This window comes from Marmota monax, unplaced genomic scaffold (assembly GCF_021218885.2).
Source record: "Marmota monax isolate L192 unplaced genomic scaffold, Marmota_monax_Labrador192_F-V1.1 WCK01_AAM20220418_F8-fsc00017, whole genome shotgun sequence".
Lineage (NCBI taxonomy): Eukaryota > Metazoa > Chordata > Mammalia > Rodentia > Sciuridae > Marmota > Marmota monax.
In genome coordinates, this window is record NW_026695241.1 from 18,063,949 (window position 1) to 18,347,199 (window position 283,251).

General features: G+C 49.1%; 6 protein-coding genes and 1 long non-coding RNA gene across 19 annotated transcripts; 4 read left to right on the forward strand and 3 right to left on the reverse strand.

Annotated features, from left to right (window-relative positions):
• Positions 1-3,097: 3,097 nt before the first annotated feature.
• Positions 3,098-15,490, reverse strand: Gstz1 (glutathione S-transferase zeta 1). Of its 5 annotated transcripts, none has more exons than XM_046440763.2 (9): positions 15,352-15,486; positions 11,651-11,702; positions 9,638-9,705; positions 9,011-9,091; positions 8,569-8,694; positions 6,479-6,557; positions 5,966-6,018; positions 5,298-5,347; positions 3,098-4,626 (listed from the first exon to the last, which is right to left on the reverse strand). In XM_046440763.2, exons 1-9 carry the CDS (start codon positions 15,364-15,366, stop codon positions 4,500-4,502), a joined length of 651 nt encoding a protein of 216 aa, XP_046296719.1. In that variant the 5' UTR covers positions 15,367-15,486; the 3' UTR covers positions 3,098-4,499. The 5 variants fall into 5 exon arrangements, with proteins under 5 accessions (XP_046296719.1, XP_046296718.1, XP_046296721.1 ...); XM_046440762.2 differs by lacking the exon at positions 15,352-15,486 and adding an exon at positions 11,974-12,339; XM_046440764.2 differs by lacking the exons at positions 3,098-4,626; positions 15,352-15,486 and adding exons at positions 5,704-5,864; positions 11,974-12,386 and having other exon boundaries at positions 5,317-5,347.
• Pomt2 (protein O-mannosyltransferase 2) lies at positions 15,476-55,323 on the forward strand. 2 transcript variants are annotated; one of them, XM_046440760.2, is made up of 21 exons: positions 15,476-16,081; positions 23,511-23,595; positions 25,496-25,600; positions 27,054-27,162; positions 28,827-28,935; positions 30,368-30,527; positions 31,807-31,913; positions 32,542-32,624; positions 35,457-35,566; positions 39,449-39,515; positions 41,890-41,962; positions 43,768-43,846; positions 45,336-45,487; positions 45,934-46,025; positions 46,916-46,992; positions 50,035-50,106; positions 50,414-50,473; positions 50,569-50,674; positions 51,649-51,789; positions 51,970-52,084; positions 52,820-55,323. In XM_046440760.2, exons 1-21 carry the CDS (start codon positions 15,597-15,599, stop codon positions 52,923-52,925), a joined length of 2,493 nt encoding a protein of 830 aa, XP_046296716.1. In that variant the 5' UTR covers positions 15,476-15,596; the 3' UTR covers positions 52,926-55,323. The 2 variants fall into 2 exon arrangements, with proteins under 2 accessions (XP_046296716.1, XP_046296717.1); XM_046440761.2 differs by having other exon boundaries at positions 41,893-41,962.
• A 116-nt stretch (positions 55,324-55,439) lies between these two features.
• Positions 55,440-63,437, forward strand: Ngb (neuroglobin). The gene is made up of 4 exons (XM_046441096.2): positions 55,440-59,092; positions 60,614-60,725; positions 61,258-61,377; positions 62,390-63,437. The coding sequence occupies exons 1-4, from the start codon at positions 59,004-59,006 to the stop codon at positions 62,522-62,524; spliced, it is 456 nt and encodes a 151-aa protein (XP_046297052.1). The 5' UTR covers positions 55,440-59,003; the 3' UTR covers positions 62,525-63,437.
• Positions 63,438-67,803: 4,366 nt separating this feature from the next.
• On the reverse strand, positions 67,804-134,171 carry Tmem63c (transmembrane protein 63C). 4 transcript variants are annotated; one of them, XM_058577770.1, is made up of 25 exons: positions 133,878-134,171; positions 121,109-121,254; positions 106,473-106,534; positions 103,558-103,769; positions 102,999-103,078; positions 102,510-102,591; positions 98,494-98,531; positions 91,760-91,902; positions 90,281-90,329; positions 88,865-88,973; positions 86,727-86,800; positions 85,664-85,744; positions 85,437-85,563; positions 84,783-84,916; positions 83,253-83,375; positions 82,648-82,801; positions 81,338-81,444; positions 80,127-80,213; positions 79,864-79,929; positions 78,185-78,347; positions 77,850-77,955; positions 77,262-77,429; positions 75,286-75,395; positions 73,810-73,878; positions 67,804-70,633 (listed from the first exon to the last, which is right to left on the reverse strand). In XM_058577770.1, the coding sequence occupies exons 4-25, from the start codon at positions 103,705-103,707 to the stop codon at positions 70,433-70,435; spliced, it is 2,421 nt and encodes an 806-aa protein (XP_058433753.1). In that variant the 5' UTR covers positions 103,708-103,769; positions 106,473-106,534; positions 121,109-121,254; positions 133,878-134,171; the 3' UTR covers positions 67,804-70,432. The 4 variants fall into 4 exon arrangements, with proteins under 4 accessions (XP_058433753.1, XP_058433752.1, XP_046296723.1 ...); XM_058577769.1 differs by having other exon boundaries at positions 75,286-75,398; XM_046440767.2 differs by having other exon boundaries at positions 75,286-75,398; positions 133,792-134,171.
• On the forward strand, positions 101,332-108,436 carry LOC124090261 (uncharacterized). 2 transcript variants are annotated; one of them, XR_009226373.1, is made up of 3 exons: positions 101,332-102,204; positions 102,942-103,172; positions 104,165-105,204. It is a non-coding gene; the product is annotated as an uncharacterized LOC124090261 (long non-coding RNA). The 2 variants fall into 2 exon arrangements; XR_006851041.2 differs by lacking the exon at positions 104,165-105,204 and adding an exon at positions 108,324-108,436 and having other exon boundaries at positions 101,333-102,204.
• A 51,856-nt stretch (positions 134,172-186,027) lies between the features above and the next one.
• Zdhhc22 (zinc finger DHHC-type palmitoyltransferase 22) lies at positions 186,028-196,308 on the forward strand. Of its 2 annotated transcripts, XR_009226387.1 has the most exons (4): positions 186,028-186,483; positions 188,326-188,865; positions 193,760-194,107; positions 194,547-196,308. XR_009226387.1 is itself a non-coding variant. In XM_058577801.1 (3 exons), the coding sequence occupies exons 2-3, from the start codon at positions 188,340-188,342 to the stop codon at positions 194,023-194,025; spliced, it is 792 nt and encodes a 263-aa protein (XP_058433784.1). In that variant the 5' UTR covers positions 186,028-186,483; positions 188,326-188,339; the 3' UTR covers positions 194,026-196,308. The 2 variants fall into 2 exon arrangements, 1 of the variants encoding a protein (XP_058433784.1); XM_058577801.1 differs by having other exon boundaries at positions 193,760-196,308.
• Positions 196,309-210,066: 13,758 nt separating this feature from the next.
• Positions 210,067-226,156, reverse strand: Cipc (CLOCK interacting pacemaker). Of its 3 annotated transcripts, none has more exons than XM_046440772.2 (4): positions 226,017-226,156; positions 220,366-220,552; positions 217,012-217,181; positions 210,067-213,641 (listed from the first exon to the last, which is right to left on the reverse strand). In XM_046440772.2, the coding sequence occupies exons 2-4, from the start codon at positions 220,499-220,501 to the stop codon at positions 212,748-212,750; spliced, it is 1,200 nt and encodes a 399-aa protein (XP_046296728.1). In that variant the 5' UTR covers positions 220,502-220,552; positions 226,017-226,156; the 3' UTR covers positions 210,067-212,747. The 3 variants fall into 3 exon arrangements, with proteins under 3 accessions (XP_046296728.1, XP_046296729.1, XP_046296731.1); XM_046440773.2 differs by lacking the exon at positions 226,017-226,156 and adding an exon at positions 225,614-225,769; XM_046440775.1 differs by lacking the exon at positions 226,017-226,156 and adding an exon at positions 224,070-224,304.
• Positions 226,157-283,251: the final 57,095 nt, after the last annotated feature.

The following is a 283,251-nucleotide window of genomic DNA, read 5'->3' on the forward strand; positions in this document are numbered from 1 at the left end:
CAAGATAGCTTCACTCTGACTCGACACTGCAGGCCCAGAGACCAGACAGATGGCTCCTCTCTCCTGATCTGTGGCCATCCAGTGACACCAGGACTTCTATTCATCCATAACCTCCCCCCAACACCTTTTCCATCCCTTAGTTGATCCTGAGTGGTGGCCTTCCTGGTCCTGTTTTCTCTGCAATTCTAACTTCCTCACAGCCCCAGTCTCCAAATCCAGGGAAGATATCAGAAAAGTCGCTGCTGAGGCTCTCTCCTTGGCTCTGGGTGAAGAGGGAGACAAGACTGGTTCCTAGCCCTGGCCTTGAGACCAGTTTGGGTTGCTATGGCCAGTGAGCAGAACTTCCCTGTCTTAGGTTCTAGCTTCAAAACACAAAAATCTTTGCAAGAAAGATCATGAAGTAAGGAGATGGACTGCTGTCCCCCTAAAACCAGTGCAGCTGAGAACCTGAAAGGTTTAGTCATTTTCTCTGGATAGTGCATATAATTGATCCCTGCAAGAACCCAGCATTTCGAGTCACCTCAAAGGAACCTGGAGTGTGAGTTTCTTTGGCTTAGATACATTTCTGGTTTTGTGGGGAAGGACAGATTTGTCTGGGTTAGGAGGGTGTAAGATAAGACAGGAGGAAGTGATGGTTAATTTTATGTCAACTTGACAAGGCTGCAGAATACCCAGATTAAACATCATCTTGGGTGTGCCTGTGAGAATGTCTCTGATGAAATTAGTGTTTGAATGGTGGATTCAGTAAGGTAGATTGTCTTCCCCAATGTGGGTGGGCATCATCCAATCCACTGGGGCCTGGAAAAAAAAGGTAGAGAAAGGAGGAATTCACCCCCTCTTTTTCCTGCCTCACTCTTCAGCTTGAATGGCTCATCTCATTTTCTCTGACCCTTCACCAGTGACTCCCGATTCTCGGGCTTTTGGACTCAATTATAATTGTCACCCATTTTCCTGGGTCTCTAGCATGCAGATGGCAGACAATGGGACTTCTTGGCTTCTATAACTGCATAAGTAAATTCCATGTAACATACACACCTCCACCCTCCCCCATGTAGCCTTCTGGTTCTGTTTCTCTGGAGAACTCTTGATTAATACAGGGTATCTCACTGAAATGTCAGAGACTCCAAGGATCTCAGCACCACATAAAAATAAAGGCATTGTGTTGTGTCCATCTACACCTAAAAAATAAGTATCTAAAAAATAATACAGAGTGTCTCACTGAAATGTCATAGACTCCAAGGACCTCAGTACCACATAAAAATAAAGGTATTGTGTTGTGTCCATCTACACCTAAAAAATAAATATTAAAAAAAAATACAGAGTGTCTCACTGAAATGTCATAGACTCCAAGGATCTCTGATGATTCCATGCTGAGTCCAGAGTAAAAGCCATAAAATTTGTTCTTTACCAGTCCCCAACCTGGGACTGATTTTTCACATTACATTTAATATATATCAGAAAATTTCTGTTGAAATAAGACCTGGACTATGAGAAGAATATGTAAAATGAGTTTTGTGCTTTAGATGAGGGATGGTTTCTAAATACTGTTTGATAACGGAGACTGTATCCTTTTTACCCAATTTAGATTTCATTAAAATCCATAAAGGTCCTGCCACCAGTTTGGGGATGGCTGAAGGAGCCCCAGGATGAACAGGTTAATGTTTTCATGCTATCTAGGAGGAGACCTGAGTCAGCTTCCGGAAGTCATCTTGGAACAGACACACAAGAAGATAGACAATAAAACGCACAGTAGAGCAATAAAGTTAGAGCCAGTCACACTTTAAGGAGTCAGTGGAGGGACAAAAAGTCAGCAATGGCAGGGTCCATGTCTGTCATAGGTCCACATCACACCTGCACACATTCTGGCTCCTAGCTTTGAGAGTCACCTTGGAGGGTTCCTCCCTGTTGGTGAAGTCCACTGCTAGATGGAGCAGGAAACCAGACTGTTTCCTTCTGGGACAATTGCAGGTTGCCCCCTCCAACCTAGTTTCTCCAGAATCATACAGGGAACGGGGAGTGGTCTCAGGCTGTGTTTCTGTCCTACCTGTGGATTCTAACTAGTTATCTTGCTTCCCAGAAGTCTCTTGAACTTTCCTGCCTAGAGATGAGGCTGGGAAGAGGAGGACAGTGGGAGCACCTGCTAGCCTGAGCCAGGCTGGAAATCTTTTGGGATGAGTTGGGCTCACAAAGGCACCTGTTAGTGAGGGGCTGGGCCACCTGCCTTACTCCTAGGAAAGTGGTGGCAGCAGCCCAACTGGCCAGGCTGAACTGAGGCTGGCTTGCTGCTCCTCTCTGCAGTGCTCCCACTCTCTCTGGGTCCAGGGAGCCATGCTGCCATGGGAGTGGTAGGAATATGCCTGAAGTAGGGGGTCTCCCCCTTTCCTGTGAGCTCAATTTCCCTTCAAAATCCACATGAATTTTAATCACCATCAATTTCAGACATCCTAATATCAGGAGGTGACAATCCCTGGTTTCTGGGATGAAATTAGTCCTTTACCAAATAACCAGGCAGGTCCTATCATTCAGGCAAGGCTGGAGTAGTCTAGAAGGGTCCAGATGGCAGCAGGCAGGACCTGAGGCACCACTGTTTCGCCTGCCTTCTTTTACTTCTCTCTGGCTTTGCAGGGACAAACCTGCCTTGGGAGATAGAGTGGCCCACTTTGGTTATTCTGGAGCTTGGAACCAAGGTTTTTTGAGAGAGGAAAGGCCACAAAAGAACTCAGGATGAGAAAGGAGAACTAGGTGTCCTAGGATTGGGCTGCAGAAAGGGGACACATGGTTGAGAAAGGTAGCTTCCATTTGAAACAGACACATAGACCTTGGTTCCCTGTTCAAACTCAGCCATGCAGGAGAAATGGAATCTCAGGTGTGGGTCATTAAAGGTCATCTTGTTTTGCCTCCAGTAGCTAATCTTCCTAAAACGTCTCTGCCAAGAATTGGTCCTATTTCTTTGTGAGCACTGCCAAGGATGGGGACATGCTCTCTCTAGCACAGCCTATCATGAATTGTCACCTTTTCGCGTTCCTCGCGACAAAAAACACTCAGGGTCACTCCAGGGAAACTGGGCTGCATGAAATAACCACACAAGAGACAGAGATACCTTTTTATTTGGGGTCCTGTGTCGGCTCCTCAGTCTGCAGAAAGAGAGAGAGCGCCAGCACGTGCTGAACCCTTTTATTGAGGAGAAACCATTCAAATGAGGCAAGGGTTAGGTTTCGGGGGTTGAGTCTAGCTTTGTGATGTCTGTTGTCAGCAGGTTGAGTGACATCTAGGAAGGCCACACTCAAAGGCAGAACAAGGGGACACACAAAGGATGTTTCCATGGAACATTCTATCCCAAACAGGGCAAAGGAGTAATATCACAAAGGAACAGGTGAGCATAGCTCAATCCATGGGGCTACACGCCTGTCTGAAGACACATTTTGCTACTTCGAGGATCGGGGCAATATCCAGGTCACTATGAAAGTGACCAGCAGAGCCTCTCCGATCACAGGAAGGAGTATGCGAATTCACTCTGACTGGCTACCCATATCACATAGCTGGTTTCCTAAGCTCAAGTTGACCATAGTGACAGTTCACACTGCCCATGCAGCTTATCTCCTGTTTGTAAGACCACTCCTGGCTGGATTTACCCAAATTCCTAACCCTGGAACTGGGTCCAGAGAATTCTGCCCCTGAAGGTGAGGGCCTGGGTTGAGAGCACCAGCTAGCTTCTGGGTACGGAAGCAGGACATTCAGTGATGGTACCGCTCCTACTCCTGTTGGTAGCTAGGTGCCTTCCTTCCTGCTCAGTTCTCTCCCTGGATCCTGATTCTCTCAGGCAATGGTTTGGGCTTATTTCTCTTCCTTGCCTTTGGGTTTCAGGGTCAGGCCTGCCACAGGGTAGGCAAGTGGCTGACTAACTTCCTCTCTTGAGCCCATGGGTGTTCCAGCTGGGGGAATGTTCAAATTCTGGAACCCAGCTCAGTCTTCTTTTTTCTAAAAAAATATTTATTTTTTAGTTGTAGGTGGACACGATATCTTTATTTCATTTTTTATGTGGTGCTGAGGATCGAACCCAGTGCCTCATGTGTGCTAGCAAGCACTCTGCCATTCACCCCCCCGCCCCGCTCAGTCTTAATAAACTAGAGGCCTGGGCTGCAGTTAATGACCAAATTCCAGTTGGGGCACTCTCTAAGTCAGTTCAGTAAGGCTGTCTGAGGGCACTTTCGTAACTTGTGGCATTTTAATCCATATTCTCATTTTGGCTTTGTGACTGCCCTGTAACATAAATAACAGATAACATTTTTGCCCACCCACCTCCTGACACTTGACAGATGAGAAGACTGAAGTACAACAAGGTTTGGGGGGGGAGGCAGCACCAGGTCTAGCGTTGAAGTTTAAGGGCTAAAGTCTCTTGTCTGCCCAATTAAGACTTATTTCTAGGCCTGTTAAGCCCACCCAGTATCCACTCCTGTGTGCCCTCCTTGTCCGTGTGCCAATGTGGCAAGGTCTGGGAGCTAGGCCCTCAGCTCAGCAGGTGTATCTGGCTGCCGGCAGGGGTGAGACACCCGGAAGGCCTCCAAGGCCAGCAGTGTCTTGTTGATGCGGCTGATGGTAGGATAAGGGGTGAGATCCACCTTGAACCTGTGGCAGAGAAACACCTTGTAAGTCAGGGTTTCTAGGGACATGGGGAGACTGCCCTATGGGTAAGTGGGGGAAGCAGAGAGGTAGGGCTGGATGGAGTCCATGGGGCTGGCCAGGGAAGGACAAAGAGGCAGCCCATCATGGGTAGCTCTCTGGGTATGGGTAGGTCTGGTGTAGTATCAGTTGGCATCTCTGTTACCTAGTATTCCTGTCTAAGAAATCATTGAGAACCTATTATGTATAAAGTCCAGTGCTAGACATTTATATATCACAAGCAGGGAATGAGTCACATATTTCATGTCCTTAGTGCCTAGCATGATGCCTTCCAGAGAGGTACCTACTCATGCTCTATGGAAGCACCTCTGAAGGAAAGCAGAGGTTGACCTTTTTTTTCTGGGCACAGACACCATGTCTAGAGACAACAGGATGTCCGTAAGGTGAGCCACCTCCTCCTAAAAGGACGAGCTGTCAATACAGTGTAGTGGGCATGGTAAGGACATTTCATTGATTTCTTCCACCCTGTCTCTCCAAGGCTGAGGGGACTGGTGCGGTGTGGCAGTGGGTGCCTGGTCAGTTGGAGAGGGGTTTGCATTAGATGCTACTTCAGTAGCTGAAGTAGAAGGCCCGACTGGGCAGAACCAGGAGAAGGAAGGGTAGGGGAGCTCTCTTACCTTTCAGCATTTGCCACCTGAGGCGCTAAGCACAGATCAGCCATAGACACCTGAAAGAAGGTCGGGCGGGTTCACATCAGGATGAAAACCTCAGACTTGCTGGGTGTGTTCTATTACTGCACTAGAGGGGTCAGTCCTTGACGTTCCTGTCTGCTTCAGTTTTCCCAGCCATCCCTACCACCCCACTCACCCTATCTTCCCTGGATCTGCCTGGCTCTGTCCCCCAGAATGGCAGCACTTATTCTAGGCCATACTGCAGTTACTCTGTGGGTAGCCAAAGAAAGCTTGAGGGTTTGATGGCTGTTACTGTGCTTGTTAAACCACCTCCACCAGGCTCTTAGTGAGGGGACGCTTAGGAACCAGAACTAGCACAGGTCCAGGGCCTGAGCCTGTGGGAGTCGGGTACCTGAATCCTAGAATCTCAGAATTAGGAGAGAAGGAATCCATCAACTAGCCTAGTCCCTCATCTGTTGCCTGGCCCTTCTCTCCTCTCTGAGGTGTGGTCTTCTCGCTTGGACCCCTCAGTCCTCTTGGCGGGTAGGTCGACTGCTCCCCGCAGGAAGTTCCCTGCCCAGAGCAGGAGGAGATGGATGAGTCCACAAGGGAGAGTGAAAACCTGGGGTCAGCATGAGGGAGAGGCTGCTGAGGGCAGGTCTGAGGACACTCACCTGGTCTCCCACACAGTACTTCCCCGCTGTGCTCTGCAGGATCCGCTCCAGAGCTGTGGGGAGGCCACAAGAGCAGTCTTACTCTGGGCACAGAGATGGGACATCAGCCTTTTGGGCCTTATCTCCAAAGTTATAAAAATGGGTGGCTGTCTGAGTGACAGGTTGTGGCATGGGTGCTGGAGGGAATGAGGCAGTCAGGACTGGAGAGTTTCTAGGGACAGGCTGGTATCTCCCTGGGCCCCTCAAGTCCAGCTGCCATCTCACTGACCAGATGGGCAAGACCTGCAGCTGGCCAAGGCAGCTGCTCCCACATTAACTGGCTGGCGCTCTGTGGTCTTGGTTTCTTGAATGGGGAAGGAAAAGCAGTAAAGCAGAAGTTGGGCCTGCCACCTCCCACACCACTGTCGAGACAGAAGCAGTCTGGCAGCCTGGTTCAGGGGCCCGGGGCCCTGTGCTCCAGGGTTACTTCTCTAAGTGGTCACTTTGGGGCAGCTCACAGGAGTGAGAACTCACCATCAAAGCCAGAAATGATGGCCTTCTGGGCCCAGGGCAGCTGGTTCTCCTGTCCCACTTCCTTCAGGACAGACAGGTTCTGTGTAGCCCAAGAAAAATCTGTGACTGCTTTGGGAGCTGGCTTGGGTCTTCCCCTCAGCCACACCCTGCTCAGAGAAGCTCAGTTCCTATTTGCCCCTGGAGGCAGCCATCCCAGCATACCTTCTCAGGCTGCTCATAGTCTGGAAGCCATGTGATTCTGGCAGAGATGAGCAAGAGTAGGGACAAAGGACACTGCCTTGGTAGTGGCAGGTGTGGCCATAACCTGAGGCCTCTGTGTCTTACACCCAGTGCTCCTCTCTTACATGGGCCATGTAAGGAGGGAGAGGGGCTGGGCGGGGGAGGGGCACAGAACTGGCTTCCAGAGATTTTTAACTCTGTACCCCTGGAGCCACTTTACTTCTGGACTTCAGTATCCTCATCTGTAGAACAGAATTCTGTCTGCTGTGATCCCTTTCATTAAAACAGCAAGATGACATGGGAATGGGGCACAGGCGCACAGAGGTCCTGGCCTTGGTCCCTGTTCTGCTATTATTCGCTGTGCCACTTGGCTGTCACTCCAACTTTCTGGGGCTATTTCCTCACAAAGTCAGGAGTTAGCACAGATGAACAGTTTTATTTACTTATTTATTTTGTGGTAATAGGGATGGAACCCAGGGCCTTGCACATTTTAGTCAGTGCTCTACTACAGAGCTATAGCCCCAGTCCCCCCCCCCTTTTTAATATACATTTTTTAGTTGTAGATGGACATAGTACCTTTTTTTTTTTTTTTTTTTTTTTTATTTTTTTATTGGTTGTTCAAAACATTATAAAGCTCTTCACATATCATATTTCATACATTAGATTCAAGTTGGACATAGTACCTTTTTAAAATTTTTTTTTTAGTTGTAGGTGGACACAATGCCTTTATTTTTATGTGGTGCTGAGGATTGAACCCAGTGCCTTACCATGCTAGGTGAGTGCTCTACCACTAAGCTACAACCCCAGCCTGGACATAATACCTTTATTTTGTTTATTTATTTTTATGTGGTGCTGAGGATCAAACCCAGTACCTCATACATGCAAGGCAAGCGCTCTACTGCTGAGTTCCAGTCTCAGCCCTTTAAAAAAAAAAAAAGTATCTTGCCAAGTTTCATAAGCTGGCCATGAACTTGGGATCTCCATTCTCAGCCTTGTCTTAGCAGCTGGGATTATAGGCATGCACCACCACACTCAGAAGAAAATCAGTTTTAATACTTACTTTTCTGTTTTACCAGTGAAAACTTTAAAAAACAAAAACAAAAACAAAAACCTTATGAGAATCCCAGTACAGCATCTTTGGAAATGCTGTGGGCTTGGCTCCAACTTTCTGGGGCTATTTCCTCACAAATTCAAGTGTTAGCACAGATGAACAGTTTTATTTAGTTATTTATTTAGTGGTAATAGGGATGGAACTGCAATAAAGTAAATGTGGCAATAAAGCAAGTCACATTGATTTTTTGGTTTCCCAGTGCTTATAAAAGTTTTGTTTACATGATACTGTAGTCTATTAAGTATGCAGCAGCAGTATGTCTAAAGAATGTACACATCTTAAATTGAAAAATACTTTATTGCTACAAATGCTAACAATTGAATGAGCTGTTAGAAAAATGGCATAGACAGACTTGATCAAAGAATGTTGCCTCAAACCTTCAACTTGTAGAAAAAAAAAACAAATCTGCAGAACTCAAGGAAACCAAGAGCAGTAAAATGAGGTGTGTCTGTATATGACAGCACAGCTGAGAGGGAGGCTGCTCAGGTTAAAGCCAGAGGCCTGGACCTGAGCCCACCACCCAGCCCCTTCCCCACCTTGAGCCCCTCTAGATGAATCCTTGGAAACCGAGGGCTTCTTGGAACACAGTTCAGTGGAGGATTTCTGGGATTCCTGCCCGTTTCAGCCTTGTGATCTAGGTCAAAGTCCCTGAGAGTCCTTCTCTGTTTTCCTGCTACCCACTTCCAAGCTAGACACCCCATGGTGGGCTCACCAGTCAGTGTGTGAGAGGACCAGTGTGAGAGGTGTGCAAGGGCCTCACCTGCAGGGGCTGGATGCCCGCAGTGATGAGGTCAGAAATCATGCGCACACTGGCCCTCTTCTTTGGGTCCTGAGGCAGGAGTGGTGGAGTGGGCCGAGTTTCCTCCAGGTACTCAATGATGGCCAGCTGTCCAGAGAGGACAAGAGTCAGGGAGAGAACCTGGGACGTCTGGACCAGAGGGTAGAGGGCCCACAAACTCCTTCTCCTTCTCCGATGCCACCACCACTTCCTTTACCTCCTCAGCTAGAGCCCTGGAAAGCTTTTTGGTTTCTCACATGCTCAGCTCTCTCCTCACCTCCCCAACCTCTCTCCCTTTGACAAATGTTTGTCAGGCTCCTATATGTTCTAGGCTCCTTGGACACACAGAAGTGAGAAAGAGACATCATGTCCTCTCATTCAGGATACTGCTCTTGTGATGCGCCTCCCCAAGCCCTGTACTCACTGACTGGCCAATGGTGATTCCATCAATCTTCAGGGCTGGCACCTGCTTCATGGGATTCAGTGCCTGGAATTCCTCAGAAAACTGTGGAAACAAGGACCCAGTTGGATAGATGGCCTGACTTGAGTTGGCTAGAGCAGGACAAAGCAAGTGGGTAAACCCCAGGCCTGCCATCTGTCCATACCTCCACTTCTCTGGGGAGACCCTAGCTCCCAAGCCCAGGCTAAACCCTGAGGGATCTGTGCATTATCAGAAACCCCAATAGCTCCTGAGCTTTAGGCTTTTCCCCAATGGTCTGACTATGTGACTTTCCCTGCATCTCACACTGTGACTACCAAGGCAGCTCCTACCCTACCCATCCATCCAGGGGACCCAGTATGGGGCAAGGACCCACTTGCCCCCCACAGTCAGGCATTGGAGAATGCAGTTGTAGTATTGAGCCTGCAGCTTGGACCTGTCTTATGGGTCTCTTTTGCTGCACAGCTTGCCATCTTGCCCCATAAGGGACAGCCAACAGCACCTTCCAGCCATAGGGAGCATGTGACATAGTTGTACTTATTGGGGCAGACCCCCTATCTAGTCTCTTCACAGTTTAATTCCCACATTGTGGTCTAGGGGCAGCCTCCTTACCTGTTGCCCCCCATCCTTTGTGAGATGGATGGGCATTATCTCATGGTCAATGCCTTTCAAAGCCAAAGCTAGGAGAGACCACAGATAGAAGAGTCAGGGGATAGTTTCTTGCTACATTATCAAAGAAAGAGCCCTCCAAGGGTAACATGAGGCTGCCAACAGGGAGGTTTCTCCACACTGCTGGATGGCAGAGACACAGCCTGGCACTATCACCTTCTGTCCAGCTTTCCCTGTTACCACCACTACTGTCCCTGGTGTGTGAGGCTCCACCTTTCTCACCCCTGAACTCTTAGAGCCTCACCCTCTGGACCTTGCAACAAGGCCTTCATGACCCATGGATGGTGCTATGAAGGTGTGTGCCATGGCACCCTGTGGTTTCTGGGGACAGCAGGGATGTGACTTGTTTCTCTCTCCCCTTCTGAGGCTTTAAACAGTGGCAGTGGGGCAGCTTTGTTGGAGACATGCAATCTTCCCTCAAGAGGGCATCTAGGGGCAAAGGGAAGTTGCTCAGAGGACCACACAGAGCACACACAGGCCACTGACGCTTGTTTTCTATTTAGAGAAGAATCTCTTTCCGATCCATTTTCTCTATTCTCATTTACTATAGATTCCAGGATGGCACCAGGCTCTCTGGTGGTCTTGGAACATTTGCAGTGACTCCAGGGGCCAGGTTTCCTTCCATCTGGCAAGGTGGTGGCAAAAACACCAGGGCCAGCCCTAGTGGAGGAGAGTGCAGGCGTGTGTGCGCATGTGTGCTTGGCTATTAAAATATGGTCATGGCTGGTCTCTGGCAAGTGCCAAGGAGCAAGGAGAGGAAGATGTGACATGTGAGGACAGCTTGTGATAGGCCAGGTTCCTTTTTGGTGCTGGTCAGCTCCACTCTGGAGAGTGAAAGTGGCTGAGGTCAAGTGGAGAAGCCAAGCATAAAGGCCCTAAAGAGACAACACTCCTCCTGCTCTGCTTCTGGCTTAGCTAGGCCACAGGCTCGAGGGCCCAGAGAAGGGGACATCTTCATGCAGGAAAAGTTTCTCCTGGCCCCTGGTCCTCCTGCTTACTGACTCCACAGACACCAATCAAGCTGGAATGGGGGCAGAGGCTAGTGTCACACAGTGCTTTGTAGTCAGGGCCAGGCTCTGGGGCCAGGCTGCTTGGGTTCAAAGTTTATCACCTTCATTAGGTAGCCGTATGGCCCTGGGCAAGTAATTTAATGGGCCACTAACAGATGGCTGCTGTTTCCCCATCTGACAAGCAGCATACTGTAGTGGTTAAAAGCAGGGCTTTTGGCTGGGGTGTAGCTCACGGGCTTAGCATGCCCCATGCCCTGGGTGCATCCCCAGCATGAACACCACCAGATGGACTGTGGAGCCAGACTGTGTAGTTCAAATGCCAGCTTGGTTTCTTAGTTGCTGCATGATACAAGTTATTTACCTTCCTGGGCCTCAGTTTCTTTATCTGTACAACAGGGACAATAAATTTCTCCCTCCTACGGGCTTTCAGAATGAAAGGAAATTGTGCACACAAAAGCACTTAGTGCAGAGGCCTTCATCAATAGAGCTGCTATAAGAATGACTTTGGTCAGGGGCTGTGTTAAGCTGGAGGAGGGAGGGGCCAGTGCAGGACTAAGCCAGAGGGCCCTAGTTCTGCTCCCTCCAAGCCACTGATAGCTACATTTAATTTGCCATGTCAAATAAGAACCAGGGAGGCCAGCTGTTCCTCTGCTGGTTACCAGGGACCTCTGGATTTTATCAACCTGGTTGCTAAGGGGCTTTAGAGGACAGTGTGGGGCAAGCAGCCGTGCCAAGAAGAAAAACAACCTCCTTCCTCCCACCCACAGTGTGTTCTTGTTGGACTTCCTGGGTGGAGGTGTCATTCAGGGAAGGGCATCCAGGAGCCTAGGGACGCTGGTTGCTGGGGGTGAAGTCCTGTCTGACAGAGTACCTCTTCTGTCCCAGGTCAGCTTCGTACCTGAGGCTTCTCGCCCACCCGACCCCCAACAAAGCACTCAGCTCTTACCAATTCGAACTCTCCATGAGCAGGAGCTTCGGAAATAGGAATAGAGGATGGGCTGAGGAGAAAGGACAAGGGTGTGTATTAACCCAGGTTCAAGGGGTTTCCAGCCCCAGGAGAGGGTCTCTTGAGCCACCACTGCTTCTTCCGGTACCACCAGGCCTCCTTCCTGAGGCCTGTGTTTGGGCAACCTAGGGCCGATTTAGAGCTCTCTGGGTCAGAGGCCCTGGGAGTTGTATAAGGTCCCTTGGCTCCCAATTGTGTTGGCATGAATCCCTGAGGTCTGAGTGGCCACCACGGGGACAGCAGCCTTCAGGGGCCTGCCTTACCTTGCCAGACTCTGTCATGGTGCTGTGGTGATCCTTGGCTTTCTAAGGAATGTCCCCTCTCTCAGAGCTGCAGGGCATGGGGAGGAACCCTGAAGGGGCTGGTCCCATGAGCCAATGGGGAAGCTGGGTTAAACAGGCTTCAGGGAACTTTGACTCTGGTCACAAAGGTCATCTCTTTCCAACTTGTGGGAAGTTTATTATGTTCCTGTGGAGCTAGGTTTGGTATTCTGTGCAGAAAATATGGCCTGGCTTTGAAGCAGCAGTTGTGTGGCACAGAGGGCAGGGAGCTGGCATATCTGGGGTCCAGACCCATTGCAGGACCCAGCCCTGTACGACCTTTGGACAAATCCCTTCCTTTTCTAGTCTTCAGTTCCTTTGCCTGTAAAACAAAGAGTCACCCTAAAAGATGGCAGAGATCCCTGCCGGCAGTGGCAAAAAGACCAGGAATTCTAATTTTTTGATGCTTTGGTTTCTATATCCTTTAATCCCCACCCTCCAATCTTTGACTCCCAAATGGCCTTATAAAAATAGCTGGCAGATGTGCCCATTCACCCTAAAGGTGAGGTGGCAACTAGCAGCTCAGAGGTCCCATCTGGCCCTCAGATTTTCTGTTGATCTACAGATAGTTTCTGACTTAACAGTGGTTCAACTTAATGATTTCTCAAATTTACAGTGGTGTAAAAGAGATATGTATTCGGTTTGGACACCATACTTCAAAATTTGGGTTTTGATCTTTTCCAGTCTAGAGATATGCAGTACAATAATTCCTCAAAATGTCAGGTGGCAGCAGTAAGCCACAGCTCTGAGATCACAGACTGATCATGAGGGGGAACAACTGACAATTTACAGAGTATTGTGCTGCCAGCATTTTTTACATATTGTATTTTGACATCCTATCATGTCTACAAAATGCCCATGTGTGGGGCTGGGGGTCAATGGTAGGTGCTTACCTAGCAGGTGCAAGGCCCTGGGTTCAATCCCCAGCCCCCTGGGGTGGGGGTGGATATCCATCTGTGTGTGTAAATGAAACTTTTAGCACTTTATAAATAAAATAAGTCTTTGTGTTAGATGATTTTGCATAACTGTGGGCTTGTATTCTGCCATGGCTCATGCCTGGCCTATTTTTCTCATTTTTGCTAACTTCAGGCTCCTAAAGAAAACTAAAGTGTGTAGCCTTTCTTCTGAGGTTTAAGAAACTCAAATTTAATTTCCCTGGTGCTTCTTGCATAACCAGCATTTTAAAGTGGGATCCAAGAAAGAGTAACCAGTGATTAATACTCATGAATCTTCCCATAGACATATTCATATGGCTGAGAGAAAATGGTAAAATTTTTCAGATCACCCGTCTACTACCTCTCAGATTACAGACATTTTACCAAAGTTCCCTCTCCCTTCTGCCACCCCAGTACCCCAAACTTCTATCTGAACCTGCTTTCCTCATCCCTACACTACCAATGCACTCTTCTAGGTGGGCAAGGTCACAAGTGGGTACCCAAGCTCTCCCAAAGTGGTTCCCAAGCCCAGGAGTACCAGCCTGTCTTCTAAGTACCTTTTGTGGGTATGGCAAAGATGGTCCTGGCATAGAGAGCAGGTGATAGGCAAAAAGTGTCTTTTGCAAAGAAGCCGGGAAGCCACAATTAGATTTTATTTGGAGATGCATTCTTTTCCTTACCTAGCTAGGCTGGAGGGGCCTCCAGGAACAACAAACAGGGACTGCTGTGAGGTATTAACTACTAGAGAATCAGACTTGAGGTTAGAATCACTGAAGAAATGCCTCACCTAATGACTGAATGTTACACCTTTGACATGTATTAAGGATGACCAAAGTCACAGTAAATTCCACTGCCCTCCACTATGAGCCATAAGTAGGAAACTTCTGCACTTTCTCTTACTAGTGATAACTATATACAGTAGTACCCCCTTATTGTTTGAGGGATATGTTCCAAGACCTCTACTGTAGCTGGAAGCCACATGTGGTACTAAATCCTATATATACTATGTTTTTTTTTTCTTATACATAAATACATACCTAAGGGTCAGTTATAAATTAGGCACAGTAAGAGATTAACACTGATTATAATGAAATAGAATACTTATAATAGCATTCTGTGATAAAATTCCAACATTGCTACTCTTCAGTTTGGGGGCCATTATTAAGTAAAATAAGCATTATTTAAACAAAGGTACGGCTGAACCTCTGAAGCCTACCTGGTAACCAAGACAGCTAGAAAGTGACCAACAGGCAGGTAGCCTACAAAGCCTGGATATGCAGAACAAAGCAAGGACTCACTACACTACAGGCAGGATGGTGAGATCTCCACACAACATTCAGCAAGGACTGCTATTTAAACTTATGAATTGTTTATTTATGGAATTTTCCACTTTAATATTTTTGGACCACAACTGACCAGATAACAAACCATGGGAAGAGAAAACTGATAAAGGGGTACTACTGTAAATTATTCCTTGTTCATTTTTGCACTTGTACAACTAAATGTTAAGCTCAAGTAGAGTGTCCATTTCACCAGCACTCCAGGAAGAATTCAGGAATTCAAAGATGCCTTCCAATCACTCTGGCAAATTTTTATTTATGTTGCGGTACTACAGATCCTACGCAAGGCCTCATACACGCTAGGTGAGTGCTGTTACACCCTCAGCTGTTTTAAAGCCATCTCTTACACATGGTTTTTAAAGACTCCTAAATTTCCATTTGGGAGCGGGAGGGCTATACATTATCAACGTGACGTAACGTCCCAGCTGATGGGCCACCTTCCCTAAGGAGCTGTAACAGCAGTTCTCAAACTTCAGAGCCCTCAAGACTCACGTGAGTCGCTTATAAAACATATTCTCAGCCCGTTTTATCAGAAGGTGATATGGGGGGTCTATGAAGGCTCGGGGGAAATGCAGGTTAAACCTGGGAAGCTCCCCAAACTATGAAGGCTTCAGGTGCCACCGCTCCCCTCTCCCTTGGTGCTCTTAAAATGCAAACTTTCCTTGAAGGCCATCAGTCAATTGTTAGGATGACCAGCCGAGAGAGGAACACGCAGAAAGCGTGGAACGGGGAAACGAGGGTCGACCTTTGGAAGCCCTAGAAGGGGTCCGCGTAGTTAGGGACAAGGAGGACGAGAACAGAAAGCGGTGTGAGTGGACTCCGCCGCGCAGGCTCCTCCAGGAGCGCCTCCACCAGCCCTAACTTGTCTGGCCCAATGGCCTAGCGGGCAGCGCGCAGGCGCAGAGAGTGTCGGCGCGACGAAAGGCTCGCCGGGAGTCGTTGTGGGAGCCGTGGGCGGGGCAAAGAGGCGCACCCTTGGCCTCGCCCCCAGCTTTAATCCACGTTTACTAATTAGACGACCCGCTCCCCCAGAGCTTGGCACAGACCTTCCCAGCTTGCATCTCGTACTTCGGGAGACCCCCGTCTTCCAGCTGAGAAAGTTCGCTCCCGGGACCGGCCGACGATTGAGGCGCTGTGAAACCCTTACGAGTTAAACCTTGGCCCTCGTCTGGGTAAAGCGAGGTCGGGCTGGAATGGACTTCCCTGCGGTCTTTGGCTGGCTCCGCCCCGCCGCCCCTCCTCCGCCCCTGCTCTTGCTCCCTGTGCTGCTGGGAGTTGCAGTTTCGTGAACATGTCCCCGTCTTCGCGTCCTCCCATTATGCTCTGCGCCTCTTGCCGCCTCCTAGTGGCCCGGGCGGCCACCACGCTTCCCGCCCCACCCAGAGGCCTGGGCCCTGCATTTCGCTACCAGCGGCGGGAACTACATTTCCCAGGGCACCCCGAGCCGCCCTCTAATGACTCCTCAGCGGGCCGGCCGACAAGACAAAGCGTGCCTCTGGGCCGAAGGGTGATCCTGAGGAGGGGGAGGATGCCGCCGGCCATAGGCGGAGGCCTGGCAGATTCCGAGCTGCGATTCCGGAGGGGCCGCTGCGAGTCCCAGACTGCTAGGGTCGTGGGTCGGGACGTGGCTGCTGAGGCTGCAGCACGGAACCCCAAACGGCCTGCTAGGGCCTCGCGGCGCTTTAAGGCGGCCGGCCGGTGGGCCCTGCTGGCCCTGGTGACGCTGCTGTCCTTTGCCACTCGCTTCCACCGCTTGGACCAGCCAGCGCACATCTGGTGAGTGATGGGAGGGACTCGGCGGGCACCACGGCAACCGGGAGGAGAGACGCCGCCCTCTGATTGGCCCGGGGGTACGGAGGAGGCGGGATTCACAGGAGGATCAGTGGGTCCACTGTGGAGGGAGAACTAGTGGGTTGATTTGCAGCGAGGTACAGTCTGGGTGGAATGGGTTTGCTCCATGGGGGACAGTGGGATCCGAGGAAGCAGTCTTCATTGGTGATGCTGGAATGTTTCACTTCATTCTCAAACTGTAAAGGCGCTCTGACCTTTACAAAGAATTGGAAATTCTTGGTATAGAATTCCCAAGGCCTGAGTTCCTCATTTGCAGGATGTGCAGGCATCAGCAGAAAGGAACATTCGTAACTGGGTACTTAAATCCTGCACAGCAGGGACAATTTGAGTGTCGAGGGGGTGGTGACAAGTATTCTAGGAGGTAGGTCTGGGTTGTCCTTTGAGAAGAGATTTGTTTTCTTGAAAGTTTTATTTTGTATGATACAGATGCTGGGTTGTGATATGATCAGATTTCATTAACTAAACTTACAAAGTAATTAGAAGGAGAAGTTTTATATGCTCTGAAAAGGGTTGATTTGTCTGGCCAAGTGATAGCATGTTTTCTCAGTATTACTAAAGAGAAAATTAGCAGAGAATGTCAGAAATGTAAGCTACTGACCAAAAAGCCATATAGAAAACTGTCAGGGTTGCCCTACTTTGACATTAATAAATTAGCCATGACACGTTTTTGTTTGGTGACTGCTGGCAGAAGGTGTGATGCTCTTGCTTTAGAGATAAAAGACTATTACAGAAAGTAGGAAGAGTATCAGCATAATGGAGTCAGTTTCCTTTGCTCTCCAGGTCCCACAGGGTGACGCTATGGGCTGCGTAACACCGTGGGTTGCATCAAGGCTAGCAAGCTTGGGGAATCTTCTGTATTATCACAAGCAGTAAGCAAGCCTACTCTTTGTCCAGGAGAGAGATGTTATCTTTTCTTTCCAGATTGTTTGCTGCAAATAAAACCCTGAGAAATGACCCTGTCAAGCACAAGTACAGTCTTGCATTCTTGGTATACCTAGCAAGACTTGTGGGTGCATGAAACATGGATGTGGACTCTTTCCCAATGGTCTTCTCACCCCTCAATTCTACAGTTTCTTGGCTTTTATTAGATTTTCACATAAATATGCAACAGATGACAGAGGCAGGGACCAAATCAAATTTCTTTAATCTGTTTCATACAGCATTCATGGGACTCCAAGAAGCAGGATGAGGCCAGCCTTCAGTATTTACCTCAACTATGGCCTCCAGGGTCCTGGTCTTTCAGCCACCAGTGAATTGATCAGGGGACCATTGAGTCTTATTTTAGACAACTGAGATGTAGTCTAAGGCCTGTCCATTATGATCTGTGTTTAGGAGTTTAAATTGACCTCTAATATTTGTTGTTTCTGTCAATAATGACAGTACCCACTCCTACTAAAAAAAGTCTGACTTCCATGCCCAATGGAAGGACATTTGTGGCTCATTCCTCCTTATCTCCTTAACATACTACCTGGAGGGGCACAGGTCACTCAGTTCAGAACTTTGTTAAATTTTATTTGTATCACCATCAGATTTGATTTAGATCACTATTATGTTGATCTAGTTAAGCCATATGGGAAGTGTCACTAAATAGTTACAGTCTCAGTCATTGTACAAGGCATAACCCAAGGCCCCTAGTATATCAGGGGAAGCATATGATTGGTATCAGATTGACAGAAGGTTGTTCTTTTCTGTGTATTTGCACACATACGAGGAAAGTGTGGATGTCATCAGGCACATCAATAGTCACATCCACATGAGTTTTCCTATTTTCATAGCATGAAACTCAGCCACAGGTCAGATTGTCAGCTTCAGCTGTCACCTGACTCAGGTGGACCATCTGAGTCTTTTTTCCAGGTTTTGTTGCTGGAGTTGGGCACAAAGAGCATCGTTTCACCTCACTTTATATCTCCAGAGATCTAAGGTGTTCCTTCCCTAGCTTCTTGGGTTGTTTATTTCCTACCACTGCCACATAATTTATGTGTCCCATCACCTTTTTCCCATTTATCCTTTACCAATATCTAGACATTTCTGACATGAGTATTGTTAGAAAATTTAGAAAGACTCATTATATTTTCAACATGGCACATGTGAGCCACTTGAAGAGCAGAGAACTGAACCAAGTGGTCATTATGTTCATGCTCTTCGATGGTGTCACTCCAGCAAGACCATCCAGGTGACTAAACTAGAATTAAGTTTGAATCCTGTAGACCCTTCTCCACCCTCCCCAGCTGATCTGGGGCTTCTCTAAGGAGAAAGACAAACAAATCATGGTCAGGGAAATTTCAGTTTTTCCAAATAGGTTTATATAACTCCACCCCTTTTCCTGATCATTACCCAGTTGGTGACCAAGAGGAGATGAACCTTTCTAAGAAGGACTGCATTAGATGACCAGACTGTACAGGCCAAAAGGAGGTGATGGAGTCATAAATCTCTGAGGAGACTATAAAATGCTTGACAATATCAGATGCCTGTGGATAATAGGGAAAGTGGATTATCTATGAAATATGCCTTGTCTATTGATCCATTGTTGGGTGACCATTGTGTCAAAAAAGCGATCCACTGTCAGACGGTAGATGGTTTGGAAAGCTGAAAACATGACATAGTTTCAAGGTCCACAGAGTCAGATGGCTGGACTAAAACAGCCACATCACTGGACCTGAAGAAGTACCAGCAGCAGTGAGGTACCAGTGATAGTTCCAAGAAGGGAACAAAGTCCAAAGTTCCTGGGGGCAGGCAAGGTCAATGCCCCATGCATTCTGGCTTCCTTCACTGCAAGACAGGCAGGCCAACTTTTGGCAGGAGTGTGGCATGCAAGGGTGGCTTCCAACACCTGTGGTCCTTTATTTTGTGCTCAGTTCATGATGGCAAATACATTTTCACACCCAGTGCATTGATAAATCCAGGTGGCCATGGCTGTAGTTCAGCTGGTGCAGGCTTGATCAACAGCTTGATTGCATAGTCCTGTCAGCATACTGGCCCTGACTGTGGGCACCTGCATGAGTAAATGATCCAGACTGTCCATCAGTAGACAGCTGCAGTTTGCTCCCCGAGTTTTCGGTTTCATGGAGAAATGTCTTTAACCTCTCAGCATTGAGTCTTCCAACTGGTGTATTAAGTTGGCCGTCCAGAGTTGTAACTGGGGCTGAATGATTGCTGCTCCTCAGGGGACATCATCAGCTTTTCACAGCCTAACCATCAGTGAACCAGGCACAAGCATTTTTAAAAAATATTTTTAAAATATATTTTTTTATAACTTTATTTTATTTATTTACTTTTTATGTGGTGCTGAGGATTGAACCCAGTGCCTCATCTGTGCTAGGCAAGCGCTCTGCCACTGAGTACAGCCCCAGCCCTGGCACAAGCATTTTGGGGAACCTCTGTGAATCAAGGGTTACCCTGAGCTAGTAGCCATGCTTTAGGGAGAGGAGTGGGAAATGGTTTCTTTGCCCCTTTAATGTAAAACTGAGGTGCCTCCAGGCTGGCTATCCTCCTGTATGTACCATTTTCATAGGACACAGAGCCCTTCCCTTGTTAGCTTTAAATTCCAAGTGAACCTTCTCCAAAGTAGGAATGTCAAACCAGAGAGGCCTGGATACTCACTTCAAGGAGTTCAGTATGTTAATAGTTGCCCCTTTAAAAACAGATGTACTTGGTGCATTTGTCCAGCAGGTGGTGCTGTTGTCCTGGCGAATCAGTATTCCACCAGCCAGCCAGTCTTTAAAGCTGATTTCCCTTTTCCAGAGTTTTCTTTCTTTCTCCTGGACAACTAGGAGGATACAGACAGGATCACCTCTCTACACACAGCAGTCCTTGAATAGGATAATCCTCTTTGACACTTGTGGGATCAATATAGTCTATACACTCAACAGTGAATGCTACATTGAAGTGGCACAAAGAGCTTAACCACAAGGTCACTCTAACTTCCTTTCTCTATGGGGAACTCAAGCCCTGTCAGTTGAATTCAGGCACTTCCTCCTACCTCCACCCGGCACCTTGAGGTAATGAGTCTAATAGGCCTGCATCAGGCACCACCCCGAGATTATGCCACTTCCCAGAGTGTAGGGTGCTGGAAATGAGGGGCAGAGAGAGGCTCTTTCTTCCTGGGCCCTTCTTTTCCTCCGTAACCCCTCACATTTTCCTCAGCGTTTTTCCTAGTGTCTGGTGAGCCTTTCCTTGGGTTTAGGGACCCCTTTCTTTTAGTTGCTGCACAACTAACTAGTGGCTGTCCCTGCCGTCCTTAGTGCCTTTGTAAACCCTGCGCCTTGCACCCCCACCTCTTCCTCCAGCCATGGGACTGGCTGGCGGGAGATGTGACTCCTATACAATAGAGCCCTGAGGGCTGGGATGTGGCTCAAGCAGCCTCAGCACCACATACAAACAAAGATGTTGTGTCCCCGGAGAACTAAAAAATTAAAATTAAAATTCTTTCTCTCTCTCTCTCTCTCTCTCTCTCTCTTTAAAAAAAAAAACAAAAAAACAAAAAACAATAGAGCCCTGAATTTGGAGGGCTTCCTGGAGGTCCTCAGCATTCCAGGATGGGTGTGTGTGGCTTTCTGTTTCCCTCTGGGGTCATGGAAACCTTGGCCCTGCCTTTAATTATCTTACTCTTTAAAGCAGCTGAGGTTGTGGTAGAGGGGGAGGAACCAGACCACATAAAGGGAGAGGGTGACACTGAGCCAGTAAGCAAGGCACATTTACTTTTGGCTTGAGTACACAGCTTGCCCAAGGATCTTCAATATTGTCATTTTAATGGAAGTTCTGTGTTGAATAGCACGACCTTCTGCTGCATCATTTATTGATGCTTTGGAGACTTCTTGACTCAGCAGTCACTTCATATTGCCCTTTGACAGGGCTGCTAGGCTTGTCACTCTACTGTCATGATCACATCTCTTCTTCCTTTTGCCCAGAGGAGACTGAGTAGTAACCCAGAGAGCATTCAGGCACCATCTCAGCCCTGCCTCTCCCCAGTCAGCTTCTTTAGTAAGGGGACAGTGAGGATTCTTACTACTCCCACTGCCCACCACTTGGGCAAGAACATTCGCTACAGGTTCTAGAAGATTTCTCATATTCCTAACTCAGGCCATGATTTTTCAGAAAGGTGTGTGTCTCATTATCCTATGTTTGACCTCCCAAACTGTCAGGGGCTAGGATATTTTTTTAGCTGACTTAAAAACTCACAAGTTAATCTGTCACTGTTATCTGGATGTTGGCAGAGGTCAAAGTCCTGGATCAGAGGCAAAGAACTTTATTTCTCATGGCACAGCAAGCAGAACGAGTGAGCATCAGCATGTTGGCCTCGACCCCACCCCCCAGAGTCCCATGTGGTGCCATGCGTGTGGATGAGTGCTTGCTGTGTGGTGGCTGCACCCACCTGGCGAACATTACTGAGCTGGGGAATCCCCTGTTTTACAGCAGGCAGTAAGCAGGCTGCTCTCTGTCCCAGAGGAGAGCTTAGTGCTTCCCCAGGGTTGCTTGCTGTCAATATAAACCAGGAGAAATGACCTGGGTACTGATGGGTCAGGGCCTTGCCTTCTCAGTATATCCTGCGAGGCCTGTAGGAGCACGACAGTTATGGAGAACTGTCTCTCCCAGCACAAGCAGTGAAAGAAAGCCAAGAGGCAATGTGGATGTTACTGCTGATTTTGTTGGCAAGCTTCTAAAGTAAAAGTCTCATGCCCCTTTGTCAGTCTGTTCCCAAAGCAGCTTCAAACCACAGGCAGGGCGTGGTGGCACACACCTGTAATCCCAAGAACTCTAGAGGCTGAGGCAGGAGGATTGCAAGTGCAAAGCCAGCCTCAGCAATTTAGTGAAGCCCAGAGCACCTTAGTGAGACCCCGTCTCAAAAATAAAAAATAAAGTAACATAAATAGTCTGGGGATGTGGCTCAGTGGTTAAGCGCTCCTACGTTCAATCCCTGGTACCAAAAAAAGAAAGAAAGAAACAGTACCTGGGATGTGTGATAGCTTCCAGTCCACAGGTTTCTTTCACATGCATTATCTGAGTTGAGTCCTCATAGCTCCCTGGGAGTGTGGGGCATGGCGGTACTGAGGGAGGAAAGAGGGCTGGAGCGATCTTGTCACACCATTAGTCAGTGTTGGAGCTGTGGCTGCATCTCTCTCTTCTCTCTGCGAATCTGTTTTGTTACACTGCTCAGAGTGTTTTCTCCCTCCTCCCACTGTCTCTGGCAGGATCCCCCCCCCACCCCCATTTTGGGAGTTGAGTCCAGGGTGCTTTACCACTGAGCTACATCCTCAGCCCTTTACTTTTTTATTTTGAGACAGGGCCTCACTAGGTTGCTTAAAGCCTCCCTGACTTGCTGAGACTTGAACTCATGGTTCTTCTGCCTTGGCCTCTGGAGTGACTATGTCACTGTCCTCACCTGATGTCAGCGTACTTAGCAGAAGCATGTGTACGCCCTTTCCATTTACTGGGTGGGCCTACTGAGTTAAAAAAAAAAAATATATATATATTTTATATATATATATATATATATATATATATATATATATATATATATATATAAATAAATTTTTGGAAAAGTAGTTTGCCCCTGATGTGTTAGGTTGGTAGTGATTGCTCATGGAAGCTGGCCTGGGTGGGACAGTCACTAGAGAACAACCCCTCCTTTGAGCTTCAGGAAGAGAATAATGAACAGAAACAGCCAGGCTCTGCTGGGTGATGTGGCTATGATGTGGCTTAAAGTCCTCATGTAGGATATAAAAAAGCTTATGTGGTGTATAGAAGAACAAAACTTCACATTTGTAAAAGCAAATGTATTAGATTCACTTATAAAATAACTTATGCAGTGAGGACAAGTTTTAGATATGTTCGTAGTAAAAATGCTCAGTTTTTCCATACTAGTACTTCATCATAACAAGGTCAGTCAGAGCCCAGCAGGTTGCTCATTTCAAGGTCGCCGAGCGAAGTCAGAGTCCTGTGGCCATCATGGCATGACAGCTCTCTGTGACCAGTTGCCCAATGGCATAGTACATGTAATGTACATTTCAGTAGCAGAGAGTCATAAGGTCACAGACTCAGAAGAAAACTCATACATACAAACCTTCCCATACAGGACTACTCTACCCTTTTAAAATAAATAGATAAAAACTCAAAATACTGAATAGTATATATTTAACTTAAATTTATAGTCACTGGTTGATAAATATTTGCTAACCTTTCTCCTATCTCTCAAAATGAAGGTTAATAACCACCTTAATGCCCTGCTTTCTCAAATCACTTGTATCACAAATATTTTTTAAATCCACATTTTCTTGTTAATGCTTGAAACTCATTGTCTTTAGTCTTAACTGTGATTTTAACTATGTGTTATTAAGGCATTCTGCTTTTCCTTTAGTTGGGATGAGACTCACTTTGGAAAAATGGGAAGTTACTATATCAACCGCACCTTCTTCTTTGACGTGCACCCGCCTCTGGGAAAGGTGAGCAGCATGGCGAATAGCAGCTTTCCTCAGGGTGGTTCCTAGGTCTTGGAGCCAGGTGTTGATTTTGAACTTAATTCTTGGACTTTAGACTTTTCTGACAGAATTCCCTGACATTCCAGGTCAGCAACTTTCATATGAAATCATGGATGGTTTTAGGGATCCTCTGGGCTGAGAAAGAGAGAGAGAGTCTCTCCACTAGTAGAGAGATAAACACATGAGTTATGTCTCTACGATGGAATATTATTGAGTCATAAGGAGGAATAAAGTTCTGATACATGCTACAACATGGAACCTTGAAAATGTCATGCTAAGGGCTGGGGTTGTGGCTCAGTGGTAGCGTGCATGCTTGCCTAGCATGTGTGAGGCACTGAGTTCGTTTGATTCTCAGCACCACATACAAATAAATAAAAAAAATAAAAAGGTCCATTGAACAAAAACTATTAAAAAAAAAAAGAAAAAAAAGAAAATGTCATGCTGAATATATGAAGCCAGACACAAAAGGCTGTATATTATATTATGAAATGTCTAAAATAGACAAATTCATATAGACTGAAAGTTAGTGATTGCCAGGTCTGAGGGGAGGGAGGATTAGGGAGCAATTGCAGATAAGTATGGGGTTTCTTCTTGGGTGGTGAAGTGTTCTGTAATTAGTTACTGGTATGATTATACAACCTTGTAAATATATGTAAAGCCACTGATTGGTTATGCTAAAGTGGTGAATTTTATATTAAGTAAACTTTATTTCAATTTTTAAAACAATTTAGAATAGAAGGAGTATATTGCACAAAGCAGAAATAGCTTAGAAGAGCTGACTGCCCACATGGAAGAAAACTTCTTTTCTTCTCCCACTCCTGCATACACTTTCTTTGACCTGTTCCTCTTATGTGTTTTTAAATTAGAAATTCTACAATTAGATTCCTTTACTCTTTTAAAAACAAGCATCTCTGAGAAGGCCCGTGGGTCAGCTCTGGCGTGCATTCAGGCGCCTCTCCCTGCTGGAGAACCAGATCCTAGACACCAAGGGCGGGAATTGGCCCATGCTGAAGGGTGAAGTGATCCTGGAGAAAGCAGTGCTTGGGATGAAGGCAGGGGCAGGGGCGAGAGTAGTGATCTGTGACAGGTGGGCATGGGGCACTTGAGAGCATAGGCTAGAGACCAGGTGAAGGTCCCTGCAGGAAGCAGGGGTGGAGAAAGAGGGAGGATAAGTGGCTTATTTTGAAATTGGGAAAGGACAGAAAATGTCATGCCTCTTCCCATCTGCTTTACAACACAAGAACAATAAAGAGAAGAGCGGTGATGTCCTGTCTCATGTAAACCCCGGACAACCTGATAAAAGAGGTGCTATTGTAGCTCCATTTGCAGATGGTAAACTGGCATTTTTTTCTTTTCTCCCCTGGGGAAATGCCTATCTTCATTCCTCTCTCTTATTTTCTTCCCTTCTCCTTATTCCTAGTGTGTAGCTACTTGCTCACTTTTCTCCCTCCTCATCATGACTTGGAACTTGAGTTTCCTTTCAATAAACCAATCTCCCCGGAATCGGCGTCCACCCATGACCTCCCTGCACAGATGCCATTTCCTAACAAATGACAAAGGCTGAATGTGAGAGCCCCGCACTGACCCTGCCCTTCACACTGTGGGAACTTTTTCCTTCCTCAGTATTTAGTTTACACTATTTTCCAAGAACTTGCCATAACACAAGAGAGGATTTGTTTCAAGCAGTGAGCTCAACAGACAGAGAATTCTTTATTCTGCAGCAGCTGCAGGAGAAAATGTGATCTTGGCCACTCCTCTGTGGATAGTTGTCAAGGGAAGGCAAAGGCTACGGGTGCAGCCGGAGGGAAATTCAGGGGACAGGAATCATGTCCCAAGGTCTCTCATCTTTTTGTTCTTTTCTCAGATGCTGATAGGTCTTGCTGGCTACCTGAGTGGATATGATGGTACCTTTTTGTTCCAGAAGCCTGGGGACAAATATGAGCATCACAGCTACATGGGAATGAGAGGAGTGAGTCCTCCTGACTTTATATGGACTGACTGAATCCTGGGCCCACGCTCGGTCAGAAAAGCTATAGTTGGAAGCCCCAGAGTGGTGGCAGGTGTAGATAAAGGGGCACTCATAGAGGCAGCAGGGAGAGGAGAGGCGACTCAGAACTGAGGTGGGAAGAAGGGAGGGAGGCCATGGACAACACAGTTTCCATAGGAGCAAGCACTCGCTGTCACCTGTGGCACTGCCTGTGTGCAGCATCAGAGCTCAGGTTGGAGAGCAGCCAGGACCCAGTCAGGAGTCTTCTGCATCCCTACCCTGGCCTCTGCGCTGGCAGGTGGCATGTCCTTCCCCTCTGCAGCCACAGCTGCTCTGGTCCTGCCTACCTGTGCAAGCCTTTTGTGAAGATTCTGGCATCCCCACACCCTATCACTAGGTTTTTGCTTCTTTGTACATGACAATTTCAGGCATATTCATGAAAATAAGAATTCCTACTTCACAGATTTACTCTGAAGATTAAATAAGTGTTTCTTATTTTCCTTATCTGCAGGTTCATGTTCTTAAATGATTGTGTCCTGTAGTGACTCTTGAACATGTTGTAGCAGAGATAATTGGAGATAGGCCTGACTCACGGTGGGCTTGCTATGTAAATTGAGAAGGCCAAATTCAACAGCCTCATTCATTCTCTTTCACACTCAGGCATATTATTTTCTGTTTACAAAGGTGAAGACCCAAATGAGTTGACCATTTCTCTGGGTTTATCAATTTGCTGTTGGTAGGCAGGTAGGGGTTTGAAAGAGGTCTGGAGATTTAAATAAACAACTGTAACAACAACAAAACAAAAAACAATCTTCTAGATATGAAAGTGCTGAGCAATCTTTTTTCCAAAATCAAAGTACATCTTGTAGGTTAAAGAGTGGTATCTGTTGTAATTGAAGAAAAGAATCAGGAGAGATATTACAGAAGTAATATTAGAATTCTCTAAAATATTAAGATACCTTGAGAGAGGTCTTTCTCAACTTGTACCCCAGTTTTGAGATAGAATCTAATATTTGCCAAATACTTTCTGTGCAATAATAAACCTTTAGTTCATTTAATCTTCAAAGTAAACCTGTGCAGTAGGACTTCTTATTTCCCCATCAGGTGATGGGGAGGTGGAGGTAAGCCATGACTCTCAAGGTCCTAGCTAGCAGTGGTAAGGCAGTCCTGTCACTGTCGTGACTGAACTTGGCTGCTGCCATGCCAGTGTGCAGTGTCACTCTGTGGAAACACATATGTTGCTGGATTTGACTCTTCACTGTTACATCTCCCCTTTCTTATTTATAGGCTTTTTAGTTGATTTTTAGGTCGCCAAAGTCATCCTTTCATCAGTGTCCTCTGTCTTCAAACATTTGTTTGTTCCACAGCAGGTACAACAAGTAAGCCCCTAATGGTTATCATACCTTGTCTGACAACCACTGTGTTCCCTCCGCAGTTCTGTGCGTTCCTTGGTTCCTGGCTGGTCCCCTTTGCTTATCTCACCGTGTTGGATCTGTCCAAGTCGTTCCCAGCAGCACTGCTCACTGCCGCCCTCCTCACCTTTGGTAAGTTGTTTCGTCCCATGTGTTCTGGGAAGGGGACTGCCACACTGTGAGGCTCAGTACATACCAGAATCCCATCTGTGGGCCCAGTTCTTAAGTAATTTTAGAATTGGGTAAAATATATTGCCAATTTCATTTTATTCACTAGTAATACATATGTAAGTACTTCTGTGTAGCAAGCCTTTATATTAATGGAGGGAAGTGTTGGCATTGGTAGACTCTCTCCAAATCTGCATTTGAATTTGGATAATAAGACAAATTTGTCTTTGAACATGTGTGTATGTTTAAAGGAAGCTTATATTTCAATTTTGCTTCTCTTAGATTAATACGCAGATTAGTTTGCATTCCCTAAACTAATCACAACTAAATGCAAAGGCAGAAGTAGTTGTGTGGCAGGAGACAGCAGTAGAAACTTAAATATTTTGTGTGGTTCCTCACGTGGATAAGTTGAGAGTTGTAGAAGTCAATCTTGTTGCTAGCTTTGTTCTTCTGAAAGTGAATTCAAGACTTGGTTAATATTTAAGGAAGTCCAGACCAATTTAGGTGGATATTTTAGGAGTTGGTTTTGACAGGTGTATACCTTTGTTTTTCATGGATGTATTTCAAGATTATAGCATCTTTCTATAGAGGACTGGTGGCTTTTTCCTTGTATCTTTAATATCTTCTTCAGTTATTTGTCATTAAGTCATTTCTTCATTTGTCATCAACACCTATTTCTCAAGCACCTCCCCTATGCCAGGCCACTTAGCTTGGCCTCCATGAATATACTGAGGAAACATTGCTGTCGTGGCGTTTGCTCTTCAGAGGGACAGATAAATAAGCAAGTGGATTAGTGGAACATCTTAAGTAGTCAGTGCAATGTAGACTAAGGCTAGAGTAATGGAGGTCAGTGTACTGTTTTAGGTAGGGTGGGTGGTGGAGAACTCCCTGGGAAGGTAGCACTGGCAGACCTGAGTGAACCGAAGGATAGGGTCATGCAGAATTTTGAGGAAAGAGTGTTCACATAGGGGCCAGGCTTAGTGGAATCAAGGAACAACAGAAAAGGTTGTTGTGGCGAGGGTGGAGTGAATGAGGCAGAGTGTGGAGACGAACAGGTTAGACAGGGAGGCAGATATGCAGTCTTTGGTAGCCATCATGAGAATTTGTTAGTCTATGTGAAATGTGAAGACATTGGAAGGTTTAAGCAGAGGCATGATGTAATGAGAGGTAAGTTAAAAAAACAAATAACAAGAACAAAAAAAAACCCACTCTGACACCTATATGGGGAATCAATCCCTAACAGTAATTTCGTATAAAATGCTAAGATTCTTTTATAGATATATTTATCTTACATCTGTGTGAGCAAGGTGGCAGACCTTTTTTTGGTGGTGGAAATGGGGAAGACTTGACTCAGGGCTGTAGTGAGTATATGACATAATCCTTTTTGGGCTGAGGGCCTAGAGGCAGTATCAGATACTGCTTCTCATCATGGGGTTTTGTATGCCCCAGAGCTATGGCCTCCTACCTCTCTGTTGATCCCATGGTGACTCAGTGGCCCAACCAGTCTTGCCTACCCAAATGCTCATGGCAATTAGACAAGGGAGACTGATTTCTACTGTTGGGTCTTTTGGTTTTCAGGGGGATCCCTGTCTTGACTGCATTTTGACCTGTGAGCTCATGTTTTTCAGACACAGGATGCCTCACTCTGTCCCAGTACATCCTCCTTGACCCCATCCTGATGTTCTTCATCATGGCTGCCATGCTGAGCATGGTCAAGTACAACTCCTGCGCCGACAGGTCAGAAACACTATCTTTGGGAGGGGAGGGTCAGAAACTGGCAGCCCCAGAAGTTTGATAAGAACCAGACAAGAGTGGGTGCCCAAAGGACTTGTCTTGAAGCTGAGTTTAAGAAAGCATACTTTTCATTTGTTTGTTTTTAAATTTAGATCGTCCATTAGAGATAATATAAATACATTTAAAAATTGTTTATAAATGCTTTTATATTTGCTTGATGTAAAATTGAGAAAATATAATTATCTTTTTAAAGAACATTATTATTAGGTTTTCAGTGTGGGTACAGTGGGTAGGGGTTTATGGATGTTATAGAAGAGTCCTAATAGCTTCCCTCACTCTGCTGAGCATGCCTTTAGCACCAAGGCTGGTTAAGAGATGTAGGACAATGTATCCTTCAATTCTCCATCCTGGGAGTGGGGCACCAGGGTAGATGCTGCCTAGAATTGTTTCCCTACCCTCAGGGCATGTATCCAGTCCTGACCTAATGATGAATGTTCTATACCAGACAAGAGGATCCTTTCAGGCCCTGGTCAGTTCTAAAGCTGATCTGATCTACTTGCAAAATAATCTTTTCTAGATCATCCTTCTGTCTCAAGAGAGTAGAATAGAACTCCCAGGGAGTTCTATTCAAACAAAAGAACTGGCCCCTCCTAGGCTTTTCCAGAAGTCAGCATGTTTCACCCATGGCCAGACTCATTAAGCCACATTATGCTAATCACACCTGAGCCAGTGCCTATCAGCTCACTCTGGCTTTGAGTTATCTTCTGTTTCTACCACCCCCGTTTCTATGTGCCGTTTCTTGAATGGATACTATGCACTGGGTATTATGCTAAAGACTGGAGGTATGAAGATGCAGAGGTACTGAGGCATTGGCTTCAGCCAACAAAATGGTTAAGAGCATCAACATTGGCACTAAATGCCAGATTCTACTGCTTGTTGGCTGTATTTCTTAACCTCTCTGTACCTTGGTGTTCTTGTGTATTAAAAAAGGATAATAACTGGCTCTTCCTCATGGGGTTGTGGGGAGAAGAGTTCATATGTGTATAGGACTTGAATGGTGCCTGACGCATAGTAAGCACTCATTAAATGCTGACTTTCACAGATCCCCAGATGACAGAATCCTGTGGACTTCTTTGGATTTTCCTTTAATTCTGCTTGGTTGGTTACTAGTGAAAAAAGCCTACTGTGTATCTTATGCCCTACACTTGGCCAGGAACACCCTGGACCATCTTGCTAGAAAAATACTCTGCTCACTCTCACACTGGTTTTTCTGCAGTTTAGGGATTTCACAGACCACATCCATGGAGCTGGGCCTCCTCACCCAAGGCACAGGGCGCAGCACAGCCTCTCTGAGCTCTAGCTTTGTCCCACTGCTGCTCTTGTTTTTGAGCTTGGTTCTAGCTGCCAAACTAAACTCTTGTGTCTTGGTTTCCAGGCCTTTCTCTGCCTCCTGGTGGTCCTGGCTCAGCCTGACTGGCATCAGTCTTGCTGGTGCTTTAGGGGTCAAGTTTGTTGGCCTCTTTATCATCGTGCAGGTGGGGTTGAACACCATTTCAGACCTTTGGCACCTGTTTGGAGACCTCAGTCTTTCATTGGTGAGAACCCAAGTGCTTGTAGAATGTCTTTGCTCCCCAGCATCATTCCCAGTGGTCTGTCCCTGCCACAGGTTAGGGAGCCACTGTGTCCTGGGCCCCAGCTGGACTAGACCCAACTGCCCTCTGTAGACAGCAGGGCATCAGGGAGTGGGCCTGGTGTGAGAGCTGGAGCAGCATAAAGAAGAGGATGGACTAACACCCTTCACATTCTCTTTTGGCATTTGTTCCTGTAATGTCTTCTAAATGTTCTACAACTACCCAACCAGGGGATCTGTCCAGCTGGGCTCGTGTCAAGTGTGTGGCAGATACTGACTACTTGAGACCTTAGTTAAAATGGATAGAATGACTTTTTGAATTCCCAGTTTCTCCTTTCGGATCCAGGTCTTCACATAGGGAGGCTGGGAAGGCATTTAGGGCTTAGTATAATATCATCATTTATAAAGGGCTGATTTGGTGCTTGTACCATGAGAAATGCCTTACTTTCATTATATCATTTACCCCTCATAACAATTCTATGAATTGAGTAGTTATCACCCTGGTTTTACAAATGAATAAATGGAGAACTAAAGAGGTCATGGCTTTCCCATAGTCATACAGGTAGTCATAGGGAGACCTGGGCTCATACTTGGGCTGAATCCAGGCCTCAACTGCTTTGCTGCAGGTGCTTCTCCATCACCTCTGAACCCAACTCTCAGCAAACTAGTTATTCATTCAGAAAATACATAGACACTATCCACTGAATGTGAGATGCTAGGAAGGTACAGATAGCTGAAACACAGTTTCTGCCCTCTGGAATCCAAAGAGAGGAGAGGGAGAGAAGTAATCGGGCACTATAGGCCAGCTGGTAAGTGCTGTGAGCGCATAGAGGAGGGCACCACCCCAGTTGCAGGTGCTCCAGGAGGCCTCTGGAAGGAAGCCAAGGCTGAAGTTCCGGCAGAGGACAGCTGGCTAAGTGGTGGGGCTGGCACAGTCCAGGCAATATTGGGAAAGTGCAGGGGGTCCAGTGTGACAGACGGCGGAGGGCCTTGGTGTGCAGTGGCTGCACCTTGTCTGTAATAGTCCAGGGTCCTGGTGCAGGGCCTGGAGGTGCAGTGAGAACAGGGTTTGGAGGTGGGTGGGTTATAGAAAGAAAGGATTAGGGTTTCCACTTACTCTTCTTTCCTTTTGGCCTTTTTTATGGTTATGGCTTATACATTAAAAACACTTATGTGATGCCACGGAAGGTATAAAGAATAATGGGGTCCCATATGCCCTCACCCTGCACTGGCCTCTGTTGCAGGTGACTGTGGGAAAACACCTGACTGCTCGCATCCTGTGCCTTATAGTGCTGCCCCTGGCGCTCTACGTGGCCATTTTTGCTGTTCACATCACAGTGCTGAATAAAAGGTACAGCCAGAACCCTTCTGGCATCTTGCTTTTGGTCTTCCCCTGGCTCCTAAGACCATGAATGAGCTGCATGATTTCCTAGGGCTGTGGTTAGGATGGTGGGTGGGGGGCAGGGTTTTTTTTTTTATTTCTTTGCCCCCATATTCTCTCCTTTGGGTGTCCCAAGGGCTTGGAAAGGCCAGGAAGAAAAATTTCCTAATAGCCAAGTTTCTTTTTATCTCTAATAGAGGCCCTTGACCTTATCAAAGATGGGTGTTATAAGGGGGTATAGTGGGGGTGAGGATAATAATAATTAAATGCCAGCAGCAACAGTTCCCAGGAACTGTGTTTAGCATTTTGTATCCATGATCTCATTTAATCATAATCATTTGTGAGTTCTTTTGTTTTTTAAAATTTCCAATTTATAAATGAGCTCAGGCTAAGCAAGGTTAGTTATATTGCCTAAGTCATCCAGCTAGTAAGTGGCTGAGTTGGGATTGGACCCAGTTTCTCTGACTTCGTCACCCACAACTGTCCCATGATACCACAGTGCCAGTCTAATTCTATTTCTTTTAAATTAACTAAGGCCTCCTGGGAAATCACCATTTATACTCCATCAACCTGACTCTTTCTTCTTCCTCTCTCACAGTGGTCCTGGTGATGGCTTCTTCAGTTCCGCCTTCCAGGCCCGGCTTTCAGGGAACAACCTTTATAATGCTTCCATCCCTGAACGTGAGTGTTCTGGGTCTCTGCACAGAGGAAGGGCAGAGCCATTTCCTGGGAATTGAATTGGAAAAGACAAGTCTGATCAAGCTTGAGTTATTTTAGCTCAAAGATGGCAGAGCGAGCCAAGACCAGTAGGCTGGTACACATTCTCAAGAGAGCACGTCAGGATGTGCTCCCTTGCAGCAAGCTATTTGACCCTAACAAGTAACTTCTTTGTGGCTGTCAGAACCAGCTCTGTGGGAAGGCTAGTGAGAGAGAATTTGGTGACAGAACAAGGCCCCTAGGGACAGCTGTTGTTTCCACTGCAGTGTTCTGAGACTCCATCCACTTGATTGTTCACAGATGGGTCATTCGCAGGCACTCACCCTCCAGAGACAGTGCCTGGGGTAGAGGGCTCCACACAGTAAGGCCGAGTAATCAGTATGTTCTGAGCACTAAAAGGGAACCCAGAGTGCTGGAATTGAAGGGTATGAGAGGTCACTGCTGCTGGGCAGCTGGAGTGGATCTGTGCTGCATAGAGTGGATTGACTTGGAGTTGGGCCCTGGAGGGGTGGGGAGCTTTCAGTCAGTGAACAGGAGAGGAAGGGGCCAAGTCAGACTGAAGCGATGGCATGATCAAAGCTGAGGATGGGGTGAAGCTCTAGGCCCAGGTTGTGTGCTGAAAGGTACTGGAATGTAAGTTTGTGAAAGTAGGTTGGACCCACATTGTGAGGGTTTGAGATGTTCCAATGGGGTATCAGAGAGCTGCTGGAGGTCTTTAAATAGGGGAAGACCAGCAAGGCTGTGCAGCTGGGAGATGACACCACTGGAAGAATAGGATGGCTGGGGAGGGTACGGGATCAGAGACAGGGGATGTCCTCTAGGAACAGGGACATGAGCTAGGTGTGATGGTGACAGCCACAGGGGAGGCAAATGGGAACATTCAAGGAAGACTGGACATGGAAGGAGAGAAAGAAATATGTCACTGAGGACTTGAGTGCAGGTGACTGCTTCTTGGAGGTAGGGACTATGTCTTACTCATTTTGGTCTCTTTAGTCCCTTACACAGCGCCCAGGGCACAGTGGGCCCTCTAAGACTGTGGAAGGAATGAGAAGTAGGCAGGAGAAAAAGTTGGTTTGGAAGTGTGTGGTCAGGTTTTTGCCACTTGACAAGAACAACTTAGAGGAGGAAAAGCTTAATTTGGGTTTCAGAAGTTTCAGTGCATGGTTGGCTGACTCCACTGCTCTGGCCTGAGGTGAGGAAGAACATCATGGAAGAAGGTGGAGGAAGGCTGCTCAGCTCATGGCAGCCAAGAAGCAGAGAGAGTGTGAAGTACCAGGGTCAAAATATAATCTTCAAGGGCATGCCCCCAGTGACCTACCTCCTTCAGCCACACCCCACCTGCCTATGGTTACCACCCAGTAGGCCATTCAAATTTTTTAAAAATACACCAAATGGATTAATCCACTGATTAGGTCACAGCTGCCTTAATCTAATCATTTCCACCTCTGGACATTCCTGCTTTCTCTTACATGTTAGCTTTTTTGGGGGACGCCTCATATCAGCCAATAACAGAAGGGTAGATATCAGAGGGGTTGACTTTTGAGAAGAAATCCGCAGTGAGGCCAGTGGGCTTGGGCTGATGCGTTCAAAGAGGAACCAGCCAAGCAGAGGGGAATTGATGCTGCAGCAGTGATTGTGATCTATATGGAAGCTCAAAAGAGAAAGAGAACAATCACCAGGAAGTACAAGAGGAAGAGGAATGGGAGAAGGACTGCAGAGGACCAGTCTGTGAAGGGATGTGGAATTAAGAAAGGGGAACAGAGTCTTTCAAGAAGCAAAGGTCGTCAGCCGTGTGCAGGGACAGAGGTGTTGACTTACATGAGAAATTAGGAAAACGGAGCTATGGAGTTTAGCAAATTCCCACTTGTTATTTAAAAGCCCTGGCTTAGCTGTCATCACTTCTATCAGGTGGTCCTCTTTTTACTGCCTGGGAAAGAATTCATCCTAGCCTGCTCTGGGCTCCTACCAGGTCACATGTTGTCACACTTTTGCTGGAGAGCTTGCCTGTTTGCCCTGTACTTGTCAATGTGAGAAGCTGTCTGCTCTTTAGACAGGGCTCTTTCGGGGCTACGGTCAGCCTCCTCTACCTTAGGATCTTCTGTGTAACCAGCACATGCTAATGAGGGACTGAATGAGTAGGTGGAGTGAGGGAACTGTTTCAGTGCAGTGGTGAATGGCGGGGCAGCCAGATGACAGGGGATTGAGAAGAGGGACCAAAATAAGGAAAAGAGACTTCTCAGTAGGAGGAGGGGATGCTCTTAGGGAAGCAGTTTATTTTACAGTGTTTTTATTCACAGTTCAAAAATCCAAACCATCACTGAACAGTTATTTTACATGCTACTAGATTCAAAAGGCACAGTCTGTCATAATGTTATGTATTGGAGAACGTTCGAGACAAAGACATGAAATGCTTCTTTTTTATTCCATTGAATACATGTACAAGCCTTGACCATGTACTTGCTATTGTAAGTAGTGCTTTGAAAATGACAGTGTCAACACCCAGCTGCTTATGAAGTGCTCAGGATGGGGAGGGCAGGGCACATGTGAGACCCAGTGGGAAGTCCCTCTGGAGTTGGTCCTATGGGGGTGAGAAGGCAGCTATACCCGTGTCAGGCAGCCCCAGGCCCTGCAGAGTCTCGTAGAGGGCTCAGGAGTCCTGTGCACCCTCTGCAGTGATGTCCCTTTTCTTTGGAAGTTGGGAGGACGTACTTCTTCCCATCTCTTGGTCCTTGATATTTTGCTCCTAGAAGGCTCTCACAGTGCTGCTCTTCCATCTTCTGTCTCCCTTCCTCCCAGACCTGGCCTACGGCTCTGTGATCTCTGTGAAGAACTTCCGGATGGCCATTGGTTATCTGCACTCGCACGGGCACCTGTACCCCGAGGGCGTGGGCGCCCGCCAGCAGCAGGTGAGTGGGCTTCTGTGGACTTGTTCTGCAGCAAAGCTGAATGGTTTGCCATGATGGGACTGCCATTCACTTTCTTCTCATCCTTTGTTCATGTCATTTCCCCTGATTGAAACGGTTCCAAGAGGGAGAGCAGGGATATTGGAAAGTTTGGTGGGGCCAGACGAGAGGAGGCCTCTGTTGTCTCTTCCATAGACACTGGGAAGGCATGGAAGTTGTTAAATGATGTTAAGAAATTGTTAGATAGCTAGGTTAGAAAGATAGGAAGAAAACTGTAGCGGGAATGGGATAGATGATGAGGAACTAGCTTGGAAGCGATGATTATGAAAGAGGGTGGTGACTAGAGGCAAAGAGAGCAGGGGGCAGAGGCGGGAATTGATTCAGGAAACACTTCATAGGTGCGATGGCCAAGAGCTGCGCTCAGGTGTGTAGTTTGCACGCCCTGGTGCATGTGTGTTGATGCTGTGTCACAGAGTCAGGAAGGGAGGGGGAGGAGGGCTGGCTGTGGGGATAGGAGCACCGGTTTGTGTGTTTTAGGTTTGAGGCTTATCCCAGGAGCATGTAGCATGTGGGCGTTAACACAGGGAACATCGCCCAAAAGAGTTCATGAGGGGGCCCATGAAGGGACCCTGGTGAGGGTCCATCATTTAAGGCAATGTTCAAAGCTGCTTGGAACGGAGCCAGTAGTAGAGGCCATGAAGAAAGGAGAGAATGGGGAGGTAAGAGGAAGAGTAGAGGAGAGTGTCAGGAGGAGAGGGAGGTCTCCAGAAAGAGGAGAGAACCAGTGGTGCAGCTGCTGCCGGACATCAGAAAGGGTGAGGCCTGAGAAGGGGGCCTTTGGTGGCAGAAGAGGCCTGTGACAGAGGAGGGGTGAGAGCAGAAGTTTCAGAGGCAGTGACTTAAGGAGCAAATGGGAGATGGGAAGTGGAGGCTGTTACTCTAAGAAATTCTCTTCGTACAAAATGACTAATTTCTTCACTTTGCAAAACAATTTACTACTCAAAGTGCTTTATTATCTTTTCTTTTTTAGTTACTAGAAAGTTGACCCAAGGTATTGGGATCATTTTTCTCATTCCTGATTCTCTACTTTTCTCTGAACAAGTGGTCCCCAACCTTGGCTGCACTTTAGAATCAGCTGGAGAGTTCTTAAAATATTCTGACCCTTGGGCTCTACCACAGAGATTCCAGTTTAATTGTTTGAGGTGGGGGTGGGACATTCATTGTGCATTTTTGTTTTGGTGTTAAGCTCCCCACATATTTCTAATCCCCAGCCAGGGCAGAAAACCATAGCTATGTCATTCCATGTTGATACCCTACTGCAGATGTCATGTAGAAGGTAATGAAGTTACAGATGTTGTGGCCAGGAACATCTATACTGTGCCAAGGGAGAGAAGGGCCACATTCTGAAAGACCCTATTAAGCTGGTGTTGCACACTTGGAGGTGTGAAACCATGGTGGCAGTTGTGTTAGTCAGCTTTTTGTTGCTGTCACCAAAATACCTGATGCAGACAACTCGGAGGAGGAAAGGTTTCTTTTGGTTCATGGTTTCAGAGGTTCCAGTCCATAGTCAATGGCTGGCTCCATTGCTCTGGGCCTGAGGTGAGGCAGAACATCATGGGTAGGAGGGCATGGTGGAGGAAAGCTTCTCAGCTCCTGGCGGCCAAGAAGTAGGGTTGGGTAGGGAAAGGGACCAGGGATAAGATACAGTCCCCAAGGACACACTCCCAGTGATCTACTTTCTCCAGCCATGCCCCACTTGCCTGCAGTTTCTGCCTCCTCCCAGGGTCCATTCACCTATCTACAGATTAATCCACTGATGAGCTCGGAGTCCTCATGATCCATCACTTCCCTGAAACCCCACCTCTGGATATGGCTGCACTAGGGGCCAAGGCTTCAACACATGAGCTTTAGGGGGACATTCCAGATTCAAGCCATAGCAGTGGTGTAAAGAGAACGCGTTGGGGCACGGAGCAAGAGATCTGGCTTAGTCTTTACAGGATCAATCACTTAGCCATTCTCCACCTATTGCTTCATCTGAAGCTGAGGGGATTGGACTAAGTAACTTGCTCTTCAGTTTAACATCTTGTTAATGTCTCTAGGTCACAAATTTTAAAATGTTTTTAAAGCATAACATTTCGAAAATAAAATTGAGAAATATGGAAAAGCATAAAAAAGGAAACAAAAGCTGTACATATCCCAGATCTGTATTTATTCAAATATTTTGATATACAGTATTCTTCTATAATTGGATACCTAGGTTCCTAGGAAATCTCATGTCATAAAAAAAATAAAATCCACTATAAAACAAATGTTTCAATGGGAAAAGGGCCAGGAACTATACTCACAATAAAGAGATCTTTTTTCTTGCAGGAATTTTAATGCTAATGGTTTTTGTAAAAGGAAACAAATAAAAAGCATTCCCTACCACACACAGCCATGGATTATGTGTGTGAGCCCTAGAGAACCTTGATACCCATGAGCAAATCCAAGCTGGATGGTCTCTGTATGGCTTAATTTGTTAACATCAAAACTTTTAGCCTCTTGTAAGTTCTTACTATCATTATCATTAATTTTTTTCTGAGGAACAAAGCAAAAGCAGCCTTAATACATACAAATATTTTTTTCCATAAATTCTAGCTCCATATTTCTTTGCAAGTAAAGTGATCATGTTGTATCCAACTGGGGTTATAAAAGCTCTCATTATAAAAGAAATGCCTATATATCAATCATTTCCGGGTGTGTCTGTACTTGTTTACGTAATTGGCATAATTGTATGGGTTTAGTCCCTGTCTTGGGAACTTTGTAGTTAGTACCTGATTTCAATCCTATCTCCCTAATGCATAAACTCTGTGACTATGCTGAACCAATGATTCAGTCTGTTTCCTCATAAGTAACATGGAGAATGCCATAGCACCTACGGCATAGAGTTATAATAATGATTAAACAAGGTAAGATTTGTCCATACAGTCTGGTGATAAATGATAGTTATCTTCAGCATCATCGTTTCTTGAGCCTTTTCCCATCCTGCTGAAAGAACACTTTGAAAGATTGTTTGTGGGTGTATAGTGTTTTATCCCATAGACATAGTGTCATGTTAACTGTTCCTCTATTATTAGATATTTATACTATTTCCATATTATTGTTAGATTAGCTGCAGCATTATAAATGTGCATGTGAGCGCTCACACATTTATTTTTTAAAATCATTGTGTACAAAATGGCCATGACTCTAGGATGAGATATTTATGGAGCTTTTTGGTTTCATTTGTCTACATTATAGAAAATACAATGGCATGGAATTTTTACTTAGAAAGTTTGAGGCATGGTATGAATTACTTTTTGTGCATTTTTTTTTCTTGGTACCAGAGATTGAACCCAGGAGTACTTCAACCACTCAGCCACATCCCTAGCCCTTTTTATTTTTTATCGTGAGACAGAGTCTCACTATATTGCTGAGGCTGGCCTCAAACTTGTGATCCTGCTGCCTCAGCCTCCCGAATTGCTACGATTACAGATGTGTACCACCGCACTCAGCTATGAATTCCTTTTTAAAATGTACTCATCTGTGCTGGAGACTGTTATACAAGGTATCATGGTTCCTCCCTCTAGAAGGATAGGACTTTAATGATAACACACAGAATGATATACAAAAATGAATTCAAATGTTCTGGAGGGACAGGGCCTCTAAATCCAGAAGGAAGAAGAAGAATCTCACTCAGCAATGCTGCCCCTGAGTCTGTTGGGAAACATGGCACTTGGGCTGCTGGCTGGGAGATTCTGAAAGAGACTCAGGTAATGTGCTGGTTTGCTGGGGATTGTCCCGGCCAGCTCTGTTATAGTGATGGTATTCTCTTCCCATCTCCTCCTCTGTCCCACTCCCATCCAGGTCACCACCTATTTGCACAAGGACTATAACAACTTGTGGATCATCAAGAAACACAATACAAACTCAGGTAAGGTGCTTGGGAATGGATGCTTCTTGTATTATTATTACTTCCTCTGAGTCTTCAACATTTTTCTTGCTTCCAGAAAAATGGTACTGAGATGGGCTTCCCCAAGCATCTCTGACAGCATCTTTACTGATCTCAGTTATTCTTTCAGCAGTTATCAATTGAGCTTCTACTGTGTTTTTAAACACAGTTGTAGGCGCAGGGGATAAGCAGTGAGTAAAACAGATAAACACTTGTAGCACTGTTATTTTGAAGTCATTGAGCAGGGACAGGGCTCAGACTTCATCTAGGAAGAGGTTACCTGAGCATGCCACACCAGAAGCTGGGGAGTAGCCAGCCCCAAGCCAGGGTACCTGGAAGCTGCTCTCATTTCTGATATAGAGCACACCAAGCTGTGCAGACCCTACCTGCCATCTCTCCTGCTGGGCTAGTCTAGGCAGGTGCTTGGGATAGCACTGGAAGCCTGCTGATCTGCCTCAAGGTCTAGGCAGAGTAGCTCTGAATGGAGCCCTCCAGGCTTTAGGGGCAGAGTAAGAGCTATAGTTGGCTCTTCCTCTTTGGTCCAGTAACTAGCTACCTGCAGGCTGTCTTCTGCCACAGCTCAGAACAGAGGGCATAATCGTGGTGCCTTCTGAGCCCATACTCATGTCAATCTCCTGTGTCACAGGCATTCCCTGTAACTCAGCAGACAACACCTGTGTAGCCTGTTCTTGGCCAGCTGCTCATGAGCCTTTGTGGAAAAATGGGCAGCTGCTCATCTAAATCCATTTTCTTTTTCTCTCTCCTTTTATTGCCTCAGTTTTTTAGACTAGAAACATGTCGTACACAACCACTATCTTTGCATCTGTATATTTGTATCCTCAATAATAGAAAAATGACACCATAATTTATATTCTTATAATACTAATAGAGAGAGAGAGTATGTGTGTGTGTGTGTGTGTGTTTTGGTTTTTTTTTTTTTTTTTGGTACCAGGGATTGAACTCAGCAGGACTGAGCCACATCCTCTATTTTGTATTTTTTAAATGTTTTTTTAGTTGTAGATGGACACACAGTATCTTTATGTTTTATGTGGTGCTGAGGATCGAACCCAGTTCCTCACGTAAGTGAGGCAAGCGCTTTACCACTGAGCTACAGGCCCAGCACCCCCTATTTTGTGTTTTATTTAGAGACAGGGTCTCACTGAGTTGCTTATTAGTGCCATGCTTTTTGTTGAGGCTAGCTTTGAACTTGCGATCCTCCTGCCCCAGCCTCCCTAGCCACTGAGATTACAGTGATGCACCGCTGCGCCTGGCCATTGATTGTGTTTTGATGCATCAGGCCAACATAACTGGTCCACAGTAAAGAGTTAGGAGGAAAGGCCATACATGTGGATCTGAACCAAATCTTTTGGACATCCCTCGTCTCTTATTCCATTTTGTCTAAACAACTAAGGATTTTCTGGGAACTTAATAGCCTAAGGTCTTTGTGTTGATGAATGTAAATGCCCCTCCCCACTGCCTATATGAAATAAAACTTCCCTCTCTATTGACTTCCTTGATTTGTCATCTTGCTAATTAATCTTAGGAGTCCCTAAACAGCAGCTGAGCAATGGGCATCTGTGCAGTCAAGTTCTCTAATTCTCTTGAGAGCCAGTAATTTGCATTGGCAAATTTATCTTTCCTGACCTTGAGCTATTCATAGAATATTGGTTTCACTCTGTGGAACGGAAATTTGCAAGAGTACAGTCTGCATTGCTCTGATGACTGCCAGGGCCTTTTCCTTATGGCCTTTCCAGATCCTGAACAGTCTTGATTTCCACATGACACAGAAGTAGTCCTTTTCTTTCATCATTTCATCGTTTTCTTCACACTTACCAAGTCTATTATCAGAGATAAGATTTGATTTTGAAGAGAGATGGTGATTTTCATGGAATTTTTGGAAGACTATTTTATTACTTATAAAAGAAAATCTTGTTATTTAGCTTCCCAGCCTCAGTTCCCATGGGGGCTTCAGATAAAGGCCTGCCAGATGAAGGCCATGTTACCTGGCTTGTCTGTACACAGCATGGCACCACTCGTTCCACCCTGTCTCCTGAGCCCACTCCCTGCCTGCCTACACTTCTAACTACATGAAGCCACGTGCTGTTGGTCACATGAGTTTGTTCTTTCATAGCTCTGTGCCGTTCCCTGACTTGTTCACCTGGTGAAATTCTCCCCTTTAAGAGTATTTTCAAGCATGATCTCTCGGACGTCCTTCTCTGATCCTCTGAGGCGATTGGGCTCCCTATTCTTTGGTCCCACGGCACTCTTAGTACCTCTGGCACTGCTTTCCTGCAGGCCCTCCATCAATACTGGCCTGGTGAGTGAATGACCCGTATTAATGCTTGTTTCTTCTCAGCAGATCCCCTAGACCCTTCATTCCCAGTGGAATTCGTGAGACATGGAGACATCGTTCGACTGGAACACAAAGAGTTAAGTGAACTTGCTGTTTAGGTAATGAGTGGGATAGGAGTTTTTTATGAAATAAAATATAGGAAAGTCAGGTTTGGCTGAGGCTGTAGTCAGGGAATGAAGCTGCGGTGCTAAAATGAGAAGAACCAGCTATGAAGGTAAGGCATAAGGCGGGTTAGCCGCTGCCTGCGTTGACTCTGGGGAGCTTTGACCTCTGAGGGCACCTTTCGGTTTCCCTTTTCCTGGGAGAAAAAGTTTGAGTTGTCCAAAACTTCCTCTTAATTGGCCACTTTTAGAAAATGTAAGCATCAAATTCTGAGAGTATGACAAGCTCGTTTATTTCACTAGTGTTCTCACTGAAGTGACTAAAAATGCTGGGAAAATATAAAAACTACTTCTTAAAAGCATAAAATAGTGACAAGATATGAAAGACTTCCTAGGCCAAAATCTAAGTGAAAGATGGAATCCAGAAAAATAAGTAGGGCCCTGAAGGCACTTCACCTGGATCCTCTAGTTCTGAGTTTTGGTCTTTCATTTTGATCTTTTGTTTTGACTACCCCTTGAGAAAGGTTTGAAAGTCAAAGTTCTAGTCTCTTCCAGAGTGGTAAATTTATTAGGTTAAGGATGTAGCTCAGTGATAGAGCACCTGCCTAGTATGAGGCCCTGGGTTCAATCCCCAGCATACCAAAAAACAAAATTAAGTGATGTTCCCCCAAATATGGAACCCTAAGAGTCATAGGCTAAGGGTAAATCTACTATTCACTTGTCCCCAGGTAGAGTGACTTTGGTACCCAGCAGAGTATTGAGGGTTGGGCAGTTCCTGAGAAGTAACTACCAGTTGATCTTCATGTGGGTGATCTTCATGTCACCTGGGTGGTCTCAAAATCATTCAAGCAATGAATTTAATGAACGTGACCTTAGACTGGCTAAATGCAAATTCTCCTTTGGAAAAGACACTGCAATCTGTTTCCATAAATGGTTTTCTAGCAACAGTGTATTCAAAATACATGAATATACACAAAAATAAATCACTCAAGGAAATAGAGCACTATGTGTAAGAACAAAGAAAAATAATAGCAGAAGCAGCCTTGTGAAAATTTCATACATAGAAATGATTAGATATAGATTTTTAAGAAATCAGGGATGATACACACATGCATGCGTGTGTGCGCACACACACACTCACACAACTCACACACACACACACGCACGAAAGTAATTGCCAGTAGTTTCTCTCTTGTCAGTTGGATTTTACATCCTTTAAATTTTTATGATTATAAATTTTATTTTTGCAAATTTTCAAAAATTTTATAATGAACATTCGTTACTTATGAATAACAGTAAGAGTTTGTTATAGAAAGCTAAATAAATTAGTTAATTAAAGCCCTCTGATTGTCCACAAATCCCCACTTTACAAAAATTGTAATGGGAGTAGATTAAGTGGGGATGGGGCAGGTAGCCCACCTCAGGCATGTATAGATCAAGTTGATTTTTCTCTTCCCCAGACCCACCTCCTAAGCAGGCAGGCTAAGTGCTTCAAACAACCAAGTATTTGAAAGTCACCACCTACCCTGCTGACACCCAGAGTTTATCTCCTTTCTTGGCACATAGTCCAGTGCTCCTACCATTTCTCCTTCTCAGTTTGAGCTCCTCTTCTCCAGTTTTCTGGATGTTTCTTGTGAGTGAATGGGCAACAAATTCCTGATATGTTGGAATTAATAGTTCAGGTGCTAATTTTTCTGTCCTCACAGATATATCCTCAGTAAAGGAGGAAACATTGCCCATCTCTTCAGGTAACAGCTCTTCTCTCTCTTCTCACTCCTAGGACCTCTCGGAACTTGCACAGTCACTATCATGAGGCCCCCCTGACCCGGAAGCACTATCAGGTCACCGGCTATGGCATAGTAAGTGAGCAGCTGGGGTGTGAGCAGGATGTCAAAAGTTGTGTGGCTTGGCTCAGGGAGGCCTGTCAGGACACATCCACCCAAGACTTCTGGAATTCCTAAGGATTGCCAGCTGTGCATGGACTGTCTTAACATTTAAGAACTTTTTGTCTAGGTTTGCTGTGAGCAGAGCAGCCTCTGAAGTCTGCTTGTTTCCATTCTGTTCTCATATGATAACTATCATTTACATGTCCTGATTCACAGTAAATGTTAAATATGAATGCTATTTGGGTCTCTTAAAATTACATTAAACATGAAGCCAAGAACTACCTGTGGCCTCATGAACTGAGTTTTTCATAAATGATTTTCTAGCAACAATGTATAGAATAGCAGAAGGATTCTTGCAAAGTTTTCATACGTAGAAATGATTAGATATAGATTCATTGTTATTTATGAATAACAGTAAGAGTTTGTTATAGAAAGCTAAATAAATTAGTTTATTAAAGCCCTCTGATTGTCCACACATCCCCACTTTACAAAAATTGTAATGGGAGTAGATTAAGTGGGGATGATTCAGGTATCCTACCTCAGGTCCCAAATTCTCACTGGGTTTATTTTTAAGGATCTCTTCCCTGGTCTACAGAGGGATATTATCCACACAGCTTTTATATTAACTGCCTCAGGGAGATGGACTTAATAAAGTTCTCTGAGTGCCAGGTGTAATGTCACATGCCTTTAATCTGAGCCACAGATTACAGCAGGCTGAGGCAGGAGGGTTTCAAGTTCAAGGCCAGCCCGTGCAATTTAGCAAGGCCCTGTCTCAAAATAAAAAGGGCTGAGGGTGTAGCTCAATGCCAGAGAAGTTCAGTCCCTAGTACTGCCCCCACCCACAAAAGGTAGCTCCGTGAGTTACATTTTTTTTCCATCATCATTGGTGCTTTGGTAAAGATTCCATGGGTTCATTAAGATGGATTTCCCAACCCTCCTACTTGCTCATCCCACATTGTACTAGTCACAACTCTGACTGTCCTTATCATTTTTCTTGTGGGAATCTCTTGAGGACAATTAAATGCCACTGTCTTAATTTCCAAGGTACAGCATCCAGGCCAGGCCTTTCTGGCTTACATGAGTGACTGTCCACGTGCCAAGATAATGAATGCAATTGGTTTATGATTTACTTCTGTTGGCTCAGGGCAAATTTAGTCTTGAATTTGGTTTAAGGGCAAAAATATCTATTGAGTGCTTAAACTCTAGCCCTGTGAAGTGAAGGATTGGACTTCTGGTTCCAGGAGTGGAACATGCTGCTCTAGTTTTACACATGAGTGTGAGGCAATGTCAGTCACTTGGGATATTTCTATGGCCTTTTCCCTTTCCTGCTTCAGTCACTGAGGCTGATTTGGTGTTTGACCTTTGTAATATGGTGGCAGTTTAAAGGGGGGGCATTTCCCTTTCTGACACTTCTTCTCTAAAGTCATCTTATTTTGTATTCTTTTCTTGGTTTATGTGGCAGAATGGGACGGGGGACTCAAATGATTTCTGGCGGATTGAGGTTATTAACAGAAAATTTGGGAACCGGATAAAAGTGCTGAGAAGTCGAATTCGCCTCATTCATCTGGTCACAGGTTGTGTCCTGGGCTCCTCAGGAAAGGTTCTGCCCAAGTGGTAAGTCTCCAGAGTGCTGAAGTCCTGATCGAGCTCGGGCTTTTTCTTTTATGCTGCAGGGAGAATGCCAGAGCTTCCATTTCCCATGGTCAGTGTTTGCCTCAGGTTGCTTCTCCTTGCTGTAGATGGAAGGAGAAGAGGCATCAAGTATACTACGGAGCACAGAGCTCCAGGGTAGCCTTGGTATTTTATGTGCTCTGACAGCTGAACATCTGTACATCTGGCTTGTGATAATAACTCTCTGGGTCTATCTTTTCATAAAATATGTCCTAGCCCAGTCCTAGGAGGGTTGTGGAATATGAAAGTGTAAGATTGAGAAAATAATGGCCCCTGTCTTGAAAAGAGAGGGGTTCCACGGGTTTAAGAGCAGTGGATGTGCTCTGGGGTAGGGTGAGGGGTGAGGGTATTTTGTAGTCAAAGTAGACATCTTTGACTACTCTTCACAGGGGCTGGGAGCAGCTGGAAGTTACCTGCACACCATATCTAAAAGACACCCTCAACTCCATCTGGAATGTGGAGGACCATATCAATCCCAAATGTGAGTGAGGTAACTTCCCAGCTGGCTCTGAATGAACAGTTACCTTACAGAGAAATGAACCTTCATAGATTCTGCAACCGTTTCATCTTATTGTTGCCACTTCTTCCTTTTTCACTGGAGTGTCTTCCTGAGAGTTGTGAATACCAATCCTTCTAACTCCTTTTTCTTCTCATCCATTTCCTCCTTAAACTCCTCTCCCTAAGGTGACCAGTGACTTCCTGCAGAACCCTCTGTCTCCCTCTGGGCTTTTCTGTCTCTGCCCCTGGAGAGTACCTCTGCACCCTCTAGGCTGGGAGCAGCTGGTCCTCGCCCATTTTGCCTGGGCAGAGCTCCTCCTCTCCTACATCCAGCCTGCCACTGAGAGAAGCCCCTGGCTACAGCCTTGATCTGGTCTCTCACCTTTGCTCCTAGCTCCATTTGTCATCTCCACTTCAGCTTCAGCCTTAGCTCACTGAGTGTTTGGGTCCATCTGTTTCCTGAACTCCCCTTCAGGCTTGTGCTGAAGTTCTCCTTCCTATGCTTCCCATCCCATCCTTACCACCTTAGCTAATCAGACTCACGAAGCAACTCTTTACTGAGTATGCCAGGAACTGTGTGGGGCCTGTGGCTCTGTTGGCAGTGAGGCAGACCTGGGCCCTGTCCTCACCCAGATCTGACAGGAGGTCCTGAGAAGTGGCGCTCCGAGAGCTGTTGGAACACCACAGAAGCGGGCCTCGTAGTTCTTTTCCTTTGTATTTCTCAGAATGCCTCATGCATGCTCAAAGTAAGCTGAATAAATGATCCTTAACACTGTCACCTACTTGTCAGCTTGTCAAGAAGGCTGCAGTTTCCTGATAGGAATGTGGACACCGTGGATGGACAGTGAAGAGAAAATGTGTTTTTCTTCCTAGTGCCAAATATCAGCCTGGATGTGCTGCAGCCCAGTTTTCCTGAGATCTTGCTGGAGTCCCACATGGTCATGATCCGGGTATTGTGGTCCCTTTTTATTCTCTAAGTACTTTGGAGCAGCCACAGATTTGGAGCACAGATCAGTAACCATGATGTAGATCCACTGCCCCCTTGTGGAGGACTTTGAAAGTGTCTTCATCTACTGGTTTGCTTCATCTTCAGGGGCATTTCCCTTATCACATATCACATTTCCCTTATGAGGAAGGTGGTGTGGTGGTGATGATGGTGATGACAACAACCTTAATATCAGGGAGCACTTGTGTAGCGCTTATGTTCCAGGCACTATTTTAAGCACTGTACATACATTAACTCACTTAAAACTGATTAGAATCCTGTGGAGATTATTGTCATTCTCAGTTTATACAAGAGGGAACAGAAACCTAGAAAGGTTAAGGAACTTGTCCATGTTACAGAGCTCTGTGTCAAAAGTGGATCCAGGCTTCAAAGCTAGGCTAGTGGGCTTTCAGAGTCAGTGCCAGTTACTGTGATACTTCTCTCCCTCTACTGATTTGCAAATCAGTACCAGTGGCAGGACTCCTGAAAGCCACAGTCTCTTGGTTGAAGATCATGAGACACTGATAGTTCACTCCATAAGAGATTAGGATCTGTTATAATGAATAGCTAATTTGAATTTGTTGTGGATGTTAAGCATATAATTCCAACCATGAGTCCACCCATATTCCTGGACAGAAACTATTTAGGGGGCATGGCTGACTCTTGTTAAGGTTTCTTAAGATTCATTATTTGCACTTTGTCATTGCTAGCTGACAGCAGGTTTAAGGAAAATTGAGAGAGGAAATCTTTAAATTGGGAAAATTCTGTCCACTAGCTTAAATTTCCCCTGTGAATTGGGGAGACCTCCCTGCAGTTCTGGTACTCCTTGGGAGACCCCCCCTTGCTCTGGTTTCTGAGAAACCTGAGTCCTGCAGGAGTGATACTGAGGAACCACCGTATCTCAAGTGAGATGGCAGGTCCTCAGCCACCCACTGAGCTGGGAGGTATAGGGCTGTTATCTTTCCTCTGTGACCCACTGTCAAGTGGACTTTGCCAGAAGTGATTATGTCAGCACTGCTCAGTAAACATAGTTGACTTATTTCACCAGATTAAACTTTTAAAATTCAGATTTTGTCATCTTGCACATGGAGAGGTGATGAGTTGACATTAAGCCATCTCTGGGTCACTTCCTCTCTGACTCTTTGCTTGTAACTGTCACTGTGGCCTGATGACATAGCTCTTTTAAATATGTGCCTGTCAGTAAGAATATCAGTCTAAGTCTGGAAAGAATTTTAAGAGTAAATGAGGAAGTCTAAAAAGTTTCATTCATTTTTTCATTATCGAAGAAGAAAAAGGATGCAAGAGAGTTCTCTTATTTAACCAATGTAGAGTCAGGGAGAGATCAAAACAGTGAGTTCAGGCTACAGAAATTGTAGGGGGGGTGTGTGTTTATGTGTGTCTGTGTGTCTGGTTTTCTGCCAGCTGAGATCTGAGTGGAGAAGACTGGCTTATCTGATGAGGTTAGCTGGAGTAAGCCTTCTGGATTTGCAACATGAAAGACAACTTATAAACATATATACCTCTGTTAGTTATAGATTTCCCCTCCTTCCATCTCTTGATTTAGTAAAGGAGCCGGATTTCTCTGAGTTTGATGTAGTAAATAGGATCCCTTGACTAGTTACAGTTCTGACTGGAGTTCCTGAGTTTGAGTTTGGGACTCAGCTGACTGTCTGAAGGAGCTGAGTTTCCTCAGTCACTGCTCCAGGGGTTCAAGGCTTTTCAGATGGCCATAGTGATTGAGGGGTGGGATAGCTGCCTCTTTGGGTCTGAAACCCGCCATGGTACTTTGACCCTATAGGAGCCACCTAATCACCATATGAAGACTCATAAACTATTTCCAAGCCCTCAAAGAGTTGAATGAGTAAGGCTTTGAGTGACAGTTCATTGAACCAGAACTTCTAGACCTTTCTTGGGCTAGATTGGTGGTTCTCAGTTCAGAACCTGCTTGTGAATATTTGGCAACATTAGGAGAAATTTTGGGCAGACATAACTGAGGGTTGGGATATGGGAGTGCTGCTGGCACCCTGTGAGTAGTGGCCAGGGGTGCTGAACATCCTGGAATGCACAGGACAGCTCCCAAGACAGAGGCTCGTCTGGCCCCAAGGGTCAAGGGTGGCAAGACTTGGAATGCCAACCTAAGTCAGAGTGCCTGACTCCCCTTCTGTGGTGTCTTCTCAGTTTGTGCTGATAAAGAGGCTGCCCAGCCCTGGTGCCTAATGTCCAGGGTCCTGACCCTGTTCCCTTCCATTTTAGTGAAGGCCTGATTCTGCCATGGTGGCACAAGTTGTTGGATATTCTTGGCTGCTGAATTAGAGAGGCCAAGTTTAGGTCCTTCAGGCTGAAGTGTGCACTTGAGAGTGATTTCTCTCCCAGTAGATAAAATATCAGCTTGGAGAGGAAAGGAGAGTCTTGCCATTTTTCTGTACAGAGCCCAGGTATTGATATAGTAGCACATAAACAGACGTACAGTATGGCTAAACTATTAAAATATCGTGGGGTGCATTGGGGGGAAAATGTCTAAAAAGGCTCCTGGTGGTGAGGGGTGAAAAGACGGTGGGAAACACTAGGCTAAAAGAACCTTTTCCAGGTCCAGACACGCCTCAGAGTCTCTGCTTTTCTGTTTGAAATTGAATAAATAAGCTCTGATTTATATTCCCCAACCTGCCCTCCTGACACTGTCCTTGACTTGGCAACGGGTGTGTTTTTTGCGCCTAATGGAAACAAGTCCCTCATTCCTCTTCCCCTTCTTTCTCTCTAGCGTAGAGGGTCTGATGGCCTCTGATGGCAAGTGGAGCTTGTTTATTCGGGGAAGAATATTATGGCAGTTATTGTAGGCAGTGGACAGTGGCTGCAGGTGGGCACCTGACTCTTCCCTGCATGGGAGGGAGAGGAGAGAGGGAGGATTGCTCTTGACACTTGGCTTATATCTAAGATAGCTGAGCCTCACATTTCTCTCAGCCTTCCAGATCTCCTTATTGACCAGCTTTTCTTTGCTACCTTCCTGCAGGGGAACAATGGCCTTAAACCCAAGGACAATGAGTTCACATCCAAACCCTGGCATTGGCCCATCAACTACCAGGTATGGCCCATGGCTGGAGCTCCTCCAGGAAATGGAGCCCAGAAAGAGACTCGTGAAGATTGCACAGGGCTAGGGTGTGCTGGGGTGGCATAGGGAGGCCTCTCCTGGGATGCGCGGGCCAGAGCTGGGCTCCGATTTCTGCCCTGATGCTGACTCCAGCTCCCCAGGGAACTCGGGTGGAATTTGCATGTTCTGAACTCCTGTCTGGGCTACCTGTCTGTGAAGGGTGAAGAGTCTTCTCCGCCCTCGAATGGGTGGCTGGGGATTAGCTGGGCTCTGGATCAGCAAGCTGTGCTCTGTTCCACAGGGCCTACGCTTCTCAGGGGCAAATGACACAGACTTCCGGGTCTATCTGCTTGGCAATCCGGTGAGTGCCCAGATGTTCTTGGCTCAGGGCCTCCTACACTTGCCTGTGGAGAGCTGCTCCTTTCCTCTCATCCTCTGGTTTTCATCTCCATGCAGGTGATCTGGTGGCTGAATCTGGTGAGCATTGCCCTCTACCTCCTCTCAGGGAGCATTGCTGCCATCGCCATACAGAGAGGGGCACAGCTGCCTGCTGAGGTGGAAGGTCAGGTTGCTGGGTTCTCCCTGCCCCACCTAGCAGCTAGTAGCAGCCTGCATGCTAGAGGGCCTGCCTGCTGGGGGCAGGGGGTGTCCCTTACCCTCACCACTCATGCTTTCCCTTCTTGTTTTTTGAAAGCCTAGTCACCAGACACCCACTGCCGTTTCAACACTGTATCCTCCCAACACTCTGGGGTGTAGTGTATTATTACCCCATTCTATGGATTAGGAAACTGAGGCATAGTGAGATTAGGGAACTTGCCCCAGGAATAAGAGTGCTGAGGTTCAAACCCTAGCAGTCCAACTTCAGAGCCTTCATTTTTACCCCTATGCTGTAGCGAAAGCTGCCCATCTTCTCTGCTCTGCCCCTCCTTGCTCCGTGGCCCTGTCCTCTAGTGGGATCTCTGCTCCCTGGCGTGGGGTGGCTCCTTTCTGCCGTACCTCAGATAGGCCGGCAGTGGGTTCCTGTCCTGGTGCTGCTCCTGGTTGCTTTAGCTGTCAGGCATGGACCTCAGCATCCGAGACACCACACAGGCCCTTTCACCCTGCACCTCCCTCTCCCAACAGATGGTGTCAGGTACCATCCTGCTCTCTACCCTCACTTCCATCCCTGTTTGCTGCTGCAAGGGTCTGTGGCTGTGGAGGCAGGGAGGGGAGGATTGGGTCTGTAGGTGGGCAAGATTGGGTATTTTTAGAGCCAGGTTCCCTCCTGCCCAGACACCAGATCAGGCCCCCTGTTGGCATGCCGTGCCCCTGCCGTGGTGCCAAGGCCTTTCCAGGCTGGGCTCTGGCCAGGGCTCTCGACCCAGTTGCTCCTGTCTCTGGCCGCCATCAGGTTGTTTGGGTTGCTGCACCTGAGGGAAGGCCTGGTGAGGCACTGTACTTATTCAGAGTCACAGGGCGAGGAGGGCAGAGCTGGACTGTGCCCAGGCTGTCTGCCCTCCCTGTTTCCTGACTGGGGCTGTGCTGCTTGGGGCCCAGGGCTGACCAAGATCCTGCTGCGAGGAGGAGGCCAGGTGCTGCTCGGGTGGGTGCTCCATTACTTCCCATTCTTCCTGATGGGCCGGATCCTCTACTTCCACCACTACTTCCCAGCCATGCTCTTCTCCAGCATGTTGACAGGTCAGCACTGCCCGTCTGCTCTGTGGGGTGAAAAGGAAGGGGTTTGGGAAGGGGGAGTGGCTGCTGTGGAGCAGCAGAGCTGAGCAGATCTCTGCTCCCTGGTGTGGGGTGGTTCCTTCCTGCCGCACCTCAGAAGTTGTTCTCTGCTGGGCCGGGCTGAGTTTGTCTTCTCTCCACTAGGCATTCTGTGGGACACCCTCCTGCGGCTCTGTGCCTGGGCTTTGGCTTCCTCTTGCCTGGCCAGGGGCGTACACGCCTTGGGAATCCTGAGCCTGCTCCTGGGAGCTGCCTACAGGTGTGCACACTTGTATGCGTTACTGGTGCTTCAGCCCTGGACGCACTGAGAACGTCCTAGGATGCTAAAAAAAGGTGTTCTCATGGCTGGGTCCTGTCCCCAGAGTTCGTGAGACAATTGGTCACTATTTCTAAAGCCCCCCTGGGTGAGTCTGATGTGCAGTGAGGTAGGAGAGGCTGGGACTCAGTCCTTTGCCAGTGGTTCCCAGCTTTGGCACAATCCTAGCATTCCTGGAAGGGGCAGCCTGTCTCTCTGCTGAACAGCTCTTGGTGGGGTGAGAGAAAGGGAGCAAATGGGAAGGGGGATGTGGGAGATGTAGCTCAGAATCATTAGAAGGAGGTAGTAGGTTGGAAAGTCCTCTTTCCCCACTTCCTGGTGAGACTCACAGATTCCCTGTGGAGTCACTGCCTGGTTGTAGTAGGACCTGTGATCTATAAGCACATGCCTGCCACAGAGGGTTAACACATGTTAACATCTGCTCTGAGCCACACATCCCGCAGCCAGACCCTAAGCTTGGTCCCTGTCCCAGGCCTGTGGGGAAGAGCCCTTTCCTTCCTTGTTGTTAAGCTCTCAGGTCATGCCAGAGTTTGCCCGTATGGTGAGCTCGCACTGACGGGGTACTGAGAGAGAAGGACTGCTGTTGGCAGAGACCCGGGATCTCCAGCAGGAACAGCTGGCGTCAGGCTCCTCAGCTTGGCCTGGGATGTCCACTGCCTCTCTCTGCTTCTCTCACAGCTTCTACCTCTTCCACCCTCTGGCTTACGGGATGGTTGGTCCCTTAGCCCAGGACCCCAAGAGTCCAATGGCAGGACTAAGGTGGCTGGAATCATGGGACTTTTGAGGCTGCTGCAAGGACCCCAGCCTGGATCCAGGAACTTCCTGGGGACACCAGCTGTGAGCCAGTCCCTGGACCCTTCGGCTGCGGGAGCACTGCCTCAGGAGCCTGGAGAGTTCTGCTGCCTGCCAGGACCGAGCTCCGGGAGTGAATCCGGATTAAACTCAACACTAAAATGAGCCACAGCCTGTCTGCAGCACTACAGAGGACAGTGTCTCCTAGGCCCAGTTCCCCAAGTGTGCAACACAAGGGAGGATGAGCATGCATGAGGGTGGGTGTGAGGGTGGGAGTGTGTGTGTGAGATGCACACTTGTCCAAATCCCTGTGGAATATGGACCGTGTAACTGTGGACAGCTGAGAGTCATAAACTCTTAAGAAATAGTCCAGGGCTACAGTAATATTTTCTGGTATTTGTTCACATTGGATTTGGTTTGGTTTGGGTTTCTAAGATCCCTTAGAAAGCCTCTGACCTGCAAGAGGGCCTCAGGGACTGACCCCTGGGGATGTCACCAGGGGCATAGCAGATGGGACCGTTGAAGCCGCACTACCCTCCTTCCCATAAGCAAACAAGTCCAGCTGAAGAGAGCAAGTGTCCTGCACTGGAGGGCCTGCTCCCTGCTGCCTCCTTGAGTGTCCTCTGTGACCACAGGTGGCTGAACTTCTGCCTGCAGTGTGCATGGCACTGGGCTTCAGCCCTGTTCCCCTTTCTCTGGGAATGTCACACTGAGGTTGATGGGAAGAACCCCACCCTGTCCTTGGCAGCTCCATGTCCCTTGGCCTGTACTCCAGAGGGTCCTTCTCACTGTCTGTCCCTTTCCTTCTATATCTGACTTGGCCACAAGGACCAGGACAGCCGCTCTCTCCTGATCACCAGGAAAGCCCTTGGGAACCCTTCATAACTGCTAAGACAGATAAAGGGAGAGCAGGGTCTGTGGCTCTGTGCCAGGGCAGGGGGTGCTCTGGCCCATCCGGACCATGACATTCCCATTCCTGCTGGACCTCTTGGCCTCTCCAGTCCTCCCCTGTTGATACCCTCTTTGGCTATTGGTGCTTCCCTTTTCCTGTTCACTGCTTCACTGATCTCCTATCCCCAAACCCAGAACTCCTGCAGATGCACAACGGCTCCAGCGTCTACCACTTTGAAGCACAGCTGAGGAGCTCAGAGCCTCTCCTTCCACTTGTCTCCCCAGAGGGATTAGGAAAACTTTTGGGTCAGAACCAAACCAACCCAAGGCCAGCCCTTCAGCCTGCCTCCCTCCTCTCAGTACAAGACAAAAATGTTTATTTTGTCTCAGAGGAGTTTGATGTTTCAGGGTTTAATGATGAATCTCTGCCACGTTTCATCTTCCCTTGCAGTAGTTCCCAACAACTCTGACAGGGTCAGAGCTCTTTAAAGCATCTTCAGGAGATGGTTGCCACGGAGACTGGAAATTGGTCTCAGGGACAGACTGTGCTACCTCTTGAGTGGTAGGGAGGGAAGTTTCTGGGCCATGCGTGGACGTTCAGACCAAGCATCATTAATGTTAATAGAGGAAATGCAGCCACGTGGAAAGCAAGGCAGAGTGGCTAATTAGATCTGAGGCCCCATGACCTCCCTCTCCCACGGCTGCAGCCCTTTTGACTCCCCAGCAGGAAGTGTGGCCTGCGTGCAGAGTCTGGGTCGCCTGCTAAATTGCATTTCTGCCAGGGGAGGAGAGCAGAATGGATGAGCTCTGGCCCTTGCGCCCTCCTCCTCACAGGTGGAGTTGGCTTCTCCTGAGCTGGGTGTGGGCACCATCTGGATGGGGTCTCAGAGGTTTGGATGCAGGAATCTGTTGGCTCTTAGCCAAGATGGTGACCCATGATGACATCCAGGAGGTGGCTTCTTTTCCCTTTTGCCTTCTCATTTCCCAAGAAGAACTTGTTGGAAGGGAGGCATTTGAAGAAGCCAATAGGGTGACCTCTGGGTGAGGGGAAGCGAGGAGAGAGCTCAGCTAGCACCCACCCACCCTCCCTCCTAATTTGGTCACACTGGGGACAAAAGTTCCCTCAGTCTCTTGCGCTGCTTTCCAAGGATGGAAGAAAGAGGGCTCACTCCCACTCCTTTTTCTCCACACTCATGCTGGCAAACACTTCTCTGGGGACAAGGCCACATGGAGTGGTACAGCTGCAAGGGGCTCAGGTGCTGTTTGGAAGGTGCTGGGGGAAGAGACCGTCAGGTGCTGCTCTGAATGTGGGCTGCAGCCTTGGGAACTGGCAGAAAGGTGACATATCTCACAGGCTGCAGGTGGAGGAGGAGACATTTGTCAGTAAGCCCAACCTGGAGCCAGCATCTTGAGCCACGTTTTATTTAAATAAAAAAGAAAAGAAAAGAAAAGTGGAACCGTAAGAGGTTCCTTTTGTAATAAATAGCTCTTGTTCTGAATGCCATGTTGCTTGTCGTTCTTGTATTTAACTGAACCTGACTTTCCCTCTGGCTGCCAGAAAGGCCTCCTTAAGAAGAGAAGAAGGTGTGGAGGGCAAGAACCATCTCAACGTTGTCATGTCTGAGGCCCTTCTCGTCCCAGCAGAGGCTCTGGCCAGCCAGGGCACTTGGGCCTTCCCCGGTACATAATTACTTGAATAATGTTGGATATTTAAGTTTACGTATTCTAAGATAAGTAGGAAGCTGACCTTGTATTTTTTTCTTGTTTGACTGCCCAGACAGTATAGCCCTTTGTCCCCTTCTGAGTGGCCCAGTATTGTAGCAATTTGCCATTTTCTTAACAGAGGCTCTGTCCTGATGGGGTCTTGTCTTCTGGAATGACATGAGGGAGTTGACTTATGTGTTGGAGGAGATAGGAGGGAGTGTTACCACATGGGGGAAGTTGGGGGTCTTCTGGTTTCTTCTGACTGCTCCCCTCAGGACCAAGAGTGGTTGGAGGCAGGCTGGGGAGGAGGGCAGGTCGTGCAGATCCTCAGGAGATGGAAAATGCCCGGGACAGACAGGTCAGAAACAGATTCAATACTTAGAATGGCACAGCTTAGTTTATGGATTTTTTATTTTATTTTTTGGTACCAAGGATTGAACCCAGGGGTGCTTAACCATGAGCTACAACCTCAGCCCTTACTTGCATTTTATTTAGAGACAGGGTCTCACTGAGTTGTTTACACCTTGCTTTTGCCGAGGCTGGCTCTGCTCCTCCTGCCTCAGCTTCCTGAGCTGCTGGGATTACAGGCGTGCCCCACCACGCCCAGCCAGTTCAAGGAATTTTGACACACCTGTGACATTGATTCCTCTTAAAGGCCTGGTGAAGTCAGTGGTGTTCTTGTCTCCATTCTACCTGGGAGAGATTAAATTCCCTGCTTGAGGTCCTACAGCTAGGAAATAGTAGAGGCAGGATTAGCACCAAATTGGGCATTCTTGGCTTCTCCAGCCTGGACTGGCAGCACCTCCTGAGAGCCCTCTGGCAGCGCTGGATGCCCTGAGGTGAGGTGTCCCCACTCGGTGCATTCCTGTGTACATTCTGTGTAGCGCATCTGCAGCTCTGCTTGGAACAGGTTTCTCCTGGTTCCCCAGGTGTGCCCAGACCAGTGGTGGTAGATGTTTAACAGCAAGTTTTCTCTGAGCTACGAGAAGCCCTGATTGTAACATTTACCAATTTCCAATTCTCCCACATCGGCCTATTTCAAGCTACCAACTGAATGAGAAGTTGGAAAGAGATGTAGGCATCTGGCTTTCTAAGCCCTGTCAGAGCTGATTCTAGCACACCTCTGACCCAGACCCAGTGGCTTTGACTTGGTCTGAACCATGGACACTGCTCTTGGTCTTGGTGAGGGAACAGTGGAGAGGATGGGCTGGGGGTCCCCCTGTGGTCAAGTGCTGGCCCCATCACTTGTCTACTATGTGACCTCAGGCTGGTTACTTAACCTCTTTGCCTCCTTTCCTCAACTGGCTTCATCGACTGTTGAATGCAGAGTTAACGAGCACAGTGTCACTGGTGCTCAAAACTAGCACTTTGCTGTTACTAATGATACATTGCTCTGAGCGACAGTGCTGGCTGAAGAAAAGCACTTGAAGGCTCATCCAGGCTACAGCCTACGTGCATCTCCGCAGGTGCCCCACAGGGAGGAGAGTTCCAGCCCCTCAGAAGAGAGGTTAGTCACTACATGTCCTGGATGGGACACGTCACTTGGGCTCCTTCAGCCACACCTGATTCTCAGGCCCTTCTCCAAGGGAAGCAGAGATTGGAGTACACTTGGCCCTCTTCCCTGCCTTATGGCTCTAGGAAAGCAGAGGAGAGCCGTGGGTTTGAGCCCACTCTACCATTTCCCCGCTAAGGCCAGTAGCTCCTGTGAGCTCCTCAGACTGCTGACCCTATCCAAGGGAGAAGGGTGGACTGTTGATAGGGAGTGCAAACTGGGTAGAGCAGGTGCCTTCACAGAGCACCAGGCATCTGAGCACTAAAGGGCAAAGGTCACCAAAGTCTCATGTGGCCTTTCCACATGGTTTTCTGTTCCTACAGAGCTATGGGATCCCAGGTTGGAAATTTGGTTCCTTCTTCCTTCAGCCTTAGTCCCTTTGTACTCTTGCGTGGGGACCTCTCAAACTCTTTAGGACTCCAGGCTGCCCCAAAGCCTTACTCTCCTGCTCCTGCGCAGGGAGATACTGGGAAGATGGGGAAGAGTGTGTACCCAAACTCTGCCCTGGAGGAGGGGGAGCAGCCAGATGGCCTCATGGGGCTTGGCCTGGATCAGGACTAGTCCTAGTCCCTTAGTCCTGATTCAGGATTAGAAGTTTTAGAAGTTTTTAGCACTCATGTCTAGCATGGGGCTGGCCATGAAGCCATAACCTGTTCATAACTAATCTTCGAAACTGTCTGGGATCCATGGGATCAAAGGAGGTGGCCTCTGGAGACCTTGCCGCCCAACCCCCCTATGGTACAGCCGCTGGAACTAAGGCCCAGAGATGGGGGCAGAGTGAGAGGAGAGCAGCTCAGATACTCAAAATTTATGAAAAGTAAGATGAGGATGAAAATAGGCCTGTTCTCCCTAACCTAGGCTGCTGGGTCTGGGCAGCTGAAGGAATTTTCATGGTTGAAAAGTTTGGTTTGGACAGGTGGCCAGGGCACACCTTGAGGGGTTGGCATGAGTGTTTGACCTGGACTAGTACTATTCGTAAAAAAAAAAAAAAAAAAAAAAAAAGTCATGATTTTTAATAATCCATGGAGCCATGGAATGAATGGTAGAGCTGAACCCCTTCCACATCTGTAACGCGTCTAATGCCCTGGCTGCGATTGCAAACACAACTCACAGATTTCCAGAAATGGGGGTCTCAGGAAAATCTGGGTCTGGATGGAAATGGCTGTGGTCTACTCCTAAGCTGAAAGCTCTAGTAGTCCCCAAGGTGCCCCTGTCAGACTCTGAACTTGGACAACCAGACAGCCTAGTCATAAGGTAGATGACCTGGTGCGCACTGGCTCCACATCCTGACAGAAAGAAACAGTAAATGGGCACGATTTGAGCAAAGACCATGTGCTCAGAAAGCAACAAATCCAGTCTCCAGGCCGTGTTGGAATGGGGCTTGTTGGAGAGGTGGCCACAAGCTGCGTCTTACTAAGAGGAAGAATCAAATTCAACGCAGTCTTTTTGGGGCTCCTCGCCCTATGTAGTAACTAGTCTCACTAGTTTCCGAGTGACAAGCTGAGGCCAAGAGAGCCTGAATGATTTGCTCGGCTCTAAACCTGGACATTCCCAAGGCCTCCAGGTCGTCCCTGGCCAAGGCGGTGGCAGAGGGACTGTGCGCCCTGCTGGACAGGAGGGGGACCGGGCAGCGGTTGCTTTAAAGGGCGGCTCTAGAGCTGCAGGGTGCAGGGTGCAGCAGCCCAGCGGGGTCCCCGGAAGCGCCAGCAGGACTGACACCGGGGGCGCTTCCACCTTTGGCGGGCTGCGGGCATCTTCTCTTGGCTCCGGGCCAGGCGAGGAGCGGCTGTTGGGCCCCGCCCGGCAGAGGCAAGGGGCCGTAGGCGCAGGGGCCCGCGTGGCCGCGGAGATGGCGTGGCACGTGCGGTGACGGCGCCCGAGCCCCGAGGGTCCCAGCGCTGCGCCTCGCGTCCCGGAGAAAGCATGGAGCGCCCAGAGCCCGAGCTGATCCGGCAAAGCTGGAGGGCGGTGAGCCGCAGCCCGCTGGAGCATGGCACAGTCCTGTTCGCCAGGTGAGGGCTGCCGGAGCGCCCGGGGGGTGCGGGTGGGCGAAGGGGTGCAGCGCCAGGAGCGATTTCAAGGCAGCTGCAATGGGATCGGAGGAGGAAAAACCGGCCCACTGCGGTGGCTCTGGGGGGCCTGCCAGATGTGCGCCAGAGGAGCGCAGCGCTCGGCGACGGGTGGCGCACCCTTTTCTGCTCTTCTCTGGGGCATGGGCGCATCTTAGGAGCCAGTGCAGCACACCCTGCTCTCAGCTGGCCTCGCTGGCGACAGGTGGGATCCTTCACTCGAATCTCTCTGGTTACACCTGGGTGGGCGGAAGCTGGTCCCGCGCTGTGCCCCCCTCCTCGACCCTGCACTTCCTGAGTGTTTCTTGGGTGGGGACAGCAGGGGTGCTTACCGCCGTCGGTAGGAGGAGACTGGAGCATCCCGAAGGCCGGTGTGGTAGGGTGTGCCAGGCGCCTGGCAGGCAGGGCAAGCTCCTTCCTGCAACGGGGCCCCAGGAGTGCGCACTCCCAGCAACCGGCAGGATAAACCCTTCTGGGAAAGGACCAGGTTAGGACCCGAAAACCTCCAGAGTAGGGGTGACAAACACCCAAGTCTTACCACCAGGAAGAAGAGTAGGGGGTGTGCAGGTCCTACAGGGCAGGGAAAGCTAATTTTCAGCCTCACCTTGGGTCTCTCTCTGGAACCCCTCTGCCATCACCAGTGGGGCCACACTCTCTACATCCGGGTTTTTCAGGAAACTTGGCTTCCTAGGCCAGCCCAAAACTTCTGACCAAGTTTTGCAACCCACTTCCAACCCCCTCAGACGCAGTCAATACATAACAGAGCTGCAAGAATTACACAAAAGCATGAACCCTCCAGAATAAGGCTGATAGCTTCTGGTTGTGCCTCCTGGATTTCCCCAAGATCATTTTTCCCCCCGCTGGCATCTGCTGTGGCTCCACTACTTTTCAAGCTGTGTGACTTTTAGCAGGTTGCTTAGCCTCTCTGGGATTCTGTTTCCTCCTTTGTAGAATTGGTCTAAGGCACTCACTGCTTAAAATTATGAGGGATACAAAATTACAAGTCAACCACCTGTGAAGTACTCAGTGTTCCATAAGCGTAAGGATTTTGTTTTTGCTAGAATCATTGGTACTCAGAGCTTCCTCAGACATGATGAGACTGAGAAGTCCTAACCCAAGAGCAGGGGTGGGGGGAGGTCCCCTCCTCAAGGTAGCTCCAGGTTTCTTACTTGAGGATGCCTTCCTGTTCCAAACCTCCTCCTTAATATTTATGGAGGGGCCACTGTATGCCAGGTAGTGTAAGAGGTCTGGGGACTACTGTCCTCTCAGGGATGCCCTTCAGGGTCTGGGAAGAGGTGAGGAGGGCATTGGCAAGGCTGGCAGTGCCAGGAGGGAGGGTATGCTGTGGTTGGTGGCCACCACTGAAGCTCAGCTTCACTGCCGGCCAGCCAGGTCACTGGTGCTTGCTGGACACACCCGACGCCTGACCCCTGTTCCCCTGACCCCCCTCCCCTCCCCCCGCAGGCTGTTTGCCCTGGAGCCCGAGCTCCTGCCCCTCTTCCAGTACAACGGCCGCCAGTTCTCTAGCCCGGAGGACTGCCTGTCCTCCCCGGAGTTCCTGGACCACATCAGGAAGGTGAGGGGTGGGGCAGGGGGGGCCTCAGTGGCCACCAGGATCCAGCAGAGGAGGAGGGGCTTGGGACAGGGAGGAAGACTTCCGCCTGGGCTTGATCTGACTGCTGTGATGGCTCCCCTCCTCCCTGACCCTGTGCTTAGCCAGCTGGTCCCAGCCTGTCATTGCCCTTGACCTCGTCCACCCCGCCCAATCATGGGGACTGGCGCACTCCTGCCCATGGAAACCGGGTTGGGGTTTCCTAAAGGCTCCTCACAGGGGCCTCAGTTTCTCCTCGGCCTGGGCAGACAGCACCGTCCAGCAGGCACGTTAGGGACTTGAGATCCTTGGAGGAGGAGGAGGACTTCCTTCAGGGGTGTACCCACCCGCTGAGTGCCTGCTGACGTGGACATAGGCTGCCAGGTCCCCCTGGTCCTGGAAAACCGAGGCCCTGCAGCCCTCACTGCCCTCTGGTTGGGACCCCGGGTTCTGGGTTGTGGTCATGTGCAGTAGGGTTGCTCGGGCCTCTCTGTCACTGCTGTCTCTGCCTTGGCAGGTGATGTTCGTGATTGACACTGCAGTGACCAATGTGGAGGACCTGTCGTCCCTGGAGGACTACCTTGCTGGCCTGGGCAGGAAGCACCGGGCAGTGGGCGTGAAGCTCAGCTCCTTCTCGGTGGGTAAAGGGGCTCTTCCTCTTTCCAGTCCTCCCCTAGCACCTGTTCTCTCCACCCATGCCCTTCCGTTCAGATGACCAGTTCTGGTGGCCCACATCAGTTATTATCTGCTGTGTGACTCGGACGCTGGCTTGACCTCTCTGAGCCTCCAAGTTCTCTTCTCTGATACAGTTTTCTTTTCTTTTTAGAACTATAAAGTTTAGAAGCTTTTGGGCATGTTTGGTTGGTTCAGCATTCCACTGCTGGGTATCAAACCACCCCAAAAAGTATTGGCTTAAAGCAACGATTTCTAATTTCTTAGGGTAGAGCTCAAGTAGGCAGTTCTGATCCACATGGTGTGGTTGGAATCACCCACATCTGGCATCCAGCTGGGCCTTCAGAAGAGGCTGGTAGGTCCAAGCTGGCCTGTGAGTAATAAATCGTATTTGATTAATAATAACAAATGAGAGCATCATATGGCCAAAGGCTTAGTGTTTGCAAATACTGTGCTTTTTATAGATTATCCCACTGAATCTCCCAACAAGCCCAGGACTTGGACTTTACTTTGCCTGTTTAATTGATATAGACTGAGGCTGAGAGAGGTTATGCAACTCGCTCAGGGTCAGCCAGCTCTTCAGTGGTGGTCAGAATCTGGACGCAGGTCTATCTGGCTCCGCAGCCTAGACCCTTAACTCTATGACTGCTGCCTTGCGGGGGAGGAAAACTGAGGCTCAGGGGCAATGATTTGGTCGGTTCGGAGCCAGGAAATGCCTTGATCCTCTTGTGAGTGGTTGCAAAGCTGGGACTGGAGTGGAAGGTTCTATTTGCTGTAATGTGTCATATTTGGGGAGAAGGTGGACACAATGTGGTTCCCAAGGACTGGGATAGGACCCTCCTTAAGAAGCATCAGCCCCGTGCAGGAGAGAAGGAGGCCAGGAACCCTTCCCAGTCCTTGGCCTGGTTTTCTCATCTGTGCAATGGATCAGTGCCTTCCTGCCTTTTGGAATGACTAGGCGCCCCTTGCCTCTGCAGACGGTGGGTGAGTCCCTGCTCTACATGCTGGAGAAGTGCCTGGGCCCGGCCTTCACACCGGCCATGCGGGCCGCCTGGAGCCAGCTCTACGGGCTTGTGGTGGCGGCCATGAGCCGGGGCTGGGACGGCGAGTAAAAGGAGCCCCCTGCCCAGAGGCAGCCCCAGCTCTCTGCCTGTTGGTCTGTGTCCACTGTAGCCCTGGCTCCTCCAGGCCTCCCTGCATCTCGGTCCTTGTCCCCTTGGCCATACTGGAGGGGTGATGGGGCAGGAGCGGGTCCCCCCTTCCCAAATGCACAGCAGGAAGGGGCTTCTGGGTTCCCCTCCTCCCCGCAGCCTCCTCCCCGCCTGCCTTTTGACCTCCCTGGCACCCCCCTCTTGCCCCATGAGAAGGAGAGAGTTTGGGGCACAGAGGTGGCGTGGGGCTGGGAAGGAGCTCCGAGAGCCGGGGGCTCCTCTCTGTGTCGCCCTTCCTAGGACAAGTGGCTGGGCTCCAGCACCGCCCCCTGCTGCCCAGGCCTGTGCTGCTCTCCTGCCTGCCTCGGGTGTTTGTTTCAGACTTAGGGACAGATGTGTCCCAGCAGTGGAGCAAGTAGTGGGTGCCTTGGGAAGGGGGGTGCCTGCTCCACCCTGGGGCTCCTCTGGCTCTCAACTGCTCAGATACCCCCAGAGAGAGTAGTTTTCCTTTGGCAGAACATCGGGCCCCCCCTGGGCACTCCTGGCGGGAACTCCCTGATGCTGCAGGGAACAGCATCAGGGAACAGGACTGGGAGGGGCTGGGAAGGTCAAGGAGGAGGGGCCACCGAGTCACAGTGGCTTTTCCTCAACACCCAGCTTCAGCAGGGCCGCCATATCTCCCCACCTCCTTTCTGCTCACCTGCTCGGGCTGGGGCCCCACAGCTGCCATATTTAATGCCCGTGGAGTGCCAGGACTTGGGCAGGTGGGTGGAAGAGGAAGCAGCGGGAAGGGCCAGCTGCCGGCCACCTCTACGACCCTTTTGCTCTCTGCTGTGGTCCTGTAAACTTCGAGGAATAAACATGTCCTGTTTGCCTGTCTAACCTTCAGGGACTGGTCTCTTCTTGGGCCCTGCCTGCTCTAAATGCAGCTGCAGGGCATGGGACCTAGCATGTCCTGGGGGGGGGGGGGGGGGGGGCGTGGTTAGCGGAGCCAAGGCCAGAGATTGTGGAAAATAAGGCAGAGGCTGGGGAGGCTGGAAGGCCATGGTGGAGATGGAGCTGCTGGTTTGGGCTTCAGACTGACTGTCAGGCCACCAAACCCAGTCTCTCCTGTGCTTACAGCTGGGCGACACTGCCCAGCCTCCCTTGCAACCAGGCAGGAAGGGGACAGCTCTGTCAATGAACAATGTGTGGGGCTGCACCCCTTCTTGGTGTGTCCCCCCCAGCCCCCTTGTGCTCCTCCTGCTCTGTCAACCCTTGCCAGTTCGAAGCAGACCTCACAGTGACTTTGAGGACCATGTGCTGAAGGGGACAGAGCCACCTGGTGAAAGGAGTCTGGTCCCTGAATCACTGCTTGGAGAGGGTTCCCTCTCATCAGGATCGCCCATTTGGAATTTTACCAGAAACAGATAGGAACGTGTCTTCTGTTGCGCTGTTAAGTGCTCAAGATCCCCCTTCCTCTTGTCTTCCTCATGAAGACTTTTTTTTTTGGGGGGGGGTTACTGGGGATTGAACTCGGGGCCACTTGACCACTAAACCACATCCCCAGCCCTATTTTGTATTTTACTTAGAGACAGGGTCTCACTGAGTTGCTTAGTGCCTCACTTTTGCTGAGGCTGGCTTTGAACTTGTGATCCTCCTGCCTTAGCCTCCCAAGCTGCTGGGATTACAGGTGTGCGCCACTGAACCCACCCAAGACTTTTAAAACCCAACTTCGTGTTCTTTCATGGCTTCACGTAACTGGCTTGTCTACACCGGTCTGTGTCCCGAGTTACAGTCGGGTGTGGCTAGACTGGGGACCCCTCCTTGCTTCCTGAGTCCCTCCAGGAGCTCCAGGTCCTGGCCGCTGCTCCTTCCTGTAGTTTCTCTTTTTCACGTCCTGGGTTGGCTCAGCCCTCTGACCTCCTCACCTGTGTTTGCTCGCTTAGGGTCTCAGCCAGTGCCCTGCGCTACCACCAGACAGGACGTGATGACCCCAAGCTTTATGTTTCCAGCTTGACCCTGTTATCCAGCCACCTCCTCGACCTCCTCTTGAACACCTCAAATGCAACACGACCAAATGGGACTCTTGGCATCCCTCCCACCTCACCCCAACCTGCTCCTTCTACCTGCTTCTCTACCTCATAAACCACTGCTTACCAAGAAACTGGGGTTCATCTTTATTTCTTTCCCTTAGATTCCACACCTAATCCAGCTAGGAATCCTTGGCCCCTAGGAAAAATTCAATTACGTCTCTCCTTATTCTCTGCCCCATCCTGGTCCGTCCCTTACCCCCAGCTCCAGTGATTGCACAGTAGCTGTCCAAGGACAGCTCCCCACCCCCACTCATGCTGGGCCTCCTCAAGCTCTCACAGGCCTCCTCCCTTTGGGGACAGAGGATGACAATCTCCAGGAGTCATTGCTTCCAAGAGGAAAACTCATGGAGATGACTGGGGATGAGTTACACATTATAAATGTGCAGGGAACTATATATTTAAAATGGTTAAGACGGTAAATATTTTGTGTATTTTGCAACACTGGAAAAAAATTAAAAACATAAGAGGATCTTGCCACTCCCCTGCTCAGAATCTTCCAGTAGCTTCCTACATCATTGGTAAAACCCGGAGCCGGACCAAGGCTACAAAGCCTGCTGCTCTCAGGCCTCACCCTGACCCTCTCCTTCCCATCTTCATGCTGCTTCGGCCACTCTGGCCTCCTCACTGCCCTTTGGGACCTGTGTGTGGTCCCTCTATTCTCATGGAGTTCATCTTGGATCCTCCTCATCTCCAGTCACTTCCTGCCCTCATCCTGCTTTGTCCTTTCTTCAAAGCACTCATTCCTCCCTGATGGCCCCTTATATAATCTGTTTATTGCAGTTGAACCTTCTATTGCATAGAAATGGGCATGAAAGCCACTTTGGCATTTGTGTTTGAAGGAAGAGGAGATTCTCCACACTGCTACTGCAGGTGACAAGGTAGTCAGTCAGAGGGCCCCCTGAGGCTTGGTGTGTCCCAAACAGTAATCACACTTTTGAAAAGAAAGATTATTATGACAGAAGTTGTGCCCCAGCTGGTGAGATGCTGAGCCTCCTTACCTCTCCCTGCACAATACAGCCAGCTGAGGGACATCTGTAAAAACGGAGGTGACAGGGCACCACCCCAGAAATTTTGGTTTGTTCGGGGATGGGGTCTGGGCATTGGGTTTAAGAATTTCCAGAGACTCCCACTTGTGGCTGGGCTGAAGGACCCAGCCACGGAGGCTTGACTGATGCTGGCCTGCTCGTTGTCAAGGCCAGGGACCATCACATTTTCAGAAAACAGGCTCTGTTGAGTGAACCCAGGAGCTTGTCTTTCTGTGAACCAGCCCTCCAGCCCCCATGCTCGCCAGGCCTTCCAGAGAGCACCACGGGCCAGCACCACCACCCAGGACAGGCCCGAGTACCACAGCTCCAGTGCCATGGCTTTGGGAGGGTGGCCGGGAGCTGCCCTGGGGGTCCTCTTGGCAGCCCTTGCTTGGGCTCCAGGTGGCAGCTCTGGGAGCCCTGGGCACTCCTACTACCTCCCCGACCTGGCAGTGCCCTGTGTGGTGCTCAGACTGGTACTCTAGTGTCCCATGGACACAGCCCTGTTGGCCTCCCTGGCACCATGCCTCTCCCACAGACCCATGCCCAGTCACCCTGCTGCTTTGTAGGCCTCCCAGCCTCCCTGGATGGCTGAGCAGAGGGGCCAGCCTTCCCTGGGTACCCCCTATTTGGGGCTCCACATCTTGTCTGTATGTCTGTCTCTGCCTGAGTCCCCTGACAGGGCAGCTAAACCAAGGGATAGCCCAGGGCCTGCCATCTGGGGACCCTGGAGGCTGCTGGCCCCTTGGAGGAGACCCTCAGAGGCAGCTGACAGGATTGCATAGACCCCAGGAGAAGGGCCCTTTCCTGCAGCGGCCATTAGCCCTCTAAAATCAGGCAGGAGTCTATGCCACTCTGTCCCCTGCATTCAGCAGCCCTGGTGGGTTTCATCTGGTTTGACTTGAAAAATGGTTGTTTTTTCAGGGGAGAGGAAATAGGAGGATGATCTCTGGCCCCACACCCACTGATGGACAATGAGGGCCTAAGGAGAGGCACAGTGAGGGCAGTGGGGTACAGTCTTCAGGCAGCCACCCCTGGACTCATCCTCTGTCCCCACAGCAGCAGTGGAAAGGAAGCCTCCTTGACCCCGGCGGGGGGACTCTGATCTCTTCAGAAATAGGGCAGAGCATGGACTCCTACCCCTTCTTTTTCTCTTTCAAGTACTGGAGATTGAAGCCAGGGGCACACTACCACTGAGTTTTTTGTAAAGCCGGGCACCGTGGTTCATGCCAGTAATCCCAGCAGCTCGGGTGGCTGTGGCAGAGGGATCATAAGTTCAAAGCCAGCCTCAGCAACTTAGCAGGGCCCTGAGCAACTGAGTGAGACCTTGTCTTTAAAAAGAAAAAAAAAAATCATATAGTATTGCACAGGGTCTAAGTGGCCCAGTCTGTCCTTGAAACTGCAACCCTCCTGCCTCTGCCTCTGGAGCAGCTGGGATTGCTGGGGTGCACCACTGTGCCTGGTCTCCTACCCTGACTTTCTCTGTGAGGTAACCGGCCTAGGTCATCAGCTAGATGAAGGAAAGGCCAGATCCAGAGTCTCCTACCCAGAGACATTTTCCTTGGGTAGGGACCCGTTTTCTCCTCCTTGTCACAGGTGTGACAGCCTTTGCATTTCTTGTCCTGCCCAGGCCTGACCCAGCTTGCCCCCCACACCTCCCTGATGCCAACCTCTTTTTGACCCCCTTTGTCCCTTGCTAGGCGTAGACCTGAGCCCTGTCACTCTTCATGGGGCCTCCACCTGAAATCTAGTCCCTCCTCTGGCAGAGGCCAATTGTCCCCTCACAGGGCCCAGCATTCATCTGGGGCTTCTGTTGCTCCAGTGAGGCTGCCCTTAGGGTTTCCTGGATGACTCAAGTTCTCTCACCTCTGCACGGCAGGGGGAGGCTGAGCCATTCCCCATCCCTCCAGCAGAAGGCAGCCCTTGCCTGGCCTTCCTCTGGGGTCAGCGCCAGGGAAGGCCTCAGGGGTGAGAGGATTGCTGAGGGGCAGGCCTGGCCCCAGGGGCAAAAGCCATGCAGGGAGGTGTGGTGCCTGGGCCCGGAGGCCCTGGGGGTTATCCCGTAGGAGCTCCGGTTCCTTGCAGGTAGAGGAGGGCCCTGCTGGCTTGGCCCAGATGCAGAGGCGCAGGCCGGCAGAGGTTGGGAGGACTTATTTATTCAAGGCACAGTCATAGCATTGATAACAAGAAGGTTCAGCATTCTGGCACATTCCTTTAGTGGTGGTGGCCAAGGTTAGTCCACAACCCCTCCCGGGCCCCTAGAGGACGCAATGCTGCTGATAGGCACTTTGCTTCCAGAGGCAACTGAGGGCCAGGCAGGCAGGGCCGGGGCTGCTCAAGGCCTGGGGAGGCCCCTCTGGGAGGCTCTAGGCCACACCAAGTCCCCAAGAGGCAGCTCCCTCCAGAAAGGATTTTATGGATGGATTTGGGGTGGGGAAGGGTGGGATGGTGGAAGACAGGCCAAGACGGGTGTGGGCTGGGAGGGGAGGTGGGAGAGGGGAGGTTCTCAGGGAGGGCCTGGATGTGGTATGCATGTGAGGAGCTGAAGGACCCCTCGGTCCCCAGTCAGTGACCATGGGAGGTTGAGGTCAAGTATGCTCAGCAGGGCCTTCTCCATGGCCCTGGGTCTCCAGGAAAAGTAGAGAAGCAAGTAGATCTGGCACTTCCTCAACAGTCACACCAGTACTTGACTCAGATTTAGGTGGAAGTCCCCAGCCGTCTGCCACGTTGTTTGCAGAGCCCTTCCCATACGATGCTTCCATGGACTTCAGGGGAGTGGGGGAAGAGGGAAGGCCCGGTGGCAGGACCAGCAGCAACAGTCCAGCAGGGCTGCAGGGCCAGGGGCAGGTCTAGTAGTGCCCAGGGAAGGACAGGCCCCAGGCCAGCCTCCGTCAGCACCCCACACACCATACATATCAAATAGCCACTAGCCAGGGCAGGTAGGGCCTGGTGCCGGTCATTTCCCACTGTGGGCAGAGCTCCCTTCTGGGCTGGACCACTCAGCTACAGGAGGGTGCTTTCCCCTCCTTGGTGGGTGACATTCCAGGGGAGAGGTTCCTGTGGGATCTGGGTGCTTGGGGCCTGGATGGGTATACTTTTTCCTTTATTCCAAGCTGGAGAAGGGATGGAAGATAGCTTCCTCCCCAGATGACCCAAGCTCTCTGGAAGGATCTTCCGTGCCAAAGTCAGGGCTAAGCCCTGGGAAAATAGTGCTCTAGGTTCCTCGAGTGGCTGTTTCTCACCTGGGGTGAGGCTTGAAGCTGGGCAAAGTCAGACTAGGGATGGGCCTATGTGATCTGCATTCAGGGAGCCATGTGCCTGGGACGGTGGACACACTGAGGTGAGGGGGACCTGGGCCCACTTGCAGCAGGCTGGAAGAAGGGAGGGAGCCAGACCTATGGAGGAGGGGGCTCAAGAGGCTCAGGAACTCGCAGACCCCATGCAATTTGGCTTGTGTGGTTTACTAGGCCCCAGAAGGGCCTGGACATGCAGCCAGGGTCATTACTCAGGACCCTGGCTGAGTAATGCTGATGGCATGGTAATCCTGATGGCAGCCTGTCAAGAGGCAGAGGCCTTTACTCCTCCCCCCTCCCCCAGGATGGTGGCAGAGGTGCTGAGGGTCACCAGCATTGTTCAGGATTCAGTTCCTCCAAGCCTCAGTGGGAGGCAGCTCTGGGAGGTCATCCTTGCCCCACCAGAAAAGGCTTCTCCATGGAGAGATGCACCCCTCATCCCTCCTCACCCTTGTCTGCAGTGTCTTAGCCAGGGCCACACTGGAGGTCACTTAGGATCCTACTTGGAGGGCAGGGGATGGCCAGTGCCTTCATTTTGAAGCCTGGATTTCTTACCCTTAGTTGTCACCCATCTTGGCCAAGCTGGGGACCCAGGACTCAAGATGGATGAGAGGCAGGGGAAGCACTTGGTGGCCATCTCTTTGGCTTTGAGGATCTTCTTACTCAGCCCCAAGGTTTGGGGAGGTGTGACCATTTCCCACTGCCCCGGAGTTTGGGGGTAAGAGCTCCCCTCCTTGAACTCTGACTCCGCTCCTCCCCACCTTATCTGAACCCACAAGAACTTGCCATGGCTCCCTTCACCAGGATGCACACAGGTCTGGTTTAATGAGCCCGGGGAACCTTGTCCCAGCTACCCTAGCAGTAGTAGGAAAAGGGCCTCCACCCTTCCGCTCCTGGGGACATCTCACAAGGGCAGAGGAACAGAAAGGGGCTCAGTCACCTCTGCTCAGGTCTGCAGTCTCGGCTGTCCCCTGCTTGGGGCTGTAAGTGCAGAGACTTTACAGATCCCCTCATCCTCCTGTGCTGAGATGCTCCAGAGTCGGGGTGACACCCAGTGCACATACCTTTGCCTCTTTTGGGAGTGGGGCAGCAGAAGCTCCCTGAAGGACAGCTGGAGCAGGGGCAATGGAGACCCCAGGGAGCCTGGGCGGGCTTCTTCCTGCCTCCTCCCTTATACACACCTTCTCCATCTCGACCCCGGAAGGTACCCACCACTCAGTCTGTGTCCTGGGTTTCAGCCATCTCTCCCAAGACTTGGCATTGGCCTTCTCCATCCCATCCTGGGATCCCTTGGCACTGCCCAGAGCCTCCCGTTCTAATCGGTCAGCAGGTCAGGTCTCCATGTGGCTGTGGCCGGGCAGCAGATGTCTCCACCTGGAGCTTCCCAAAGTCTGTGGGAGGGAGTGGGGAGGTGCGGGCCACTCTCCTGCCTCCTCCCCATGCCAGGTGTCCCCCGGCCCCTGACTGGAGTCTTGATCAGTGGTACTGGCTCTGGCCCTCCAGTTCCAGCCCTTCCTGAAACTGGGCAGAGTCCAGCTCCCTTGCAAAGCCCCTCAAACCGCTCTCCTCTTCTCCCTCTTCCTGCTGGCTGTTCATGGTGCCGTAGGTGTGCTGGGCTGGGGAGGAGGCTGGGGTCAGGTTCAGTTCCGGCTCTTGCAGTACGGCGGCCACGTAGAGCTGCTCGGGATAGAGAGGGGAGATGGGGGCAAGGTCACAAGGAAGCAAGGCCTGGGGCACACCCTCTTCCCTCAGCTCCACCTGTCACCTCTGCTCCTCCAAGCCACCAATCCTTCCTTCCTCCCCGGCAGCCTGCAGCTTGCGGCCAGCCCACCCCTCCCACCTAGCTGCTCTTGCTATCATGAACACCCTTGATCTCCCAGGCTAGTTCAGGGGCATGTGACCTAACTCTCAGCCCACTGTTCCTTCGAAACAAGCTCCATTCATTCTCGGTTCTCAATCAGGCTGAACCAGGGGAGATGACAGGGCTCTCCTGAGCTAGGACCTGGAGAATCTGGATCTAGTGCACTTTATAAAGCAGCATCACAGGCCACCGGAACTCCTTTGGGGTGGGTCAGGGGTTGGCCTGGGAGTCGGAATTTGAAACCGAGGGCCATCTGAGACCTGGGGTGTGGGACATGTCAAACCCAGGAACTGCCCCAGGAATGCCCAAGAGTGCAGCAGATTAGAAAATTAGTTAAGTACCAGGGAATAGAGTGATTTGTCGCCCTTACTTTGAAAATAGGTAATTATGGGATAGAGTTAATCCTTTCCATAGGTGTTTATTTCAATGAAACCAAATAACCCCTGTGCGGCTTGTGCTAAACTAAACTCCATAGATGATGACAAAAGTCAGGGGGTCCTTCCAGCATAGTTGATGGGCATAAAGGAGATGTTCCTGGGGTGAGGCACAGCACACCCCAAATGCATTCTAGCCCCCATGTTGAACTTGAGCCTATGAAGCCCTCAATGGAACTTCTAGTTTTCAAGGAAGGTGGAAGATAGTGGAATCTTCCACAAGGGAACATGAAGATACAGCCAGAAAATCCCAAAGGTGGGACCACTGCAGGACTACTGACTTGGTGTCTCCAACAAATCCCCCCTAAAATAAAAGGGACAAAACAACCAGGTGTACCGGTGTCAGATTAATCTAGCACAGGTACTGGATTGAGTCTTGGTTTGGACAAGTTGTAAAAGATATTTCTGGAAGTATTAGGGAAATTTGAATATGGATTGGATATTTGAAGAGATAAAAATGTATATATGTGGCAAGATAGTGTTTGTTAACTAAAATGCAGTTATAAAACCATACGTAGAGTATTATGTAATTTTCGCAAAAACGATGTAACCAGTTACATATATATGATCATAATTATCTAGAAGAGATACAAACATATATATGTATATAAATATTAGGAAGAATATACACCAGGGTATCAGTGATCAACTCTGGGGTGGTAAGAATATGAACTTTTTATTTCCTTATTCTTGCTTATCTGTTTTATCCCATAATTATCTACAATTTTGTCATAATGAAAGATTAAAAAATTCTAAGCCAGGAGCAGTGGCGAGTGCCTGTAGTCCCAGCTATTCAGGAGGCTGAGGCAGGAGGTAACTTGAGCCTGAAGTTGAAGACCAGCCTGGGCAACAGAGCGCGAGCCTGTCTCAAAAAATAAATAAGTAAGTAAATAACAAATTCTGGCAATTTTTTTTTTTTTGTAATACTGGGCATTGAACCTTGAGCCTGGTACCACTCTACCCTCTACTACTGAGCTATATCTCCAGCCTGATAGTGATTTAAAAAACAACAACACAGGATTTATAGTTTTACTGAACTTTGTTCTGCCACTTCCTTGATTAATGTCCTGTGGTCTCTATTAAATGACCTGTTGGGGCTTGGGGTGTAGCTCAGTGGTACAACCCTTGCCTAGTATGTGGGAGGCCCTAGCACCCCCCAATTTTTTTTGACCTTTTAAAGCTTCCTTTGGGAAGAAGACCTCTTATTGTCTGGGTTTATCAAAAGATCAAGGGCTGGGGATGTGACTCAAGTGATAGCGTGCTGGCCTGGAATGCGCTGGGTTCTATCCTCAGCACCACATACAAATAAAGATGTTGTGTCCACAGAAAACTAAAAAATAAATATTAAAAAATTCTCTCTCTCAAAAAAAAAAAAAAAAAGACAGATAGAAAATGGTAGAACCCCAGGTTCCTTAGATTTTGATAACTGCCTACAGAATGAGCGTGCTTCTGTGGGAAGGGCCCAGGGGAGAAGGACTTTCCTGCTCTGGAGTCTTGCTCTCCTTCTGGCCTCCTCTTGGAGGAGTTTGTCCCTGTCTGTAGGCTTTTTTTCCAAGAGAGGCAAACCTGGAGTCCTGGCGGCTCTGTGTGCAGGTTGGTGGGTGTCACCGCTGTCTTGGTTTCTGTCTATGCACTTTTACCCAGCTCTGCTGACCACTAGAGAAAGCCTCGTCTCCTACAGGCCCTGCCCACAGGGCTCACTCTTCAGTCCACTATGCAGAAAGCTGCCTTCCATCTCCCTGCACGCTCCAGAGTCTCTCTCTGGCTTTGGTACAGGCTGCTCCTCTTCCTCCAAGGCTTTTCACGCTCCCTGTTTCCCCCAGCAACCCTCCTTCCATTCCTGGAGTGACATGAAATGTGCCAGCTTTCCCAAGTGCCCAGGCACTTCTTCATGCTCCTCCGAGGTGCCCAGCACCTAGGAATGGACAACCTGGTACCCAGGCTCAGCGCACACCTCAGTGGATCTGCACGCGCACATGTGGCTGGGATGTGGGTGAGTGCTCTTGCTTGCGCAGGCCCAGCCTCGTGGGCGTGGGAGCTCACACCCAGCCCCCTGGCGCCTGCCTCTGAGTCTAGCCTCAGCTCTTCCAGGGCTCACTCATCTGGTGCTGTTCCTGCCTTACCATTTGGTGCATCCTCCAATAGCTCCCTGCAGCTCTGTCTGCGCCGCTCTGCCTGGCACCTGTGCCCTGGAGGCAGCCTTGGGTCCTGAGGCCGAGCCCCAGCATGCCCCTGGGTCTACACGAATGAGGTCTCTGAGATCGGGGTCCCCCTGACTGAGTACATCCTCTCTGGCTGCCTCCTCTCTGGGTGCCTTCTAGGGAATGTCGAGTAATTGCTGGATCTTCTCATATCCCGGCTCTTCAGCCAGGGCCACGGCAGCATTTGGACCTGGGCCGAGTCCTGCTGCGTCAGAGGAGGGAACCCAGAGGCCCCAGCTCCTCCTCCCCAATACCCAGGATGGGCACTAAGCTGGTGCCCCCCAACATCACTGGAGTAGGCCACCCCTGCAGGTACCGCCCTCCTTGCCTGGCCCCAGGGTGAAAGGGGTGACTCACAAGGGACGTGGGCGTGGAGGACGTGCTGCTTGGCTCCATGTCAAACACTGTCTCGATCTCCTCCTCGGACTGCCACAGGGAGAGAGACAGAGGGTCAGTGGGGGCTGCTCTTTGCTGCCTTATCCCCACATCCGAGAAGCCTGGGCCTGGGCCTCTTGCCACACTCTTCTTTCCAGAACTTTAGTCCAGAGAGAAGGATGGAAGCCCAAGGGGACAGGGAGAGGATTAGGATGCCAGGAGTCCCTTCTGGAATGTTTTCTTCCCAAGGATCATAAAAGGGGAAGTAAGCAGAATTGAAATTGAGGTTCAAAGACGGGACCCCAGTTAGGGGTTAGGATGCCCCTCTATTGGGTTTGGAAGGAGTCCTAAGCTCATCCAGTCCAGGTTCTCCGCCACCTGCCCTCTGTAGAGTGACATGGGCAACCAGATCCTGTGACACTGTTGTAATAGAAAGATGGGAGGGGGCATTGTCCTTCACTCTGGCCCTTCCCTAGCATGACACTCTGGCCAGCAATGGGGCAGGGGGACCAGGCAAGAGGATAGGAGGTGCCTGTGTCCAGAGCCTCGGACACAGACACCAGAAGCCAAGGGAAATGCCTCACAGAACTCCCTCTGTCAACTCAGCAGGGCGTCAGCCATTAGAACCCGACTTTCTTTCTGTTACATTCATTTGAAAAGGAAACAGTTTGCTGTTATAAACAAACTCTGCTCCAGTAGCCATAAGCAGAAAGTTAACTGGAAAAATAAACATGTAACAAAACATACGTAACACGTAACAAAACATACGTAACATTGACTAAGTATCCACATCAGCCCGTTAAATGGGTCATTCTTGACCGTCGGCCACCTCTCTTACCATGGTCCCTGGGAAGTATCTGTGAATTATCATTATTCCAATTCCCTGGGCAGACAGTCACTTTGGGAAATGCTGATATAGACAGAGTGGCTGGCAGGGCTCTGAGAGGACATGGGCTGGCTCCCTTTTCCTATGTGGCCTAGATTGGGCTGCCCTACCACAGAGCCAGAGGAATCATGGCCGCCATCTCCGAACAGAGAGCCTCCAGCTCCTAGCCTGGGATTCTTAAAGGTGGGATGACTCTCCGTCCTGCCCCAGGTCATCGTCCCATCCACCGCCCCCACCCTCACCTGCCTTTGTTCTGCCCTCTCTCTCAACTCTTGGGATGGTGCTGATGGCCCAGAGGTTACAGTGGACTCACGTGGTAGGAGGGGCAGGCCAGCGGCTGTCTGCGGTTGGAGGAGGTGCCCACAGGTGGCAAAAGAGAGGGCAGTGTCTTCTGGAGGGGGCCCAGCCTGAGCGAGTAGCTCAAGGCCAGCGTGTGCACACACACCCCAGTCCCAGAGAGAGGCTCGACCCTCCTGCCATGTGGTGCCCTTGTGACTGGGCCAGGAAGGTGTCTCAGAGCCCTGTCCGCGGGGACTGGGAGAACCCAGGAGGAAGGGCAGGCAGGAACTCACCTCATAGTCATGGACTGTCCGGAGCTTCCCCAGAAAAATGCCAAAAAAGGCAATTAGCATGGAAACGATAAGGGTGGTCAGGGAAAAGAAGGTGATGTTGTGGAGGGAACCTGCTGGAAAGAAGATAAGGGGGTGAGCGTAGCGCAGTGGAGTGCTGGGTGGACGCCTAGGCCGAGATGGTTGGCACATAGCTGGGAACCATCCCAGTACCTCCTGAGGGGCTCTGAGCTAGGGGCAGAGACCCTGCCCAATTCTCTGAGAATCAATGAGTTTTGATGACACCATCCCTCTGTTCTCTTTGGCCAGTTCAGAATTTGGTATCTTGTGGATTCCATGAAAAAAAATGTTTTGATTCTATAATCCCAGCGGCTTGGGAGGCTGAGGCAGGAAGATTGCAAGTTCAAAGCCAGCCTCTGCAGCTTAGTGAGGCACTAAGCAACATAGCGAGACCCTATCTGTAAATGAAATACAAAAAGGGGCTGGAGATGTGGCTTAGAGGTAAAATACCCCTGGGTTCAGTCCCCAAAACCAAAAAAAAAAGGTTTTGATTGACTAAGTATCCATATCAGCTCATTAAGCATGTCCTTCCTGAGTCCTTCTTGACCAGTCAGCTACCTCTCCACTTGACCAGTCACACTCCCTTCTCCATGGTCCCTGGGAAGTACCTGGGAGTTATAATTTCTGCCACTACCCGTGACTCCACGTCTCCATGCGAGCCCAGATTGAGCATGCTTATTACCTGTGTAATGGCATTGAACAGCGATCCAGAAATCAAAAGTCATTTGTATTCCACATGGGAGTATCTAGTTCCTTTTGAATGGGTTCCTTTTCTTTTCTAACTAGGTAAATATGGAAAGTGGCCCTTCACAGTCAAAGGTGACTGTTCATGTTGCTGACCCTAGTGGTTGTGCAAGAATACAAAATGACAAAACCCCTCCCCATCCCCCAATGGAGAGCTGACAACCAGCAGCCCCGAGGCAGCCGTCGAAAGGCAGGTGTACACGCCGTCTCTTAATAACACAGGAAAAGGCTCAGAATGAAATGTTCAGGGGAAAACTCAGGATTCAGGACGGAAGGCTGTAACAGGGCGGTCACGATTTTGTAAATGGACAATCGACCAATACACTCCCTCCCTCTCATTTCGTTCTGATCCCCAAGAGCGAGCCCAGGAGGAGGCCTGGTTGCAGGAGACTCGGGGCTTGGGATGAGAAGATGGGGGATTTAGGTTTGGGCCCATATATATATATATATATATATATATATATATATATATATATATATATTTTATAATAAGCTTGTATCTTTTTGCCCTTAGAAATAGTTCTAGATAGTCAGAAAAAGGAAGCAGGACAAGAAACGGGCAGGGGTCAGAGGTGGGGGGTGATGACAAAAGGCTAAGCCACACTAATGACAGAGTAGGTGGCTCTCAGATGCCACTGTGACAGAGAGCAAAGGGAACACTGCCTCTCCCTCTTCACCCCATGGAAAGGTTAAGGTCAAGTGACCTGAAGGCGGGCAGTGGCCTGGTGAGTCAAAGGGGAGAAAGCCGAGGGAGGCCCAGTCTGTGGTTTGTGGGGACTTCCATGAAGGTGTCTCCGGGCTGCCCTGTGTAACAGTAGAGTCGGGGACAAGCTGGCCGCCATCGCAGATCTGACTACTCGTCCAGGGTTCTGGCAAACCCATAACCCTGCCACCTTATAGGATCCCAGAAGAAATGTCACGAGAATTGAGCCCCCAACAGCTACTATCCCATTTTCCTGTCAGCTTGGATTTAGAACGAAGGATGTTTCTTGCCTAAACCCAAATCCATACCGATCCTCAAGGCTCTGCCAAGACCCTGCAGCCCAGAGGGGGCACTGGACCTGGCCATGCCTTGCTCTCCCTGAGCTTTCGTCCTCTAACAGAATTGATGACGAGGGACCCACAGAGGAGTGGGGCAGGCCGAGGTGGGATCGCCGTGCAGGCTCGGCACCCACCTACTCGCAGGATGGAGAAGAAGAGCATCCAGAATAGACCCAAGAGCGGAGCAAAGATGGCCTGGTAGACGGCGGCCATGTGGATCTGCTCGTTGAGTTTGGTGGGTGCGAAGGAGTAGTACATGTTGTAACGGTCCGTCAGGTGTTTCATGCACAGGTAGAGAAGCCCTGGGGGGGGGGGTGAAAGATGGAGACCAGTCAGTGGCTATTTCACAGTCAAGACCTGTGCTCCCTTGAGGTCTCCACAGGTCTGAGAGGCCCAATTCCGAGCTGTCAGAGCAGCAAGAGCAAAGGCAGGCCGTGGGAGACCGACCTCCAGAGCTAGCAGCTGCCCCTGAGCCCCAGAACCCATCCCGCCAGTTTCACCCAGCCAACCACTCAAGCACTCATTCAACAAATGCTCTGCCAGCAAAGCAGACAGCTGACCTCAGCCCTGTCCTGGCCCCGGCCCCGGCCCCGGCCCCGGTGCTTCCCCACCACGGGCTGTCCCAGGTCCCCTCATGCTCCAGGAGGTGGCCTGATGTGGGGCTCCATTCCTCCTCCAGTCTGAGAGTGAGCAGCCCCGGGTGTGCTGCAGAGACAACTCACCAAAAGGGACGATGATCGGGCAAGTGATGCTATACGCCATCACCACGCTGAAGACGTTCAGCATCCACGCGTACTCCCGCCCAAACTGGAAGTCCATGGCTTGGTTCTAGGGCAGAAGGCAGGGATCACCTTGAGTTCTCCTGGCCCCCTTGGCTTGACTGCATCTCTGGCTCCTCCTGGGAGCTGGCAGGCAGCTCAGGCCGAGGCAGCACTCCCTGCCAGCCCTGGGGGCCAAGAAGCAGCCACCTGTCCTTGGGTGCTCTCAGCAGGGGCCCCATCCTGGTCCCCTCCCAAGAGAAACGAAGGGCTGTGCTCAGGGAAGGGCTGGGCCTCACCTTCCTGATGTGGGCTCTCTCGGGCTCCGATCTGGAAAAGAAGAGGCGAGTGCTGTACATGAAGAGGGACCCCAGGCGCAGCAGCTCCATGCCTGTGCCGAGCAAGGCCGCCGTGATCACGTAGTTGACGAAGAAGGCACCATTGTCTGGCAGGAACACACACCTGGGCAGTGGGGAGAGCGGAAGACAGTGAGGAGCCAGGGGACGGCAGGAGTTGAGAGGGAGGAGGAGAGAGAAACAATGGAGAGTGGGTGGCAGGGGTGACAAGTTTCCTGTCAGGTGTGGCCACACGACATGTGGACCAACTCCGAATTGTGTATACAACGGAGGTCCCACAGGTCATGTCCCCTGGTGGGGCTGTGGCCTTCAGAGTTGCATTTGAGTGTGCAAGGACATGAATGCCCTAGCTTGCTCCAAAGCTGGAATGTGAGCTGGGCTCACAGATTCTGAATTCTGGGGGACTATGGGTGGGGGAAAATGACATCTTTATTTTCATTAATCTGTAACTGAAATACAGTATATTTCCTTCAAGTAAGGTTGTGGGCCACATATCGCAGGACTGTCAGCCACCGTGTGACTTTGTCTCCAACTGAAATTGCATCGCAGTCACGGCTGACATCATACAATACCATTTGTGCTCATCACCATTTCAAAATGATGATTTAGACACATTGTTAAATGACACATGGTTAAAAGTCTCCTGGCTGCAGAGATGTCCTTGAGGGAACTGTCCAACTTTACCTGGGAGCCACCCAGCTTCTCTGAATGGGTGACTTCAATGTGCAAAACACATGCATTGCAAAGAAAACCATCATACTGAAATATAGTCATCAGGATATTTTAAAATGTGGAGATCCAAGCATCTCTGTGACTTCCCAGGGTCCCTGTCGGCACATTTATGTCAACTTCCTTGAAAAGAGAGAATTGTGAGTCCCCAGACTCATTTCACAACTCCTTCAGAATCCCTCCCTCCCTCCTTCCCTTCCTTCCTTCCTTTCTCTTTTCATTTCTCTTGTATCAGGGCTTGAACCCAGGGGTACTTAACTACTGAGCCACATCCCCAGCCCTTTTAATTTTTTTATTTTGCCCCAGGGTCTCTCTAAGTTGCTTAGGGCCTCACTAAGTTGCTGAGGCTGGCTTTGAACTTACGATCTTTTTGCCTCAACCTCCTGAGTTCCTGGGATTACAGGTGTGTGCCACTGTGCTTGGCCTGATATTCGTATTTCAGTATAATTGGTTTTCTTTGCAATCTCTGTACTTGGCACACTTGGAGATATCATTCAGAGTAAACTGGACAGGTCTGAATAGGCTCTGTGGATTGTACCAATGTCACTCTCCTGTTTTTATATTGCACTATCATCATGCAAAATGCTACCATTAGAGAAAAGTGGGTGAAGGGCACATGGGACCCCACCCTGTACATTTTGGGAGGGGGCAACACCCTATAAATCTATAGTGATTTCAAAAACATCATTCCAAGAAGGGATCCCCGGATGTCACCAGATTGCCAAAGAGGTCACAGCCCAGGAAAGTTCCAAGGCTGCCTAGTGAGAGTTCACGTGCTGTTCACATCCCTGAACAGCCCTGTGAGCGATGCAGGTGCTGGATTCAGAGACGGATACACAACCCCACCCCAGTGTGGACACAAGAAGCCCCGGGAAGTGTGTGGGAGTACTCACTGGAACCTGATGGTGGCGTGCTCTAAATAGTAGATGTCGAAGAGCCAACGGAAGAAGACATCCAAACTAGAAGCATGAAGAAGGCCAGCCCTTTAGTTAGCAAGTCTGTGAGCTAAAGTCCAGGGTTCAACTCCTCTATCTGGCTTCCCTCTGCCAATCCCCAAAGACTCTTAGCTTGATTCTAGCTGGCCAGTCACCTGGCCCTCTTCCTTCTTGACCCTGGGCTACTTCTGGGAGAGGAGGGGTCATTGGGAGTGAGGTACCTGGTCAGTCCCATAGAGGGTAGGATGACCACCATGAACACCAGAAAGACATAGCACTTGTGCACTATGATCAGATTCTGACTTGATCTAGAAGAGAACCAAGAGAGATGTCCATCAGTGTGTGAGACATAATAAGAACCAAAGATCTAATTACAGAGGAGGGCCCCAGTGATGTCTGCCCCAGGCACAGGAAGAAGAAGGGGAGGAAAGCCATATGTGCCATACATTTGACATCTCTGTATCAAAGAGACATTTCTGATGATCCTCAGAGTCCCTGAGGATTTCATTAATCAATATAAACCTTGTTCTTGGCAGAGGAAAGGCCTATAAAAATTTCTGTTAGGGCAAACCTCTGGCTTATGTCTGGTAAATGTCAGGAACTTTTGGTTCAGGGAGTAATTTTTTTTTTTTTTTTGGTACCAGGGATCGTTGAACCCTACCAAGGGTGCTTAGCCACTGAGCTACATCCCAAGCCTTTTTAAACATTTTATTTAGAGACAGGGTCTCACTGAGCTGCTTAGGGCCTCACTAAATTGCTAAGGCTGGCTTGGAACTTAGGATCCTCCTGCCTCAGCCCCCAAGCTGCTGGGATTACAGGCGTGCACCACCATATTTGGTGGGAATAACTTTTGAGACCTATATAGCTTTCAAGCCAAAGCAGTGCCACTTACTTGGGATATGGCAAATACTTGTACCCAACTAGATACTACCATGGAAGCAGAAGAACAAATGGAAAATCTCCAATGTTCGAAGCATTGGGCCAAAGGTATCCACAGTCTGATTGCATCCCTGGGCCCCTCGGCTACATCCGCAACTGCTTCCCTGGTGTTTGGCAAGCAAGGCTTTTCATCCTGTGCTTTCTGTCTAAACTTCCTGACACTGTTTAGCTCGTGTCTACAGCTTCATCCCCTCAGTACATGGCTGGGGGCTGAGGGAGCAGCCCAAGGAGGAACTTTGTTTGGGCCTCATATCCCTTAGATGGTGACTCTCTCTCAGCATCCTCAAGGTCAGAGCCCCAGACACAACCCAGCACACCTTTTCATAAAGAAAACACCTGTTGGTCTTTGGGATGGTTTCCAGTATCCAAACCATCCCATATCGATTATCATTCTTTGAGTCCATGGAGGAATGAGTACCAGGCCAGTGGGGAATCAGGAAGGGGAAGAGGCTGGAGTCAAGAGCTGGGCTAGGAGAGGAGGCTCTGCGCTCACCTGGTCCAGTGGGCCTCAAGGAAGGCAGAGAAGTAGACCATCAGGGGCATCATCACTGTGAAAGCCCAGAGCAGCACGGAGGGGAAGAACTGGGTCACAATTGGGCTCTGTAGGGGCAGACGGGAGGAGGGCAGCAGAGACATCAGTGCACCAAGCCCCTTCCCTAACAGCCCCCAGCCTCCCCCTAACCCCTGCTCTCCACCTCCTGCTCAATCCAAGAGCAGGCTGCTGTCTTGGAGGCTGTGCAGCGGCCCAGTTTTGTCAAGTGCCTTCCTGGCCAGGAGTTCTCTTGGCTGGGGGAGGCAGAGGCTGACATCCCAAGGTCAAGTGGAGTTCCCAGTGGGCATGGCCTTCTGTGCTGAGATCACTGGAGGGGCAGCCTGAGCTTCCCCTAGCGATTCACCAAGCTCTCACTCACGTCTCACAGCTCAGAGAGACAACGCTGCCTTCCTGTGATGTGCTTGAGTAGCCCGAGAATGCAGGGAGTGTGGGATGGGGCGTCCCCAAGGAGAGCAGAGGGAACCCAGCGTGTGTGAGGACCTGCTGTGGAGTTGACAAAGTAAGCAAAAGAAGTGGTGTGGCTTGACTGTGTGTGTGTTTGTATATGTGTGTGTATGTTTGTTTGCGTGTGTGTGTGTGTGGTGTATGTGTGTGTGTTTTGCTGGGAACATGGACATGGAAGGACCAGACTTCCAGTTCATTAAAACAGCATGGCGGCCATAGGACTTGGCATCAGGCCAGTGCTAAGAACTTAGGATCTGCCCTCCCAGTTGGAGGCATCCTCTAACTTCAAAGAGGCCTCCTACTGGACTCCCAGCCTGGAGGGAAGGTATCTGGAAGTGAGGGAGTTGGAGACAGGTCTGAAGGTCTCCCTTGTCTCCAAGGGCTGTGTGGGGACTTTCTTACTCTTTCTCACCTTCAAACCTATCAGGAACTTTCAGGCTAGAAAACCTAGAGAGAAGACAGCTCTTCACACCTGTCATGCCTTCTGAACACTCCATGGCCTACAGTGACCTCCTGTAATGGGGCCCTCCAAGCCCACACTGGTGGGACCATCTGTCCCCCTATACTCACCCCAGGGAACTGCCTGTGGCTCCTCCACTCTCCATTTCCTCTCCAGCCTCTAACTCTAAGATGAGCAATGACCCACATTCATCTCCTTTAGAACACCGGAAACTCTACCCCCTCCACCATGCTGGCCGTATGTGGGCTCTGTGGCCCTGTCCCAGTGGGCCCACCATCCTATCCTCGCCTGAGTTCTTCCTGGATCTCCCTGGGGCCCCCAGGCCTGGCCTGAGCAGAGGAGGCACCTGCAGCTTCTCGATGGGGCGGGTGACGTTGTACATGTCGATGGTGTTGATGATGATGGCAGGCGTGGTGAGGAAGAAGAAGAGGAAGAAGAGGAAGGTGTTGATTGCGATGAAGCGGGCCCACCAATTGAAGCGGCGGATGGACAGGTGTTTCCTAGGGAGGGATGGAGCAGGGAAGTCGCTTAGGACCCTGGTCCGAGCCCTTGGAGAGAGCTCCCGAGCTCTTTCCAGCATGCCAGCTCTGGACCTGGGCTGCCCTGGTCTAATTCAACCTCCTGGGCACACACCTGTGTGCCACGGGCCCCTCAGCCTTCCCCTGAGTCACACCACTTATAAAGGCTTAGGACATATTTCATGTGTGCAAAAAATATACTTGAGTTCTTTCTGCAGGAAAAAACAATTTCCCCAAGGTGCTGGGTGGGCAGAGGCTCGTGGTGCTCAGGAAGTACCCGGCCCAGCTTGGCAGGGACTGTATTTGGACAGTGCTGGGCTGTTCCTCGGGGAGAGTCTGCTGGGCCATAAGGTGGGGAGAGAAGGCTCTCTCCGGTTGTCGTCTGCAGTCTCAGGGGAGCTCAGAGGAGAGGGGAGGGTCAGCGGAGGCTTACCAAATAATGTCTTTGGGGTGTGGGGCATGAATGACCCTCCAGCGGTAGGATTTGACGGTGGTGGTCACTGAGGACTGCTGGGGGTACACACCACAATAGATGTACTTGTAATCTTCCAGGACGCTGCAGAGATGGGAGAAGAGGAGGAGACCGAGGTCTGGGGATGGGAGGTTGAGTTGTGTGCCTCTGAGTTCAATCCCACAGGTGGGCACTCCACTTCCTGGGGGATCTCAAAGCCTTGGATATGTCTCCTAGGATAGTTTCTAAGGCCCAGTATCCGAGGGTAGGGGCATCTGAGGGGGCCTAGACTGTTCAGGAGAGGGAGGGAGGGACACAGTCCTCAGCTCCTGCCTTCCCCTCAGCAACACAGAGGACTGGTCTTGCTTTGAGGTTGATAGGAGGCTATTAGTTTGAGCCTTATATTAATGACAATAACTCCTGATTATTGAATTCTTCCTGTGTGCCTGGCACGGTGCTCTTTGGTGATCTTTGGTGATTAATGGAATCTCAATCGCACAGCTTCCTAAAGTGAGGTGCCTCAAGATATATCCCAAAAGGGGGCAGGTACTGGCACTAAGCCTCATCTTTGACCTTCTAACTCAAATTCTATTGTCACGAAGCCTTGGATCCTCTCTATCAAGTGGCAATGTCTCAGGAAATGAACAGGATTATCTTATAATGTAAGGCACTTCATTATAAGAGATATATTGATTTATATAACACACACCTTGAATAGACTTTATGTATGTATGTATGTATGAATGAATGTATATGATCCTTGTCAACCATCTGGGAGGTGGACAGGGCAGATAGCAATAACAAAATCAGACAAGAAGTTTCAGAGTGTAAGCAATTTGTAAAATTGTGTGCCATTATTTGTAACTAAAATCTAAGATGGTCCATTATTCTTTTGTAGGGCCGGGGTGGGTGAGGATGAAGTGTCTTACATTATTATCAGGCTCCCACCAGAAGAGCAGGGCCCCCAAAATCCTTCAGAGACTGATTCTGGACTTCCCTTCTAGTTAGCCTAATCCTGAGGATCCTTCTGGAACATTCCAGAATGAACTTAGTTCACTTCTTAATGAGGTGGGACTGCCAGAGGCTAGGACAGAAGAGCGGGGTGGCTATGGGGGTGGCGATAGGGCTATGAATACCAGGATGCCTATGGCAGAGAGGAGAAAGGGCAAGGCAGACTTATCTCTCCCAACACGTAGTGGTGAGGGAGAGGGTGATGTGTTTACAATGAGGGTAAAATGGCTGTCATTCTCGGCAAGACCCAGAAGAGGCAAAGGCTATGGTGACCACCTCTGTACTGAAATGAGGACACGTGGAGTAAGGAGCCCAGTGCCTAGGCACCCCTAAAGAGCCCTGGGAGCTGGGGAACATGGGAAGAGCCAAGCTCTGGAAATCAAGATCGTGGCCCCTGTTCGGAGCAGGGCAGTCAGGTCAAAATGTGGGAGCTGGGGGGCTCTCTCGGGAGACGCTCACCTCAGGGCTGGGCTGGGGCTGAGGCTACCATATGGCACTTACTTCTTTGCCATCCTGGAGTCCTGGAAGGTGACGAAGATCAAGTCAAGACGCTTCAGCCGGACGCGGTTGAGCTCGGCGTTGAACTCGTCCGTCAGCTGCTCCTCCAGCTCACTGTAATACTGCTCTGCATCTACCTGGGGCGAGAGGCAGCCCTCAGAGCCGGGGGCCAGAATCCCAGGAAGGCACCCAGGGGCGGGGTTCCAAGTCACCTCTAGAACACCAGGGGCTGGCTCTGCCTTGCATTCCCCGCCTTAGGCCCGGGGACAGTGGGGTGCAGCGGGGGCAGAGGGGTGCTTCAGACTTGGCTGGAGCACAGAGACAGTACAACGTGCAGCTTTGTCAGGGGAGGGGGAGTCTTTCTGGTCTGGTTGGGGGTCCAGTTCTGCCCTGAAGCAGGAGTCCAAGTCTCAAAACCCGTGATCAGGGGACAAAGCAGGGACAGGTGTCTCCCCTATCTCTTTGGAAGCCTTCGGTGTTCTTGCTGGACCCTGTGTCCAGTAGCAGAAGGGAGACAAGAGCAAGCTCCTCCAGTGAGCACCAGAACACTGGGGCAGACCCCAACAGGGCCTGGGGGCCCAAGGGTATGAGCAAGGGACAGCCTGGAGCCCCAGGGCCCTGGCCCCTCCCTGCCATCCGACCCCCCCTGCTGGTTACCTCCTTGAAGCAGGTGCAGCACCTGCAGAAGCACAGGCGGGAGCAGGGATGGATCCTGATCATGATCTTGCCACCAGTCTTCTTGGCCTTGGCCGTGTAGTAGAGCCGGCCCCGCATGGCATGGCGCCTGTCAGAGGTGGGCAATGGGGCAAGAGCTTCCGGTCAGTGGAGGCCGGTCCTCCTCCGCACCCCAGCCCAGATTCTGACAGGAGCTGCTGCAGCCTCACCTCTGATCATCCAAGTCGATCAGCGTCCTGACGTCATAGCAGAAGTGGACCCTGGTCACCACGCAGCCTGGATAGGCCTCACTGCAGACACACACACAGATGCTGAGCCAGCTGGGGGGCTAGGAGGTGGTGCCCTCACCCTGCCCAGCATGCCCGCCCACAGGCTGCACGGCCCAGCTGCCTGGCATGCCCACCTTTTCTGGTGGGAGAATCCATTCTCGCTTCTAAGGCCAAACTACTTTTGGGGTTTGAATTCTGGTAATCGGAGGATTACCACATCCTTCCTACATGGCCCAGAATGTGGCTCAGGGCAGAGCCTCAACCACTGAGGACCAGGAAAGAGCTGCTCATGAAAGATAGTGGACTCAGAGGACTCAGAGGACAGGGTATCTGGGGACAGGAACTTGAAGTCACCAAAGAGGTCTCAAGATACTGAGTCCTGGGCACCTATGGTGCAGGGTCTCCTTGGACTCAGTAGCTGGAGCCATAAGAAAAAGGAAAATTAACATCTCTAACTAGGTGCGCGGGTGCATGCCTGTAATTCCAGAGGCTTGGAACTGAGGCAGGAGGATGGCAAGTTCAAAGCCAGCCTCAGCAAAAAGTGAGGCACTGGGGCTGGGGTTGTGGCTCAGCGGTGGAGTGCTAGCCTCACACGTGCGAGGCACTGGGTTTGATCCTCAGCAGCACATAAAAATAAATAAATAAGATTACGAAGAAGACATTTAAAAATAAAAAGTGAGCCTCTAAGCAACTCAGTGAGATCCTGTCTCTAAATAAAATACAAAATAGGGCTGGGGATGTGGATGGGTAGTTGTGTGCCTCTGAGTTCAATCCCTGGTAGACCCCCCAAAAACAAAACAAAACAAAATAAAAAAACCTCCTACTTCCTACCCAGCCATGCAGGAAGTCCCTGGCTTCTGAAACCCGGATCCAGCCCTGGGACTCCTCTCTATTCTGGAAAGTCGATTCTGAGCCGAGGCCAGGGAAGGCCACCAGCTAACTAACTCAGACCCACAGGAGGACCCAGGTAGGGATACGGGTGGAGGCAATGCACCCCACTTACTGGAAATGCTTGCTAACCATCTCTGGGTCTTGGATGTCCGTGGGCACATAGGTGATCATCAGTGTCCTTGTGACCTAGGTGGGAGGGCAAATGGACAGAGAAGTCTCAGCTTGCACAGGAACTCCAGAAGTCTGGTTTCTGGGTGGCCCAGAGTCCCGGGGAGCAGGCCTTCTGCTCACACCAGGCGGCCTGATGCCAAGGACCTCCTCGCTAAGTAAGCAAGTGCCAGTTTGTTTGCCTTGGTGTGCCAGCTGAGCCCACAGCCCCGAGGTCAGCAAACTGTGCCTCTCTCATTCTCTGGGCCACAGCTGTTGGGCCCCTGCCACAGATGGCTGATTGGAGGGAGGGAAAGGGAGAAACCTGCAGACAGGGCCCGGGGGAGGGTCAGAGCATAGGCAGCTCCACAGTGAATCCAGATCTCCCTGCAAACCCCCTCCCCAATTCCAGCAGAAAGTCTCACATCACCATGGAACCCCCTAAAATTAGAAGGGACAGGGGAGCTGGGACAAGGGCAGGTGCTATAGCTTGGATATGGAATGTCCTGCATGTGCTAAAGGCTTGGTGCTATTGGGAGCCAGTGGAAACCTTTAAGAAATGGGGAAAAGCGGGAAGTCTTAGTCATAGGAGGTGACACTGGGACTCCGGGCTCTTCTTCTTTTTGCTTCCCAGCTACCACACGGTGAACAGCCTTTTCTGCTACATGTTCCCACCACGATATGCTGCCTGGACCCAAGCCCCAAGCCAGGGGACCTACTGACCATGGACTGGAACTTCTAAAACTGTGAGCTACATAAACCTTTCTTCTTTTTAAGTTGATTATCTCAGGTGAACAGTAACAAAAAACGAACACAGCAAGACTCCGGAAGGAGACTGGGGAGGCCCCCTGCCTGGAGTTCTTATTTCATTCTGTGGGTGGGAAGTATCTTCCTTGACCATCACCTTCAAGATGGCAGTCTGGTAGACTGAGAGATGGGGGTCTTGGCAGAAGCATCTGGTGATAGTAAGAAAAGCTGAAGTAGCTGAGTCCTTGACCTTGGTCAAGGTTGGCCAAGCCTCCCTGCCTGGCAGGCGGAAACACTTGGGGTAAGTTTTCAGGGCGCGTGCGTTTGCACTCTGGACTGAGTTCAAATGAATCGGTCCTGTAGCGGGGACAGCGTTGGTGGAGTGGATCACACTCCCCTGAACCCTTGAAAACCTGAAGGTGGAATCAAGATATTCATCCTCTGGTTTCCCTTCCCACAGAGCATGGGCGACCTGAAGGCCCCTCCCTGGAGGCAGGTGTAGGTCCAGGCAGGTGGCAGAGCTGCTGCCCACCCATGGCCACTGTGTGTCCTCCTGAGCACTCTCTCCTAGCCCTGGGAGCATGCACAGGTCAAGAAGTGAAGAGTTCAAGTCCCCAAATGCAGCCCTCGAACAGTGGACAGGGAGTCGTGAGGTGGCAGCAGGGGGGACACTCCAAAGTGCTCACTTCCAGGCTGGGAAAATTCTAGGCCATGTGCCCTATAGCAGCTCGTGGAGTTCTCCAGAGGGTTTCGCTGCAGCTGCCCACTGCTGAACTGCTCCCCACCCTCCCTTCTGTTGGCCACCTTCTCTCTGGTCCTTGCTCCCCTACTGGCCTTTCCGGAGATCACCCCCCAGATATATGAATGTCACTCAAGTCATGGTCTCAGGGTCCGCTTGGGAGGTAGGGGGTGCCAAACCGAGACAGTGTGGATGCACAGGGGTCTGTGACCTCAGAGAGGGGAAGGAAAGTCCTGGGCACAGCTGGAGTGGGCAGCAGGGGACCCTGACCACTTAGGATGGAGGCTCCTGTGCATCCCAGTGTTTGTTACTCTTTGGTTTGTGGATGCGGGGTCCAGGGGCCTTGGAGAAAGGCTAGAGTGGCCGAGGGGCCAGGGTGGGAGGAGCTGGGCGGAAGCTGCTTAGCGGCCAGTGTGAGCAGTTTCAGTGGCTCAGCAAACAGGTGGGCGGGGCCGGGCAGGAGGGGCGAGCGGGGCGGGGAGCAGGCCCCCGGCCACCGGGCTGTGAGGAGCGGTGTGCGCCTGCTCAGGAGGTCAGTCCCCTGGGGTGCGCCGAGCTGGGCCTTCTCTGAGGCCGGCCTGGAAGGGCCAGTGGGGAGGGGCTCTTCACCTGCTCACCTGTTGGTTCTTCCTGGGCACAAAGCCCAAGCAGTGGTGAGCCATGAAGAGGAAGTTGGTGAGAAAGTAGACGAAGGCGAAGAGGCTGTGCAGCCACAGGAGCCTGCTCCTGCGCAGGGAGAAGGCCGTGAGAGCTGGCCACGGCCCCAGCCCTGTGTCCCCAGGCCACCATGGTCTCCCCAGACATTCCCAATGTCCCCAAACCACCATGGGCCCTCAGACCACCATGGGCTCCCCAGAGCCCCAGTGTCCCCAGACCACCACGGTCTCCCCAGAGCCCCAGTGTCCCCAGACCACCACGGTCTCCCCAGAGCCCCAGTGTCCCCAGACTACCACGGTCTCCCTGGACACTCCCAGTGTCCCCTCACCCCTCCACACAGTATCCCCAGACCCCCCAAAGTATCTCCAGATACCCCTACAGTGTCCCCAGACCTCACCACCACACTGTCCCCAGACTCCCCAATAAAGTCCCCAGATAACCCCCACCACAGTATCTCCAGACACACTCCCCCAGACCACCACCATAGAGTCCCCAGACCCCCCCCCCCCAGTGTCCCCAAACCCACCACCACAGTGTCCCAGATCCCCACCGGGCCTGCTCCCCGCCCCGCTCGCCCCTCCTGCCCGGCCCCGCCCACCTGTTTGCTGAGCCACTGAAACTGCTCACACTGGCCGCTAAGCAGCTTCCGCCTGGCTCCTCCCACCCTGGCCCCCCCCCCCCGGCCACTCTAGCCCTTCTGACAAGTGTTCTCAGACCCCCTCCAGCCACCACTATGTCCTCAGATCCTCCAGACCAACTTCTTGGAGTCCCCACTCTCAGACACCCTAAAGGGGGTGGCAGTGGTGGCCAGGGGCCTGGCTCTGGAGGAAGGGCTAACACTGTCAAGTGCTTACTTGGAGCCAGGTCCAGAACGGGCCTGAGTTTTGCAGGTGCATATTCTCATGAGACTCCAGAGCCCTAGGTCCAGGGTCAGCGGGTGGCAGAGGTAGGTGCCAACCACCACGTGATCTCTTAGTCCCTCCCTGGACTGGAGGGGGAGACTGACAGGTTCATGGTTCACTCGATCCGACGAGGGCGGAATTGAACCCCGAATGATCAGGGAGGCCACATCTTAGACCAAGAGGGTCTCTGCCTCTTGGGAGCTGGACATACTAAAGCGAACAGGACTGTGTTCTCCAGCCCTCACGAGTGGCCAGTTTGGTAGTTCCACTTATGACAAAGAGAGATGTTGGGGCACAGAGCCCTGCCCACCAAGAGAGTGTGACTTCTGGTGTCCCACTTGGGACCTGGATTCCAAGGACACCAGGCCTCTCTTGCTAGCACCGTGGTGCCCCTCTTGTGGACGGACACACTGGCCCTCCCCTCCCCTCAGAGCCCAGCCAGGAGCATGGGAGGCCAGAAGATCAGGTACCTACTCTGTGGAGACATTGACAATGGTGGTCCGTGCGAAGTGGCTATTCCAGTCTGAAAGAGAAGAAAGGTGCTGACCCCCGGCCCAGCTCCTCAGCGGCTGGAGGCAGAGTGCAGAATTCAAGGTTCCCCGATGAACGCCCAGGGCCTAGAGATGCCTGCCGACATCCCCCTCTTCCTACCGGTTCCCCAGGGTTTGTTCCCAGATTCCAACACAAATATCCTCCCCCAGGCAGTGCTGATAGAAGCTCTTATGCATAAATCAAGACCAGATATTTTGGGGGCATCCCAAGGGCACAACTGGCACATAATAGACACCAAGTAAATGCTTGTCAAAGGAACCAACTGTCCAGCCACGAGCAAGTGATGAGATCAGCAACCCGGGCAACAATCACAAGAACTGCCCCCCAAACAATGGGATGCTGCCTCGTTTGAACAAAGTAAATCCTTCTGGCTAAACATATCAGGTTGTCATTTCAGACACCTTCAAGTTTTGCAAAATGTATCTAAAAATCCTGCATTATACTCTCATTGCCCACATAGCAGCTCTTAGAATCTGGAGAACCTGTAAAGACAGGAGTTGTGCTTTTCATGCTCATGGTGGGATCTGGTGTCGTGGACACTCATATGTGCCACAGCACACCAAGGTCCACATCTGGCTGAGAAACAGGTAGAAAACTGAGGCATCCAAGGACAGGTGGTTGACACCTGGGTATTTTAGGTGCTCTTACACACTAGCTGGTTGTTCATCCTCCCTAGAGCTCTGTCTGTCCTGTAGTTCTAAGGGAACTGCTGCTGCTCTCCCCTGAGCCCCTGCTGTGTATCAGGCACCGTGCTAGGCACTTGACATTATCTCCCAATGCCCAAGACAGCAAGGAAACTGAGGCCTGGGAAGACTGATTTGCCAAATAGAAGGTTAAGTAAATTGTTAGCTTGAGCAAAGGTATTTTCTGGGGAGCAAATCCGGGGGAGCCCAGATTTTGAAGGGCTTTGAAGCCAAGCCCTCCCTCCGGATGCTATTTAGCCCAACAGGCTGATGCCATCACAATGAGTGTGAGCAGAGAACCTCTGAGACAGATGCTGGGGTGACCGTGCTGTGTCCATGGGGCAGGATTGCGGGGTGGGGGGAGGTCCCAGGGTTGGGTCGAGTACAGGGACTTCTGAGGTGGTCACATGTCCTGAAAGGGCCTCCATGAACACCTGCGTAGGGGTGTGTGGGATCACGGGTAAACACTTGGTTCCGGACTCAGCTGACCCTCCACACGTGCTCCATGCCGGGTCCTGGCTCAAACAAAGAAGGACCCATCTCCTGTCTCCACAGGAGAGCACAGAAGCACAGCTTGTCAGGGTCACCCAGCAACCACCTTCCAGAGGACCGTTAAAATCCAGGTGTCTACCCGCCAAGGCTCAGTCTCAGTCCCGCCTGCCAGGCTGCCCCTTGGGTCTAGTGGCCCAGGGCCCCGGGCCTGCTGAACCCCGCCTACCCAGGACAGTGCCAGTGTAGTTGATGGGCAGAATGACACCCAAGGAGGGGAGGCAGAGGATGAGCACGAAGATGATGAGGTGGTACTGGAACATCATGTAGATGCGCGCGTCGTCCCCACACTTGTTAATCAGATCCTGGTTCCTGGAAGAGACACAGATGGAGGCGTTCCTTAGGAGCCACAGCTCAGGCGAGCGCCGCAGGAAGATGACCGTCCCACTCCCCCTAGGTTTTTGCTTTCCTTGCCTTCTCCCCACCCCTCCTTTCCCGCAGGGTCCCACCCAGGGCCTTGTGCACGCGAGGCAAGCCTCTGCCCCTCACCTACACTTCCAACAGCCCCCTTTTTCTTTTCCTGGGGGAACACTGACCTTCTCCTCAAGGCATCTGGTGTCCCTAAGTGCATGTCACTGGGTTTTACAGAGAGAGGGGCCCTGTGGCAGATGTGCACTGAAGACCCTGAAGTGCTCCTCAGTCCAAGCCCGTCATCCCCTCGTCACTTATTAAATACCGTGAGTGCTCGCTCTGGTGCCGCCCCGACAAAGCACCAGAGAGACACTGATGTAGGGGGATACACCCTGGTTTAAAAATCTGTTTATTTATGGATTTATCAGATGTTGCTTGACTTTTATTTTATTCATTTATTTATATGTGGTGCTTAGAATCGAACCCAGTTGCTCACACACGGGAGGCAAGTGCTCTACCACTGAGTCACAGCCCCAGCCCTAAAAAGCTGTGTGTTTTAATTCTTTAAATTAAAATGGAATACCACAACGCGATGACACGCCGCACTCCCAGGCTGGCCAGAGGGAGGAAGCTGGACAAGGCCAAGCGCGGAAGAGGGTGGGGTGTTGGGAGCTGGCTACACGCACGGCGTATGCACTGGCCCAACCACTCGGGAGAGGGGTCGGCCTTATCTATGGAAATTCTATACACGCACAACCTGGGATCCTACGGTTCCACTCCTAGGTTTATACCCAACAGAAACACATGACATGTGCTCCAAAGACATGTGTAAGAATATCACAGATGTGTGACATTTGTGACATCCCCAACTAGAAACATCTTAAATGTCTATCAGAGGTGGATGGACACAAGAATTGTTACACACACACAATGAAATACTATATACTGTTAAAAATGAATCACTCGTAGCTGAACCTCACAGACACAACGCTGAGTGAAAGACACCACCTACAAACAACAGCTACTGTATGATTTAATATATTAAGTTCAAAAAAGGGTAATACTAAACTATACAGTTGGAAGTCAGAATACCAGCGACCCTCAGAGAGGAGGGAGGAGATAGGGGATTGGAAAGGAGCAGGAGGGGGACTTCTGGGTGTTCTGATTCTGGATCAGGGTGGTCCTGGTGGCATAGGCACTGCACTGTATAATGAGCTGTATATTTAATTTTTGTGCATTTGTGTGTGTGTGCTTGTGTGTGTGTGTTATGCTTCGGTTAAAAAACATAAAAGCAACACATGCTCATCGTAACTTTGGGAAATAGTAAAAAAAATAATTTGCCAACAGTCTCATCAAACCTAAAACAGTGACTATTCAGGATTTTGGTTAATTTCCTTCGGTTTCCTGTTGTGCTAGTTTTCCCTGGTGACTGTGATGGTTTGAACAGGGTCTGGCCCCTTGCAAACTCGTCCCCGTGGTGAGATGGTAAGAGGATGAAGCTTAACCCTGCTACGGTGTTCAAAGGTGGAAGTGATAAAGATTAAATAAGGCCATCAGGGTGGAGAACCATGGTTGGATCCTGGTGGCTTTGTAAGTAAAGAGACCACAACGCGTGCGCGCACCCACACACACGCAGACACACACGAGCACACCTGCTCCCTGCCATGTGACTCCCTGTGTAGCCTTGGGATTCTTTCCAGCAGGAAGGCCATCACCAGATGCAGTCCCTTGTCCTCTGACCTTGGACCAGAACTAGGAGGCAGAGTGAATCTCTTTCCTTCCTGACTTGCTCAGTCTGCGGTACTGTGTCCTTAGCAACCCAAACAGACTGCTTATGGTCAGAGCATCTGATGAACTGCTCTTCAGCTTCACATTCTATTGTAAGCCTTTCCCGTCTGTTTACATAATGGCAACAGTGGCCTCCATTTACAGAGCTCTCGTTTGTGCCCAGCGCCCTCTGGGCCCCCCCACTCCATGGGTGCATGCACCCTGGACTCCCACCCTGGCCTCTCTGTCAGACATGTGGTTTGTACGAAGCATCTAGCATCCAGTCCAGAGTTCAGATTTATTTTTAAACATTATGATGAAAAGAACATTTTCAATCATTCCATTTATGGAATTATTTAGAGCTCCTGATTTAAAAAAAAAATTATTTATTCTTAGCAGCTAAAACACTTCCTTCTGGGCTGGGGATGTGGCTCAAGCGGTAGCGCGCTTGCCTGGCATGCGTGCAGCCGGGTTCGATCCTCAGCACCACATACAAACAAAGATGTTGTGTCTGCCAAAAACTAAAAAATAAATAAATATTAAAAAAATAAAAATAAAAATAAAAATAAAACACTTCCTTCTGCTAAACTGGAGGATTAAGCCCCAGGAATGGGTGGCTGAGGACCATGGGAAGGCTGGGCGCGGGGGGCGGGGGGGTGGCACAGCAGGTGTCTTGCTGCAGGCCGGGGATTTGGTCTTTCCACAGAAAATTGTGAGGAGTGGGAGGTCTGAGAGAGTCTCCAGGTGGAGAGCAGAGGGCCAGGAGTTCCTGCCCTCGCCACTGGGCCCATTCTTTAAAGTGCCACCCACTGTGACACTTGCCCTTGCTACCATGCACCATGAGTTCTCCTTCTCTGCTCCCGTCTCTTCCTCTCTCTCCTTTCTGGAGACTTGCTGTCTCCATGGCCCTTCTCTTTCCCTTTGCCATCCCACTTTCTCTACACCTACACACGCACATCTTCCCTTTACCTACAACCAGGCTCAAGGGCACACTGCTTCCTCTAAAAATAAGCCAAACGGCTCCTCAAGCATCCACGCCCTGCCCGGCCTCCCCTCTAGTTCCCTCAACACCTCCGTTCCCTCCTCACTCACCTCTTGAACAAGGTGAGCTTTGTTCTCTGTCTCTTCCCCTCGGAGAGGTCCCAAAGTGCCCTCCCAGTGGAGACTCAGTCACCCAGGCCAATGTCCTTGCTGCAGGTCTCATTCCTCCCAGGCTCTGTACACTGGAGGTTGCTGGCCACACCTGCCCTGGAGCCTCGTCCTGGCTGGACTCCAGTGATCCCAGGCTGTAGGACGCCCCTTCCTCCTCCTGTCTCATCAGGCTCTCTCTTGGCCTTTGCTGATCTCACCTTCCTGGGTAACCCATTGGCTCCTGGCTATGACATCTGTCTTCCAAGTCCAAACCCTGAGCCTTGGCCCCGTTCTTTTTCAAAAGCCTGCTGGTGCATTCACGGGCTTGCTCTGGACACTGTTTCCTCTCTTGCCTACAATGTTACTGACCTCCCCGGAAGTCAGACCTCAATTTCTCTCCCCGACCCTTCCTCACCAATCGACTGCAGCCCTACCACCTCCCTCCTACCTGTCCTCTCTGTCATTGTTTCACTGGTCACCAGTGAAGGATGTGATGGGGCCACCATCACATCCTTCCTGGACCACTGGAATAGCCTCCTTAGCTGCTCGCCTTGACTTTGGGCATTTTAAACCCTAAATATACTCCCCTACAGATCTCATCTTGGATTTCCAGCTCAAAAACAGTAACTGGGTCTCTACTGCAACTAGATCAAGGCCCAAGCTTCTTGGTATGGCAGTCACAATCCCAGCTGATCCTTCTGGTACGACCTTCTCCTCGCCCTCTTCCTGTATCCCACCAAAAGATTTACCATTTCCAGACACTCCCTATGTATCTCTGCCCCAATCCTTTGCTCACAGAGTCCTTTATTTATTTTTTGGTACCAGGGATTGAACCCAAGTGTGCTCAACCACTGAATCACATTCCCAGCCCTTTTTATTTATTTATTTTTTATTTTGAGACATGATTTCACTAGGTTGCTTATAGTCTTGCTAAATTACTGAGGCTGGCCTTGAACCTGCAGTCCTCCTGCCTCAGCCTTCTGAGCCACTGGGATTATAGGCGTGTGACACTGCACCTTTATTTCTGATGTGCCCTCTACTCACTTCTTCCCATCCTTCAAGACCCAGCACAAAACTTCACTTTTTGAGCCCCACAGTTAGATTTCAACCTCTTTTCCCCAAATACCCCTTTTGCATGGCAAATTATAGCCTCTCCATTATGAATGAGGAAAGAGTCTCATTCACCTTGTTTCTCCAGGTAGACTGCACGGGCTCTGTGCCCCGGAACTCTGGCTGACCTGCCTCTGCTCAGTGAATACTTTCACTGTCATCTATGACACTGTTTGCTATGGGATGCAGGTGCAATGCTCCCCCTTCCTACCACGATAGGAGAGAGGTGTCCCCTGTGGAGGGGTCTCTCTGATAGGAGCTCGTGGTAGGGCGGGAATGGGGGAAGCACACACTCAGCTGTACGCACTGGCCTCCCCACTAACCCGCAGGTCCGGGTACACACACACATGCAGATGGGCAACAGCTGGGTGACTCAGTCTTTCATTCCACACTCACGCACACCACAGAGTCGCAGAGACACCCACCACGTGGTGTCTGTTAGGTTTTGCCTGTATCCTGCTTCCCCACAACACGGACACTGTCTCACCCTGTGACATGTCAGTGGGCAGTGGGGAAAATCCAGGAAGTCAGCCTCAGGCCACCTCCAGGGGTTCCTTTTCTCCCACACCAGAGGATGTGGTCAGCATGGGTGGACCTTCCCTCTGATCCATGCAAGGGACTGGGCATTTTGCCATCAAGCCTGACCTCTCAGTCACAAATTTACTAAGCTCAGGAACCTAGAACCAGCCTACATGGCCTCGAGCGAGGGAAATGAGCTCCAAATGTCCATACACACTGCCATGGTTTGGATATGATTTGTCCCCCAAGGGGTCCTGGGTGACATGCTTGTTCTCCGCTGTGGCAATATTAATGGGTGGTGGGACCTTTAAGACACAGGACCTAATGGGAGGTCCCCTTGGGTCATTTTGGGGGCCCTGCTTTCAGAAGGTAGTTCTGTGGGGCCCTGAGGTTAGTTCTTGCAAGAGTGAGTTGTTGTAAGAGCCTGAGCTTAGGGCAGGGCGTGTGGCTCAGTGGTAGGGCACGTGGTTAGCATACAGGAGGCCCCGAGTTGGATGCTCAGCACCACTAAACAAATAAATAAAAAATTTAAAAATGAAAGAGAGAAAGAAAGAGGGTCTGAACCTGACTCCTGAATTGCTCTCTGGCTTCCTGTCTTGCAGTGGAATCTTGTTTTGGCAGGTGACATTCACCATAAGCCAAGTTGGTGCTGGCACCGTGCCCTGGAACTCCAGACCATTAAGCACAATAGACCTCTTTTCTCTACCGAATTATCTAGCCTCAAGTATTTCATCAGAGTAACTAGAAATGGACTGATACACATTGTAAGTTATCTTAAAAATTAAAAAAAAAACAGTAAATTCACGTAAAAGGTAATATGAAACTGTTGACAGGGGTTACTTCTGGGGAAGACTGCAGGTAGACTTTCATGTTCCTCTTAATGATAACTTACTTATGTTGGCTTGTGCATGGTTAACAAATTAACCAAGCAAAACCAGAGAGTGGGCGGCGGGAGGGAGAGAGAGAGAGAGAGAGAGGGGAGCCAGTGTTAAAGTCTCCCCCTACTCACCCACAGGTAGCTACAAGTAGAGAGGCTGGTGTTTGACCCGCTCACAAAGGAGCTGCCTTGCTTCCCTGGGACTATGACCGATGAGGAAGGAACGCTGCAGGCCAAGGCCATGGGGGAGTCCCCAGCAGTGGGGCTGGGGGTCCTAGGTCCAGTTGGGGTTCCCTGTGCACCCCAAGGGCCTTTTAGGTCTGAAGAAACAGAAGTGCCCTGGTGGCTCCTGGGGCTGGGGTCTTGTGACAGCAAACCCTGAGAGGCTAACCATGCTGGGAGGAAGGAAGAGTCATGCCAGCCTCTGCAGAGAAGCCCCAGTGCCTGTGGCCGCCAGGAACAGCAAAGCTGTGTCCTAAAGCAGGTGTCACCAGGCAAGGAAGTACCCTGGAATAGGGGTTTGAAGGACAGGCTGGGCAGGACGGACGAGAGGAGATATTCGTAGAGTCAGGATTCTGCAGGGCTCTGAGCACAATCAGGCGGGGCTGTGTGCACACCGGCCTGCCTGGGGTGGGGGGTTGTATGCCTGTGCATGCTTATACAGGCACCAAGGGAATAGAGTTCTGGTCAGCAACTGCTCGGCTGAAGTGCCCGGCTGGTGTGGGGAATCAAGAAAGCAGATGTCTCGAGGGCACAGAGGGAGGAAGTCTGTCCACCCTTCTCTCAGTGTGTTTGCTTCCTCTTGATAAAATTGATGCATGGCGTGCACAGGAAACAGGCAAATAGCATGTGGAAAGGGTCTCCTGGCATGGGGTTCATAGAATCATTTTACATGCATGGGAATCATGGCTCAGCTCTTATACAAGGTCCTTCCTGAGGACTCAGCTGACATAGACAGTGGGCTATGTCCATTCCCATTCATCAGTTGTAACCAGGTAAAGTGACCTCCGCCTGATCTGGGGAGGCAGGAGCTGGGGTGGGTTGGGGGACAGAGCTCAGGCCTGGCATCCCGCCAGGGGGGCTAATCCACATCTCCACCCTCCCACCCCCAAGGCAGGGCTGTCCCAGGCTCCGAGCTAGGCACTTACTTCATGGTCAAGCTGTTGAAGAGCCAGGAGCAGAAGCCCTGGGGAAAGGAGAGAAGAGAACAGTGAGAGGAGCCAGGCCCCTGCCCGTCTGCCCAGGGCCCAGGCAGCCATGGGTGATCCTGGGCAGGCGCAGCTGTGTCCAGTAAGGGCCCCCTCCCTCCAGGGAATTAGGGGTGACTGCTGAGGGAAATGTCTACCCAGAAGCGAGTGGACACCCCTGTCATCCTGATACAGGAACGGGACTTGAAAGGAGGGCCCAGGATTGAGGGGAGAAGGGCCTCTTAGGAGTTCATCTGCAGCTTTCCGTCTGTCCTTCCTTGCTTCCTTCTGGAAGACGGCCCTCCAGGGGCCATGTTTCCCTCTGGGATCCCAGGGGCTCATCAAAGCTTCAGACAAGGCGACAACCCTTCATGGGCCCATTTAGGTGGCCAGGCAGGCCCACTGGAGGTGAAGCCAGATTTTAGGCGGGCAGTCAGTATAGACAGGTAGATCGAGTCAGGCTGGATCAAGGAGGACAATTGGAGTGGGTCTGGGAAGTTGCAGACTGCCCTCTGAGGGACTGAAATGCCTTCAGAGCCCTTCCTCCACCCTTACCAAGATACCTTGCCCCTGCTCCAACCTGTTGCTAAGGTAACCTGCCCCAGGAATTGTCCCTCCCTCCCTGGAGTTATAAAAGTAGTTAATTAATGGGTCCTGGGCTGCTCCATCGGGCCCTTCCCCCATTCACCTGCTTCTCACCTTTTGGCCACCCCACCTGAGCTCTCTTGGGCCTACTCACATATGCAGGAAGGAGAGAGATAAGGGGGAGAGAGCAGGAGAACAAAGGAAGCCTGAGACATACAAAAAAGGGCAAAAACCCCTCACTTCTTGGGATACCAGGATACCAACCATGGCCCCTTTCTCCCTCCAGAGAGAAGTCTATGTTACTCCCTTTTTAAGTAAACCCTGCTTCCTATGCCTGCCTCGGCCTGCTTCTCTAATGTTAAACTTCAACTTGTGAGGGAGCAGGACTGGTCACTGGTAACCAGTGATATCAGATGGACAGTCTTCTGGAAGGGGATTTTCCCAAAAGGAAGCAACAAGGGCAGGCAAAAGAAATAGAAACAGAAGAAAATCCTCTGCTCCCTCACATAAGGCCACCTTCCGGGTCCTCTCCCCGTGTCAGGTTGCCTGGCCAATCATGGGGGTGTCCACTGCAGGGACACCATTTTCCCAGCCATTATTCTGAGGAGCCAAAATAAGGACAGATACCCTGATATGAGTCAGGACAATGAAAGGGGCACAGCAGTAATAGTAAATGTCCCCAGAGAGGGGGTGACTGGTAGATAAAATGTGGGCTGGGAGGTTCAGGCACCCCTCCCCCCACATGGAGAGTCCTTGTCCACTGCCCACCCTGGAAGCAAGATGTGGCCCTCATTGCACCAACAGTTGAGAACACACCTTCCCGGGAAGGAAAGGGTGTTTCTGCCTCTTCCACAACAGGTGCACAGGTGTATCCAAGGCACCTCCAAGGACATGAACTGTCATACACAGAGAACAGACAGATTGTCCGTGAAAAGACAGAGGATGTGTGAGAAGAGTGTCCGATGTGCCCTTGAAATTGTGTAGGGGGTGGATACATCTGTCTCTCCAGTATGTTTATGTGCGCGTGCACATCTGCACACACGCGTGCACACACATGCTCCCCCTTATCCCTCTGAAGGCATAAACCACCCAGAGGCTCCCCCCTCTCTCCTGGTTTAATTGAATTGCTCTCCTCTGCACTGCTGCCATCATGGCTTACCATCTCAGATATTTAAAAAATAATAATAATCCTTTGGTCATTGTAAGAACAACAAAGTAAAAAAAAAAATGATGCGTCTAAAGGTATTAACACCTTGTAAGGCAGGTGTTAATGTCCTCGCTCCACCTTGAGGCCTCCAAGAAATGAAGTAACTTATCTGAGGCTTCATAGTTTGAATGGGGCAGATCCAGGCAAGTAGAGGGCCTGATCTTTTGCAGGGGTGATCGGGGCAGGAATATGGTTCTGCCATCTGGCTTAGCACAAGCAACAGTCCTGTATCTGAGGTGAATCGTGCAGCTGCCTGGATTGGATTTGGGGCCTGGTGGGAAGCAAGGCCAAGCTCCTGCCTGATCTCACTGGGGCAGGCAGACATTCAAGACTTCTTGCTGGTGCAGAAGCCGGTCATGCTAGACAGAGTTACGGAAGTTAAAGAAAACCTGCATTTTCTATGTGCATACATCAAAAGGTCTGGGTCCCTGGGGGTTTGTGCCTGGGCTGAAATCTAAACAAAGGATGGGGTGACAAAGAACAGCCACCTGGGAAAGGGCGAGGGGAGAGCATGGGAGGGAGGACGCTCTCTTGAGGTTTAAAAGGTGACCGATTAGCTGGGGGTGGGGGTGTTGAGAAGAGAGACAGGCTGGACAGTGGGGAAAGAGACCAAACCACCAGGCCAGGCCAAGGCACCTGCAACTTACTGCCAGAGCATCAGGACAATGCTGAGGAGTCACACAGGGCATTCCATGTCCCCCTTCATGGGGATGTCTAGGATGCAGGTGGGAAATGGATGAGTAGGGGGAAGTAGGACCTAAGGGTGGTTAGAGCTGCTCTAGCCACCCAAAGAGAGACTGGTTGAAGTCTGGGTGGGGCCAGCTGGAGGGATGGAGAAAAACACTGGAAGGTAAAAGCAACCGAACAGGGTGGGCAAATGGATCACAGCAGGGGCCCCGGGGAGGGGGGGGGAGTGAGAGAGGCAGATGACGGGGAGGATCTCGGACAGAGACTAGGAACTGGTGGGCGGAGTCTTACTGTGGAATGTTTTGGGCAAACTGAATTCGAAATGCCTGGACAGTATCCAGGCGGGGCCATTTTCAAGTCCATCGGGAGACAGAATTAGATGGAGATAGAACTTAGAGGTCTCAGTGTGGCGACAGCCAAGGAAGCTGTCATTGCTCAGGAGAGGGTGAGAAGGAGGAGGTTTGGGATCAGCTGGGGGGACTCCAGGTGTGGAGGAGGAGCCTGCAAAGGAGACAGAGGGAGAAGAAACCCCCAAAGCATGACATCACAGAAGCAATCAGAAGGAGGAAGGAGGAAGGAGCCTGTCAGGCCGGGCACTCTGACGTGGGGTAAGATAAGGAAAGGCTATTGGACTCGGTGCAGAGGACCACTGTAGCCTTGGGGCTCAGGAGGAAAGAGAGGGTAAATGCCCCATGGGCGGGGTTGTGGGTGGTGGCGAGGAGGCCAGCTGAGGTGGGCTGGGGGACACAGGCAGCTGGAGCTGTGAAGGGCACCAGAAGTCCTCTGGGCTCCCTCCCACTGACCAGGTCTCCCCTCAAATGTTGCCTTCTGCCCAAGACCAAGATGGCTGCCAGCTGCAACACAGCTCCCTCCTATGGCTGCCAGATGGTTCCAGGCATTTCCGCCGCACACCCATTCCCTCCCCACATGCATCTGGCTGGGTGTCTCTGCAGCCTGGAAGGACGTGCCAGAGGTGGGATATGGTCTGTGGTGTTCCCTGCTGGCTCCCCATTCCTAGATCAGGGGCTGGCGCACTGCAGGTGCTCTCTAGCACCTGGCTGGAAGAACGGACACGTTCAGGTGGTGGACTGGTTCCACAGGAAGGAAAGGAAGGAGAACATGGGATCCCTGGGGAAAGGGGGGACTGCAGGAGCCGCCTCCTGACTGCTAGAATCTTCTACGTGACATGGAAGGTGAGTCCTTGGGGGTGGGGAGAAGGGCAGGGAGAAGAGAGGTTTGAGAAAAGAAGAAAAATTCATTTTAAAAATCTAAGGTATTATAATAGGCTGAGACTTCTTGGCACCCTGGGGAAAGGCGTGGTCCGTATCTCCACTTTCTGGAGGGTCTGGGAAGGCTGAGGAATTGGCCAAGGTTACACTGCGGAGTAGTGGAGTCCGGCTGGCTGCAATCCTCTGCCCAGTCCTGCTCCCTCCTGCCCTTACTGTGACCACCTGCCCAGGGTTAGGATCTTTGCCGCCAGCTGTCTCTCAGCACTCACCTTGTCCCTGCGCTCCATCTCCAAGGAAATCTCTGAGGGAGATGACTTCTCACTCTGCTCCCCATAGATCAGCGAGGTCAGGCTGCCAGTCAGAAAGGGTGACAGGAATATGGAATTGAGAAACAAGCCTCAGACATCTATTCTGCTTCTTCTCCTCTCCCTGGGCTGTGGGCTGCTGGCCAGGAGAAGGCACGCTTCAAACATGATCTCTGGGTACAGACCGCATCACCCCTGTGGCCAGGGGCACCATGCATCTTGGGAATTAGCCGCATGACAGTCTGAGACCAGAGAAAAACGTGGCCCTGTGCCCAGAGATGGCGGCCCACCAAGTCCCCTTCCTGCAAGGAGGGGCAGAACAGGGGCAGGGGAGGGGTGACAGGACCACCTGGTGCAGCGCCAGCCCAGGGGACAGCTGCATCTTGGTTTCCACAGCACATTCCCTCCCAAGGGCGCAAGGAGCTCACCCACTGTGACCCCAGCCCTCCTCACCTGTCATTGTGGATCAGCAGAGCCAGGCGCCCATAGTCCCACGCAGCCTTCCGGAGGAAGGAATAAACCACGAGGACGAGCTACAGGACCGGAAAAGCAATAAGGGGACCCTTCCCCTGGGCAGTCCCCTGCATTCCTATCCCTGAAGTCCCCAGGATGCTCCCCCACCAGATGGTGAGTTCTGTCAGGGATGGAGCCCTGTGAACCCCACATTCCTAGTACCCTGCAGCTTCCTGAAATGGAGTGGGTGCTAAAAGTTGGTAGTGTGTGGAGAACAGTGGTAAAGTCCTCAGCAAGGGAAGGAAGCAAGGCCCAAGGGGTGGCCACCAGATGGACTTTGGACAACGAAGCATTGACGATAACTCCAGGAATTCTGCCTGCTCTGTTGCATTCTCCCCTGAGGTTCTCCCGTCTGAGCCACCCCAGGTAGGATGACATCCAGGTAGCCCGCATCCCTGGCTAGCATCCATTGGACAACGGGGGCCCCTGCTGTATCCTCAGTTCAACAGCCCAGGCCAGCGGCCACCTCATGGTGCACCCCCCTAGCACCCAGACTCACCATCCACAAGATGATGTTGAGGAACAGCACAGTGGGGATCCCCCCAAACGGCTGCCCCTGGAGGACGGTGCTCCGAGACTGGAAGCACTCGCTGTATGTCATGTTGCGTATCCTCTCATGGCTGCTCAGGGGCTCCATTGGGGTGGACATCCTGGTCGGCTCCCTGGGCAGCACAGGGGTCTTCCCTTCACACACAAAGACTGTGGCTCACTCTGCAAGACACAGGGCATGTTGGGGGAACTGGGGTCATGGTCCCTGAGTACACTGGACACGCTAGGCCTGGGGCACATCAGAGCCAGGGACCAGTTCCAAGCCTGGAAATGCTGGGCAGGCAGGAAGTCCAGCCCATAAGATGGCACAGGCCTTGTCCTGTTAGCTAGCTGCTGCCTCCCACCCAGATGACAGAATAGCTCAAGGGCCCTGGGGGAGTTATTGTGTATCCGCTTGATCCCTTAAGAAAAAGAGTTGTGAAATGCAAATCCCAAGAGGTCTCCTTATCACTCCCCGGTGAAGCTCTGCTTATATAGAAAGTGATGTATGTCACAAAGGCAAGCTCAGACCCCAGAGTGGAAAAGTTCAAGTTGGAAAACAAACCATGTGTTCACAGGATGCCCAAGCAGATGGGGCTTGCTGTCGATCACCTCTATCCTTTGCAATTCTCTGATCCAGTATCTGGGCCTGAAGGATGCAGTGTGCCCAACACAGAAGAGTGACTTGGGAAAGGTCCCTATATCTTACAAACATGCCTGGGAACCGGGGCGATCAGCACCTACCCGGGTCCACAGCCCATCCAGAGAGGCTGGGCATCTTGGTAAGACTCAAATGCAGAGGGGTGGTCACAGGCATCCGTACTTTCCAGCCATGGATAAGAGTGTGGAAAAGAGTGGGCGAAACCGGAGGCACCCGATCATTGCCTGAACCAATCTGCAGGACTGCTCTGCACTGTCAGGAGCTTTTATTTTGGCTCCAGGCCCCCCCTTCCCCTGGAGCCTCATTATTCCCATTCAAGAGGAGAAGCCTCCTCATTCCTTCCTTCAAATACTTGATGAGCAACTGCTTTGTGCCAGACCTGAGGCTGGTGATACACAGTGAACCCAAGAGATAAAAAGCCCTTCCTTGTAGGAGTCTAGTGGGGAGGAATGGGCAGGGAGGGGTCAGTGAAGGCCTGGCTAGAGGGTGGTGGCACTTGACCGAGGTCTGGAGGACAGAAAGGGTGTGGGGAAGCCCATATCAGGCAGAGACGAAGGCCCTGGGTGAGAGCTGGCCCAGGGAGTTGAGGGAAGACAGACAGACCTGTGGATGGACAGGGGAGACGGATGGAGGTGGCGTTGAGCCGAGGAATGGCATGAAAGTAACCTAGGTTTTAAAGGGATCACTTTGGCTGAGAACAGAGAGGGCAGGGAGGTCCCAACAGAGACACAGAGAGGGCAGTCAGGGTCCAGGCAGAAAACAGCAGCCTGGGCTGGGCTGGGGCAGCGGAGGTGGTGGGAAGGGTCAGATACACGGAACCTGGAGCCTGAAGATGTGCTGGAACACTGGATGGAGAATTTGAGGGAATGAGAGGAATCAAAGATATCTAAGGTTTCTAGCCGAAGCCTGGAAAAATGGAGTTGCAGTCATTGATAGAAAAGACGAGAATAGCAGGGCAGGGAGAGCCGAGGGCGGGTGGGTGGTCAGGGTCTCATGCTGGGGAGACGTGGAACGGGCAGATGGATGCCGAGTGTGCAGCTCAGTAGAGAAAGGAGACACAATTGCGCAACAGAGGCTACCAGCATCCAGATGTCTCTCAGGAGCAAGGGCCTGGATCACAGAAGGAGAGACGCAGAGGGAAGAGAGGGGCTCAAGGCGGGGGCCAGTGACCAGGGCAGCAGTCGATGACCATAGTGAAGTGGGTCAGTGGTATACCTAGGCTGACCCCCACAGTTCCAAGACAGGAGCATTAGGGGAATAGAGGAAGAAGAGTTGCAGAGAAGTAATAACGAAGTCTCTCCACCCTTTGGCAGCGGTGTTGGGGGGAGACACAGCTGCTCCGTGAGAGGCTGGTTCAGGGGAGTTGAGGTTTCAAAGAAAGTGAAGAGGCAGAGGAGCTGGGGCGTCTGTGCTTTAGGGCCCAACCACACTGATCTCAGCTCTCACACTTGCTCACTGGGGACCTTGATCAAGGTACTCAAGTTCCCCATGCCTCACTTAATTCATCCGTCAAATGGGGATGGTGAGAGCTGCTGATGCCCACTTCACAGGGCTGTCCAGAGGAGCCAGGGGGTTGAGATGTATCAGAACGATGCCCGGGACACAGGAGCAGTCCACAGAGACTTGCCAAATGAGAAGCGGATGTGGATTTCCGGGGGCACAGTGCAATGATCTGGGGAGTTGGGGAGGACAGGGAGGTGGGGATGGAGAGGGAAGGAAGGTGGCCTGGGAACCTGGGTGTCCTTGGGCTCACTCACAAAAATAGAGATGGAGGGTACAATGAGATTAGTCCTGGTAAAGGGAGGACAACAAGAAAACTTCTTGCATTCCTACTTTTTGGATTGGCATCTAACAAGAACAGGGAGTCTCCTGCTGCCCATCTTTCTAAGTTACCCCACTTTTTGCTCCTCTCTTCTAAGGGAGCAGCGGAGGCTGCACCGGGTCTTATTGTCTCTACCCCAGGTCGCTGATGAACTCACTAACATGGTTAGCCAAATGGAAACTTATAAAATTTTGCATTGAACATGTGCACTCTAAGTGGTAAGCCTTCTTCCCAAGCATCAGAATATAGCATCAGGGCGCTTCCTGGGAACAGGCGCCTTGAAGCAGTCGTCTGAGCCTGGCTACATCAGCTCCAGCAGTAAACTACAGTCCCGCCAGTGGACACCAGGGGGAGCCCGCGCCAAGGCAGCTGGTGGTGCAACTTGTGGAGAGACTTTCCCTACCTGTCGGTTTTCCCTGGAAAGGTCCAAGTCAGGACTGGAAGTGCCACTCAGCTGTGGGGTTGCTGTAAAAGAACAAATGTGGTGAAGAGACCACCAGACTTAAGGACCCAGGAAGCCCTTATTGGGCAGCTTCATTCCAGAGAACCTCTTTCTGCTGTTGGTGCTCAGAAGCCCACTCTTTAGCAGATGCAAGTTTTGCAAACTGTTCCTTCCAGTCGGCTACTTGTCTTTTCATTTCCTGATGAGGTCTTTTGAAGAGCAAAAGTTTTGAATTTTGGCGAAGTGATCTCCAAGCTGAGATGTGAAGGTGCAGGTGTGAGCACTGTGCAGTGTGGGGGGGTGGACAGATAGACCCACGTTTGTAAAGACAGACGGGAGATGGAGCATAGCATTTGTGTAGGATGTGTAGGATGGGTCACTGGTTTGCCTGTCCATCTGTCTGTCTGTCCATCTGTCAGTCCATCATCGATCTGTTCAACAAGAACTTATTGAGTATCTACTCTTGCCAGGATCTGTGTAGACCTATGAAGTCCTCCTCAGGGAGTTCAGAGCCCTTAGGAGAGGGAGAGGGGAGAGGATGGATGTTGGCCCAGACTACCATTCTGCCTGGGAGGGCTGTCAGCTACAAGGTGTCAGCCTCTAAGCTGGGATGGAGGGAGTCAGTCCAGCAAGTTGGTGGGGTGCAGGGTTTCAGTCCAGCCTGGCCACCAGGCTACAGGGCAGGTGAGGGAGGGAGAGGAAAAGAGGATTTCACCCTCTCCCACCTCACTACCCCTTTTAGCTCTCTCAGGCAGCAGGCAGAGATGGTAATGAGGGAAGCTGTTACCATGGAAACCCCGAGCAGCACCCAGCCTTCCTCTGTACCCTGCGCCATCCCCAGACCTGCCTTCTTCCTGAAGGAAGAGCTAAGAGCACAGGAAAAAGAAAACCAGAAACCCGAGGGTGCTTCAGGTACACAAGACGGGGCACCAACATGGCCTGAAGTGGCGGGGTCAGAGAATGTCTCTCTTTGGGTATCATCTTCACAACAGGGGACAAAGGCTTTTGGGAGAAGCAATGGGGAGACTTGGGCTGTCTGAAGCCAGACTGTGTGGACTTCAATCCTACACCCACCCTTGCTAGCTGTATGACCATGGAGAGTTATTTCATCTCCCTGAACTTCAGATCCCAGATCTGGAAAGTGAGAGTGATAATAATACTGTCTCCCAGGGTTAACACGGAGAGGAAATAAGATAATTCATATAAAGTCCTCTGAACAATGCTTGAGAAATACACAAGTGCACAAGATTAGCCAGGGCCTTCGTCACCGTCATCAGCGTATTTGTGAGATGTTGGTGACTGGATGATCCCTAGGCTCCTTCCTCCCACCCACTCTCTTCTGGGGCAGGTAGGAGGACAGCTGTGGAGATGGGATAGACAGTCTGCTGTCTCTCAAACTGTAGCCACCAGGCAGCCATTGTCTCTGTTCTTTCTGGGCCCAAAAAGCAAATGTCAGTCTTGCTTTGGGGCCTAGGAGGGGCAGGGGATGAGGCTGAAGCTGGTTGGTGAGTCAGGATCCTTAGGTCTCCTCCAGAGCTGCAAATCTCATCAGATGACAGAGCATGTGGCCTTCCTCTTTCCCATTTCTGCACCACTTGGACTCTCGTGCCCAAAGCTGGACGCTCTGTAGCTCTGGGCTTGGGCTAAGCTTTCCTTGCAATTGGGGGAAGGCTTTAAGAAGAACTTGCATTGTTTTTCTGACTCCCCAGCCCGTTGGCCCTGGATACCAGGCTTCCAGGCCTTGCCTGGTTTCTCCAACTGATGTTCTAACTAGCTAGAGGCCAACACTTTGCCCTCTCCTTCTCCTTCCAGATCATCTGGACATCTGAAAGCCAAGGACTCAAGTCTCCAGGATGGCTCCAGAGTTTGGAGGGCCCTGCGGAGGGACTGGTTTTATCAATAGTGAAGACTTTACTGAGCATTCACTGTGGACTACACGTTTTCCATTTAAAAATGACTTCACTTAATCATCATAAATATCCTAGGGCACTAGAATTATCCCAAGATGAAGGAGAAAATTAAGGCCCACAAGGTTACACAACTAGGCCAAAGTCATAGTGCTAGTAAGTGGTGGAGTTGACCCTCAAACCCAGGCAGCTTTGCTGTCCCCCTGGAGCCTGGAGCCTCTGCTGCAAGGCAGTGCTGGGTGAGGGCAGAGGAAGGGGAAGAGCTGGCTTGAGGCCTGGTTCAGGGGCACAGCCTTCCCAACCTTTCACGCAGTGGGAGCATGGTGGGCCCAGCCAGGGATCCAGACTGGACCTAGGGCCATTAGGCTTCTTCTCCCAGCACTGCCCAGGGCCTGGTGAGCTCCACCCCCCGACCATCTGGCCCTCTCAGTATCCTCCACGAAGTGTCATCTGTTTGTTAACAATGAGAAGGAGTATCTCCCGTGGTTCTGGACTTCCACAAGCAGGAGTTCCTGGCCAGGGCACCCCCTGCCTCCTCCTCTTCTCTGGATCTGCTCCCCCTTCCCCTCAACTCCAGGACGTCAGCTTACACTCCCTGTGGCTGCTGGGAGCTGTACTGGCCTGAGAGGTTCTGGTTCATGGCCTCCCACACCTGCCTTATTGATGGTCATGAATCCTCTAAGTATCAGTGAGCCCTTTCCTTGCTCCAAACCGACCCCAAGCTCCACAGCCAAGCTCTGCCCAACTTCACATATGAAGAAAATGAATTCTCAGCAGCTCAGAGACCTGCCTAAGGCTGGGGAAGGGTGTATTGGGGGTGAGAACTTGACTTTTCTGGACCCCTGTGCTCAGGGCTGTTATGACCCCTCAGTCTGGCAGGGGCACTGAATCAGCTGATACTCACCCCTCTCAGACATTAAGAGTGAGACCCCTCAGTCAGTTCTTGGGTGCAGCCAAGACTGAGGACCACCAGCCTAAGATTTCAATGGTTATGTGCATCTATATAGGAGTTTATAAAGACCCCCCCCCCAAATTCACTGACTCTCTGTATAAGGTGAGAAGGTGGGGTCAGGGATGTAGCTCAGTGGTGGAGGACCTGCCTGGTGTGCACAAGGCCCTGGGTTTGATGCCCAGCACTGAAAGCGGGGACACAGGGAAGGATGGGGAGATGTGGGCATAAACAATGGCATCCTGGTGCCCTTGAGCCCTGCTGCAGTGGGGCAGGCCAGGAGACTGGTTCTTTTGCTCCCCTCGCTTTCCATCCCCCGCACTGGCTCTGGGTCCGAGGGAGCTGACTGTGGTGTCCAGCTCTTCACTGGGATCTCCCAGCTCTGGCATTTCTGCCATTATTGCAGAGGCCACCAACCTCGCCACTTCTTGGCACCAGCCCCTTGTCTCCACCTCCTTCTTTACATACTTGGTTTTTGCTGCCAATTCCTGGTATGACTCACTCTCATTTTCCCCATGCAGCCAGTTCCCTAATAACCTGTGGGGTCTTTGACAGCAAGGACCGTGTTTTTTCTTAAGCTTCCCATGGTTTTCCCACGGAGACCAGCATGGGAGCACAGAGGCCTCAAGGAGAGACAGAAACATGGCTCTTTATCCAGACCCGTATTCAAGTATGGAAAGGAATAAATGTGGGTGATCTGCACACATTTGTGGAGTGTGTGGAGAGTACCTGAGTCCTGAGTTTTTGCCTACCCCTAGCACATACCTGGTTTCCAAATCTCTGTCCCCAGATCACAGCTTGGAGAGGAGGGAGGCAGCACAATTTTGGGTCAGGAGATTGGATACAAATCTGGTTCTATTATTTACTAGTTGCCACTTAACCTCCTGGTTCTCAGTCTTCTCTTCTACAACATGGATATCATGATGTCTGTTCTGCCTATCCCAGGTGATTTTGAGGCTTAAAGGAGAGAGTGCGTGGAGACTGGCTGGGTAAACTGTGAGCACCACAAATGTTAGCTATTGCATTGCGACCCATTTCCTAGGGTTGAGGCCAGCCTTCCATCACAAGCCCCCAGATGTCTTCCCAAGCCTAAGCCTGGGTGAGAGGCCTGGGCTTCCCCCTTGCCGCAGGGCTCTCTGTGTGAGCTGGTTAATAACAAGGCAGCCAGCCTGGGTCCAGCGGGAGACTCAGCACCGTGGACAGCGCCACACAGACCAAGGCATTCCTGAAGTGGCTTCTCCGCCAGAGCTTGTGGGCAGGGCCAGGCAGTGCTCACTGGTGTCTGTAGCTCCATTATAAGCATAAGAATGGCAGCTGACATTTACTGAGTGAGTCCTATGTGCTAAGCACTAAGTCAAGCTTCTTAATATGTTGGGTGAACACACCTCCCGGGTTGTGTGTTGGTTAGGACTGACGGCCCTTAGCATCTGTGGCCATCTCTTTCTAGTGTGACTTCCTACTGCAAAGCTGGAAATCAGAGAGCTACTTTTCTAACATTCCCTGGGGTTCTGCATACAGGTCGGGTTCCATCAGTGAGACATGAGGTAGACTGACGTGGGGGGGTAGGGGGAGGAGGAAGAGGCCAGCTTCTTGGGGCTCAGGCTGTGTTCTGCTAACAAGGAGGAAGTTCTCTGTGGCACTCAGTGCCCAGGCTCTGCTCCCCGGGAGTGGGGACATGAGAAGCAATTGTGACTGAAGTCACAGAAGTTTTCTGTCCCTGGGTTGCGGGTGTGAGCTCTGTGGTTCCAGGAATGGCCTCCTGATGGGGTGAGGAGTGGCTTGTCACTGTTCTGAAGACCCAGATTCTGACCTCCAGGTGATTTTGAAAGCATGTAATTTTCATGTATTACATTTTGGTTTTGCTTAAAATTCTTAGAATGGTTTTGTTTCCTATGCAAAGACCAGGTAGATTCTACTATTCTTGCATCTAATGGAGGAGGAATCTTAGACCAGAGAAGTTAAGAAACTTGTGAGGTCAAGGACCTGGTGGGCAGGGGAGGAGGGGCTGAGTCCAGGGGCACTGACTCCACGGCCACCTCTGGATCACTGTGACATGTAATGTCCTCGAGGCACAGAACACCAATGCCCACAGACAGCTATGAATCTCCCAGGCTCCAGTCTACATAGTAAAGAAAAGAACATTCTGGCTGAGAAAATGGAACCACGGTCCAGGCTGGAGTGGGTGCAGATCCTGAGAGGCTCTCAGAAGAAAGGGGAAGGAGAGGAGGTGGACATTCGTGATGGGCCAGGTGTGGCCCAGTACCTTCTTATGGTCATCCTACTGAACATCATTTATCCTCACAAGTAACGTACGTGGCAGTAGCCTAAGAATCGGGAATCCCAATCCCCATTTTACAGGTAGAGAAAGTGAGGCTCAAAGAAGTGAAGTAACCGACCTGAAGTCACCCAGCTGGAATGGAATGGAGGCAGGGCTGGAATCTATGTGTCTGGCTCAACTACGTCACATGGCCCTGAAGGCACAACGGGGACAGCACCTCTGCCTACTCCAGAGGTGCATTCTGGGTACAGGAAGGTGGGCTCCTGATCTATACCATAAGGGCCTCTCAGCCCCACATGGCCAAGGGCTGGACTGTGGTGGCCACTAGGGCCGAGGCTGGAAGCTGAGGGAGCCGGCTTCTTCCCCACCCCACCCGTCTCACCTCTGGGACAATGTCAGGGTTCCTGTCCTCCTCTTGTCCTCTAGACCCTGCCTGCTGTGCCCTCTGCCCATGGCTCTGAGGCCATGCACAACCATGACAGTGCCCAAACCCTGGGGACAGGAAGTGGAGAGACCTCAAGGACACCAGGGAGCTGGGCAGTGACCCAGGGACACACTGGGAGAAGGAGTGACACCCTCCTTGTATTATATGGGCAAGACAGTAAGCAAAACAGCAAGATGTGGTGCTGTTAAACTACATGATCTTGCTTGCTTTTTAAAAAAATGTAAAAGGAATAAAGAAAAAAATTTAAAATCTAAAATTATACCATGTTCTTTCAACAGTTTTTAAATTTTTTTCTGAATTTGAAAAACTAATATGAAAGTGTATTATTGTATTTAATTGGAAAGAGAGCCTGTTTTTGAAGGAAGGCTTGATATTTCTAGGCACACGTATAATCAGCTTTCCTCCTCCCTTCTCCATCCAGTCCCCACCTCCCTCAAGTGTCCTTACTCGGACCAGCTCCCACGCAGATCTGCCTCTAGGTGGGGTGCAGGGCCCTTCCTGTGGCAGTCGCCTCTGTGCAGCCTGCCTACTCTGAGAGACCAAGGCCTGATTCGGAAGCCACCTCCTCCCCACCTCAGGGACCCACGGGGCCAGGTGCAGGGAGACGGAGCTTAACCTTGCACCATCAGGGCCAAGGTGGCCACCAGGCCCCTGGAGGTCTGCCCAAATGCCAGAGGCTGGTCTTAACCATTCCCCAGGCAGCTGAGGCACAGCGCTGACCACAGCAACAGGACCCAGCTCAGTGATCAGAGGGGGCTTGGTGGCCTCCCCAACACAGCTCTCACCAGGCTGATAGAGGCCAGTCTCCTGCCTCCTGCTCAGCACCAAGAGGTCTGTGGGTGATGGTGGCCATTGAGCCCCTGTTTTGACTTGGGGAGGTCCATGCGTGGACTCCCATGGGGAAGGAAACGAGAAGCAGGAACCTCCTGGGTTGGGATGGAGGTTCTGCCCTGGGCTTGACCTCTGGGCCATCTCTGAGGCGCCCGACTGAGGGCCTGGTATGTGATTTCTTCCAGGTGACAAAGCGCGTTTGCAGCCATCATCTCAGCCAACCCTACACCCTGCCAGGGCATGGGTGTCAATGGTCCCCATTTTACAAACAGGTCACTGAGGCCCAGCTTAGGGAAGCAGCCTGCCCAGGGTCACCCAGCTAGCAGTGGTGAGGCAGGGGTGGGGTCTGAAGCTGAGGCCTGTGTCCTCACTTGGCTCCCAGTTCCCGTTGGTATCTGAGCTCTCAACTCATTCCAGGGACAGAGGCTGGGCCAAGGGGAGGTCCTCCTGTCTCCAGGACCCCTTATCCTGCCTTCCCCCCCCCACAGCAGGCTGATGGTCCCTTGTCCTCAAAGATCTTGGCTTCCTGTGGCCCCTCTCTTCCTCCCTTTATGGGGGACCTTCTCAGATCACCCCTGGTCTCAGCAATCTCTCCAACCCCTCGACTTCCGCGGCCCCCACTCATTCTTTCCTGAGTTCTCTACCAGGTCATGAGTGCAGAAGGGAACAAGATGTGTCCCTTTCTTTCAAGCCCATTCTAGAAGGGAAGTGAGGAAGGCCTGGCTGAAAGGACACTACAGCACACAGGTGTGAGAAGAGGTCACAGAGGAGGCACATTAAACCCAATCTAGGACAGGTGAGCAGTGGGGTTGGTGGCGCTCATTGGCCCCACCATGTCACATCCAGGGAGCCTGGAGGGGGTCTTCCTTGTGCTCTGCCCCAAGCGCTTCCTTCCACAGCCAGGTGGAGGGGGCGGGGGGAGGGGGGGCTAACAATTCTGTGGACTTCCCGTCTCACTACCCCCTTTGTCATCCTGCGGGGCTTGGCCTGAAGCCAAGGGCGTGGTGAGATCTTGGACGGAGGCATCCATTTCTGTCTTGATTTCAAGAAAGAAAAATGTGGCACATGTCATCCCTGAGTGTTGTGGAGCACGTACAGTCACCACCACTGGGAGAAGCGGCAGCCTCCAGCATGACCCCAAGTTATTGCTGTAATTCTCGTCTCCGTGGCAACCTGAGCCTTCAGCCGGCTGGACTGGGCACTGCTCAGCTCCCCAGCAGCAGGTCCCTGGGCTAAGATGCCGGTGGTGAGGTTCTCTCCCCAGCCTCAGCCCTGCCAGGCTCCTCTACAGGGGTCTAGAGGGGAAGGCTGGGGAGGGAGGACGGGAGGGAAAGGGAGGGGATCACAGGATGCAGCAGCGGCCAAGGGCCCCGCCCCAGAGCCAGCCCCAGCTACGGGGGATGAGGGCTGCCGCTGCAGGGGACCCCCGGCGGGGCAAACAGGGCACTGTTGGTCATCCCACCTCATCTCCCTCTGCTGCCAGGGTGCACTTGGGCCCACCAAGGCTCTGCGGCCAACGCCTGAACCCTGGCCACACTCAGGCTCACTGAGGTCTAGAGGGAGCGGGCCTAAGGGAAGTCCTGTGTGTGCCAGCACCGAGCTGGAAACTGGGGCCACAAACGGAGCAACCGATGGCCCTGCACAGGAAGACGGGGAGACCCCAGAAACCAGGGAGTAACGGATGCACCATCAGGGCTCCTGGGGGAGCCCCACCCTGCGTGCCCTGGTCTGGATCTTCTCTGAAGGGTACGCAGGAGACTGCTGCCTTCAGGGCCTACGTTATGGGAGGGGAAGGGGCGGCGCAGACACAGGAGACTCGCCTTCACCGACTCTCTGCATCACTTTATGAATTCTGTACACACGAGAGCTGACATTCCACCAGCAAACCAGACCTCACCAGACAGCAGCCCTAGTGCACCTGCTGGATAGGTGGCTGCTTGGTGCTGGGGGCCTGGGCAGAGGCAGTTCTGACACTGGGGGACTCTCCTCTCCAAATCTGAGCTCTCATCTGCAAGGGGTGTGTGTGTGTGTGTGTGTGTGTGTGTGTGAGAGACAGAGTCTGCCTTCTATCTCCATATGTGCTTGGGGCTTGTGGTTCCCTCCAAAAAGCATGTTCATGTGCGACCACAGAATGTGCTCTTGTTGGGAAAAAGGGTCTTTATAGAAGAAATCAGTTAAAATGAGCTCATAGGTTTGGGTGGCCCCAAATCCGAGGACTGGGGTCCTTATGAGGAGACTATGTGACAACATAGAAGAGTTAGAATGATGCAGCTACAAGCCCAGCCACACTCAGGGTGGCTAGCAGCCACCAGAAGGCAGGAAAGAGGCACAGCAGACCCTCCTGAGCCCACAGAGGGGCCTGTCAACACCTTGACTTCCAGCTTCTAGCTCCAGAACCATGAGAGAACACGTCTACTGTTTCAAGCCACCCAGATGGGACACCAATGTGGTAGTCTGTGTGTTTGTGTCAATGTGGGTTTTGTCTGTGTGTGTGTGTTTATGTGTGTGTGTGTGTGTGTGTGTTTCAGAGGGGATTTGGCTGTGCTATAATCTACGCTATGCGCCTGGGTTTGGGGTGTGTGTGTTGGGGTGCATGTGTATTTATGAATTCACATAAGCACATGTAGACTGTATCTGTCTATGTATTTGTACATGTCTGTTTGTGTGTTTCTGAGAGTGTGTGTGTGTTCACGTGTGTGTGCAACCAGTGAGCTCTAGGGTGCCCTCAGCCCTGCCCTTCCAGAAGTGGACCCTGGGCCTTGAGGGGGCAGTGGCAGTGGGGGAGGAGCAGGCTGCAGGCCAGATTGGAGCAGCAGCAACCCTGGCCCTGGGCCAGCTGGAAGAGGGGCATCTAGGTGTCTGCAGGACAGTCCCCCTGCAGCTGCCCTGTCGGCAAAATGTCCTCACAGCTCAGCCATGTCATGGGGCCCTGCTGAGGGCCTCACTGAAAACCTTCAGCAGGGCAGAGACCCCTGTCCCCGAGGGCGTCACCACGGCTCCTCCTTGGGGTTGGCTGAGGGGAGTTACTTGGAAACACTCGGCCCTGCCCCTCACACTCTGGAGGGTCAGCTTCCCTGCAGGGCCGTTCCCCCCTGGACAGCGGGGTCCACCTGAGGTTCTGCTGCTGTCGTTCTGGGGTGGAGCCTGCGTCTGAGTGCTGACAAGTCCTGGATGGTGCCCATCCCGCAGGACGGGGGACCGTGTTTGGAGGATCACCCCACGACGAGGTGGAGGTTCCACTGCAGCCCCCTTGGCCAACGCCAGGCCTTGGAGTGGGCAGCCTGGCTTTCTAGGCTGGAAAAGTCATGCCTGGCAGGCTCAGCCTAGGCATGCAGACCCCCGAGGGTCTGGGGGCTCAGCCTAGCACCTGCCTCAGCCCTGGGGAGTCTGGGGAGCCTGCCTGGAGGAGCCTCCTCTCTAGAGCAGTGGCTGAGTGCCCACGAGGGCTCCAGCTGCCAGATGCTCGGCTCTCGCTCCCTGAGCTCGGGCACTTGAACCTCACCTTGACCCCGAGATGGGAGCAGCTGCTGTGAGAGAGATCTGAGCCAGTACAGCTGTGCTGACCAGCCTGGGGACATGGGGCCTCCAACCATGTGGGGGGTGGGCAGGGGCAGGACACTCCGGGAGAGCTGAGAAGGGGGGACAGGGCAGGACAAGTCCTGGGCCAGATTACATTCAGGTCCCCGTGCCCCCAGGAGCCCAGTCCCTGGGTGGAAACACGCCACCCTGCAGACATGGAGCAAGGCCAGGTGTCCCTGGGTGCTGGCCCCATCTGCCTAAGTAGAGCTAGAGTCCCGCTGACTGCCCCAGGGGACCTCTGAGTGCAGCTGCTCCAGCCATGGGTGGAGGGCAGAGGGCAGAGGCCATGGGGCTGGCTCGCATGGCCTCACAGAGAGCCTGGGACATGTGCTGCGGTGGTGGGACCTCAGCTTACAGATTTGCTGGTGATGGTTATCCCTGGAGGAGGCTGAGCCGAGCACCGCTGGGACAGCACAACCTCAGGACCTATGGTGGCCCCACACTCCACCCAGGGGCCAGCCTCCTGTTGACCTTGCTCCTTTCTCCTTGCATGGACATCAGGAAAGACACCCTGATCCACAAGATGGAGCCAGGGAAAATGAGCTCTCTCTCACTGTAGCAAGAGGTATTCTAGTTAGACTCGATAAAGCACTGGCCTGGGATGCTTAAGGAAGTAGTTGCTATTTCTGAGGGAGAAGAAAGACCTGTCCTGTCTGTGATTGTTTCTCTGCCTGGAAAAAAAAAATATGGTGGGGATATCTCTGTTCCTTCCAAGTTCATTTCCCTCCCCTTCCTGATCAACTCTCCTTTCCTGCCGCCCTCCCCCTCTGACCATGTTTTCTGAGTGTGTTGAAGGCTCCTCCCACCTGTCTCAGTGTCCCAGGGCCTTTGAGCATGGGCACACGTCACCCAAAGTTCATGAGCACTACACCTGCTGGAGGTGAAGGAGCCCAGGCCCTGCCCAGGCCGCCCCTGGCGGGTGGGGAGACTGGATGGCCAAGCTCAGGCTGCACCTGAGGCGGGAAGACCCCTGCATTGGGAAAGGCAGGAGCAGAGGTACAGAGGCTCAGAGGCCACAGCCCCAGGGTCAGGGAGAAAGGTGAGGGCGGAGGGATTTCGACATTTCCAGAAACCAGCGGGAGAGGACAATCCCAGCAGAGAGAAAAACGAGTGGAGGAGGGAAGCAGAGAGTGACATATTGCAGAAGTGACAGGCCGACTGGCTTGGCTGCAGAGCTGCAGTGAGAAGGGTCTGATGAGCTAACAACTGGGACCAGACCATGAGACCCTGCACCAGGCCCACGGATTTGCAGTTAATCATGTAGGCAGTGGGGAGCCATGGAAGGTTTTAGAGACAGGGCATGTCTGGGCTGGGACTCGAAGGGCTTCTGGATCTTGCTCCTGTCCTGGGATCCCATGAAAGTCACTTGGCCTTGATTCTGAGGCCTGTCAGGGATTCCCAAGGGAGCCATGATGTCTCAGATGTCTCACTGTCCGGGCAGCCTGTCTTGGTGACACTACCTTTGCTAGCTCCGCAGCTCCCGCGACAACCCTGCGTCTCTGCATCTCTGTCCTTCTGACACAGGTCATCCACGCAGAGTTTATGCCGTTGGTCCTGCGCCCCTGGAACGCAGGCCCTGGGAGGGCAGGGTGCACAGGGTGCCCTTGCGGCTGAGCGCCTGGGGGCCTAGTACGGTGCGCGGAGTCCCAACAACCCGTCCATTTGTTGAAGAAGTGGGGAGGCAAATGGCAGCCTGCAGGAAGCGGCTGGTCCCCGGCACTCCGCTCCGGGATTTGGCAGCCCCGGAGCCTCCCAGGGAAACATCCCGAGCAACCGAGAACCCGACAGCGCAGTGCTGCTTCCTGCTGCGCCTCGCGCCCTTGCCAGGAGTCTGGGGAGATTGGCTGCTGCCCTTCCCCTCCCCTGCCAAAACCCACCCCAACTTCCTTTCATCTTGGAAATGTGGAGGCTGAGAGGAAGACTGCACCTAAGGAGAGTGAGAGGTGTGTGGGGCGCAGCAGGCAGGAAGAACAACTCGGAGAGCCTGATAAAAATAAAAGCAAATCACCGAGGACCCACCCCAGGCAGGCGCTGTGCAGCCACTTTGCACATTTTATTCCATTTTGGCCTTGCACTGACCCTACCCTGCAGTGTGGGAACTATCCTTATATTTTTCGTAGGGGAGGTACCGGGATTGAACTCAGGGGCACTTGACCTCTGAGCCACATCCCCCTCCTTATTTTGTATTTTATTTAGAGACAGGGTCGCACTGAGTTGCTTAGTGCCTCACTGTTGCTGAGGCTGGCTTTGAACTTGTGATCCTCCCATCTCAGCCTCCTGAGCCTCTGGGATTACAGGCGCACACCACCGTGCCCAGCTATCCTCCCCATTTTACAGATGGAAAAATAGAGACTCAAAGAACGTCGCTGACATGGCCGAGGTTTCCCTGCTGGAGCAGAAGCCTGGTTTTGGATGTGGTCTGTCCCACTCTCGCCCAGCCTCTATCTTTCATGGTATTCCCAGCAAGCCACAGACCAGCCAGCATGCATGGGTGGAGCCTGAGTTCTCTGTCCAAGGTGCTAGATCGTGTGTGGCCTCCATCAGCCTCAGGCTTCTCAGGGGAGCTGGGGAAGCCAAGTTCTGGCCATCTCCCAGTGTGGGACAAAGATGATGAGTTCATGTCTGCCTGACGGCCTGAACTCATCAGAGAGGGCTGCAGTCCCTGCCCATCTGGGCAGTGGCCAGGTGTCCTCTCTTCACTTCAATATGGACAGAGCTGGAGTCTAGCTTACTGCATTTGCAGTCCCAGGAGATGCACAGGAAATCAGAGCTACCCCCCACATGCAGCAGATCCAGAACCCTATACCTAGGTCTGCTCATGGCCGGGCTGTGGTTAGGGGGGCGGAGGAGCCTAAGCAAACCCACGGTTGTGGGGCTGCAGGTGGCTGCACTCCCACTCCTTAGAATGGGAGGTGGAAAAGCTCCTTCTCAGTAAGCTTTACTGATTCCTTATATGAGCACCTTCAAGATCCTTAAGGAGCAGGCAGATTAGGGCACAGTCATTACAGAGGCCACAGGGAGCCACGGGGGTTGCAGAGGAGGGGAGTGGGATGACTCTGCTGTGGTTTAGGGAAGTTCATCAGGCAGAGGGACGTGGTTGGGAGGGAACGGGCTTTTGTAATGATTGGCACTAAGCTGTTACGTGCTGACTAGGTGCTAGATACTGTGCCAGGCACCTTACAGATGTCAACCTATTTTATTCTCACAGGGACTCTGGGTTACTATTGTTATCCCTGTATTACAGATAAAGAGATGGAATAAAGAGGAAGAGATGCCACCAAGCTGGTAAAGTTGGTGGAGGTAGAACTGGGGTGTGAACCCCTCTGGTTCCAGAATTCTGAGCTCTTAACCACTATTCAAAGCGGTTTCTCAGAGCCGTCTACACTGGAGGAATCAAGGTCTGGCACAGGCTGAGGTGATGAGCCTGGGAGGGAAGTGAAGTGCAGCTTATGGCCAAGCCTCCTTCCCTGGAGGCTCTCCTGAGAAAGGACCAGGAAATTATAAGGGAGATGGTAACATGAAGCACTTCTCTCTGCAAAGAGAACTATGTCTAAGATGGCTTTTATTGATAATAGCAATGGCAACGACTGCTATGTTCTTGGCCAACAGCCCACACAGGAAAACTTCTTCTCTCACATAAGAAAGATTTTAGACACTCTCAAATGGAGAAATCTTATCACAGTTACAGCTTCCCCGTATAAGCCTCCTGGACTATCTAATTCTTTCTCAAAGATGTACTCATTAACATATATACTTACCTAAACTAGGAAGAAAGACTCACTTAGATGCTAACATGGCTTTAACACTTTTAGCTTTGGATGCTGCGGCACCTCTGTCTAGGGGTGTAAGTTGCTAGAAGTGATCGGGTAAATGGAGGAGAAGGGAAAGGAGACTGAAGCAGAGGCTGGTGAGGCCCCAGCGGGGAGGAGAAGGGTTGTCTGAAAGCAGAGGCTTTCGGTGTCATTGTGAAAAGATTACACCTGATTCCTCTGAGATGTTCAACCACAACATTTGGAACTACACTATGGATGTAAGTATCGCCTGAGAAGTAGAAGGGATTAGGATTGGATTATATCACTAAGATCCTTTCCAACTCCAACAGTTTATAAAGATACCATCTGTCTTAATCCTTTCTCTGGGAAATAAATATCAGGAGGCAGGAAACTCCTGGGAGAGCAGTGTCCAGCTGTGTCCTGGGCCTGCCCCACATCAGTGTAGACGGACAAGAACCACACAGGGGACCCAGCTAGGAGCTCAGCCTGGGGGTTTTGCTGAGGGCCAGACAGCATCTGAATCACCCCTTCCAGGCCTCTGGAGTCTAGCTTACTGCATTTGCAGTCCCAGGAGATGCACAGGAAACCAGAGCTACCCCCCACATCCAGCAGATCCAGAACCAACCCTATACCTAGGTCTGCTCATGGCCGGGCTGTGGTCAGTGTCCTTGGGGGACAGGGAGAAGCCTTTCCTGCCCCCTCCTGTCAGGCTGTGGGTTTAGGAGGACTTGGGGAGGCCTTTACCCTGGTGTTAACTAGAGAGCCATGGGCCACCCAGGTCGGCCACTCTTCCAGAGCTAGTGCTCTGGCTTGGTGGGATGGGAGGAGAGCCTACCTGGAGCAGCAGGTGAGGTGGGGGCTCAGGCCAATGGACTGTTACCAGGGCTGCTTCTTCTTGACTGGCCCCTAAGAAAAGGTGCTTCCAAGTGACCCAGCAGCATCCCGCTGATTCCGGACCACAAAAGTGGCTCTTCCAAGGCTCTGTGGTGCAGGGACAATGGGACACTCTCAGGTCAGGCGGGCATGGATCCCAGTCCGCCCTGGCCTCTGTGTAGCTCCTCCCCAAGCCCAAGCAGGCCAGGCCCCTCCCCACTCCAGCAAGCTTGTCAGCATCCTCCTCCCAGGCAGCTCCGATGGCCTCAGGGGCACCTCTGAGGTACCCATGACCATCAGGCTGCCCCACCACCAATCCAGGCCAGTGAGTGTCCACCCCTGGAATGAGTGAGCTAGAGAATGGCTGCCACTCATCCCAGCTGAACCTAAGCCCGGGATGGGGGGGAGGTTAGACCATAGATGGAGCAATCTAAGGGGAGTCCAAGACAGTCCAAGCATCAACTGTCACTTGACTCTCATGAGGGGGACCACCCCACTTTCCCTTGCAGTGGGGGGAGCTTCAGCCTAGACGCACAGAAAAACCAGCAGAGCTGAGCTGAGGCAGGTAATAGGGGGACACAGTCGTCACCTTCTTCAGACTTAGGAGGTAGGGCCCCACCCTGGCCCCCGAGACTGAACGTCCTGGAAGGTGCCTGGGAATCTGCATTTTAACAAGTTCCCCACACAGAAGCACAGAAAGTCATACTCAATGCACATGTCAGAAAAGGCAGACAAGTCCAAGGACGGAGGTTTTTTGGTTTTGTTTTGTTTTTTGGTAGCAGATGAAACCCAGGACCTGGTGCATGCCCGGCCAGCACTGCTCCACCACTGACCCCATCCCCAGCCCTAGGATGGAGGTCTCATAATGCAGGGGAGTGGGTCATTGGCCCCTTTCCTGAGAGCAGTGTCATGGGAGCCCAGTGTCTGCAGACAGACTGGCAGGGCCCCATGGTGGCCTGCTGAAGCCTCTCTGGGTCTCCTTTTCCTCCTGGACAAAATGAAGATTAGAGATGATCTCTTGGACCCTGATCTAAAATTGCCAATGTGAGAAGAGATGAATCCACCAAGCAACCAATTCAAAGAGGAAGTTCAGGCCCAGGTAGAGGTCAGAGGTCACTTGCCCAGCCTGCATGAGGCCCTGGGTTCCATCCCCAGCACTATGCAAAACTTGGTTTTATGATGGGTTTATTCTTAAATATCCTTTTTTAATTCTGAAAAATGACTACAGAAAAAGCCTTTCCAAATAATAAACCATGAAAATGAAATGCAGCACATTTGTCCCCACCACTCCAGAGCTCTGATCAGTCCCCAACCAAACATTGTCAAGCCTCCTGTTTCAGGTTTCTTCATGATTTCCCCAAATATGGACTCACACAGATCTATGCCTACATCTTTATTTTAATCCACCCAGGAACACATTTCTGGTATTCTATCTTTGTTTTGTTTGTTGATATACATCACATATCTATGTGCCTAACTAGACAGAGCACTTTGTTTTTTTAATTGCTCATAGTGTTCCATTGAACCAAGGTCCTATCCTTTTTATTTTTATTTTTATTTTTGGTACTGGGGATTGAACTCAGGTGCACTCAACCACTGAACCACATCCCCAGCCCTGTTTTGTATTTTATTTAGAGACAGAGTCTCACTGAGTTGCTTAGCACCTCGCTGTTGCAGAGTCTGGTTTTGAACTCACAATTCTCCTGCCTCAGCCTCCCCAGCCACTGGGATTACAGGCGTGTGCAACCATGACCAGCAATGCCCTACACTTTTTGTAAATCTATCCTTGTTGATGGATATTTAGATTGTTTTCCAATTTGGTGCACAAAAACATCTGCAGAATTAGCTAAAGGACGAATCCATAGATCAATGGTTATGTGGATCTAAAATTCTGATTGATAGTGCCAAATTGCTCTCCAAAAAAAGGTGAATCCGTTTCATTGCACCAACAATGTAGGTAGGTGCCTGTTTCTTTCCACCCTCGACTGTGTCCCACATTATCCAATTTTAATCTTTTCCAATATCAAAGTTGAAACAGACACTCTGTCTCAGTTTGTTATTCTTTAATTGTTAGAAAGGGCAGACATATTTTCATGTTTTTGGATTGACTAGCTTTAGCTTTCATTTTTCTGTGAACTATTTACATCCTTTCTAATTTATCTTCCTGATCTTTAGAAATTTTCCTGAATTAATGCAATTAATTTTGGCCACATATATTGCAAATGGTCATTTGTCTCTTCTTGACCTAATTTATGGCATATTTTGCTTGCAGATATTTCAGATTTTTCCATAGTCAAAAGCACCAGACAGAGGTTTTGAAGTCTGGACTTCCTTTGCTGCTCAAGGATCATAAAAATATTTGCCCATATTTCCCACTGGTATCATTAGGGTTTTTTCTTCTCTCTTATTTTTCAATCTTGGCTGTATCTAGAATTCATACTGGTGCAAAGAAGGTTGCAGGGCCCCACTTTATTGCTTCCCCCAAGGGGCTAGCTGGACAGTTGACCAGTTGTCTTCATTTTTTTGAGTAACCCACTTCCTGTCTTCCCTCCCTCAAGTCAAAATTCCAATTTAACTACATAGCAGGATGGAAGCTAAGAGTATGAACTCAGAGTCAGGTGCCTAATTCAGACTCCAACCTTTCTAGATCTAGGATAAGTTACCTAACTTTCCTGTTCCTCAGTGTCCTTATCTCAAAATGGAAATAATAAACCTACCATTTGCAGAGGGTTATGATGTGGATTAAATGAGTTATAACAGGTAATAAAGGATACTGGAAGATGTAACCATAGGCTGCCCAGAAGAGGCTAACTTTAGATGGAAATACACACCTGGGGTGAAAGGGGACAATATGCCATATGTAGATGGTCGCCATGCTGTGGCTCAGACGGGTGCCCCAGAGATCAAGCGTTGGAAACTTAACCCCCAATGCAGCAGCACTGTGAGGTGGCACCTTTAAGAACGGGTTAGATCAGGGCAAGTGCTCCGTGGTTGAGCACTCGCCAAGCACAAGAGAGGCCCGGAGCTCAATCCCCAGCCCCCCACAAAGAACTGATTAGACTGATGGGTTGATTAGAATGATCAATGTCAGTCTCATGGGTGTGGGCTTGTTATAAAAGGGAGTTCAGCTCCCCTTCCTCTCTGCGAGCACTTCCTCTCCCTTCTAGATTCCTTCTATCTGACTATGACACAGCAAGGAGGCCAGGAACAGACGGAGCAGCCACTTGATCTTAGACTTTTCAGCCTCCAGAGCAGCGAGCCAAATACATTTCTGTTCATTATAAATGATCTAATCTCGGGTATTGTGTTATAGGGGCACAGAGTGGACTAAGACAGTAATGAGTATGGCCAGGGTGACCATACTTAGAGTCAAAAACTGCTATAAGGGACAAATGATAACAGGTACGTTCACCATAGACATAAGATCACCATAAACATAGATGTACCTATCAGCACCCAAATAATAGAGCAAATAGGAACCGAATTGAAGGAAGAGACAAACAATGACACAACGGCAGTAGATTTCAACACCTCACTTCCAGCAAGGATTAGAACAACCAGACAGATCTACAAGGACACTATAGATAGATCGGACCTAATACCCATTCACAGACCCCTCCAAACCCAGAGCAGAACCTTCTTCCCAGGAGAAATCATGTTAGGCTTCAGGTAAAGACGTAGAAGGGGGCCCACTGCCATGGGCAATGACTACTGTGGTCACCACATTTAAATGCCCTCTGCTCCATGGATCTGTGAGCCGGTTCCGTCATTCAACAACCACCTACTAGCATATGTGAGGCCATACCTCAGGTGCAGGGAACCAGGTGTGAACAGCAGAAATGTGAGAGCTGCTGCTACGGCTACTAAGTTGTAGATATTTTTGGCCACTTTTACTGATATTGTAAATTTTTTTTCCCATTCTCTTCCTTCCTTCCTTCCTTCCTTCCTTCCTTCTTTCTTCTCCTTCTCTCCCTCCTCCTCCTCCTTCTTTTTGGTACTGGGGATCAAACTCAGAATCGCTTAACCACTTAGCCACATCCCCACCCTTTTTTGTTTTTTATTTTTGAGACAGGGTCTCACTACGTTGTTTAGTTCTAAGTTGCTGAGGCTGGCCTCAAATTTGTGGTCCTCCTATCTCAGTGTTCTGGATCACTGGGATTACAGGTGGGTACCACTGAGCCCAGCTTCCATTCTATTTCAAAAGAGGCTGATGTTTCTGTATAGAAATGCTATGCATTTTCATCTCTAGTATTTACTACCAGTCATTTTAATGTTTTCCTTAGTAATTTCTACTAAAATTTTCAGTTGACAATCTTTTTTTTTCAAGTGGTCAAATCCTTATTAAATTCTCATTAAATTAAATCCTTATCCTTATTAAATTTTGATAAATTTGCCTTTTCTTTTTTGGTCGTAACGATTGACCCCAGGACTTGCATATGCTAAACCAAGGCTCACCACTAAGATACCCCTGCCCCGCCTCTCTTTTATAACTTATATTTTCAAAATGTGTGTTGGCTTGGACTTCTAGAGTAGATTAGAGAATTAAGGTAAAGGTGATCCTTATTTCCTTATATGTATTTATAATCTACAAACACACACCATTGTGTTAAACCATGTCTACATTTTATTAAATATAAAAGTTAAAATCAACTCACACCTGTAATCCCAGTGCCTTTCAAGCCTTGAAAGGCTGAGGCAGGAGGATTGTGAGTTCAAATCCAGCCACAGCAACTTGGCAAGGCCCTAAGCAACTTGGTGAGACCCTATCTCTAAATAAAATATATAAAAGGGCTGGGGATGTGGCTCAGTGGTTAAGCACCCCTGGGTTCAATCCTTGGTACCCCCCAAAAAAAGTTACAATCAAGGATATACATTGAAAAAAAAAAGGATACACATTGAATTTTATCAAATACCTTTTAGGCATTGTTTTAGCATTTATGGAGCTATTTACATGATTTTCATCTTTTCACTATTAGTTTGCTTAATTATATTAACAGTTTTTCTAATATTGAATATATTTGTGGAACATATTTCCACTTGCTTTTCTGCATTCATTTTTTAAATATAATGCTGCATGATTCTATTTATTATTATTTAATCTATGAATTTAGCACCAATATTCATACATGTAAGGTTTTCCTTGGCAATTTTCTCTTTTTTCTCCTATTTTTGCCAAGCTTTAGTATCAATGTGGGGCTGGCTGCACAAAATAATTGGAAATTTTTCCTCCTCTGTGATCTGTTGTGGTCAGTGCAGTTGAAATAAAACTGCAATTAACTGTTACTTGAAGGTCTGATAGAAACTAGGAGATAGAAATAGCAGAAACTAAAAGACTTGAAAGAAATTAGAATCTGTCTAAACTTGGGTTTTTTGGAGAAGAATTTTATGAAAACTCAGTTTCTTCCACAATTATTGGTCTGTTTTGAGTTTTTCAGTTCTTCTGGGGTCAAACTGATTTTTTTGTTGTTGTTGTTGTTGTTTTTTGTGGGGAGGGGTACCAGGAATTGAACTCAGGGGCCCTTGACCACTGAGCCACATCCTCAGCCCTAGTTTGTATTTTATTTAGAGGCAGGTCTCACTGAGTTACTTAGTGCCTTGCCTTGCTGAGGCTGGCTTTGAACTTGTGATCCTTCTGCCTCAGCCTCCCAGGCTGCTGGGATTACAGGCGTGTGCCACTGAGGCCTAAACTGATGATTTACATGATTCCAGAAAACCACCATTCCAGCTAGCTTTCACCTGAATTTGCCTATGGTTGAACACAGTATCCTCCAAGGATCCTGTTTTCTCTGTATCAGTGGCTGTTTAATATCCAATTTTATCTATTTGCCTCAATTCTTCCCCAATCCTCATTGGTTTATCTAGACTTAAAAAAAAGTCATCACATTATACAAGATATTTTCTCCAGGGCCTCATTTACTACGTTCACAGCTCAGAAATAGAGGTGTTGAAATCAGAGATGGGGATGAGAAGGTGGTGGCAGGGAGGGGCGGCTTGATAAGCAGTCATTCAACAAACATTTCAAGAGTGTGAAGGGCCCACCCGAGTCCCCTGGCCTGCAACACCCAGCCCTCTACTCCCTCCCCGCCCCAGCTAAACCCACCCACTCATCCTTCAACCCCCAACTGTCACCTCCTCCTGAACAAGGCCTTCCCTGATTCCCTGGGGAAAAGCCACTGCTTTTTCCATGGACATCTGAGTTACTTCAAAAAAATTTTTAAACACAAAAAAGGTAAAAGAATAAAAACAACCAGATTCACACATGTTCACATCCTATCATTTTTGTTTAAGATCTCTTTTGTTAAATGAAGCGTTCCTAACAAATCAGAAATCTCTCCCTTTTCCTCTTTCCATATCAGCATCTTCTCTCTCCAAAGACCACCACAAGGGCTGGGGGTGTGGCTCAGTGGTGCAGCGCTGGCTTAGCAGGTGTGAGGCCCTGGGTTCCCTCCCCAGTACCACAAAGCTCTACACAGCAAAAATACCATCACAAGCACCCACTTGGTAGGTACTACAAATGTTTGTCTCCATAAATCGCACAATATCATTTTGTAATTTTTGTTAAAATCTAATGCTATTATTCTGCAATTTCCTTTTTTGGGGAAATATTGTTTTTGAGATTTACTGATGTTAATACAGAGAAATAAGTGTGTGTGTGCATGCATGCAGACATATGCATGCACACGTGCACGTGTGCACGGTTGTATCAGCTTCATCAAGGCATAATTTACATGCAATAAAATCCCCCATATACCTATTTTAACTGGGGCATAATATCCAGTTTTGTTGTCCATTTCATTATGGCAGATGTCACAGCCACTGTGGTTGAGACCTCTTTTTTGCACTTCAAGTATTGCTGCCCCAGATATCCTTGGAACTGTCTCCTTATACACATGCATGAGTTTCTCTAGGTAAAAATTATACACCCAGACATGAAGCTGTGGGTCCTAAAGTACGCACATTTCGGCTTTCCTAGCTCCAGAATGTCCCCTGGCACTTGGCACTGCCATTATTATAGAATATTACTGTTGTTCTCAAGCTGCTGTCGTTATCCATTTCCTCGCCAACCTGCCCCCACTTCCCCATGAATTACCAAGGGCAAGCGTGTGACTGACACTCGGCGAACTCTTGGGGGATGAGAGGATGTCTAGCAGAAGGGACAGACTAGACGTGAGAAGTGCACTAAAGACCTCTGAGACCTCTCCTGGCTGAGATCGTGGGAGGGCTTCTTGGAGGAGGTATTTGAGTTGGCTTTGAGGGACACAGGCAAGAAAAGGGACAGAAAAGACAAGGATGGGGATGGGGCAAGGTCTAGAACAGGAGAAGGAGTTGCAGGGGGCAATCCAGGGCATGGGATGGAAAACAATCTCTTTTTGATAAAATCCAGTTTGCCAGAATCATGCTTTTTAGCTGAGCTGGGAGTGGGCAGAGACAGAAAAAAAAAGTGTTATTTTGTAAAAATTTAAAGGTGATCAGACATGTCCCCCTCCTCACCCACAAAGCACCTCTGAGCAACAGCAGAGGGTACAACAGGGGGCCTCACTGGAAAGGTACTTTGGGCTTGATCCCGATGACCTTTGGGGAGCCAGTGAGGAGGGACCAGGACAGAGCTGGGCTCAAAGATGGCTCAGTAGGCGGGGTCACAGGGCTCCCCAGCTCCTGGCTAAGGCCAGGGTCAGAAAGCCTGCTCTCCCAAATCTCCTTCCCTCCTCTGTCATTGGTTTCTTGCCTAGTCCCGCTGGTGAGGGCTGGGACTGGGGAACCTCCTGCTCCTCCACTTGCCGCACTGTGACCAGGGCCTGGGACCTGTGCCTCACTTCCAGTCCCCTGCACCCTGGCAGCTCCACAGGCCTCAAGAAGCCACCCTGGAGTAGGGGGCACGGAGCCTGGGTCTCCATCCTCTGCTCCAGTGGGGGTGGGGCAGAATCTTATCTTTCCGTTTCCCTGCTCTCGTGACACAGCTGTCCTTCAGCAGACCCAGCTCTGGGCACCCTGCCCAGAGTGGAGGGGAAGGGGAGAAACGCGACCTTCACTTCCGAGTCCTTCTGTCTTAAGCAACTTCAGCAAAACCACCACCAACAGCAACTGAGGTGAGCGCAGGATGTGTCTGTGGTGCTGGAGAGGACAGCTCCCTGATGGCCCCACTGGGCCCATAGGGCTGGGAGCCGACTTCAGGTCTGCGCAGACGCGCCCACGGGTATGCAAGTGTGTGTGTGTGTGTGTGAGAGAGTGTGTGTGTGTGAGTGTGTGTGTGTGTGTGTGTGTGGTGTACTCACACAACCTCTCAGAGCCTCAATTTCCTCCTCTGCCAAGTGGGCTACTTTGACCTGCTCCACCTCTGTCCTACTGTCCTACAGCCTTAAAAGTATTCAAGAGTATGACAAGGCACATGAGGAGGCTGAGCGGTACCAAGGTCCCAGCCCAGGCTCTCTGTTCAGGCTGCCCTGGTGCCTGAGAAGGCCTCCCCAGGCCTGGCCTACTTTACAGACCTGAGCACACATGGTCCTGGACCCAGAGGGGCTCCCTGGCCAGCAGAGGTGCCTTTGTTGTCCTGAAGGACCTCTTCACTCTGGGTCTGTGTCCAGCTCCCTTTTGCCAGGTCCTCAGGGACCTGAAGCTTTTTTTGAAAGGAAAAGTCAGTTCTAACAGTGCCTATAGGAAATTTAACCGTCAGCCATTGTTGGACACCTTGTGGGGGCCCCAAAGCATGGCCAGCCATCCTAGAGGTCCCTGGACAGCTGGCCACTAGAGATAAAGAGGCAAGTCAATGGAAAGGGGACTCAGTCACCAAGGGCTACCCTGGGTATTTTCCTTCTCCCTCCCATCCGTCCTCCCAGCAGCCCCATGCAGTGAGCATACTTCACCACGCTGCAAATGGAAGACTCGTGGAAGGAAAACGAACAGGTAACAAAGCAGGGGAACCCAGCTCTGAAGTGCTCCCAGGCAATGTGTCCCTGTGTGATGGGTCCCCCAAGCCCATCAAGCATGGCTGATCTCCCCCACAGGTCCTTAGGTGAGTCTCCAGTTGTCCTCTATTTCTAGTTCACTGCCACCCAGATACCCCGAGGTGATCAGGTCTCGTGATCAAAAATCCAATAAGAAATCATCTCCCCGATTAATTGGCCACAGGACCATGTTACTTCCCTGAATCTTTTTCAGGGCCCCAGGGTCTGAGGCCAGTGTTCTTCCACCTGGGCACTATTCTGAAAAGACAGCCACAGTGAGCAGGCTCCCGTCTCCAGGGCCACCTCCATGGGCCAGGCCACTCAGTGATAGGAAGGGACAGGTAGGCTTCCCACTAGAAGCTGGCCTGGCCTCTCTGCCTCTGATCCTCTGAGGACACCAGAGGCTCTGACTTGGCAGGAATTAAGGCCCCACAGATTCAGGCTGTGCTGAAGCTCTTCCCAGCCCTTTCAGTCTCCTGAGGATGCTCACGTAAGACAGCAGAGTAGAAGGGTGCATAAAGCAGAGCTGGGCACCCAGGACACTTGGGTCCTAGTCCTGATTTTTCTAAGTGGGTCCATTCTTCCACTTCCCTTTGGGGAGCATCACTAATGACTAGGAGGATGAAGGAGATGATAATCAGGTGTCCCCTCCCCTCTTGTCTCTCCGTCTGTCTTGGAACCATCTGGAACATGGCAGCTTAGGTGCATATCCTGCCCTAGATACACAGGATACAGAGTTCTGGCCTCAGGGTGTTCTGCTAAGAGTCACCCTTGGTTGGCCCTGAGCAATTCAGGAAGATCTAGAACAAGGACACGTCAGATCTCATGAGCTGCCCACATTCTCATCTCAGTGGCCCCATGTCCTCAGCTCAGCTCCCCCTATGGCTCAGCCTTGCAGGAGTAATAGCAGCCTACTCACAGGCAAGGCTGTGAAGCCCACGGACACCACGTGTGCTGATGTGTAAGCTGCACAAACCACTGCCCTCCTGGGAGAGGGGAGGAGAGAGTGCAGGGCCCCTCCTCCAGCAAGATGGGCGCTCAAAGCTGCTGACCTCACTCCACTCTGAGCACTTCCCCTAAGCACTTTCAACAGCCTTCCCTTCCCGGCGCGAGCCTGCCCGTAGCCTGAGTGCCACCCTGGACACAGTGCAAAGAGCACCAGCACATTAAGTCCATTTTCTCTGTGCTTCTCCCACCAGCTGCCGCCCAGGAAGAGCCAGAGCAGAATTCATGGGACTAGAGCTGGCAGGAGCACCCAGGCTTGTGGGAAAGCATGTCATGGTGGGAATCCTGTTACACATGTTAACTAAGGACGGCGGAAGGGGAGCCCTCCAGAGCCGAAACAGGGCTTGAAGTGGGTTGGGAGGGCCAGCCTGCCTTCCAAGCAACGGAGAGGCTCTAGACTGGCCACGGAGGGAGAAAGCATCCTCCAAAGAGGGAGCACCTACGTTTCCTCCACTCAGGCAGGAAGCAGATGGCTTCCGTGTAGGCCAAAGTCTCCGGGAAAAACACTTGATAAATTTCCAAAGCCCTCCCACCCATCTGGAGGTGTCTTCATACCCAGCTGTCAGGTAGGGAAACTGAGGGCAGAGTGCCAGCCAACAGGGAATCTGGGTCCAGAACAGGCCCTCTGCTCTGATCCCCAAGTCTGATTCTCCCCCAGGATCTGAGGGTAGAAGGAAGGCTTCTGGCCCAGCCTCTGCTAGACAGGAGGGGCACCCATCACCAGCCTTCCTCCTGGGAAAGGGACCCCAGATGGGGAGCCAGACACATGGTCTCCCTCTAACATGGCGGGCCCTCTATTTTCTAGTGCTACACTGTCACTCTACAAGCAGTTGGTTCTGTGAGCTTTCTGGGGACCACAGATCACCCCAGAGATTCTTAGCAACCCTTACCCAAGGCATGCTGTGGAGTCACCGGGGACCAGCTTCAGGGGCTCTGTGGTCAGGGGATGTCTTTGAGAAGCAGCAACTTGTGAGCCAGGCATTACTTTCATAACAGGCTGGTCAGGACTCCTACCCCGACCCGCTGTCAGAAAGATAACCAAGGTCCCCATGCTCATGGGCCCCTTACAGCTGTGGGTCCCCACTCCCAAGCTGGGTTCACGACTGTGGGCGCCAGGGCAGGAAGGAAATCTGTCTGTGGCTTGAACAGGCCCATGGAAACCACAGGAGCACACTGGGAGGACAGCCCAGTGACTGACGGCCCTCTTCAAGCTACTTCCTCCCCAGTTAACTAGAAAGCACATCTTAAAGGAGGAGAAAATGCTGGGGTTGTCACCTATGGCTCCTGCACCTGTCAAGAGACACAGTTGGACCTGTCAGAGCTGGACTGTGGGGAGACAAGTAGGAGCCAGGAGGAGCTGTCTCCAGTCTGCCCTGTGCTCGGCTGGGGAGTCAGGAGCCTTGTGTGCAGGTGAGAGGCCAGAGCAACCTGCTGCACTCTCTGCGCCTTGGTTTCCTCAACCATGATAGCTGGCTCCCGGTCTAACCCACTGTCACTCTCTCCCTGCCTCAGTTTCCCTCTGGAGAATGGTGTCTGCCCCAGAGAGAAAGAGGACAGATGAATTGAGGGAAAGTTCACATGGAAGAGCAACAGATCCAATGGGGCCCATGATACCTGGGGACGACAGTCAGCAGAACAGAGAAGGCAACTCACCAGAAGAAAGTCCATCTGAACTTTCCGGGGCCTCTCCATCAAGGCTGACACACAGGATCAACGCTGGGGACCTAGGCTGCCCACCTCTGGCTTTCCTGTCCCAGATGTCAACCCTCATTCTTTCTCTGAACCACAGGGATAGATAGCACCACCCTATTGTCCCCTCTGCCCAGATGAGCATTCCTCCTGAACTTTCTCCTGTCCCCAGACATTCATGATGTTCACACCCATGACACACCCGAGCCTCATGCTGGAGGTGTACAGGGTTGGGGACTCTACGCCAGATTGGGGGTGCAGTCAAGGGTCTATAGAGAGACAACAGTCCCTGCCCTTCCAGAAGGCATTGGGGGAAAGCAGCCCTGTGGGACCTGCTAAGTGACCTTGGTCAAACTCTAATGCCTCCGGGCCTCAGTTTCCCCAGGACCTTCATTCAAACCCAGTTTCTCTCTCAAGGCCAAGGTGAGAATGAAAGAACCTTTCTTTGGAAGTACATGGGGGAAAGGTGGCATCCTTTGGCCCTGAGGGCCCGGAAACCCAGGACCACCTAACACAGAACAGGACCCCCCCCCACACACACACACACTGGGGCAGCAGCTCATCAGTGACGTCGTCAACATCCATGCGGGTGGAGTAGCCCGCCTCCTCCCATCCCAGCCCCGTGAGTGGGCGGCAGAGCCCCGGGAATCCCTGGGTGGGGTGGGGTGATCCTGAGCCGTAATTCCCACCTGGCTGTCAATCAGGAGCCGGGGGACCCCCAGGCAAGCCTCCCACCCACCTCCATCCCCCCACCCGGTAAAGACGAGTCTACCAAGCAATGGCCCTCCTTGGTGGGCGGCTCAGTTCACCCTTCCCTGGGCACAAGCTGGGGGACAGCCGGCGTGGTGAGGCGCTGTGGCGCAGTCTCCCCCGCCCCCACCCTCCCGGTGCGAGGTCCGGGAAGCACCCATCTAGCCACCCTTCCCCGCCCCCTCCCGCGTCCGGGACCCGGATTCTCGCCCCTGCTCCACGTCCCCGCTGTCCTGGCTCGCACCACCCGCGTGCTCACCATATCTGAGTGCTCCGCGCCGCGGCCGCAGCCCTAGGCAAGGTGCTCGGGCTGCGGGGTGCAGTGACAGGCAACACGCTCCCTACCTGGGAGGAGATGGCCAGCCGGTCCTCCTCCTCGCGGCCTGGTGAAGCCAGCCCCACCTGGCAAGGGACTGTCAGCAAATTCCCCTCCGCATCACCGCGGGAGCGGCATCCCGGCTCCTCCCAGCAGGAGCCAACCTTGGCCCCGCCCCACGGCTGCTCTGACCTGTCGCTGGGGTGTCATATGCAGAGACTCAGGCTCAGCCACGGAAATCCTATTGCTACCAGAAACCATCTGCAAATTACCATCTCCAACGCACCAGACTGCTGGTCCCTTGCTGCAGTTTGCTCCAGCAATGACAGATGCTCTGAGCCTCAGCAGCTGCGAGTCCACCTACCTTATCCCCCAAACTCTCCTCCTCCCGAGGCCTCCTATTCCCTTCAGCCAGAAGGTAAAAAAGACAACCCCACAAAGGTAACGCTGTGCCCCGCCCAAGGACCACCTCCTGGCAGGCTGTGGCTCTATCCAGTTCCGGCTCCTCAGCAAAAGAAAGACCTACAAATTAGCCAGGGCCCCACCCAGGAAGCCCAAGGGAGTGAGTTGGGTCATTTCCAGTTTGACGGGAGCTATATTCCTCAAGTGGGTCTCTAGTTTCATCAAAGACCTGGCTAGTCTGCTAAAGACGTCTGGTTTTGACCCTGGAGACAGAAGACCCTGGTTTGCACCCCAAAGATCAGCATGCTAAATAAGAGGCTGCAAACATCCTCTGTCTCCCAAGCAGGGGCCTAGGCACATTTATTTAGTAGACATCTGGAACTGCCCTTACAATGCTAATGGAACAGGAGCACTACTGAATAATCTCCCTAAGTGACTTCCTTCCAACAGCTCTATAGTGATAAGGTAGAGTCAGAGTTGTCAGCAGTGTGATTAAAAAACCTAGGGGGGGGGGCAGCAAAAGGGTGTGAAACACTAGAGTAGGGGGGCAAAAGGTAGATATGCTTTCATGGGGCAGTTCTCCCATAACCAGCAGCACGATCCCCTCCCCCATGCATTTCCACCTTGCTAGGACCCTCTGATTATGTCTCCCCCATGCCATGCTCCTGTCCAGCCACACCATGCGAACCCAAGGTTAGCCACTAGGTGAAATCTGTCAAGGCCTATCCATTTATGCCCTCATTCACCCACCCACTCACTTATTTCTTCATTCACAGCACAGGAAGACTTTGGATCATCTATTCTTTTTTTTTAATATTTATTTTTTTGTTGTAGTTGTGGTGCTGAGGATTGAACCCAGGGCCTCGCACATGCTAGGTGAGTGCTCTACCGCTGATCCACAACCCCAGCCCCTGGATCATCTATTCTGCAGTGGCAACTGAGCACTGGGGGCTGAGTTCTAGCCACGGCTCATCTGTTACCAGACTGCAATCTGGGATAGCTCACTTAATGGCTTTTTACTTTTCCCTCTCCTCTGTAACAGAGGGGACTGGACTGGTTGGGGTCTAAGGCCCCTCTGCTCTAACCTTTTTATTATGCTTCTTTAGAAGGGCTGGTGGGTACAAAAACAAACCAGATAAATGCAAGAGTATATTAAGAACTCTAGCTGCCTGGATTCCAGTCCCAGCTGGGCCACCTATGCCGCAGTCTGGCTGGGCACAAATCACGAGCCACTGAAGCAGGAACAAACTTTATTTTTAAACTGCAGGAAAACACTTCACACAGCTCCCGGGGAATCCTCCCGAACGCGCCAGGAGGCTTGTCCAGGAACCCCCAGCCGGAAATATCTCTCCCGGAAATCCCTCCTCCTGCACTTCCCCAACCAATGGGAACTCTCGGGGAATCCCCGGAAATCCCCATGAGAACTCCAAAATAGTGCGAGAACTCAAAAGTTGCGGCAGAGGCAGATAGTAATGCCTCGCCTGTCAATCAATACTGTTGGCAAAATGCCAGGGGCCATACAGACTCGGCCGTGGCTCTCAGCATCTCCCCCTTTTTGTTTAATTAAACAACAAGCAATGTGGCTTAGGGACCGTGCCTGTTAGGCAGTCCAATTCAACATATGGTCCTTACCCGTCATCGGATGAACTGACCTCTAGGCGTCAGCCTCCTGTCTTAGGTTGGTACCACTGCAATTGGATCATACCCATCACTGACTACCGGTCCAGCATACAGCCATACTTGTGGATAGGCCTTTGCACCAGTGGGGGGTGAGGTTCTTTGCCTCACCTCTGTTGGCCCCCAAATTTTAGACCATCACTAGTAGAAGGGAGGAGGATGCAAAATGCCATGACACTAAGCCAATTGAGGGCTCCTTTGAAAAATTGTACCACCGGTGACACCATCAGCAAAAATACTCCAGCACTACCACAATTCGCTGTACCAACAGATAGTTCAAAATGCATACAAATGATACATAGTCCAGGCAAGGTCTGCAAGCAATTCAAAGCAGAGGAATCTGTCAATATGTCCATTTCCTCCCAAAGTAAATCAACTCCTTAATTGAGCATTACTTGTTGAGTTATTATTCATTGATGCATCAGTTTTTACAGTTTGTTGTGATAACTATCGAAGAAGCTGTAGTTTGGTTTTATCTTTGTCTTCACCGGCACTGGGATGAAGATAGGAATTCTGGCAATGATGCTAAGAAAAAAATTATGTAACATTCCAACAGGCACTAAGAAAACAATTTTTTGAACAATTTACATTATCCTGAACAGAATTATTAAATATAATGAGAAGGAAAGGTGAAAGTAAACAAACAGATCTGTTAACCTCCTTATTTGTTCACATATTAAAACAATTTTCAACAGCTGTTTACCCAATCTAAATTAAACCATTAAAATCACATGAATAAAAAAAATTCGGATCCATTTATTCATGAGCGCTCCTCATATATGATATATGGACATACACACATACAGACATACAACACAAAACAGAAGTGTGCACACATAACATACAACACATAAGACAATAGTAAAGGCCTTGTAGCTTTACCTAGGTGAAATCTCCATTGCAATGCTTAAAAACTCCACAGTCAAAAAACAAAACTGATCAGAAAAACATTAACCTAGGTCTGTATGAGCTCAAAAATAAAATAGAACTTTATGATGTGGGAAAAGGCAAATAATAAAATAAATATTGAAAAAAACATCCTGGTTAATCACCGTCGCAGATGTAAGAATAGCCAAACTGGAGTTCTGGATATCAGCTGTTATGGATTTGAGTCAAATCATCTTCCTTTTGGCCTGTAGAAATTGTTTTAGTTAATCTCTCTGGAATCCAAATCGGCTGCTGTTCTCCCTGTGGAAAAACACAAACAGAACCCCGACTCCAGACAATCACTGGGTCAGGACCTTTCCATTGTCCTGTTAGAATATCCTTCCAAAGTACCTTAGGCTTATGTACATTTTTTGGACACATATGCCTTTCCGCAGCACTAAGCCCTGAGGAATCCAAATTTAAAAAGTTTAGAGTAAAAAGGGTTATTTTAAGTTTATCTTTGGGTGACATATACCCCTTTCCAATTCCCTCTTTTTGCTTTAGTAAGTACATTTTAATAGTTTGATGAGCTCTTTCAACTATGCCTTGTCCCTGTGGATTGTATGGAATTCCTGTTATATGAGTAATGCCAAATGATGAGCAAAATTGTTTAAAAGAGGTAGAAATATAACCAGGACCATTATCTGTTTTTAACTGTTTTGGAACGCCCACAGTGGCAAAATTTTGTAAGCAATGAGCTATAACATCTTTAGTTTTTTCTCCGGAATGAAGGGAGCCCATCAAAAATCCGGAAGAAGTATCAACTGTAACATGCAAATATTTTAATTTTCCAAATTGTGGCAAGTGTGTGACGTCCATCTGCCAAATATGGTTAGGTATCAGTCCTCTAGGATTGACTCCAAGATTAACTTGTGGTAAAAAGGTCACACAATTTTGACATTGTTTTATTATTTGTCTAGCTTGTTCCTTAGTTATTTTAAAACGCTTTTGTAAAGTATTAGCATTGACATGGAACCTTTTATGAAAATGTGTAGCTTCTTCTAGTGTAGAGAAAATATGTATGTCATGTGTAGTTTTATCTGCTAAATCGTTGCCCAAACTAAGGGCTCCAGGCAATCCTGTATGTGCTCTGATATGTCCTATAAAGAATGGATCTTTTCTGTCCCAGATTACACTTTGTATAGCAGAAAACAAAGAGAAAACAGTAGAGGAAGGGGAAATCCTGCCAGCATCTTCAAGGGATACTATAGCATTAACTACATACTGACTATCAGAGAATAAATTAAATACAGAATCTTTAAACATCACAAAAGCTTGTAAAACTGCATTAAGCTCTACCTTTTGAGCTGATTGTTTGGGTGCTAAAAATGTAAAAGTTTGATCAGGGGTAACTACTGCTGCTGTACCATTATTTGACCCATCAGTGAATACATTTGGAGCATTCATGATAGGGGTTTTTCTTGTCATTTTTGGAAAAACTACAGGATGCGAAGACCAAAAAGACAACAAAGGATTAGATGGTAAGTGATTATCAAATGAAACATTAGATTTACACATGATTATTGCCCAAGTATTTAACTCATTAGCTAACTCATCAATTTGATCCATAGTATATGGAGTAATAATTTTATTGGGAGAAATTCCAAACACTCCCTTTGCTGCTTTTATTCCTTTGAGTATTAATTGTCCTACAGCCTCAGGATACCTAGTAAGAATAGTGTTAGGAGAATAAGATAAATGTATCCACAATAATGGACCTTCTTGCCAAAATACTCCTGTAGGAATATTTTTTGTTGGTATTACAATAAATAATAAAGGCAAAGTTATATCAATTCTATCCAAATGCATATTTTCCATATATGTTTCAATAATTTTTAATGCCTTTCTTGCTTCAGGCGTTAACATGCGGGGTGAATTTGGATCTGATGGACCTTTTAGGATATCAAATAAAGGTCCCAACTCTCCTGTTGGTATGCCTAGATAAGGCCTTATCCAATTTATGTCTCCTAATAACTTTTGAAAGTCGTTAAGTGATTTGAGTTGATCTACTCGTATTTGAATTTTTGGTGGACGGACCATGGTTGAGGATAATAGAACTCCTAAATAATTAATTGGAAAATTTAATTGTACTTTATCTATTGCTATCTCTAGATTATAATTTTTTAATAAATTTGTAAGTGTGGCATAACATTCTAGCAATGTGTTTTTATCTTTGTGTGCTAACAATACATCATCCATATAGTGAAATATTTGTAGTTTAGGATTTTGATTTCTAAGTGGCTGGATTGCTTTGTTAACATAAATTTGACACATAGTTGGGCTGTTAGCCATCCCTTGAGGGAGTACTTTCCATTCATATCTCTGATCAGGACCTTCATGATTCAGTGCAGGGATAGTAAATGCAAAATGTGGACTATCCTCAGGATGAATTGGAATTGAAAAAAAACAATCTTTAATATCTATAGCTAAAACGTACCAGGTTTTTGGCAAAGCAGACAATTGAGGAATCCCTGATTGAGCAGGTCCCATAATAACCATCTCATTATTAATGGCTCTTAAATCTTGCAATAATCTCCATTTACCAGATTTCTTTTTAATGACAAAAATGGGAGTATTGTAAGGAGATACGGAAGGTTGTATATGTCCCTCCGCTAATTGTTGTTTGACCAGGTCATGGGCTGCTTGTATCTTTTCTTTAGTCAGGGGCCACTGAGGAACCCATACTGGTCTATCTGATTTCCAAGTAATTTTTATTGCCTCAGTGACCCCTTCTGAAAACCCAGTCCATGTCTATTTATTCCCTGATCTATCTGAATTGGTGCTGCTATGCCTTGTTCTCCTAATCTTTTTTCTTTCCTGAAACCTTGTCTAGCCCTAATAGTGGGCGCATTTGGATTGATGTTATTTGTTAATGTCAAACCTAATTGATCTAGGACATCTCATCCCCATAAATTTATAGGAAGATGATCCAATACATATGGCTGTATAGTTCCTTCACATCCTTCAGGATCCTTCCAATCTAATACCATTGCACTTCTATGGGGATTAGTCGCCACTCCTAGGCCTCGAAGCGTTTGAGTGGCTTGTTGTAACGGCCAATGTTTTGGCCATTCTTGACGAGATATGATGCTAAGGTCTGCACCTGTATCCAGTAGTCCATTAAATTCATGTCCTTGAATATTTAGTTTTAGCATGGGACGAGAATCTAAATTTAAAGACAGCATAGCCCAATCTACACCTGTGGAGCCTAATCCCCTGGAACCTCTTTCTATAGTACTACTGGAAAATTTATCATGTAGGCTGGGTATTATTAATAACTGTGCTATTCTATCTCCTGGTGAAATTACTGATATACCCTTTGGAGAGCTAGCTATAATTTTTATTTCACCTTCATAATCGGGATCAATTACCCCGGGACTTATCATAAGTCCTTTTAGCGTAGAAGAACTGCGTCCTAACAATAAGCCTACTGTTCCTTGGGGAAGAGGTCCTTTTACTCCTGTGGGAATGATTTGAACTCCCATCTCTGGAGTTAGTACTGCTCTGGCGGAGGCGCAGATGTCCAACCCTGCGCTTCCTCTGGTTCGTCTGATGAGAGATCTGATGGATAATGTGTCCTGGGCACTACCCTGATGGTGTTGCTGGGTTCCTCCATGGTGTTTCTGGGTTCCTCCAGTGCCCCGTACATTTGTGGTCGTGGGCCCCGGAGCATTGGGCCCCCCTGTCCGTTTTTTGGCAATGGAGCTCGATGCCGTTCTCCACGATATCGTGGGTAAACACTTGGTCCTTGTCTGTTTTTTGATAACGGAATACCCTCTATGGTGGTTTGAGAACGGCATTCATTAGCCCAATGTTTCCCTCTACGGCATCGTGGGCAAATACCCGGTATTCTATTCGTTTGATATCTAGCTTTGTTAAACCCTCCTCCTATGGGGCAACTCCTTTTAAAATGTCCTGTTTGATCACAATTATAGCATGTTTTTGGCCTGGCATCTAAAGCCTGTTGTACTGCTGCTAAGACTTGCCCTTGTTCATTAATGTCTCTACATAATTTAATATATGTGTTTAAATCTTCATGTCTCCATGGTCTAATGACCTCTCTGCAACAACGATTTGCTTGGTCATAAGCCAGTTGTTTTATAAATGGCATTGCCTGTTCTGTATCCCCAAAAATTCTGGAAGCTGCTTGAATAAGCCTATCTACAAATTCAGCGTAAGGTTCATTAGTTCCTTGTATTACCTTAGATAATTGACCTTGTAAACCTCCATGCCCCTGTAAAGTTTTCCATGCCCTAACTGCATCTACAGCAATTTGTGCGTATACGCCAGGATCATATTCAATTTGTTGCCGTTGACCCTCATAAGGCCCTTTTCCTAACAACATATCTAGATTTCTTTGAGGGTAACCGGCTGCTGCATTTCGTCTAGCTGTCTCCCTGCAAAATTCCTCATTGGCAACCTTCCATAACAAATATTGTCCTCCATTTAGCACAGATTTACACATACTAGCCCAATCTGCTGGCGTCATGTCCAAGTTGGTAATGGATTCGACCATGCTTACAGTGAACGGTGCTTGAGGACCATAGGTTGTTACAGCCTCCTTTAACTGCTTCACTGTTTTGAAATCTAAAGCACGGTGAATTCGCTGCCCTCCTGCCTGCTCAAGTACAGGGCATGCTAATCTTTGAGGTCCTGTCTCAGGATCCCATCTATCAACTACGGGGTTTGAGGGCCACTCAGCTATCTCCATAGGGGGAGCTGTTGGTTGAATTACGCCCTCTGGTGATAGAACGGTGTTAGTAGCAGCCTCCTGTTGTAGCTTTTTCCCTAATAGCTGTTTCTCCTCTAAGCTTTCTTCCTTTAAATTTTCTTCCTCTGTCTGACTAGCTTGAGAGACCTTCTCTTTTGCTTGATCTAAAATGTCTTTCTCCATGGTCTGAACCTCTAACAATTTACTTAACACTCTTTCAGTTTGTTTTTTACTAATTTCTAATCTGTTATAAAGATAACGCAACCCAGTAAGATAACACAAAACAAAGCCGAAACAGGATGAAACAAAAACGGAACAAAAAATCGTTGTATCAATTTTCCTATTTTCTTGACATGTGCATTTGTGGTCTATTTCTATCTCTTCCTCAGGGGCGAACAACTTCAAACCTTGAGCCAACCATTTTTCCCAATCTGCCTGAGAAAATTCTAGGGATAGGCAGCTTGAAACAAACACAAAACAAATCAAAACAAGAACACATTGTTTTTTAAAATGGTCGCCCATTCTCTCGCCTTCCCTTAGGGGCAAGCAATTTCACTTACCCCGAAGCTTCAGACGTTCCCCGAACGGGCCGCCAAATGCCGCAGTCTGGCTGGGCACAAATCACGAGCCACTGAAGCAGGAACAAACTTTATTTTTAAACTGCAGGAAAACACTTCACACAGCTCCCGGGGAATCCTCCCGAACGCGCCAGGAGGCTTGTCCAGGAACCCCCAGCCGGAAATATCTCTCCCGGAAATCCCTCCTCCTGCACTTCCCCAACCAATGGGAACTCTCGGGGAATCCCCGGAAATCCCCATGAGAACTCCAAAATAGTGCGAGAACTCAAAAGTTGCGGCAGAGGCGGATAGTAATGCCTCGCCTGTCAATCAATACTGTTGGCAAAATGCCAGGGGCCATACAGACTCGGCCGTGGCTCTCAGCACACCTATATATGGAACTTAACCTCTCTAAGCTTCCTCATTTGCATATGTAAAATGGGAGAAATAATAATAGTAACCTTAAAGGATGCTCTAAGATATCGTATACAAAGTAAGTGCTTTGGAAATGCTGGTTGTTGCTGTCTTTGTTACAGTGGGACAATAGAATCTCTTCTCTACTCCCTCATGACAGTACCTGCTGTTGAGCCTATACCTACCCGACTCCAGCCCCCGAGGAGAGACCTGGTAGTCACCCAGGGCATGCCATAGAGGGGGATCAAAGAAGGAGGAAGATGAACTCTTGCAAATGCCAGAAGGGCTGGAAGTGGTGAAAAGGTGATTCCCATTGTCCAGCCAACTAAACATCGACCGCCCAAGTGAGGGTCGGGCTTGTAGAAGGTTCTCTGTAAAGATGGGTAGGAATGAATAACAGAGGGTTTTGGCCTTTACTCTCAACCTCTGTAGCACTGAAAACTTTCAATGCTGTCCCTTCATGTAGATTGGGATGGGAGAGCCTTTAGCCTGGATTGTCATCATGACTATGTTGTTAACCTCCAAAACTTGTCTGGGATCGAAATCCAGAACAATATAAAAGAAACAGAAGGACTCTGAGATGCCCACACAGCTGGAACTGTCTGACAAAGTCAGGGGCTTTGTCTGCATGAGAGCACCTGCTGTTGTCTCTTGGAGCCCACCACCACACACAATTCCAACAGATCCAGTGTGGCAGAGACTGCTGAGCCCCTGAGGATCCTCTCTTTCCTGCTTCCTTTTAGCAGTAGAGCTCCAAAGCTTACAACCTGCCATCATGGCTACTCTGCTGGAGACCATGTGTCCCATCCCCTCTTGCAGCCAGTTATAGCCATGGACTAAGTCCTGGCCAGTGGGTATGAAGGGGAAGTGATCCTTGACAGGGAGCCACCTGCCCCCCATGTCCCCTTTCTCCTTTGTGGATATGGGGGTGGAAGGGAAGGCAGCGTTGATGACACTGACCAGGACAACTCCAGAGGGTTGGCCAAGCAACAGGACAGGAAGGAGGAGACCTCAGGATGACCTGGATTAGAAGCCTAGAGTGTCAGCCACCTTGGGAGAAGAGAGGTGTAAAGCCACCATTGTTGACCTCTGTGACAGCAGCTGGACCAATCGCCTAATGGTGAGCCCCAAGCCCACAGCAGATGAGCAGGAGCATATTGGAAGGAGAAAGAACGTATGAAAAAGTGAGAAAGATGGAATCAGCAACAGTCAAGTGTAAGGGATTGCAGGGTCATTCCAAGAGGCTGAGAGGGTATGGTTGTAAAATAGGGTCATATTGGAAATACACTCGGAACAACCACCCTGCATCACTAAGGTTAAATCACCAACTAAATATTTTATTTTGAAAGAGAAGCAATTATATATCTAGAAAATAATTTCAATAAAAATTCATTAAAATACAGTTTGTATGTTATGGAGACACAACCTTCAACATCTAGCAAATTCAGTCATCTGAAACGATACCTTTCTTCAAGAACCAGAAAGCAGCCAGGTGTGGAGGCACATGCCTGTAATCCCAGCGACTCAGGAGGTGGAGGCAAGAGGATCATGAGTTCAAAGACAGCCTCAGAAAAAACAATGCTCTAAGCAACTCAGTGAGACCCTGTCTCTAAGTAAAATACAAAATAGGGTTGGGGATGTGGCTCAGTGGTTGAGTACCCCTGAGTTCAATCCCTGGTACCAAAAAAAAAAAATAGAATCAGAAAGCAGATTTTGATTTATTAAAGTTTACTTTCTCCCTCACAAGATTATAAATTCTTTTAAAGTCCGATTGTGTTTCCTTTTTTTTTAATGTCTAGTGTCTAGCACAGTGACTATGGGGGTGAAGTCAATGTTCCCTTAGATTACGGAGTTGAGAAGGGGTCTATCTGTAGGCTGATTTGGAAGACAGATGGGTGAAACTGCCTGAGGTCCTAGGCCAGCCCAGTAAGAGCAGCCAGAGCACAGTCTCGGATCCCAGAATGTTCTGATCCCTTGGAGACCTTGGGAACTCACCTTGATCTGGAAATCATATCAGAAATGCTCACCTTGGTTCACAAAGACCTGCATGCACCAGGTGGTCATTGCAGAATTCCTTGTAATTGCCCAACCCAAACACAACTGTGCACCACCTACGTGTCTTTAGGCAGCCTTCCTGCACTGCCCAGATGAGATGCTCAGGGGGACTCAGAGTGAGAGGAAAGAGGTGGGGAGGTGGGGGGAGCCACCTAGGTGTGCTCCAGGCCTGTTTCTCCTCAGTTCCATGGCGATGATTTTAGGCTCAGGAGCAGGGGATCCACGCAAGAGTGTCCCAATCCCTCTCAAGGCCTGGTGTGGACAAGCCTGCCAGGCAGAGGAAAGCAGGGGCTGTGGGACTAGTGTGATAAGAGCCCAACTGTAGATCTGCTCTAGGATCCAGAGTATGAACCGAGGACACCAACAGGGAGAGTATTTTCAAGCAGAACCCAGGAATCATTCATATTTTAAGTGTCAGTCCAGATACTGTATGATATACTTTGTTGCCAAGAGCCAAATAACGACTGTCTAAGAAAGTGGGCTCATTTGGGGAGTCAGGGTTTTATCATACACTCCAACCTGCCTTTCCAGGCAGAAGGGAATTGAGTTCCTGTGCAAAAGGCAGCAGGTAATGTATCGGGATGGAAAACCATTTGTTTTCAGTGTCCTCAGTCTAAGCAGACACGGATTTCTCGAGCTCTGGGTTAGATCTAGGCACACGGCTCTGCTCTCACCTCAGCCGTCCCCACATTGGTGGGCAAATGGAGGACAGTTTAATCAGCTGGCATCGCACAGCAGAGAAACCCGGCCTCCCTCTCCTGGGCCAGACCTGGCCTCCCTGCCCTCCCTGATCCCTGGCTCAGGCTGGGCTCCACTCACCAAGGCCCCATCGGGTCTGAGCTCTTAGCCAGCAGCAGCCTCTTTGTCCAGTACTTCTCTCCGGGAAGAAGGGAAATTCAAGACTGGGGGAGGTCACTGTCATCCACCACCTAGAGACACTACCAATTATCAGTATTGGAAAGTTCTGGTGGGTGAGGTCGAGACAGGTGCTGATGACATCACAAAGGAAGCACACTCTTGTCCTAGAACTCTGGGGATACTTGGGAGGAAGGGCTTCTCTACCCAGAGTTGAGCCAATGGAGCATTTTCAGACAGGCCTGGGGTCTGAAGCCTCAATTCTATCTTGACCCTTGCTTATCAGCAGTGTCGGGTTCTTAAAGAATATTTGAGTCCTTGTATTAAATTTGATTGCAGCTAAGAGATCCCCTCCACCCACAAGCTGACATTCATGAAGCAGAAATATGGTCTTCCCTTGAGCCAAAAATGAGGATCCCATCAGGTGCAGGGGCACACGACTATAATCCCAGTGGCTGGGGAGGCTGAGGCAGGAGGATGGCGAATTCAAAGCCAGTCTCAACAACAATGAGGCCCTAAGCAACTCAGTGAGACCCTGTCTCTAAATAAAACACAAAATAGGGCTGGGGACGTGGTTCAGTGATCAAGTGACCCTGAGTTCAATCCCCCGTACTCTCCCCGAAAAAATGAGGATCCCCTCTCCTTGAACTCAGGCCCAGCCAGGCTCTTGAAATCAGCTCTGTTGCACCCATTCCACTGGGAGAGGATCCTTATTTTCAGTAATGAACCTTTTCTTTGTTTTGTAACCTTTATTAACTTTGTGAAAAATGATACACATACAGAAAAGTATATACAAAACCCAAATGAATGCTCTAGTGAATAATCATAAAGCAAACATTGTATAACCAGAGCTCAAGTCAAGAAAAAGAAGGGATCCCATTTCCCTAAGTAGTTTCCCAATCATACCCCTTTCTCCTCCAGCCCTCTTCCCACGAGACACAGCCCCATCGTGACTTTGGTGGGACCCCTGCCTGGCTTTGCTTTCTACTCTGACAGCTCATTTTCCACCCTAATCAGAATGGCTTGGTCTGATATGTTTTTTAAGAGTATGTTAAAGGAGTCGTGTATGCCCATACTTTCAGGTTGGGTTTCTTTTTTTTTTAATTTTATTTAGTTATTTTTAGTCATACATGACAGTAGAATGCATTTTGACATATAATACATACATGGAATGTACATACATCAATCATATTGTCTGTTCTATTCTGCTGCCCTTCCTATCCTCCCTACTCCTCCCCTCCTCTCCCATCCTTTCTCTCTATCCAATCTAATGTGACACACTTTTTTTTTCCTTTTTCTCATTACAACATCATATATGTATTCTGTATAGCAATGAGGTTCTCCTTCCATCTTCTGGGCAACTCCCCTTCTCCCTCTTTTTCCCTCCCACCTCTCTTCCCTATTTAGTGGTAGTCTTCTTCTCATGCTCTTCCTCCCTATCCCATTTTGAGTCACCCCCCTTATATCAGAGAAGACATTCGGCATTTGTTTTTTAGGGATTGGCTAACTTCACTTAGCATAATCTGCTCTAATGCCATCCATTTGCCTGCAAATGCCATGATTTCATTATTTTTTAGTGCTGAGTAATATTCCATTGTGTATAAATGCCACATTTTTTAAATCCATTCATCTATTGAAGGGCATCTAGGTTGGTTCCACATTCTAGCTATTGTGAATTGTACTGCTATAGACATTGATGTGGCTGTGTCCCTGTAGTATGCTCTTCTTAGGTCTTTTGGGTATAGTCCGAGAAGGGGAATAGCTGGGTCAAATGGTGGTTCCATTCCCAGCTTTCCAAGGAATCTCCATACTGCTTTCCAAATTGGCTGCACCAATTTGCAGTCCCACCAGCAATGTATGAGTGTACCTTTTTCTCCCGCATCCTTGCCAGCACTTATTGTTGTTTGACTTCATAATGGCTGCCATTCTTATTGGAGTGAGATGGTATCTTAGAATAGTTTTAATTTGCATTTCTCTGATTGCTAGAGATGGTGAGCATTTTTTCATGTATTTGTTGATTGACTGTATATCCTCTTCTGGGAAGTTTCTGTTCAAGTCCTTGGCCCATTTGTTGATTGGGTTATTTGCTTTTTTATTGTTTAACCTTTTGAGTTCTTTGTATACTCTAGAGATTAGAGCTCTGATGTTTGAGGGGTAAACGTTGGGTTTCTTACCACACTTAGGAGACTGACCCACGTTGTGGTATGTAGTTGATCTGATTGGCTGCCATTGCTCTGGGGGAAGTCTGTTGTTTGACTATGCCGTAAATTAATTGGTCTTGCTGGGTAGACACTTGGTTATATCCAGTTAGTGCTATGGTCTGGATGCTTTGAAAATTCATGTTGAAGCATGTCCAAAGAAACTGTGGAAGGAGAGGAGGCCTCTCCAAGGGGATTAGGTCTTTAGGGCTCCTCCCTCATTTTATCACCAGGTGCCGATCCAGTCTTGAAGAGACCGAGGCGAAGAAGAGAGTAGCCCTGCCAGACAAAAGAGCTGCTAGTACCCTGACCTTGGGCTTCTCAGCCTCCAGACTGTGAGAAAGAAATTTCAATTTATTGAAAGAGTCCAGAGTATTGTGTTATAGAAACACAATCCAAGATCATTTTTCCAAACAATGCCACTCTTCCTGGCTCATATGTTTTTGAGTTTCTGTAAACCAGGAGAGAAATTTGGGGATTGCTGGGGTGTGCATCTTCAGCTTTTCCAGTTCATGCTGAGATGTTGTCTAGAGTGGGATTGTACCCATTCAGGTGTCCTCCAGCAGTGGATGGGAGTTCTGTATGGTCTGCTTCCTTTTCAATGTTCGGCATTGATGGACTTGTTACCTTCCTGGTCCCTTTGAGTGGTGTCTTTGATGGGTTTTATATGCATTTTAATAATGACCAATGAGGTGAGGCACATGGTCATATTGTAGTCATTTGGTCAATCGGTCATCTGTAGACGTTTATAGATTAATAACTTGTGTTTTACAGCAGTTTTAGGTTAATAGGAAAATTGAGCAGGAAGTATGGAGATTTCCCACGCACCCCATGCACTCACAGATGCACGACCACTGCCCCTATCAGGACTCCAGAGCAGAGTAGTACATTGGTTACAATCAATGAACCTACACCAACCATCATGATTACCCAGTGTGCATATTAGGGTTCACTGTCGGTGTAGGGCTTGATTTAGACAGATGCATGATGACATGTATCCACCATTGTAGTATCAACCAAAATGGTTTCATTGCCCTAAAAATCCTCTGTGCTCTGTCTAGTCATCCTTCTTTCTCCACTAACATCTGGCAACCACTGACCTTTTTACTGTCTCCATACTTTTGCCTTTTTCAGAATGTCATGTAGTTGAAATCACACAACATATGGCCTTTTTAGATTGACTTCCTTCACTTATTAATATGCATTTAAATTCCTCCATCTCTTTTCATGGTATCACAGCTTATTTCTTTTTAGCACTAAATAATATTCCATGGTTTAGATGTACCACAAGTTCTTTTCAAGTTTAGTCAATTATGAATAAATGTGATCTGTGTCTGTCTGTCTGTCTACCTACCTACCTACCTACCTATCTATCTATCCCTCCATCCCTGTACAGGTTTTTGTGTGGTCATATTTTTTATTTGTAAAGGGTAAAAATGCTGAATTATATAGTAAGAATAATTTTTTGTAAGAAAGTGCTCAGTGGTCTTACACAGTGGTTATACTGTTTGTACTCTCACCAGCAATGAATGAGAGTTCCTGTGGCTCCACATCCTCACCAGCATTTGTTGGTGTCAGTGTTTTAGATTTCGGTAATCCTAATAGGTGTGTGTGGCCATCTCATTGCTGTTTTAATTTGTAGCTACCTCATGTGGAAGATCTTTTCATTTGTTTATTTGCCACCTGTATATCTTATTTGATGAGGTGTCTGTTAAGATATTTTGCCCATTTTTAATTAGATTGTTCATTTCTTATTGCTGAGTTTTAAGAGTTCTTTGCATATTTGGGGTAACAGTCCTCTATTAGATGTGTCTTTTGCAAATATTTTCTCTTTCTGTGACATGTCTTATCCTTTTGACATTGTCTTTTATGGAGCAGACATTTTAAATTTTAATGAATTCTAGCTTATCAATTATTTCTGCCATGGATCATGCCTTTAATGTTGTATCTAAAAAGTCATCACCATACTCAAGGTCATCTAGGTTTTTCTCCTATCCTCTAGGAGTAATATGCATCACTTAGTATTATGCATTTAAGTTCCCTCCATCTCTTTTCATGGTATGATAACTTATTTCTTTTTAGCACTAAATAATATTCCATGATGGGGGCTGAGGTTGTGGCTCAGTGGTAGAGTGCTTACCTCACATGTGCTAGGCCCTGGGTTCAATCCTCAGCACCACATACAAATAAATAAAATAAGTGTATTGTGTCCAACTACAACTAAAAAAATAAATATTAAAAAAAAATAATATCCCATGGTTTAGATGTACCACAAGTCCTTTCCAAGTTTTGTCAATTATGAATAAATGTGATCTGTGTCTGTCTATCTATCTACCTACCTACCTACCTACCTATCCTATAGTTTTACATTTTACATTCAGGTCTGTGGAGACCTTTTGAGTTCATTTCTGAATGAACTCAAAAGTCTGAGTTTAGACTCACTTTTCCCCTTGCAGATAGCCACTTGTTGGATATCCTTTTCTCCTTTGTTGTCTTTGGTTTGGATCTTAAAAGTCCCAGAACATCTTAAAAACTCACGTGTGGAAAGCTTTGTCTGGTGCTGGTAAAGCTGTTGGGAGGTGGTGTTGAGAGCCACAGCCGAAGGGGCCCCAGCAAACTTCCAGCTGCCGGCTGATGATTGGCTCACAGCGGCCCCAGCAACATCTAGCTGATTGGCTCCTCTGCGGTGATGCTCATTGGGCTGTTTCCCTGCCCTTTCAGACCACGGAGCTGCTCATTGGGGGACTTTTTTGGCTCCGCCCACGTGACCCAGCCAATCGGCCTCAAGAGCAGGAGGATTGTGGGAGGTGGGGAGAAGCTTGTGTGGGAGAGTCAGGCTTGTGGAAAGCCGGTGGTGGCAGTTGAGGCTCTGAGGGTTTTTCCTGAGAGGCTGTTTTGTTTGGCGTGTGTGGTTCTAAAAATAAAGTTAGTTTCTTTTGACAAGTGGCTCCTGATTGTGCCCAGCCAGACTGCGGCAAGGTGGTGGACATGGGTGGGTAGGGTTCAGTTGGAGGAAGCTGGTCACTGGGGACATGCTCTTGAAGGCTATATTGGGACCCTGGTCCCTTCCTTGCTCTCTGGTTCCTGGACACCATGAGGTGAGGAGCTTTGCTCCACCAAGTGCTTCCCAACATAATGTTCTGTGTTGCCACCGTCCAAAACCAACAGAGCTAATGGATCACGAAACCTCTGAAACTGTGACACAAAATTAACCTTCTCTCCTTCCAAATTGTTTGTTTTAGGTATTTTGTCACAGCAATACAAAGCTAAGACAGAAAATCAGTACCAAGAAATGGGCTGTCACCATAACTATACCTGACAATGTGATCCAGAGCCTTTGAAACCAGTTTGCAGGAGGAATTTGGAAAAGCTTAGAGGAGCAGGGTAGAGAAGTCCTAGAATGCTATAAGCAGAGATTAACCGGTCATTCTATTGGGTGATCAGAAGGCCAGAAGGGTGATAGAATTGAAGATAGTAAAGGCTACGCTCTTGGATGGAAATGGGGCTCTATTGGAAATTGGACAGACCATTCATATTCCATCTGGCAAAGTACTTGTGTACATTTTGCCCATGTCTTGGAGTTTGCATAAGGTTGACTTTAAAGGTGACAGATTAATTAATCTGATGGAGGAAATTTCCAGGCAGTGGTATGGATATTGCTTTTATCCATTTACAGTAAAAATTGGGAGTAAAAACAGTGTTGAAAAAACTTATAGTTTGGCTAGAAAATGTGTAAGTTTGAAATTGCAACCAAGGAGGATGTGGTTGCTAATAAGATGAATGCCTTTATAAAGAAGTCAGGTAGCCAGGTGTGGTAGCCTCCTGTAATCCCAGTAACTTAGGAGGCTGAAGCAGGAGGATTGCAAGTTTGAGGCCAGCTAGCTTTAGCAACTTAGTGAGACCCTCAATTACCTAGTGATGCCCTGTCTCAAAATTCAAAATAATAAAAAGAGCTGGGGTAAAGTGCCCCTAGGTTCAATTCCCAGTGTGGAAGAAGAAAGAGAAGGAGGAGGAGGATGGGGAGGGGAGGAGGAAGGAAGAGGGAGAGGGAGGAGAAAGGAGCTGTCAAGTACTTTGCATGGTACAATAGGAAAGATACCTTGAGAGCAGCTCAGGCATCAGTAGGATCCCCACCCCTCTCAATGGTATAAACGTGTAAACTCCTTTCAAATACTTTGCTTTGAGAGAGGAGCCCTGGGATACCCTGCTCAAAGTGGCCACTTAGGGAATTGTTTCCCTGGGATTCATTTTCCCAGGTTGGGCCCTCTAGGTCCTCAGAAATGACTGCATCTGTGGTCCAGGAGGGTCTGGCTCCTGCTCACCCAGGTGAGAGACCTTGGCATGGTCCACATGATACAAGTTTTTGCAGGCATCCAGGACACAAGAGGTGTGGGGTCACGGAGGTTCCACGGAGATTTCAGGGCAAAGCCTGGGTGGCCAGGCAGTGGGGGGTAGGGTCAGCAGAGCCTCTGGGAGAGTGATGTGTGATGCTGTGGGAGTGAACCTGAAGCCAAAATGCGATGTAGGAAGTCGGAGATGCCAGGAATGTTGACTGCCCGTGGAGGAAAGCTGAAGGCAGTGGGCAGAGCCAGTCTAAGAGAAAGGCTGTGTGGGCTGCAGTTGGCAAGGACGTGGGAGCAGGGCTGCCTGAGCCCTCTGGAGCTCACACCATGCCATCATGTGATGCTGAGGCCAGTTTGGAGCTGTAGGATTTAAGGTTTGCCCTGCTGGATTCTAGTCTTGCTTTGGTCTGATCGCTCCTTGCTCTTTTCCTATTCCTCCCTTTCAGAATGGAAATGTTTGGCCTGTGCTGTTGTCTCTTGGAAATACGTAACTTTGTGTTGCATTTTATAGGGGCTCACAGCTAAAAGCTTGCCTTCAGTCTCAGAGGAGACTTTTTACCTTGAACTTTGAGCAATGCTGTCAAGGCTGCAGGCATGGAGATGAACTGAACGCAGTGTGCACGATGAGGTGGATGTGAGGCCTTGGTGGCCAGAGGGGAAATGTTAGGGTTCAGATCTTAAGTGTCCCCCAAGAGTTCATGTATTAAAGGCATAGGCCCTAGCTGATGGCCCTACTAGGTGGAGGGTGGTAACTTCAGGAGGCAGGACCTAGTTGGAGGAAGTAGGGAATGCTCTGGAGAAGTATATTGAGACCTGGCCCTTACCTCGCTTGCTCTCTTTGCTTCCTGGTTGCCATGAGGTGAGCAGCTCTGCTCCACCACGTGCTCCACGCCATGATGTTCTGCCTTGCCACAGGCCGCAAAGCAATGGGCCCAGCCAACCATGGACTTGAAATATCTGAAACTTTGAGCCAAAGTAAATCTTCCTTCCTTTTAAACTGTTTATCTCAGGTATTTTGTCACAGTGATGCAAAACTAGCTAACACAGATTCTTTATCAAAGATCACATTTATTCAGGTCTCTTTCTGGTCTCTCTATTGATTTCATTCATGAACTTGTCTATTCTTTTGCCAATACATTGTCATGACTTCTGTAGATTTATAATAAGTCTTGAAGTTGAGTGGTGTTAGTCCTCCAACTTTGTTCTTCTCCTTCAATATGAGTTGGCTGTTACGGGTCTTTTGACTCTCCATGTAAACTTTAGAATCAAATTGTCAATATTCACCAAATAGTTTTTTGGGGGGGATTTTAATTTGAGTTGCTTTGAATCTACAAATCATTTGGGAGGAACTAATGTCTTGAGAATATTGATACTTCTCAATATGGACTCTCTCTCCATTTATTTATTTACTTGACATCTTTCATCAGAGTTTGACAGTGTTCTTCCCATAGATCTTGTGCCTATTTTGTTAGTTTTATGCCTAAATATTTCATCTCTTCAAGTACTGTGTTAGCTAGCTTTTCATTGCTGTGACCCAAATACGTGACATAAACAACTTAAGGAGAGATTTATTTTGGCTGGTGGTTTTAAAGGTTTCAGTCCATGGTCAGCAGCCTCTTTGTGCCTGAGCTGAGGCAGAACATCATGGCAGAAGAACATGTCAGAAGAAAGCTGCTAAGTTTATGGTACATGGAAAGGAGAGAGGTGAGGGAAGGGAGGTGCCAGGAACACAAGGGCATGCCCCTAATGACCCACTCCCTCTAGGCACGCCTCATCTGCCTACAGTTTTCACCTCCTCCCAGTAGTCCATTCAAAATATGAATGCATCAAGAGGATTAATCCACTTGTGTTTAGAGCCCTCTTGGTCCAATCACTTCCCTAAAGCCCCACCTCTGGACATGGCTGCACGGGGGACAAAGTTTTCAACACATGCGCTTTGGGAGGACATTCCATGTCAAAACCATCATAAGTAAGAATGTAAATGATAATGTGTTTCCAATTTCAAATCCCATGGTTCATGGCTGTATACAGAAAAGCAATCACATTTGCATGTTGTTCTTGCATTTTACAGCCTGGCTTATTAGTTCCAGCAGTGAGTTTCCCCTTCCTCCACCCCGCTCTTTCTTTCTTTTTATGTCTTCTTTCCTTCCTTTCTTTGTCAATACTTTCACATTTTCCACATAGACGATCATGTCAGCTATGAACAATTCCATCCCGTATTTTTATTTCCTTTCCTTGTGTTACTGCATTAACTGGGACTTCCCACGGGGTACTGAAAAGCAGTGGTGAGGGAGACATCCTTGCCATTTTTCTTGGTCTTAGTGGGAAAGCTTTAAGTCTCTCACTGTTATGTATGATGGTAACTATATATTTACCGGTTAATGTTCTTCATCAAGTCGAGGAAGTTCCCTCTGTTCCTAGTTTGTCAAAAGTTATTTTTGTCATGAATCAGTGTTAGATTTTGCCAAGTGCTTTTTCTGAATTACTGGAGTTTGGATCTTGAGTGTCCCCCCATGTCCCATGGGTTAAAGACTGAATCCCTAGGGTGATGCCATTGGGAAATGGTGGAATGTTTAGGAGATGGGGCCTTGGTGGAAAAGATGTTGGGTCCCTGAGGGTGTGACCTTGAAGGAGATACTGGGATCCTGGTCCTTTCTTTTCATTTTTCTTACACTTTCTGGCAACTATGAGGTGAGTGGCTTGCTCTACCACGTCTGCCGTGCCACAGGCCCAAAAGTGACAGAGTGAACCAACCTTGGAATAAAACCTGCAAAACTGTGAGTAAAAATAAACTTTTTCTCTCTGTAAGTTGATTATTTCAGGTGTTTGTTACATTAACAGAAAACTAACACCTGCATCTATTGATAAAATCATGTGATTTTTTTTCTTCCTCATCATGTTGATGTGATGGATTCTATTAATTGATTTTTGAATATTGAAACAACCTTACATACCACTCATTACACTTGACTGTGGTATATAGTTTTAAACATTGGGGGACTTAATTTGCTAATATTTTATTGAGCATTTTTGCATCTATGTTCATGAGAAATGTTGGTCTGTAGTTTTCTTTTAATATCTTTGGTTTTAGTGTTAGGGTAATGCTAGCTTTATAAAATGAATTAGAAAATATTCCTTCTGCTTCTATCTTCTGGAAGTGATCATAGAGGATTCATATTATTTCTTCCTTTAATATTTTAGAATTCACCAGTGAACCAATCTAAGCTTGATGTTTCTGTTTTGGAAGGTTATCAGTTATTGGTTTAATTTCTTTCGTTCTTTAATTTCTTAAGCATGTGAGTTTTGGCAGACTGCATCTTCCATGGGATTGACTGATCTCATCTAGGGATAAAATCTGTGAGCATAAAGTTGCTCATAATATTACTTTATTATCCTTGTGATGTCCCCAGGATGGGTTGTGATGTTTCCTCTTATTTTTTCATATTTTTATTTTGCGTTTCCTCTCTTTTTTTCTTAAATGTCCTGGCCAGAGACTTAATTTTTAAAAATTTATTATTTTTCTTGTCATAATAAAATGCATATCATAAATTTTACTATCTTAACCACTTTTAAATGTACAATTAAGTGGTATTAAATGCATTCATAATGTAGTGCAACGATCACAATTATCCCCTTCATAATCTTTTTCTTTCTTTCTTTTATATTTATTTATTTGTACTGGGGTTGAATCAAGGAGCACTTTACTGCTGAGCTGAGCTACATTTTTTTTTTTTTTTTTTTTGAGACAGGGTCTTGCTAAGTTTCTGAGACCAGCTTCCAATTTGCAATCCTCCTGCCTTAGCCTCCCTAGTTTCTGGGATTATAGGAGTGTGCCACCATGCCTGGCTTCCATTAACCTTTTTTATTGGAAAAGTGAAACTGTGCAGCCCTTAAATGAAATTTCCTCATGCTCCACTCCTCCTAGCCTCTGAAGGCCATCATACTCTCTGTCTTTATGATTTGGGCTGCTTTAACTACCTCATGTGAGTGGAGCCATCCAGTATTTGTCTGATTGTGGCAGGATTATTTCATTTTGCACAATAACCTGAAATCTATCACCCACCTCTGGTTCCTGCAGAGGTTTGGGCTTGTGGGTTTCAGCTCCAGTAAGTAGTAATTATCTATCTACCTACTTTTCTGTCTCTCCACCTTGGGAACAGTGATTTGCTTACAGATCTAAGAATAGTTGTTGTTTTTTGCAGTTTGTTCAGTGTGTTACTTGACAGGACAGAGTGGCCACTTACAAGCTCCCTACATGCCAGACTAGAATCTGGACTCATTTGATGGTCAGGAGGACTAGTTCTTGGGAGCACCTATTTATGTCTTTTACCCTTTTTTATACTGGGATATGTGTTTGTTTTTTTTTTAAGAGAGAGAGAGAGAGAGAGAGAGAGAGAGAATTTTTAATATTTATTTTTTTTAGTTTTTTTCAGCAGACACAACATCTTTGTTTGTATGTGGTGCTGAGGATCAAACCCGGGCCGCACGCATGCCAGGTGAGCGCGCTACTGCTTGAGCCACACCCCCAGCCCTGGAATATGCGTTTAAAAAAAAAATTCCCATAATACCTTTATTTTATTTATTCATTTGTATGTGGTGCTGAGGATTGAACCCAGGGCCTCACACGGGCTAGGCAAGCGCTCTACCACTGAAGTATAGCCCCCCCTGTGATTTTTTTAAATAATTTATTTGAAGGATTTTTTGGAGAAAGTTTTCATCAGTTACAGGTGTTGGAATAATCTGTGCTTGCTTTGTGGCCTGCTTTTTGGGTGTCTTTGTGGAATTCCTGGGTGAACAAGTTATTAAAACTTTAATTTAGAAAAATTTATCTCTTTCTTGAAAGAGAGCAATCCGTATATTATGATTATGAAACATTTCCCTTCCCTGAGGACTTGAAGATATTCTCTTTTACTGTCTTCTAAAAGCTAAGTGGTTTTGGGGTTTTTTTTGCATTTTATATTTAAGTCTAAGGTCTGTCTGGTGAGACGTCTGTGAAACGGTATAATGGGTAAGTCAAAGTGTCTGTTCCTCTGCAAAAGCAACAAATAAACTAGCATAATAATAATAATAATAATAATAATAATAATAATAAAAACACAAGAATCAACTTTTTTGGAATTCTGGAAACCAGCTAGCTACAGATAACTAGGGGAACACTTAGTCAAGGCGGGTGGGGCCCAAGCAGCCGAACCTCAATAAGAGAGCCTTTTGGTGTTTTGATTTACCTGGTGCCAAACCCTGTTCCCTGTTCAGCAGTGGCCTTGATGACAACAGCCTGCATTCCCAGGACCAGTACTGGGAGACACCAGAACTGACCTCATTAAATTAAAAAAAAAATGTGATTATTTATTTTGACTGGTTTGATGGACTAGTTAAAGAGGCCCGCTTTGATCTCACCTAACTGGGAACTGCCTCAGAACTCAGGTGCTGCCCTGGCATTTGTCAAAAATACATGAAGGATTGGGCATGGTGGCCACACTAGGTGTAATCCCAGCAGCTCAGGAGGCTGAGGCAGGAGGGATTGAAAGTTCAAAACCAGCCTCAGCCATTTAGCAAGGCCCTAAGCAACTTAGTGGCAAGACCCTGTCTCAAAAAATTAAAAAAGCCAGGGTTGGGACTTAGCTCAGTGGCAGAGCGCTTGCCTAGCACAAGCAAGGCCCTGGGTTTGGTCCTCAGCCCTGGGGTAAAAAAAATTTAAAAGGGGGCTATAATGGAGTATCCTAGACATTAGTGACTCCATTTTAATTCTAGAACCACATCTTAACCTGAATCTGAAATTTATAAACTGCCAAGGAAAAAAAAAAGCTTAAGATACCCTGTTCCTAAAACGCTCCCCCCTCCAAGTTCCCTAAATACAAAATCTGTTGTTACTCAACCACCTGCACCCAAGGTCAATCCTGGCTTGCTGCACCCAAGGTCAGTCCCAGCTTGCTCTTGTTCCTTGTTAAAAGGTACATAAACCTCATTCAAGTGACGCTGGCTGCTGTGTCACCTGACTGGGCAGCCTGGCAGGCCTTTCCTGTTAATAAACTTTGTTTTCTGAGCATGAGACTCTGTCTAGAGAGATTTTCTTCGAGCATTCTGCCCCTAACAAGCTGGGGATGTAGCTTGGTGGTTAAGCACCCCTGGGTTCAATCCCTGGTACCAAAACAAAACAAAACAAAACAAAATAAACAACAGCCATTTAAAGGCAAATGTGTTTATTACTGCTGCCTGGAGCATTAGATAATAGTAGATTAAAAATATATAGAAATAAATAAAAAAGAGCTTAGTCAAAAAGCTTGAGAAATGAGAGAAAACCCTGAGAAATGAGATGCTTTGGAGAATAAAGTTTTTAATTTTAAAACTACATATATTATTCAGCATCAAAGTAATAATTTCCTTGTTGTGAAATCTTTAGATTGTTTAGGAATGTATTAAAAATTAAAGTTCTACTCCTTCAATACCCACTTTATTTTATTTTGGTATTGGGGATTGAACCCAGGGGCATTATACAACTGAGCTACGTTACCAGCACTTTTTAATTTTTATTTTGAGATAAGGTCTTGCTAAGTTGCTGAGTCTGGCCTCAAACTTGTGATCCTCCTGCCTCAACCTCCCAAGTTGCTGGGATTATAAGCATGCACCACTGTGCCTGGCTCCCAAACATTTTTAATAGCATAGTATTTTGTGGTATAGAAAGTGCCATAATTTAACCAGTCCCCTGTGAACACTTAGCCCTTAAGTTTCTACCTTGTTTTTATTATAAATAATGCTATACTAAAAATTTTTCCATATCAACACTTGCAGATTTCTGTTTATTTCTCAAATTTAATAATATTTGAATGCTCCTATGATTATCAGGGTAATATATGGTTACTATAAAAAATTCAGAAGTTATAAAAACCCTTTTATCTGAGGCAGCTGGGACTAGTATTTGGTTGATTAATTGGAGAAGATGGTAAAGCAAGTGATCATTTAAAAAGAGGAATTTTTATGAGTGATGCAGTTAACACCAATGTTACTTAAACTGTCCCAGAGCAGAGAAAAAGTAATGAAATTTATATGAAGGCCCAATATCACTTAAAACAATATGCAAGAATGGGCTGGGGTACAGGCTCAGGGGTACAGCGCTCGCCTAGCACATACGAGGTCCTGGGTTCGATCCTCAGCTCCACATAATAATTAAATAAAATAAAAGTATTTTTTTTAAAAAAGAAAACAATATACAAGAATCTTTTCACAAAAAGGCACTGCTTAAAAATTTTCCCCACCATTGCTACTGCAAGTTCGAGGTGGGAAAAAGGCTGCCTGAGAGAATTGGTGCTCATGGTGGTTTTGCTGTACCTCATTCTGCAATCTTTCTCTTCACACCCCCCCACAGTTTGGAAAAAAATACCAGAAAACTTTTTCCTTCCCTTCCTCAAGTTTGCTTCCTCACTTTTTGACTACTTGGGTCAGTATCACTGTGACATGGCAGCTGATTCTGAGGTGTCACTTGTTCTCCTTCAGCTTGCTCACCAACCATGAGCTGCTAAAAGCTTCTAAAAGTTATTTGTCCACACTGAATCCCTTTCCAGGAAGGCATCTCTCCCACTTGGTGAGATTCTATTTTAAATAAGAATTTTGAAACACTCTGGCATATCCCTGGGAATCTAGAGGTCAAGTGCACGTCCAGGGCTAAGTGCCTGCTTAGGAACGTCCTGAAGAGGCTCTTCCGCATTCACCTCCGGATGACCTTCAGTCTCTATGCAAGAAGAAACTGAAGACTAAGGTTGAGCTGAAAACTGCCCGGTGAATTCGGAAGGTGTGCCCTACTTGCCTGCAAATGTGTGCGTACAAACACACACAGAGTAACACAGAATCCTATCTGCAAGACTGGGAGATTTTTGCTTTTATTGCCTCAAGTGTTTAAGAAAATCTCCATTCAACCGCTAATTGATCTTAAGCTAACAGAATCAAGATTTCAGTGGCCATAGGCACACACAAAATATATAGTTAAAAAAATAATTCAAGCTGGGCAGAGTGCCTGTAATCACAGCTGCTCAGACAACTGAGGCAGGAGAATTGCAAGTTTGAGGCCAACTTGGGTGACTTAATGAGAACCCGTTTGAAAATCAAAAAAATAAAAAGGGCAAGAGATATAGCTCAGTAGCAGAGTGCTTGTCTAGCATCTAGTATAAAAGAAAGACAGAGAAAGGAAGAAAAAAACCAGTCTAGAAAAGGCACTAAAGAAACAACAACATTACCCTAAGCAGAAACAGTGAACTTTAGGAAGGGGGAGGACCCTGACTTCCAGAAAGTTATACATTGTAATATTAAAATGTCCATTTTTAACCAAAAATTATGAGGCATGAAAGGAAACAACAAAGTATGACCCATACATAAGGAAAATGGCAATTAATAGAATTAATTAATAAATAGGAAGATGTTAAATCAACAATTTAAAATATGCATAAAGAACTAAAAGAAAACATGAGAATGATGTCTCACACATTAAAAATATCAGTAAAGTAATAGAAATTGTCAAAAAGTTAAATAGAAGCTCTGGAGTAGAAAAGCACAAAACTAAAATGAAAACCCTCACTAGAGGGACTCGATAGCAGATCTGAGCAGATAGAAGAAAGAATTTGTGAACTTAAAGATAAATCAATGGAAATTATCCATCCTAAGGAGCATAAAGAAAAAAGAACACAAAAAATATAAACAGCCTAAGAGAGCAGTAGGCATCATCAGGCAGAGCAACATATGCATTATAAGAGTTCCAGAGGGAACTGGCAGTGTGGCTCAATAGTAGAGCACTTGCCTAGTAGATAGAAGGCTCTGGGTCAATTCCCAGCACTGTGAAATTAATTAATTAATTAACTAACTAATTGATCAATAATACCAAATCAACTTAAAAAAAATGAGTTCTAGAAGGAGACGAGAAAGAACACTTGAAGAAATACTGAACCAACACTTCTCAAATTTAATGAAAAACATTAATCTATGTATCCAAGAAGCTCCAAATGGGGTAACCTTAAGAGATCCACACTAAGACATGTTATAGTCAAACTTTTGGAAGACAAAGAGAGAATTTTGAAAGCAACAAAAGAGAATGCAAGGAAAGATGAATAAGATTAACAGCCACTTTCTCACTGGAAGCCATAGAGTCAGGAGGTAGTGGATGACATACTCAAATGCTAAAAGAAAAGTCTATCAACTAAGAATTCTGTATCCAGGAAAACTATCCTTCAAAAATAAAAAAAGAGATTAAGACAATTCCAGGTAAACAGAAACTGAGAGAGTTCATTACTAGGAGACCTGCCCTATAAGAAATAATAAATGGAATTCCTCAGGCTAAAATGGAAGGACAGTCGATGGTAATTATATTCCATGTGAAAAAATACTTATTTTAAAATATCTTTAATGTTTTTAATAATTTAAGAATTTTTAATATTGAAAAATATTTTCTTATATATTTAAAAGTTTATATAAGATATATATGTTATATAAGGCATATTTACTTTTAAATATACAGGAAAACATAAACATCAGTATTAATATACTTTTGGTTAGTGACTCTTCTTTGTTCCCAAGTGATTTTTTTTTAATATTTATTTTTTTAGGTGTAGATGGACACAACACAATGCCTTTATTTTTATGTGGTGCTGAGATCGAACCTGGGTCTCGCCGATACTAGGTGAGCACTCTACCTCTGAGCCACAATCCCAGCCCCTTCTCAAGTGATTTAAAAGACAATTGCATAAAACAAAAATTGTAAAACTATGCCAATAGGCATAAAATGTATAAAGATGTAATTTGTGATAATGGCAACATCAAGGTGGGTACAGAGATATATAGGAGCAAAGTTGTTTCATACTATTGAAACTAATCCAAACTAGATTTTTATTTAAGATAGAAAGTGTAATTCTCAGGACAATCATTAAGAATATAATATTTTATATATATAAAATGTAAAAAGTGAGGAAACTAAGGTGGTGCACTAGAAACTAAGACCCAGTTAACACAAAAGAAGGCAATAATGACGGGGAAAAGGAACCAAAATGGTGTGCATGATACAAAAATTAAATAACCAAATGGCTTTTCAATAATTACTTTAAATATAAATGGGTTAAACTCTCTAATCAAAAGGCAGATATCAGGGTTGGGGTTGTAGCTCATGGTAGAGCGCTTGCCTAGCATGTGTGAGGCACTGGGTTTGATTCTTAGCACTACATATAAATAAATAAAATAAAGGTCCATTTATAACTAAAAAAATATATTTTTGAAAAAGGCAGATGTCAATGGAGTTTTTTTAAAATATTTATTTTTTAGTTTTCGGTAGAAACAACATCTTTGTTTGTATGTGGTGCTGAGGATCAAACCCGGCCGCACGCATGCCAGGCGAGTGCGTTACTGCTTGAGCCACACCCCCAACCCATCAATGGAGTTTTAAAAATGATTAAGTCATAGGTTACCTACAAGTGACTCATTTTATATCTAAAGACTCAGATAGGTTGAAAGTAAAAATATAGAAAGAATACTACAGGCAAACAGCAATTAAGAGAGCTGCAGTGGCTATATTAATATCAGAAAAAAAACAGACTTTAAGACAAAAATTTACAGGAGATAAAGAATTATAAAATGATAAGAGAATCAACCCATCAATTGTACAGATATATACACCTTGCAAGAGAGCTCCAAACGATATGAAACTAAAACAGAATTAAAGTTAAATAAAAGACATTTTGACAATAATAGTTGGGAGCTTTAATATTCCACTTTTAGTAATGAATAGAGCAACTAGAGAAGACCATCTAGACTACCAGAGATTTTAACAGCAGCATAAACCAATCAGAACTAGCAGACAGCTAAAGAATACTCTGCTGAACAAGAAGAGGATACACGTTCTTCTCAAGTGAATAGGAAACATTCTCCAGTACAAATCAGGCCCCAAAACAAGTCTGAATAAATCTAAAAAGACTGAAATCATACAAAGTATGTTCTCTGACCACAGTGAAATGAAATTAGAAATCAATAACAGAATGAAATAGGGGAAACTCACAAATATGTGAAAATTAAATAACACAGCCTTAAACAAACAATGGGTCAAAGCAGAAATCAAAAGGGAAGCTAGAAATACTTTGAGATGTTTTAATATGATCTATAAAAATTATGGATTGTAGTGAAAGTAGTGCTCAGAGGAAGATTTACAGTTATAAATGCTAACATCAGACAAGAACAAAGATCACCAATCAATAGCAGCATCCTGTCTTAAAAATCTAGAAAAAAGAAGAGCCAACTAAACCCAATGCAATAAGAAAGACAGATTAAATAGAAGACAGAAAAGAGGCACTAGAGGAAACCAATGAAACCAAAACTAGATGCTTTGAAAACACCAACAAGACAGACAAACCATTAGCTGTACTGAATGAGATGGGCGGGCAGGAGAGAAGATTCAGATTGCTTAACTCAGGGATTAAAGTGTCAACACTATTACAGACCTTAAAAAACAAAGAGATAATAGAGAACACTATGAACGATTGCATGCTGCTATGGTTTGGATGTGAGGTGTCCCCAACAGCTCAGGTGTGAGACAATGCAAGATGGTTCAGAGGAGAAATGATTGGGTCATGAGAGTCTTAACCTAATCAGTGAATTAATCCCCTGGTGGGATTAACAGGTGGCTGTAGGTGGGTAGGGTGTGGCTGGAGGAGATGGTTCACGGGGGTGTGCCTTTGGAGTACATATTTTGTACCTGATGAGTGGCGTCTCTCTCTGCTTTCTGATCATCATAGGAGCTGCTTCTCTCCACCACACTCTTCTGCCGTGAGGTTCTGCCTCACCTTGAGCCTGGAGGAATGGAGCCAGCCTATTATGGGCTGAGAACTCTGAAACTATGAGCCCCTAGAAACCTTTCCTCCCCTAAAATTGTTCTTGTCAGGTCTTTTAGTCACAGCAGCAAAAAGCTGACTAAAACGAATGCCAACAAATTAGATCGCCTAAATGAATTCTTACACACACAATCTTACCAAAACTGTTTCGAGAGAAATAAAGAAAAACATAGAGACAAATAACAAGAGATTGAATAAATAAATAAAACTAGCTCACTAAGGAATTCTACCAAACATTTTAAGAATCAGCCCTAATCCTTCTCAAACTCTTTCAAAAATACAAGGGGAGAGAAAGCTTCCTAATCCATTTTATGGGGCTTATATCACCCTGATACCAAAAGCGAAGATGTCACAAGAAAGGAAGACAGATCCATATCCCTTATGAAAACATATGCAAAAATCTCAACAAAATACAAGAAAAAAATCCAACTGCAGCGTATTTGAGGGTTTTTATACTGTGGCCAGGTGGGGGTTATCTCAGGAATTCAGGGATCGGTCAATGTATTAATTTTAATATTCAATCAATGTACTACACTATATTAAAAGACTGAAGAAAAAAATTGTTGCAGAAAAAGCATTTGACATAAATGTAATATCCTTTCATGATAACAAAAAACATTCAATAAACTAGGAATAGAAGAGAACTTCCCTAGTCTGACAAAGGATATTGTATTAGTCAGCTTGGGCTGTTGTAACGAAATACCAGGGGCTGGGAATGGGGCTCTGTGGTAGGGAGCTTGCCTAGCATGCATGAGGCCCTAGGTTCAATCCCCAGCACCACCAACAAAAACAAACAAACAAACAACAACAATAACAGCAACAAACCTAGACATCTATGATCTGACAATTCTGGAGGCTGATCATCAAGGTCAAGGAGTTAGAGTTTGCTTCCGGTAAGGCCTCTCTTCCTGACTTGCTGTACCTCACATGGCCTTCCCTCTGCACTAGTGTGGAGAGAGAGGTCTCTACTGTCCCTTCCTTCTTATAAAGACACCATACCTACCAAATTAAGAACCCCTTATCTCCTCATAGGCCTCATATCCAAATTTAGTCACATTGGTTGGTAGAGGGTTTATACATGAATTTTGTGGGGGAAGACACATTCTAGTGCATAACAGGCATCTGTGAAAAACACAGCTAACCCCATTTTTACAGTGAAATATTGAAAGCTTTTCCCATAAAGTCAAGAACAGGACAAGGAAGTTGGTTCTTGCTACTCTGTCAACAATTTACTGGCAGTTATATCCGGGGCAATTAGACAAGAAAAAGAAATAAAAGACAACCAGATTAGAAAGAAAGAAGTAAAATGATCTCTATCTGCAGAAGATATTAGCTCTTGTGTATAAAAAAATGTTAAATATTACACACACACACACACACATACACACCTATTAGAATTATTAAGTTCAGCAACGTTTCAGAATACAAGATAAATACACAAAATCAGTTGTATTTCTCCACAGCCACTATGAACAATCTGAAAGTGAAATTAGGAAAAAAAAAAATTCCATTCAGAACAGCATTGGAAAAAATAAAATATATATGCACTAAAAATTATAAACGTTGTCCAAAGAAATTTAAAAAACACCTAAACAAATGGGAAGACATGTCATGTTGATGAATTGGAAAACCCAACTTTTCACGATGCCAGTGCTCAAATTGACTTATAAATTCAGTGCAGTCCATCCCTTTCAGAATTCTGGCTGACTTTTTTGTAGTAATTGATAAACTGATTCTCAGATTTATATGGAACTGCAAGACACGCAAAGAGCCAACCGAATCTTAAGGAAAAACAAAAAGAACAAAGTTGGAGAACTCACACATCTCAATTTCAAATTTTACCACAAAGTTTCAGTAATCAAAACAGTGTGGTTGCCAGGTGTGGGGGTGCATGCCTGTAATCTAAGCAGCTCGGGAGGCTGAGGCAGGAGGATTGAGAGTTCAAAGCCAGCCTCCGCAAAAGTGAAGTGCTAAGCGACTCAGTGAGACCCTGTCTCTAAAAAAAATGCAAAATAGGGCTGGGATGTGGCTCAGTGGCCGAGCGCCCCTGAGGTCAATCCCCAGTACCCACCCCCCCAAAAATTTTGATTTTAAGAAAAGACAATATATGTGTTACAATATAGGTAAATTTTGAAAATATTATGCTAAGTAAAAAAGATAGACACAAAAGACCACATATTGCTTGATTCCTTTTTACAACTGTCTATAAGAAGCAAATCCATAGAGCTAGAAAGTGGTTAGTCATGGAGAGCTGGATGTGGCGGTGCAGTCGTGGTGGAGAGAATGGGGAGTGATGACTTCATGGGTACAGATTCCTTTTTGGGGTGATAAAAATATTCAATAATTAGCTAGAGTGGAGGTGCCTGCCTGTAATCCCAGCTACTCAGGAGGCTCAGAGGCAGGAGGATCCAAGTTCAAGGCTAACTATATAGATGATATATTTTATTTTTTTATTTTGAGGCAGGAATCTTACTATATTGCCCGGGCTGGTCTCAAAATCCTGGGTTTGGATGATCCTCCTGCCTCAGCCTCCCAAGTACCTGGGACTACGAGTGGGCAGCACCAGGCCCAACAACACCTTTTACTTTTAAGTAATTATTTGTATGGTTGGGTTTAAATCTACTGTCTTGCTATTTTTTTCTCTTTGTGCCATATGTTATTTGTCCTCTTTTTTTTCCTGCCTTATTGTATTAATTGATCATTTTTTAGGATTCCATTTTATCCATGTCGGCTTATTAGTTATTCACCTTTCCTGTTTTCTGTTTTTTTTTTTTTTTAACTAGTGCTGGGGATTGAACACAGGGCCTCATGCACTCTAGACAAATGACTTACCACCAAGCTACATCCCCAACATTTACTTTTTTTTTTTTTTTAATTTTAAGACAAGGTCCACTATAGTGCCCAGGCTGACCTCCATCCTCCTGCCTGAGCCTCTAAGTAGCAGGACTGTTGGCCTGCACCATGGCGCCCAGCTTTTCCTTTGGTGGTTGCTCTAAAGTCTGCAATACACATCTTTCCTTCTCACAGTCTTCCTTCTCCTAATATGAGACCACTGCGCCTACGAGACACCACAGTGTGGCTCCTTTTCTCCCCCTTTGTTCTTTTACTTCTTGCATTAATTTAGTGACAGGGTGTCATTATGTTGCCCAGGCTTTGATCCTCCTGCCTTAGCCTCCCAAGTAATGGGGACCACAGGGAAACGCCACCACACATGGCTTCTTGCATTTATTATAAATTCCAAAGTAAATTGCTATTGCTTTTGCTTTAAACTTACAGGTATTTTACATACATTTAAAACTGAGAGGACAGCTGGGCACGGTGGCACACTCCGGTAATCCCAGAGGCTCAGGAGGCTGAGGCAGGGGGATCAAGAATTCAAAGTCAGGGGCTGGGACTGTGGCTCAGTGGTAGAATGCTTGCCTAGCATGTGTGAGGCACTGGGTTCGATCCTCAGCACCACATAAAAATAAAGGCATTGTATCCATCTATACCTAAAAAATAATTATTAAAAAAAATAAATTAAAAGGGCTTGGAGTGTGTCTCATTGGTTAAGCACCCCTGGGTTCAATCTCTGGTGCCCCCCCCCAAAATTGAGAGGACTTCATCTTTTATTTTTACCATTTCAGTGCTTTCTATAGATTTGTTTGTGGAGACTGAGGTGCCACCTGGTATCATTTGCCTGGCTCCTTCAACACACTGAGGCCTTAGCTGGATTTCTCGTTCGAGCTGCACCAGGGTTTTTCCCTGAAGTGTGTTAAAGATGGGGCTCCATCATTTCCCAACTTGTTTCTAGAGAGCAGTCAGATTATGAGATCTCCCCACGCTGAACGTCTGTGTCTTTTTCCCCCCCGAGACCTTAACCATTTTTCAATTCATCATTGGTTTTCCGTAATTTAGATCTGACATGCTTTGGTGTGCTTTTCCTTGAGCTTGGCATTCATTCATAGTTTCGGGTCCCTGGATTTATATTTTTCATAGAATTTGAAAAAATTCAGCTATTTTTTTCCAGTATGTTCCTGTGCCATCCCTCCTTCCCTGAGAGTCTGAGTGCACTGCATTATTCCAGGTGACACTGTCCCTGGGTCACTGGTTACAGGGACTCTTTGTAGGCTCTTTTCCTCGCCGGTTCTTCTAGAGCCTCTTTGAAAGCCATCTACAGCCCAGAGCAGAAGCCACCAGCCTGTCCCTGGGGACTCAAATCTCTGCAAGGCACCCTTTTAAAAAATCAGATTTATTTATATATTTGAAAAACAGAGTTTGAGGGCATCATCCACCCCAGGGGTCAGGAGAGCAGTGACCTCTCACGGCGGGTAGGAGTAGGCAAAGGGAAGTCCACCAGGGACAGTCGAACTGTACTGCAATGTTTAATTTCTTAAACATGGATTTTTGTTGTGTTTTTAATATTTACTTATTTTAAATTTTACACTTGAGGCTGGGGTTGTGGCTCAGTGGTAGAGCACTCGCCTGGCATGTTCAAGGCCCTGGGTTCGATCCTCAGCACCACATATAAATAAATAAAATAAAGGTGTGGGTCCAACTACAACTAAAAAATAAATTCTTTTAAAAAATATTACATTTTTAAAAACCACAAGCATACAAATCTCTACATGTTAGGATCCCTTCACAGAACGGAAAGCACGGAGATAAGATATTTGGGGTCAGAAAGCCATCAGGTCTAGATGCAGGCTTACTGACAGTGTCTCCTGTCCCTTGTGCATATTCCTTTGGTTCTGCCTCCTGTTTCCTGAGACAGGCAAATGGCCTCCTCAGTGTGTTACCCTGACTTCTTTGCCAGCATGTTATCAGTATGTACAAGAATGTGGCTAAGAAGCAAATGCCTTTTTGCTGTGGCGACATGCTTCTTTCAACAGCCCTTATTTCCCCTTTGGCTGGGCAATGTTTAATATTCTTCACTCTGTACCCAGTGTTCTTCTAGATCTTTCTATTCCCAGCGGAAATCCTGCCTCCCTGCATGCCTCACAGGGTGATGAGCTGGAGAGCCAACCACCTCCTCGCCCAGCAATGAGCACTAGCTCACTAGCTTCGCCCCTTGCCTGGGCACTTCCAAATAACGACAGCTTTCATGGTAACAGCGGATCCGTAAACTTTACCGCATTAACTTCTTTCAGGCTCATGACAACCCTATATGGGAGATCCTATTATTATGATTCTCACTGAATCTTCAGAACATCTCTGCTGAGGGAGACCTGGCTGCTGTCCTTTGCAACTCTGTACCCATGAGGAAACTGAGGTTCAACAACCTGGCCAGGGTCACCCCTGCAGGAAGTGGCTCAGCTAAGCCCAGAGCCCAGGTTCCTCTCTCAGCCCAGAGACTAGTGAGAAACAAGAAATCATTACTGCTTTAAGTTATTGGGTTTGGGGGTGGTGTGTCACCCCTCAGTATGCACCGGAAATGGGTGCTGAAGCTTAGGTTGCAGATGAGTATTTTAGACATGAAACTGTGCCTACAGTGTATTAAGTGAAGAAGAGCAGGCTATGAAACAATCCTGGGACGTGGGTTGGTTGTTGTCAACACGACCAGAGCCGACTCCATCCCTATTTGGGACATGAGGGTGGGGAGGTGGAAGTTCGCTCCTGTTCACAGCAGAATGTTTAATTGGTTCAGATCCCATCGCTGGAGGTTGATGATGGAAGTCCGGCAGGAGACAGCGGGGTGTCGAGCGAGTGTCACTTCTCTAAAGAGAGAGGAGCTTCCTGGGGAATCTATGAGCTCCAGACCAGCTCTGCTGCCCCAGGTCACGGAAGTCCTTCTCTCCTGCCCACAGGAAGATTTCAACCCCCGGAGCTGTCAGCTGCATGATTATGGGAGGCCCAGCACAAAATCAAAGTGAGTGGCCCCTCATTCAAATGATGAAGAATTTCAAATCACACAGCCTTAGGCCAATTGTGAGGCACTTCCAGGCGCAGGGGGCCTCTGTACCTGCACAGGTGCTCTCCCTCCCTTTTCTGAAAGTAGGAGAGGGCTGCTTTCAGAGAGTGGGTACTAGTGAGGGTAGGGAGGGGCATCCATGGCCCAAGGGACACGGGATGGGAAGAAGAATGACACAGGCAGCCAGGCAGGCCAGGGGCAGCGGAGGGGGGCCAGGGTGCCCTGTTTGGTCAGCCAAGACTACAGGTGTTTCCTGTTGGGAGGAATTCAGTGGTGGCCTCCAGACGCCAGAGCTGAGAGGGTGTTGGAGACAGTCCTTTCCCCCACCGCTCAACCACGCACCCTACTTGGAAGCCTGTCCCCAGGGGCAGAGCTGGCCCAAGAGCAAGTTCTGTTCTGCTCCCCTCCAGCTCTTACCCCGACCCCATCCTGCCCAACCACCACTCTTGAAACGGGGGACTGAGGATCAGGAAGGAAGAGAGACCCCTGCCTCCCACCCCAGGCTGGCTTGGCTCTAGTTAGCATGGGACAGGGGCCTATAATTGCATATGACAATTAACTCTTTTTTCTTTTGGTACTGGGGATTGAACCCAGGGGTGTTTAACCACTGAGCCATATCCCCAGACCTTCTTTTTTTTAAAATATTTTACTAAGAGACAGGGCCTCAACAAGTTACTTAGGGCCTCACTAAGTTGCTGAGGCTGGCTTTTAATTCATAATCCTCCTGTCTCAGCCTCCCAAGTCACTGGGATTACAGGCCTGTGCCACTGTGCCCATCTGATAATGATCTTGTAAACTGGACTAAACTAACCTGTATTTTAAGTCACTGAAGATGACCATAAGCTGGTAAACCTTGCAGGAATATGGTTCAGGGACAGTAGAGGGGGCCTGAAAGTGCAGGTGAAGGCTGTGATCAGGGACAGAGCGGAAGTGTTTCTTGCAGGGCCGGGGTGCAGCTGGGTGGTGGCACGCTCGCCTGGCATGCACGGGGCTCTGGGTTCCATCCCCAGTGCCAACAACAAACTTCTTGCCTAAATCCTGCCACATTCAGGCTTTTCCATGAACCAGGGCCCAGTGAATAGAAGAATGCCCTAAAGGGCACAGAGCAGCCCTGGACAATAGCTGGGTGTCGGGATTTTGTACTAAGACAAAAAGTGGCTTTGATGAAGGGGCTGGGGCTGGGGCTCGGTTGGTAGAGTCCTCGCCTCGCATGCACAAGGCCTTGGGATTGATCCCCAGCATTTGATGAAAGGCGCCACCTCCTCCCCCCAGCCTGCCTTTGCCCGCCCCCACCCATGGGGCCAGCCTCGGCCTCCTGCACAGCAGCCCACCAGCCATCACACCTCAGAGCAGGAGAGCCAGGCCACTGGGCAGTTGGCAGAGGGGGAGGCAGGTGCAGGTGAGCAGGGTGACAGAGGGGTCAGGAAATGGGGTTCCCCTGGGTCAGGTTGGGGATGGAGAAAGCTGGTGGGAATGGGGAGAGGGAGGGAAGCGGGTAGAGAAGTAGCCACTGGGGGGCCAGGAGCTGCCATTCCTTTGTCTGCATGGCTGTCAGGAAGCCCTGTGTGTGTGTGTGTGTGTGTGTGTGTGTGTGTGTGTGCTCCTGCGTGCTCTCTCTCTCTCTCCCCCTCCCTCACAGCAGGCCTGTCCCCCTTGGAGCTCGGTGGCAATGACTCAGCAGGAAAGCCAGGCTGCTCCAGCGCTCTGCTGCCCCCTGCAGCTGCTGCCCACCCGCCAGCACCCTGTCCCCTGCTTCTCTGTCCTCCCTGTGGCACCCACACTGGCTGGCCCAGGGTCCTGAATCTGTGGCCTGGATCACAAAGGCAGGGGACTTCCCAGGCTGCTCTTTCACCTTGGTGGCCTTCTTGAGGAGGGGCTGCTCAGCCTCCCCCTGGGCTTGCATGGCACAAGGCGCACCCTCACCCCTCACCCCTGCCCAGTCCAGCTGCTTCTCCTCTGCCAGGGATCGCAGCAGGACTTCCTTGCTCCCGGTCCAGCGAGGCCGCAGGCTGACTGCCCTCGGTTGCGCATCCACAGATTGAGAAAGGGAAGCACAAGGCGGGCCTTTCCATCATGTCCAGTTCTGACAGATGTGCACACCCACGTGGGCTAAAGGGCACAGCGGGACCCACACGGGAGAACATCATCCTGGGGGACACAGTAGGTGATCGAAGGCGCATCTGCGCAGGGAGACACCGCAGAGCCACTAGAAAGGGCCAGAGCTGGGCCGGCACGCGAACTCCCGGCAGTCCCAGAGGAGCACCAATCAGCGAGAAAGCAGAGGCAGGGTCGCCAGGCTGTGCGCACGGAGGCCTCCGTGTGCAGGTCAGCTCTAGAAGAAGACAGAAGGGATGGTGGCAATGGTTCCTGGCGAGGGGACAAGAGATTAGGACCCAGGGGGAGGAAGAAGGCATCCGGCTCATGGCACCTGCGTAGGTTCAAATCTCAGATGGCTCTTCAAAACCAGAATAGATGTTTAAAAACCAGAATGGAGAATGTCTGGAGAGTTCAGCGTCTGACTCCAGAGCTCTGCTCTTAGCAGAATTCTGCCCAGCAGTTTGGACTGGGGTGTGCATATGAGCATGTGTGAGTGTGCATGTGTGCATGAGTGTGCGTTCTCCATAGGAGACAGTGAAGGTGCATAAGCCCCACAAGACGCAGCTCCTAATCCCCAAGGCGGTGTCCAGGAGGTTGGACTTTGTGGCCTTAACCCCTAACTGTCCTCCCACCATCTCCCTGACTGTCCCTTGTAGGGGCTGAATGGAACCAGAGGGGAGGGGTGGAGCTTAGAGGGAAAGTGAGCAGCTGCCCTGACTGGCCTCCTCCATTGTCCTCCTCTACTGGCCTCCTCAGTAGGACTCCGCTGAGCTGGCCCCGTTAGACGGGAAGGCACCCTTCCCTCTTAGACCCCTCCCAACACTGTGCTGGGCTAGTCACCCTAGGACCAAGTGTGCAAGATGATGGAACTGAAGCAGCGCAGACTGGGGACCTGGGGACCTGGGGAGACTTGGGGGAACTGAAGGCCACTGGACATGGCCTCCCTCCTGTGCCGAGTGGAGGGCTGATGTTTTCTGGACGTCGAGAGACTAGAGAGAGGGCAGAGCTGCCATCCCCGGAAACCAGTTTCGGGCTACTGCGGAAGCTGCCTGGGCGGGTGGCGGGCAGACAGGGCAAGGGGCACCAGTGGTGCTTGGTCTCCAGTGGCCAGCCGTGGGCCAGGGTCTGCAGCCCCCTTCCGTTTCCAGCAGGGCCAGTTTTTCTCTCCTTGCTCCACACTGAGCTCTGAAAGTTGGCGGGGACAGCCAGGCTGCGCTATTCTCCTGCCCCACTCCCTCTCCACAGTAGGACAGCGGGCTGGAGATTCTGCCTTCAGAATCCTACCTGGGCCGGGTCACTCCTGGGTGAGCTTCAGAGTCAGAGAGCGGGTTCCAGTCCCAGGCCTGCCACTGCCAAGCCGAGTGACCAGGACCAAGGACTTAGCAGCTCAGGTCCAGTGACTTCACCTGTCAAAGGGGAAACCAGGGGACCAAAGGTGCAGGGCTGGCCTAGGACAGGTGGAAAAACACCTGTGCCCCGCCCCTCCACCCCAGCTGGGGCGCCCGAGGGCTGCAGCCCCCTGCTACAGGAAGGGACCTGAATGTTGTAAAGGACGGAGCAGAGCCAGATGGAGCGTCAGCCTTGAGAGGTGTCTCCTAAGTGAGGAGAAGGCGGCTGCCAGGTCAGGAAGACACATTTAGCAGCATCGTAGAAACCTCTCTGCCCAGCTCACCAAGGCAACCGCGCCTGTCCCTGCTGTGCAGCTGCCGCTGTCGCAGCCTCTCCCCCTCCCTCCCCTACCCTGGGCTGGAGCCAGATTCCACCCTGGGAAGAGAGGGGCCCAAGACGGGTGCAGGAGAGGAGATCTCGGGGCTGGGGAAGGGGTGCCACAGATACAGGACTGAGATCCTGGGGGCTGCAGCGTTGAATGTTGGCAGTGATGACAATTTCAACAGAACACAAATGTCACTTGTGTGCAGAGAGGAAATTACCCCATTTCTGTATTTGGATATTTATATAGTTCTTAATCTGTCGTGTTATCACTTTTGGGTTATTGACCTGGTGAATTTAGACAAGATGTGGTAGAGAATTCTCATGGTTCATCAATGACCCCTCTCCTTTTCTTTCCTGGGAATTAGACTCACAATTTTTAGATAGGCGTAGGGTAACCTGGAATAAAGATTCATATTCCAGCTGTCTTTGCAGCTAAGTCCCAAGCCACGGAGGCCAATGGAAGAATCATGAGTAACTTCCAGGGAAGATCCTAAGTCGGGAGAAGGTATGCCCTTGCTCATGCCTTCTTTCCTACTTCCTGCTGGTGGAATGTTGACTAGATGGCTGGAGCTTGAGCCTCCATTTTGGACCATACATTGGAAGCTGCATACTATGAAGGGTAGGTAAATGATATAAAAGGAGCCTGGGTCCTCATATTATGAAGGACCAACCCTGTGCTGCTACTTCACTATGAGCTTAAGAAGCACACCTGAGATTTCAGGGAACAAGGAACTACGGAGGAGAGCCTGGGTTCCTCCTGACACTGCAGATTGGCTCAGTCAGCTCTGGAATGCTAGCCCCGGGACCTGCGTTAGGTAAGAAGTCAACACTGTCTATGTCAGGGGAGTCCTGCTGATTGGGTTTCTTGTCTCTTCCCATCCAAATCAAATCCCAAGTAAACCCATGGAGAGTTTGCCTCAGATCTCCCTGACCCGACTGCTCCCAGTAGGACAGGAAAGGTCCTGCTAAGCTTGTCCTGCTCTGGACCTTCGAGGGCATCTACAATGATGGGGGCCAAGGTAGCATCCAGCCATGGAGTGGCCTAGGGACTAAAAAGGGAGAGAGTGGACAAGGATAAGTCTGATTCAGAAGCAAGATGGCAGGGCTGGGCTGTGTGTTAGCACATGTGAGGCCCTGGCTTCTCGCATACTTAAAAAAATGAAAGAAAAATAGATGTCAATCATTTAGGCTTTATTGTCTTCATGGGACTCTAAGCAATATAGGGTAAAGACTAGCACAGCACACAGTAGGTGCTCAATAAACGGTCCTTGGCTGATCACTTACTGCACTGAATGTGGATGAGAGAAGCACCCCTGGGGATGGAGCGGTGGTGGAGAGCCAGGAGAGAGATCCCCAGTGAGAGGGTGACAGCGGTGGCGGGTGACGAAGCTGGAGCTGTGGTCTTCTGCACACGCCTTCCGCAGCAGCACTGCGCCCACTCCCAGGTCACCTGGGCAGCTCTGCGCTTCCTTGGTGGCAGGCCCTCTGCAGGCTGCCGCAGAGCCAGGGCAGGGATCATCACCCCATCCTTTTCAGAAGAGAAAGTCAGACTCTGAAGTCACTTGCCCAGGGTCACCTACTAGGAATCACAGGGGCTGGGACTCTAACCCAGGGCTTCTGGTTGTAAATGTCACCTTTCAGGCCACAAAGGCTGCAGGTGGGACTTTCTGGGTCTCGGGGGTCTCTCCTCTGAACTCCTCAGTCCAACTGAAGTTCTGCGTGAGGTTTGTGACACCCCAGTGTGACGAAGAGCTGGGACAGGAACGGGAAGGGCTGTCAGGCAACCTCCCAACAGCTTGGAGGGCTGGTGGACACTGTTGCCAGCCCTGCCAACAGCCCCAACAGTGCATTTGCACAGACACCAAAAGGAACCCTTAACTCAAGATGCTTTACCGCCATCTACTGGAAAGCTGTCATAAAGATTGTTCAAATACCTAGGTGTGAAATGATGCCCCCAGAATCAAAAAGTGCAGAACCCGGATCACTGTACCAAGCAGCCCTAGACACACCTTCTTTTGCCTGAAAGCATCCGAAAAGACTCCTGTCACCGTGGCGACTCAAGACATGCCCCCCTGCTCCCTGCATGGAGTCCCTGGCTCCCACAGAGGGTCTTAGCCATCTGTCTCCACTCGTTTTACCACCCAGGACCCTGCAGAGTCGTCAACCTTCCATCCACTCAATGCACATGCGCCAGACACCCACTCTGAGCCAGGTCCTTATGTGAATCTGTCACCATTTTCCAGCGGTGAGCTCTGGGACGTTTTCTTAAGCTCCTGGCTCCTCTTTGTTAGACTGGATGATATCTCAGTTTGAGATAATGTACACAGAGTCCCTGACACCTAGTCAATGCTTCCTCCGCCCCCAAGGTCAACTGTTGACCTCCTCAGGTGGGAGAGTCAGTGACGGACCCTCAGCCTGCTCCTGGCATCGTTAGGTCTGAGCTACTCAGCTGGGGACACGGGTGTGTGGATGTCCAGTGCCACCTCACGGTGGGTCCTGCAGGCTCTCTGCTTCTTCCTTCCTGTACCCTTGGCTGGAACCTGATGCTGGCAGGAGACTTGGGGTCATTTTGTCCCAAGGGAGCCTAAACAGTGGGGGCTACAGGGACCAGACTTAGCAAGTTTCATTTACCTGCAGGGAGAAGCCCGCAGACTGTGGCCTGGCTGGGCCTTTGGGGGCCTCCACCAGGGCTAAACAGGGCCACGACCCTCTCAGCCTCCCTCAGCTTTGGTTCTCTGTCTGTGAAACGAGGCCAGTTGTGTTGACTTTGCACCATTATTTCAAGGATTAAATGCAAGCACGTACCTAAAGGGTCTAGGCAAAGCCAGAAATGAAATAATCACAAAATAAATGACGGCTGCCATCTCAGCCATGGGGTCTGAGGAGGACCCTCTCTCATCCAACTGTCTACCACCTGGGGCTCCAAGATGCAGGTCCCAGGGCTGGCGAGGAGCCAGGACTCAGGCTCCTCTCTCAGGCCCTCCTCATATGGGGGGAAGCTGGTACCAACTTTCTGGAGGGTGGTTGGGCGACAGGGACCCTGGGAACCCAGGTGGGCACTTCTAGGAATGCAGCCAAGGAGACGGCCACAGACTCCACAAAGTAGTTTGTGCTAGAACATTCATTGCAATGTCACTAGTCATAGCGAGAAGTTGGAAACAGAGCAAAGTGAGAGGTGCACTCGATACACATTTTGGTTAAACGCTAGAAGGTCGAGGGCTCAGATCAATATTCAGCAGAGGCACAGGTTGGTGCCCGATATCACCTGCACAGAGCAGGTGTCTTCACCACGCAGTGCATTTGCAACTTTATCAGAATATTTTTGATCACAATGTCTTACTGGTGAGTTTCACTGTCAACGTTTAACATCTTAACATCGAAGGGCAAGATTGATATTGTCTTAGTATTAGCCCCAGCTAGAGTGTTCTGTTGTGAACATTGTGTTAATAAATTGATGCTGGGGCTAGGGTTGTGACTTAGTGGCAGAGCGCTCACCTAGCCCACATGGGGCACTGGGTTCAATCCTCAGCACCACATGAAAAATGAAGCAAAGATATTGTGTCCACCTACAACTAAAAAATAAACATGAAAAATAAAGAAATTGATGCTTACATCAACTAATACTGGTGGAGGAATATGAAACCTTGCTTTTTCTAATAATTTCTTCTTTTCTTTATATTCTTTTTTTGGGGGGAAGCAGGTACTGGGAATTGAACTCAGGGGCACTGAGCCACATCCCCAGCCCTATTTTGTGTTTTTATTTAGAGACAGGGTTTCATTGTTTAGTTCCTCACTAAGTTGCTGAGGCTGGCTTTGAACTTGCTATCCTCCTGCCTCAGCCTCCCGAGCCCTTGAGGTTACAGGTGTGCACCCCCACACCAGGCACTTCATATTCTTTATTTTCCTTCCCATGTTGGGTTAAATAAGACTTGCCCTAGATATTACATGTGATTTTAAAAGTTTGTCTCCTTTTGAAATTATGAGGTTGGTTAAGTTGATATTCTGTTTTTCATTTATATTTACAAGATACAAAGAATTACAAATGGGACTTTTTTTTTGGAAAGGCTTATGGCTTAAATAGAATAAAGTAACTAAAATGGGAATGCAGTTTTATAAGCTACTTTGCTTAGCATTATAAATGTTGGCATCCCAAATGATTCTACAGACCCTAAGACAGAATCTATCATCTATCCCTCTGCTCCATCTTATTATTTTAGGGCTGCATTGGTGTTGCCTTATAACACGTGCAACATGTCTTCAGGGTACTTAGCCCCATGGGCTTTCTCAATATTTCTTATTCATCGTCAGTGTTTCCTTCTCTATTTAAACACTTGAAAAGTTTTAGTCTTTCTTTCTGTACATAAAAGGGAGGACAGTGTTTACAATCATGAGTGATGACAACATTTTACTCTTACAACAATAAATACACTTTTCTATGTTGTCTGCTAGAATTGCATCAAGTAGAGCGCAAAAGAAGATACGCATTGCAAGTTCTGTCAAGAAGGCTACCTGTCTTTGAAAGTGGTTCACAGTAAACCTGAGCGGCATCCATGTGTGTCCTGGGGATCACCATGTTTATTACACACGAGGGCCATGGGATGGACACAGGATCGCTGATCAACTCCAGGGGACCCAGAGATGAGGCTGAAGTCTAAATTCGGCTATTCCAACTTTTAGGAACCAAAGGTGAAGATGAGGCCAGAAAGCTCATTTTGGCCAGATGCTAAGATCAGAGCCAAATTCTGGTGTATCCCTACTAAATTGTGTTACTTCTCTAAAAGGGACCCACTGGCTAGCCATTTAAAAATTGTGTTGGAGCCATTCATGACATGGTGGCAAATACCTGTAATCCCAGCAACTCAGGAGGCTGAGGCAGGAGGATCACAAGTTCAAAGCCAGCCTCAGCAACTTAGTGAGGCCCTATGCAACTTAGCCAGACTCTGTCTCAAAATTAAAAATTCACTACATAAAAAAGGGCTGGGGATGTAGCTCAGTAGTTAAGCACTCTGGGTTAAATCCCTAGTACCCCCCCCCAAAAAAAAAAACAACATTATGTTGAGAATATGTATTAAACAACAAGAAAGTGTTGTCTTACTATCACTGAATTTTAACAGTTGATTATAAAGGAGATTGAAGATGTGAGCCCAATTTTGTGATTAAGAAGAAAAAAACTGGATAAATGAAACACTGTACAAAATGTTAATAATGTTTATCTCTGGGTTTAGAATTAAAAAATTATTTCTTCACTTTTAATTAAATTTTTTTTTTGTCTTTTCTTACAAAAAAACTGTAATCAGCCCTGTGTCACCAATCAGGAAACTGAGACCCAAAGACACCACCTGGCGCCATAGTCTTCCAAATTTCACACTTTTAAAAATTACAAGTTATTTTAGCTGAGTACAATGGCACACACCTGTAATCCCAGTGGCTCGGGAGGCTGAGACAGGAGGATCACCAGCTCAAAGCCAGCCTCAGCAAAAGTGAGGCGCTGAAGATCCCAGTGAGACCCTGACTCTAAATAAAATATAAAATAGGGCTGGGGATGTGGCTCAGTGGTTGAGTGCCCCTGAGTTCAATCCCCAGTACCAAAAAACAAAACAAAAACCAACAACAAAAAAATTACAAGTATCTTGATATTTAAAGTGTGTCTTTTCTGTCTCCCCTTTTCCCTTTCATCCGGGACCATTCCGACCTTACCACACTCAGTAGATGGTCTGGGACACGGAGCAGAACCTCCTCCAGCGCCCACGGTCCACATTCACTGGAGGGTCAAGGCTTTGGAGGCCCGGTTGTCCATCAAATCCATTTCCCTCTTCCTCTTTCTCAACACAGCCCACCACTGTTAGCTGGTCACACAGAGCCTCAGTGCCAGGCCTGTGCGGCCTCCCTTAAACTTCATTTATGTGGGAGCCAAGTATACTTCCATTTAGTTTAAATCATGTTTTCCTGGGTTTGTCACATGCCGCAGAACCTAATCGTAATCACCTACAACAGCTCTCCTTTCTCAGAACCTACTGGGCCAGCCACTCTTCCAGATGCTCTGTTATCTTGGTCAGCCTCCGCAACAACCCCACGAGGTGGCAACTGTCATCAGCCCTGTGTCACCAGTCAGGAAACTGAGACCCAAAGACACCACCTGGTACCATAGTCTTCCAAATTCCACACGTTGGAAACTTGGTCCTCGGTGAGATGTGGGGGCTTAGGGAGGTGACGGGGTCAGGAGGGTCCCACCTTCAGGAATGGGTCCATCCCCCTGTGGACTAGTGGGCTGTTAGGATTTGGATGTGAAATGCCCCGCCCCAAAGCTCATGTGTGGGATCCTTGTTCCCCGACGCAGCATCGTCCAGAGATGGGGCTTTGGGGAAGTGATTCCACCACCAGGGCTCTGACCGCATCAGTGGATTAATGCATTTGATGGGTCAAAAATTCGAATGGACACTGGGAGGAGGTGGAAACCGTGGGCAGGTGGGGCGTGATCGGAGGAAGCAGGGCTCTGGGGACATGCCCTGGGGGGCTGGGGGACGGTCTTATTCCTGGCCCCTCCCCTTTCTCTCTCTCTCTCTCTCTCTCTCTCTCTCTCTCTCTCTCTCTCTCTCTCTGGCTCCCCCTCCTGGCCGCCAGGAGCCGAGCAGCTTTCCTCCACCATGCCCTTCCACCCAGATGTTCTGCCTCACCTCAGGCCCAGAGCCAGGGAGTTGGCCGGCCATGCATTGAACCTCTGAAAACATGAGCCCAAATAAACTTTTCTTCCTCTAAGTTGTCTGTGTCAGGTATTTTAGTCACAGATGAAAAATTGAGTAATGCACGGGTTGCCAAAAAGGTGGCTTGGTTGTAAGTCAGCTCTGTCACCGTGAGATGCCCTCCAATGTATCATGGTACAGCAAGATGCCCTCACCAGATGCCGGCACCAGGTTCTTGGACTTCCTGGTCTCCCGAACCATGAGCTGAATGATCCTCTCTTCTTTATTGATTTTCAAGTCTCAGGCATTTTGTTATAGCAACAGAAAATGCACCAAGACAACTATTTTTTTTTTTCCAGATTACACAATGATTGGTAGAGCTGAAACCTGAAGGTAGGCAATTTGGGCCCTCTGGACTCTCTTTTTTGGACTCCCTTTTCATCCTCTGGTCCCATCTACACTTCCATCCCCTACTGTAAGGCTGTTTTAAACTCTGCCCCTCCATCCCATCCCGCTCTTCCTCCTCTCCAGTAAAAAGTCCCTTCTCTCGCACTGTTTCACAGGGAAAGACACTCACTGGTTAATTCACCCTGAAGTGTAAGAGGTCAACATCAGCATTCCATATTATCTCTCCATAAGGAAATAGGTTAGCTATTTCTATATCAGTGTGAAGGCTGATGTGTGAGAGACACGGCGCTGTGCTGTGTGAGGTTTGGGCTTTGAACCAAGTGACCTGGATTCTGTTGTTGTTGTTGGGGATTGAACCCAGGAACGATTTGCCACTGAGCTACTTCCAGTCCTTTTTATTTTATTTTATTTTTGAGACAAGGTCTCACTAAATTTCTGTAACTGGCCTGAAACTTGTGATCCTCCTGCCTCAGCCTCCCAAGTAACTGAGATTACAGGCAAGTGCTACACACCTGGCTAAGTGACCTGGACTTGATGTCTGCTGCCAGCAAGCTCTGCAAACTTAGCAAATCTCCTAACTACTCTGAGCCTATATAAAGTGGGCAGAGTCTGACTTTCACAACGCGGAGTAATTATTGGGATTAAATAAAAGAACCTGTGTGTAGGCACCTGGGCCCCCATGGGCCTGGCACATAACAGGCATCAGGAAATAGGAATCTTTGGTTTTATCCCATTTGCTTGTTGTTCTCCTGAGCCTGTGTTTTAAAGGTCAGATATTGAGTTGGAATTTATTATTTATTTATAATTTATTTATTTGAATATCTATTGAGCTCCCACTCTGCCAGGCTCTATGTGGGTACAGGCTGCAGAAACCAGCCTACAGATATTTACAGATGGAAAGACGCCATCAACAAACAAATAAGCAATTGAGATAAGCAGAGGGCGGTAGGTGGGGGTAGTGGGACTGTAGGATTGCAGTAGTGTGGAGGCTACAGTCTGGTGGAAGGTGCAGGTGCTATCCATCAAGCTGAAATCTTTGCCGCTTAAAACTCATAATGAACTTTGCAAATTACCTAAAGATCCCATTTAACGGACAAGGAATTTGAGGCTCAGAGAGGCTAAGGAACTTGCTCAAGGTCACATAGCAAGTGAATGAGAATACAGAGGCTCAAGTCCGGGTCAGCGGACATCAAAAACTTATTATTATTATTGTTTTTTTTCATAATAACAAACCACCTCTCTCCTGGGCCCAGAGCAGTCTCTCTGGGACAGGGGGAAGTAGAGTAGAATGGAGGCGGGGGTCATGGGTGTGAAGTCGGTGTTGCCTGCAGCTCTGTGGCTGCAACATATCCAAGAGGTCTCTAAAAAGCCAAGGACACTGTGGTAACCTCACTCCCCTGGTCTTCCCTCCCTCCTCCTCTAATTGAGATGTCACCCTTCTGGCCCGGATCCCCCCCATCCTGGACACTTGGTGTTGCTGGGCTCACCACAGCCACAGCTGACACCCCCGCCCCACCCTGCACCTCCTGAGCTTCCTCTTAAGAAGTCATAAACCACCATGGGTCAGCAAGCGCCCTCTTTTACCGCCTCCCATTTCTCCTCTCTGTCCCCTCCCTCCCTCCTCCTCTCCCTCCCTCCACCCCTTTTTCCTTTCCTCAACCTCCCGCATTCTCTAAGATGAAAGAGCCAATTAATCTTGCTGCAAAGCTGCAGGCTGGTCGGCAGGCTTTAGCATCCCTACCAGGATGGCCTAAGAGATCCCTGGAAACCAGGGCTAACTGGGGAAAGATGGCATTCATTCTTCCATGGCCTGAGCATGGCAAAGGGGTCGTCCATGCTAAGCCAAGATTCCCACCCTGGTGCATCCCCATGAGAGAGACTGCTGGGGTTGCCTGTCGCCCACAGGGTGACCTTCGGGACTTTTTAGCATTCCTGAACCCAGCCTCACACTCCCTTTCAGCACCACAAACAGCAGAGTGTTTGAGAGCTTTTGGTCAATGTGCTGCAGGTTTATATGTTCACTTTTGCCTAGTACATCTGTTCATTTGTTCAATACCTACTGTGTTTACTGAGCACCTACTATGTTCCAGACACAGTTATAGGCACTGGGGATACATCTGTGACAAGAACAGTCCAAATACTGCTGTCATAGAGTTGGCATTCTAGTAAGAGAGACAAATGGTAAGCAGATAAATATACACTGTGTCAGATGGTGATAAGTGGTGTTGGGGACAAATATCGAAGAGTAGATGGGACACAGGGTGAAGAGCAGAGCAGTTTTAGATAAAGAGAGATCAGCAGGTCTTTTATTCTAGGGGAATGTTACATGCCTGCTTCCTTTATGCAGATGTCACGTTCAGAAAGGCTAAATATCCATGAGATCTTTGCATATTGATTTGCATTTTAAATCCAACATAGGCAAGGCTTTCAAATTGACATGTAACAAACCTCCAAACCTCAGTTTTCTCATAAGAAAAAATGGGTTTAATATTTTTGAATCCCAGCTAGCTACAGACCTGTTGAGAGACTGATGGAATGGAATTTTTAATTTTGTGAAGATACTTTGTAACCTGCAAAGTAATGTAATTATTGTTAAAATGAAGACATAGTTGGCAAAGTAAATTACCACCTCCAAATAGAAATTCTGTGATAATCCAATTTCCATGTATTCAGTGGGCTAAGATGATGAACTGCCCTTATATGTTTTCCAAATCCAGGCAGGCAGGGATGGCGCCTTATTAAGCCTTCAGAGACTTGGGGGAGCACTTTGTGGTTGCCCCTGGCGATGATTTGCTATTAGCCACAAAGAGCATCCTGTCTGAGGACGTCTAGTACCCTCTTAATTTCAGAGCACCCATTAACCTGAGACCAAGTCTATCATTCACCTCTATCTGAAATAAGAGCATGAGGATGAACCCAAGCCCTGCAGCCCTCTCCCAAACATCTAGGGAACCATGGGGCCTGACAGACACAGGGTTGGTCCCTCACCTGTGGGAGAAGCTGGCTGTCTCATGGAGTTTCTTTCTTTGAATACAACATTTTGTGGCAAAACGGAGTTGCCACTTGGAAGGGAATTCGTTTTATTCAGACAACACCATGAAATAGAAAATGCATGGCACATATCTCCAGGAAAGTACTCAGCAGCAATCAGATGCTGATCTGTGTCCCTGCCCTCTTGGGACCATCTGCAGGTTCAGTCACAGCTGAACTAGGAGAACATACGACAAGGGCGGTGAGAACGTGCTTCATAAATTATCCTGTGACACTGTAAATGGAGAATGAGGCTGTAGTTAGGGTGGGGGTGGCAGGATGCAAGATCAATAGCAAATAAGGCCTCATGGGACATTTCAAAGACCTCAGGGTACAGCTTTTCCCATCAGAGAGACCAGTACTGATTCATCCACTGGTACGCTTTTACTCAGGTCAACCCTGGGCAAACCAGAGGAGACTCCAAAATATTTCCAATAGAGGCCAGAGGTTTCATCTGAGTTGGAAAGAGAAGACAGCCCTGCGGATAAAGAGCCCAGAAGAGAGACGGGAGATGGGAGACGCAAACGCTGTCCAATCTTCCGCTGAGCCCAGGGCACATAAATGACATTATTCCATTTCATCACCATCGCCACCATGCAACACCATTAAGCCCATTTTTATGGGTGAGAATACAGACAGCAGAGGGGTTAAATGACTTGCTCGAGTTCACATGGCCATAAAATGCTCCTTCTTCAGCTGCTTAATTCTGTTGGAGCCAGAATCAAAATGAAGTTTCAGATGGCCTCCCTATTGATTTGGTCCGAGATAAGCACTCATTTTAGAAATCTATTTGGCTCCTTCCTTTAATGGGGGCTGAGGGACCACAAGCTCTAGAGTTGCAGCTTGAATGTCCTTTTCTGATGATAACGATATTTCTAAATAAATAATTATCCTCATCCGTTTGTATTTGAACGACTGGATCTTCTCTCTCCTGAATGTTCCCTTCCCCCACTGACATCTTCCCACGTTCGCTTAGCTCCTCTCTCTCTCTCTGTCTTCCCCTCACACACACAAATTCAGACACACACCTTCCCACCACACACCCATGTGCAAAATAAAATTAGAAATACCACCCGACTCTCAAGGTATTTAAGGAATGGAGATCTTCAATCAGTATGGCCCAAACCAAGCGCTCCAGGTGCCTCTGCCTCCCAAGCCAGTGCGAGATGCAGGCAGCACTTGTGAAAGGGGCCAGACAGCCATGCCTGCCACTCAAAGCTGCTCTGAAGGGAAAAAGGCCACTTGTGCTTCCTTATGTCTGTCCTGTGGCCACTGGAACTCACAGAGCTTCTGGATTCTCAGAGGCCATTCCCGGAGGCCACCACCTGGCACGCTGTTCTTCCACTGGCCTGTAAGAGCCTTTCAGAACATGAAAAGGTTTCCTGGCCCCCTTTTTATTTTTATGTGTGCTGATACAATCCAGAGAAAACAGTGTCTGATGATTCAAAAATAGAGGATGAGCCGATCGGCATATGGCCCTCACTTCAAGGGATTGCTCTTATTTTAATCAACGAGTTGAGAAAGCAATCAACATGTATCAGGTTGGCCTGGGTGCAGAGGAGTGGAGCTGGGCACCCAAGTGAGCCATCATAGTCCAACAACCAACGTCCTTGCACCATCCAGTGTTCTAAGGTGTTCTTTATGATCGCGCCCCCATTAGGCACACATGTGTCACTACCCTCTTGATGCCACACAGTACCCATCTGAGAACACTGGAGTCCCAGAAGGGGAAGGTGGTAAAGAGCAGGGAGTTGGGGCTGGGGCTCCAAGCAGCAGCTCCAGGTTCGAGCTCTGTGTGGGATAAACCCCCTTGTTGTCCTCCTGTTCCCCAAATCAAAGCTGCTGCTGGGTCCCAAGGTGATGCTGGATTGTGTTGAGGCTGAGAGCAGCAACACCAGTGCTAAAACTGGGTTCAAATCCAGAATCTGTTCACTCACCTACTGTGTGACCTTGAGCAGTGACTTAGCTCCTGAATCCCAACCTTCTCATCCCAGAATGGGGCTCATGCAGCTGCTCAGATCATACTGAGAGGACGGATGAAGGACTCTTATGCTAAAAGCTTGTGTGCCTGGTACACAGGAAATCCAGAGAGGTACTAACCATGACTGTGGTCCAAGACACAGTGCTTCCCCTAGATAGGCTCTGTTTAGGGGCTTTCACATCTATTGCCGTTTAATCCTCACATCTCCATTCTCCAGATGAGGATCCTGGAATCTAGGATCACACAGCGGTGAATGGTGGATATTCAAACCCAGGCCGAAAGGCCGGGGGTCCCCTTGCAATCTCTTGGTACACAGCCCTCCTGAGGAGATGACGCTGACTTCTTGGGTGTTGCCCTGGTAAGCTGCCTATCAACACCCCAAGTTCCCTTCTGGTCATAGCCGGGAAGAAGGAAGGAGAGAAGGATTGGGTGATGGCTGGAGCATCCACATCAGGGATGAATTCCTATCTCCCAGTTGCAACCACGGCTGAAGTCAGGCAGGGCGCCCCAACCCGCTCCAGGGGAACCAAGAAGAGGGGAGGAAGGGGGGCAAGTCCACGATGCTGAGACGGTGGCCAGAGCACCGCCCCCAGGAGAGGAGGGAGGGGGCGGGGCGGGGGGCCCAGCTGCCATCCCTGCCGCCTCCTGGCCCCCACTCGCTGGCGCCCAAGTGGGAGGACGGCAGCTGCCCGCTCCCTCCTCCCCACAGCCCCGCTACCTGCCCAGTCCCCGAAGCGAAGCGTGAGAAGGCTGAGGGCCAGCCGGGCCGAGCCCACAACTTTGCAGCCTCTGGGCGGGCACGAGCCGGCGTCTGGGCTCCTCTTGTCGGCGACCAGAGCTCGGTGAGTTCATTTCCCCACCCCTCTGCGGCGGTGCGGCGGAGGCGGTGGCGACGGTGGCGCGGGGGGCGGCTTCCCCGGCGTCCGGAAGGCAGTGGCCGACAAGCCGGCAGCCTCCCGCGCTGCCTGCCTCGGCAGGGCTCCGCCGTGCCGCCTTCCGTGGCGGGCGAGGCGGGCGAGGCGGGCGCCAGGGCTGAGCGGACAGCTCCCTGCACCCCAGGCCGCTGGGGCGCCCTGGGCCGCCCCTTCTCCCGCGCTGCGGCCGCCTGCGGAGCGCCCCTCACTCCCCAGCCCCTGTCCTTGCGTTCCCAGCGCCGCGGCACATCTGGAGGCTGCTCCCGCGCCCCCCTGGCGACTGGCGCGGGGAAGACACTTGCTTCGCTGGAGCCCCGGACCCAGGGCTCTCCGGGGTGGGCAGCGCCGCCGCAGCCTCCGGAGGCGCACGGCTGGGGGCGGTACCGCGCCCCAGCAACCAGGCTCAGGCGCGCCCGGCGCTGCACCCAGCTGCGGAGAGAGGCCTGCGCTTGCCCACCACAGCCGCGGGTCCCGGGGGAGGGGGGACGCCATCACCTGCAAAGAGGATTCCAAGGTGACCCGTCCCCTCCATCCAGATGGGACTGCCTGGACCGAGGCCCCGTGGCATCCATCCATCCTGGGTGCAGCCGCCTTCCCAGAACTTTTCTCGAGCCTCCTCCTGTCCAATTCCTTAGCCCCCGGAAAAGTTCTCTCCAGCGCGCAGAATGCTATTTCCCGGTGGCTTCCGAAGTTGAGCAGGAACCCGGGCTCCGGGGGTCCGGGGGCTGGCGTGAGGCAGGGATGTGGTGGGAGCTGCGCCCGGCAGGGTGGAGGGGTGTCCATCCCAGGAAAGGGACACGAGAATCTACTCGTCCGCTCAGGGAGGGCTTGGCATCGAAAGGGTTTCGGCGCCGTGGGGATTGTTTGGGTGTCTCCCGCCAGAAGGGCGAGAGGCGGGCGCGAAGGGGGGATTTTAATTTCGTCGCCTCAAAGGAAAACGCTCTTTGCAAACAAATAGCCAGAGTCGGAGAGATGGGCTGGGCAGGAAGGACTCACAAGCAGAAGTATTCCCGCTGCGCCCCCAACCCACCCAGCGCGTGTGAATGTATGTGCGCGTGTGAATGTATCGATTGTTTGAATCGATTTTTAAATAAAAAGCCAGGAAGCAGTGATTGCGTGTGTGTACACACAGACACACAAACACAGACACCCAGGCGCACATAGATCACACGTACCGTCACTCGCACCCCCCGCCACGGGCCCACACATACACAAACATACCTCCAAAGAGCCTTGGGTAACCAATGAGATCCCTGGGTATTGCCCAAGGTGAGGATGGGGGGGGGGGGGCGGAAGAAGGGGAAGTGAAGGAGGACTTCCTGTAGGTCAAATGGTTCCCTCTGTCCCCCGGCCTCAAATCCTCTCTGCCTTCTCCTGGGGAGGCCTGAACCAAAAATCCCAAACCTGGGCTCATTTCCACTGCCCTGGGGCGCGCAGCCCTAGCCCTCTCCTCCCCACGGTCCCTACAGACTACGAAAAAGCCCTTCCCTTCTTGTGCCTGACCCCGTGGCGACAGAGCCCTAAGGTCACTCAAAACTCGAGGGAGCAGCCTCCCCGAGGTAGGGCCTGGCCCCAGGAGCCCGCTGTGGTCTCGTGATCTCTGGCTTGCTTGGTCCTAGATTAGAGAAATGGAGAAGGATACCCCCCCGGGACTGGGGTTGGGGGAGTAGATTTGCTTGCAGCCCTTCCGACGGGAGATGCTAGGAGCGCGCAAGGGCGCCCCCTGGCCACCTCAGTAAGTCAGTCTTTCTCTCATCCCGCGCTCCTTAGGAATGTAATCGAGGATGCTGGCCCTGAGGCTGCTCAACGTCGTGGCCCCCGCCTATTTTCTGTGCATCTCCTTGGTGACCTTCGTGCTGCAACTCTTCCTCTTCCTGCCCAGCATGCGCGAGGACCCCGCGGCTGCCCCTCTCTTCTCGCCTGCCCTGCTCCACGGGGCGCTTTTCCTATTTCTCTCCGCCAACGCCCTGGGCAATTATGTCCTGGTCATCCAGAACTCCCCGGACGACCTGGACGCCTGCCAGGGTACCTCGTCCAAGAGGGCTCTGTGCCCCCCACCCAGCACCCACTTCTGCCGGGTGTGCGCCCGAGTCACGCTGCGGCACGACCACCACTGTTTCTTCACCGGCAACTGCATCGGCAGCAGGAACATGCGCAACTTCGTCCTGTTCTGCCTCTACACCTCCCTTGCCTGCCTCTATTCCATGGTGGCCGGAGTGGCTTACATCTCTGCTGTCCTGTCCATCTCTTTCGCCCATCCCCTGGCCTTCCTCACGCTCCTGCCCACTTCCATCAGCCAGTTCTTCTCCGGTGAGTGGGCCTTGGCAGGCAAGTTCAGCAGATAAGACTCCTCACCCCAACTCTAGGGGATGCCAGACTTAGCAAATAAAACACAGGATTCCCAGCTAAATTAACTTTTCAGATAAATGATTTTTAGTATCATTATGCCCCAATTTTGCACGAGACAGAACTAAGAAAATGTCCTGGGGTCTATCTGAAATTCAAATTAACTGGGCATGCTGTTATCTGACAGGCTCCCTCCTTCCTCACCATCACACCATCCACTTGCTCAGGAATGTCACATCCAGGCAGTACACCTGCTCTGTGCCAGACACACTCATCACCTTTCTCTGTCGGACCCCAGTCCTGCTCGGGGACTTTGCCCTCCAGAGGTGCTACCAACCAACCACAATAAGGTTGAACTTGACACCAGCTAAGCCCCATCCTCCTGCCTACTCTGTGGGCCCCACCAGACTGTGCTGCAGCCTGTGGGTGGGCTCAGAGGAGGGCCACCCTGGTTGGAGATGCAGCCATGTTTAATGGTTCCATAGCCACACTACAGAGCTTGGGCCTGGTGCAGAATCTGAGGAACCAGGTATGTGGGTCCTCACACTTGTGCCCCACTGGGCATCCTGGCAAAGACTGTAGTTTGGATGGCATGCCTCAAGTAGTGCTTCCTGGAGCCAGGCCCTGGGGCACTCAGCTCCTGGTGGCAGTTCTTATTACTTTATGCAGACTTGAAATTTGCCCCTACTGTATTTCCATCCACTCCCTGCCCACCCTGGTGTGTGACTCTGCCCAATTTGGTTCCCATAATTGGTAGCATGCACACGCATATGTTTGTGCATGTGAGTATGGTGTTAACTCCATTTCTCAGATGAAAAAACTAAGACTTAGGTGGGACTAAGTAGCCTGCCCAGTGTCTTACCACTACAACTAACTAGACATCTCTGGCCCAGGGCTCCCTCAGCAGCACAGGAAATAGAACATGTTCCCAAACACTGACCTTCCAGGAACAGGGAGTGACAAGGCACTACTTCTACTAAGAACTTAAGATTATCTTGAAGTACCTGGATTGGCCTAGGTTGGACATTCTTTAAAATTCTGTTCACTCTGGGGGCCTGGGGATATAGCTCAGTTGGTAGAGTGTTTGCCTTGCATGCACAAGGCCCTGACTTCAGTCCCCAGCAGCAATAACAACAAATCTGATGGCCGTATTATTAGCCAGGTTTGGTGGTGCATGCCTGTAAACCTAGCAGCTCAGGAGGCTGAGACAGGAGGATCGTGAGTTCAAAGCCAGCCTCAGCAACACTGAGGCAAGGCGCTAGGCAACTCAGTGAGACCCTGTCTCTAGATAAAATGCTAAATAGGGCTGGGGATGTGGCTCAGTGGTCGAGTGCCTCTGAGTTCAATCTCTGGTACCAAAAAAAAGAAAGAAAGAAAGAAAATTCTGATCCATTCTGGGGGAAATGATCATTTCAGTGACTTCTGTGGCCGCAGCCCAGATCTTCCCAGGCATGGCACTACTATGACATTGGCAGTGAAAACAGAGAGGACCCAGCCAGGGGAATGCCTGGAGGACTGGTTACTGAGCTGGGCCCAAAACTCAGAGTCTTGGGCCTTCTGGATTTCTGTGCTGCCAAAGGAGGCTGCCAGGACCGAAATAACCAGGATGGGGGAGGGTAGGTGGGCGGGTTGGGGGGTGGAGTGTGAGCACAGACAGGTGGGGAGATGAGGAAAGCCAAAGAACCTGATTACACATCCTTTTCCAAGTAGTTTCACCAACCATAAAAATGGGTGATTCCAGAAGGAGGATCTTGAAATGGTTTGATTTGAGATAAATCTGGGCTTGAGGCCTGTCCATATGTGCTAGGTTTAGGAGATAGGAGAGAAAGCAAGAAGGGCTTCTTGCTTTGATCTGTTGGGAGGACAGAGCCAGTTAGTGTCCACCTTGGGTCCCAGGTCCCTGATCAGGCTACTGAGTCCCACTATCCTTCACCTCCCCACCATTCACTCACTAGGAAAGGAGGCTAAGGTTCTCGTGTCCATCTCTCCATCTCGTCTTCCTCCTTTGCTGACCTTACATCTCTCCTCCCCCACTCCACATACACTTCCCTGTTCCATCTCCTTCTTCTCATCCTTTCTACCCCAGTTCCCAGAGCAACCCCTCTCTCATCTGCTCAGGAGAGGAGGGCAGGAATGTCAAAGGCACACCTTGGTTAACAGGAGTTGAGCTGTCCCCAGCCCTGAGTTGGATTTGCCATCAAAGCACAGGATGCTGTGAGTGGGGGGCCCTGAGAACTAAAGGTGGAAGGGGTCTTCTGAACTGAAGTTGGCTGCTAACCTTCAGCTAATGTCAAAGAGAGAGAGGACTAGCTAGTTAAGTTTAAGTTTCTTTTGACTTTGTGGGACCAGTACAAGTTGCATCACCCCTCTGAACCTCATTCTCATCTGGAAAATGAGGAGGACACTATCCAGCATGCATTGTGGCATTTGGATGAGTATGTTAGTGGATAGGGGCCACCAGAAAGTCCAGAAAGAGGAAAGAGAACTGATGTTTGTTGAGCACCTATTATGTGTCATCCACCAGGCACATCTCATTTCATCCAATCATGACAGTCTGTGAGGTAGGTATTATCAAGTCATTTTTAAAGCTTAGGAACAAAACACTCAGCCAGGTGAAGTTGCTTCAAAACCACACAACTTTGGACTCCAAGCCGTTGCCTCCAAAGCTTGTACCTTTTCCACTAGACCACACTGCCTCTCTGGGGCTGCTTCTCTTTTGTTGTTTCGTGATGAATAAGCCCCATTTGGGAGGGAGGTGTCATCTTATCCCCAATGTATTCAAGAATATATTGGGTGATGGTTTGTGAAGATGGCTGGTGGGAGTCAGGTATAGGAGAGATCAGAAAATGGGACCTTTTAGGCCCTTTAGGAAAACTCTATGATTTTCTAAAAGAAATGGAACTATTATTAAATAGTTGAGAGGAGCTGAAGCAGTCACGCTAGAGACCTTCAAACACTTTGAAAGGAAGCAGGTCCCCAGAATAGCCTTTTGTAGCTGCTGCATGGGGCCAGGAGAAGGCGGCAAGGTTTCTCCCTCATGCCTTGCTTTAGTGCCAGAAAAAAAGCCGGTGAAAAACAGCTTCCACCCGCCCAAGCTCGTTCCTGGGGCTGAGATGCAAGGCAGGCCGGAGCTTGACAGCTCTGATGTTCTCCCATCCCAGTTGAGGGCCATCTTTTCCCATCAGCATTCCTCAAGCCCAAAGGGTGTCAGGGCCCCCAGGGTGCTCCCTCCTGCACGTGGCTGTCCAAGCTCATCTGTGCTGACAAGGGAGAAGTGGGTCAGGAGATGGCATGGCTCCGTGTGAGCTCTGCCCCACTGATGCCACCATGTCAGTGGAGGGGCTGCTCTAAATGCCAGCTGGAGCGAGCTTTCTATCCCCTGGGAAGCTGGACCAATTTGTCTTCAACTTTGTAAAGAAAAAAAAAAGCAATCAAAGTTCGAAGGGATGAGGGGAGAAAAGGCTGCTAATGAAAAAACCCAAATCAGACCCACATTCTTCCTGGCTGCCAAGTTCAACACTGTTCAGACCTGATAAGGACCAAAAGCCCAATTCTCTGGAGTCTGGAAATCAGAGCCTGGAGAGGCCTTGGAAGGTGTGAGCCTGTACAAGGGAGCTGGTAGAAGGGCGGGGGAGAGACGAGGGAGAGGTACAGGGGTAGAACAGGTGTTCCCTGGAGCTGCTACCCAAAATCTCCCTGGAGAAGGTGGCAAAGAAGTTGTCTTCTAGGGAGCAAAGGGCTAAGGAGGGCTTTTGAGTTCTGTACTGGACCCACCATCCTGACTGCCAGGTAGGTCAAGGTAGGTGTCTTTACTATATCTGCGCAAAGTTGCAGCCTAGGGAGGATTCCAAGTCCTGGAAAGGTGGAAAAGGCTTGGTGGCCTTAGGAATTAAACTCGAACCCTTTTGGGATGTAATCACCTTCTCTGTGAAATGACCTTCAGCAGGGGAGTGCTGGGCTGCATGTAAACCAGAAGGCTGACCCCTTCATACATCATTTCCTTGAATCCTGCAACCCTGGGAATCATTACTATCATGTCCATTTTGCAGAGGAACAAACCACAGCACAGGTTCAAAAACTTGTGAGAGTCCACAAGATGGGAGCTCCAAGCCCAGTGTGGACCACCCACCCCCAACCCTAGGGAAGACTGGGATCTCTTACTAAGTGGATGTTTACAAGCAGTAATAGAAAGTGCTTGGTTTAGAGGGCCTGAGGGGAGGTGTTGCCCCACTGTAGGGGGTCAAACTGATGACCTTGGGGACCTCTTCCAGCTTTAGCAAGCTCTGACGGATTGGACAGCTTTAGCAGAGTGTTCAGATGACCACACTGTCCTCTTGCTGCTATTAATGACTGCATTATTCTCCCAAGTCCGCGCTCTGCTCCCTGCCTTTGGGGCTGAGCTCATGACTTGTCCCCTTTGATGACTAGGTCCTGTTTTCCATCATGCTGTCACTTGCCCGAGTCTTTCAGGACAATGTTCCCAGCCCTGTAGGGAGAGAGCAGTCTAGACAGCTTCGGGCATCCGTTCCTAAAGGGCCCTCAGCTTACCCCTCAAAGGAAAAAGAGGGGTGGGGCGGTAAGAGCATCTAGACTGCCCAGGGAAGCTGGGGGTTCTCATTCTGAGCTTATCAAGTTGTTCTCCCTTCTCCCCCCCAGATGCCCAGTTCTCTCCCCTTCCCTCAGGAGCCATCAACATAAGGAAAAGTTGGGGCAACTAGTTCATCCTTCCTGTCGCTCGCTGCAGCGCGGCGAGAGCTACAAAATGTAGTTGCAATCTCATTAATCTCCCTGGCTCCCTCCCCGCGGAAAGCGCGTGGCCTGGGTGTAAAGCGGCTCTGTCGTCTCCCCTCCCCCGCAGGAGCTGTCCTCGGTTCTGAAATGTTCGTCATCCTCATGCTCTACCTCTGGTTTGCCATCGGCCTGGCCTGCGCCGGCTTCTGCTGCCACCAGCTGCTGTTGATCCTCCGGGGGCAGACCCGCCACCAGGCTCGGAAGGGGGTGGCAGTGAGGGCCCGACCCTGGCGCAAGAACTTGCAGGAAGTCTTCGGAAAGAGGTGGCTGCTGGGCCTGCTGGTCCCCATGTTCAATGTCGGAAGCGAGAGCTCTAAGCAGCAGGACAAATAGCAGACACTCCATCAGTTCTCTCCCTCTGAACATAAGACCATGACATCTGTCTCTACCCGTGATCCACCGCAACCTCCAACTGGTAAGGTCCTTGCACCCGCCCCTGATCTTCAACCCCTAGGGACAGCGCTGGCTGGTGGGCCATGGCAGGAAGAACTGCCACCGGGCACTGCTGGGCTTCTCACCAGATGTCTCTGCTTCTGTTCCCCTTCTCGGGGCCCTCCTTCCCCTCTGCGCCTGGTGCACCCCACTCTACCACCTCTCCTGCCTTCACTCTGTCTGCGGGGAACTCCCCCTCACCTTGGGGGTGGGGAGTGACTCTTGCTGCTGGTAAGGGGCTCCCCAAGACCTGGAAGCTGGCAAATGTCTAAAATCACCATGGGCGAGAAGCAGCCAAGTCCCCTCTGCCAACTGCCAGGGAAGTTGGGAGGGGTGGGCATGTGTCACCCCCTCTGGGGACGAAGAGCACAGTGGCTTGGTGCCCACACCCAAGGCTCAAAGCTCTCTCTCTCTGGAAACAGCAACCAAATGGCCTCCCTGCCTGGCCCTCCCCCAGCCCCTGGGGTTTTGCCAGATGTTGGGAGAGAAAGAAGAGGGAAAGAGGAGCCACCCAATGAATGAAGAAGGCATGTGACTGTGCAGCCCTGTATCCCTGAATAGAAGGGTAGGGTGTGTGTGTGTGTGTGTGTGTGAGAGAGAGAGAGAGAGAGAGAGAGAGAGAGAGAGAGAGGAGGGATTCGCTCTTATGAACCTAGAGGAAGAATGCTTAGGGGAGGGAGGGGCTAATGCATTCATTTATGTTCTGGATAAAGGACATTCTAGCAGCTAAAGCTTCAATGTTGGCATGGCCAATGTTGGAATGGATACCTGGGCAAGCAGTAGCTCCGCCATTGGAGGTCAGGGTTAGGGTTAGCGGGGTCCAGGAAGGCCTCTGTCAGACATGCTGTGCAAGGGATTTTTTTCGCAAGAAATCCCTTCCCACTCGGAGAGTCTCTTTGTGACTGCTGGGCCCAGAGGCCACAGCTGCAGAGATGTCTGTGAGCTATTTGCTTTCATGGAGAGAAAGTGGGCAGGGGAGAGGGCTGAAAAATCATGATGCAAACTTTTGAGGCCCAATACAGCCACTGTGGTGAGGACTACCAGGATGTTTCTAGTTTAGAGGGCTGGCCATGGAGGACAGGGAGACCCAGAAGGGTGTCAGGGTCAGGTACGTTGTGGGGAGAGAAAAGCCTGAAGGTCATGTCCAACTCTGAGGGAGGAGCCTGGGGGAGTGAAGACTGGGGGATGCGGATGACCAGAATATGACGGTCCAGTTGCCAGACCTTCCCTGCTTGGCTGAGTAGCCCTGGATGGGGGCACGGCTACACGTTCTGTGACCCAGAGAACCAGACCCCTGGGACACATGAGGGAGTGGGCGCAACACAAGTGCTGCCACTTGACTGGGTCCCAAGGCTAACCTGATATCCATCCAGGCAGAAGACTGAAGCCCATACCCTGCAGTGTCCAGTGGGTGGCCACAGGAACGCAACCCTGCTGTGCAACACTGAATTCTTGAGCAGAGCTCAGAGGACTTGACCAAGGCCCCGCCTTCATGCCCCCTAGAGGGCTGTGTCCTAATGTTGACGGCCTGTGCTTCTCCCCTCTGCCTTTACTCATTGTTCCCCTCACACATTTATCCAACATGGATTTATCAAGCACCAACTATGTGCCAAGTGTCAGGCTCTGGTGATACAGGGGTGGACAGGACGATGAGATCCCTACCGTCAGGGACTCCTTGCCCCCTGCACACTGACTCCCACCCTTTGACAAATGGTCACTCTGCTATCTTTGGTGGTCATCAGGGCAGGCCACTTTGAGGGAAGGGGTGTGGCAGGGCAGACTAATGGGGAGTCCAGGCTTCATTGAAGGAGAAGTCACCAGGGCCATCTGCGTTCCCAGTTCTGGCCATACGTAGGCGGTGCAGGGGGCGGGGATGGTGGGAGGCTGGAAAATCCACCCTGGCTCTCTTCTGCCTTTATTCATTCTTTCATCACTTATTTCATTCACCCTGGAGCTCCAGCTTGGAAGCCAGCTGTGCCCTGTGCCACCTCCTGGGGGCTCAGCACCACGGGGCCTGGCATTCCAAGAGAGGACAAAAAGAGACCCTCAGGGGGGTCAACTCCTGAAACACCGGTCAGTGGAGGTGACCGTGGGGAGGTTGCCAGGTGTGGGACTTGAATAGCGCTTGTGCACATGGCCCTGCATTTGTTGATGAAGAACATCAATAAAATATGTGGTTTTAAATTGGATTTGATATGATTGTGTGGGCACTGTGGTTGGGACAGGGCTGGCAGGACTAGGCTACATGGATGCAGCCATATTAGCTGTTCAAAGATTTTAAATAAATATTAAAAATGCTTTCATCCCAGTTGGTAAATATCCAAGGCCCAGATTCCCCAGGTAACCCACCCCTGCAGCCCCTGATTCTCCCCAGGGACCTCAGCTCACTCAGTCCTGCAGCTAACCCAGGCCCCTGCTCCAGTCCTCCACCAGGGCCCGCTGTGGCTAGTCAGGGCCAGCTTTGTGCTGGTGAATAGGGAAAAAATTAGTTCTGATTGACTGCAGGCCTGCAGGGCTGGGGTTTGTGGACCCACAGAGACCAGAGATAGGACGTTTTACCTGAGAATTTCCCTCTTCCTCTTCTTCCCGCTCCCCTGCCTCTGTCAGAGGGCAGGTGGGGAGGAGAGTGGGGAAGGCAGTGCAGATGCTCTTCCATCCCAGCTGGCCAGGCCCTCCATCCCTACAGCCCCTGTGACATCTGGAGACCTTATGCTACTGCCCCGGGAGCAGCTAGGAAGGTGTTGAGGCGGGCAGGGACAGGGGTTAGGCTGAACAGGTGAATGGATGGTTTTGGGGGCATCCTAAAGGCCTGCAGCCCTGCAAGGGTGGGAGTTGCAATGGCAAAGAGCTGATTCTCTTTGGGCTGTGGAAGCTTCAGCGCAGGCCCGTATGGTGATGGTCTGTATTGCCTGAACACTCACAGACAAGCGAGGTAGCACCCAGATGTTCCCTAGAGGGAACTGTGGCTAATTCTCAGAGCCTCCCAGGGCTGTCTGCACTCCCAGGAAAGACGCCACACCTGCCTTTCCCACCATTTATCCCTCCCTCCTGTGCCCAGGGCCATGCTCTGCACCCTGTGGGACTACGAAACAGCTGAGACAACTGTGTTCCAGGTGACACTCACCCTGGGATTGGTTCCTGGGAGTGCTCAGAGGAGGGAAGGAACACAGTTGGGACTGGGCTAGGGGGTTCTGTTTGTGCAGGGCCTGAAAGGCCGGACAAGATCTCAGCAGATGGAGAAAGACAAAGAGGGCTTTCCATGTTGGGGGAACAGGCTGGGAGCCCCAGAGCACTGGGAACCTCAGAGAGGGCCTGAAGACTGGCAGTGGGGACCCTCGCAGAAAGGGCCTATTAAGCCAGGCTAAGGGATCTGTGGCAATTTTGACAGGCAGCGGGGACCCAGCAAAGGTTTCGAACAAGGGAGTAGCAGGATCAGGGCAAGAATTCAGCAAGCGGAGCGTTGGAGGATAGAGTGGGAGAGCCTGCAGGCTGGGCACTGACGGCGCCCATATGCTCTGTCTGAGTGAGATGTAACAGGAGTCTGGTGGGGGCAGGAGTGTGGCTCCTAAGAAGGGAGAGGGTGTCAGAGGCACTTCTCAGGCAGGAGGCAGGACTGGAGGAGTGTGGGGGAGAGGCCCAAGAGGCCCTGAAGGCTAAGTCAAGGGATTAGGATGACCCCCAAGGACAGGCTGTCAGGAGCACTGGGGTGGAGGGAGGATCATGACTCTGGGGCTCAGAGCCACCCAATGCACTTACCAATTGACAGCCAATGGTATCATTCTTAACTAAACACTTGGCCACTTCGTGTGGCTCAGGGGACATCTGCAAGCCATACTTGGCAGCATGACTCTCTATGACTCCCCCAAGCCATCTGCCTGAGCAGTAGGAATCAGGGGTCCCCTGACCCCTCCCTCCAGGCTGGATGAGACACTCGCTGCTTGGGCCCAGGCCCTGGGGCTGGATTAGGCTAAGGATGAACTGCCTCACCCGAGGGCAACCTTAACATCTCCTCTGCTGAGACAAGTCAATCCTAGGTCCTAGGGACATGTTTCCTTCCCTAGGAACATGATTATCATTGTCACTGTCCATGCATTTGGTCCCCCAAATGCCCTCGCTCCTTTTTGTAACCTGAGCTCTCCAAATGACCTCCTTGCTCATGAGAGTCCTCCTCCTCTCCTGTCCCACCCCTGGGCACACTCACATCGAGGCTTGACAGGTGGCCACTCCTCCAGGGAGAAAAGGAGGGCTGGGAGGGGAGCAGGGGTGCTCCTGCCTCATCTGAGTGCTTTAGATAGGAGGCAGGAACTTGGACCTGCCTGCCAGCCAGGCGAGCCTGCTGGTGGGGACGAAGCTGGGGGTCGGCTGCTCTTGGGCCTCTGCTTCTGCCCTGGCCCCTCTCACTCTGCTCAGTGCTGGCCCCACTACTCCTCATTCCTCAGACACGGAAGCTGACTCCATGCCAAGCACAACACCAGGATCCAGAAAGGCAAAGATGACCAAGACCCAGAGCCTGACCCCAGGGGGCTCACAGGACAGAGACGGATTGCAGACAGAAGGGATTCAGTGGCCTGGCACTGCTGGGAGGACAAGAGAAGAGCATCACTCAACTGTTGTGGGCTGGAAGACTTCCTGGAGGAGGCCACCTCTGGACCAGGCAGGAAGCACAGAGCAGGGCTATGGCTCAGAATGGAGGAAGGAGGCTGCACGGAGGCAGAGGCCCGCGATTTCTGGGAATTGCGTCTGTTTGGGAATGCAGCCACACTTGGAGATTCTGTCCCCAGCCGCGTTCCCCAAGAACCCCGCTTCCTCCCTCTGATCTCTTGTCACAAAACCCAGACACATGCAGGCTCACAGTGTCCTTTTGGATGAGACCAGTGTGGATGCTGTCTGAATGACCCACAGTATCCTCCAGCGGGCAGACCACATCTAACAGTGTCAGCCCAGAGCTGCTGAAGAGCTCAGCTGAGATCCCTGAGTCCCTTTGCACCCAAAGAAGGGCCTGGGGGAGCCCCTGCCATGCTTGGCTCTCCACACCACCTCAGCAGCAGGGATGGTCTCCAAGAGCGGAGAGGAACAGAGCAGGAAGCCTGGTGTCTAGGGCGTGACCTTATGTTCAATGTCCCCTCCTAGCAGGCAAGGCAGTTCCCTCTGTGTCCAGTGGACACCCCTCTCTATAACCTGGGGGTCCGCGTACCTCCTCCTGTGGTCAGGGCTCTCCACATGGCTCTTCTCCCTGGGGTCTCTCCTCAAAGGGTCCAGCCTCCTGCCAAATCTCCTGACCAAACTCCTCCTGCTCTTGTTTTTTTTTTTTTTGGTACCAGGGATTGAACTCAGGAGCACTTGACCACTGAGCCCCAACCTCAGCCCTATTTTGTATTTTATTTAGAGACAGGGTCTCACTGAGTTGGTTAGCACCTCGCTGTTGCTGAGGCTGGCTTTGAACTCCTGATCCTCCTGCCTCAGCCTCCTGAGCCCCTGGGAGTACAGGTGTGAGCCACCTCAGCCAGCTCCTCCTGCTCTTGACAGCTCTCTGCCATCTGACTTACTCCAGCCTGTGGGTTTGTCTCCCAACTGCGTTGCTCTCTCTTGGAGACAGGAATCCTGGTTCCCCTCTCTCATGTAGAGCACGGACATTGTTTTTGATGCAGTAATTCTACTACTAGTAGTAATAATGACCAACATTTACTGCTCATTCACAACATGCCCGGAGCTCATCATGCATACAATTTGCCTATATTAACTTATTTATTCCTCACAGCAGCCCAGTCAGGTAGGCTCTATTATAATGCCTATTCTCCAGGTAAAGAAACAGGCACAGAGAGGTTAGATAACGCTCCCAAAGCCTCATGGTTAATTAATGGCCAAGCTGACCTTCAAACCAAGGATGCCTTCTTGAGTCTCTCCTTTCAACCAGATACTAGATTGTTTTTGTTGTGACCCACTGTAAACATCCAATAAATGCCTTTCTGAAAAGTAACAAGGAGTGAAAATTTCATGCATTAATTCATTGACTCATTCATTCAGCATGTTTATTAAGCATCTACAACATAATAGGCATTGGGGGATACAGAGAAAGGAATGAGGCTCAGCCTCTGCCCTACAGAGCTGACAGTTTCGGCCTCTGGTGGTACCTCTGCAGGTAGAAGCAGGTGTGCTGGGGTCCTTCCTGGACTGGGGATTGTGGGCAAGTTGCCCTGGGTGGGAGCAACTTCTCCAGAGGAGGAGCGTCTGGAGTCCTGAGCACAGTGCAGCCTCCCCAGAGCTCAAGGAGGAAGGCTTGCCAGGGCAAGGGCTCAAGCTCCTTCTGGATGCACCCTCCCAGGCAGGGTCAGGGTGGGGCAGGAGGGGACCAGCCACCATGGCAGGCAGAGCTTAGCCAGCCATGGCTCCACCCCCCACCTCCTGGAGACCCAGGCAGGGGAGGCACTGAGACCCTATGGTGTGGGCTTGCAGGCAAGATCATCTAGGACTCTGGGAAAGAGAAGCCTCCTAGAGGTCACAGGATGGGCTGGAGGAGGGGCTCACTTGCGTCCTCCCTCCTGAGGACAGTGTTGGTGCAGAACTCTGGGGCAGGAGCCGGAGCTGAGCTGGAACCCTAGCAAAGCAGAGCTGGGAGAGCTGAACAGTGAGGCCTTGCAAACAGGAGGGCCGCCCAGTGTGGGCTCCTCCTACCCTTCCTGTTCCCAAACGCCCCCTTTCTGGCCTCCTTGTCATGCCTGAAATACCTACCACTAATATCCCCCTAAAAATAATTCCAAATGCTGAGGCCTTTGTTGCTGAATACCTTGAAACCAAGCTGCCTTCTTTTGCTTCCTGGCCGTTGGCTGACAGGTGGGCCAGCTGCTGAGACGGTGGAGAATGCGGATTTCAACAGAGGTGCAGGGTGATGTCGCAGACATAAGCACCGGGGGGCAGGAGGCCCCGTGGGAGCAGCGGAGGGGCTGCCTGGTAACTTTTCACAGCGGGTAGGAGGAAGAGGGGCCAGGCAGAGGGGCAGAAAGAAGGCCTCTGGTGGATAGAAGTGGGCAGGGGCACTCTTAAGTCTCCCACCAGTAAGCAGCATCCTGGAAAGGTCACCACACTGTAATGCCCGAGTCAATGACTCAGTGCTCAGTGGTTCTGAGTCATGGACATGACCCCCCAAAGGACCCGCAGGTTCTACTTTGCCACAGACTCCACTCCTCCCCACTGTCCCACACTGAGCTACCCACATCCTTCCCTTGCCTAATTGGCCCCTGAAGGCTGATAAGCTTGTGGCCCCAGAGGCCAAGTTCGGGAGAGCTGAGTTCTCATGTGGACTATGCCGGGGTGTGCTGAGGTCGTGGGCCATCAGCCCCAGTTCCCGACCCTTTCGCTTAGTGTTTGTGCTGTGGACAGCAGGCAGAAGGCAGGCGCAGTGGCCAAGAGGAAAAGCAGTGGGGGACGTGATTTCAGAGCTGGAAAGACGGGGGAGGAAATGACACAAAATTTGGTTTTGATGGAGCGGAGTCTCAGAGGCCACCAGCAGCCGGGAAGGGCTATTGTACCCACGGGCTGAACAGAGTCACCTGGGCCGGATCATTAACACCGAGCAGCCGGGGAGGGGCGACGGATCCCGGGGAGAGTGGTTCATTAGCAACGCTTTCAGGAGCGGAAATTAAGTTACAGAAACAATGGTGCACCCCGAGGACCACAGAACCCCGATTCCTGGGACCCGCGCGCCAGGGTGGCCTTTCACCGCCCAGGCGGAGGGACCGAGCCTCCAGGGCGGGCGGTCAGCTGCAGCGGCTCAGGTCCACCGGAAGGGGGCGCCAGATGCCGGCCGCCCTGCCCCGCTCCCCAGGCGCCCGCTCCCCGGGACTGGAGGACTGTTGTGGGGGTGGCCTCGCCGAGCCACAAAGGGCATCCGGGGGACAGGGCGTGATATGAAGTTGCCAGTAGGGGACGGACTGGAGAGACTCCTGTCCGCGACAGCAAAGTAGGGAGAACGGCCTGATCCGGAGCCGGCGTCCGTGAGTGCAAAGACCCGCCACACGGTCCCCAGTGCTGCCGGTGCATCACAGCGTCCCTAGAGCGCGCCCCTGGCCTGAGCCCCTCCGGGAAGGTTCTCCGCGCTCACGACCTCGCTCTGGTCCCTATCGCCCCCTCCCCAGATGCCACGAGCTGGTGTCTTCCCTACATTCCCTCCTCTCTGCCACCCCGTGGGCTTTTTCTGCTTGTCACAATAGCGACTGTCATTGAACTCATGCTAGATAGAGGCCTGGTGAGGACTTGGCTCAGGGAAGCTCACTGAATCATGACCACAGCCCTGTGCGGTGTGGTTATTAGTCCTGTTCTGCGGAAAAGGAAACTGGAAACTCAGAGAGGCTGAGAAAGACGCCCAGGGACACACAGCTGGTAAGTGATGAGGTTGAAATTCTATCCCATTGGCCTCTGAGCTCTTCCCCAGCAGAGTGGCACCTGTTTTTTTTTTTTTTTTGTTGTTGTTGTTGTTTGTTTGTTTTTTTTAATCACCAATCCCTAGCATAGAGCCTCTCAGATGGTCACTCCTAAGGATTTGTTGAATGAATGGCAGGTGATATCATTGTTTGTCAAAGGGGTGTAATAGCTGAGAGGTGTGACGACTTGGAGGATGCACAGCATTTAGTAAAGCTGGTGTTGATGTTCCTGATACTGACCTGAGGATGCTGGGAATCATGGGATCTTGTTAATAATGCAGAAGGGCCTGGGGCCCTGCATTTCTAACAAGCTCTGAGGTGATGGTGAAGCTGCTGACCACACTTATAGCATGAATACGAATGACCCCCCCTTCCAGGGACTATCCCAATGTGATGCTAGAGAGCTATTGCTGTAGGTCCCAGCTTTGCACATTTGCCAAGGGAGTTTGAGATGTTCACCTGACACAGGTGTGCAGGAGACTGGAGACTGACTCACCAGCTAGGAGGCTGGGCCAGGTGTGAGCTTAAGGATCCTGGACAGGGCTGACTGTCAATACTCCTGATTCCTCTGTGGCTCCCCACCCATCGGCTCTGCAGCTCTAAAGAGGGGCGAGGCCTGGGACAGGCTGGGAGAGCGGCTGACCGTGCTTGGCAGGTATTCTGCAGGGTGTGCACCTAGGAGGAGTTCTGTTCTGGGAGCAGCAGGGTGCCAGAAGCAGGCAGGGAGCTGGCTGATTTGCTGGTCACTAACTGAAAGTACGAAGTGGAATGCTGGCCTTGGACCTTGAGCGGCACCATTTCCGTGCGGGAGCAATTTTATGATCAGTTTATTGAGTGAGGCCACTGTACTGCACTAGACACTTTCCATTAAGGCACAACAGTCTTCTAGTGTTGACAGAGAGTAACCCACCAAATGAGGAAACAAGGCCCAGAGAGGTTATGTAACTTGCTAGGATCACACAGAAACCAGATCAAGGCATGAAGCTGGGATGTTTCCATCTCACCATCATGCCTCTGCCCCGGCTCCACCACGTGCCAAGGCTGAGTTCAAATCTCAATGCGCCTTGGGCTCCTCTGGAGGCCTTGCAGAGCGCCTGCAGCTCTGGTCCGTAGCTCGCCTTGGGTACCAGGCATAGTCCTGCACCACTGCTTTCCCCACAGGTCACAGCTCCTGGCTCAGATGTCAGAGCTCCAAGGCCAGGGAGCACAGTATGTGTGTAGGTGCTGGGCACTAGTGTTGTGTACCGCCAGGGCGGGGACCAGGCGAAGGCAGGAGAGGATCTTGCTGATGCTTCTGCTGGCAGAATGGGGCCAGCCCAGGGACAGCAGGCAGGGGCTGTTGTGGGTGAGCTCAGAGGTCTAGGGGTGAGTGGCTGAGCAGGAAAGTCCACCTCCCAGCACCCTCTCCAGGTATGCTTGCCTGGTGTGGAGTGGATGGTCAACTAATCCATACATGGTGCCTACTGCAACATTTCTGTTCTCCATTTAGTAATGTGACAGTAAGGACTCTCGCCCTCATCTAAGTGTGCTAACCCAAAGGTTATCAAAGTACTGATCTCTGGGATAAAAGTAGGAGGGAGTATGAGTTACCGCCTTGTCTTGGCAAATACACCCAAACTCTTAGGTCTTGGATACCTAAGACCTCGTGAGAAGGCTGGGGTGTGGGTCCCTGGTAGAGCACTTGCCTACTAGGCAGAGGCCATCTAGTGGCACCCAGATCATCAAAGGGGCACATGACTGACTGATGGTCATCACTACCATCCCGCAGGACTAGAAGCAGGGACCATGTCTGTGTCAGTCACATTTGATACCTACAGGTAGGCTCATGCCTAGGACACAAACAATTTAATGTATTTGTTACCCTGAAGTAACAATGCCGATGCTGTGGTTGCTAAGCTTTGGGAATCATCAAAACTTTGAGGAAGTGGAGATGATAAGAGTTTGAGAACACACATTTTTGAGGAGGAGTTAATAACTGAGTGATGAGGACCACAGACATGTTTGGGATTTTTAAAGGTCCCCAAAGTGAGATTTACAGAACCTTTCCTTCCCCTGAATTAAAACAAAAAATCAGAGACAGTTACTATGATGGTTTGGACCTTAAATATCCTCGTGGTCTCATGTGTTGAAGGCTTGATCCCCAGCCTGGGGTTCTGCTGGGGAATAGTGTAAACATCAGGAGATGGAGGAAGTAGGTCACTGGAGGTGTGTCCTCAAAGGAGACATGGGGACCCCTGCCCCTTCCTCTCACACTCTCTCAGCTTCCTGGTTGCTGTGATCTGAGGAGCTTTCCTCCCATGCACTTCTGCCCTGGGGTGCTCCCTCTAACCTAAGCCCAAAGCCACCAGGCCAAGCAAACATGGGCTGAAACCTCTGAAACTGTGAGCCAAAATAAACCTTTCCTTGTTTTAAATTGTTGCTCTCAGGTACTTTGTTACAGCCACAGAAAGCTGACTAGCACAGTTACCATTCAGTGTGTGTTCTCCCCACCCTCCTGTGGTTGATGGGGCCAGGAGGCCAGTCCTGGCTATGGGTTGAACAGAAGTGACATTGTCACTATGACCCAACCTGACTGGTATAATCAACAATGTTAGTAATTTACTAGCTAGATGCTCACCACATAGCTGATGCTTGTAAAAGCCTTCAAGAATAAGTGAGCACAGGCTGAAAGGTACCATATGCCTATGTACACCTCGACAAGAGCTTTGGCTTGGATCCTGGTCCCTCTTGGCTTGCCACAGTGTAGGGGACCATTCTTGAACTTGTGTGCCCTGGGCCATACCTGTGACTGCTTGGCCAGGCTGTGGGCTCAGGCTGAGCTGCACAGTGAGAGGCCGGAAGGCCTTGCTGGAGAACAGAGGGGAGCAGAAGTTGGCCTTCAGGGGAGGCTCTGCCAGCCTCTGGAGCCGGGTTTCCTGCACATGTCAAAGATGATACAGGACCTGTGGAGGGGGCCATGTTCTATTTGGCTCTATCATCTTCCATCTCCTTCTCCTGACTGGGATGAAGAAGCGCAGGGCATTTCACCCCAAAATATGGCAAACTGGTATGCTATTATTTGAAGTTAAATGTTTTCAGAGAACAGCACATGACGGAAGCAGCTTTACTCTGAATTTCCCTTAACTGTGTAAAGCCTGGACCTGCCAAAGAGGAGTACATTTGTCTTTGGTCCCCTCCCTGAGGTTTTACTAACTCACCTCACGTCACAGGAAGAGAGACTGAGGAAGGTCATGAGCTCCTGCTGTCTCCCTAGCCTGTTCATTCTTCCAAAGAAATATCATTGAGGAATGATAGTCCCCTTGGCCCATGCGTTCCTCCTGAGGCTCATTTCCTACCCCTCTGATTTGCCTCTGTCTTCCTAGTTCCCTGTCCTACCATGCAGAAGGGCACAGGGCATCTGGGCCTTGCTGGACCCCCAGGGCAGTCCTGTGATTTACCCCCGTGCATGCTAACAAATCCTATGCCCCTTCTCCTGAAGGATCTATGGTCACTTCATTACAGAGAACTCTAGGAAGGTGAAAGGGGAGCTCTCCCCTGCTCCTCCGGGGAAAATCAACTCATTTGCAGCAGAGTTGAGGAGAGATGGGGATTTCATCCAGGCCCCTGCAGAGACATATTACGGTTTACCATCTCCATAGAGTGTAGTAGCTGGTCCCAATTTTTCAGGGTTTAGATTGTCACTCGCAGCCCATGTGAAGGGCGGGCTCCAGGCCCAGTGCTGCCATCTGCCCACCCAGCAAGCAGAGCCTGGGGGCTGTTCCCAGACAGGGAGGCTGCTGTCCTCTGCTCTGAGAACGGTCACCAGGAGTGAGCATCCTTCTGAGGCCACCGATTCATGAGAGAAAGTGAGTCTTTAGGAAAATGAAAGGCACCTATTTTTACCGGCAGGCTGGCGAGGCGCTGGGACACCCGTGGCTCAGCCCGCCGGGCCTCACGGGGCTGGCCGCGGCCGCGCCTGGCTTACCGCCTCGGTTTCCTGGCGGCTTCCACCCACGCGCTGCTCACTGCGCGCTCCACGGGCTTTTCTCGCCGTCTATCCCAGCTGCTGCGACTGGAGGCAGGAATCGTGCAGCCTGTTCTTTCAAGCAATTCTCTAAGTCTTGCATAACCATCCTTCATCAAGCACGTGCTCTGAGGAGGAGGAGGGGCTCCGAGGGAACAGCCACTGTCACACGTGGACCCCGGAACATCTCCCAGAAAGCCGGGCAGAGGGACCCTCCTGGCTCGACTCTCTTCAAGTTCACTGTGCCTGAGGTCTTGGTGGAAGAGAGACTTCATTATTTCAAGCAAACGACTGCAGAGGCCGAGTGCTCTCACTTGCATTCCATCACTGGAGGCTGCCCGGCTGCCAGAGCTTTTTTTTTTTTTTTTTGTACTTGGGATTGAACCCAGGGGCGCTTTACCAATGAGCTGCATCACCAGCCCTTTTTACTTTCTTTATTTTGGGACAGGGTCTCATTAAGTTACTGAGGCTGGCCTTAAACTTGTGATCCTCTGGTCTCAGCCTCCTGAGTCACTGGAATTATAGGCGTGCGCCACTGCGCCCGGCTGTGCAGATCCATTTTAAAACACTTTTAAGACGGACTTTTGTGGGCTGGGGATGTGGCTCAGGCCGTAGTGCGCTCGCCTGGCATGCGTGCGGCCCAGGTACGATCCTCAGCACCACATACAAACAAAGATGTTGTGTCCGCCAAAAAATAAATATTAAAATTCTCTTTCTCTTTAAAAAAAAAAAACAAAAAACAAAAACAACGGACTTTTGTATCACATGATGACCTCAAGATGGCAACCATACAGCAAGGACTACTCCCCTCCTTTTTTTTTTTTTTTAATATTTAGTTTTTAGTTTTAGGTGGACACAATATCTTTATTTTACAATTATGAGGTGCTGAGAATCGAACCCAGTGCCTCATGTATGCTAGGCGAGCGCTGTACCACTGAGCCACAACCCCAGCCCCCCCTTCCTCTTTTATAAGGGAAACTGAGAAGATAAAGGCTGCAGGAGATGCATGGCATGGTTGCCTGTCTGGACCATTCTGCCTGCACTGCGTCGCCAGCATACCCCGTGTCTCTCTTCCCATGTGGATGAAAGGTGACACTGGAGGCTGGGACCAGAATAAAGACCTCACAAAGAACCACCGCATCTGTTGTCTCTGACTACTGATGTGAAAATACCATTGTATCAACTCAAGGATCCTGACACAGGGAGAGGGAATAAAAAGCCAACGGATGCTCTCCAAAGATAAAACAGACACGTTCTTCATCGCAGATGAAAGGACAGGACTATTGGCAGACCAGCAAAGGACATGTGGTGGCCTAAACCCACATTATTCTCCTTTAGGGCTTTATTAAAAAAATTTTATTTTGGTAGTACTCGGGTTGAACCCAAAGCCTCATAGACTGAGCTAAATCCTCAGTCCCCCCTTGTTTTTAAATTTTGAGACAGGGTCTTGCTAAGTTGCCCAGGCTGGGCTCCAAATTGTGATCCCCTGCCTCAGTCTCCCAACTATCTGGGCTTACAGGTGTGCAACACCATGTCTGGCTTGGGCTAATAAGAATTCTTTTGAGCGCAGTTTTTCACCTGGACATTAGAGAATTCATGTTCAAAAATTTTAAAAAAGGCAAAACCAGTGCAGACTGGCAAAATGCTTCTCCCAGAGTCACACATCACTGGGTAAAAATCTGGCAGAACACTGAACTAATTTTACCCAGGGCACCAGGAACTTCTTTTCTAAGTGCCCCAGGTTCTTTAAAATTTTAATATATTAATTTTGTGGCTCACCAGGAACACAGCTACGGCCCTAACAAAACATTAGCATTGAGAAGAGCCCCAGAGATAACTAGCTCTTTATTCAGCTGAGAGGGGGGACAGCTAGAAAGGCTAAGTGACCTAACCAAAGTCACCAGTTAATGAATCATAGATACAATATGTGAATGCCACTCTTCGGATGCCATTGCACAGGGCATCATCCATGGTGATAGCATCAAAGATGTGGCTTAAACAGACATGTTCACAAACAGGCAGCCCTAGACAGGCGTCTCCACACAAGTCACACTGGGAATGGGCACAGAGTCGCAGGCTCAAGCAACAGGGGCCTCCTAAACCCTACGGCAGTTCGTTTTTGTCCTCTCTTGCTTCTCTGGATTTCACTTCTTAGGAATGATGGTTCTCCTTATTTCAAGAGGGACCTTCTCTAGTCATCTTTACCTTTTTTATTTCTTTTTGTACTGGGGATTGAACCCAGGGGTGTTCTGCCACTGAGCTACAACCCCAGTCCTTTTTGAGATAGGGTCTTGCCAAGTTTTTAAGGCTGGCCTTGAACTTGTGATCCTACTGCCTCAGCTCCAGAGTTGCTGGGATGATGAGCTACCACGCCTGGCTTTACCCATTTTTATTCCAGTCATAAGTCACTTAAAACAATTCCATAACACAGAAATAGTGCTATAAGACTTATAGGCTGTGACAACCCTCTGGGCCTTTGAATGATGATAAGCCTTTCTATTCCCAGTGTCTAAAAACCCCAGAAAGGGGCTCCCAACGGGCATAGGAAGCAGGGGGACACCATTTCTCCCTTGGAGAGCCGTTAGATGGGCCTCAACAGGGAGCAGAGCCTAAGCGAGCAGGACGAAGGGAGGCCCTGAGATAACTTGCTAGTCCGCCTTTGCTGTGGAAAGAACGTCACCTGACGTGGCTGTGGTTTATCCCAGAGTACAACTGGAGTAGTTTTGTCATTTTAAAGTTTTATTTGTGAAATGTCAGGTCAGATGGAAGAAATCACTGGATTGCCAAGGGGAACGAAGGGATGGGGACAGGAAAGACAGTAGAACGAATCAGACATAACTTTACTACGTTCACAATAGGAATGCACCACAGTGATCCCCACATCATGTACTACCACAAGAATGAGGTCCTAATTAGAATAAGTTGTACTCCACGTATGTATAATATGTCAAAATACACTCTACTTGCTGGCATGGTGGCGCACGCCTGTAATCCTAGCAAGTCAGGAGACCCAGACAGGAGGATCAGGAGTTCAAAGCAAGCCTCAGAACTTAGTGAAGGCCTAAGTAACCCAGTGAGACCCTATCTCTAATAAGATAAATAAAATAATAAAAAGGGCTGGGGATGTGGCTTGGTGGTTAAGCACCCCTGGGTTCAATTCCTGGTACCCGCCTCCCACACACAAAATACACTCTATTCTCATGTATATCTAAAAAGAACAAATTTCAAAAAGAAAGAAAGGAAGAAATTGCTGGATTGGATTCTCCTCTCCCTCTTCCCAAACACTGCAGCATAAACCTCCAAGTCCTGGGGAGCAATAGGCCACTCACCTTAAGACCACCTGCATTTCCTTTTAAGTTTACACTGGTGAAAGTCTGAACAATGAAATTTCCACATTCAAGGTCCAATCCCAATATTCTCAAATGGCATGAGTATCCATGTTTGACTTAACCCAATTCAAATATTTGCTCTAGATTTCACTCAGTATTTTTTAAGCAGTTATAAAGCAAAATGGCCTAATAGTTTCAAGTAAGTGACTTTTATTTTTCTCGGACATTTCACAGTCAATTTCTACATAACTTCATACTTTCTCAAAAGAATTCACATTTGGTAAATAAATTTCTACCCTACAGAATTCATAGCTGGAAAACCACTTCAATATATGCATGAGTTACTTTGCTGCTTAAAGAATTATAATAAAGAAGAAAAGTCAGACAATACTATAATCAATAAAAAGCAATGTGTAATAAATTACAAATGTCATTAAACTCCATTCCCATAACCAATTCAATCAGAAACTTTTTCTAGAGGTGTTTCAATATTGCCAACAAAACCTGCCAGAGTTCTCTTAAGGGCTGGCCTGAGCTAATTGGCTTCTCACTTTTAGAAAACAGTAGCTGTGCCACAGTACTTCATACCAAAGGGCATCATGCAGCACTAAGGCCATCAGTACTCACAGCCCGGTGTGACCCACGGAGGTCTTCTGGTTATCTCCAAGCTTCCTCCCTTGGCTGGTCTGGCTGCTGGCCTCAATGGATCTCTCCTTCCAAGACCTAGCTTCTCTACTTGGGTTCGTCTGCTTCCAGCTCAACTAGGGAAAGGACACCCATGCTAAGCGCCCAGAGACTCAGATCCAGCTGCAAGATCAGAGAGGACCTGGAGGTGGGGGCCACCTCTCCCTGCCACTCAGCAGTAAGGACCGATGAAGGCTTTCTTCCTCTTTTACCATGACAGGAAGGGAACTGCAAACCTTAGTCTAGGAAGAAGAGTCCAAGAGGTGTACAGCTCCACAGAGGGTTTTTCCAATGGAATACATTTGTTTCTCAGCAAGTGTTTTCAGATTTCTGACACTCAGTAAGACTCAGGACTGGAGCCCAGGCTGTTAGAATGCACCTGTCTCTATGGCTTTGCTGCCAAACATATGCTGCCAAACAGGAAGCTTCCTAGCACGGTGCAGAGCAGAACGTCTACAGCACCACACAGACTCAGAGGAGGCAACCGACTGGGCCAAGAGGAAAATGTTACAAGGAGCCGAGTCTGCTCAGGGACACATTTGCTGTGGTTTTGGAAATTCTTTTAGAAAGCAAATGGCAGGTAATAGTTCTATGTTGATCAGATTTTACCAAGTTGCTTATTTATAAATCAGTCATGTCTAAATCGTGCATTTGGGACCACATTACTAGGCAACCTGAAGCCTTAGCATTTCTAAACTATGTCAAGTTATTATGACTCCCTGGTAAATACTACATGAACTTGTGGGCTTAGTACACCTCAAGGACATCTCCTTTGCAGAAAAAGTGAAACTGATCATAAGAACTTATTTAGGTAATTTGTTAATAAAATTTTCAAGAGGATAAAATTTTTAAATGAGGAGATGATCTTTGAAATTCCACTCCTTAGACATCCAGTTATTAATATGAGGCTAAAAGAATGTGCATCATCTGGAATTTCCCACCCATTCTCCTTTTGACCACAAGTTCAAACAGCAGCCAGGGCTTCATGAGTGAGTTTAGAAGGAAGAGTTCTTAAATAAGCTTGGGGACACAGGTGCAGGTAACAGCGAGATGTTGACCAACATCACGCCTCTGGCTTTGCTGCCAACGTTCTACACATAAAAGGGACACAGACTGCTCCATACTTGCTCATCACACCAGGAGACAGAGGGAACTTGAGACACAAAAAGCAAGGGGACAAGAATGCTTCCCAACTTTTTGTGGCCTCATTATCACAACCTCAGGAAGGTTTTATTAATTCAAAGTTTACAAGCAAAATCACTGCTTCCCTCTCCTACCGAAACAAAGAACAAACGGGGAAAAAGCCAATGAAGGAGGCAGCAGAGGGGTCACTTAGAGCACTCAGGAACCACTGAAGCTCCCCTTGAGCTTTTCAGATACAAAGCAGATTGCACTGTTTTAAGGAAGTGAGTAACCAGAATCATCCAGCTGCTGACCAAGAGATGCTGGCCTTGTCTATTTTCTTCAGTCTCTAAGTAAAACAAAAGCAAATTATCAACTACAATTCCAGATGGTACTGAACCTATTCCATACCTTAAGCATCTGAAGTGTTTTGCCCACTCGTTTAAGCGAAATCTAGCTTGTGATTAAAGTGTATGAGTCAAACTGTCCTACCCTTTCCCCTGACTTTCAAGTCTAAGAAAACAAAGCTTTACATGATTAACTGCTTGCACCAGATGCGGCCTGTGCCTCAAGCCTTTTCGGTCTCACCCAGCTGGCTTGATGCCTTGTGGGAGGCAAATACACCTCCTCTTATTTTTGTCTTCTCTGTGACTAAGACACTCAAGGGAGGATCTATGAAGCCATCCTTGTGTCGCCTACTCTCTGACTCGACAGGTGTCACTCTGCTCATGCATGTTATGGCACCCCTGATCTGGCAGCAAGTGGGATGGAGGGAGGTAACAGTAGAGTCCCACACAATCATCTCCCCTGCTCTGCCCCGTGATCCAGGTATGTGCTTGTAGGCTAAGGAAAGGGGACTAAAAGACACTTGGAATCGGAGGTCCTCAATGGCGCAGACATACATAACCTGTGCATGGACCACAGGTTCAAACAGCAGCCAGGGGAGAGCATGTGGCTTCATGAGTGAGTTTAGAAGGAAGAGTTCTTAAATAAGCTTGGGGACACAGGTGCAGGTAACAGCAAGAATTAAAAGAACCATTCAAATCTCTGGAAGATATGCTTCCTGGGCTATATGTCAGGGTGATCAGAGAATGTTTCTAGGTCACTGCCAGAATGACTGGACCCAGACGTCAGAGATGCCTGCAGCCTGGCCCAAGCCTGAGGAGCCCTGCTCTTGGTGGCCTCTATGAACAGCTGGGTTTGCTCTTTCAACTGATCTAGTTCCACCTGAGTTGCCTGGTTCTGACGAATCAACTCCTTGGTTTTCAAAGTGATCTCCAGCAAACCAGATTTGTGTAGGACTACCAGGGTGTTCTGAAAGCGCCTGTGTTTGCTCTGCTGCTGCTCTGAAAAGAGATCCGGGCTGCGGCAGAGGTGCTCTGCAGCCCACAGAGGTGAGCTGTAATGGGCTGACAGTGGCGAGAGGGGAGAGCTGCTCTCTAAGCCATGCAGAGTACTGTCTGAGGCACAGACAGGACTGGCGGGGGACGCGAAGGTCAGGCTGGGAGCTTTAGCCACGTGGCTGCTGGACACTGGTTGAAGAGTCTGTGGACTTCCACCTGCCACCAGGGAGGGCACACCCTGCAGGGCAGAGTCTTCAGCGAGTTTGGCACTGGCTGGGGCCGGAGTGGAGGGACTGGACAGGGCCGCGCCGGTCTTGGACGGCTCGCTGGAAGACAAGCCAGGCCCCAGTCTCTCGGTACAGATTTTCTTCTGTATTCCACTTGCTCCTCTTTCTTCTGGGCTGAGGGAAAGGCCCCTTTTGCCAGGGTGTGGGGCTATTTTGGTATAAGAATTCAGAATGGGCAAGTAGTTTCTGGAGTCTGATTTTTTCTCACTGGCATGACTTGGGCTGACTGGCGATGGCACAGGTGGGTGAAGGACAAAGAGCTGTGGCTGTGCCGAGATCACTTCAAAGGAGGGCTGGACGGTCCACGATTGGAGGTGGGATGAGCTGCTGCCCTGCAAGCAAAGGAAGAGAGCAGCTTATTGGGGACAGAGGCGCACGGCTCCTCAGAGGGGAATGGGACACTCAGACGGCCTGTGCACCCCTCACGCGGCTGGGAAAGGGGCTTGGATATCCACTTGTGTCTGACAGAACACCTTTAAAAACTTTTCCTAAGGGAAAACTTGAGGAAATATCTATTTTTCTTCCACTCAGAAAAAGAAATTGTAGGTCAGTGAAGTAGCTGAGACAATAAAAATATGGATATCCAATTTCCTCACGAATGTTAAAATGTGCTCCTCTCAAGACTAAATGTGACTTTACACCACAGTCTTCATTTAGGTCTGCCTGGAACCTCCTATACCCGGAAATAACTTTGGTCACATGTGTTGTGATCTATTAGACATCTCTGGTCCGTTTAAAAAGCCACTTAAACAATAACAGTTACTACGTGCTGGTGGCTACAACAGGCTGGCACTGTGAGCAATGTTTTAAATGTGTCACCTCCTTTAATCCCCACAATAACCCCATCAGTTACCACTTCCCTTCATAAATAGAAAACTGAGGCTTAGAAAGTTGATATAACTTGCTTAGTCACCAAGCTACGAAGTGATACAGAGGATTCCTCCTCTTTCTAACTCTAAGACCCATCTTAACCAAAGGCTGACTTACCTTTATTATATTACTCTTCAATTGTACATGTATTTTTAATTAAAGTACTGATTCAGATGAAAACTAACAGAGAAGGACATGACTACTTGTCTCTGATATTTGAAAGCCAATCTAGCTCCAATCTGGTCCAAAGATCCCAGTACAGATGAAGCTCAGCAGGTGAGCCTTGGAGGTTCCCAGCTTTAGTGGGTTATGTGGTAGAATCTGATTTATCTGGAGCCATTATGGACCACCTTTCCAGCATTCTGCACACATTTCTGCCTCCTGCATGTTGGACAGGAACTTTAGCCCAACTACAACTCCTTTTCAGTACAAAGGATGAGACCATCTGTACAGCACATTCTGGAGCCCTCTTGGTATTCAGATATGTCTGGGTTGTATGAAAGCAAGAAATGGAGCCCTGGAAACCAGTTTTCTGACTGAGGACATCTAAAACCCAGGGTCTTCTGAAAGGTCATCCTAATTCAGCTTAGTTGGAATCAAAACTCGAGGCTGTCCCCCAAATATCCCCTGCACTGCTTTTCCAAGATAAGTTTCGTGGACTGTTCTTCCTCAAGTTGCTGTTAATTTCCTCTAATTACTGCTTTTACAAACTGTCTTATTCAGATTGAAGACACCTAAGGGAACACAGAACAAAAGTTTAGACTTAGACAGGACTTCAGAATCATTTCCCATTAAGCCTTCATGTTCGAGATGAAGAAACAGAAGTCCATGGTGCCTAACCTTGTGCAGGATCATACTGTTTCCTGGCAGAAATGGAATCACCCTCAAAAGAAAAATTCCTAAAATCAAGTAGCAATAGTTAAAATATTACACAACAGGGAGCTGGAGTTGTAGCTCAGTGGCAGAGACACTTGCCTAGCACATGTGAGGCCCTGGGTTCAATCCTCAGTACCACATAAAAATAAATAAATAAAATAAAGATATTGTATCCATCTACAACTAAAGAAAAAAATTTAAAAAAATATTACACAATATACAGAGATTTTTAAATCATATTATTATTTTTGGAATGTGCTGGATTCTAAAGTGTTTAGAAACAAAAACTAAACAAAACTCCTAGACTCTCCAGGAGGCCAGCTTGTCCCTAAGCCTCCCATCTCCTGATAGAGCCCAGCAGCCTTGCCAGCAGGTCTCTTTGTCTGAAGAATGTGGCTCTGCTGGAAAAGCCTAGTTACTCCTGGAGCTACCAGCCCAGCCTGCGACAAAGAAGGCTTAACAACACAGCCACACAAGGAGTGACCAGGAGCCAGAGTGAGCGGCAGGGAAGAAATGAGTGAGGAGAAAGCACTAGGCAGCCTTGGTGGGGTCGGGACAGTCTCGGGTGGGCTCCACTTTCTTCCTGTCTTTATTTTCTTTTCCTTTCAATAAGAGATTCCAGCTGAGACGTGGTTTACCAAGCAAAATTCCTTTTCAGAACACCCTGGTCTACCTTGTTTATGTTCCTCAGAAATAACCAGGTAACAGTCAAGACACTAAGGCTTCCTGACATGCCACAGACATGTTCTTCTAACCTCTGACACAGATGGAAAGATCAAGCTAAAGCCGGATTTTGAACTTCATGATCTTTAAATAGACTCATCAATGCCCCCATGCAAGAGCTGTGAGATATTTCAGAGTAAGAAGGGTAAGGTTAAATGTCCTTTAGTTTACACCAATCTTTCCCATTCCTTGAATTTTTCTACTCTAACTTATGCAAATTTACATGATTGAATTCTCAGTTTCAAATACTGGAGCTTAAGTTAGATTTTCATCTGATTCTTTTCTTTCAGATCTAGACAATAATCACATAATATGCATAGTTTTGCAAAAAAATCCCAAAACTGAACTTTTCATCTCCACAAAAAGCTACGTGGATCATTGGTAGAGCCGTTATCAAACTGAACAGCTGCCAGGTCACTGATGCCATGGCTTTGATCTGATCACTAAGAAAATGCTCAAAATGTGACATGAGAGACAGGGAATCGCCTCTTTACTAAAACAAATAACGTGTCTTACATATCTAAATTCCCAGCACAAATCCAACTTTGTTTTTACCCTAGACTCTGCCATATGTTAGCATGTACCAGTGAGGTGATGACATTTTGGCTTGGTTCCTTTGTGTATGACTAAAGCACTTAAGAACCCTATGGATAAACTACAAACAAATAAAGTCGGGAACAGTGGCACAAGCCTGTAATCTCAGTTACTGGGGAGGCTGAGGCAAGAGGATTGCCAACCTGGACAATTTAGCAAGATTTTGCCTCAAAATAAAATGAAAAGGTCTGGGGGTGCAGCACAGTGATAGAGCACTTATTTATCTTATTTATTTGTTTTGCATGTGTGAAGCCCTGGGTTCCATCCCCAGTACTGAAAATAAATAAATAATAAAAACCAAAAACACCTCATTTTTTTGAGTCTGTCTCAAAAATGAGACTATACATCATGACTCTTGTACATTTTTTTTTTTTTTTTCAGTGCTAGGGATCAAATCCAGGGCTTGGGCATGCTAAGCAAGTGCTCTACCACGGAGCTACATCACCAGCCTCCTGTGCTCCTTTTTAAAACAGTGTCAGCAATTGAAAGGTAACAAACTCTACCCAGGACAGAAAAGTACAGCTTGGAATGGTTCTAGTGCCTCTTCTGAACTCTCCTTGGCAGAGAAGGAGAGTTTGTACACAGGAAGCTCAGAAACTTTCATCTGCAAAAATTTTAGGCCACATCCATCCTCCTTACCTGTTTGACCAGAACGTTCTTCATGACGACCATGGGGGACAGTGTAGGGAAGGCATTGCTGGCAGCTTTGGAGCTCTGCCGTGGCCTGTCTTCTCCGCTCCAGCCTAAGGCGCTCAGCATGTCCTCGGACTCCATCTGCTCTGCGGAGCTCAGACATTCTGAACTCCCATCTGGTGGGCAGAAGCATGGTTAGTTCATGCAGGCTCTAAGCTAGGGCTCTTAACCCAGCTCCTGAGATATAGGAACCCCTGAAATTAAAAGAACATCTGGGACAGGCGTTTTTGTCCACTTTTCTGGGGTCTTTAGTTTTCATTGGATTTTCCATGGCCTCCATAATTATCCCTCCCAAAAAAGTTCAGAACTGTTCTTAACTCCCTTCCTTCTTCTCTTAAAGGCAAAAATCTGTGTCAGTTAGAGTTCATGTGAAAGTAATCATCGGGTCTACAGAGAAATGAGTTGAAGGTTTCAAAGTTAGTTCATAGCTTTGAAGAACCTGATGCTGAGAAGTGAGCATCCATAATTTTTGAGAAGTATCACTGAGATTCTGAGTCTGCCCCTGTTGATGAATGTCCTTCTAATCATAATCTTTGCCATGCTGCAGAAAATGAAGTTGTTGACAGCTGTTAAAATCTGTTAATCTCTAATTTATATCCATGCTGGAACTGAAATAGCTTCTTCCTGAATTTCCCAATTATAAAATTCTGGATTAGTCTGTCAAAGCCAAAGTTTAAATGTTTCTCTTCTCTGTTGTTCCTTCACCCTGTTAAGCACCTCCTTTACCGGCTGAACTTACCAGGAATCCTTCACAATGAGTGAAAGCAGGATGCTCTACAAGCCAAAGAGAATACAGGTCCCTATGTAACGCCATACAAAAAGGATGTACTTAAATATCTGCTGGCGTAAACCAAAAGACTGTTTTTTTTTTGCTACTGAGGAGTCTGGGATTCTGTGAATTGCTCATTAAGAATCTTAGAATAGCTGTGGCTCAGTGATGGAGTGCCCCTGAGTTCAAACCCTAGTACCTACCCCTCCCCCCCAAATAAGAATCTCAGAATATTGATAAGGCAAGACTGGAGTGTAAATGGATAAATAAATGCAACTGTCAACAACTGCATTTTCTGCAGCATGGCAAAGACTGTGATTAGAAGGACATTCATCAACAGGGGCATGACTCAGACTCTCCAGTGATACTTCTCAAAAATTATGGGTATCTGGGTCCTACCCTTGATCCAACTGAACTGATTTATCTTGTTCCTAGGTAAGTTTATTTTCAAGTAATCCAAATGTGCTCTAGTTACCAACTATTAAGCCATACAATGTGTACACCCCACACCTGGACCTTGCTTCTCAATGCTGTTCTGCACATGAAGCACAAAAGCAGGGGCTCTTGGAGAAACAGCTGATTCTAAGACTTTGGCAGGGAAGGGACAAGATCAGCCTGGACAGCTTATTGTCCTAGAAAGCGAGGAGGTGCTCAAACACTAATGGGAATGTCAAAAAGACACAAGGGCTACCCAGATGGGTCTCCCACTGACCAAAAATGGGACAATGTATTAGAAATAATGATATTAGGGCTGGGGTTGTGGCCCAGCAGTGGCTGGAGGCATTCACTGGGGCTATGTGGGGGGACATAATGAGTTCGATTATTTTTAATACCATTCTATGTCTGAATAATATAGGACTTCTTTAAAGAACTGGCTTAATGAAGTTGAAGTTTTTGGAAAAAGTACCATATAGTCAATAGCACTGGGAATTACAGATAATAAAACTGTGGATAATGTTTATTCTTTGACTTTTCTAAGTTTCTAAGCTTCTCAATGAGTATGAATTACCTTCATGACAAGGAAACCAGACAAAAAAGCAAACATGATGTTAAAAGAAAACGGGGAAAGTTTCCCAAACCTGTCTGATTATATGACAGATACTTATTTTAAAAACCCCACATTCCAAGGCCTTCCCCAGTCCCTCGGAATCAGCATCTCCAGAAGAGGGTCTGAGGATCAGTGTTTTAATGATGGCTGCAGGCGAGCCTGACAACGAGGCAAGACTCTGAAACAGTGCTATGAACCCTGGACTGCCTTATCCCTGGGCAGCAACCAATTCCTCTTACTCTAATCCCTTGGTCAGTTTCTGCTCCTCTATGAGTAATGGTCTATTTATACTTTGGCTTCTCATTCAGCATGACTACGAGGTAAGAACACATCAATCTCAAGATGGGAAAGTTCTAGTTTTCCTAACAGTTGCATTTCTCACTATACATGAGTAAATCAACAAAACTGATCAATTTGTCTCTGTGAACTTGGGTGACATAAATCTTCCCCTAGAGGAGGTTTCACTCTCAGGATGCTGATTCAGCCCCAAATGTTGATATCAATTCAACATTTGAGGGTAGTTCAAGCCACTCCCTCAGGCGTGGAAATGAAAAGAAGCCTCAGCAAAAATTAAGAGATTCATAGGGGACGCAGCTAGCCCTTTCGGGTAAGCTATTAAAGAAAACTGTTCCACTTTCTGGTCTAATAGCCTGAAGGTAGTATTGGGCAGGTAACTCTAGACCAAATACCAAATGACAGATATGAGGAAGGAAAGATTGTTGGGAGGAGTGGGCTTTTTAAGCATAGTAAAATAACTTTCTTAGCAAAAAAATTATCTTAACAAATTGTAGTCATGCACCACATAGTGATGCTTTGGTCAATTACAGACCTATATGTGGTGCAGCCTGGGTGTATAGTAGGCTACCCCATCTAGGTTTGTGTAAGTATACTCTGTGGTATTCACACAATGATGAAATCACCTAAGGACGGGTTTCCCAGGACATATCCCCCTCGTAACATGATGCCTGACAGTACAACTTTTAAACTGGCAGATTTCAAATTTGTTACACAGTGATAACTTGACGTAGTATTTTTTTTCCCCTGAAATGTATCTGTTCCTATGAAAAAGGAGCTAACCCCCATGGAATTATGAGCATTCAAGTATTTTTTTTTCCAGTAACCATTTGCAATACTTGGAAATGTAAGATTTAAAGTTGAGTCTTTAGCTGGGGATGTAGCTCAGAGGCACAGTGCTTCCCAGCGTGTATGAGGCCCTGGGTTCCTTCCTTAGCACTGCAAAACATAAATAAAGTTGAAAGCCTAAATTGAAGAAAAGATGTCAAATCATTCTTTCAGAACTAATCCCACAGTTACTTTGACTGTTACTCTGCCATATGGAATCAGAATGACCATTTTGTGAGAACAGATAGTCATTATCCTTTGTGTTAAAGCTTCTCATTCTTATCACACAAATGAGTTTTAGGGAGAAAATTTTTCAGGCACATCATTCATTATCATGTAGAAAGGATAAGATATTTTTAACCTGAAAATCCAGAGTCCTTATCTGACTCTGCAGCCACCACGCCAAGTTGACGAGTCCCTTTTTTCATCTCTGTTCCTCTGCCTAGCTTGGCCGAGAGTCTTCTGGGGCTCTCTCTGGATGGGATTTTCCTCTCCATGTTTTATTAGGCTGGAAGCGAGTTCCTGGTACTCTTTTCATCTGGATCGCCCTATGAAAAACAGTTACATAAGAAGTCAATGCCCAGAGAGCTGAAATAGGTAATCCAAATGGTGCATGAAGTTAAGAGTCAAGAACACAGTCCTTGCCCACGTAGGCCATATCTTCTCAGTGGACAAAAGCTTCGAGTTTACTAAACAGAATGGTTTCCATCCAAAAAGAGATCCCCAGTCCTCCTGCTGCTGTGTAACTACATTACAAATTCAAAGCACACAAACAACATTCTGTGGAAGCTTTGTGACTGCTAACAAAGGCACATTTGATTAGGCTTTTGGAATGGGTACCCAAATCAAGTCACTCTCCTCCTCCCTGAGAAGAGGTAACATCAGCCAGCGGGCTTATTGTCCTAGTGTGCACCTGCAGGCTCCTGACCTACTGCCATGGCCCAGAGTGTAGTTTCTCACCGATAATTCTCAGTTCTTTGGATAAAGAACTGAACAGAGTAAAAACAGTTTATATATGCATGCTACTTTGGGGCTAAAAAGTGTTTTTTAGGGGTGTAGTATAACTCAGTGGTAAAGTGCTTACCTACCATGAATAAGGCCCTGAGTTCAATCCCTAGTATCACAAAAATAAACAATCAACAATCCCCAGCACCACAAATAAACAACAACAAAAAATCACTTTTATATACAAATAATATCATACATAATAAAGTGCTTATATAATACAAAGGTACATAACATGTATTACTATTAATGTTATTTTACTTGAGCTTCATAATGTCTACATCAGTTGTGATCCCATTTTACAAAGAAGGAAGCTGACATTGAGATAAGTTACAGTCAGTGATTTAAAAATATCTACCAAGTGCTCATGTAGAACCAGGCATTGTACTAGGACTGGAGATACAAAGTGGATAGGACAGACATGCTTACTTTCTTCTTGGACTTGTGATCTAGAAAGAGAGGAAGACATTAATCAAGGACTCCGGCAAGTAATGACTACTTTGATAAGAGAAATGAAGGGTCAGGACTAGTAGTCTGGGGGACTAAGGAAGTGCCAGGTAGCTGGGATGGAAGGCTGAGTTAACCAGGCAAAAGGGGACAGGTGGGGCATGCTGGTGTGTTCTGGGCAAAAGTCCTAAGGGAACAAGCAGCTTGGCCTACTCAGAGCTAAATGGCAGCAAGATCACAGGGAGAAGTGACTGGACTGGGGATTGAGCCCAGGACTGCTCTACACTGAACAACACCTCCTGCCTTTATTTATTTATTTTAAGACAGGGTCTCACTAATTTGACTGACACTAGGGAGTTGTGGGGACAGAAAGGAAGGGTCTGGGAATCCATGTTGCAAAGGCTGGATGTTAACTTAACAGCAGGGGAAAATCACTGAAGTATTTCAACCAGAAGAGTAATGTGATCAGATCTGTGCTTTCAAAAGCATTTTCGATGAGGACTGAGACTAAAGCAGAGAGAGACAGAGACAGGCAGAGTGGCATGAGATCATTTGGATGCTATCGTGACAGTCCAGGAACATTACAGAGGTGGTCCTGGAGGAGACGAAAAGGGAAACAGGCTGACCTGCTGGGACTCGGTTATATATGGGGTGGGGAGTACCATTTTCTAAGCTAGGGAGCCCCAAAAAAGCACAGCAGGGAGCTGGGTGGAGTGGGCAGGTGTGGCGAGGATAGTTCAGTTTTGGTCATCTAGAGACTGAAGCGAGTAGAGATGGTGTGTAGGAAGAAGTCACATGTAAGACTAAAGCTCAGGGAAGAAACCCAAGCTTGCCTCAGTGACATACAGCTAGTCTGCAGAGTATCCGGACTTGGGCTAACAGTGCAAGAATGAGACCAATCAGCCCTACAAAGGGTCAGCAGAACGGAGAACGTTCAACAGTTAGCAAATATTTGAGTTACGGCAGAATGGGAGCTGTAAGGCTGGAATGTTAAGTGCACAAAGGACACCACAGGAATAAAACAGAAAAAACCTGGGATAATAATGAATCTGGTAGGTGTGAGCAAGGCCTGGCGATGTTTCCATTCGAAGTCTATTCACCACTCCATCCCATAGGACTAGTGGAGAGAAGCTTGAGTCCCAAATAGCACTGTGCCTGGAACACTGCGAAAGGCCACGCCTGCACACTTCTGCTGATACAAGATCTAGCGAGGAACACCAGAGGAAGGGCTCACAGTGAAGTTAAATAAGACAAGAGCAACCCTCTGGCTCATACTTTTACACTCAGTTGATGTGGGCTGAAGGGAACACAAACTGGTTTGAAAACAATTTCAAGTAAAAGTTATTTTGCCTCACACCTAACTCATTTAAGGGGACTGGCTTCCTCATTCAATTCATGTCAAATCAAGACTCTTTCAGAGGTCACACGCTTAATCCTATGTGCATAAAAGATGAACAATGGCCCTGTCACATCTTGCAGAGCACTAGGCAAAAGCAATGTCGATTTGACAGCTATGAGGTTTGACAGCATGGACAACCCAGTGTAAAAAGCAGACTAAAATGTAAAATTGTATCTCTAATTAAATCAGGATCCTTTTGTATAAAACCCAACAAGTGTGCACAGTGTAATTTTCCTTAAATAATACTGTCCAAAAATGAATAAAAGCCTTCTTCAAAATGGACATAGATGTAGCATGTGGATGGGTCTTCAGACTGACGTGGGTCTCACCAGGCCGCTGATCCAGCTTAGGAAGGTAGCTCATGTTAGTGGCAACTAATTAAGAACCTGACAAAATTTCACATTATCTTACTAAACAGGAATTATTTTACAGGTATTTTAGAGAAAGCATCCCAATTTAGTCTTCTACAGTTCTCAAGACAAGACACTGGAAGAGGTCTTGCCACCGTATTGTCAAAGCATGACTAATGGAGCCACAGAAAACACACAGGGATTTATTCTGACTCATTGAGAATTTGCAGGATAATATTGATTGTAGAATCAAAATCCTGAAATACTGACAAACACGTCAAAGTGTATTAAAATTTTAGGTCCTGGGGAGTTGGTGGCAGTTGGAAAGAATGTATAATTGACTTCAAAGCATCAATGAGCCATGAACATCAGACCCAGGTGTACACAGCACCCCATGAAGTCCTGGACTGGGGAGCAGAGTGACAGGGTTTCCTACCACCACTTCTCAAACTGGGGGTCATTAAAATCTCAAAGCCTGAAAACCTCAGTAAGTTGCCAGATTTTTTTTCTCCTGCATATTATTTTAACGTTAGATGCTCACAAGCTGAGGAGGAGTTGAAACTGGATTACTGAACTCGCCCTGGCTCTCCTCTCTCTGCTTCCAGGTGCAGCCTGGGAAACGGCTATACAAACATCTCAGACCCCAGGTACTTACTCTGCATTAGAAGGGTTAATTTAAGCTAATTTAAGTAGACCCTAACTGGGCGTTTTATGGATGTATATGTAACACATTGTCCAAAAGGTTCCCACAGAAAACAGTACATGCTAAAATTCACATTGGAAAGTTAATCAATAAATACATGAATTTATATAAATAGACATAAAATTATAGCAAGTGCTGACTTATATTTTTGTACTTCTTACATTAGAGTCTAATTATTTGTCTCTTCGACCAAGGGTTGTTTTTTCATCTTTGCAACCACAGCCTCCAACAATGAGCATGTGAGATATTCAAGAGAATAATAAATTCCAACCAGTCTCTGTCCTGCTGAGTCTCTGACAGTCCGAGCAGCTTTGCTGTCAGTGAAATCCTGGAAGGGCAATACTCTGCATTTCCAAACACCGTGGTCACCTCCAGATCTAACCTCCATGTCTGGTCCTATGCAGGAAACAGATATCTAATGTACTCTTTATTCTCAGGTGAAACCTCAGGGACAAACCCACCAACCAAATTAAAAGTTGGTATAATCCAGAATATCTATAGAGATTCGAGTTTATGATACAAAGGAGACCCAAGAGGTACAAAGAAAGGGTCTGACATGCAGCCCTGTCTCTCTCCTTTTATAGATACTTGGCAACATTCCTGAGAGCTCACGTTGCTTTTATTTTTTTTTTTAAACATATTTATTTATTTATTTTTTTAGTTATTGGCAGACACAACATCTTTGTTGGTATGTGGTGCTGAGGATCGAACCCGGGCCGCACGCATGCCAGACGAGTGTGCTACCACTTGAGCCACATCCCCAGCCCTCACGTTGCTTTTAAAATGTGTCACGTGTATAACATGCGTGCCGAGAGGTGTAAGGTGAAAGCCCAAGCAGAAGCTTAAATACAATAAAGTGATAAGGCCATACAAAATAAAGAACTTACAGCCACAAAACTATGAGTAATCTCAGAATTATAAATATGTTACTAGGTTTTCCCTGGAACCGTGTTCTTCTAGTCTGCATATTCAGATACACCATTCTGGGAGAATGTCTGTATATTTTAATGAGGGGAAAACTCCATCTTCCTGAATCTCTAAAATTCATCTTCCCCTTTACATTCATTCCCATTCTCCAACTTGGCTGCAAATTCATGCCAAAGATCCTGAAATCCAATTCCATAAAATTTTCCTGTGTTTGAAACCAGGTGTGGCATTCTCCATCTTCACCTTTCAAAGGGATCAGCTTAGCCAACTTCCTTTTAATCCTCTCCTGCAAAAAGAGTTCACACTAACAGCGCCCACCTATCCATTTGCACCAGCCCACACTGCATCTGTGCCAGACAGCATGTGTACCCTCCAGGCATCCACCAGCCTGCCAGCTCAGCAGGGCAGAACTGGGCAGACCCTAGGACGGTGCTGTGACTGGCATACCACCAGTCTCCCAGGACAAACGCCCAGGCAATGCGTACTGCCAGAGCCTGGGTAATAACAAGGAGCCTGGCTTTGGCCTGGGCCGGGACTAGAATTACCCTCAGCCCACTCACTAACCACCAACTCCTTACTTGGCACTGCTGCTTTCTTCCCCACACCCCTACCCCTGGCATCACGCCTAGCAAGCTGGCTACTCAAGAGAAATAACCAACAAAACGGGGGACAGCAGGGCGTCAGAGAGGTCAGCACACCTGCGTCCCGGACCCAGAGCGCAGCTCCTAACTAGGGGTCCAGGACCCTCACCCTGTTAGCTGCTCTCGCGCCCACTCACCTGCCCATTCCCGGGCCTTCTGCTCACAACCCAAGTCCGCCAGGCTCCCTGCCAGCGCTGGCCCCCAGGGGCAGACCCGGGCCACCTGCCCTAACGAACTCACTCCACTTGTTCGTGCACAAGCCCCCTCCCCACGAACGGCCCCCTCCCAGCCCGCGAGTCTCTTTCCCACGCAGGCCGGCCGCTCCCGGGAAAACCAACTTAATGGGGGCAAGGGTGGTGCGTCCCTCTGCTCCCGACATTCGGGCCTCCGTCCCCCGAAGGTCCCGGTTCTCCCTCCTGACTACCCGCTTTTCTTCCTCATTCCCTTACTCCCACCTGCTTTCCCGGCGCTCCGCGCCCAAACCCTCGCGGGGCGCGCCATCCCTGACCCCTCCCCCGGGCCGAGCCCTCCCTTTCTCACCTAGGGCCAGGGTCGCTGCTCCACGACCGGCCCGGCGCGTCAAATGGCGCATGCGCGAGCCCGGCCCCACGGCTCCATGACAACCCCGTCTTCTCCGGGTCTCCAGCTATTCCCCCGGCCTCCCGCCCATTTCTCCTCCCCCCGCCTCCGCGACGGCTGTCGCCAGCCATGTGACCCGGCTCGGAGGACTCGGCACCATAGAGATAGCGCGCTGTTCTCCTAGAGGGGCCCTTGGAGATGCACTTTCCCTGCCTCCGCCGGAAGGGACATCGCTTAGAGGCCCGTGCTCTCTACGGCGGGAGGGCGTTTCTATGGTTGGTCGCTGAGGCCCCGCCGCCATTTTGTAGGGGGCCTGGCGCTCTGGGCTGTGTGGGCAGGCCTTGGGGCGGGGTTTCGAGGGGCAGGGGTTGGCCGGCCTGAAACCCGGATGGCACCAGGTGTCATTCGTCTCGTGTATGCGGTGCCGACGCCGTTGGGGGTGGGGACCAGGACAGGCCCTGCAGCGCGGGCGGCGTGGGAGGGAGCAAAGGAGGACGGGCTCCGGTCCCATTTTTTGCCCTGTCGCTGCTTTGCTGGCCTTCCCGACAGCCCCGAGACCATGCTGCAGTGAATATTTTAGTTGGATGATTTCACGTCCTTTGATGTGCCACTGCCCAAGAGGGTGGGTTTTCTATGGCTGCAGTTCCTCCTGCCAGCCCTTGGCGAAGTTTCCCCGGGAGCCGCTGAAGAAGAAAAGGGCGTCGGCATCGAAGATGTGTTCAGTGGATCAGTCAGGGTCACTCCCTCAAGAAAGAATTTCTTCGCAAAAAAAGAGAAAAAAAAAAAAAAGATTGCTGAAGGTCAGGGCCGGTCCTGGAACGGCGCTGTCCAAAACTAGTCACCGCGAAGAGCTATATAATTAAGTGAGCCGAGCTTTTTGCCTAGCCCGCGCTAGGCCCTGAGTTTCATTCCCCAGTACCGCCCCCAAAATAAGTAAAATTAAATGAGAAAATTCAATTTCAGTCGCACCAGCAGCATTTAAAGAACTGACTAGCCACATAGAGCTAATGCCTACTTTATTGGTCAGTGACTGCATTCCCAGCATTTCAGGAAGTTGTATTGGACAGCACTGATCTAGGTGACTGTGGGGAGTTGTCCTGCATTGGTAATCCAAGCTTTTTAAAGCGCCATCAGGTCATAGTTAATCTCTTTAGTCCTCTAGATACAGATAATGCTAATGTATTATTTGGTATGAGTGTACTTATTAACATAAGCTCTGTCAACAAATAACAGTTGAATGCCTACATAAGGTTTGTTTTGAGGATGGAATGAAAACAAGGATTTGGCTGCAAAAAAAAAATCAGCAAGGGGCTGGGAATGTGGCTCAAGTGGTAGCGCGCTCGCCTGGCATGCGCGGGGCGCTGGGTTCGATCCTCGGCACCACATAAAAATAATGAAATATAGATGTTGTATCCCCGAAAACTACAAAAGAAATATTAAAAAAAAATCAGCAAATTTTGTAAAAAAAAAAAAAAAAAAAAAAGATGAATTTCATGTAGTTTGATCAAACTGAGGTGAAGCAGGGGAAAGTTGAAACACAAGAGCTCCTGAATTTACTGGTGCCGAGAATGGAATCTACTCTCTGACCTGCAAGCTGACCAAAAACCTAGGACTTGACACTGACAGAGATTCTGATTAGGACAACCTAGCTAAATCTACATATGTATATCACCTGGCATTTGTTTCTATGAATTGCAGATGCTTCTGTGGGACTGCAGGAGAAGCAATTTAGCTGCCTCACCCAAGTTAGATCAAACTCCATAAAATTTAGTTTTCCTTTTCATTTCATTCACTTCTTTTTTTCCTGAACCAGGGATTGAATGAACCTAGGGCCGCTTAACCACTGAGCCACATCCCCAGCCTTTTTTGTTTTAAGGCAAGGTCTCACTAAATGCCAAGGGCCTCCTAAATTGCTGAGCTGGTTTGACCTTGCAATCCTCTCCCTTCATCCTCTGGAACCCGGGGATTATGGGCTACCACACCTAGCTCTAGCTCGTTCACTTCTTTCTGGTGCAAGGTGGGCAGGCAGCTGAATCCCACCAGCCAGGATCCAGGCAGATTCTCTGTTGTGACTGCCGGTAACCATGGTGCTATTTATGACCAGTTTTTGAGGGAACTGAAGCTTATGCACATGATAACATAGCTATTAAACCCGAACCCGGGCTGGGGAAGTGGCTCAAGCGGTAGTGCGCTCCCCTGGCATGCGCAGGGCACTGGGTTCGATCCTCAGCACCACATAAAAATAAAGATGTGTGTCCACCAAAAACTAAAAAATAAATATTAAAAAAATTCTCATATATATATATATATATATATATATATATATATATATATATCCCGAACCCAAAACTGTGAAGCCCCTATTAATAGCATCTTTTTGAAACAGACTAAAAGGATCTTTGCCGTCAAATAACTTAAAATCTGACATGGGAAATAAGACATGCTCTATAAGCAATATGAGAGAGAATATATGAATGCTAGAAGATTCTGAGCAAAACAATAAATGGAGAAAAAACTATTTGTCTTGATTTTTTTAGCCTGTTGTTGGAAGAGACCATCAGATAAAGCTTTAAGGAAAGGCAAAAGTTGGATTCACAGTAGTAGAAGTGGATGGGGGCCGGGTGAGATGGCCGGATGAGTGGTTTGGAAAGCTGAGACAGGAGTTCAAAGCCAGCCTCAACAACAGCCAGGTGCTAAGTGATTCAGGGAGACCCCGTCTCTAAATAAAATACAAAACGGGTGGGGATGTGGCTCAGTGGTTAAGTGCCCCTGAGTTCAGTCTCCCCAAAGTAAATGCACACAGGCAAAAAGGAATAAATGAAACAAGCGAAAGCATAAGGGCAGCCTCATCTTGGTCTTCCAAAGGGGCAAAATAAGTCAGACTACTTGATTCTACTTCCTTATGAGCAGGCAGCTATGTTGTATCAACAATTTGAATTTTAAAGACAATTTTGGTGTTGGAACCAAATAAATCAGACTATTTGCTGGTAGGCATAACCTTCATGGTTATTTTACCATGTGATTCTGTATAACTGTATAGAATAAGCAGTTCATGAACATGAATAATGAATTATTTTCATATAGCCAAATTGCTGTAAGTTTATTTTTATTTCTTTGTTCATTTACCAAGGCTTGTAAATCAGCATCTCTATTGATCATTTCCTGGTGACACAAATTCTTTAGTCTTCGTTCTCTCATTTTGATTAGGCCAAGGTCCCTGTGAGGGAGAGCAGATTTGGGGGCACCATTCTTATGGGGCTTCATGCAATCCCAGACCTCACCACTGCCATTTGTAGTTCAAGACTCATTTTGCCACCACCGTTGCCAGCAGAGGGAGACATGCACCCTCAAATGCTGCACTTAGGGGTTTGCCAACAGATTCCCTTTTCCTTTCTCCTGTGAAGGAGACCCAGGTCAGAAACTGCAAATGCACCCAGCCTTCTGCATTCAGTTGTTACCTGCCCTATCCATGTGAAATTTCGAGTTTTTAATCCTGCATAAGATACTCTGAAGAGTTAATCTTGTATTGAGTTCCATTCGAAGATATTTCAAAGTATACACACTACATGGCATCTAACTTAAAATATTTATAAATAATTGTTCAATAATTTTTTGGGCTGGAAACAATAGTATGTGTTATAATCCCAGCTACTTAGGAGGCTGAGCAGGAGGATCAGTGGAGCCCAGGAGTTCAAGGCCATCCTGGGCAAAACAGCAAAGTTCAAAAAAAAAATTTGTTAATTAATTATTCTGATATTTAAAATCAAATTTAAAATTAAAATTGTTTTAAAGTTATTTAAAAGTAATTAAAATAGTATAATGGAAAGAAAAAGTATTCAAAAGATACAGTTTAAAATCCCAGTTCCTATCAGTATCATTTTATAAAAGAAGGGGCATTTGACATTCTCCTGATATAGACAGGAAGATAGCACATAATTTAAAAATTTGATAATTTTGGCTTTATAAAAACTCATTACATTATTCATATTTTTCCAGTTTTGCTGAAGAGCAGTGAAAACGCCACAGGACTGGTGCCAGTTCTTGGACCAGCATTTGAGAACCATTGATTTCATTTTTCGGAACCTCATTTAACCATCTGTAAAATAGTTGTCCTCTAGTTCAAATCAGCACCTGGCATTACATTGTGCTGACCTGTTTGTAAAGCCTTTAAAGAGGACTCAATGGGCTGGGCCTGGTGACATTCACTTGTAATCTCAGTGGCTCTGGAGGCTGAGGCAGGAAGATGGAGAGTTCAAAGCCAGCCTCAGCAATGGTGAGGTGCTAAGCAACTCAGTGAGACCCTCTCTCTAAATAAAATACAAAATAGGACTGGGGTTGTGGGCACACCTGGATTCAATCCCTGGTACCAAAAAAAAAAAAAAAAAAAAAAGGACTCAATGGTCTCAATGGTGGTGTCAGTGTGGTATACTCTAGAGTCCCAGAGTCATGGGTCAGTGAGAGAGAAGGTCAGGACCTCCAACCTGGGTGCAGGTAGAGGGATCCACAGTCCCGTACTGGCAGAGGCAGAGGTCATGACAACAGGAGACCTGACCTTTTTTCTCTTAGCAGTCAGCTGGCGGGTTCCCACCATGAGGGTTAGTTCTTGGCTCATTTCTTAGGGGAGTATCTGCAAAAACAGGAACACGAAAAACCTAATGCTGAGGTTACAGTCAGGATATTAATACATACACACAGGTTTGATTCCAGGGGCAATGGAAACTCCTCCCAAATCACTCACTTTCTCCCTTGACAATACTGAAATTCCTTTAAGTGTAACTGCTTGACACCCAAACGCTCTGCAACCCAAGGAAAATTCTTTCATAACAGTAAGTAACACAGTGCTTAGGACGTGCCAGGTACTGTCCTAAGTGATTTGCCTGCATGTACTCATTTGACCTTCCCTCAGTCCTGGGAGGTGGGTGTAGCGTCCTTATTCTCCTTTGACAGGAGGAAATAGGCCCTGTCACTTGCCAAGGTCACCAGTGGTAGTTGATGGAGCCAGGATTTGAATTCCAGACGAAATGTGCTAGAGTGGAAATGAGTAATGCCACACCCTTTCCTGCTGTGCTGAGGCCAGTGGCAAGCCAAAAGCACTAGGGACAGGCGCTTGTGTCGGAGGATCACCAGGGACCGAGGTGGGGCACTGGGCAGGCAGGCTTCACAGAAGACGCCTCAGCTGGTCTCCCTCCCTCTGAACATGGTGGAGGGGTTGCTGGGGGTGGGGTGCTGATTTCAGCCCCACATGTTCCCAGATGCTCAGAAGCTGCTTTGGGCCTCATGTCCCCTCTACCTAGAATCTTTTTAGTAGAAAGATTTTAAAGTATGGCTACAAAGCCCAACATGAGGAGTGTCTTCCACATGGAAATTAATTATTCACAGTATTGAGCACTTTGGATCTCGTAGCTTCATCTAGAGGGTTTGCGCTGTGTCTGGTCCTATTTGTCTCCCACTATAGTCTGAGCTCCTTAAGGGATAGGTTTGAATTTCATGGTTTTCTCTCACAAAGCAAATTCCATATAGTAGGTATCCAACCAATCTGTTGTCAATAGGACCCAACTCCCTGAACAGTGGGCACACACATCACTGACAGTACCAGAGAGAAGATGTTACTGAGCAGGGCAGGGTGTGGCTTCCTCAGCCTCTGGGGCAAGAGAAGTCTGGGGCCCTCCTGCTCTTTTGTCAACTCCCTGATGTGCTCTGCTCTCCCCTACCTCCTGAGGCCAGTGTTGTAAGTGGTGGGGGAGAGGTAGCCCCTGACTTACCTGGGGCTTACTCCATAGTTGTCGTTCTGGCAAAGATGCTCTAGAACCTTCTACCCCTTTAAGTCATTGGGACTTTTTCATTCTGAGCATTTGTTCAAGAATGCTCTAGAATCCTTCTCCCTAACATTGGATTTAGCCCCTGGCTGACACTTTAGAATTCCATGAAGAGTCTTCTAAAACCTGGTAGTCAGTAGAGATGACAAATACAGTGGTTGCACTTTGCAGAGACGTGCCTAAGAACACCAGTGTCTCTCTTTCCATTCCTGAGGAGTTAAGGTTGGGCCTTTTGACAAGGTTTAGCTGAGGCGTTGGCCAGCCGGGCTTGGCTTGTTTAAGTCAGTATCACAGCAGGGTGGGTAGACAGGCACCAGATGTTGGATTGAAGCCTCACCCAGTGTTCATCAAGACTACCTGGTTGACCAGGTGCAGGGATGCAAACCTGTGTTCTCAGCAACTCTGGAGGCTGAGACAGGAGGATTGGAAACTCGAGGCCAGGTTCAGCGACTTAGTGAGGCCCTGTTTCAAAATTTAAAAATAAAAAGGGCTGGGGATGCAGCTCAGTGGTTGAGTACCCCTAGTTTCAACCAAAACAAAACAAAATGAAAAAAAATACCTTGTTGATTTTATCTTGATTCTATTTTCTCTTTAGCTGGTTGCCTACGACCTCAAAGTTAAATCTCAAACAGGGGACTAACACACAAGCAGTCAGTCTCCAAAGTCTTAAATATATTCTGAAAGAGTGGGCACAGTTTTGGTTTTTCACATCTAAAAGGTTTCCTTTGAAAATTTGATTGAGACCCTCTAGCCTTCCAAATTTGAAGTGCAATTTAAATTTAAGTTCTCTTTTTCTTAATGTTAAAGAAGGTGTGAGACATTGCTTACTCATTCTCCATTGCTGTATCATGTTTTGAGCCAATTTTAAGCACAGCGATGTCAAGACCTAAGGTAGAGTGGATTCTTTACAAGACAGCTCATTTATTTGTCTGAAACGTCTTGGAAATCATGTGCAAACAAAGAAATTATTCAGGGCATTTTCTTCAGGTATAAAAACGTGTGATTTGCTCATCCCAAACTTGGGACTTTGTAATGTTGAGTGTCCTTTAAGACTCAAAAGGCTGCTTTCATCTGGCAAAACCTCACCCCAGCGGCAGCCACCACGGGAGCCTTTGTGGATCTGACAGCCCTCCACGGTGGAAGTCAGGCGCTTTCCACCTCCTGCTTTGTGGACAGGGCTAACAGGATAACCCACAGGGTAAACCCAAGAAAATTCATTTCCATGTCTTGTGTTCATAGTTTAATGAAATTCTCCCTGCAGCAATTTCTGACAGGGCGTGAGGATTTTCTCCAGTGTCATCACACTGCGGCGGCAATGATTGTGTCATCCAGGTGCAGGTGTTCTTGGTTGTCCTTTACCTGTTGTCTCCCCGTGTCACATATAGCCAAGAAAGCAGATGACAGGTTCATCTCTATTACATGGGGAATTACCAAGTGGTTGCCTAGCAACCTTCCCCGGCAATCGACAGGGTCTCTGTTGTGGAATGTAGAGTGGTTGGTTTTCCTTTCAAGAATGACTATTTGCATATTTCTTTGGGGTTTCTGGGGAAGTAGGTATGTTTTCCTGGATCTGAGGCGATTAAAATGCTCTTTTGTAATGCTTTTCCCCAGTATTCATCCTATCGGAGTTCATTAGGTAACAAATTACAATGATCTGATCAGATCGTTAATACAACAATTGCTTCAATTAAATTAATTCAGTGAGCATCTTACCATCCCAGACATTACAAGGAATTGGAAATAGGAACCAGTGTGGGCCCTAGTCTCAGCAAACATAAAATTGACTGTAGGCAGTTAGGTCTTTAATGGCTGAGGAGAAATTATTAGTTGTTTATGTGTATGTAAAATGAAAGTATTTTTATTTAGAAGAATTCCTTTGTGTTTGATCAAAGGTTAGATTCCTGCCTTTATAGCTTACAGCTGCAATCAGTTCAAAACGCGGTAATCAGTTCAAAATCACTTTTAAGATGTAGCTCCTTTTGGAACCTAAATAATTAGCAGCTCTTAAACGCTTGTCGGATCGTGGCACTGCGATGGAGTCGGATGGGAAGGGGCTGCTCGCAGCCGTCTTTCTGCATAATGGCTGCCGTGGTGTTCACAGCCTCCCACCCCTATCTATCTCACACATAAGCCCTTTGCCTTTCTTTGTCTACTTTGCAGTAATGTGACTGTCTCTCTCCACTTACAGGACTTCTGCATGTTCCAAATCTTGCATTAGGGAATCCTTTGATCACTTGAGCTGACTTCTTTCCCACTGAGGAGACAGTCGCTAGACAGAGCCCGGGTGTGGCTAGCCCCTTTCCCAGGAGTTGACCAGTCTGTGAATTGGTTTGGTGTATGTCTCTTATCCTCAGGGCACCGCGGGAGGTAACTGTTCCCTGACACCTTAGCGCACCATCCTCAGATGCTCCTCCTGCCTGGAGGACACTGGGACTTGGCAAAGATAACAGAGCTCTTGTGGCTAGCTGCACCACAGTGCCAGAACGAGCACACTTGGCTGTCTCCGCTGGTCTTCCGAACCCCTGTGCCGGACTTGCTGCTTGATCATTTTATCTGTCATCCAGTACCTTTGGGTCCCTCGAGGACTCGTTCAGACCTCTCGTCTTTACATGGAGCCTCGGACCTTTGTTCCTCAAACCAGTCAGCCATAGGCGGGAGCCAAAGGGTAGGGGATTGTAGGAGACCAGACGCTGGAGATTTCCTACAAGCTTCCCCATCTCATCCTCCGACGGTGGCTGCAGAGCTCCTCACTGCCCCATCCACACAGGAGGCTCAACAGGGCTAACACTACTGCTGCCATCTCCAGTGTGTTTCCCACTCCCCATCAGTCAGCCGACACTCCCTGGGTATTACTGCCTCCCTATGGGGTTAGGAAAATGCCGTAAAGCAGGCGGGCTCTACCCCTCAAGAAGTTCATAGATCAGTTTTATAGATGCTGCAATAAAAATGTGGGACCCCAAACTGAAGATCACTTGGTTTAGGTAAAGGATGAGATCACAGAAAAAAGTGTGTAGAGAGCTATTTGATCTAGGCTTGGTTGGCTGGCCAACAAGGGAGGCCTCTCTGTCCACCTTTCAGAATGAGCCTACAGCCAGGCACAGTGGCACATGTCTGTAACCCCAGCGACTCAAAGAAGCTTGAGGCGGGAGGGTTGCAAGTTCAAGGCCAGCCTCACCAACTTAGTAAGGTCCTAAGAAAGTTAGTGAGACCCTATCTCAAAAAATGAATAAATAGATATGGCTGGGGTTGTGGCTCAGTGGTCAAAGCCCTTCTGGATTCAATCCCCCAGTACGATAGATAGATAGATAGATAGATAGATAGATAGATGATAGAAAGAAATGGGTCTGGAGCAGAGACTGCTGCCCTGTGATGTCAGGAAGCCCTCACTGCTCTAATCTGAATCCTTTATGCTGTAGTTTGCCCCATGTTTCGTCTCACTCCAACTTCAGCTGAAACAGCAAAAATCTTTGCCTCATTTCCTAGTCACTTTAGCAGGTCATATCTGGTTCACTACCCTAACATGGCAAAAAACTATTTCTCCAAGCACCCTCCACCCCAAATCCCTGTGGTTGGGCTTCTCCGGCTGCTGCCCTAGAAATAGATCCTGATCCTCCTACTAGGAATCTCCCTGAGAAGGGGCTGGGCAGGACAGTCAGCTGGAATCTGTACTTGGAAGGAGGTATCCTGTAAGAATGTGGGGGTGAGCGGAGGTTCTGGGACTCAAACCCAGGGCCATGTTCATGCCAAGTATACTCTACCATCAAGCTACACTCATAGTATTTTTTGTGATATCTTCACTAAAAACAGAATTTTGAAGTTGAATGACATGTAGAAGAATAAAGTACAAGTGGGTTGCTGTAGCACATGCCTATAATCCCAGCGGTTTGGGAGGCTGAGGCAGGAGGATTGTGTTCAAATCCTCTTTTGAACACAACTTAGTGAGGCCTTAAGCAACTCAGTGAGACCCTGTCTCTAAATAAAATATATAAAGGGCTTGGGGATGTGGCTCAGTGGTTAGGCGCCTCTGGGTTTAATTCCTGGTACCAAAAAGAAAAAAGAAAATTAAGTATAGTGTCTTCCAATATTATACTAGTGGACTTCACCAGCCTGTAGCCACTGGGTTCACATTCAGACCTCAATGTCACCAGCTCTGAGCCCCTAAGGAAGGTTTGTAAATGTCTATACTCCCATCCTTGCCCCACGCCCCACAAGAAGACTTCAGTGACTTAATCTGGAGGCCCCCACAAACCCAAGGGCAGATCCACTGTGGCCACTGCTTCAGCCTGCCAGTTGGGAGCCTGATATTTCAAGTCCTTTTACAGGTGGTCCCTCTATAAGAACATTGTTCTTATAATGGTCACTCCTGTCACCCTGCTGGGAACAACGTTCTCTCCTTCCCTCTCCCTCTCCTGCAGGCAGGTGGGGTGGGGAGATGGGACCTCTCGCTGATTGGCTGTGCTTGGTCACTTGCATCCTAAAACAACACCACTTCTATTGTAATTACTCAAGGTCTCAGGGAACTCTCCTCCTTCTGTGTCCCCCAGCCTCTTCCCTCACTGGGGTTGGAACTGAGTCCTCAAGCCAGGATGGAGGGTGGCAAACCATTAGCTCTTACCCTGATCTTTCTTCTCAGGGAGTCCTGCGCCCAAACAAACGACTGACTCTCAAAAAAACAAAACCAACCAACCAAACAGCAACAGTGACCAAAAACATGTAAAACAAACCTTCCTCCCCAAAAAATGATAGCAAAAGTAAGTCCATTGGTACCAATAGTTCCATATATGTGAGGGTTTGGGGTGTTCTATAAACCCATAAAACCCTGGGGCCTTGGAGATTTCTCTTATAACTTGAAAATGAGGTCAGGACTACCTGCCCTGCCATTACAGGTGCCTCTTGTTCTCATAATGGACATAATGCACAAAAGCTCCTGGGCACTGGTGAGGTGGCCATCTGAGGAGAGATTAGCAAGGGGGGGCCCAGCATTTAGCACTGCTTGGAGAAGAAAAGTTATCGTGCTAGAAGAATCTCCTCTGTGGGTTCTAAAAAACCCCACCCCCGGAGTTGGGAGCCAACACATACCAAACTATTTAGGTCCAGATGACTCAAAAGACAAGGAGAGGAACGGGATTGCCCTGGAAGTCAAGCGTCACAGCTTGATGTTCAGAAACTAAAACGACAACAGCATCATGGGCAAAACTCAGGATGCAGCCATGTCAGGGGAACCCCTGGTCTGTAGGTCACAGGCTGGGGACCCTCTGTGTCAGCCAGCTTCCCATCACTGTGACAAATGCCTGAGCTAAGTAACCCAAGGGAGGGAAAGTTGATTTTCGCTCATGGCTGCTTGGCCCTGTTGCTTTGGGCCTGTGGTGACACAGTACATGTTGGCAGGAGCATGTGGCAGAGGAGGCCCATTGACCTTGGGATGACAGGGAAGTAGAAAGAAAGAGGGGCCAGGATCCTAGTGTCCCCTTCAAGGGCATACTCCCAGTGACCTAACTCCCTCCACTGGGCCCCCTCTTCCAATGGTTCCACCTCTTCCCAGTAGTGCCACAGGCTGGGGATGAAGCCTTCAACACAGGGAACTTTGGGGAACATTCAAGATCCAAACTGGAGCCGTCTGCAATGGTGCACGCCTGTAATCCCAGCAGCTGAGGAGGCTGAGGCAGGAGGATCTCGAGTTCAAAGCCAGCCTCAGCAAGAGTGAGGTGCTAAGCAACTCAGTGAGACCCTGTCGCTAAATAAAATATAGAAAAGGGCTGGGGACGTGGCTCGGTGGTTGAGTGCTCTTGAATGCTCTGGCAGAAAGAAAGAAGGAAAGAAAGGAAGGAAGGAAGGAAGGAAGGAAGGAAGGAAGGAAGGAAGGAAGGAAGGAAGAAGGAGGGAGGGAGGGAGGGAGGAAGGAAGGAAGGAAGGAAGGAGGAAGGAAAGAAGGAAGGAAGGAAGAAAGGAAGGAAGGAAGGAAGGAAGGAAAGGAAGGAAGGAAATACACTGGCACCCTGAGAATGTCCTTTACCTTTTCAAACTATTTCTCCTTTCTAACATGGAGTGATGGTAATGTCTGCCCTTCTTTCCAGCATTATGAAAATGGATGGGATAATGTAGGCAAAAGCCCTTTGCAGGGCTGGGGATGTGGCTCAAGTGGTAGCGCGCTCGCCTGGCATGCGTGCGGCCCGGGTTCGATCCTCAGCACCACATACAAACAAAGATGTTGTGTCCGCCGAGAACTAAAAAATAAATATTAAAAAATTCTCTCTCTCTTAAAAAAAAAAAAAACCCTCTGCAAACTTCTCTGCAGGCAGGATGGGAGAAACCCCAGCAGCTCAGTCGCATGCCCGTGGTTTTCTCTCGGCTGATGGAGTCTTTCCCAAGGTGGCTCCGTGCCCACCTCTCAAGCCACCTCCTGTCTCCACCACAAATGTGAGGTGGAGGGCTCACAGAACCCTTCCTGATGGACTGCCTCGTCTCAGGGACAGTGGGACCATCCACTGGGGTGTGGTCCAGCCAGATGCAGAGGGAATGTGAGTCACTGTCATAAACACGTGCGTGCTCCTCCACCGACATCACACATCAAAATCCTCTTCCACGTTCAGAGCCCAGCTCTTCCCAAACCCCTTTTCATCTCAGAACCACTGCTGTCATATGGAGAGCAGTGGCCACGCAGCGAGTCTTAAAAAGAATGTTTCCCTCTTTCTCCTGGGACTTTATTTTTTTCCCCAAGCTACAAACACTTTTTTTTTCCTTCAAGTTTTGATGCTGGCACCTTTTTGATCTTACTGGAAGGATCCTGCCTGTTCAGGAAGTGACAAACACCAGAACCACTTAACCCAGACAGGCAGAGCCCCTGTCTGCACCAAAGCCCACTTACTGCTGGGAATGTGGGGGCGCATGCCTGTAATCCCAGTGAAGCAGGAGGATCACAGGTTCAAAGCCAGCCTGGGCAACTTAGCAAGACCCTGTTTCAAAATAAGAGTCATTTAAAAAGGGCTGGGGATGTTGTTCCATTATAGGGCACCCTGAGTTCCATCCACGAATCCCTAATACAACCACACACGCGCGCGCACACACACACACACACACACACACACACACACAACTCATAAAGCCCATTCACCATTATCACATACCTATTTTGGAAGGCCAGCCTGTGGACTAAATGATTATGATTTTGATATTTAAAAATGTTTTGTGGCATAACTGACCCCCACCAAAGACCCAGCCCAACACCAATCCAGCAGCCGAGCATGTCCAAGTGTAGACATCTCACCTGCCTCCCAGTCTCTGGCCAGCTTCCTGGGTGGGGAGGGGGTGTGTGGAGCTCTCCTGTCAGATGATGGTTGGTGACATAGTACCTGGATTGGTGCTTCTCCTGCTCCAGCCCAGGATGGCTCTTCGATTGATTTGGATAAAAAGGTTCTGTTGATGTAGGATCTGGCCCCCTCATCTGCCATTGTGCACTTGGAACACTGTACCTTTTACTATTCCTGTATAACTGGTGTCCCTGCACATTTGGTGGCCGATGCTCACCCACTCACAAATCCTTAGCTGGACCCATTTGTGGTTTTGTGGCAGCCCCTAAGGTGAAGGTCTTGGCCCAGGGGAGAGAGAGAGGCTCACCACCTCCCATTTCTCCCACGCTGGCCAGGAAGGAGCTTTTCTGCCCATGACCCCCCTCCTCCTGTGCCTCTTACCCTCTTCCTCCCTGACAACTGACACTGGGGCCAGCCAGGGCACTGCCAGGATAAAGAGTGGGACTGGCAATGGTTTGCCACCGTGCACCTAAATGACCTGATGACTGCAGGTGGAAGGCCAGGCTCTCCATAGCCTGGGAAACGGGACTCCTCAGCAATGCAGGGGCACAGAACCATCCCTGAAAGCAACGTGACCCACCCACACAGGGGACTTGTCCGGAGAAGGAGTCAACAGTTCACTACCCTTTTTGAAATGGTGAAAGATGCTATAGAAACCGGCTTTAAGTTCAAAACTGAAGTGCTTTGTTACCATTTTAACTTGTTTAAAATCCCTCTTTCAAGATCGCCTTTGGCCAAAGACAGTATCTGGGGCTGGAAACACACAGATTTGCTTTTAAAAGAACACAAAACATGACATCCACACAAATGCAATTTCTAGAATGCAGACAAAGCCTCCGTAAACATCAGACAATAGTATGCAACAAAGGTGTGGAAAAGCCAAAATGGAACATTGGCACAGTATTCTCTTTTTTTGGTACTAGGGATTGAACCCAGGGATGCTTAACCACTGGGCCACATTCCCAACCCTTTACATTTTTTTGTGTTTGTTTTATTTTTGATACAGGGTCTCACTAAGTTGCTTAGGGCCTCACTAAGTTGCTGAGGCTGGCCTCAAACTTGCAGTCCTCCTGTCTCAGCCTCCCGAGCTTCTGAGTGGCATAGTATTCTTAAAGGAATAACCTTATGTGCATAGTATTTAGCCAATAACAACGTGTTTCTATTGTCTTCTCACAGTGGGAGATAGAAAATGATCAAGAGGTGGTTTCTAGATTGAAGCAGCAAGAAACGGTGCCTGGCCACTCACAAGAATCTTCACGCATCAATTACACAATAAATAAATAAATATGTACTACTTCTCTGCCTATTATTATTATTATTACTTAGAAATTTTCATTGATAAATCACTACACCTCACAAGGATCAGTGACTTTTATAATGTTTTGATTTTAAATTAATTTATTTAGACAATAGTCACAACATTTTCCTGAGGCCTGGCCCACTCTGAAGGATGACCTCTGATGACCACTGGTTGGCCCATGTATTTCAGAGCTATTAGAATATGAAAAAGAAAAATGAACCTTAGAATGGATGAATGGCAATAACTTAGTGACTTAGAAAAGAGACATTTTTTGTTGTTGTTGTTTTCCACTTGAGACACTCATTCCTGGTTGGCAGGAGACTGTATTCTGCACGATCAGTCGGGGACCCAAGTTCTTTGCATCTTCTGTCAGTTCTTAGGGCATCATTTTTACTTGCACAAAGCTGCAAATTCATGTTCTGGTTCTTGCTCTGATTCAAAGGGGAGGGGAAAGAGTCTGGATAAGGTACACCCACTATCTTTTTTTTGGAGAGGGGAGTACTAGCGATTGAACCAAGGATTTGTGCTTGGTTGGCCGGCATTCTACCATTGAGCTATATCCCCAGCCCTTAAAATTTATTTATTTAAAATTTGAGACAGAATCTCACTCATTGCCTGGGCTGGCAATCCTCCTACCTCAGCCTCTACATAGCTGGGATTACAAGTTTGTGCCATGACACCCAACCACACCCACTATCATATGGCCTAAGTGTTGCCATTTTTTCTGCTCATAGAGTACAAATTCTGTCACATGGTCATATCTAACTGCAAAGGTAGGTGGGAATGGCTATTCTTAGCTGGGCAACTATGGACCCAACAACAAATATGGAACAAGGGGAGGAAATTTTGGGGGGAAAATTAGGTATTCTCCATTTCAGGGACCCCTTTTAATTGAACCTTCTTGGTTAGTTTGTCTTAGAGACACCTATTAGAGTCTTCTTTTTTTTTTTTTTTTCCTGTCACCTGGAGGTTCTTTTGAACACTCCTGGCACAGGCTTTATAACTCACTCAGTAAAATCTTGCTTACATTATTAGCTCTAACCTTGATCCATTTAAAAGTGAGCTGCTTTTTGATATGAAGGCTATAGTTGCTATCTATTGCTTTTTGTCCTTAGCAATCCTTTTTCACCTGACTTCTAGAAGTTGTGCCCCGCCTTCCTCTTCAAGCCCCCATTTTTTTCCATCCTCCGTGTCCTGCAGGCAAAGTTGACTCCACATCCACATCGAGGTGCAAAGGAGGTCATGTGACTACAGCCTGGCCAATTAGACCACTGCTTTGCCTGGCCTTGGCGTCTTGCTGGTGGTGGACCCATGATCAGATCAGCCAATAAAGTGCAGTGAGACTTCTCCTAGAACTGCAGGAAGAAAGCACGTGCTGTGTTTTCCTCCCCTAGTCTCAAACCCAGGCAGAGCTAGGACCGTATCACTGGCAGCCATCTTGCCCCTACATGAGGACAGTATGGAGAAGAGCAGAATCAGGAGATGAAGGCAAGAACAAGTCCTGGTGACACTGCTTGAGCCCTAGGATCAAGCTGAGCCTTCACACCTCGTCACCTTATCCTCAGTGTTCAGTTCCATGAGATGACATCTAACTTCCCCTCTCTTTAAGTCATTTACAGGTGAATTATCTGTTACTCCATGTACCCAAGAGGGCACTGATACAAAGCCCATGTAGACTTGACTCTTTTTTTTTTTTTTTTGCATGAAGGGCGACATTCCTCGGGATGTAGCCTGGCTCCACGCTGGAGCGCCTTAGCTATCTGATCACTGAATAGGGACCACTACTTGCTATGTTCTCTACTGGGCTGATTCTCCATCACCACCACCACCACCACCCCCTAGTGGCATTTGGCAATGTCAGGAGACAGTTTTGATTGTCGTGGGAGGAGTTAGGAAAGTGCTGCTGGCATTTTGTGGATAAAGGCCAGGGATAGTCCTAAGCATCCTACAATACACAGTGCAGTCTCCCCCCAACCCCTGACAGAATTGTCCAATCCAAACTGTCATTAGCGTTCTGTGTTCCAATCCTTCTGGGCCACTGTCAACAAAATACCTTAGACAGGGCAATTTATAGGCAACAAAAATTTATTGCTCGTGATTCTGGAGGGTGGGAGATCCAGGATCAAGGCACCAGCAGATTCCAGGTCTGGTGAGGACCGGTTCCTCCTAGATGATACCTTCTACATATGCTCCCAAGGCAGAAGGGGCCACCAAGCTCCCTTAGGCCTCTTTGATAAGACTCTTCATCCCAGCCAGGCCCGATGATGCACGCCTGTAACCCCAGCAGCCCAGGAGGCTGAGGCAGGAGGATCACGAGTTCAAAGCCAGCCTCAGCAACAGCAAGGCCCTAAGCAACTCAGTGAGACCCTGTCTCTAAGTAAAATACAAAATAGGGCTGGGGTTGTGGCTCAGTGGTGGAGTGCCCCTGAGTTCAATCCCCAGGACCAAAAAAGAAAAGAAAAAGAGTCTTCATCCCACTCATGAGATCAGAGTTTTCATGACCTAATCACTGTCAGTGGGCCCAGTGCAGGGGGGGGGGGAGACGTCAACATTCAGACCACAGCTCCCTGCCAAGTTCACAGGGAACCCCGCCTCTCCAGAGCTCCTCCCCAGAGCCAACACGCTGCAGGAGACTGAGACTCCCTGCAGAGACCACACCCAAGACTACCCTGGGCTTGTCAGCTCCAGGCCAAGTGACATCCACTTGTTCACAACTAAGCAATTATTACACTGTTTGGTGAGGGACTGTGACTGTTTCTGGCCACCAGCATCAAGGAGAGTGAGAGGAAGGGTGGCCTGATGACAAAGAGATTTTATTTAGGACCTAGCACTTGCAACCCTTAAGGAGAGAGGTTTGAAGGTTAGGAGTCCTCTCTCCTATAGGCTATGACGACTGTTTAGGTCATGAAATGCTACTGGCAGTGACGAACACTTGGTGTCATAACAGAGAATCAGGGTCTCTGCTTCCTGAACTCCTGGAGGGTGGGGGGCTTTCTTGGAAGCGCTGTCTTGGGACTCCTGGGGCCTCCAGGTCATGCTTTCCAGGTTTATCTCCATGTTTGCATTCCTGTCCTCGCCTCTTCCCAGCGGGGACCTTCTGCTCAGCAAGGTCCTTGAGAGGAGCTGAACCTTCCTGGTGGGTTTCAGGTCTGCAGACTGAATGCTCTAAAGGCCCGGACCCTTCCCAGCCCCAGTTCCTGACTGGTCCCAGGGCCTTTTCTCCAGGGGCTTCCTTCTTGACAAAGCCTAACTCTTAATAAAAGGACAGAGCTCATCCTAAGCTTGGTTCAAGGCCAGCGAGAGAGGGGAGACTCAGAGACACCAGTTATTTTCCCCGTAACTGACAAGACATTTAAAGGACGGTCAGATCACACCTCCATCATCCCTGGGGAATGTCCCCCCAGCTCTCGCTGGTCCTCCCTCCCGCCTTGGCCGACTTTGCTGGAAGCTTTCCAACCAACGGCTTGAGTTCCCAGGCAGAGCTCCCTCCTCAGCCTCCTGGCCAGCCTCCCCCTCGGGGGAAGTCAGGCCAGGGCAGGGTGAGGAGTTCGGAGGGTGTGGGTGTTTAGTGCTGGGACAAAAAGTTCTTTTTTGTTGTTGTTCTTTGTGTCATTTCCAGACAGATAGGAAGGAAAAAAATAGTAAACATTCTTCAATTCTGGACCAAAGCTGAAAAAGAATCAGAAACTTCCCTGGGCTGAGGCTCGCCTGCTTCCTGGCAAGGCCTGAGTTCAGTGGAACCAGTCTGTGGGGTGTGGGATGTAATCAGAATGCAACCCCACTGTTTGCCCCCCCCTCCCTTTGAACTCTTCAAGGGGAGCCTTCCCTGTCCCTTGTACAGAACCCTGAAGCCCTTTTGTGCTTCTGGTCGTGCCTGGGTTTGTTCATTCTAGATCTGGAAGCCGGCTACCAATTTAGAGATTTAAAGCACCTGTCAAGAGTGCTTGCCTAAGCATGCGCACAGCCCTGGATTCAGTCCCTAGGACTGTACACACACACACACACACACACACACACAGTTTCCAAAGACATTAAATGACACTTTCATCTTTCTTCAAAGACAAGTCTTCTTCCCCCTGCCCTAGTTTAGGTCTGTAGTTGAGGGCCGCTGGTCTCCAGGGATGTGGGTGTGGTAGGCTTTTGCTGTTTTCCCACCTGAACACCCCCCTCCGCCCCACTTGCTCGTTGCTTTGGGGGTCTGAGTGGTGGTGGAGGAGGAGGAGGAAAAGTAAGGAATAGGGAGGTCAGGCAATTCTGAGTTGATCACAGGGGTGCCAGCTCTCTGGGCCTGGCTGATGGTGAAATCTCTTCCCTAGAAGATTCCCTGTGCTCTTAAGAGATTCCTGGTCTCTGGGATTCCCCTAAAGTTCTCTGATCTGCACTCCACTCCAGGATAAGGATTTGTGACTCCTTCTTCAGTCCCCTAGAATCTAACTCTCCCTCCAGTTTCATCCTGCTGAGACCCCTTGGTCCTTCCAGGAAGCCCTTATAGACTTTAAAAGAACCCTGTCTCTCCCCATGCCCACATCTGACCACAGCTGGCCCATGGGAAGGTCCTGGTCCCCTTCCCAGAGCAGCCTCTTCTTCAGGCACTGAACATGGGGGCCACGGTGCTGATGGCTCCGTCGAAGCCTCCATTCCTGGGCTTGGAAGTTTCGGAGTTTGGGAGCTTGGGAGCTTGGGATGCAAGTGGTGGGATGGATGGCCATCCATCCCCAGCTCATTCTCTGCACTCTGACCTTTTTTTTTTTTTTTTGGCACTGGGAATTGAATCCAAGGACAGTGCTGTGTCACTGAGATTCACCCCCAGACCCTCACTTTGAGCCTTTCTATATTCTTTATATATATATATATATATATATATATATATATATATATATATATATATATTTTAGTTGTAGGTGGACACAAAATCTTTATTTCATTTTTATGTGGTGCTGAGGATTGAACCCAGTGCCTCCTGCATGCTAGGTGAGCACTCTACCAGTGAACCACAACCCCAGCCCCCATTCTATTTTTTTGATAGATTGAGAGCCCCAAATACTGTGTAATGTCAGGCACAGTAGCACACATCTGTAATCTCAGCTGCTTGGGGGGCTGAGGCAGGATAGCGAGTTCAAAGCTAGCCTCAGTAACTTATAGAGGCCCTAAGCAACTCAGGGGGACCCTGCCTCTAAAGGAAATATAAAAAGGGCTAGGGATGTGGCTCAGTGGTTAAACGCTCCTGGATTCAATCCCTAGAACAATAACAGCAAAAGAAAACTGTGCAACTGGTTCTCAGTCCTTCCCTTCGTAAATACCTCATATGGGGCCTGTCTCATGCTCAATTTGATATCTGATATTGTGTAGCTTGCCTCCAAATGTGGCCCCGATTATCACGCCCTACTGGGAATCGCAGAACTGTGAGGTATCCTCCTACCCTGAAGTAGGCTGAGCCTACTTCTATTGCAAAAATGGTGACATGCAATTTCCAAGGGTAGTCATCATGGTGGGTTAAATTGTGTCCTCCAAAAAGATATGCTGAAGCCCTAACCCCTCGTACCTCGGAACATGACCTTGTTTAAAAGTAGAGATTTTGCAGATGTAATTAAGGGTCACACGTAACTTGAGTGGGCTCTCTGGCCAATGACTTGAGTTCTTATAAGGAGAGAGATACAGAGTAGACCAACCTCGGGGAGAAGGCATAGGAAAATGGACCCCAAGATGGGAATTGTGCGACCACCAGCCAAAGACCATATGCGGTTACTAGAAGTAGAACAAGGGAAGGAAGGAGTCTCATCTAGAGTTTTCAGGGGGAGTATGGCCTCGCTGAAAACTTGATTTCAGACCCTGTGGTCTCTAAAACTGTGAGAAAGTAAATTTAAGCTGTTTTAAATCACCTTGTTTGGTTCCTTTGTTCAGCAGTCCTGATAATCGAATATAGTCATAAGAGACTTTGGGATTTCATTCCAGATCTTTCCTGAGTCACTCATTCTGGGGAAGCCAGCTGCCATGTGCCAGGGCTATTCAAGAAGACCCATGGAGAAGTCCACATGGGAAGGAACTGGGACCTCAAGCAGCCATTCCCAGTTTGCCAGCCAGGTGAGTTACCATCTTGGAAACAGATCCTCCAGCCCCGCTCGAGCCTTCAGATGACTGCAGCTCATGAGGCAGACAGAGGGAGGCTGCTGCCCAGTTCCTGACCAACAGCTGTGAGATAAGAAGTGTTAATTATTGTTTTAAGCCACTAGTCTTGAAGTAATCAGTTAATGAATAACTAATCTGTTACATAGATAGCTAATACTGACGTCTCTCATATTGGACCTCAAGATAGCCTGAAACAGGCAGCAATCTGTTTAATGATCCTTGTCCAGCACTTTGAATGCTTAGGGGCCCTGGTGCCATTCTCTGACTACATTTTCTATCAGTGGGCTCCATAACCACTATAGTGAGATGTCCTAATTATTCGCTTACCAATGAGCACCTTCCAAGTACCAGATGCTGTCTTAGAGGATGGGGATATAGATATGGTCAGTGACCCATATGGCCACACCTCTGCTAGAGATAGACATGGACAAGAAGGACTTCACTTTTTTTTTTTTTTTTGCAAAAGTGGGGAAAATAGAGGCACTGAGAGGAGAAACCTATGCTGTGTGACCCTGAAGACCAAATTCATGGTTCCACAAGGACAAAGGAAAGTAGAACTGGGACTAAGATCCAGACACCCCTTCTGGTCTTGAATTTGTGGTACCAGAGTCTCTGCAGATACATACAGACATGGACTTGAAGCCTGGTGGGACAGTGGTTTGGGGGTAATAGTGTTTCTTTGAAAATGTGGGACTTGCTGAGGACACAGCTCAGTTGGTAGAGTGCTTGCCTTGCATGCGCAAGGCCCTGGGTTCAATCCCCAGCACCACAAAATAAATAAATATATAAATAAAATGTGGGACTCAAAGTACAGAGATCTTGTTTCTGCTCCGCCATCTTGGCAACCTAACTCCCTTTGAAGAGTCTTTGAACCAAGATACCTTCAGCAGTTCCTTTCGAGACTCACAAGCCTCGGGGTGAGTCATTGGTCCTCACCCCTGTCCAGATCCTAGCCCTTCTTAGTGGTGGTGCTTTCCAAAGAGGTTAGATCAGAATTTGCCACCTACTGAAAACTACCAGGCTGCTTCCTTCCAAGGTCAAATTGCAGAGCTGGCAGATGAGCAAGCTGCAATTTCTTTTTTGTCCACCCAGCAACAAGTACTTTCTCTAACCCTCACCACACCCCCTCCAGGCAAGGGACTGTCTGTGATCCACACTTGGCCGTCCAGGAAAGTGAGATTCAGGAATGAGCCCCAAGTCACACAGCTAGTGATAGTAAAGGACAGAGCTGGGACTCCGACTCAAGCCTGTTGAAACTGAAAGCCTCTTCTGTGCACCTAACCCTCATGCCAAAGACTGTGACTCAGACTGTCCACTTGAGGAACTGACACCAGTGCCCCCAGGATGTGGGATTTTTTTTTCCAACTAGGAGAGACATAGGGTGGATGGGCAGGCATTGAGGACAGTGAGATTGCATGAAAGGTGCCTAAGGACTGGGGAGGTGGCTCAGTGGTCGTGTTTGCCTGGCGTGTGCAAGGGTCTAGGTGGATTCCCCAGTAGTGGAAATAACAAGAGTGGTGTTTAAATAAAACAGGGTCCGATGCCAGATTGCCTGGGTACAAAACTTCCCCTTATGGACCAACCCTCATGTGAAAACTGGGGACAGGAACATGTTGGGAAGATTAAATGAGATAATGCATGCGAACTTCATGGCAAGAGAAAACATCCCATTGAACCTTTTTGCTATTGCATTATGATTGACATTACTCTCCCTCTGTTACACTCGACTCTTGTATCAGGCCAATATTTGAAAAGGGACAAGTCTAAGCAAATTGTTGTATAGCTGGAGGTTAATGGCAGGGAAATATGGCTGGAAGGTTGCTTTCTGATTGGGGGGCGGTCTTTTCCAGCTCAAAGACAGCTCCCTGTGTAAGATGATGAGTGTGATTAATTGCAATCAGCTCCTCTCCACCTAATGAGGGAAGTTGTATGTCACCCTATGGCTTCTGTCTAAGCCCATGCGGTTACCCATTGTGCCCACAGGATGTCACTATGAATCACACTTCGACTACCTGCAGCCAAAGCAGGACACACAGGACTAGGGAACTTACTATCAGACTCCCATCTAAGGCAGAGATGTTGCCAGGAGGCTGAGCATTCTTTAGCAACGCCCTTTGAAAACCTGTCTCTATGCCAACACACTGTGTGTGTGAGCAGAAGGGCTGGGGTGGAAAGAAGTGATTTGACCAAGGTGACCCAGGTGTTTGGGACTCCTACCTCCCCAACTGAGTGTGCCAACACCTCTCTGTTCTGCATGTAAGAAGTTTGGCGAGGATAGGAGCTCTCTTTTCTCATCCATGGATTAATTCCTTGTGGATTCATAGCTGAATGGATGGTGATGGAAACTGCAGGAAGTGGGACCTACTTAAAGAGAGTAGATCCTTGGGGATGTGCCCTAGTGTCTGTATCTGTCCCCAGCTCCTTCCTCCATATCCCCCAGCCCCCACCCCGTTCTTCCCAGCTGCTGTGAGCTGAGCAGGATTCCTCACTACACTGTCCACCATGATGTTCTGCCTTACAACAGGCCCAGAGCCATGGAGTTGGCTGATCATGGACTGAAGCTCTGAACCAAAATAAATCTTTCCTCCTTTAAGTTGACTTTCTTAGGTATTTTGTCACAAGGATGAAAAGCTCGCTAACACAGGGAGCCTCAACATTAAACTAGCGAGAGTTCAGGAAAGCCAGCCCTCTTCCAAGAGTGACGCTGCTCTGCTCCTGAGCCGAGAAGGGGTGCTGCCAATTGAAGGGAGTCTGTTTCCTGAGCCTAGGCAGTGTACACACCAGGGAAAGAAGACTCTGCTAGCTGACACTTATTTCTCTCTCCAGGAATGCATTCAGGAGCCTACCCTCTGCACACCTGTGTCTTCTATGCCCCAGCTATCTCTTTCTGTATGGTGGCGGGGGGGGGGGGGGGAGGCAAAAGTGAGTCTGGGACAGGCACACACACATAGCAGACACTCAGGAAGCTCCGTTTCCACCTCCTTCCTGGCCTTCTCAGAAACTTCTGGAAGGGGCCAGCATCGCTCTGTCCTAAGGCATCGCTTTGTCTTTCATGGAGGATGAGGGACTTCTGTGCTTTCCTTTTCCTCGCTCTTCATTTTGCCAAGATGTTGCCCATCCTAACCTCAGCCGTGGAGAGGGGATCCCACACTGTGCCATTTGCCCTGGCCCCAAACCCACAGGAGCAGGGCTGCTTGGCCTGGGGGCTCCTTGCCCTTGGAAGTCAGCGCCACCTGCAGAAGCAAACAATGCAGTGCACAGCTCCAGCTCCTGCTCCTAAATTCTGATGGCTTAGGGTGAGGGCAGAAGCCCCCAGCCACCACCACTGTACCTTTGGCTCTTCTGTTAGTCAGTCAGTGGGGGCTTCCAAGAGCAGGTAGAGGCCCCTCCCCACCCCTGAGGGGTTGGAAAGATTGGAGGGAGAAAGAAAGGTTCAGGAGTGCTATAATGTGATGAGGAGGAGGAGGATAAAGAAGGAGGAGGAGGAGGGAGGGGAGGAGGGGGAGGGGAGGAGGGGGAGGGGAGGAGATGATGATGTTTTGGAGAGCTGTCGGGGTGAGGACAAAGACAGAAAGAAGTACAACCAGCCTGGGATTGGTTTATCTTATTGCTTTTTAAAATCATGCAAATAATCAATGTTCCTTGAAAAACTAGAAAGCACAGATAAGCCAAGAGAAGACAACAATCATCTGTTAGCATCTTGGTAAATACCCCTTTTCTTTGCTTAAAAACAGAGAATACTTTTGTTTCACTAATAAAATACTGCTTTATAACCTGCTTTTTTTAAAAAAATGAATAATCTAGTAGGACATCTTTCCAGGCCACCTCCACTGGTGTCACAGGCTCTGTGGGCCCTCATCTGGTAGTTGATGAGCCACCCCGGCACTCAACCTCTCCACTTAGCAGCAAGTGACCTGGGCACCTGCACCCAGGCTGGGGGCTGGACGTCAGGCCTTGGGCAAGATCGAAGGCCAGTAAGGCCCAGAGCTGTTCAGAATGAGAACACAGTGTTCCAACAGACCCTTGGGATGCCCTTGACCACGTGGACCTCGGAGGCAGGATATGGCGCCAGAGGAGGGGAGGGGAGAGCAACAGAGGGCAAAGTCACACAGAAGGGAGGGTGGAAATGGGTAGTGGCCTATAGTCCTGGGGGCAGGGGCTGGTCACAGAAGAGAATCTGCTCCTTCCGGTCAGTGGAGCATGATGATTAGGGTTCTGGGGTCACTTAGGATCCTGGCTTTGTCACCCACCAGCTGGGAAAACTGAATAAATGACTGAGCCTTGGGTCATCACCTGTAAAACTAATAAGGTTTACTAATCCCCATGATGGACGGGTGTGGGAACCTGAGCCTCGAGAGCGTTTCCTGGCAGCTGACTTCAGGATTCTGACTCTTGGCTTTGTTAGGATCCTCGCTGTTTCTGTCCAGGTCCCACGGCCCAGCCCTCTTCCTCTCCTGATTTCTCCCACCGCCTGCTCCCACCCTTTCCTGCTCTCCCTCCTCCACTGCTGGCCACTGGGCCTCCAGCAGCAGCAGGAGGTGGCAGCCAGGCAGGCTTGTGCCACGGGAGGGCAGCAAGCCCCTCTGGAATGTGGCCGTCCTCTCCACCCCAAAGAAAAGAAATAAACCCGAACCTGGGCCCAGATAGGAGACACCGCCCAGAGAGGTCCCACATCCCCTGGCTGAGCTGGTCAGGCCCTGCTAGCCAAGTGAGGTCATCATTATGACAGCCCTGGGAAAACAGGGTGGCCATTCCGGACTTGCTGGGGCTGCATCCGCTAAAAAGGGAGCAGAATTCAAAGATGGAGGGAGATGGGAGGGACGGCCTTCCATCAGGACCTCACGTGGATCTGGGTACCATGAGTAGCAGCTCCACCTGGTTGTCCTTACTGAGACGGAGGGAAGTCCAGCGGGAGCTGGGACAGCGCTGGTGAGGGCTCTGGAGTCTGGCTGTGCCTGGCTAGCTGTCTTCAGCACTTACGAGCAGTGTGACCTGGATTAAGTCACTTACCCATTCTGAGCCTCCATCTCCCCACTAGTAAATCATACTGGGCCTGGCCCTGCATGGAGCATGTGAAAGTGGAGATGACATACACAGAGTCCTCTGCCCCACCAGTGGTGGCCCCCAGGTAGGCCGGCCTGGCGAGCCGGGGAGACAGCAGCATACAGAAGACAAACGTGTTCCCCAAGTTCATAGCTAAAGCTGGGTCTTTGCAGGGCCAGGTGTGGGTGTGTGTGGCTGGGGACCTAGAGACAAAGGGGTGGGTCGGGGACTGGAGGGCAATCCTGATGAGGGACCAGGTGGGGTCTTGGCCTGGCTGTCTTGAAACCAGGCTCGGGTCCCTCTCTGTTTAAGGAGCATGATGTGTTTGTACACGTAGTGCCGCCCTCGCCCACGCTGCCCTCCACGAGGCCTCTGCTCCTCCTGGGGGTGCAGGGCAGGGGTCTCGAGGTGGGTAATCAGATCTGAGGCCACTGTGCCAGCACCTGGGTTTGTGCAGGGGTGGAGAGCGGGCTGGACGCAGCTGACAGGAGCCCTTGTCTGGAAACAAGTGGAGAAGGGTCACGCCACCTTCAGCTGCCAGAGAGCTTCTCCAGGGAAAGTCAAAAGGGGGTCAGGATGGAGAAGGAGGGTCAGTGACCTTGGGAAACTCAGGCCTGATGATCAACCTGGGTCCCCCCTGCAGGGAAGCAAGTGCCCCTGCTGGCCTCCCTGGGCGTGCACGGGTCTTGCCCTGCGAGAGGAGCATCTGCTCCAAGGGCAGGAGGCTGCTCTCCTGGCAGGTGGGCTGGGGGTGGTAAGCAAGGGTGAAAGTGTATCTGCCTGTGTTCTTTTAACTCCTCCAGAAAGGTCATGGAGGGTCTCCATTATGAGCCGTCCTGAGCTCAGTACGATTTTCTCCTACAATTTAATCTACTCCCTGGATGGCCTCCTGTGTGCGAGCCACTGACAATCGCTGGTCTTTGCAATCGATTTCCTGGAAACAGCAGCCCAGCCAGCAGCCACGTGACTGATGTGGGCTGGGGGGGACTGGTTTGGCGGGGGCTGTGCAGGCACAGAAGCCCTCAGCCGCCCTCCCACACCGTGGCAGGGTCTGCCAAGCGTGGGACTCCTGCACTTCTGCCTGCGGGTTCCACCTGAAGTCTCAGTGCTGATAGGTCCACACACGCGTGTGCACAGAGGCCTGGGTAATGGGCACCATGTCCATCAGTCCTTCCATCAGTTATCTGCATTCGAAATGTGGATAACATCCCCTGGAAATGTGCAGAGGTACCATTCACCATGAAACCAACCTTCTGATCCATGCTCCCTAGAGAGCAGCAAGGGGACCCCACGCGAAGGCGGGAGAAGAAGCAGAATGTTGAATCAACCGTGTTACATCTACCCATGGACTAGAATGCAGAAAATCAAAACAAAACAAAACAAAGAGGCTCCATACATGTCCACATGAGAAAATGTCCAGAGTATACTGTCATAGGGGAAAAATTGCAGAACGATTTATGCAAAATCAAAGCAAAACAAAGATCCTGACATTTGCCCTCGCATGCACCCCCGTAGATGTGTTAAGTGTGTGAACACCCTGGAAAAGTCTGAGGTAGGCCAGCCACGGTGGCAGACGCCTGCAATCCCAGAGACTTAGGCGGCTGAGGCAGGAAGATTACAAGTTCAAGGCTATTGGGTAATTTAGCAAGACCTTGTCTCAAAATAATAAAACATAAAAAAGGCTGGGCATATAGCTTAGTGGTTAAGTGCCCCTGGATTCAATCCCCAGTACTACATGAAATAGAAATTAAAAACAAAAGTCTTGGATAATACTCAGAAAATTGCTCATACAGGTTATTGCTGGGAAAAGTGATGATATTGATTAGAAATAGGAATAAAAGGAACTTTTCACTTTTTTCTCTTTTCCTCTGTGTTCACAATTTTTTTTTTCCCATGGAGGAAAAACAAAACAAAACAAAAAAACTGACTTAGGTTAAAAAGGAAAAGAAAGAGCTGAGAGTGGTATCTCATGCCTGTAATCCCAGAGACTGGGGAGGCTGAGGCAGGAGGATCACAAGTTCAAGGCCAGACTTAGTAACTTAGTGAGGCCCGAAGCAAATTAGGGAGACTCTGTCTCAAAGTAAAAAATGAAAAGGGATGGGGATGCAGCTCAGAGGTAAAGCAACTTTGAGTTTAATCCCCAATACAAAAAGAAAAGAAAAGAAAAAAAAAAGAGAGGATCAGCTCCCTTCAAGTTGCTCCCTTAGTTTTTGCTCTGCAAGAAGAAACCCTGGTTGGGGAGCTAGACATTACCTGCCATGCTTGAGAGGACAATGACATCTTCACAGCCATTCCAGACTTCTGATCTGAGTCCAGCAGACACCGTATAAGCAGCTTATGGGTGTGAGAAGATTTTCATGGGGGGTGGGGGGGCGCAGCAGGGGACATACTGAGAAGGAGTCCAACAAGCCTGAGGGGGCAGGCAGGGGCAGTGATGTCCAATCAGCTCCTTTCTAGCCCCCGCCCCCACTCACACCTCCATTTTTGGTGTGGGGGGCCAACCTGACACGTGACTGAGTCACACTCCCCGGCTGGGTGCTGAGGCTCTCAGTCACAGAAATGTGGCAAAGTTTTCCCCGACTCTTCTTGGGTTTGAGGGTCGACCCTTCTTGGGTTTGAGGGTCGGTGTCTCGTGCATGGGTGTGCCTTCCTACAGCCCCATGGGTGGAGCTACGCTCACCTGTTCCTTTGTAATATAACCCCTTGCCCTGTTTAGGATAGAATCTTGTATGTGTGTCCCCTTCTCTTACTGTGTCCTTGGGTGTGGCCTATCCAGGTGTCAGTCAACCTGCTGACAGTGGACATCATGAAGATACTCAGCCCCCTGAAACCTGACCCCTTGCCTCATTTGAATAGCTTCTCCTCAATAAAAAGGGTCAGCGCGTGCTCTCGCTCTCTTCCTGCGGACCCTTAAGGTCAAAGAAGCCATCACAACGACCCCAAAGAAAAAGGTATTTGTGTCTCTCGTGGGGTTATTTCGTGCAGCCCAGTTAGCCCAGTTCAACTGGAGTGACCCCTGAGCCTTTTAGTCGCGAGAACAGAAACCCAGCATTTGACAGAAAGGGGACAGAAGAGCTTCTTCCCACCTCTGTGTCCGCTGAGGGCTACAGCAATGCTGGCCAACAAGGACCAGGCTACAGCCAGCACTCTGACCTCTGCCTGGAAGTGACCCTGCCCTTAAAGGAGTCAAGTCACAACAGTCTCCAGCGCCAGGCTAGGGCCTCTCACACTCTAGCATGGCACTGCCCACCGTATCCTGACGGACCTGGCACAGGGGCTGTGGTCCCCCATGGCCCTGCTCAAGGGAGGAGCCCTTCTGCCCTGGAGACCTGTGTGGCTGCCAGGCCTATGAAGGACCCAGCCGCAATCACCTGGGAGTCTTTCTTCTTCCTTCCTTGTTCTAGAAGGAAGCAGGGGTCTGGGGGCGGGACACATGGATCACCCACCCATTCTGTGCCAGGAGTGCAGCTGGGTATTTGACACACCAGCTCATTCACACCCCTTCCCCACGCCATGCTATAGATGAGGCTCACAGACATGGGGAGGGGGTAACCTGAACACAAGTAAGGGCTGAGCTCCATATGAGGGTCCTCACCCTCCTAAAGATGGCTCATCCCTCGAAGGCAGGTTTCAGAGAGACACCACCCCTCACTCCAGGAACATAGAAGCCTGGAATGGAAGGGGCAGTGGCCAGACCCTAATAGGGAAAGGGGAGCCCAAGGGGAACCCAGCTTTCAGAGTCTCCAGAGGGGTGCCGGCCCCTCCCTTGCCTGCTCTTTATCAGGGCTGCCTCCAGCCTGTTCCTGCTCTCCCTCCTCCCTGTGAGTCCTCATCCCCACCCCCCAGGTGAGCTCAGACCCTGCTTATTAGAGTGGGGGTCAGCCAGGCCCTGGCCTCTCCTCTTGGATTCACCAGCCTCAACTCTTCCAGCCAGAACGGCAGGTTCCTTCTAAGCTCTCAGCCCTTCCTGCCAACAGCGTTTAGCCAAGATCAGGTTTTCTCTGACAGCAAACCAGCAAAGTCTGATGGTTAGTATGGCTCAAATCCCAGCTCTGCCATCACCACCCACGTGACCGTGAGAGTGTCTCCGAGCCTCTCTGTACCGCAGAGGCGAGTTTCTTCACCGAAGATGGGTGGGATCCCCGCGGCTGCTGCAAACCTCCTCACACATGAGCAGAGCAGTGGTTTACCTGGAGCGCTCTGTGAGTCTTTTTCTTCCTCCAAGTTCCTCGGTGAAGGATGGTTACTCTGCAGACCCACAGCTGGGAGGAAATCAGAGTGGGCTGGATGGAAACGCAGGCCAGAGGAAACTGCCATGTGGTGCTTTTCTCAGAGCTGGATAAGGAAGAGCAAATTCATCTGCCAGCCGGGTGGTGGCAGAGACCAGGAGGGGGAGGAGCAGCACGAGGCTTTGAAAGTCCTCTAGGGTTTGTTCCTTACTATTTCCAAAGTCTGAGTCCTCCAATATTCATTGCACCTTTTCCTTTAGGTTTTCGTGGCTGCGTTCATTCTGTGAAACCCCCAGCAGGACAGGGGAGTACAGGTCTGTCATCCCAGCTACTCAGGAGGCTGAGGCAGGAGGATCACAAGTTCAAGACCAGCTGGGGCTATGTTGTGAGACCCTGTGTCAAAACAAAAAGGGCTGGGGATGTATCTCTGTGATAGAGCACCTCTGGGTTCAATCCCCAACATACACACACACCAAAAAAAAAAAAAAAAGAAATGCCCTGTGAAGACCAGGGGACACCTGGAGAACATGCCACAGTGGCCTGTGCGCTGAACGTGCTCAACCCCTGGCAGGTTCTACGGGATGTTTAATAGTAACTATGGCAAAGCCAGTGTGGCTTCTCCTGGTTTCTTTTTACCTGCAAGTCACCCTTAAAAGGAGTCATTCTTTTGTGTGTGTGTAGGGGGGTATCAGGTATTGAACCACGGGGTGCTTAACCACTGAGCCACACCTCAGCCCTATTTTGTATTTTACTTAGAGACAGGGTCTCACTGAGTTGCTTAGCGCCTCACGGTTGCTGAGGCTGGCTTTGAACTTGAGATCCTCCTGCCTCAGCCTCCCAAACCGCTGAGATTACAGGCTGGCACCACTGCGCCCGGCAGGAATCATTCTTGATTAAAAAAACAACACCTAGAACTCTCATGCTTGGCCCTAAAATCACCAATCGCTCCTTCTCAGGGACTTTTGTATTTCTGTCTTCCCCACCAGCTTGCCCTCCAGAACGAAGCTGCACCTTCCCTGCTCCCTGCTGGGTCCTGAAACTTGGAGCCTGAACAAACAACGCATCCTCGCTCATAGACTTAGGAGGAGGGATCCGCAAAGCAGGCGCTTCCACAGCCAGCTGACGTGTGACGGGGCCTCCTCCTGCAGTGTCTCACACGTAGTAGATGCACCGTAAATGCCACTCGACTCAGAGTTAGAGGCTGTTTGGCTGCCACTTCTGATTCACTTCTGGGCTAACACCTCCAGCAAGCAGGGGGGACCACACCCAGCCTTTCCTGCAGTCACAACCCCCAGGGCTTCTTGTGGGTGTCACCTGCCCCTGCAGGCCAGGGCCTTGTAGGTGTACATCTGTACCAGGGCTGCCTCCACCTCTAGAGACCCTCTGCTAAGCTCATAATGCCCCTGACCAGCAGGATTCAAGGGAACACTGGCTCCTCGGACCATGGGCGACACCAATGAGGACAGGGAGATTTCCTCCCAGGTGCCTTTCTAGGCACTGAGGATTGAGGCTCTTCCCCAGCAACGGACTTCATCATCTGACCAGGGCTTCCTGGAACTCAAAACATTACCAAGGTCAGACAACAAAGAACCTCTAGAAGCCTTCGGTGGCCACTCTCGGCTTCTCACCTGGGCCAGCCTGCTTATTTGGGTGACCTGATACTCCTGGAGGGACACCATGGCAGTGGACCCTCTAGCCAGGCTTCCTGGGGGTGGGACAGGATGCTGAGCTGAATGGTCTCGGGTGCCTGCAAGGCCAGTGTCACCCAGCCCCCGCCCATGTCTCTCAGGCCACCCTGCCCACCACCCCCCTGCAGGCCTCCCTCTGGCCTCTTAATGTGCCTGCCTCTGCACAGCCTGCTGGGCCTTTGCAGAAGCCAATGGTCTCAGACTTTACAAGTATCAGAATCCCAGGAGGGAAGGGTTGAAACCTTGGTCTCAAACACAGATTTGGTAGGTCGAGGAGGGGGCCTGTGGATTTGCATTTCTAACAAGTTTCTTGGTGCTGCTGGTCCAGGGACCACACTTGGAGAACCACCAGTATAAGCCATTGCTTCTTTTGCTATTGAAGCCTCCTTGACCTCCCAAAAGAGATTCGGTGCCCCTACTGCATGTTTTCACGGGGATCTAGTTCTTTTTCGTGAACTTACCACATTTTGCATTTATTAGCAAATCTGTAAAAATGTGAAATTGATGTTGGTCTCCCTCTTAAGCCTGTGTCTGTTTTGTTACAGCATCTCCCTGGTGCCTAATACAGTGCCTTGTACATGGCGGGTGCTCAACACAGAGCTGCTATATGAAGGAATGAGCGAACAAATGAATAATGCATGCAAAAGAATTCCCAGGCTTTTCTATGGTCACCACCAGCTCAGGGGGCTCTGTGAGCACTAGGAGAAAAATGAGAGGCAGCAGAGCATGTCCCCCAGAGCCACACTCCTTAGGTTCAAATTCAGCCCAGCTGTGTTACCGGGGGTTGGCTGTTCAACCTCTCTGTGCATCATCTGTTTCATCTACAATATAGGAACAGAGGTAGTATCCATTAATAGTTCACAGGGTCCGATGAGGATTGAATGCATTAATCTGTCTAGGGTGCTTAGGTTTGTGCCTACCACAGGTGAAGCACTAAGGTGATGTTTTATTGCAATCAAAGAGCCTGGCAGTGAGGTCTTTGCATTTTATCAGACAATATCCAGGAAACAGCTTCTAGAAAGTTCCCTCTGGTAGGTTAGGGCAGGACCTAGACACAAAGAAGTAGCCCAGACTTTGGATTTAGATCGACTTTCTCAGAAAGAGAGAAATGAGGCCCATAATTTTGGGCCTCAATGATGGTGGCACCCAGTGTGTGTCGGGGGTGGGGGCATGGCTGCAGCTCCTCTGGGTCCCCACGTGGGTAGCGCGGGTGCTTCTGTCCTTCCCTCCCTCCCTGCCGGCCTGGCTTGGAGCTGACTCACCGCCAGGAGGGGTGCTGATTAGCATGCAGGGCAGGTGCCGGGAGGAAAGCTGTCTCCATGCAACAGCCCTTGATGTGTTCCTCTGATTAATGTGGCAGAGAGAACACTGCAGCTTTTCCCTGAATGGTCGCCACGTGGAGCCGGAGTCATTAGCATCGGGACTCTGGCTTGCCGTGACCTGCTGACCACCCTAAGTAGATAAAAATGAAAATGGCCGAGACAGCTGCAAGGCTCAGAAGACAAACTACCTGGTGGCCTTGCAGCCGCAGGCCTCTTTATGTAGGTTTCCGGAACAGCCCCGCCCTCCCCATCCTCTCCCAGCCCTCGAAAGCCCTCCTCAGAGTTTGGCTGGGGAATCTGTTGCTCTCCAGGGAGCCCAGAGCCCCCTCCTCGGGAATGGAGCTCAGGCAGGAGCCCTTGTATCCATGCCACCTCCGTGGGCGAGGGAGGAGGGGACAGGCGCTGCGTGGAAGGGTCAGATGGGGCTCACAGGGCGGGAAAAGAGGGAAGCCCAAGGGGGGAGTGTATCTTGGGAGTGGGGAGAACAGGATGTGGTGCCACACCCAGGGGCAGAGGCTGCTACCTTGGAGTATCACTGCATGTCCCCCCAGTGCACTCCCTCCCCACCCAGGGGAGCCTGAGGATTCATTTGCAGTCTCAGGAGGACAAAAGCTGGTGTTGCCCCGGGGGAAACTGAGGATCCAAGCCATGGTGGGAAGGGTCCCTTCTGTCACTTTGCTTTTTTCCAGAGCTCTGTGGGGTTGGACTCATGGCCACACTGTTCTGGATTATTGTTTGTGACCCCCTTCCCAATTCCCCTCTTTCCTTCTCCAGGTCTCAAGTTTCCTGAATCCCTGCTGTAGGGGTGGACTGGGCTGGGTGAGAAGTAGGACAATGGCCGCCGGGCTTGCTGGGAAGAATGACAAGCAGCACCCATCTTAGGATACTGGAGCTCAAGCAGGCTCTACACCCCAAGACCATGAAGCCTCTGCCAGCTCCCCACACGGCCGTCAGTCCCCCGTTTGGGTGGTGGTCTTCATCCAACCCCACAGCATCTCCCAGCCAGAAAGCCACTCTCTAAATTCCTCTTGGGCTGGAAGGGAATGAGCAATGGTGCTAATTGCGGAGCCGGCAGTAGAGGCTGGGAGGAGGCAGCTGAGAGAGAAATCATCTTGTGATGCACCAATTACTGATCAGCTGGGACATAATTGCGGGGCTGCCTTCCCTGCTGCTGGAGGTACCAGGCCTCCCTCTCGTTAATCAACGATAATCCAGAATTACGACCCTTAATGATTTGCAAAGACACTTATGCACACACGCACACATGCTCTCCCATGGACACAAGTAATTGATAATCAACCATGTAATTGGAGGCAATAATTCTGTCCAGGCCAAATGACAGGCTCCACCCTGCCAGCAGAACAGAGCCCAAATCACAGGCGACCCCTGCAACGAGTAGCAGTTTCTGTCGGGGAGGAAGTCTCCTTCCCTCCTTGAAGGGGTACCTCCAATTGTCTCGAGGCAGTAGGAGTGTGGTGGTTGTTTTTTTGGTTTCTTGTTATTACTTATCTATATTTTCTAATTTTTGCACATCATTATTTGTAGCATTTAAAAGCAACGTTGTTGTTGTCACTGCTGATTCATGATGTTAAACCAACTGCCTCCAGCCCCACATGCAAACCAACTAGGAGGATGTTTGAAAATGTGGATTTCTGGGCCCCACCTAAGATTTAGACTTAAGAAACCTGGTAGGGGGCCCAAGAATCTGCATTTTTAATGAGCACCCCAAGTAATGTGGATGTAGAGGGTTCAGAAGCCACCCTTTTAGAACTAATATCTTTTGGGAGGGAGAGGTAGGAGGATCACGAGTTCAAAGCCAGCCTCGGCAAAAATAAGGCGCTAAGCAACTCAATGCGACCCTGTCTCTAAATAAAATACAAAAAAATTAGGCTGGGAATGTGGCTCAGTGGTCAACTGCCTCTGAGTTCAATCCCCAGTACAAAAAAAAAAAAAAAAAAAAAAGATCTAATATCTTCACCTGGCATGGTGGTGTAGTCCTGTAACCTCAGCTACTTGGGAGGATGAAGCAGAAAGATCCCAAGTTCAAGGCCAGCCTCAGCAACCTTAGCTAAGACCCTCAACAACTTAAGTGAGACTCTTGTCTCAAAATGAAAAATAAAACTGACTGAGGATGTAGCTCAGTGGCAAAGCGTCCCCGGGTTTGATTCCCAGTGCCAAAAGTAAATAAATAAATAAAGTAATAACTACCTTCATCCAGTGGTTCTCAACCCTGGCCACACAATGAAATCACCTAGGATCTTTTAGAAAATTCTAATGCCTGGGTGAGGTCCCTAGAGATTTGGGCTTGATTGATCTGGGCTACATGCTGAGCTTTTTTCCAAGCACACATATCAGGTGGGATCAACTGGCATCTGTCCTTCCAACTTGTTCCTGTTCTCTTTATTTCAGGAGCCCCTAACTTTAGTTGTCTCATACTTTTGACATGCATATAAATCACTTGGGCATTTGTTAAAATATAAGTTCTGGTTTGGGAGGTGGGATGGAAGTCTGCATTCCTAAGTCACTTCTTAGCTGCTGCCACTGCTCCTGGTCCTACAGAAGTAACACTCTTCCATTGTCCAAGGCCCCTGTGCTTATAGACTGTGTTGCCAGAAAATCATGTTTCCACAGCTCCTCTTCCAGGACAGACCCATGCAGGTGCTGAGTCTGCAAAGCAGACGGAAGTGGACGCAGACTGAGTCTTGAGGAGCTGACAATGTGGAGGAGACCTCCACGCTTGAGTGCCTGCAAGTTCAAGTTCTATGTTATGTTCCTATAGATTTCCTGAGACTAAGATCTGCTTAGGTTCACTCAAGTGGTGGGGCCTTAGGAAGTAGAAAAAAGCAGTGTTTTCCCTCAAGGGGACAAGAAAAGTATTTATGAAGCCACCGTGAAGTCAGACCCAGAGCACTGGGAGTCATTGGGTGGGGGGCAGGGAGGGAGAACCAGTCAAGACAAAACACCGACATGTGCTTTGTGGCAGGGACCTAGCAACCATCAACAAGTCTCAGAAATAAGAACTTCCTGGAATTAGTTCAAGGGCATGTGAAAAAGGCTGGCAGTGAGGGGGCCTGGGTAGTTAGTTAGTCCCCACGTGGGCATAAGCATCTCCTTCCATTCAGGTATGCATGTGAGGTTCCACCCTTCAAGAGGCAAAAGCCATTTCTCCTCCAGCTAAATCTGGACTGAACCCCTGACTTGCTTTGGCTCGTAGAATTGGTGCAGGTGACACTGTGCCAGAACCCAGGGCTAGCCCCAAGCCTGGCAGCTTCTGCTTTTATTCCCTTGGAAGCCAGATGACATGTTAGAACACTGTCTACCCTGCAGACACCATGCTGTCACCCTGGAGTGGCCATGCAGAGGGGCACTGGAGTGCTAGTCCTGTAAGTGAAGCCTTCTAGGCATTTCCCCCAGTCCAACTGCCAGCTGAACGCAGCCGAGCGAGTAACCCTAGCTAATGCCACGTGGAGCAGAAGAGTCCCCCAGCTGAGCCCTGCCCAGACTCCTAACTCAAAATCACGAGACATAATAAGTGGGCGTTTGAAGCCACTGATGTTTGAAGTCAACTATTATGCAGTAAGAGAAAACTGAAACACTTGGATTCTCATCTCAGATTTGATCGTCACAGGTGAGATCGAAAATCTTGTCAGGCCTTGGGTTCCTGACCTGCAGATTGGGGGTTAAATGAGATCAAACACCCAATGACGCTGTGTGCTAGCCTGGCACCCTGCTTGTGCTCATGCCGAGGACTCGTGATGATCGGCCAGGGTGGCTAAGGTTCTCACACCTGTGCTCTGCCCTGCCTCCGGGATGGCCATTCAGATCACATTGTCCCAGGTTCTTGGGTAATTGGCTCGACACCATGGAAATACTCTGGTTAAGGACAGTGGCTTCTGAGGCAGATGAACATGAATGTGAGCCCTTGTCTGTGGTTTCTAGTTCTGTGGTCTCCTGGGGAGGTCTCTCCCATGAGCTTTCACTCTATAGTGTTGTATCATCCAGAAAAGGGCTGGAGCTGGGCGTGAGGGTGCGCACCTGTAATCCCAGCTACTGGGGAAGCTGAGGTGAGAGGATCGAAAATTCGGGGCCAACCTGGGAAAATTTAATGAGACTGTCTGAAAAAAAAAAAAAAAAAAGACACCGTGTACAACCAGAGAATTGAAATGTTGTGCTCCATTTGTGTACAATGAGTTGAAATGCATTCTGCTGCTATGTATAACTAAGTGGAACAAATAAAATAAATAAAATAAAAGGGCTGGAGATGTAGCTCAGTGGTAGAATGTTGGTCTAGTGTAACGAGGCCCTGGATTCACTCCCCAGTACTGAAGGAAAAAAAGAAAAAGAAAAGGGCTGGACTTAACCATGTTGGTTGGAAAAGAGCTTTGAGAGACACTTGGTCACACTGTATTAGCTCCTCTTGATCAAGTCCAAGCAGTGTGCTAAGTGCTTCCCATAGCCTACCCCCACACCGTGCATTTGAGGGGAGTACTATGATTGGCCCAACTGTTCCACCATAGTTAGGTCCCAGCCACCATCCCCTTGCCTGAACCCCTATCATATCCTGAGACCCTTTTCTTGCCAGCTGTGGAGTGCACCTGCTCAAATGCTAGATGGGCAATGCCACCATCTGCTCAAAACCTGCAGGGCTCCCACCTCGCTCTGTGGACACCCATGTTCCCCATGCACACAGGGCCCTTCCCCTCTCCCACCACAATCCCCATCCCTCTCTGGCATTCTCGCCTGGACAGCGTCTCTGACCACCAGGGTCTTTGTACTAGAACCCTCCTCTAGAAATGGCTCTCTTACCTCCTTCCATCTTTATTTATATGCCACCTTCTTAGTGAGACCTTACGTGACACTAGAACATACGCTCCAGTGGGGCAGAAATTTGTGTCTGTGGCCCTGGTATCTGGCAATAGCTCAACAAAGCTTTGTTGCATGAATGAATACAAAAATCCATACACACGGGGAGTGAGATGACACTACCGACATCAGCAAAAAATAAGCTGGAGCCGGGCACACACATGTCATCCCCAGAGACTCGGGAGATGGGGGCAGGAGGATCGCAAGCTTGAGGCCAGCTTGGGCAACTTAGCAACACCCTGTCCCAAAATAAAAAATAAAAGAAGGGCTAGGGATGTAGCTTAGTGGTAAAGTTCCCCGGGTTCAATCCCCAGAAAAAGAAAGAGAGCACATTCCCTCTCCTCTGCAAGCCCCCAGAGCTCTGTGCAGTGAGGACGATCTAGAGATCCAGGAAGACAAGTGGTCCCTATGAGGCTGACACCGCGAGACTATCCAGGCCAATCAAGTCGAGGAGCAATGTGCACAGGTCCACTGGAGTGTGCAGTGTGCACCCTTGCAGAGGGCCACCTGGGACCATCCGAGGAGCTCTTCTTGTCTGCGTGATCTTCCCATGTCTACTCCCATGGCCTGTCATGAGGTTAGGCCTCCGTCACTGCCCTGGAACAGAAAGGCATGGGCCTGTCATCTGCCGAGTACCTGGGAGATGGGAGGACTTGAGGCGACTGGCAAGACGTGGCCAAGTGAGTGACATCCAGGGGCACAAGGGAGAGGTTCTCCTTGAGAAGGCATAATTATTGATAGTGACTTTTAACTCTAAGTGATCTTGAGATCCAGGGTCTCCATGGCCTGGTTTTGCAGGGAGGGGTAGAGAAGATTTCCATGTTACAGATGAGAAACCTGAATCTCAAAGGGATTATGTACCCTGTTCAAGGTCACTACAAATCCAAGATGCCACCTGTGTTCCCTGCTATATCCCTACCCAGAATCATACCCGTTGAATAAATAGATCCACGTTCAAAGGACACTGGTGGACTCTTGGATTAAACCAAGCCTGACTGACTCCTAAACTAGCTGACCCCACAAACTGCCATTCATGTCGCATCCCTTCCAAAACCTAATGGGTGCTCTGTGGATATCAACCAGACTCCTGAGTCGACGTGCGGGACCTTTGCTCCCGGCCAGCAGGGGGCGCACACACATTGTTTTCTATCGGGCTCTTCACCAGCCTCCCCAGCCCCCTCCACAGCCCTCCCCTCCTGATGGAGTGGCGTGTGAGACAGAAAGGGCCCCACTTGAACCAGCCTGTTTAATGTCAGGAAGCTTCAAATTGTGCAGCCTTCCCCGGCAGGCGGCCTTCTGGGTGTGTGGGACCTAAGATTTACTGAGCAACCCCAAGCACCATGCTAAGCACCTGACACCCATTATCTCATGAACCATCGGAAGTACCCATACTATCAGTTTTCCAAGTGAGATTACTATCCTACTATTTTTACCCATTTTTCAAGTGAGAATACTGAGGCCTGGGGCTGTCAAGGGACTGTCACCCCCAGCCTCCTTCTCCCAGGGAGTGGGCCTGGGCAGGGGTCTTTGGCAGGGAGGGGCCTGGACTTCCAGGGAGGGCTGGAGTGGAAGGAACACTTCTCAGAAGGGAAATGGCTCTTGCCCCAGTTCTGCCCTGATGCTTGCCCCTCACGGTTTGTCACTGTTCCCCAGGTTCTGGGCAGGCACCTTGAGCAGGCCTGCCAGCTCCTTGCTGTACCCATGGGGCTCCCAGGGGCACTTCTTCCTGGTGTCAGTTCCAGCCAGCTGGCACACACTTGGGGGAGTGTCCTGGGCCAGCCCAGAGGGGGTAGGAAAGGCTTCACTGCATGTCACTGCGGTGCCAGCTTGCCTACCTCTGCTGCCATTTTACATGCAAAGAAGCTCAGAGTGAGGAGGTCACTTGCCTAAGGTCACCGAGCTGTGCCGGCAGATCCAGGGCTGGAACTGGGCTCTCTGGAAGGCCAGTCTTTCTTCAGGCCTCAGCAGATCATGTTCTCTAGGGCCTGGAACTGCCTCCTGTCCACGCCCCAGTTCCCACCACACCACTGCCATGCTCCAGGGCAAATCCTACCCAGGCCTCTGTTCTCTTCTCAGAGCCTTTCCTTCCCTGAGGTTACAGCCCCTGGCTCTCTTTAATTAGCCCGGGGCACATGTGTTCTCTTCCTGAACTCACCTCAGCTCTCCAGTAGAAGGTCCAGGCAATGCATGGGGGGCTGGACCAGATGCATTTGAATCTGGCTGGGTCACCAACTAGCAATGCTACTCGGGGAAGTTTCTTTACCTCTCTGGGCCTCAGTTTCCCCTCTGGTCTAGACCAGGGTTTTTCAGATTCTATAAAAGGTGTCTGCCTCAGTGCAGTATGGACAAGGTTTGGTCAGCTCTGTGACCTGTCAGTGCTTGCTACACCCTCTCATTCTCTTTCTTAAACACTTGGGCAGTGGAGAGGAGGTTCAGAGAGAAGTTTAAAAACCATTTTGAGCCCAGTGAGGGGGTGCACGCCTGTAATCCCAGAGGCTCGGGCAGGAGGCTGAGGCAGGAGGATCTCGAGTTCAAAGACAGCCTCAGCAACTTAGTGAGGCCTTAAGCAACTCTATGAGACCCTTGTCTCTAAATAAAATATAAAAAAGGGCTTGGGGATGTGACTCAGTGGTTAAGTGCCTCTGAGTTCAATCCCTGGTTGGAAAAAAAAAAAAAAAACACACAACTCACCCATTTTGAGGGTCCTTTTTATTCTGAGCTTGCTCTTAGAATCTCTCACTCCCTTAACAGCTAACAGGAATATAACTTCTTGTATAAAGAGCTGTCAATCTCCCTGTCTTTCTCCTTCTTTCTCCCCCACCCATCCTAGCCCCTGTCAATTAATACTTGGTGGGCAGAATCTAGTGTCAGTAGCTTGACATAGATCCACTCTGACCTTGGCCGGGCAGAGGAGCCTTTTTAGGTGAAGGTGAGCAGGGCAGGATGATGCACAGGTAATCCCAGCAATGTGTGAGGCTGAGGCAAGAGGATCACATTTGAGGCCAGTCTAGGCAACTTTGCTTGGCTCTGTCTCATAATAAAATACAAAGGTCTGGGGGATGTAGCGCAGTGGTAGAGCAGCTGTGGGTTCAATCTCTAGTGCCCCTCCCCACAAAATGGTGAACCCAACTTTTGGAAAGGCGGCCTTGATCGCCCCTGTCCACAACCTCTAATGCCCACCTCCTCCAGGTGTCTACCTGGCTTGCTGCTGCAGTGAGCCACTGCCTGTCCCACGTGGTACTGCAGATGCCACAATGTCCTTGCACAAACCCTGTCCCCTGCTGCCAGGGCCGCCCACAGGCTGGGCAGGCTTGAGTCTGGCAGACACGGGTGAGGCTGAGCTCTCTTGGAATGAGATTCAGAAGGGCTGTGGAGTTGGCATGGAGCAAAAATCTGTGGCCTGGTCAGCCAGCAAAAAGCCAGACGGGCTGCCAGCCCAGGGGCCCCAAGGCTGCAGAGGTCTGTGGGCTGCCCTTGGAGGGGACGGCCTTTGTGTGCTGTTGTGAGTCCCAAGCTCGGTCTTCACATCCTCTGGGTATGTGAGTTCTGCTTCCAAACCCTGGCTCCTCTAGGGGCTACAAATCACACTCCAGCCTTCATCCTGGACCAGGCCTCTCACGCCCCAGGGCCTCAGGGACCACCCTGATTGCACAAGTGTGGCCGGCCACAATGAGGCACTCCGACCAGGGTAAGAGGAGGCACAGGAAGACCATTGTTACAGCCCCAGAAGTTCCATCGGGCTCTCCCTAACATCATGTTTGAATTTCATTGTCATGGTCATCTCTGTCCCCCATTCAGCACCCACATCCTCTGAGCTGCTCCAACAACCCTTTGTTACTCGTGTTCTTCGGTCACTCTCCACGGTCACCAGTGCATCCACCTCACCATATCTCAGCAGGAAAGTCTGATCTTTATGAACCTACAGTGTGCCAGGCACTGTTGGGTATTCTATGAACTGTATTTCATTCCATCATCACAACAAACCTGTGGAGACGCTTTGGACCGCAAGTCGCAGCAATCTTGGTTCTACTGAATTGTGACAGGAGTCCACCATTGAACAATGATGATCCGGGGAAATAGTCCAGAGGCGGGTGGCTACAGGGCAGGGTCATCCAGCTGCTGAACTGTGTGACACAGGACTAAGGTTCCTTTCATGTTTCTTTCCATTCTTTCTTCTTTTCAATGTTGGCTGGGTTCTCCAAGTAGCTGCCTTAATCACAGCAAGACGGCTGCCGTGGCCCCAGCCATCAGTTCAGATATAGCATCCAACTGCAGAACAACAATTGTTCCTATATTTTTCCACCCAGTTCTGGGGATCCAATCCAGGGCCTCACCCATGCTAGGCAATTGCTCTACCACTGAGTTATAATCTAAGCCCTCTTCTTAAGTTTTAAGATCAAGGAAATATTTCCTGGAACAGCCCCCTCCCTCTTGAATGAAATATAAGATGAGTTTGGACTGATTAGGATTTCCTCCCAAGGCATGTCGGTGAAGGAATGAATTCCTGGGGGGTGGGGGTGGGGTGGAGGGGATCCAGGGCACCAAGGAAGAAAGCAGAAATGATATTAGACTGCAATCAACAATGCCTGCCGCATGAGTAATTATTGTTATCTATTGTTATCTCCATTTTACAGATGGGGAAACTAATGCTAAGGGTAATGAGGTCATAATTTAAAGACACAATAAAGGGCCAAGTTAGAATGTGAACCCAGAGCTAGTTGATTTCAAAGCCCAGGCTCTTTCTATTACAGGGTGTACCAAGCACTATTCCATATCTACTTGTGAATAAGATGTTCCAAATTCTTGCTGGGACAGAGAAGGATGTATAAAATGTGTATGTCCATTCACATATCACTTTACTGACAACAAAAGTACATAATAAAAATTTACCTTCAGTTACATTTATTTGACTGGCATCTTATTGAGGGTCTTCTTGGTGACTTTGGGTATAAAATGATAATCCTAGCCTTGAACTTCAGTGAGTCCCAAACAATGGAGTTGTGATATATGCAGACTGCCCCTAATACATATAGCTGGGAAATGCTGAAGACCCGTTTCATGGGAAAGGTTAAAACAGCTGGGTTTTGAAGGATGCATAGAAGTTTGTCCAAATAAGAAGGGAGGGAAAACATTCTTTGCAGACAGAGAAAGAAGAGCCCTCCCGAGGCACGGGGCTTGAAAGTATATTGGGTTCAAGGGACAAAGAAGAATTAATGGGGTCAGAAAGTAATTAAGGAGGAGGAAAAGGCAGAAAGAGAAATTGGAGGCAATTTTCTAGATTTGTGTTTTCAACTATGGAGTTTGTTGCAACCCTGTAGAACATCTGGGAAATTTGTGAGCAGGGAAGTAAAGGGATTGTATTTGGATGACTTTGAAAACCGGAAATATCCTAATAAACTCAAGTGAACGCCAGCAAGGGGTAACAGAAAAGGGGAGCTGTTGGCTTAGATGCGAATGTGGGGACTCCACTCCCATGGAGTCCAGCATGAGTTCAGAGAAGTCACAGAGACCATGAGGTGCTGGCCACGGCACCAGCACCATGTCCCACTGTACTTGGAGCCAACACACCTCTCCAGGGACCTGTGGGACCTTCTAAGAGCTTGCAAAGACCCATGAAGATGGCAAGTAAAGCAATTACTATGTCCACACTGAAAAATGACTCCAGAGATTGCTACTGAAAACTAGCATCCAATCCCAGCTACTTGGGAGGCTCAGGCAGGAGGATCGCCAGTTGGAGGCCAGCCTTGGCAATTTAGAAAGACCCTGCCTCAACATAAAAATTAAAATAGGACTGAAGGTGTAGATAAATGGCAGAGCTTTCCTAGTACCCCATATATAGTATTAAAAAACAAAACAAGAACAACAACAACAAAAAAAAACAACGACTTTAAGTTACATTATGTGAAATTGCCAGTATTCAATGTTTTGAATATGTGACGACAGCTGAGGATATCTGAAGGTGCAAAAACTTGGTACAGGTCACCCAGTCTCAAAAGTCAGAATCCGAACCCAGGTCTGTTTGATAAGGACGTAAGATATCTTGCTGAATTCAAACTTTAGCTACCACTTGCCAGCTATGTATCCTGAGACAAATGACTTAACCTCTCTGAGAGTTTCCATTTCTTAATCTATAAAGTGGGGATAATACTGAACCCACTTTATTACGTGATCAGATGAGTTAATGTATTAAACACTTAGCACTATGCCCAGCACCTAAGAGGTACTCCATGAGTGTTAGTGGTACTTGTCACTGTTGCTATTAATATTCCAAAGTCTGGGCTATTAAGTACCTTTCCAATCTGCTGTGTGTGGTGGGGGTTTGTGGGGGGTGTGCTTTCTGGAGTCAGACTGTCCCTGAATGGGAAATGGAGAGATTTTTCTGCAGGAACTGCAACAGTGTTATTGGTTAAGTCTTCAAACTAACCAGGAACACAGAGCTTTGTCCTCTAGGTCTGGGAGTCTCTAACTGTTTCCTCCTTCTGAGACTCTGGCTGGAACCAGGAAGAAGCTGCCCTCCTATTGGAGAGTGGCAGGCAGCTCTGCCCTGGGGAGTAGGGGTTATGGAACTGTCTCTGCATTCTTTGCTCTTGAACCAGGCTGAATAGAGTGTATTTTCAGGAGGCAGGACCTGTCTATCAGCCCCAAAGGGTCCTTATTGTCCTCAGGCCTCGTGCATACACACCTCCTAAAGCTTTCTGGTTTGGGGTACAGATGTCTCCCACATATGCATGCATGAGGCTTTGTGGGTGTCTGGGGGCCCAGATGCATTTGCACTGGAAGGGGCTGGGGATGGACAGCCCAAGATGCTTTTTATCCATCTCATTTGGTTCCTGGGCTGGGCCGGGCCCTGCCTGTTAGGCCCTTGCAGACTCCCTACACTTCTCCAGGCCGATCTGGGAGTGTTGGGCAGGCAAATTGCAAGTGCTGCTAATCAGAAAGGAAAGCAAAGTTCCAACCCTGGCACCCAGCTGTTCTCAACAGATCTCCTGGAGACAGGAGATGGGGGTTTTAGTTCACAGACTGACATCACTTTGACAATAAAGGGGTCGGAACAGGCTGGCCAGCTAAGCCACACCTTTGTTTCAGCGCTTTTGGATGCTCACAGATCTTTCCGGCGGCGGTGGCGCTGTCTGCCCTTTCGGCTTGGCTGGATCTTGCGTAAGACCTGGCTGCCCCTGCTCTCAGCCTCTGGAAAACATGTCCAGCCCCCTCCAGAGAATCCAGAACACAGACGAATCCTTACACATTTTCCTGGAAACGTTCTATAGCTGCAGCCTGGGAAAGCTTCCAAAAGTCTCCCCAAACCAATGATAACAATAATAATCAGAGAGAGAGAGAGAGGAGAGGGGGGGGGGAGGGAGGGAGGGAGGAGAGAAGAGAAGAGAAGAAGAAGAGAGAGGGAGGGAGGTGAGGGAAGAGTGAAGCTCTGGCAAGTGTTTTGTTGATGAATGTTCAAGGGAACAGACTTGGATTGTAGGGAGAGGAAAAAGGAAGGGGTTTCCAGGTCAATTTAAACATTTGTGCTGTTTTCTTGAAAGGCAATTTCAGAGTTGCTAGCTTCTCCAAAGCGATTTTTTTTTAATTTACCCAGAGGTCAAAAACTTACCCTTCCTCCCCCCATCTGCAAAGTTTTACACCAGAGGCCCCAATGCATTCCTGAGCTCTGGCTCCAGAAAGAAGGACTTTCCCAATCTTCCCCCATTCCCTGCCCTCCCTCACCCTGCTGACCTATAAGGAGTCCTGTTTGCTCCACCCCAAACAGCTGCATTCCAGCTGTGGAGCTATTAGGAAACATTCAGGAATCCTCTGGCTGGAAAGGTAAATGAAGAATGTGATCTAGTGACAGCTGAAGGCTGGCTAAGACCTGTAAGGCTCAGACTTAGGGTGTCCCTTACAATTCCATGGCAGAATAGACAGCTAATCATGTACAGAAAATGCATGTTAAGAGGTCTTACAGATACAAGTGCTGACCAGACTAAAGCCCCCTACTGTGAAATACAAGAAATGAAATTCAAACATATTTGGGGTTTTTTGTTTGTTTGTTTTCTTGGTTTTTTTTTTTTGTTGTTTTTGTACCAGGGATTGAACCTAGGGACATTTAACCATTGAACCACATCTCCAGCCCTTTTAATTTTTTATTTAGAGACGGGGTCTCGCTAAGTTGCTTAGGACCTTGCTAAGTAGTTGAAGCTAGCCTTGAACTCATGATCCTCCTGCCTCAGCCTCCTGAGCCACTGGGGTTACAGGCATGGGCCACCATGCCTGGCTCAAACATATTTGTGAAGTTTCAAAAATATGTTCACTTGCTTATAAGTGCTCTTTTTAAAAAAAAATATTTTGAGGGCTGGGGATGTGGCTCAAGCAGTAGTGCGCTCTCCTGGCATACGCGCAGCGCTGGGTTTGATCCTCAGCACCACATACAAATAAAATAAAGATGTTGTGTCCACTGAAAACTAAAAACTAAATATTAAAAAATTCTCTCTCTCTCTCTTTAAAAAAATATTTTGAGATGGACACAATATCTTATTTATTTTTTTATGTGGTGTTGAGTTCAAACCCAGTGTCTCACACATGCTAGAGAAGCGCTCTACCACTGAACCATAACTGCAGCCCAGGCTCTGTCTTTTTTAATGATGGCACAACACTTTGCTCAAAACAAAGCTTTGGAACAACAGGGGAAACAACTTTAAGTTAGCAATTTGCCAATGGATCTTGACTCCGACTGGCAGGTTATAGCAGCTGGTTAGAGGCAGAAGAGGGGTGACAGTCTCCTAGAAGTTTCCCTGTCCTTCCAAGGATGGTGACTTTGCCTGAGAATTCAGATTGAAGGGCCCTGGGATGAGACTAACCAGCAGTCCTTTAAATGCACAGACTTGGGGCAGGGCTGAGCAAATGGCTCTTTAGACAGCTGAAGCTCTCAGCAGTTGTCAGCACAATTGCCACCGAGTTCTCCTGGTTGAGGTCCCTGGGATGTGGGAGCATCAGCGTTACCTCCTGGGACTGTATTGTGGATGCTCAGGTTAATGACAGTCCACCTCACTACCTGGCTTTAAGCAGCCGGCAATGGCTGCCTAAATCTGGGTTGGTGTCTTATCTTGGCCCTTGAGCTTCTCTGCCTTTTCCCTGGCACAGCCAGCCAGCAACAATTAACTTCCACAGGCATGCTTTGAGATCCAGTATCTGGGGGCGTGAGGAATTCCATGAAGTCCTCCATCAATTCCTGGTGCTGAAAGCAGATATGGAGAAGCTGTGGTGGTGGCCTGTGTCCCAGCAGGCCACCAGCTGTAGGGAAAGCACCTGCCTCCTCACTTCTTCCAGCTCCTACTCTCCCACTTCCAACACGACAGCAGCTCACCTTCCAATGCCTCCAGGGCCAGGCCCCGAGGCAAAAGCCTATAATCCCAGCAGCTCAGGAGACAGAGGCAGGAGGATTGCAAGTTCAAAGCCAGCTTCAGCAATTTAGTAAGGCCCTAAACAACTTAGCAAGACTCTGTCTCAAAATAAAACTTAAAAAGGGCTGGCATGTGGGTCAATGATTAAGCGCCCCTGGGTTCAATCACTGGTACCAAAAAGAAAAAAAAAAAAATGAATTCCTCCAGGGCCACTGCTGCCTCCCCCACCCCAATGGCCTCACCACCCACTTCCTATACAGGTCTTTTCCTAGTGCAGCCCACATGATAGCCTTTGCCTTGGAGAGTGCCTCCCCCCTGCCAGAGTACTCCTTGGGGCTTCTGGACCCTAGAAGGAAAGCACCAGGAAACCCCAAAATGTTCTCCTGCTGAAAACAATGCCTTCCAGGGGCTGCGCCAGACACACTCACAGCGCCTGAAATAGACTCATTGTCCTCTTGCACAACATCCAGGAATTTGGTGAAACTCATCATTTTTTCAGGTTACCGATAATGTAAGTTTGGAAACTGAAACAGGAAGGAACACAGGCCGAAAAAGCTTTTATCCAGCCCACAGCGTTTCTCTCTCCAGATGCAAGATAGTTTTTTTTTTTTTTTTCCAACAGTACTTTGGTGGGGTTAAAATTAGCTGGCAGCATTCTGGTCACATGCTAGACAACAAAACAAAAGGGAATTGTTCCCTGCCGCTCCTGAACTGGCCCAGGACAGGCCTTCCTAATCCATGGATTTCTGGGAAGCCGGCCCTTCAGGCACTGTTGTAGAGGGGCCACATCATGGACTCCCCTCTGCAATGCCCCTGCCGTAGCAGGGCAGAGCAGCACGAGGACAAGGCTGTTTAGAACCTTGGGGCTCCACTCCTCTGGGAAGGCACTCAAGGACCCCAAATGGCTTTTGCAAGTCTTTCTCGCTGGCTGATGCTGACAAATAAGCAAGCGTCACAGGACACAGAGAGGAAGGGTAACATCTGAAACGTGAACCTGGGCATGTGTTGCTTTGGGGAGCAGTTGGCTGCTGCAGGCAGGGTTAGAACATAAAAGAATATATCTGAGCTAAAGGTGGCGAGCACTTAGGACAGATTCTTTATCTCTGGACCCTGATGATGATAGGGGCGCATCATGATCTGCTCTGCTCTGTTCTTCCAGTTTAAAACTGTGACCAGAAGCCCTGGGTTAAAAATACAGCCTCTGATTCACGCACAGTCAGGAAACATGGTTGAGCTCAGTACAGAAACATGTCCGTCAACCTGGGAAAGGAATCACCACCACAAAATATGCTTTTGGTTTGCCAAAGCTTAGCAGCTGCGAGAGCCAAAACCCAGCTGCCTGTGCTGTCTGGGGAAGGTGTGTGTGAGGGGGGGTGGTGCACTTTCTAAATCACCTGATCTGCTTCCAACTCCAGTTTAATTCCAAGTCGAACCCCATCTCGAAATGTCTCCAGGGCCAACTCCTCCTAAAAATCGTGTTTTAACACTAACCTTCAGCTCTGTGTCTGCCAGCAAGGTGAAGCAGATGGCTTTTGTTGATTAATTTATTTATTTGGAAGGGGCTACTTTGGAATCAGGAAATTCCAGCGAGACAGAGTACATCGCCTTGACCATGATTGCCATGACAATCATGAGCAGGCACCCAGAGAGAGGCAGGTTCAAAGAAATTGCAGCTAAGCCCCAGGAAGGGAGGGGGGGGGCCTTGTCAGTCTTCCTCCTGTCCAGGCTCTGCATTAGCCCTGCAATTGGTAGAAATACCTCCTTTGGTTTCCCATTCCGAGGTATTCAAGGATTTGTGTGAGCAGTGGAGGGTCCCCTTTGTCAAAAGGCTTCACAAGCCAAACAGGCCTGTGACTTGTACCTCAACTTGAAACCCTCATTATTCAGACAGACCCAAACAGAAAGCTCCAGCGCCTTACCTCCCAGCACATAAAGTCCTCTTTAATTAACATACACCATTTTTCAATGGAACAGCCTCAAGGTGTTAAAAGTACATAAAGGTCTGAAAGCTGAAACCCTAGGTAAATAGTGCACTGAAATATATTTAGCAGAAAATATTGAAAGCCACAGGAAAAATACATTCCCTTCCTGGGATGTTAACAAAGGTTTAGGTTCAGGAAACCTTTAGGAAAGAGTGAGAGAAGAAGGAATAGGGCTCACCTTTTCTTCCCCCAATGTAAACAAATCACTAAACCTCTTTGGTCTCCATAGGCCTTGGCTGGAGTGAAGTATTTCATTTTTTCCCCCATTAAATGGGCCACCCTGAGAGCTGGCATTCCAGACCTGAAAATATCCCAAATCTGAACGTGCTATTTTGTTTCCGTGCATTGAATCAGACTGTGTTTCAAATGGCAGCTTATACCAAATTGGGGGGTGGTGGTGCTGCAGTCATGCAGCTAGTGAGCAGCTCACAGTCACCTGAAATCGAGGTGTAAATGACAGATCTGCTTCACCTTGGCTCACCCACTGTCTTGTCTCCCACAGGAACGTACCCTCTGTCGTGGTTGCCCAAGGTGATGTCATTGTCTTTCTAAAGCCCATGGTTCCAAGGGACTCGGTTTCCTGTGTTGCAATTAAGATGGTTTCGGAAAGACCCAGGTTTCCTGCAGTCTCAGGGTGGGGAGGAAGGAACAGGAAAGGACAGGCAGCCACTCTCTTCTAAGATGGATGCTGTATGATGTAAGTGGCTGGCTAAAATATCTGGCAGGCTTGCAGTTTTAAGTTGCCAGCTAAATATTATTAAAAAGATAAAATACACGCAAACTGTGCAGAATGTAGGGCTGCTGTGTTTACATCCGGGTTTTGATGACTCAAAGACTTACACTTGGGCTTGCTGAAAAGCTCTATTAAAAACACAGCTTTGTGACAGCCTCCAGGGAGCAGGAAGAAGGGCTGGGGGGGGGGGCTGAGGGGGGCGGGGGGAGGGGGCCGGTGATCGACCGAGGACGGGGTTCAGGTCTGGGCTCCTGGCTAGCACTTAGCGCCTGGGACGCACTTAGGGGTTAACCTCCTCTCGGCCTGGGGACCAGGGAGGGGAGGGTTAACCTTTTTCCAGAACATTTATTTCACCATCTCACTGACTAGAGGGAGGAGGGGCGGGAGGGAGGGAGCGAGAGCCTGCCGCGCTGAGAGGCTGCGGATCACAAGGCCATTCTGATAGCCTCCTGTCCCCATGGCAACTGCAACGGCATTTATCAGTTCCTTCTGCGCACAGGCACGGCAAATCTGCATTGCACATGGCAGGCTTCCAGCATTTCAAATGAAAGAGCACTTTGAACGGCTGCCAAGTTTGGAAGGAGCAGAACTGTCAGGGCTGCTTAAAGCTGGCAGTTTATACTGGGGAGGTTTTCGCTTCCCAGAATCCTCCGGGCCTGGCAAGCTGCCAAGTACTTAGCGGAAGCTAAAAAGTAACTCGCTCCCTTCCCTCCCCTCCCTCCCCCTGCTCAGCTCCCCCTCCACACCATTCACCGCAGTGCTCCCAAAATTTTCCACATGTCCTGTGTCACCAGTGCAGACTGTACAATGAAAACCAGAACACTGGCCGCCCACCATCGGGCTTTTCGTAATAATGGGGGTGGGGGGGGGTAGGTTGCAATCAGAGACTGACAGGCAAGATGGGTCCCCTGTACCTGCCATAACCCCATAACCACTGGGTGGGAACGCCTGTGGTATGTGTGCCTTTCGGCCTTAAAATACATTAATAAATAAAAATAAAAGCAGCTTCAGAACTAAGATACCCTGAGCCCTGGGTGGGGAGGGGCGGAGGGTGGGGAGGTGGGTTTTGGCTGGATGGTTTTTGAGCTGCATGTAGGGTTGGGAATGGTAAGTTCTGCAGGCAAATGCAAAATGTTGTTCATCTCCAGCTTTTCTGCGAGCTGTGGAGAAGAGGGTTGTTATTGAGAGCTGAGCTGTTTCTGGAACTTTCCTTGGATCTCTCAGACGTCATGATGAAAGCTCTGAGGCCACCGATAGGGAGGGAGTTCAGAGATGGTTTTCAATGGAAAGTTTACCAGATAACTTCTGACCGTCATGCACAGCCCAGAGCACAAGGGCTTCTACTGGCAGAAAGTGGAAATTGGCATAGTGTTCACTGTGCTGATTTTTTTTTTTAATGAAAATCTACACTGAGATCAAGGGTTTGGGCTTTATTTTCCAGCACAAATAGAACGAAAATTGTCTGCCGCTTAGGCGGTTGGATAGAGTTCAGGAAAACTATGTCTGGCATTAATTCCAAAGTGGAGGTTTTGGTTCAAGCGAGGCCCATTAATTTCAGTAAACTGTTTTCACTAGTCCAGACCCTGCTGTGCAAGGACTATTTATTACCTTTTGCTAACCTGATGTCTGCAGAGTTGTAAAGCAAAGGGGAAAAAAAATCCAGGGTGGAGATATCTATATCTTGGATCAAATGGGTTTTGCACCTTCCCTTTGGGGGTCATGTTTTATGGGGAGTTTTCTTTCCACGGCTTTTCTTTATCAGTGCCATTTTTTTTAAAATCTGTCTTGCAATGAATTAGATAAAAATCCTGATAGAGAGGAATCTGTTGAGAGCAAATACCCATCCCCTGCCTCCTTCAGAAAGGGCACCTCCCAGCCACAGGGATGTTTTGTGTGTCTATCCCCAGGCTTCCAGGCCCAAAGTCCAGGGCAAAGCCCTGACACAGTTCACCCTGATGATCGGGTCTAAAATACACCAAGACAGTCAATTTTGGCATTTGTTCTCCCTTAGGAATTTTACTAGCTGTCTTAGAAAAGCACATAAATTACTTCCCCCTCCCTCCCTTTTTTCCATGCCTTCTCTCTTCAGCCCCCAGCCCCCCAGTCCATCTTGATGTCATTTCAAAGAGAAGGATGAAAAGAGGGGATTTGTCAGGCAGTCCAGTTTGTGAGTGTGTCTTGCCAGGCCCCAAACACACACACACACACACACACACAGCTGAGAATGTTAATCAGAATTAAAAGCCAGTCAGTACTATTAAAGCATCAAACAGGAAGACCTGGAGAAGGAGGGGGACTTAGAGAAGGAGGGGGACTATGGGGGTGGAATCGAGGGAATGGGAATGAAATATAATTCAGTCCTTTGCGCTGACTTACTAAAATAAAGGAGGGGAGAGGTAGCAGTAGCCCCGATTTGGTCAGCTTGTCAAATGTCAAATTTATTGGTCTTTCCTTTTAACTAACCCCCCCTCCCCCGCCCCAACACAGTCAAGTTTTGTGCCATTCCCAAGTGTGATTAATGTCTGGCAGAGACCAGAAACAGGAGTAGGTTTCTTGGCTGCCCGTCCTGATAAACAATCTGTTCTTGGGAAGAGTAGGTGAAGGGGGCTGAGGCGGGTGATCTGCGGGCCAGGGGTAGGGGTAGAGAAGAGGGGAAGAGGGGACGACTGTGAGGGCAGTCCCGGTTAACCCTAGCAGAGGCCCGCCCTCCCCTAAAATTTGAGTGTCCCTACTCTGGACGCGTGGTTTGGGGGTGGGTCAGGTTTACTGCCCTTAAGAATGTGGACAGACAGTGGATCCTTTCTTGCTGCCAGCTCAGGACGTCCAGGGAACGTCAGAGTGCCACCGAGGGCCTGGGAAGGGGAGGAGCGGGTTGAGGAGCGCGCGTGTCCAGCGTCTTGGGACCCTTCTCTAATGCGCAGGGGGTACACCCTAGGGCTGCGCGTGCACAGAGCCTGCTTGCGGGCGTAGGGAAACCGAGGCAGCGGCGGGGAGGACTGGAAGGGTGGGTGGTGTTAGCAAGTATGGTAAAGCCGACCAGGGAAAGCCAGAGGCCGTTCAAAACAAAAGGAGAGACTCTTTCGCGGCGTCGGGGGTCGCTGGGATCGAAACTCCGGAGGCAAGGAGGCTGGCTGTGAATTCTGCAGTGGGTTTATTGTGTGGGCAACCAGGCAGAAAGCGGCAATATGTAAAAGTGGGGAGGGGGAGAGGAAGTCGGCGGTAAAAGGAAATCAGTGCCTAGAAGGCTGAGTGAGCATGGCTGCGAAATGTCACCAAGGAGAGAGCAGTGGCACCGAATAAAAGATGAATGATCGGCCACCTTTTGGAAAAGAAATGTAAAAAATATTAATAAAGGCAAGAAACCCTCTTCTTCTCAGTTAAAAAGCAAATCCATTCCTCACCTCCTGCCTTTCCTCCCTCCCCATCACACATACAGCTCTGGTCTGCCCTGCATCCAAGAAGCCCGGGCCAGGCTCACTTTCCTTTGGATTTAATTACACGAAAATGCTGAACAAAAACCTGTAATTACACCCTTAGTCCCTGCCACTCAGGCCCAGCACACTTCCTGCCGAGTTTTGTTTTTTTTTTAAAGAGGAGGTCATTGCCTCTTTCTTTCCAAATTGGCCAAAACAAAAAAGTAAAAGCCCCAAATAAATCCAACAGCTCTGAGCTTCTCTATCCGCCAGGGACTTGGGAGGGGAAGTCCTTATCTCTCTAGGAGAGATGAGAAGTGAGAGGCCTTCCGGGTGCCATTGTCTTGCTCCTGCTCTAAGGGGGAGAGGCAGTCACTGCTTATTTGCTGGTCAGCCCTGAAAGGAAGAGATGCTAGACTGGTAACCCAGGAGGAAACCCTCCAAGGGCAAGGTGAAGAGAATGGACAGGGCTGAGCAGCAGGACTGGCTTTCCACCCATCTTACCTGCAAGGGCTCAGTGCTGGAAGAGATCTGTGACAGTGCTGGCCCTTCTACAGCCCTGGGCATTAACATATGGGATTTCACAGGGAGCCCCTGAAGTAGTGAGAGCAGGCTTTAAGATCTGCATTTGACAGGTGAGGAAAGGAGGCCCAGGGAGAATAAATAGATTGCTGTAAGTCAGTCATGTGGCTGGTGGGAGTGTTGAAAAAGCACTGCCTCTCATGGCTTTTGGACTACTGCATCAGGAAACTAGGACACTTAGGAGGAAATGGAAGCTTCTGGATTCTGTGCTGGAGCTGTCTGGCTTGGTTCATCCTTAGATCCCAGCACCAAGAGAGAAAGGGCTCTCTAGATAAATCGATGAATAAGTGGATGAATGGCAAATGGAAGGGCACAAGTCAAGGAGCAGGGAATGGAAACCCACCAGGCCTTCTTGCATTTTTAAGTTTCATCTTTAAAACAACACAAAAGAACAGTTTCACACCCACCAGGGACCCATCTAGCTTAGATCCTCTGGGACTGGCCAGAGAGGGACCTTCAGGTGAAAGTAGTATGATGGTCCTTTAGATGGGTCAGGGTTGAGGGCCACACTGTGCCCTGCCTTGAGGGCACCAGTGATGCCTAGGTCAGGTTTGATGGTCAGGGTTACTGACCTTTTCTAGGCTGTGTGTGCTTTAAGGTCAGCAGCCTGCCATGCTTGTCAAGTGGCCCCCACTCCAAGTGCAGGACGGTCTATATCAGGTAAGTGCCCCCAATCTGGAAAGAGGCTCCTTTCCACTAGAAAATGCTTGCACTTTGTTGTCCTCCTTTCCCTTCATAGTTCAGCCTGGGATCTTTCTTCCTTGAATAAGGGCAACTGGAGAGGTTCCTAAATACTTCAGTTCATTCTAGAGCTTCAGATTTTCCTCCATTACCTCTGACTGGGGCTGGGGCATAGAAAACCCAGGAAGAAGCCCTCTGTGATGGTGCAAACCTGTAATACCAGCAACATCAGAGGTTGAGGCGGGAGGATTGAAGGTGGAGGCTAGCCACAGCAACTTAGAGACTCTGTCTAAAAAGGACTAGGGCTATAGTTCAGTAGTAAAGTGTCCCCTGGTTCAATCCCCAGTGCAACAAACAAACAAAGACAAAAACAAAAAACAAGAAGGGAGAGAAATTTTTTAGGGGATGTCAGAAAAACATGAGTGCCCAAGTTTTCTTGAAGTTGGATGGTGATTATTGTTATCATTACTATTGTACTGGGGATTGAATTCTGTGGTGCTTAGTCACTGAGACACATCCTCTGCCCTTTTTTTTTTTTTTTTTTTTTTTGATACAGGATCCCACTCAGTTGCTGAGGCTGGCTTTGAACTTCTGATCCTCCTGCTCAGCCTCCCAAACCACTGGGACTACAGGCGACAGCCTGGCTGATTTTAACTCCACAATCACCAGTGCTAATTTATGCATAACCTTGCACCTACTAGGATAGTAAAGGCATTCATTAACCTGTAAACTCCTGTGGGGGAAGGGGCTTTATTTCTTGCAGTTTCTTAAAAGCATCTGGGACCCCCAAAAGGCTAGCAGCTGGCAAGGTAGAAGAAGGAACGCCAGGTTTACAGTCACGGAAGCTGGTTTTCAGTAAATCTGGAACACCTCTGTCCCTGATTTCCTCACCTGTAGAGGAAGCTGATGAAAGTAACACCTACCTCACAGGTTGGTGTGGGGATTGGTGAGATAATGTCTGGGAATGTACTTCAGAGTCATAGACAAATGTTGGTCATTATATTGTTAAAAATCTATTACATTTTATTGTCTTCCACATGTACCAATGAACAGGCAAAGGAAGCAGAGTAATTACTTTCGTTTTACTGATGAAGAAACCAAAGTGCAAGTGATTTGCTCAAGGTCACACAGCTACTTAAAGTCACCAAAGTCTAAGTTGAACATAATGTAAATGTGTACCGAATACCCGCCCCTTTTCTCTTTCTCCCTACTTTGGGGTTGAACTACCCAGTTCAGGAAGTCAAAATATTTTGTAAGTCCAGCCCATTCCACCCAAGCGAGGGGCAGCAGCGATGGCGGAGCGCGTGTACCAGACATGACCCAGGGGTGGCAAGGCCGCCGGGAGGGGCTTCCCGCTCTGAGGCCCCGCCTTCCGGCGGCCTCAGCAGGAAAGTGCCGGCGGCAACGGGTCTCCGAAGCCCGGAGGTGGAAATCCCCTGCTCTGTGCCGGCAAGTTCGAACCTCTAGCTGAGTGGAGCCGAGGATTCGAGAGTACACGCACCTGTGGTCTTGACCGCCACCCCACCAGCTTCCCCGCTTACTTTCTTCGTCCAAGGCTTCCTTCCTCGCCCCCCACCTCTTGGGATTGAGTACTTGTTTTAACCCACCGGGTCCGTGAATAGGCACCCTTGTCTGGCTCTTCCCCCCTTTTTTCCTCTAGGCCTCCTCCCTGGGCAGCTTGATTCAGGGTTCCTTTATTTTTGGAACAACAACAACAACAAAAAAAAAACAAAACACGATGAGGACAGCGCTGGGCTTCCCAGTGCCCTGGCACACGGGCAAGGAGAGGAAGCCGGGAGGAGGCAGAAGCCAGACGCGACTCCCCCACCCTGCCCCGCCTTTCTTCCCCTCTCGGTTCCCCGCCCCTCCAGGAAGAAGGCAGAGATCACATCGTTCACTGCGGCCACTGTGCCAGCACGACCTTACGCCAGCCCTCCCTTTCCTTCTACCCGATTTTGCACAGAGCTCCAGCCTGCCCGCGCGCCCCAGGCTGGGCAGGTCCTGGCGGGCGGTGCAGGCTCGGCTCCCCGGGACTTCTCAGCGAATCACGTTGTTCCTGGGATTTCACGCTCGAGTGGCTCTTGCGTAACCCTATGCCCTGGCCTAAGTTAATACATTTTTTTTTTTAAACACCAGGATTAATCCTTTAGGGAAAGGAAAATACTTCCGCAACGGATCGGGCCCGGGAGTAAATGTGTAAATCACCTTGCAATCTCATTCCCCCACCCTCCACGGCCCTTTTGCGCGTCTTTGCAAGGCCCTGGGCTCCAATCACCTCCCAGGGGTTCCTGTTGCGCGGGAACTGGGGGACTTGGGAAGGCCAGAGGCGGGCCCAACCCAGGCGTTTATTTTCATCTACTCTGAGGCAGCTCTCGCAGGCCAAGGAATCGGGTCCTGCTTATTGCGGGGCTGTTACCAAAAAAGGCCTTTCTCTCGCTGGAGCGCTTGGCGGCGCGCGTTGCAGCCGGGTGACGCGAGGTTCAACCCCGGCCTCCGGGAGCGTTGCAGCCGGGTGACGCGAGGTTCAACCCCGGCCTCCGGAGCCAGCTGGCTGTAGGTATGCCAGTCCAAGAGCACCCCATCCCTTCTCCATCTCTGCCACAAAACGATGGGAGCAGGGAAGGGCAGGAAGGAGATTATTGGGAGTTCGAAGTGCGCAGGCTCCTGGCGATCCTCTCACCGCTAACGTGGGGCGGTGGCGCTCTGGAAAGGCCAAGTG

Excerpts from the sequence above, each read along its gene's own strand:
- Gstz1 (XM_046440762.2), bottom strand. Across the intron at positions 6,019-6,478 it reads CATCATTTCTGGCTTTGATG|CTCTGGAGCGGATCCTGCAG; the intron begins GTGAGTTCTCAC and ends GCCTCCCCACAG. Across the intron at positions 5,348-5,965 it reads AGTACTGTGTGGGAGACCAG|GTGTCTATGGCTGATCTGTG; the intron begins GTGAGTGTCCTC and ends ACCTTCTTTCAG.
- Pomt2 (XM_046440760.2), top strand. The coding sequence starts at position 15,597 with ATGTCCCCGTCTTCGCGTCCTCCCATTATGCTCTGCGCCTCTTGCCGC. Across the intron at positions 28,936-30,367 it reads TACAACTCCTGCGCCGACAG|GCCTTTCTCTGCCTCCTGGT; the intron begins GTCAGAAACACT and ends CTTGGTTTCCAG. Across the intron at positions 31,914-32,541 it reads ATCACAGTGCTGAATAAAAG|TGGTCCTGGTGATGGCTTCT; the intron begins GTACAGCCAGAA and ends CCTCTCTCACAG.
- Tmem63c (XM_046440769.2), bottom strand. The coding sequence starts at position 103,707 with ATGTCCACCCCAATGGAGCCCCTGAGCAGCCATGAGAGGATACGCAAC. Across the intron at positions 81,445-82,647 it reads GCCCCATCGAGAAGCTGCAG|AGCCCAATTGTGACCCAGTT; the intron begins GTGCCTCCTCTG and ends CTGCCCCTACAG. Across the intron at positions 80,214-81,337 it reads CTTGAGGCCCACTGGACCAG|ATCAAGTCAGAATCTGATCA; the intron begins GTGAGCGCAGAG and ends GTTCTCTTCTAG.
- Ngb (XM_046441096.2), top strand. The coding sequence starts at position 59,004 with ATGGAGCGCCCAGAGCCCGAGCTGATCCGGCAAAGCTGGAGGGCGGTG. Across the intron at positions 60,726-61,257 it reads TCCTGGACCACATCAGGAAG|GTGATGTTCGTGATTGACAC; the intron begins GTGAGGGGTGGG and ends CTGCCTTGGCAG. Across the intron at positions 61,378-62,389 it reads TGAAGCTCAGCTCCTTCTCG|ACGGTGGGTGAGTCCCTGCT; the intron begins GTGGGTAAAGGG and ends TTGCCTCTGCAG.
- Cipc (XM_046440772.2), bottom strand. The coding sequence starts at position 220,501 with ATGGAGAGGAAAATCCCATCCAGAGAGAGCCCCAGAAGACTCTCGGCC. Across the intron at positions 217,182-220,365 it reads TAAGGACTCTGGATTTTCAG|ATGGGAGTTCAGAATGTCTG; the intron begins GTTAAAAATATC and ends TCTGCCCACCAG. Across the intron at positions 213,642-217,011 it reads AGAACGTTCTGGTCAAACAG|GGCAGCAGCTCATCCCACCT; the intron begins GTAAGGAGGATG and ends CTTTGCTTGCAG.
- Zdhhc22 (XM_058577801.1), top strand. The coding sequence starts at position 188,340 with ATGCTGGCCCTGAGGCTGCTCAACGTCGTGGCCCCCGCCTATTTTCTG. Across the intron at positions 188,866-193,759 it reads CATCAGCCAGTTCTTCTCCG|GAGCTGTCCTCGGTTCTGAA; the intron begins GTGAGTGGGCCT and ends CCTCCCCCGCAG.